Genomic DNA, 225,471 nt, shown 5'->3' on the forward strand with positions numbered 1-225,471 from the left:
CAGTTTTCATTAAAGAATTTTTGGTTATTTCCTGAAGATATCCCTGGAATGCCCTAAGGAGAAATAACTTTGCAGAATGTTGCTTACCCTGGGCACAGGGCATCAGCCAAGATCTATGCCTTGCTCTTTGCTTGGCAATTTCCCTTTTTCTGCTTCTGCTCACTTCTTTCCACCACCTCCACCCTCTAACTGTACAAGAACATTGACACGTCTCACCAGGCAAAGCGTGTTCCTGTCCCAGCCAAAGTCACGCTCACCCTGTAGAACTTGTCCAGCTTCCTCCAGGTGGAAGCCCTCCCTCCGCCTTCCCTGAAAATCTGTGATGTAGCAGAACCATGTTGGTGTCCAGCTCGGGTTTTTCACCTCTGGGTCATGTGGGTTTATTCATTAGCCCCTTGTCGCCATGATCTTCTCACAGTCTTGTTATTGTCCAAGGACTCTGGTGGCTCTCACACTGTAGGGCTCTCCCTGTGCCCCCACACTCCTATGAAGTGGATATAGGAGAATTTTCCTGCAAATGTCTTCTCTTTGCAGTAACTAGTCTGTGAATGTGCATGTGTGAGCTACGGCTCTCATCCCGGGGCCTGGCAAAGACCTTTATTTTCTTTCGAGGAGCAGCATGGAGGGTAAATTGAGGCTGAGGAGGAGCTGGTGGGGGTCTGGCTAACTCACCTGCAGCAGCAGGGCTGTTGGATTTCTTTTTCTAAAGATGAACTTTTCCTGTCCACTGACTTGTCTTTGGCAATCCAACATAAAGCTGGACATCTCTGAAACACAGGAAGCCCCAGGCTTACCAGACCTCTAGGCTAGCAGGCTGATTCAGGGAGGCACCAGGAAGACACTTCCCCCACACCCTGGTGTGGGAAGGGCCTTGGATGAGAGAAAATGAGACAGAGAAAAAATAAGAGGCATAGAGAGAGGACCCCTATCCAATAATTCACTCCTTAAATGTGCACAACACCTGGGGCTGGGTCAGGCCAAAACCTGGCTCAACCCAGTCTCCCCATGGGTAGGAGAGTCCCACGTGCTTGTGCCCATCTCCCCTTCAGCAGATGGCAGCTGAGGTCTCTCTGGGTCCCTTTAGCTGTACCAGGACTGCCTGGAGCCACCCAAACTCGCACAAGCTCCACACATGCCTGGAACTGCCTTCCTGGCTTTTTCCTCTCTGAGATTTCCTCCAGCCCCCTTGTCTTCCCAGCTGCTGTGGTGGCCTCGACCTTGTCCAGCAACTTGAAATGAGCAGACAACCGAGCTTTGCTCTCAGCCACATCTGTGAAGCTGGAACAGCGGCTCCATTCTTCCAGGAGTCTGACTGTTTTGTTCAGTCCCCAGCAACTTCAGATCCTTTAAGAAAGATAATTCCACTAAGTTTTCAGCTCTCTCCTGTGGGTGAGTTAAATCTGAGAGGCAAAAAAAAGGGGGGGGGGAGGACAGAATGGGCATCCAGCAAGTCAAGAGAGAGCCTGTGCTGATGTGCATACCACAGAGCTGTGTGACCTAGCCAAGCCAGGGTCCAGACTACTTCTGCCCTTCAGGAGAGTTTCAGGCATAGAAGACAACCAACTGCCCCAACACGGAACCTGTGCTAACCACACCCTGAGCTTCTGACGCAAGGGTCAGATTGAAACCGCGGCCCATGGCTTTGGCGCCTTTGTCGGGTGGAAGACCTGCAGAAGTCGGGGCGAAAGGCCCGCGAGGGACAGCGCGCAGGTGAAGCCCCGCCGGGTCGGGGAGGGCGGGAAGAGGGGGCCCCCGCAGCCACCGCTGGACCCCAGCGCTGCCATCTGCGTAGAGCCAGGAGCACCGACGGCCCGGCCGGAGCCAAGAAGAAGACCACGAAGGCCGTGAGGGACGCGCCCATGGCTCGGCGGCACCTGACTCGCGGCTCCTTCATTCAGCTTCTGGGACTGGACAGTCAGCGAAGAACGCCCCGGCGGGCGGTTCTGCCCCCGGAAACGCGGCGGGAGACGCCCGATTCCACCGCCAGCTCAGGCTCCAGGCGCCTAAGGTGGAGTCGCGGGTCTCTTTGGACGTCGCTGGCTCCTTATCTTGGGGGTTGTTGGTATTTTCTTGGAGCTCATTTTATTCTAATCTAGAAATGTAGTTCAGTTTCCTATACTGAAATATGACACAGAAATGATTTTCTAGGGTACATTTTGTTGTATAACCCGACGGTGGTTTCCGTAGTGTTATAGTAATCACGTTCGCCTAACACGCGAAAGGTCTCTGGTTCGAAACCGGGCGGAAACAAACGTGTTCTTTTTCCGAAAAGAAAACTGTAAGACTCACACTTAAATGCTTGCCCCCAGAGAAATAATTGCTCCGATTCCATAATGATACCTGCATGGATACAACCATTTTACTATTGCTCACTCATTTTGCAAGCTTGGGGGGGGGGGGTTAGATGGCTACATTTATGGGCTAGCTAGATAAATTATAGTACAGACATGCTATGCATGTCTACACTGAATAGAAAACTGATCTAGATTGCTTTGAATACATGGTACTGGCAGAAAACTTAACTAAAAAGTGAGTTTTGAATTAATTCAGAGCAATATTTGGAGTTTAAGAAACAAATCCCTAGGAAGATATTTATTTCAGCCATGGAAGACCAGCATTCCATATGGGGTTCAGTGACTTTCCTACTTGTTCTTCCATCAAAAGCTCAGGAAACTTTGGGACCAAAATTTAGAAATGATACACAAAACTTGGATATATCTCATAAACATAATGGGCATCATTACCTGAGAGTGGGGAGAAGCCACATACAAACAAGTACACAAGGGTGCTTCAAAAATTTCATAGAAAATGGAATTAAAACATTCATTTTGGTGAAACATTTTTGAAATCCAAGCATTTTTTTCATGATATGATATTTTTGGGTGTACTTGGTGAAGACTGCTCATCTGAATGGATTTCAAAAAAAATTACAGCCAAGGAAACTTACCTTTGACAGCCATTTTCCACAATCTTCTTGAAGTGCCCTTGTACAGTCGTTGACATGAATTCAAAAATAGGCAATTGTGAGTTCTGGTGATAATAATCAGATTAGTGATTACCTAAGAGAGAGAGAGGGAAGGAATGGCTTGGAAAGGGGCTCCACACACCTTTCTTGAATCATAGTAATCTTCTGTAACTTGAACTAGATGCTGACTGCATTTATCAAAATTAAACATACCGCACTAATTACTTCTTTTTAAAAAGTGCTGTACCGTAGTGCAATAATTTGCCATGTGTACTGTAGTGCAATAATTTATTGTTCCCATAAAAACTAGGATACAGAGAGTAGAGACAAGCCAGTCTGGACCATGGCTTTTTATTATGCTTTTTATTGTGAACTCATTCAATGCTCAATCTGGTTTGGTGTTAATAAAAAAAAAAAAGAAAGAAAGAAAGAAAGAGAGAGAGAGAGAGAGAGAGAGAGAGAGAGAAAGAGAAAGAAAGAAAAGTCCCACTGGTATTTGAAATAGCTCTCCTGGGAGAACGGCTAAACCACATTATTTCATTGGTGGAAGATCCTTTCCCGGGTCCCTGTGAGGCAGCAGTTCACCGTTAGGGGTATTTCCCGTCCAGTTGTGACAAAGAGCACGTCCAAATTTCCTTCTTTGACGTGGCCGGCTCCGGGTTTGTGCACGGTGAGGTTTACTCCTCTTCGGATCGCTTCGAGCCAGGGACCTCCCTCCGCTCCGGTGGCTGCAGGAGTCCAAGCCGAGCTACACCGGTCCCTTCGCCAGCTGCGGGCTGGAAAGTGTCGTGGTGCACTGGTTCGAATTGCAGACCTCCAGGCTGGAGAAGCTTGCTGGCAACCATTGTGCCGCCTATCATTTGGCGACTTCAAAAATAAAGCGAAATACTCTCTTCGCTGCCTCCTTCTTGGACGTGTAGCGATCCTCGAGCGTTTCTCTCCCATGCGCGTCTCCGCTTCTTCCTCCCGCTTTTTCCACACAGTCACGATTCCCACGCCTGGGATCTGGCCGGTGCTTCCCCGCAGGCCTCCTGGGAGGTCTCCTTGTCCCAGCGACGCCTCTGCTTTCTTTGGCTCCTTTTCCAGCGTCTGCTTTTGGCGCGGTCACTCACCCGCACCAGTCGCACCGACCTCACGGACTCCGCCGAGCGCAGCCGGGCGGAGCGCGGAGTGGGAAGCGCCGGCACGGAGCCCACGGGCGCGCTCGGCTCCCCGTGATCACAGCACGGCTCCCGCCCGGGGTCGCTGACTCGGGCGTCCCTGGGGCGCTGTTTCCGAAGCAGGCTGCAACCTTTCTGATGTCAGGGTTCTAAGGGGAAGGACAAAACCGGGTCTCAAACATTCCTGAAGCTTGGAGTTTGCGAAAAGGGCGGGGGGGGGGGGGCGGCCCGCGGAGGTGGTCCAGCGGCTCCTCCAGGGACCTGTGGGGGCGCAGCGAGGCGCAGGCGTGCAGCGAGGCACAGGCGTGCGGGGCCGCAGGGAGTGCGAGTTCCCCAGAGGCTGGCGCCCGTGCTGCTCCCGCAGGAGAACGGACACTGCCCCCTCTGTCCCGCAGGACCCTAACGTGTTCGTGGAAACGCGGGGTTTGTTGCCCTGTATGGACGGGGGAAGTGACCGATGGCGGCGGGAAGAGAACGAGAAAGGCACCACATTGTCTAATCTGAAGCCACCAAAGTGCCTGCTTCATCTACATGGCTTTCAGGGACACATTTTGTTGGCTACTTTTGTTATTGGTTTCCGTAGTGTAGTGGTTTTCACGTTTGCTTTACAGGCGAAAAGTCCCCCGTTCGAAACCGGGCGGAAACAGACTTTTCCTGAAGCCAGGAGAACAAGGATGGGGTTAGGGTGGACACACCACGCAGCTCACGTCACCCAGACCCCATTTCTCTTCTCTGCTCCTAGTGGCCATTGTCACCCCTTTCCTGCCATCCCAGCTCTTTAGATTTACAATGGTGAAATGCTTTCAGATTTTTTTTAAATTTTTTAATTTGAAACAGAGAGTTGGAGAGAGGTAGAGACACTTAGAGAAGTCTTCCATCTGCTGGTTCACTCCCCAAATGGCCACAGTGGCCGGAGCAGAGCCAATCCACAGCCAGGAGCCAGGAGCTTTTTCCAGGTCTGCCACATGGGTGCAGGGGCCCAAGGACTTGGCCATCCTCTGCTGCTTTTCCAGGCAGCAGTAATAGCAGGGAGCTGGGTAGAAAGTGGAGCAGTTTGGACTCAAACTGGAGCCTATATGGAATGTCAGTGCCTCAAGTCACAGTGTAGGCCCCTCAGGTTTTTTACAGTGAATCTTCTCCACAGGCCTCAGTCCTCTGCCTAGGCTGACCTGAACCAGTGCTTTCTGGTTTGTGAGATCCAGAGGGGAGCTGAGGAGGGGCCTGCTTGGCTTCCCATCCTATGGGAACACAGCGGCAGAACCCACTGATTGGTGGAGAGAACCTGAATTTAAATCCGCATCTGGATCTCAAACCAAGCTGATACTGTCAATATTCCTCAGGCACCCCGGTTGAAAGTGTATATTTACATTAACCCACCCCTACCCCAGAGGATCCTCAGGACACTATGAGGGTATCACACCCCCTCTGAAGGTTCAGGCAGCCAACAGTTTTAATAGTTGGAGCTCCAGCATGTGCTGAGTGGTCTGTGGCTCCCAACCCCTTGCCCACACTCTCTTCTACTTTGTCCCTGGAGTTCTTGGCGCTGTCTTCACTGGTGAGCTGCCTTCACCGCAGCCAGAGCTTTGCCTTCTCTCCCAGGAGAGCTTTCGAGCCCTGGTCTTAGATGGTGCTGCTTGGAAGGGCTTGGGTGGCCAGTGGAGGATGGCCCAAGTGATTGGGCCCCTGCACCCATGTGGAAGACCTGGAAGAAGCCTCTGGCTTCCAGCCTGGCGCAGCCCCAGCTCTTGGGGTCATTTGGGGGGTAAACCAGCAGATGGAAGATTTTTCTCTCTCTTCCTCTCTCAGTCTCTGTAACTTTGCCTTTCAAATAAATAAATAAATCTTAAGAAAAAAAAAAGCTGTTACATGAAAGCTATAGGCCCATAATAATTTCACCACACACTGGAAAGAGGAGAGGTGAACAGCTTCTCACTTCTGCAGGCTCAAATGCTGGAAATACCAGCCTCTCCAGGATAATGGACAATCGATACACACTCGCAGACTAGTTTTCCTGACATGCGCCATCAAACAGAGAATGCATCTCTGTCAATCAACACCTAACAGAGATCACCCCAGAAGTTCACTTGAAACATCACACTCAGAAACCCCCTGTGATGCCCCTGGTGGGAGAAATCACGATGCAAAAATGAAAGAAAGAACAAAAGCCTTGGTCCAGGACCCAGGTTCAGCATGCAGGAGTCAAGAGCTCTGTTTCTGCTCATGGGAGAAACAGAAGAACCAAGGGATCATGAGCCCACAGCACTAGGGCCCAGGTCTGCCTGTCGGGTGCAGGTTCCTTTGGCTCCAGTGATGCATCTCACATGGACAGATGGTCTGGGCAGAGCCCCAGCAAACATCTGGCAAGGAATACTATGGAGAGAGTTATCTGCATGCTCACTGACCATGGTATAGCAGGAAAAGAAGCATTGGCTTCTCATCACTTCCTGTGGAAGCCAAAGCAAGATCTCTGAAGATATAAAGGAAAGCAGGAGAACAGGTGTCTGACACCATGAGGATTCCCCTCTGGGATAGTGGCTTGGCTGAGAGCCATAAAAGAGGTCATCTGGCAGGGTTCTCTGGATGTGTGTAACCAGGTCATTACAGACAACAGTTGCAGTTATTGGAAGTCTGCAAGCTAGCTTAGAAGTTTAGCTGTCAACACCCACAGCTGAGCAGCTGTGGGGAGTGCCCACCAAATCCTCCTGTTGCACCAAGCTCTTAGTCAAGCAGGGGGGCCCACTCCCCTTGTTGGAGGTTCAAGATCCCTGAATAGTAAGCTTGTGCCTACAAGTAAGTGAAGAGAGGAACACTAATGGAGTTCATAAACCACCTGGAATATGACTTAGTGCCATTCTAGAAAAAGAGCAGTTTCCAAGTTGGCTGATATTCGAAGCCATGTATAACAGCCATAAAGAAGCCGTTGCACAGGCAACACTACACTGTGGACACAGCTGCACAGGGGCTAAAGACGTGCACGATACATCTTCCTAGTGCACAATACAACGACCTCTGTGGTGCTCTCATGAAGCCAACCAGGCTTCAGAAGATTTTGAAAGTACTTGCACAGAGTACAGAAACTTCTTTTTACAAATTATTATTTATAATGGTGAGAACGCTGTTGATAAAGCAAGCACAACTGAGGCACACGCTTGGGGACCAAACACTGCTGTGGGTGTTGTATCACAGATGTCAAATGCAAGTCCCCCAACGGACCTCACCGGCGGCAGCCCATTTGGCCCGAGGACTGCTTTCCTCCTCAGTGTGTGTTTCAGGCCTCCTGGGCTCCCAGCAGGTGGTCTGGGAGAGTGGAATGACGTGGGGAGGTGGCTTTTGTGGGGACAGCAGACAAGTAAAGACGAGAGACAAGAATGTGCTCCGCGGGCAGCACCTGGTAAAAATGCAACAGCAGCCGTCCCTGGGTGGGCTCGAACCACCAACCTTTCAGTTAACAGCCGAACGCGCTAACCGATTGCGCCAGAGACTCAGCTCTGAGAACACAGGGACCAATCCTTCCGGTCAACTTCCGGCTTTGAAGGGAGACGTTTCGGGCTTTAGAGCCCGGCCACCGCCGAGAGGCGAGCGGGAGCCGCGGTATGCGCCACGCTGGCAACCGGTACTTAGGGTGGTCGGGCAGCTGCGGGCCAGCTGCGTGGTCTTCCCGCCTCAGGAGCCCGCGCCTGGCAGTCAACGCGGTCCGCCTGCAGCCGTTTCCCGTATATTTTAAGCGTGGTTCCATGATGTAATGGTGAGCACTCTGAACTCTGAATCCAGCGATCCGAGTTCAAATCTTGGTGGGACCTTTGCCTTTAACTTACTAAACTGCCATTTTGATCATTTAAATGGGATTTATTACCGCTCCCGAGGTCCTTCCGCCTTGTAAGGGACAGAAGGCAGCTCTGCAGGGAACAGACTGCTCTGCCCTCGATGCCCTCAGTCCCCGGCCGCCTCTGGAACCTCATACGTTCATCCAGCTCTAGGGCACTCTCTGGAGTCCGCGTTCCAGAAATGGGTTCTTTACAACGGCCAGGTCCCCAGGACAATGACCGAGCCTGGGGGATCCCAGTCCTGGGCGAGGCTGGGGCTCCTGCCCTCGCCATGCACGAAGGGGCGGAGGCACACAGGGCGCCCTTGGCCCTGCTGGGGCTGAAACCTGAGCCCGTGGGGAAATCACCCACCGTTATCAGGGACAGGTGGGAAACGCCGGTGTCTGGACCGCGGATTTGGATCCCGGCAAAGTCTGGGTGGGACCTACTCGAGTGGGTAAAAAAGACTCTTATCCAGGACACCCAGGATTTCTGGGCGGGAGGAGCAGGGGAGAGGCCGTTCTACAGGTCCCAGGAGAGAGCTCCCGGCCTGGCACTAGGCTCCGCCCAGCGGGCTTTGCAAAAACCACCGTACATCAGTCAATGAAGGACTCTTTGCAAGAAAAGGCATATTTCATTAAAAGAAGAAAAACATCCTTGTGCTATAATGTTTGTTAAAATTCCTTTCAGAGAAAGAGCAAGTGAGTCCCAGAACGGAGAGATGTTTGTGTAGAGGAGAGTAGCCCACAATATTTACCCTGCGTAGGATTTGAAAAGTACATAACCTGCTTTGCACGGAGGATTTGCACACTGCAACTTAGTAGCCACCTGCTCTTCCACTTATCAAAGCCGGGGGAGAGTGCCAACGCAGTGCCCCACTTCCAAAAATTCTGCAGCCGACAAATCGCACAGCCTCATACGCCCCGAACTCTTCACACGCGCTCACTTTGCGCCCCTCACGCCCCTGGGTGCCCTTCGCCTTGAAGCACGCACAGCGCACGTATGTGCCGCCAGCGGTGCCGCGCTTTCTCCCACAGCACTGGAAAGCGGTCGTGAATCTGCAGCAGGTCCCGGCCCAGCAGCCCCTGCTTGCTCTATCTACGTAGCTCCGACCCTTACGCGACGTCACGGGAGGCGCCCCACCCTCCCCGCGCCCAGCAGCTGCTCCACCAGCAGACCCTAGGCGAGCTCAGAGTGACAGCTGTGCCCGCCCCGTCCCTCCAAACCCCACCCCTGCGGGCGCCCCGGCCCTGGCCTCGGCCCTGGTCTGTCCGGACTGCGCCCATTCTTACACTGCGTCAGGCTTAGGAGTTTTGTCCGAGTGCCGAGCACCCTTTTCGAATTCATCGCTCTCGATACACGCAACATTTAGGGTCATCCAAGAGTATCTTTATACGGGAACTAAGCAAGACCACCTTCAGCACAGTGCACTCACGTGTGCGTAGCTCATTATTTACGTGGCTTTCTTCTGCCCAGGCTCTGGCTCTGCTCTGATACAGCTTCATCATGGAAGTACCTCCCAGCACAATTTCTGGCGCAACGGCTAAAAGCAGTGCCCTGGACCCCTACTACGACCTGCGGGCCAAGCTGGAGAGGAGCCAGCAGAACGTCTAAGACCTGAGAGAGAAATTCCTCACTGCCAGAGCTACTGTTTACTTCCTGGCCATCTACTCTTTGAACTGGAGAAAAATCAGGGGAGAGCGAGCACACAGTCCCCACTACCACACATTCTGCAGTCGAGTTTCCCCCATATGGGGAAGTCGCAGGGGTTAGCACTGCCGCAGTGAAATGGACGAGCCTCGCCCTGGGAGCACTGTTACCAGAGATTGGCAGGGTTCTTGTCTGGGCCCAAGCAAGAAATCAGGCGTGAGACAGAGAGTAAGCGGAAAGCAAAACAGCAAGGTTTATTAGGGCAGGGCCAAAGTAAGAATGGATGGGCACCTCTCCAGACAGACCCTGAGAGAGAGAGCCCAGTCAGTCCCTCAGACTGGGGGAGAGTGAGGTTACATGGTTGAGTGGAGAGAGTACACCTGGGCAGGCCAGGTGGGTGGCTCAGCTGCCAGGCAGAGGGTTGAGGCCAGGGGCTCTGAAGGAGATGGGCCTTGCCTTGCTGCCTCTGCTCTTCCTGGAACAAAGGACTTTTTGGATGTAAATGCGAAAAGTTCCTATCTGAGTTTTGCTTCTGAAGTTCTCAGAAACAGCAGGAAGCCTGGCTGCCATTGCCCTGCTTAGAGGAAGGATGGGCAGGACCCTCTGGAAGATCCCTGGGATGTTTGAAGTGCACATACTGGGCTGCACCTGGAAGGTGATCAGGCAGAAGGGGCGGGGACCCCCACCTGGCAGGTTACTGGGTAGAGGGAGCAGGGCAGGATGCAAATACTGGGCTGCCCCTGGCAGGTTATTGGGATGACTTTGAGATGCATATGCTGGACCTACATGTCAACTCTTTAGGCCTTTGTCACACACACATAGCTCATATGTGATTTCCTACCTACAGAACCACTTGCGTGATCATGGTGTCACCCCTGCCAGGTAAGTATGAGTTCCGCCCCTTCTGTCCCAGCACAGCCTCACACAACTCGCTGTACACACACAGAGTGAGTTCCTCCCGCTTCCTGGGCTCTCCTTGGGCTGATCCTCAGATCCCAGCGAGTTTCCTGAAAGAGGCTGTGATGTGATCTTTTGTCCCCCCGCACCCGGAGCCTGAGCAGCTGACCCCGTTGGCCCCACTGCATGGTCGCTGTCCCCTCTGGGGCCACCTTTTAAAGATCTAATAGAAATGGATAAATCCTTGCCACAGAAGGTCCAATTATGACAGAGAGTGACACATGTGAGACTGTGCAGAGGAAGACTAAAGATGTTCTGCTTGCATGGGCAAGACACCCATCATGGGAGAGACAAGGAATCAGAGAAGGGTGGGAATTAGACCAGGTGTATGCAGTAGCTTCTAATCGTGCTATCATGTTGTAATCACGTGGAGAGCCTAAGAAGACTGGTTGACAGGAAACACCTAAGGAATGAGAAATGAGCATTTTTTCACTTTTCATTAAAGAATTTTCGGTTATTTCCTGAAGATATCCCTGGAATGCCCTAAGGAGAAATAACTGCAGAATGTTGCTTTCCCCTGGGCACAGGGCATCAGCCAAGATCTATGCCTTGCTCTTTAGTTGGCAGTTTCCACTTTCTGCTTCTGCTCACTTCTTTCCCCCACCTGGCCTTCTATGTGTACAAGAACATTGACAAGACTCACCGGGCAAAGCGTGTTCCTGTCCCAGCCAAAGTCATGCTCACCCTGTAGAACTTGTCCAGCTTCCTCCAGGTGGAAGCCCTCCCTCCGCCTTCCCTGACAATCTGTGACGTAGCAGAAAACATGTTGGTGTCCAGCACAGGCTTTTGACCTCTAGGTCATGTGGGTTTAGTCCTTAGCCCCTTGTCACCATGATCTTCTCACAGTCTTGTTATTGACCAAGGACTCTGGTGGCTCTCATACTGTAGGGCTCTCCCTGTGGCCCCACCCTCCTATGAGATGGATTTAGGAGAAATTTTCCTGCAAATGTCTTCTCTTTGCAGTAACAAGTCTGTGAAAGTGCATGTTTGAGATATGACTCTCATCCCGGGACCTGGCAAAGACCATTATTTTCCCCAGGGGAAGCACGGAGGGTAAACTGAGGCTGAGGAGGAGCTGGTGGGGGTCTGGCTAACTCACCTGCAGCAGAAGCTGGGAGCAGGGCTGTTGGATTTTTTTTCTAAAGATGAACTTTTCCTGTCCACTGACTTGTCTTTGGCAATCCAACATAAAGCTGGACATCTCTGAAACACAGGAAGCCCCAGGCTTACCAGACCTCTAGGCTAGCAGGCTGATTCAGGGAGGCACCAGGAAGACACTTCCCCCACACCCTGGTGTGGGAAGGGCCTTGGATGAGAGAAAATGAGGCAGAGAGAAAATGAGAGGCATAGAGAGAGGACCCCTATCCAATAATTCACTCCTTAAATGTGCACAACACCTGGGGCTGGGTCAGGCCAAAACCTGGCTCAACCCAGTCTCCCCATGGGTAGGAGAGGCCCACGTGCTTGCGTTCACCTCCCCTTCAGCAGATGGCAGCTGAGGTCTCTCTGGGTCCCTTTAGCTGTACCAGGACTGCCTGGAGCCACCCAAACTCGCACAAGCTCCACACATGCCTGGAACTGCCTTCCTGGCTTTTTCCTCTCTGAGATTTCCTCCAACCCCCTTGTTTTCCCAGCTGCTGTGGTGGCCTCGACCTTGTCCAGCAACTCAAAATTAGCTCTCAGCCACATCTGTGAAGCTGGAACAGTGGCTCCATTCTTCCAGGAGGCTGCCTGCAGTGCCCAGAAACTTGAGATCATTTTTTAAGAAAGATTTCCCAGGCCTGCGCCGTGGCTCTATAGGCTAATCCTCCGCCTACCGGGGCTGGCACATCAGGTTCTTTCTAGTCCTGGCTGGGGCTCTGGATTCTGTCCCAGTTGCCCTTTTTCCAGGCCAGCTCTCATCTCAGCATTCTAATTCATTTCATCCATGCCCTTCCTTTGATCAAGTGATTGGTCCATGCTGAATTTGTTTCCTCTTTACTAAAATGGATCAGTTGGAATTCCTTGCTTGTGAGTTGTTTCCTTTCAGTGTTCAGGTTATGCACCAGATAAAGCAGATGCTGGTGTTGGGAAAGTGGATTTCTCTGGTGTCTCTCTGTAGAGAGAGACTCCCTCTGGGAACATGTGAGCGCACCAGAGGCCCAGGCCTGATGGTGCCTGGGCTGCGCTCTGGGTGGGATGGAGGTGGACAGGGTTGCCTGTCCTCTCCCACCACACTGCAGTGGGGTCTGCAGGAGGAGCATTAGTGGGAATCAAACCACGCTCTGGTGGGCAGCTTTGGGGTGGAAATGAAGGTTCCAGCTGGAGAAATCCTGAAGGCAACTATGCAAGGGGCCTGTGAGCTGGAGAAGAAGACACTATAGACATCCTGCATCTACATCGGGAACACCCTGTGCAGGGGATAGGAAATCCTTCCAAGGCTCTGCTATCCAGGTGAACCCAGAGGCCTCCTGGAGCAATTCTCCCAGAGCTTTCTGAGTATACACGCAGCAGGTTCAGTCTCTGCTCATAGAGTCCCATCCATGTCTGCGATGTCTGAATGGGGCCTGCTTAGTTTCTGACTGGCTTTCTAGTCTTGCTTTGCAGAGAATCACAATGAAAAGAGACAGACAAGAGACTCTGGCCCACAGGTAACTCTGAATGCTGAGGGGCTGGTGATGGAGCGAGGAAAACCAGAGAGGATTCCAAAAGCAAGGGATCCAAACAGAGGTCAACATTAACACCTTGAGCAACAACACCAAAGCCAACCCAGAGACTGCAGATGGGACCTCTTTGTTCATGGATTTACAAGGATGTGTCCTAACTCTATTGGTAACCTGCTCTACTGGGAGCTCATACATTGTTTCCATTTATTAGTAATGTCTCAAGTTCACTTTTAGTCAGTCTGACCTAAAGGGAAACAAAGCAGTGGCCCTTGATTTCTGTGTGAGTTTTCATCCTTCATGACTGAATCCCAAATTCTGATGCATGATTCATTTCTGCAGTTTTCCTGAGATTTGTTGGAAGATGTTTCATTTCCAGAAAGTTACCTTGAAAAAGAAACTCAAATGGCATCAAATATCTGGAGAAATCTCAAAGGTAGAAGAGCCCAGGGAGGTTTTGTGGTCTCAGGAACCAGTATTCAGAGTCACTTCATGTAATATAAAATACAATGCTTTATTTACACATCTTCTGTTCACTGTTTTGGATCTCTAACTGGATTTAGGGCAGTTCCTGAGTCTGCTTCTTCACACTGAGCTATGTGTCAGTGCACTGAGCACCTGCCGCAGTCTCTACCCCAGCTCTAAGCACACCCTGCCCTTTTAACCAAGTATTAGAAAGACAGAATGGGAGCTTCTTTTCTCTGCTGCAGGCTCAAATATCAAGAACTTCCAGAAGGCACAGGATGATAGGCAATTGAAGATACTCACCCACAAACAGGGAATGGATCCCTGTAGGTACCAGTGAAGTGAAGTTCATAATATCAAAACTAGAAACTCACAGTGAGACCGCCAGTGGGAAAATACCATGCAGGGGTTAACAGAGAGTTGGAGGTGTGGGAGGGAGGGTGGTGGAGGGAGAGAGAGAGAGAGAGAGAGAGAGAGAGAGCGCGAGAGAGCCTATAAAGTCAGACTCAACCTCTGCTCCTGAGATTCAGCAGAAACCTGAGCCCACATGAGCCACCAGCTCAACAGGGGAAGATTCTCTCATCTCCGCAGACAGGTGCAGATGGCCTAATTGCTAGGGGCACCGCTCCTGCACTATCTGTCACAGAGTAATAGGGGCGGTGATCTGCACCCCTCAACTACAGGGTTTACATCCCAGCAGCCGTTCTCTGAGAACCCCGTTGGGGACGCGAGGAGCCCGTGAGGGTAACAGAGTGAGGGCATTTCACTGACTTATTATCAAACGGGGTAAAAGTGCTGACGGCGGTCCCTGGGTGGGCTCGAAACACCAAGCTTTCAGTTAACAGCCGAACGTGCTAACCCACTGCGCCACAGAGACACAGCTTCTGCCCGCACAGCGCGACGCTGCGAGCTCCAGAGCCCCGGGCACCGCGGACCGGCGAGCAGGAGGCACACTGTTCGCCGCGAGGGTTACCTGTGCGTTGGGAGTCGGGTGGCCGCGGGAAGCCGCGTGGCATTCGCCCGCCCGCCGCAGGAGCCCGCTCCCCGCAGACGCCCGGGTCCGAGTCCCACCGGAGAGAGTGGGCCGGAGGCCGCGGAGCGCCCTCGTCGGCGCCGCCTCCACTCAGGGAAAACCCTGCCCCCGCCGCCCCTGCCGCCCGCGGGCACTCGGAAGCATCGCATCGCCTATCCAGCTCCGGGCTCCCCAGGGACAGGGTCGCGGTGACGGCCGCTCTCGGGTCCCTTCGCCGAGAACAGGGTTTGGCCGTCACGGGCTCTCCGTGGGGACCCGAGGACTCCAGGCCGAGTCTGCCTGTCCCTCAACCCCTCAGCTGCTAGGCCACCAGACCCCTTTGCACAGACCTGTGTGTTGCGGAGGGGATGGTGCCTATTGGGGATGAGCAGAAGAACGCACGGGTTCCTGAGAGTCCACGACCCCCCCACCTTCTAGTTCTGCTATTGTGACTTCAGACCGTTCCCTGGCAGCCTGGGGCCTCTGGCCACACTCCTGCGGCAGCGTCTGTGTATGGGCAGTGCCTTCAGCTCAGACCTCTGGCATCTTGGCCCTCACGTTTGTCTCTAAGGAGTCTGCGAGTTGTGACTGCTGACAAAGTTCCTCCCAAAAGTAAGTTAGAGTGAGATCTGCATTCCTGACTCTCTTTACACCCCCTCTTTGATGTGAAGAAGAGTTACAGAGATACTAATTGTATCTGGTATCACTCACACCTTAGAGCTGAGCAGCTTGGTGAGTGTAGGAGCTTACCAGGCAAGACCACCGTCAGCAGATTGCACTCCCGTGTGTGTACTAAGCAAGACGACTGTCAGCACAGTGCACTCACGTGTGTGTAACTAAGCAAGACCACTGTCAGCACAGTGCACTCACGTGTGTGTAGCTCATTATTTGTGTGGCTTTCTCCTGTCCAGGCTCTGGCTCTGCTCTGACACAGCTTCATCATGGCAGTACCTCCCAGCACTGTTCCTGGCACAATGGCTAACAGCAGTGCCCTGGACACCTACTACGACCTGCGGGCCAAGCTGGAGAGGAGCCAGCAGAACGTCCAAGACATGAGAGAGAAAGTCCTCACTGCCAGAGCTACTGTTTACTTCCTGGCCAACCGCCTGCAGAGGCATGGTAGGTCTGCAGAGCCACGGGCCCAGACTGAGAAGTGGGGGTTCCCTTCCTCAGAGAAATGGACACTCTCTACTTTATCTTCCCTGTTCTTCATCAAAGTAAACTCCTGACTGTACTCTGGGTCGGTAGGTGCCTGTATTTCATCCTCAGCTTGCCGCAGTGGAGAAAACAGAGGCACAAAGATGAAAGTTTGCAGGGACAAGGTAGGGAGGAGGAGACTAAAACCCCAGGTGAGGCAGTAACTGCTTCTTCTGGCTCAGGGACCTGTGTCAGCTCCTAGGAACCAGGGCAGCACTGTGCGCTCCACTGTCTCAGCATTCAGTTCAAACACTTACTAAGCACCCATCTACAGGTAGCTTCACTTGGCCTGAAAGGGGTAATGATACCCGCCTGCCTTCAAGGAGCTCGGGACTGTCTGTTCCCAGGCATCTGGCACTGAGAGCAGCCCTGGCAGGCACAGAGGGAAGCCCTAATGCCTGCAAAAGTTTCTTTTCCCCAGAAGTGCAGAGAAGCCATTGCTCACTCTCTGCTTACGAGAAGGCCATGTCCAGGAGACTCTGAGACCTATGCCACCCTTTCTGTCTCACCCTGCACAGGAACTTTGCAGATAGCCAGCAAGGGCAGGTTGTCCTCCAGGATGTGGCCCCCAGACATGAGCATGAGGAGAACAAGGCCAAGTGCAGAAGACTGCAGGTCTCAATCGCAAGCCAGGCCAGTGTAGGTGCTGGCTCCCCGTCTCCATAGCCAGCTTTGCCATTCGGAAATCTACTGGAAAATCTTAAAGCTGCTAATAATAGAGGGAAGAGGGGGAGGCTGTAATTCCTGTCGTGTACACGGGAACAAGAGCTTGCGAGGGCAGGGATGCTACAGGAGGGCACCTGCTACACTGCAGTTGTTTGCTTTCAAATTTCAACCATGATTTTTCAGTTGATCAGTGTGAGTATGGGAGGGCTTCAAACCTGTGATGCTGTTTATTGTCATACACAGTGAACAGTGAAAATTATAGCTTCCCTGACAATGAAATGCAAAATGATCTTTAAGACATCACATTATCAAAAGTGTACTACAATTAAAGGTGGATATCTCAGGGTTTAGGCTGTCACTTGGGACACCCACATCCCCTGTTGGAATGTCTGATTTCAGTACTGGCTCCTCAGGGCAGGTGTCATGCCCAGTGGGCTGTAGTGCAGCTTGGGATGGCTGCATCCCATGTGGGAGCGCATGGAATATAGTCTTGCCTTTGCTTTCTGATCCAGCTTTTTGCTAATGAGCCTGGGAGACAAAAGATGATGGCTCAAGTAAGTGAGTAGCTGACACCCTCATGGAAGACCCAGATGGAGCTTCAGTGTTCAACCTGTGCCCAGACCTGGCTGTTGTTGGTGTTTGGGATCTGACTCAAAGTATAGCAGATCTCTCTTTAAAAATAAAACAGGGGCCAACACTGTGGCATAGCAGGTAAAGCCACTGACTGGGGGGTTGGCGCTATGGCTCACTTGCTTAATCCTCTGCCTGCGGCACCAGCATCCCATGTGGACACCAGGTTCTAGACCCAGTTGCACCTCTTCCAGTCCAGCTCTCAGCTGTGGCCCAGGAAGGCAGTGGAGGATGGCCCTAGTGCTTGGGCCCCCGCACCTGCGTGGGACACTAGGAGGAAGCACCTGGCTCCTGGCTTTGGATCGGTGCAGATTTGGGGGGTGAACCAACGGAAGGAAGACCTTTCTCTCTGTCACTCTCACTGTCTCACTCTATCTGTCAAATAAATTAAAAGAAAAAAAAAGCCACTGCCTGCGGTGCTGGCATCTCATATGGGTGCTGGTATGAGTCCTGGCTGCTCTACTTCTGATCCAGCTCTCTGCCTGGCCTAGGAAAGCAATAGAAGAAGGCTCAAGTTCTTGGGCCCCTGCACCCATGTTGGAGACCCAGAAGAAGCTCTAAACTTCACACGAAGAGAGAGAATTTTCATCCCTTGATTCCCTGCCCAAGTGGCTAAAACTGACAGGGCTGGACAGGCCAAAGTGAGGAACCCTGCATCCATGTCTCCGCTTTGGTGGCTGGGTTCCAAGTACCTGAGATATCTTCCACTGCCTTCCCAGGAGCTCACTAGTAAGAGTTGGATCAGAAGTGGGGCAGTCACGACTTGAATCAGCACTCCCATATGGGCTGCAGCTCCCAAGAAAATTTTTTAAATCTTCAAACTATTCAGGGATTACTGAAACTCCACACAGGAGAACCATCAGTCCTACAGTCCTTGGTGTCCTCCCAAACAAGGAAATCACTGCTGCAATTCCCATGTCAATGTTTCGTTCAAGAAGCCCCAGGGCTTGCTGCTTGCAGTGGCTCATGACTTAGATGAGGCCTAGGAGATGTGAACCCTGGCATTGCCTCATTCAAATCCAGTCCTCTCGTCACGTTGCTCTACCTTCCATGAACTTCTCGTTCCTCATCTCTAAACTGGGGAACACACATGAGTCCAAAGAGTACACGAGTGACAATCCCTGCACATAGCCTGGTCCCTGGGTTTCCTGTGTGGTGGAGGGGACTGTGCGTCCTCCCCATAGACAGTGACCTCGGCTGCATGGCCACCTGTCCGCTGAGGAGGGCAAAACTCTGTTTCCGCAGGGTGTGAGGAGTACAAAGACCTCATTGCATCGGTGCTGGAGGAGAAGCCTGACTTTGAGGAGATGCGATCAGCTGCGAGGCTGGGGTAAGGAGCAAGTCTGTGCAAGGAGAAGTGGAAATATCCATGGCTGAACCGGACCAAGACTATCAGTGGGGTTGTGGGGTTGGGGTGAGGTAGGGTGTGGGGTTCTCCATGAAGTAACATATGGGTAAAATGGATCTAATGCCATGGGAGGATACAACAGTGCATGTCCAACTGTGTGTCCCTGACCCATTTCTTAACTTTCCTGGGCTGGCTCCCCTGTAAGAGGAAAGTGCTGACAGCATCTCTTGCAAACGTTCACGAGGTCATACTCACCAGTACAAGTGGTTGCCACCATCTCTGACACACATGGAATCTCAGTGATTTGCTGTAGTTGCTAGACTTGCTCTTTCTTATAGACATGGTGACTGAAACTAATGGCATTTTCTAGAAAGATTTATTTGTCTATTTGAAAGTCAGAACTACACAAAGAGAGGGAGAGACAGATGTTGGGGTGGGAGAGATCTTCCATCTGCTGGTTCACTCCCCAGATGACCTCAACTGCTGGGGCAGGGAATGGCCAGAGCTAGGGGCCAGGATCCTCTTCCTGTTCTCCCACATTGGTTGCAGGGGCCCAATCACTTGGGCCAGATTTTGCTGCTTTTCCCAGGCTGTCATCTGGGAACTGGATTGGAAGAGGAGTAACGGGGGTCGAACTTGTACCCATACTGGATACTGGTGTCCTGTCAGTTTAACATTTACACCATGGCACGGGCCCCATTAATGAGCTTTCCTACAAGAGATATTTTCCAGCTTTTACAGATATTCTTTCATTTTCATTTCATTCTTCATTTCCTCTCTACCAATTTTTTAAGCACTATAGGGCTATTTAGTAAGTGCATAATTGTGCAGCTATTGCCTGGAAAATGAATTATTACTTTTCTCAAGGCCAGCATTTCCCTTCCTAGAGAGTGTCTAACATAGGGTAGATTGTGGCATTCAAACTGTCTTTGAGCACTTTGCTGAAGTGATCCTATACAGTCATATGTGTAAAACCCATGCAAACAGAGATAGGACTTGGAAGGGGGTACAGGCCTGAAGCCCCTGTTTGATTCTCCTGTAGGCCTTGACTTGCCCCACACTTTGTAGCGTTTCTAGGGATTAGAGATTGACAATGTGAGAACAACCACTTGGCTGACAGAAAGAGAACATTCAGGCATCTGATAGGGTGGGTGACTCTAGAGGCTTGGTCCAGCTTCAGGATTCTGTGGTTCTCAGCATTAACTGGATGCCCCATGTGTACCTCTACTGAGTGCTGTGAGCTGAATAACACATGGCCATGTCTGTCCAACAGAGCTCACATCCTGTGTTGGGGCAATGAGAAATGCTTCAGGCTTTAGAAAACAAGGAAATCTCACAGAGATGACACAATCGTCATCTGAAGCTCGTGTACTATCCTTGCATTCCTACTGGTTATCCTCATCTTCGTGACATTCTTTTTTGTTGTTGTTGTTTTTGTTTGTTTCTTTGTTTCTTTCTTTCTTTCTTTTCAGGCAGAGTTAGTGAGAGAGAGAGAGAGAGAGACAGAAAGGTCTTCTTTCTGTTGGTTCACTCCCCAAATGGCTGCTACAGCCGGCGCTACACTGATCTGAAGCCAGGAGCCAGGTGTTTCCTCCTGGTCACCCATGTGGGTGCACGGCCCAAGCACTTGGGGACAACCTCCATAGCCTTCCTGGGTTACAGCAGAGACCTGGACTGGAAGAGGAGCAAGCAGGACAGAAACGGCACCCTAACCAGGACTAGAATCCGGGGTGCTGGCACCGCAGGCAGAGGATTACCCTAGTGAGCCTCAGCGCCAGTCTATCTCCATGTCATTCTAATGAATGTTGCCTTCATGGCCTTTATGGGACTTCCCACATCTCAATGCCAGCAGGCGAGCTTGCTCAACACAAATGTTCCTGGCCCTATTTTCATACTGCTTGCTGTTCACTACATGGATGTGGGCTGAGGTGGGGGACTGAAAGGGCATCTTAATCATAGCAAAAACAAACAAGCACAGGGCCTCTGTGCACATTCCCCCTGCCAAGGCAAGCCTCACAACATACACCAGCATGCACCGTGGGCACTGCCCTTCGGCAATTCTAGTGGATGGCTCTGCCGAGGCTCCTGTGAGCTGTCATTCAATCTTACATTTCTGTCTTCTTCCCTACCTTAGGGGACAAGACTCCCTAGTTCAGGCTCGGGCCAGAGAACTCACCCACTTACGGCGCAAGATACAGGAAGGGAGAGAGGTCTGCTCCCTCTTTGCCCAGCACCTGAAGGACACGGGCCAGGCTTTTGAGGGCCTCCTCAGGAGCACGGACGTTGCCCGCCACCTTGGACAGAGATTCTGTGAACAGTTGGCCCAAGGAAGCCAGCTGGCAGAGAGCCTTGCCAGAAAGCTCACGGCGGGTAAGAAGCTGCAGCTCCAAAGGCCCTTCCTCCTCCAGAGCGCCTCACAGGAGGGAGAACCATGCCCTTACCGCCCCAGCTCATTCTTTTGCTCTTGTCTGTGGCACTTAATCCACATGCAGTTCGGACTTTTCAGAGCACTCAGGTAATTCCTTCGAGTTATTCTTTGCAAGGTTCCATCTACAGTCAGTAAGAAAGAGTACAGAAGACTGACTTCATCTTGATGAGCATGGCAGGAAATAGACCTCTTTTTTTTTTTTTTTTTTTTTTTTTTAGTTTTCAAAGGCAGAGTTTCAGAGAGAGAGGGAGAAGGTGGGGAGAGATCTTCCACCTGCTGGCTCACTTCCCAGGAGGCTGCAGTGCCAGCACTGGGCCAGGCTGAAGCATGAGCCAGGAGTTTCATCCAGGTCTCCCATGTGGGTGGCAAGAGCCCAGGCCATGAGCAGGAGCTTGATCAGAAGTGGAGCAGCCAGGAATGCAACCAGTGGCTCTATGGGATGCCAGCACTGCAGGCACTGGCTTAGCCCTCTACACCCCAAGGCTGGCTGCCAGATATCATTTGTGAAATGGCTTTTCACTGGATGTAGGATTCTAGATTAAAAGTTTTGTTTTGCTTTTTTTCTCCAAGGATTTACTTATTTATTTGAATGCAGTGTTACAGAGAGGTAGAGAGCGTGAGGTCTTCCATCTGCTGGTTCACTCCCCAAATGTCTACAACGGCCAGCGCTGTGCCGACCCGAAGCCAAGACCCAAGAGCTTCTTCTGGGGCTCCCATATGGGTGCAGGATCCCAAGGACATGAGTGGGCTTCCATTGCTTTCTCAGGCCATAGCAGAGAGCTGGATTGGAAGTCGAACAGCCGGGTCCTGTACTGACCCCATAAGGGATGCCGGTACCACAGGCAGCGGTGGCTTTACCCACTATGCCACAGCGCTGGCCCTGAGACTCAGTATACTTTCAAATCTAATTTTATACATATCTTACTTCCTGTGAGCTGGAAAAGAAGACACTGTAGACATCATGGACACACATCGGGAACACCCTGTGCAGGGGATAGGAAATCCTTCCAAGGCTCTGCTATCCAGGTGAACCCAGAGGCCTCCTGGAGCAATTCTCCCAGAGCTTTCTGAGTATACACACAGAAGGTTCAGTCTCTGCTCATAGAGTCCCATGTCTGCGATGTCTGAATGGGCCTGCTTAGTTTCTGACTCACTTTCTATTCTCGCTTTGCAGAGAATCACAATGATCAGAAATCTGGAGACAGAGAGGAGACCCTGGCCCAAAGGTAACTCTGAATGGTAAAGGGGCTAGTGATGGAGCGAGGAAAACTAGACAGGATTCCAAAAGCAAGGAATCCAAACAGAGGTCAAAGTTAACACCCTGAGCAACAAACAAAGCCAACCCGGAGACTGCGGATGGGACCTCTTTGTCCATGGATTTACAAGGATGTGTCCTGTCTCCAATGGTCACCTGCTCTACTGGGAGCTCATACATTGTTTCCACTTATTAGTAACGTGTCAAGTTCACTTTTAGTCAGTCTGACCTAAAGGGAAACAAAATAGTGGCCCTTGGTTTCTGTGTGATTTTAAACCTTCATGACTGAACCCCAAATTCACATGCCTGTCTCTTTCTGCACAGTTTTCCTGAGATTTGTTGGAAGATGTTTCATTCCCAGAAAGTTATCTTGAAAAAAACACAGAAATGACATCAAATATCTGGAGAAATCTAACTAAAACTTGGAAGAAATCAGGGAGGTTTTGCTGTCTCGGGAGCCAATGTTCAATGGGCCATTTCATGTAATATGAAATACAATGCTTTATTTACACATCTCTGTTCACTGTTTTGGGTCTCTAACTGGATTTAGGGCAGTTGCTGAGTCTGCTTCTTCACACTGAGCTATGGGTCAGTGCACTGAGCACCTGCCGCTGTCTCTACCCCAGCTCTAAGCACACCCCGCCCCATCAGAAGTGGATGCTACCTTTCCTCTTGATGCAATGGCCTCTCTGGTGTTCGTGCCACTTCCATGAGCTTCAGATCAGGACCTGTAATGAGCTTTGCTTCCAGGTTGCCTCAGTTACCTCTCTTATCTTGCCTCTCCCACCAGGCCCCACAGAGAGCACCAGGGGGAGGGAGGGAGTGTGGAACCTGAGGACGCAGTGGATGAACGGTATCTGACTCCTTCTGGCCAGTGCAACTGTGATCAGCCTTCCAGTAGAGACACCGTCCTGTCTGAGGCACAAGAAGCCACCTCTGCTGAGGACACAGGCCGTGAGTCCTTCTCTTGTAAATAAAGTACAGCTCAAAACCTTCCAGTAGCTTCTTCCTTCTGCATGCTCACCACTTCTGTCTGAACTGAGCTGTAGCATCTGTGTAGACAGGCCTAGAAGCTTCTCCTTGAAAAGGCATATAGGCTGAAAACAGCGCTGGGCTCAGGTGTCAAGTGCAGTCCTGGGTGGGTCAGATGATTTTCAGTGTTCCTGGTTGACATCTCGCCTGAGTCACCCTGCCACCACTGGCATAGAGCATCTGATGCACGCACAGCGGCCCATAGAGGAGAGTGAAGGGAGCACGGGAAAGTTTCAGCCAACTCCACAGTCCATGTACACAACCTGCCTCTATTGGGACAGCTCTTTTCCTGAGATGGTCTTTTTTTTCCCAAAGTTATCTATTAGTTTGAAAGGCAGAGTTACATTCTGGCAGAGAGGGGCAGAGCGAGAGAGAGAGAGAGAGAAAAAGTGAGAGAAAGAGAGAGGTCTTCCATCGTCAAATGTCCACAACAGCCAGAGCTGATGTGATCTGAAGCCAGGAGCCAGGAGCTTCTTTTGGGTCACATGCATGTGCAGGGTCCATGGACTTGGGCCATCTTCTACTGCTTTTCTAGGCCACAGCAGAGAGCTGCATCAGAAGCGGAGCAGCTGGGACTAGAAACCCTCCCCCCATATGGGATGCCACTACTGCAGACAGTGGCCTTACCTACTATGGCACAGCACCAGCCCCCCGTGCTTGAAATGGTCTTGATAATTATAGTCCGTGGATGGAATACCTGCATTTTCCAACCATGTAGGAATGCTGCCAGCCTTGCTCAGTTATCAGGCATCCTGTCCCCTTTCCTCCTCCCAAGGTCTGATCAGAGTGACAGTTGAAAGGTGATTTTCCTGAAGGCAGGTCTCTGATGCTGCCAACCCCTGGTAAATGGCCACAATGTCACACTTTGTGCAGCAACACAAAGTTTCTTTTTTTTCCCCCCTGAAACATGGGTGGTTTATTCTCATTGCTGCATTGCCATCCAAACCAAGAGCCGACATGTCTGGTGAAAGAAAGGCCATGAGTAACCATGGTGCCAGCAGCATGCTCCCCTCCCAAAACCCCCCAGGGGCCAGAGCAGCTCCTGCATGGACAGAGGAGCCCCCTGGGCAGCAGCATCGCTGGTGTGTGTTCAGAACACAGCTTCAGTCTTTGTCTTCTCTCTCTTGATGTCCAGCTTCCCTTTTTTGAATTTTTGTGTATATCCTTTTCTTGGCAGGAGAATGAGACTGTGCTAATTCACTCAGGACCCACTGGGCTATTTGCTTAGCAATATAAACCCCGTCAGGCTTGTCTTTCTCCCTCTCCTTCACGTGGCAGGTATAAGTAGGTGCCCTTTATTACTCAGATCATCCTCCTAGGAAGGAATCCCCATTGCCCTTTCACATTTCACCGTGAGCTGCAGAGGAACTGTTCACCATGTGTTGAACTGGTCTGGGCGAGGTATGTAGTAGAGGAAAGTATTTCTAGTTCCTGCAGGTCACACCGAGGAGGTGGCCACAGCTTCCGTGGGAACCGTCTGGCCTTACCTGGAGGCCGTAGGGTCTTTGTTCCTCCTCTTTGCCTCTCCTCCACCTCCCATGCCCTTGGGTGGAGGCTGCCCTGAGAGAGTGCTCAGCGCTTGCCCATTCTTCACTTGAAACCCACCCAGGGACTGGTGTTCCCTGATGAGAGCATGACGTAGGCAGAGGGGTAGGGAGAGGCAGGGATCTTGTAAGACGGCCTCTGGCTGTCCCATAGTGACAAAGATTCTTCCTCCCTTCCCTCATTTCACGTCCTGGTGGACTGCTGCAGAAGATGAGATGCAGAAACTACAGCAGCATCTGAAGGAGACCATGGTGGTCAACGTCAGCCTGCGACAGATGCTGCAGCGTCACCTCAGCACCATGGACAGAGACAGTGGTAGGGGGACCAGAGGGGCCTGAGTCTGGCAGTGGGTGTGTTTCCACGGGCAGGCCACTGGGCCAGAGCTTCACAGAATCTAAGCACATGTTAGACCTGCTTCACCCACTTCATACAAATGGCCTGGCTAGAGAGTGAGCAGTGGTGCTGTAACTCCTATTCTGGAAGCCACCAAATAGGCTTAGGTAGAGACTTGACCACGCTAAACTCTTCCTCCCACTTTTAGCCATCTGACCTCAAACCGTGTTCGTGCCTCTGACTCTGTGCACGGTCTGCGTCTGTTGGCTTATGTGAGTGTGGTTCAGTAAAACCCAGGTTTCTGAGTCCCGCCTTTATCACTCTCCTCCGCTTCCACTCTCATCTGCCTCCTGTGTCTCGTTTGGTCCTTGCTCCTACCTAGAGCTCCTCGTGGATCCTAGGGTACTTCTGCCTCAGCCCTCGCCTTCCACTGCTCTCATGCCAAGGCCACCATGCTGCATCATTGGGCTGGGCCCCAAAAGTGTGATCGAATCTCACACACAGCCCAGTCTTCCTCATATTGCAGCACCGGGTATGAGAATGATGTGAATGTGCTGGAGCTGGGAAGCAGGTGACCATGAAGCTTGTTCCCCATCAGCCTGTCAGTGCAGCCCTCAGGCCCTGCAGTGGAGTTCAGGAAATTAGCAGGAAGCCTTCTCTTAAGTGAATGTGAATGCCTTGCCTGACTGTAATTCTCTCCTGGACAGGATGCACCTCCAACCTCTACTGGCAGGTCCTGGATTCCATTGTTCAGCTGTATGATGAAAACAGGGTCCTCAGGGAAAAATACCAAAGACTCCCAGTGTGCAGGAACCCTGTGGGCAGAGGTAAGTGGTGAGGGCACAGCGGGAGGTCTTTGAAAATGTTGCCTTCAATGAGTCTTCTCATGAAAGAAACTACACAGAGAGCTTTTAGGTTTTCTTCTCCCAAAGAGAACCCAACAACAAGGAAAGCGAACCTTTAGGGAATAGCTTCTGGGTTTGCATTTGCCTCCCCTACAATGGATGGAACAAATCAAAACCAAACCCCCAATCCTTCCCTAAGATGGGTTGATGGCAAACATCTAAGGTATGAGAAATGAGCGTTTTTCCAGTTTTCATTTTTTTTTTTTTTGATTTTTTTGACAGGCAGAGTTAGACAGTAAGAGAGACAAAGATAGAGAGAAAGGTCTTTCTTCCGTTGGTTCACCCCCAAAATGACTGCTACAGCCAGTGCACTGTGCTGATCCGAAGTCAGGAGCCATGTGCTCCCTCCTGGTCTCCCATGTGGGTGCAGGGCCCAAGCACTTGGACCATCCTCCACTGCCTTCCCTGGCCACAGCAAGAGAGCTGGACTGGAAGAGGAGAAACCGGGACAGAACTGGCGCCCCTACCTGAGCAAGAACCGGGATTGTTGGCACTGCGGCTCACTAGGCTAATCCTCCACCTCACTTTTTATTAAAGAACTTTTTGGTTAGTTCCTGAAGATATCCCTGGAATGCCCTAAGGAGAAATAACTTTGCAGAATGTTGCTTACCCTGGGCACAGGGCATCAGCCAAGATCTATGCCTTGCTCTTTGCTTGGCAATTTCCCTTTTTCTGCTTCTGCTCACTTCTTTCCACCACCTCCACCCTCTAACTGTACAAGAACATTGACACGTCTCACCGGGCAAAGCGTGTTCCTGTCCCAGCCAAAGTCACGCTCACCCTGTAGAACTTGTCCAGCTTCCTCCAGGTGGAAGCCCTCCCTCCGCCTTCCCTGACAATCTGTGATGTAGCAGAACCATGTTGGTGTCCAGCTCGGGTTTTTCACCTCTGGGTCATGTGGGTTTATTCATTAGCCCCTTGTCACCATGATCTTCTCACAGTCTTGTTATTGTCCAAGGACTCTGGTGGCTCTCACACTGTAGGGCTCTCCCTGTGCCCCCACACTCCTATGAAGTGGATATAGGAGAATTTTCCTGCAAATGTCTTCTCTTTGCTGTAACAAGGCTGTGAATGTGCATGTTTGAGATATGACTCTCATTCCGGGACCTGACAAAGACCTTTATTTTCTCTCGAGGGGCAGCACGGAGGGTAAACTGAGGCTGAGGAGGAGCTGGTGAGGGTCTAGCTAACTAACCTGCAGCAGCAGCTGGGAGCAGGGCTCTTGGCATCGGGAGGTGCTGGGGCCCTGTGTCCCACACCACGGGCAGCTAGCACACTTCAGGAGACTCTGCCTTGCATGTGCTAGCGCCACCATCTCCTTCCAGCCTGTGGTCCACTCCTGTCACTTCTCCCCTTCCCCTCAGTCGGGCTCCCCCTGGCCTCCATCTCCATCAGCTCCAGCCCCAGCCCCAGGCAGTTGTCAGCAACCACACAGAAGATTGTTCATGAGTTGTTTTTGTTTGTTTGTTTATCTATTTCAGGTAACAACTGAAGTATTAAATGACTTGTTTAATTTCAATACCAAAAGTTAAGTCACCAATAATTCTCCAACTGATGAGAAAATAAAACAACAAAGCAAGTCTAAATCAAAGAAGTCACCATCACTGAGAACCAAATTACATGGCAGGACCAATGGACCCTTTGCTTGGGGAAATCACAGCCCTTCCATCTGCAAATGTGATAGCCCCTAAGACACCAATGCCCAGATCAGGAGAGGATCCTCAAAGGCCCTCATCCTTTTCCCTCCCAACTCCAGCCTGGAAAGAGCAAGGATTTGAGTCCAAGAACAGGCAGAAAAAAGTCCCTGCAGATAGTTTACCAGCTCTCGGGCACATGTTCATTTTCCTTGAATGGTAGGAGGATTAGCCTAGTGAGCCGTGGCGCCGGCCGACTTCTATTAAATTTTCCAGCACACTTTCAAAAGCTCACTTTTACTGCACTGTAGTGATGGAGTTTAAGCCACATAGTTGTGTAGCCTGGGGTGTGTTGCTTGTGGGACTCATCAAAGTGACAGGGGCCTGAGTGGGAAATGGAGATGACAACAGCAGGCCCAGAGGGAGAGTTGGGAAGAGCATGGGAGCATAAAAGGACCCTTCCCTGACCGGGAATCAAACCTGGGCCACGGCAGTGTAAGCGCCAAATCCTAGCCACTAAACCACCAGGGACACACAGCAAGCAGTGTCTGGTCTGTTTCCCTAGCAGCAGAAGCTGGGTTGGACACACACATAGGAGAACTAATCCATGTTACCACACCTGGGCCTAGTCCTGCCTTCAGGGAAGCCCTGGGAGGCCACCCCCTGCAGATTCCCGCCAAAGTGTGTACCACACTGGATGCACCAGGAGCCCCGCCCCGCAGGCAGCCAGGTGCCAGGCACTCTGGCATTTGAGATTGATGGACATGGTTCCAGCTGCCACGCAGCCATGTAGCTGCACCTGCAGGACCTTGACCCTGGCCCTTTCCTTCCATCTGGCAGTCCCCTGCCCTGGCTCAGCAGATCCTTTTATGGGGATCTGGAGGGCTCATGAGTTTGGCTTTAACAATTCATATGCACAGAAAGAAGTAAATGAGAAACTTGGACAAATTTCAGAAGTAAAAAAAGCATTCAGATCCATGCCTAATTCCTCAATCTAACCCAGTACACATTTTTTATTCAATTACTATGAAAAGGAAGGAGAAAAAAAACCCCTTTCACATATAGCTTTGCTGTAGGCCATTGCTGAAAGTTCAGAGTTGCCCTCTATGCACTAAACGTCAACTGAGCACCTCAGATGCAACTTCCCCGAGGGATTTTGTCAGACTCGTGTGGTCTTGTGTCTGCCTTTCGGAATGCAACAGGCGCAGCAATGAACTAGGGCCCGGTGAGGTGAGGAGACGCCCATGAGGAGATGGCAGTGTCCCGCCCCATGAGACTTGCCCGGTCCTCTTTGCTGGGGCAGCATAGCTTCGTCTTGGTGGAATTGTTACTGGAGAAATTGCAGGGTTCTTGTCTTCGCACAAGAAAGAATTCAGGTGTGAGACAGAGAGTAGTGGGAGGTAAAATAGCAAGGTTTATTAGGGCAGGGACATCCGTAAGATGGATGGGCACCTCTCCAGACAGAGCCTGAAGACTGGGGCGGGGGCGGGGGCGGGGAGGAGCGAGGTTACATCTTGAGTAGAGAGATTACACCTGACCAGGCCAGGCGGGCACCTCAGCAGAGAGGCAGAGGGCTGAGCGCAGTCCGGTTGAGGCTGGGGGTTTTTAAGGAGATGGGTCTTGCTTCCCCACCTCTCCTCCTCTTGGAACAAAGGGTTTTTTCGATGTAAATAGAAAAACTTCTATCTGAGTTTTCTCTTGAAGGTCTGAAACAAAGGACTTTATGGATGCAAATGTGATCAGACAGGAGGAAGCGAGCAGGGTGTTTGAGATGCAGATACTGGGCTGCACCTGGGAGATCGTGGAAGGTTTGTCCCGCAAAAAGGGTGGGGACCCCCACTGGGCAGGTTATGAGGTGGAAGGGGGCAGGGCAGGGCTGGATGTGAATGCCGGGCTGCCCCTGAAACACCATGGGGATGACCTTGAGATGCAGTATATGCTACACATAGATGTCTTCTCTTTAGGCCTTTATGTCACACACACATAAGCTCATAACTGACTTCCTGCCTAACAGAATTAGACTGAAAACCGTCTTTCTAGCACCAAGTGGGGCTAACACAAACGACAAAACGCGGTAAGCGTGGCTGATGGACAGTCTCCGGGACGCTTCGCTGGGTGCACACCTAAGGCTGCTTTGTGCTACTTCACCAAGGGCCTGAGGTCCCCAGGCGCGACCTCGAGGCCGGAAGTGGGCTGGGGGGAGGGGGAACGGCGCGGCCCGCGGGGACCCTGAGGGGCTGTGCCCATGCAGATGAGGCCACGTGTGGTGGGGAGGCTGCTGCTCCAGCACCTGCCCCTGATCCACGCACGAGTCCCACGCTGTGGAAATCCTCCTGGCCTGTTGCGGGACACTCGCTGGGATCTGCGGATCTGCGCAAGGAGAGCCTGGGGAGGAGAGGAAGTCAGCGCATGTGAATAGAGCGAGTTGTGCGCAGCTGTGCTTGGGCAGAAGTTTCCGGAAGTCATACTTCAGCAGAAATCAGCTTGTGAAGAGCCCTGGCAGCTCTGCCAGACAAGAGTTGGATCTCCAGCTTCTGGAGAACCCGCACTCCCTGAGGCCCCGCACCCCTGCGCCTTACCGCGCCCTCGCACGTCCCCGAAGCAGCCTATGGAGCTCCTCCTCCGGACGCCCCTGGAGCTGCCGGGTGCCAGCCGCTCCCACAGGAGCCGCGCAGCCAGGGCCCCGCCACGGTCCCTGGGCCCGGGGCAGGCCTGGCAGAGGCTGAAGCGGAGGACTGAGCCGACGGAGGCGTGCGAGGACAGCCCAGTGCCACTCCCGGGGGGCGCGAGGGACATGGGTCTGCTCGCCTTGGTCCGCGCCGCTTACTTGAACTCCGTCACCAGGAGGAAGGACCGGGTGACAGCAAGGCCCGTCCTCGAGCCACAGGAACACACGCGCTCCTGGCGGGTTAGATGTGGAGTCGAGGAACGCCCCGGCGTCAGAGCCCTCGTGTTTGGGATTGTTCTGAGCGTGGGGAGGATGGGGACCGAGCTCCAGCCGAGATGGAAACACTCAGGGGCGGCAGGGTTTGAGGGACTGGCTCGTGGTGGTCTTTGGGGGAACTCAAGACCTTGCTTGAGAGAGATTCCCTCGGGCGTCTGTGTCCCTGCTTGCGTGTGCGTTGTCGTTGGAGCTCGTAGCGGCTCAACTCAGCTCCTTGTACCCTGGGAGCCTCTGGGTCTCCCTCCCGCCGGCCACCCCCGGGTGCCCAAGTGTCTGCGGACACCTCCCCTGAGGCCCACCATCTGTTCCCTAAGGCTGCGTGGTTTCTAAGTTCAGCTGAAAGCCAGGCTGCCTGCGGGGCGGGGCTCTTGGTGCACCCGGTGCGGTTCGCCCTTTGTTGAGAATCTGCAGGGGGCGGCCTCCCAGGATTTCCCTGAAGTAAGGACAAGGCGCAGCTTGAAACATGGATCTTCTTAGACGTACGTGTTTAAGGTAGCTGCTGCTGCTAGGGAAACACACCACAAAGGCCTTACTGTGTGTCCCTGGTGGTCTAGTGGCTATGATTCGGCGCTTTCACCGCCGCGGCCCGGGTTCGATTCCCGGTCAGGGAAGGGTCCTTTTATGCTCCCATGGTCTTCGCAACTCTCCCTCTGGGCCTGCTGTTGTCATCTCCATTTCCCACTCAGGCCCCTGCCACTTGACAAGTCCCACAAGCAATATGCCCCAGGCTACACAACTAGGTGGCCTAAACTCTGTCACTACAGTGCAGTAAAAAGTGAGCTTTTGAAAGTGTGCATGAAAATTTAACAGAAGTCTGAGAAGAGCCGGCTGACGCCTAGCATGGAAACTGTGGGGCTCTGCCTTATGTTTGTCGCTGATGGACGTCAGCATTCACTGAACCAGCACACTCTCATCCAAGGCCCCTCCCACACCAGGGTGTGGGGGAAGTGTCTTCCTGGTGCTTACCTGAATCAGCCTGCTAGCCTAGAGGTCTGGTAAGCCTGGGGCTTCCTGTGTTTCAAAGATGTCCAGCTTTATGTTGGATTGCCAAAGACAAGTCAGTGGACAGGAAAAGTTTAGCTTCAAAACAAGAAATCCAAACAAGACTGAAGTTTGTGAAATGCCCAGTGCAATCTGGGCACATGTCTCAGTCTTCTTAGGGAAGGATTTTGGGTTTGCTTTTGATTTGCTCCATCTGTTGCAGGGGAGCCAAATGCAAACCCAGAAGCTATTCCCTAAAGGTTTGGTTTTCTTGCTGTTGGGTTCTCTTTGGGAAAAGAAGACCTACAAGCTCTCTGTGTAGTTTCTTCTTGAGAAAACTCATTGAAGACAAAGATTTTCAAGTTGTGATCCTGCTCCAGGCTTGAGTTGTGAAATCAAGACTGTAAGCCCTTACTACTGAGATTGTACTGAAATAATAGGGGTCGTTGCTTCTAGCAAAGGTTCTTGTTTCTTTGATTTTTTTAAAAAAGATTTGCTTATTTTATTTGTGAGGTAGAGCTACAGGGGTGGGGTGGAGGAGGGAGAGACCATGAGAGAGTTGTTCCATGCCCTGGCTCACTCCACAAATGGCCACAAAGGCCTGAGCTGGTCTAGTCTGAAGCCAGGAGCTAGGAGTTTCCTCTGGGTTGGCCATGTGGGTTCAGGAGCCACTGCCTTCCCAGGCATATCAACAGGTAGCTGGACTAGAAGCGCAGTTGCCTACCCTGAAAGCAGCCTTCATATGGGATGTGGGACCACACACCAGCCCCTGTGTTTTTTACTCAGTTTACTGTCCATGCTACAGGTCAGAGAATTGTGTGCTTCTCACTACATTTTGAGGACAGAAGTCTAGGAGAAAGTCTGCACAGAATAGAGAGGAGGCAGCCGGCCCTAATTTGTTCAGAGAAAAGTAATCCCAGAAGTCGGTTGGTCGACCAGCTGCCTGCAAATACAGGCTGGAACACATGGCAGAAGGGCCTGAACCCCAGTGGCCGCACCTTTTGAAGGAGGCCTCAGGCTGGGGGTGGGGGTAGGGAACAGCATGCAAAGGGGATTCAAGGAACTGGGCAAGGCTTTGGGAACCTGAAAAGAATGCAGGGTGGGGCCTGCGCTGTGGCTCACTAGGTTAATCCTCTGGGTTCTAGTCCTGGTTGGGAGCCAGATTCTGTCCCGGTTGCCCCTCTTCCAGGCCAGCTCTCTGCTGTGGCCAGGGACTGCAGTGGAGGATGGCCCAAGTGCTTGGGCCCTGCACCCCATGGGAGACCAGGATAAGTACCTGGCTCCTGCCATTGGATCAGCGCCATGCGCCAGCCTCAGCGGCTATTGGAGGGTGAACCAATGGCAGAGGAAGACCTTTCTCTCTGTCTCTCTCTCTCACTGTCCACTCTGCCTGTCAAAAAAAAAAAAAAAAAAAAAAGAATGCAGGGTGGAATATGAAGGCAATACGGTGTGAGAACCAATGGAGGTGCCAGGGCAAGAAACACATACCAAAGTTTCTCTCTTTTGGGCAGTGAGGGAGAATGGCTGAGCCTTTATGTACTTGTTCCATCAGTTGGGTAGATATAACAAGCTATTTTAAGGTGCATCAAAGGTTTTCAAAAAACCACCTGGAATACTTTTCTTGTTCTATGCTAGCACCAAAGTCCTACAATAATTTCTCACAGGTTCAGTCTAGCTTATTCATGCTGCTTGTTACCTTCCATTAGCCCCAAACAAAGCATGCATTGAGTTCTATGGAGTGCTTTCCTGTCTTCTCATGCTTCCTGAACGCCCTGTCATGTGACAGCCCAGTTTCTGCTCCCTGTCAGTGACTCCTGTCCTGAGGTCCCCCACCTGGCCACACCAGTAGTCTCAGTGTCTACTTCAACACACCCGTTATTGCATATGCTGGTGGAAGGCTTTTCTTAGTGGTGGCCAAGGGGAGGGCACTTGCAGGAGAGTCGCAGGGGTTCTTTTCCTCAGCTTAGTAGAGAAATAAAATGCCAAGAAACAGTTGGCAGAGAGCCAGAAACTTTTATTCGAAAAGAAACTTGTATTTGATTGGCAAGTGACAGAGAAGGCGTCTGGTCCAAGAGCAGAGCAAGTGGAGTGCGTGAGCTGGACACTGGCTTTGAGGACATGTCCCAAGTTTTAAGCCATTACTACCTGTTAATTAGGTTATCCTATTGGGGGCACCCATTGGACAGGGCTTTCACATACTGTATATTGACTGGATTGGGTCTCATGAAGATAGCGGGGGTCTCCTGGAGACAGACCTGATGCAGAGATTTAACAGAGACTCTAAGATGCATGCAACATTGAGCTGAGAATTGGAAGTTGAGAGTAGGAAATGCAGGTTTGTAAGAATAAATATGGATGTTGTTGGCATATAGAGGTAGTATTTGAAGGTGTATTGGCCAGACCTGGTGTGTGTCTTGGGTGATGGACAGAGGACAAATAAAACCAAGGCTATGCAAGCTCAAAGTGAAGGTTGATTCCCTTGCTGAGCCCTAAGTTCTGACCCAGCGTGGACCTTGCATGGCCTCTCAGTGAGAGAAGCACGATCCCCTGTCACGGCTTCTGTCCTCCAAGGACGGCAGGACTCCCAGACCTGACTTGGGGAACAACAACTCTCCAGGTTCTTCTCCTCATCTTCCTTTCCCCAGGGAGAACTGGGTACAGAACTCTCAACTATTTGAACTTCATCAAAAGACCAATATGTTAACATTTCAACCATCAACATTTCTTTAAAATAAAGATCTCTGCGAGTGAGATCCCAGTAGAAAGAATGGGCCATCAAAGAAGGAGGTACCTTTCTCTGAAGGGAGGAGAGAACTTCCACTTTGACTATGACCTTGTCTACATAAGATCAAAGTCAGCGACCTCAAGAGGCTTCCATAGCCTTGGAAACTCATGACTAGAGCCTAGGGAGATTTCTGACGCCATAAGCAAGAGTGTCAAGTTGTTAAGTCAACAACAGGAGTCACTGTGTACTTACTCCTCATGTGGGATCTCTGTCCTTAATGTGTTGTCCACTGTGAATTGATGCTATAACTAGTACTCAAACAGTATTTTACACTGTATGTTCTGTGTGGGTGCAAACTGATGAAAACTCTACTTAATAGTCGCCGCCATGGCTCAATAAGCTAATCCTCCACCTTGCGGCACCGGCACACAGGGTTCTAGTCCCGGTTGGGGCGCCGGATTCTGTCCCGGTTGCCCCTATTCCAGGCCAGCTCTCTGCTGTGGCCTGAGAGTGCAGTGGAGGATGGCCCAAGTCCTTGGGCCCTGCACCCCATGGGAGACCAGGAGAAGGACCTGGCTCCTGCCTTCGGATCAGCATGGTGTGCCAGCCACGGCGGCCATTGGAGGGTGAACCAATGTCAAAGGAAGACCTTTCTCTGTCTCTCTCTCTCTCTCACTGTCCACTCTGCCTGTCCAAAAAAAAAAAGAAAGAAAGAAAGAAAGAAAGAAAGAAAGAAAGAAATCTCTACTTAATATATACTAAATTGATCTTTTGTATATAAAGATAATTAAAAATGAATCTTGATGTGAATGGAATGGGAGAGGGAGCGGGAGATGGGAGGGGTTCAGGCGGGAGGGAAGTTATGGGGGGGGGGGAAGCCATTGTAATCCATAAACTGTACTTTGGAAAATTATATTTACTAAATAAAAGTTTAAAAAAAAATAGCAACATCCTTACATAACTGATAAATTAAAGCATACTAATTGAGGAAATTGGACATTCCCAAAGAAATCAACATTGACCTCAAGAGTTGTTGATCTTTTTATATCACACATCCCTGTACATGCTTTAAACATCATATAAAATAGATAAAAATATGTTTTTATCATAAGATTGGTTATTACTTTTACAGAAAACCCATAAGTCCAACAAACTACAATTCCATGAACCAAAATTGACTTCTTCATTTCTCTATGTTGATTCTGTCCTTTGGTTTCCTTTCTTTTGCGTCTGCTGCTGCTGCTTTCTCCTCTGATCAGAACTTTACTTACCTACCCCTACCAGTTAGGTCACCTTCTAAGAACCACTAAGGCAACACTTGGAAGCTGGCCGTTGGAGACAGCAGTAGAAACAAGCAACCTGAATGAATTTCTGATGTTTCACTATGGAGAGCTGTCATACAATTGCAAAGAACCTTTTTTGATTTGCTTCAGGTAAAGTTAGACATTTTGATATTGATAGTTTTGTGAAAGTCTTCTATTAAAATACTTCTGTATGGGTGTGTTTGTTAGCTTTTACTCAACACTTCAATAAACCTCTTTTGCAAAAATGGCTGTTTTGGGGGATACTCTCAGTAGTGACCACTTTGACTGCAGTAGTGGTAGGTACATTGGTGGTTCAGTGGTAGAATTCTCACCTCGCACGCGGGAGACCCGGGTTCGATTCCCGGCCAATGCAGGTTTGTTCTTTGCATTTTTTGGATCTTTACACTTCTCTGCAAAATTGCACTGCATAGGCCAGTGCTAAGACCCTTGTCTAGGTGATCCTGAACTGAGGACAAGAGCCCATGAAGCAGCAACACAATCTTAGTGGGATCTCAAAGTTACTATGCTCAATAAGAGCTTAGGAGAGTTTTTGCAGTTTGGAATGTTGGTTCTTGGAGCCACTGCCACTACCACCTAAGCTCCTGGACAGTCCCTGAAAACTTCAAGAACACCCAGGTCCTCGATCACGAAGTGGACCTTGGGCTGAGCGCTGAGCCGCCTTTCTGTGGAAGGAGAGGAGCCGCGGAGCTGGCGGGAGCACCCGGGGGCCTGGGGCACAGACACCGTGAACCAGATTTCTTGGCCTGGGCCACCATCTCTGCCTCCGTAAGTTCAATGCTGTTCTGAGAATGGGTCCACGTCCCCCGTAGTGTGTGCGTCAACAGGTGTTGGCCTGAAAATTACATCTTTAATAAAAGAAAACAAAGTGTTTATCTTTAAACAACAGTCAAATGTTGAGGAAGAACATGTAGACCTCCTGACCGAAGATAAGCGACCTAAAATTTTCTTTCCTCTTCCCTGAAAGAACCTCTATCCCCTGTAGCCTGAGAACTGAGACTGGGGGAAACCACACATCCTGAGAAGAGGGGCTGAGTAACAAAGCAAACTGAATTGCCAACTGGTGAGGCCAAGGCAACTTAGGCTGGCTGACAAGGTCACAGCAGAAGGTGTCTCAGCAAGGGGTGAGAATGACAGCTGTGGTCCTCTTGGTGGTTTTAGATTTGATGGGAACTACACTCTGCATAAGAAAGCTAGAGCTTCCTAGTGGTTCTGCTAAGGATTGCTGCATTTCTAATTTTAGGGAAGAGCACTTAGACTCATAATCCCCAAAATGTCCATTGATTTGTAGGATTGTAATCAAGTCAAATGTCAGTGTAGGAGAAGGGGTTGATGCTTTATGCAAGGTTGAGCTGTTTGTGGGAAAGAAGTAAAAGGCAACAGGCTCCCTGGTGTATACTTTCCACTAAAACAACGATAAATGTTATTAAAGCTTTAATTCAATATGTGCTACAAATACAACAATGGTTAGGATATCAAACCTGTGGAATAGACTTAAGTGAACCTTTAGATAAGTGCAATCAAGAAAATAAAGAGTTACAGAGAGAACTACAAAAGGGGATACATTTTAAAAAGGGCCTGCTTTGAACTTGGGGCTTCTGGTAAAGATTAGATTAGGAAGGTACTATTCTAGCTTGTGTAGCCAATTTCTGCATAGCTCCACAGCACTCCAGGCCTTGGCTTGTGTGGGCAGCCCATTGTCTCGCACCTGTCTGTGATTGTAACCCATGCTCTAAATATGCACCCTGAAAATCAAAGAAACTGTAACTAGATGTAGACATAGAATCTAGAGGCACCATAAAATACAAGGTCAATGGTTCTAAGAAAATGGACAACAGACTTGCTATTGTAAGAAGAAAGAATCACATGTGATTTATGCTATGAAGATAAGTCTGGTGCCTGAAAGCTAGAGCCATGCCTTCAGCCTTGCTGTGAGTGTGTCTCTCATTTCTTCCTGTGCCGATGCCTCTCACACCTTCAGGAAATGCTGGACCGGCTGGAGCTGGACTCTGGCACCCAACCTGTACGGTGTCCACTGTTAAGTGAGAGAGTTGATTAAGAAGGGCTGGAATCATGGGAAGTGAAAGCGACACATGTGAGAAAAGCCAGATGAAGACGCAGGCATCAAAGCTCTAAATTTTGCTGTGTTCTCCTTGCCAGTAAAGGAGCCTTTCAACACGCATTGGAGGAGATTCACTCAACTCTGCCTGGGGAGCCTTCAGTGCTCTGCTCTGAGGCAATGGCCTCAGAATAGAATATGGAGTCCTCATGGACTCACCCACACTTGTCTTCTAAACCCCTGAGGAGGTGCAGTATATTCCAAAAGAGCTACGTGACTCTTCCCATTTACAAAGACAGAAACACATGAGATATATGTGGAAATTGATATTAAGGGTATAGGATAATAGTGAAGGAGTCGTAACATTGGATGGATGGACTTCCAGAATGTCTTACTCACAGTTATGGTGACAATGGCGTGGCTTCTGGTCAAGGAACTCACTCTGTAGCAAATGAGTTGCAGCCGTGGGCCTAGGCTCATGGAATTCATTGATTTCACCACATTCTCTCACATCCTGAAGCCTCTGGTCTGATTAGAACAGTGGAATGACCTCTTGAAGCCTCAGTTACCATGCCATCTATGTGGGACAAGGTTCTCCAGGCAACCGTTCACCAGGCGGTGCTGTTTCTCCCATAGCCAGGATTCACAGGTCCAGGGACCAAGGAGTGGAAATGGAAGCAGCACCACTCATTATTACTGCTAGTAATACATCAGCAATAGTTGGCTTTCTCTACCTTTGCCTTCACATTCTTCTGGTCTGGAAGTCTTAGTTCAGAAGGGAGGAATGTACCCATCAACAGACAATGGTTCTATCGAACATTAAGACTGCCACTCAGCCACTTTGGGCGTCTCATGCCTCTGAATCCACAAGCAAAAAAGGAAGCTACCGTGCTGGCTAGGTTGGTGGACCCAGATTGCCAAGGGCAAGTTGAACTGCTTCTCCATCCATGGAGGCAGGCAAGGAAGAGTTATGTCTAAGCACAGGAGATCCCTTGGACATCTCTTAGACATCTCTTAGAGCCCTGAGATAAGTCAGTGGAAAACCAAACCAACTCAATTCAGACAGGATTGTTAATGATCCAGATACTTTAGGAATGCAGGTTCATGTACCCCCCCCCCTTCCCCCAGCCCCACACACAGCAGGTGAATAACAAAGACCAGCTGAGGTGCTTGCAGAGAGCAGAGGAACATGGAACTGAGTGAAAGAAGGCAGTTACAAATACCAGACTTGTATGAGACCAGTTGCAGAAACAAGCATGTAATAGTTACAAGTATTTCTTCCTTTCTCTCTCTCTCTCTCTCTCTCTCTCTCTCTCCCTGTTAGTCTCTCTTGCTCACTCCTTACTCCTACCACATAAGATGTATCAACTTAACAATAGCATTGAAGTTACAGGATGCTAATGGGAAGAATAGCCTCTTGGTTTGTGGATCGTGATAGTTTTCTTATGTTAGGCACAAGTGAAAAGGGGCCATGGTCTTTATGTGGAGCATCTGAATGGCAAGTTGACAAAGATTGCACTAAGATTGTACTATCTGGTGGACAAGACACCCAGGTTAGGAGGTTGTTGTCTTCTTTTCAGTAACATATTTGTAACAATGACCACAAACGCACTAACCCTCCTTTTTTTTTTTTTAATTTTTTTTTATTTTTTATTTTTGACCGGTAGAGTGGACAGTGAGAGAGAGAGACAGAGAGAGAAAGGTCTTCCTTTTGCCGTTGGTTCACCCTCCAATGGCCGCCGCTGCAGCCGGCGCACCGCGCTGATCCGATGGCAGGAGCCAGGATCCAGGTGCTTTTCCTGGTCTCCCATGGGGTGCAGGGCCCAAGCACCTGGGCCATCCTCCACTGCACTCCCTGGCCATAGCAGAGAGCTGGCCTGGAAGAGGGGCAACCGGGACAGAATCCGGCGCCCCAACCGGGACTAGAACCCGGTGTGCCGGCGCCGCAAGGTGGAGGATTAGCCTATTGAGCCACGGCGCCGGCTCACTAACCCTCCTTTTACAAGTAAAGCTTGACTAGTCCCTGGGTGGGCTCGAAGCACCAACCTTTCAGTTAACAGCTGGACACGCTAACCGATTGCGCCACAGAGACACGGGAAGTATCATGTTTCCGGTTTCAGAATACACTAGGCATTCACTGAAAGCCTAGGTTTGGCCTCCTCGCTGCAAGATAACTGCAAACTCCAAGCTTCGGGAGTGTTTGGGACCCTGTCGCGTCTGTCCCATTAGAAACCCTGACACCAGAAGGGCTTGCCAAGTGTCCTTGGCTCCGCCTTACTCCTCGCCTGCTTCGGAAACAGCGCCCCAGGGACGCCCGAGTCCGCCACCGAGTCCGCGGGAGCCGTGCTGGGGCCCACGGGGTCCGAGCGCGCCCGTGGGCTCCGTGCCGGCGCTTCCCACTCCGCGCTCCGCCCGGCTGCCCTCGGCGGAGTCCGTGAGGTCGGTGCGACTGGTGCGGGTGAGTGACCGCGCCAAAAGCAGACGCTGGAAAAGGAGCCAAAGAAAGCAGAGGCGTCGCTGAGACAAGGAGACCTCCCAGGAGGCCTGCGGGGAAGCACCGGCCAGATCCCAGGGGTGGGAATCGTGACCGTGTGGAAAAAGCGGGAGGAAGAACCGGAGACGCGCATGGGAGAGAAACGCTCAAGGATCTCTAGCCGTCCAAGAAGGAGGCAGCGAAGAGAGTATTTCGCTTTATTTTTGAAGTCGCCAAATGATAGGCGGCACAATGGTTGCCAGCAAGCTTCTCCAGCCTGGAGGTCTGCAATTCGAGCCCGGGACACCGCGACGCCTTCCAGCCGCAGCTAGCGAAGGGACCGGTGTCGCTTGGCTTCAACTCCTGCAGCCACTGGCGCGGAGGGAGATCCCTGGCCCGAAGCGATCCGAAGAGGAGTAAACCTCTCCGTTCACAAATCCGGAGCCGGCCACGTCAAAGAAGGAAACTTGGACGTACTCTTTGTCACAATTGGATGGGAAATATCCTCAATGGTGAACTGCTGCCTCGCAGGGATCCCGAGGTAGGAGCTTCCACCAATGAAATAATGTGGTCGTAGCCGTTCTCCCGAGAGAGCCATTTAAAATACCAGTCGGACTTTTCTTTTCTTTTCACAGGAAACCAGATTGAGCATTGAATGAATTTACAATAAAAAGCCAAATCAAAAGCCGTGGGCCAGGCTGGCTTGTCTCCACTCCCTGTATCCTAGTTTTTATGGGAACAATAAATTATTGCACTGCAGTACACATTGTAAATTGCTGCACTACGGTACAGCACTTTTTAAAAAGAGGTAATTACTGCGGTATGGTTAATTTTGATAAATGCAGTCAGCACCCAGTTCAAGTTATAGAAGATTGCTATGATTCAAGAAAGGTGTGTGGAGCCCCTTTCCAAGCCATTCCTTCCCTCTCTCTCTCTTAGTTAATCACTATTCTGAGTCTTATCACCAGAGCTCATAATTGCCTATTTTTAAAATCATGTCAACGATTGTACAAGGATACTCAAAAAGATTGTGGGAAATGACAGTCAAAGGTAAGTCTTTGCTGTAATTTTTTTTTTTTTTTTGGAAATCCATGCAGATGAGCAGTCTTGAGAAAGTTCACACAAAAATAATTATATCATGAAAAATGCATGGATTGCATAAATGTTTCACCAAAACAAATGTTTTAATTCCTTTTTCTATGAAGTTTTTGAAGTACATTGTGTACTTGTTTGTATCTGGCTTCCCCCCACCCCCAGGGAAATTATGCCCATTATGTTCATGAGATATATCCAAGTTATGTGTCTCATTTCTAAATTTTGGTCCCAAAGTTTCCTGAGCTTTTGATGGAAGAAAAAAATAGGAAAGTCACTGAACTCCATATGGAATATTGGTCCTCCATGGCTGAAATAAATATCTTCCTAGGGATTTGTCTCTTAAACTCCAAATATTGTTCTGAATTAATTCAAAAATCACTTTTTAATTAAGGTTTCTGCCAGTACCATATATCCAAAGCAATCTAGATCAGTTTTCTATTTAGTGTAGACATGCATAGCTTGCCTGTACTATAATTACTATCTAGCCCATAATTGTAGGTGAAGTAACACCATGATAGTAGGGACTCCATTTTGAAGCACTTGAGACTCCATTCTGGGAAGGTGCCCCCTCAACACTGTGAGACTCTGGTCTGAAACTATGATCTAAAACAGCTGAACAATAGCAGTGCACTACATCACACTTGGCAGAGCATAGAAACCCCCTAGCATGATCGCTCAAGCTTGGAGATGGATAGGCTACACCTGGGTTAATGATAAAAATGTAATTTGTCTATGTCCTACATGTGATTAAACCAATGCCTGCATTAATGTCAAGATTATAGTGGAATTGTTAAGATTGTAACTAGTATTGTCAAGATTATAATTGAAACTAGTTTCGCATAGGTTTTAGGTCAGCATGACCCCAGTTGCTATGTATTCCCCGATCCTAGCAACCATGAATTCCCCTCCCTGTTTTGTGGTTTTTGCCTTTATAAGCCCTGTTGCTTTGGTCTTCAGGGTTGAAAGTTCTTTAGGGATGAGCCCACTCTCCACCGCGACAATAAAGGACCATCAAATTTTATCAATGTGTGGAGCTCCTTTGTTTACACTCGCTGAAGTACAACATAGGCATCTAACCCCCCTCCAACCTTAAAAATTAATGAGCAATGGTGACATGGTTGTATCCATACAGGTATCTTTATGGGATCGGAGCAAATATTTCTCTGGGGGCAAGCATTTAAATTTGAGTCAAACTGTTTCCTTTTAGGAAAAGGAAAACACTGTTTCCGCCCGGTCTCGAACCGGGGACCTTTCGCGTGTTAGGCGAACGTGATAACCACTACACTACGGAAACCACCAGTGGGCAGTGCGTTAAAATGCACCCTGGAAAATCATTGCAGCGTCATATTTGCAATATAGGAAACTGAACTACATTTCGAGATTAGATAACATGAGCTCCAAGAAAATACCAACTACCCCCAAAAATAAGGAGCCTGCGACGTCCAAAGAATCAGGGACTCCACCTGAGAGGCCTCGCGCCGGAGCTGGCTGTGGGATCGGGCGTCTCCCGCAGCGTTACCGGGTGCAGAACCGCCCGCCGGGGGCGTTCTTCGCTGACTGTACAGCCCCAGAAGCTGAAGGAGCTGCGGGTCAGGTGCGGCCGAGCCACGGGAGCGTCCCGCACGGCCTTCGTGGTCTTCTTGGCTCCGGCCGGGCTGTCGGTGCTCCTGGCTCTACGCAGGTGGCTGGCGCTGGGGTCCAGCGGAAGCTGCGGGGGCCCTCTTCCCGCCCTCCAGACCCGGCGGGGCCTCACCTGCGCGCTGTCCCTCGCGGGCCTTTCGCCCCAACTTCTGCTTGTCCTCCTCCCGACGACGGCGCCAATGCCATGGGCCGCGGTTTCAATCTGACCCTTGCGTCACAAGCTCAGTTAGCACAGGTTGCGTGTTAGGGCATTCGGCTGTCGGAAAACTCGGAACACCCACACTTGTGCTTCCCGGCCTGGACTGAATTCGAGTGAGGACCAGGCCGCGAGATGAAGAGTGGATCGCTGGGGTCTCAGGGCCACCGTTCGAGCTAGGACGCAGGAGAGCACAGGCTTGTTCCGCGGTCAGGGCAGTTTCCCTTCACCCGGTCTACCAGAATCTCCGTTTTGGTCTTTGTGATGATCCAGCTCAGCAGCTCTGGAAACGCGGACTCGCCCGCGGGCAGCGTTTGGAGAACCTCAAAGTCCGAGGTTTCCCGTAGCCTCACCCCAAAGGCCTGCAGCGGGGTTCCCAACCTAGCCAAAGACGCGCGGTCCTTCCTCTCCTTCTCACTTGAACTTGAATGTAAAAATGAAGCTTGGATAGAACGAGCCGTTTTCTCCAGCACTTGCTTCTCGTAACCGCAGTGGTCACCGCGTGTGCTTCACACCCACCAAGTTCAAGTGCTCCCGCTGCGTGTAAGGTGAACGCCACAGCTCCCTAGACTGAAACTGGAGGGCCAAGATCCAGCGGATGCCCTGGTGGCTTCAGATTAGACAATGTCGTGAATTCTCCGTCCTCTTCCCATCTTGTCTGTCACTTCTCCCATCCACAAGAGATCACAACCCCCGCGCGTTTCCACGAACATGAAAGGGTCCTTGCTGGACGAGAGAGGGCAGTGTCCATTCTCCTGAGAGAGCAGCACGGGCGCAAGCCTCTGGGGAACCCGCACTCCCTGCGGTCCCGCACGCCTGTGCCTCGCCGCGCCCCCACACGTCCCCGAAGGAGCCGCTGGAGCTCCTCCGCGGGCCACCCCGGGAGCTGCCGGGTGCCAGCCGCTCCCACAGGAGCCGCGCAGCCAGGGCCCCGCCATGGTCCCTGGGCCCTGGGCAGGCCAGGCAGAGGCTGAAGCGGAGGACAGAGCCGACAGAGGCGCGCAAGGACAGCCCAGTGCCACTCCCGGGGGGCGCGAGGGACATGGGTCTGCTCGCCTTGGTCCGCGCCGCTTACTTGAACTCCGTCACCAGGAGGAAGGACCGGGTGACAGCAAGGCCCGTCCTCGAGCCACAGGAACACACGCGCTCCTGGCGGGTTAGATGTGGAGTCGAGGAACGCCCCGGCGTCAGAGCCCTCGTGTTTGGGATTGTTCTGAGCGTGGGGAGGATGGGGACCGAGCTCCAGCTGAGATGGAAACACTCAGGGGCGGCAGGGTTTGAGGGACGGGCTGGTGGTGGTCCCTGGGGACCTCAAGACCTTGCTTGGGAGAGATTCCCTTGGGCGTCTGTATCCCTGCTTGCGTGTGCGTTGTCGTTGGAGCTCGTAACAGCTCAACTCTCATTTTCTTGTCGACCGTGCGCCTCCGGGTCTTGCTCGCTCCCGCCACCCCCGGGTGCCCTGGCGGTTGCGCACATCTCTCCCGAGGCCCGCTGTCTGCTCCCCAAGGCTGCGTCATTTCTGACCGCAGCCGGGACGTAGCCCCTGGCTGCACACGCACCTGACAGCTTTGACTAGGGAGCTGCCTGCGAGGCGGGGCTCCTGGTGGGTCCGGTGCGATTCACCCTTTGGAGAGAATCTGGAGGGGGCGGCCTCCCGGGGCTTCCCTGAAGGGGGAGGAGGCGCAAGTGTGGCTAGGTGCTCTGGGAGCACTCAGATTCGCCTTACCTGGAAACCAATCAAGTAGTTGGTGATGTGTGTCCCTGGTTTTCACTGCTGCAGCCCGGGTTCGATGCCCGGTCAGGGAGACGTTGTTTTGCAATTTCCTGTGGGATGCAGGTGGTGTCCTTGAAACCTCAGCAGTAGGAGATCTGTCTTCGAAAGCCTGAAACTCTCTGGAAGGGCAGAAGTAGTCTGGACCCTGGCTTGGCTAGGTCACACAGCTCTGCGGGATGCACATCAGCACAGGCTCTCTCTCGACTTGCTGGATGCCCATTCTGCACCCCCGCCCCCCGCTTTGCCTCTCAGATTTAACTCGCCCACAGGAGAGAGCTGAAAACTTAGTGGAATTATCTTTCTTAAAGGATCTGAAGTTGCTGGGGACTGAACAAAACAGGCAGACTCCTGGAAGAATGGAGCCGCTGTTCCAGCTTCACAGATGTGGCTGAGAGCAAAGCTCGGTTGTCTGCTCATTTCAAGTTGCTGGACAAGGTCGAGGCCACCACAGCAGCTGGGAAGTCAAGGGGGCTGGAGGAAATCTCAGAGAGGAAAAAGCCAGGAAGGCAGTTCCAGGCATGTGTGGAGCTTGTGCGAGTTTGGGTGGCTCCAGGCAGTCCTGCTACAGCTAAAGGGACCCAGAGAGACCTCAGCTGCCATCTGCTGAAGGGGAGATGGGCACAAGCACATGGGCCTCTCCTACCCATGGGGAGACTGGGTTGAGCCAGGTTTTGGCCTGACCCAGCCCCAGGTGTTGTGCACATTTAAGGAGTGAAATATTGGATAGGGGTCCTCTCTCTATGCCTCTTATTTTTTCTCTGTCTCATTTTCTCTCATCCAAGGCCCCTCCCACACCAGGGTGTGGGGGAAGTGTCTTCCTGGTACTTACCTGAATCAGCCTGCTAGCCTAGAGGTCTGGTAAGCCTGGGGCTTCCTGTGTTTCAAAGATGTCCAGCTTTATGTTGGATTGCCAAAGACAAGTCAGTGGACAGGAAAAGTTCCGCGTCAGAAAAAGAAATCCAAACAAGACTGAAGTTTGTGAAAATGCCCAGTGCAATCTGGGCACATGTCTCTCTCTGTGGGCTGCACTGAAATCTTTAGGATGGAAATCTGGGCTCCTCAGGAGGACTTTCAGCATCAGGAGTGAAGAGCCGCCTCTCAACACTCATTGCAAAGATTCTATGACTGTTCCCTTGGGTTGTCTGGCAGTGACCTGTGTGACTTTGCTCTCCTACAGACTCTACAGACCTGCCTCCTACAACACAGAATTTCTTCCTGAGCCATCACAATTCCGGAGTCAGGGACACAGCACATTTTTGTGAGCAATCCCAGGGACTTAATGACATTTGATTCTGGAATGAGTGATGGCCCTGGACCGGTGCTACCACTCTGTAGTGTACAGGAGTGCACATATGAAGTTGGGAGTTCAGAGGCAGGCATTGTGGTGCCATGGGCTGGGCTGCCGCTTGGGACACCTGCATTCCGTATCAGAGTGCAGAGCATCAAGACCTGCCTCCACTTCCAGTCCAGCTGTCTGCCAATGTGTCTAGAAGGCAGCAGAAAATAGCCCAAGGACTTGGTTACCTGCCACTCATGTGTGAAATTTGGATGTATTTCATGGTGCCAGCTTCCCTCTGCCTGACTCTGACTGCTATAGGCATTGCAGGTGTGAACCAGCAAATGGAAGATCTCGCTCTCTCTCTTTCTATCTGTGTGTGCATTTTTCTGCACCTGCCACATACATACATTTCTCTAAAGGAATTACTTGCTGTTTTGAGCTGGAGAATGTTTTAATTTTGATTTGTATAAAAATACAAGCAACAATATGTATGTTAAATAAACCTTCTTCTGTGAGGTTTCTAAACTCTCACCCTTCAAGGAAAATGAACATGTGCCTAAGAGCTGGTAAATCGTCTGCATTTTTCTGCCTGTTCCCGGACTCAAGTCCTTGCTATTTTTGTCCAGCTGCCACAGCCTCTGTCATCCAAAGGTTGGGGGTGGGTAGGGAAAAGGATGAGGGCCTCTGAGGATCCTTTCCTGATCTAGGCTTTGGTGTCTTAGGGGCTATCACATTTGCAGAGGGAAGGGCTGGGATTTCTGCAAGCAAACTGACCAGTGGTCCTGCTTTGTAATTAGGTCCTCATGCATGAGGTCTTCTTGCTTTGATTTAGACTTGCTTTGTTGTTTTATTTTCTTGTCAGATGGGGATTTATTGGTGACTAAACTTTGTTGGTTTTGAAATTAAACAAGAACATTTAAATTAAACAAAAACAACTTCCAACATCAGTTGTTGTGGGGAAATTAGGCACAGGAGGCAATTCAAAGATGGCGCCCAAAGGAAGTAAGGTGGGCGGTACCCAAAGTCGTTTACCACCAATGCTGACTGAACCCGCAGCAGCAGGGGAGGTGACAACTGATGATGAGTGTACAGACATATGGCTGGTCCTGTAAAAAGTCACCGCGTAAAATGACCTTTTAAGTAATTGGTTAGTCCTTATGCCCTGCCCCAGTAATCCTGCTATCTTGTGCTTTAAAAGGCTTTGCTATGCGTGCAATAAACTTGACTCCCCACTGCTTCTGACTGTCTCCAGGATCAGGGAGCTGGGGAATGGGAAAGTGGTGCACTTTCTTCGAACCCAGTCCATCCTCCTTCAGGTGAACTATGACCCCACAAGTTGTTACCTGAAATAGAAAAACAAACAAACCAATAAACCTCATGAACAATCTTCTGTGTGGTCTTGCTGACAACAGCCTGGGGCTGGGGCTGGAGATGGGGCTGGGTGGAGATGGAGGCCAGAGGGAGCCCGACTGTGGGGAAGGGGAGAAGTGACAGGAGTGGACCACAGGCCGGAAGGAGATGGTGGCGCTAGCACATGCAAGGCAGAGAATCCTGAAGTGTGCTAGCTGCCCGTGGTGTGGGACACAGGGCCCCAGCACCTCCCGTTGCCAAGAGCCCTGCTCCCAGCTGCTGTTGCAGGTTAGTTAGCTAGACCCCCGCCAGCTCCACCTCAGCCTCAGTTTATCCTCCGTGCTGCTCCTCAGGAGAAAATGAAGGTCTTTGCCAGGTCCCGGGATGAGAGCTCAAACATGCCATTCACAGCCTTGTTACAGCAAAGAGAAGACATTTGCAGGAAAATTTGCCTAAATCCATTTCAAATCAGCAGGAGTTCAGCAAATGCCTATCTGGTGCACACAGGACAGGCTAAAGATATTTTGAGACTTTTAAATAACCTGAAGATATTTTTGTGTTTGGTTTTACTCCTCAGTAAGAATCTAGGATATTGTAATTTGAATTTGAATACAGTAAATTTGTATTTTATCAAAGACCAACATGAATCATCCTTGCTTCAATTTTTTAGCACATTATTTTCAGCAGTATTTTGCTCATTTTTTTTCTGAAAGACTACTGATTCCTGAGGCAGTGGGGTGAAAGCCGTGCGGCTGTCCCCACGGCTGCCCGACCTCCGAACACACTGCAGGGCTACCGCTCACCTCTCGGCGGAGTCCCAGGCTCTGGAGGGCACAGAGTCACTCTGCAAGGCTGGCGGCAGCGCGGGACAAGTGGCCTGGGGAAGTCACAGCCACGTCCCTGTGCCGCTAAGAGATGAGTTCCTGTGGCGCAATCAGTTAGTGCTGTTAACTGAAAGGTTGGTGGTTCAACCACACCCAGGGATTGCTTTGGTTGCTTTTAACCTCCTTGAAAGCCATCTTCGCCCCCTCCCCCCCTCATTTCTGACAGCAGTCAGGGTCCCCTACCCCCTTGTCCCCAACTGGGATCTTAGAGAATGGCTGCTGTGGTGTAAACTTTATACCCCTGTCATTGAAGGGTGCAGACCATTGCCTCTATTACTCCATGACAGATGGTGCCAGACGTTGGAGGAGCAGTGTCCATAGCAATGGCTCTCCACGGAGATGAGAATCTTCCCCTGTTGAGCTGGTGTCTCACGTGGGCTCAGTTCTTCTGTTGAATCTCAAGAGCAGAAGTTGAGTGCTTTGACTTTGTAGAATGTCTTCTCTCTCTCTCTCTCTCTCTCTCTCTCTCTCTCTCTCTCTTCCTGTCCCTCTCTACCTCTACCTCTATCTCTATCTCTATCTCTATCTCTATCTCTATCTCTATCTCTTTCTCTTTCTCTTTCCCTTTATCTATCATCTCTATCTCATTCCATCTTACTCCTGTGTCATATTTTCCCACCAGTAACATACTATGGGTTTCTAGTTTTGATGTTATGAACTTAACTTCTCTGGTACCTACAGGGCTCCATTCAATGTTTGTGGGTAAGTATCTTCTATTGCCTATCATCCTGTGCATTCTGGTAGACCTTGATATTTGAACCTGCAGTGATGAGAAGAGGCTCCCATTTTACCTTTCTAATATCTGTTAAAAAAAAGTTTAGATATTTATTTTATTTATTTGAAAGAATTATAGAGAGATGTAGAGACAAAGAGAGAGGTCTTCCATCTGCAGCTTCACTCCCCAGATGGCCGCAATGGCCGGAGCTGTGCTGATCCAAAGCCAGGAGCCAGGAGCTTCTTCCAGGTCTCCCATGTGGGTGCAGGGGCACAAGGACTTGGGCCATCTTCCACTGACTTCTCAGGCCATAGCAGAGAGCTGGATCAGAAGAGGAGCAGCCAGGAATAGAACTGGTGCCCATATGGGATGCCTGCGCTTGAGGCCAGGGCATTAACCCGCTGCACCACAGTGCCGGCCCATCATAATTTTTTTTATCCAGTCATCTTTTGATGGACACTTGGATTGATTCCATATCTTAGCTATTGTGAGTTGAGCTGCAATGAATATGAGGCTGCAGATAACACTTGTATATGCTGCTTTCATTTCTCTTGGGTGAATTCAAGGAGTGGGTTTGTTGGGTCATATGGTAGACCTATTGTCAGCTTTCTGAGGTATCTTCATACTGTCCACTGCCATGGCGGCACCAGTTTGCATTCTCAGCAACAGTGGATTAGGGGACCTTTTCTCCCACATCCTTGCTGGTATTTATTCTTTGTTGATTTCTGTATGAGAGCCTTTCTAACTGAGGTGAGGTGGAAACCCATTGGAGTTTTGATTTGCATTTCCCTCATGGATAGTGATCTGATCATTTCTTCATGTGTCTGTTGGCCATTTGAATTTCATTGGGGAAACCCTACAAGACATTGGCATAGGCTGAGACTTCTTGGGAAAGAACCCAGAAACACAGGCAATTAAGAGAAACTTGACAAATGGGATTCCATCAAACAGAGAAGCTTCTGCACTGCAAAAGAAACATGAGTGAAGTGAAGAGGCAACCGACATAATGGGAGAAACCATTTGCAAATTATGACACTGATAAAGGATTAATATCCAGAAGCTATACAGAGCTCAAGAAAGTCAACAACAATGAACCAAACACTCCACTTTAAGAAGTGAGCAAAGGACTTGAACAGGCATTTTCCAAAAGGGTGCATGATTCTTCCTCTCTCACAAACGCCCAGCTGCATTCATTTTTCTTGTGGTTGGACACAAATGATTCTGATTCTCCCTCACCAGAGAGTTGTGTAAAAGTGTCATTACCACACAGCAGACTCATAGAATGGCAGCACTCCTGCCTCAGAATCAACCCTTGGGACATTCAGATCTGGCTAAAAGGTCCACGAGAGTCTCACAGGCATGGAAAGCCATGACACGGTGGCAAAAAACAATCTAAATGAAAGATCCTGGTGAACAAGACCCCAGCAGAAGGAACAGGCCATCAAGGAGAGAGGCACCTTTCTCTGAAGGGAGGAAGGAACCTCCACTGTGATATGGCCTTGACTAAACAAGTTCAGAGTCGGTGAACTCAAGGGGCTTCCATAGCCTAGACAGCTCATAGCAAGAGTCTCGGGTGATTGCTGACATCATAAATAAGAGTGCCAATTGTTAAATCAACAACGGGAGTCACTGGGTACATGCTCCCCACATAGGATCTCTGTCCTTAATGTGTTCTACTATGAAACTTAAAACAACACTACTAGTCGAACAATACCCTATACCTTGTGCGATTGTGTGAGTAAAGCCTGTTGAAATCCTTGCTTAGTATATACTAAGTTGATCTTCAGTATATGAAGGTAATTGAAAATGAAACTTGATGAAGGGCGGGATGGGAGCGGGAGTGGGAGAGGGGAGGGCCATGGAAGGGAGGGAGGTTGGGGGGGGGAAGCCACAACAATACAAAAGTTGCACTTTGCAAATTCACATTTATTAAATAAAAAAAAAACTATATAACAAACAAACAAAAAAAAGTGTCATCACACAGAGTACCCACTAATCCCATGGCATTTCTTCTTATGTCACAAGCAAGGCTTGAGAAAGGAAGACAGCTTACATGGAGTCCTCTGCCCTGCTGTCTCTCTCCCAGCTGCGTGAGCCACCCCTGCTGCTTCCCAGGATGGGCACAGCAAGCATTAGAAGCAGAAGCCATCAGGTGCACAGCCCAGGTGCTCACTCCCATCCGGGATGTGGGGGTCTATACCCTCGCCCCAGAAGTGTTTCCCTGGTGCTGTATAGAGAAAAAGCTCGGCTTCCGTTTCTGTCAGGTGTCCAGCTCCAACTCTGTCAGGACCGTGCCCAGTGTGTCCACTCGGGCTGCTCAGATTCCCAGAAAAATCTCTCTGCACTCCTGCCTGGACAGGGACTCCCAGTCAGCACCCCGGGAGCGGGATTGAATGAGGCTTTCAGCAGTCGGGTTCTTCCAGGGAACTTCGGTGCCTCATCCCTCACTAGGGATGTGTTGTCCTGGCTGCCAGGACCCGACCAGCCCCCATGCCACTCGTCTGCAAGGAGAACCTCCCGGTAAAGGTTCCGGGACTTGGGCAGCACAGCAGAACAGAGGGCGCTGGTGCCCGCTGAGCCGACCTTTCTGTGGGCGCCCGACCTTGCTCCACCCTCCGCGTTCCCGCGTTCTCATGACCGAAGGCGGACGATCCAGTCGCGGGTTCAACACCTCTGCGGGAACGCCCCTTCGACGTTTCCTCAACGTGGGACGATTGAGCTCCTTGTTTGAGATTCTAAGGCGTTGGCGTGCATAAGCTCTCAGGTGCGGAGCGGGCCCTGAGAGACGCGGGAGCCCCGCAGGGACAGGCGTGAGCGTGGTTATCGGCTCTGCGGGGCAGCACCGCCTCGCGTCCCGGACCCCCGGCAGGATCCGCGCCGTCAGAGTGGACGCCGTCTTCCTGACACCAGCGGTGCTCCGTCACGATGACGGTCTGCGGCCCCCGGGCGCCTTCTCCAGCTTCATGAAGACGGGTTCTTTCTGCTGCTGGCTTCGACGTCCGGTCGGCATCCACTAAGTCCACTTTTCATTTCGAGTTCCCGCATGAAGATAATCTTGGATGACCTTAAATGTTCTGCGCGTATAGAGCGATTATTTCGAGAAGGGCGATCGGGCCTCAGACAAAAGGTCTCAGGCCTGATTCAGGATAAGAACGGGTGCAGTCATGCGGACCAGGGTCGGGGCACCCGCAGGGGTGGGGTTTGGAAGGACGGGCGGGCACAGCTGTCACTCTGAGCTCGCGGAGGGCGCGCTGGTGGAGCAGCTGCCGGGCGCGGGGAGGGCGGGTTGCCTCCGGTGGCGTCACGGAAGGGGCGTAGCTATGTAGATAGAGCAACGCAGGGGCTGCTGGGCCGGGACCTGCTGCAGATTCACGACCGCTTTCCCGTGCTTTGGAGAAAGCGCGGCACCGCTGGCGGCACACAGGTGCGCTGTGCGTGCTTCAGGTCGAAGGGCGCTCGGGGTAAGGGGCGCAAAGTGTGCGCGTGTGAAGAGTTCAGGCCGTGTAAAGCTGCGATTTCCGAAATTTTGGAAACTCGACTGCAGAATTTGTGGTCGTGGGGTACTTCCTTCGCGCTCTCCCCTGGCTTTGATCAGCTGAAGAGCAGGTGACTACTAGGTTGCAGTGTGCAAACCTCAGTGCAAAGCAGGTTATGTACCTTTCAAATCCTACGCAGGGTAAATATTGTCGGCTAGTCTCCGTTACACAATCAAGCATCCCTCAGTTCCTGAACTCTCTTGCACCTTCCTCTCAAGGTAATTTTAACAAACATTTAGCACAAGAAAGTTTTTCTTCTTTTATTAAATATGCCTTTTCTTGCAAAGAGTACTTCATTGACCGTTGTATGGTGATTTTTTCAAAACCCGCTTGGTGGAGCCTAGGGCCAGGCTGGGAGCTCTCTCCTGGGACCTGTAGAACGGTCTCTCCCCTGCTCCTCCCGCTTCCTGGGCGTCCTGGATAAAGTCTTTTTTACCCACTCGAGTAGGTCCCACCCAGACTTTGCAGGGATGAAATCCGCGGTCCAGACACCGGCGTTTCCCACCTGTTCCCAATAGCCGTGGGTGATTTCCCCACGGGCTCAGGTTTCAGCCCCAGCAGGGCCAAGGGCGCCCTGTGTGCCTCCGCCCCTTCGCGCATGGCGAGGGCAGGAGCCCCAGCCTCGCCCAGGACTGGGATCCCCCAGGCTCGGTCATTGTCCTGGGGACCGGGCCAGTGTAAAGAACCCGTTTCTGGAACGCGGAATCCAGAGTGCACTAGAGCTGGATGAAACTGCGAGGTTCCAGGTGCGGCCGGGAACAGGAGGCGCCGAGGCCCAGAGCAGTCCGTACCCTGCAGATAGGCCTTCTTGTCCCCTAGATGTCGGGAGGACCTCGGGAGCGGTAATAAATCCCGTTTAAACAGCCAAAACGGCAGTTCTAGTAAGTTAAAGGCAAAGGTCCCACCGAGATTTGAACTCGAATTGCTGGATTCAGAGTCCAGAGCGCTCACCATTACACCTTGGAACCGGCCTACAGACTGAGATGCTCTGGCGGCATGTGGACCGCGTTGACTGGCAGGCGCGGGCTCCTGAGGCGGGATGGCCACGACGCTGCCCCGCGGCTGCTCGACCTCCCTAAGCACCGGTTGCCTGCGTGGCGCACAGTGGGGCTCCCGCTCATCTCTCGGCGGTGGCCGGGCTCCGGAGCCCGAAACGTCTCCCTTCAAAGCCGGAAGTTGACCCGGGGAAGGATCCCTCTCTGTGCCCCGGGAGCCGAGTCTCTGTGGCGCAATCGGTTAGCGCGTTCGGCTGTAACCTAAGGCCTGGTGGTTCGAGCCCACCCAGGGACGGCTGCTATCGCATTTTTACCCGGCTATGAACGCGGATAAGCACATTCTTGTTCTTGTCTCTACTTGTCTGCTATCCCCACAAAGGCCACCTCCCCACGTCATTCCACTCTCCTAGACCACCTGCTGGGAGCCCAGGAGGCCTGAAACACACACTGAGGAGGAAAGCAGTCCTGGGGCCCAATGGGCTGGCACCGGTGAGGTCCATTTGTGGGACTTGCATTTGACATCTGTGATACAAGGCCGAAAGCAGTGTTTGGTCTCCAAGCGTGTGCCTCAGTTGTGCTTGCTTTATCAACAGTGTTCTCACCATTATAAATAATAATTTGTAAAAATAAGTTTCTGTACTCTGTGCAAGTACTTTCAAAATCTTCTGAAGCCTGATTGGCTTCATGAGAGCACCACAGAGGTCGTTGTATTGTGCACTAGGAAGATGTATCATGCACGTCTTTAGCCCCTGTGCAGCTGTGTCCACAGTGTAGCGTTCCCTGTGCAACTGCTTCCTTATGGCTGGTATACATGGCCTCGAATATCAGCCAACTTGGAAACTGCTCTTTTCCTAGAATGGCACTAAGTCATATTCCAGTTGGTTTATGAACTCCATTAGTGTCCCTCTCTTCACTTACTTGTCAGCACAAGCTTACTGTTCAGTGATTTCTGAACATCCAACAAGGGGAGTGGGCCCCCCTGCTTGACTAAGAGCTTGGTGCAACAGGAGGATTTGGTGGGCACTTTCCACAGCTGCTCAGCTGTGGGTGTTGACAGCTAAACTTCTAAGCTAGCTTGCAGACTTCCAATAACTGCAACTGTTTTCTGTGATGACCTGGTTACACTGATCCAGAGAAGGCTGCCAGAATGACCTCTTTTATGGCTTTCAGCCAAGCCACTATCCCAGAGGCGAATCCTCATGGTGTCAGACATCTGTTCTCCTGCTTTCCTTTATATCTTCAGAGATCTTGCTTTGGCTTCCACAGGAAGTGATGAGAAGCCAATGCTTCTTTTCCTGCTATACCATGGTCAGTGAGCATGCAGATAACTCTCTCCATAGTATTCCTTGCCAGATGTTTGCTGGGGCTCTGCCCAGACCATCTGTCCATGTGAGATGCATCACTGGAGCCAAAGGAACCTGCACCCAACAGGCCAACCTGGGCCCAAGTGCTATGGGCTCATGACCCCTTGGTTCTTCTGTTCTCCCATGCGCAGAAACAGAGCTCTTGACTCCTGCATGCTGAACGTGGGTCCTGGACCAAGGCTTTTGTTCTTTCTTTCATTTTTGCATCATAATTTCTCCCACCAGGGGCATCACTGGGGGTTTCTGAGTGTGGTGTTATCAAGTGAACATCTGGTGTGATCTCTGTTAGGTGATGATTGACAGAGATGCATTCTCTGTTTGATGGTGTGTGACAGGAAAACTAGTCTGAAAGTCTGTACTGATTGTCCATTATCCTGGAGAGGCTGGTATTTCCTGGTGTTTGAGCCTGCAGCAGTGAGAAGCTGTTCACCTCTCCTCTTTCCAGTGTGTGGTGAAATTATTATGACCCTATAGCTGTCAGCAAGAGCTTTTATTTTTTTTAAAGATTTACTTATTTATTTGAAAGGCAGAGTTACAGGGACAGAGAGAGGAAGAGAGAGAAAAATCTTCCATCTGCTGATTTATCCCCTAAATGACCTCAAGAGCTGGGGCTGTGCCAGGCTGAAGCCAGGAACTTCTTCCGGGTCTCCTACATGGGTGCAGGGGCCAATCACTTGGGCCATCCTCCACTGGCCACCCAAGCCCTTCCAAGCAGCACCATCTAAGACCAGGGCTCTAAAGCTCTCCTGGGAGAAAAGGCAAAGCTCTGGCTGTGGTGGCTCCACACCAGTGAAGACAGCACCAAGAACGCCAGGGACAAAGCAGAAGAGAGGGTGGGCAAGGGGTTGGGAGCCATCAGGACCCACTCAGAACATGCTGGATTTCCAGTTATTAAAACTGTCGGCTGCCTGAACCTTCAGAGGGGGCATGCAACCCTCACAGTGTCCTGAGAATTCTCTTGGGTGGGGGTGGGTTAATGTAAATATATACTTTCAACCGGGGTGCCTGAGGAATATTGACAGTATCAGCTTGGTTTGAGATCCAGATGCAGATTTAAATTAAGTTTCTCTCCACCAATCAGTGGGTTCTGCCGCTGTGTTCCCATAGGGTGGGAAGCCAAGCAGGCCTCTCCTCAGCTCCCCTCTGGAGCTCACAAACCAGAAAGCACTGGTTCCGTGTCAGCTTAGGCAGAGGACTGAGGCCTGTGGAGAAGATTCACTGTAAGAAACCTGAGGGGCCTACACTGTGGTCTGCGGCGCTGGCTTCCCCATAGGCTCCAGTTCGTGTCCCGGCTGCTTCCCTGGATAGCAGTGGAGGATGGCCAAGTCCTTGGGCCCCTTCCTTCACCTGGAGATTTGGAAAAGGGTCCTGGCACCTGGCTGTGGATTGTCTCAGCTTCAGCTGTTGAGGCCATTTGGGGAGTGAACCAGCAGAAGGAAGACGTCTCTCTGTGTCTCCATCTTTCTCTAACTCTGTATTTCAAATAAATAAATATTTAAAAGAAAAGAAGAGAAAGAGAGAGAGAGAGAGAAAGAAAGAGAGGAAAGAAAACCTGAAAGCATTTCCCTCTTGTAAATCTGGCAAGAGCGGGGTGACAATGGCCAGCACGGGAGAAGAGAAACGAGGTCTGGTTGATGTGAGCTGCGTGGACACGTGGACACGGCCACTTATCCTCACTCTGCTCTTATTCTCCTGGCTTCAGAAAAAGAATTTTGTTTCCGCCCGGTTTCGAACCAGGGATCTTTCGCGTGTGATGCGAACGTGATAACCACTACACTACAGAAACCAATCACAGAACTGTATGCCAAAATATTTCCCCAAAAGCCATGCAGAAGAAGCCTGTGCCCTGGTATCTTCATGAGACAATGTGGTGCCTTTCTGGTCCCCTTCCCGCCGCCATAGGTCACTTCCCCCACCAAAACCGGATAACAACCCCGCGCGTTTCCACGAACACATTAGGGTCCTGCTGGACGAGAGAGGGCAGTGTCCGCTCTCCTGCGGGAGCAGCACGGGCGCCAGCCTCTGGGGAACCCGCACTCCCTGCGGCCCCGCATGCCTGCGCCTCGCAACGCCCCCGCGCATCCCCGAAGGAGCCGCTGGAGCTCCTCCGCGGGCCGCCCCGGGAGCTGCCGGGTGCCAGCCCCTCCCACAAGAGCCGCGCAGCCAGGGCCCCGCCACGGTCCCTGGGCCCTGGGCAGGCCAGGCAGAGGCTGAAGCGGAGGACAGAGCCGACGGAGGCGCGCAAGGACAGCCCAGTGCCACTCCCGGGGGACGCGAGGGACATGGGTCTGCTCGCCTTGGTCCGCGCCGCTTACTTGAACTCCGTCACCAGGAGGAAGGAGCGGGTGACAGCAAGGCCGGTCCTGGAGCCACAGGAACACACGCGCTCCTGGCGGGTTAGATGTGGAGTCGAGGAACGCCCCGGCGTCAGAGCCCTCGTGTTTGGGATTGTTCTGAGAAAGCAATGGAAGCCCACCCACGTCCTTGGGACCCTGCACCCATATGGGAGCCCCAGAAAAAGCTCTTGGCTCTTGGCTTCGGATCAGCAAAGCGCTGGCCGTTGTAGCCATTTCTGACCATTGTAGCCATTTGGGGAGTGAACCAGCAGATGGAAGACCTCACTCTCTCTGCCTCTCTCTAACACTGCCTTTCAAATAAATAAGTAAATTTGAGGGAAAAAAAAGAAAAATGAAACACTTAATCTAGGATCCTACATCAGTGAAAATTTCAAAAATGAAATCTGGCAGCCAGCCTTGGGGTGTAGAGGGCTAAGCCAGTGCCCGCAGTGCAGGCATCCCATATAGTCAATGGTTGCATTCCTGGCTGCTCCACTTCTGATCAAGCTCCTGCTCATGGCCTGGGCTCCTGCCACCCACATGGGAGACCTGGATGAAACTCCTGGCTCATGCTTCAGCAGCCTCCTGGGAAGTGAGCCAGCAGATGGAAGATCTCTCCCCCTTTCCCTCTCTCTCTGTAACTCTGACTTTGAAAATTAAAAAAAAAAAAAAATTAGGTTTGTTTCCTGCCATGCTCATCAAGATGAAGTCAGTCTTCTGTACTCTTTCTTAGTGACTGTAGATGAAACCCCAGAAAAAATAACTCGAATGAATTACCTGAGTGCTCTGAAAAGTCCACAACACATGTGAATCAAGTGCCACAGACAAGAACAAACGAATGAGCTGGGGCGGTAAGGGCATGGTTCTCCCTCCTGTGAGGCACTCTGGAGGAGGAAGGGCCTTTGGAGCTGCAGCCACTTACCCGCCGTGAGCTTTCTGGCAAGGCTCTCTGCCAGCTACTGCTCAGGGAATCTCTGTCCCAGATGGCGGGCAACATCCGTGTTCCTGAGGAGGCCCTCAAAAGCCTGGCCCATGTCCTTCAGGTGCTGGGCAAAGAAGGAGCAGACCTCTCTCCCTTCCTGTATCTTGCGCCGTAAGTGGGTGAGTTCTCTGGCCCGAGCCTGAGCTAGGGAGTCTTGTCTCCTAAGGTAGGGAAGAAGACAGAAATGTAAGATTGAATGACAGCTCACAGGAGCCTTGTCGGAGCCATCCACTAGAATGGCCCAAGGGCAGTGTCCATGGTGTGTGCTGGTATGAGTTGTGAGGCTTGCCTTGGCAGGGGGAAAGTGCACGGAGCCCTGCACTCGTTTGTTTTTACTATGATTAAGATGCCCTTTCAGTCTCTCACCTCAGCCCGCATCCATGTAGTAAACAGCAAGCAGTATGCCAGTTGTGCCAGGAACATTTGTGTTGGGCTGGGAACAGTGCTGGGAGGTACTGCCATGATGAAGCTGTGTCAGAGCAGAGCCAGAGCCTGGGCAGGAGAAAGCAACACAAATAATGAGCTACACACGTGTGAGGGCACTGTGCCAATGGTGGTCTTGCTTAGTTACACACGTGAGTGCACTGTGCTGACAGTCGTCTTGCTTAGTTACACACATGGGAGTACACTCTGCTGATGGTGGTCTTGCCTGGTAAGTTCCTACGCTCTCCAAGCTGCTCAGCTCTAGGGTGTGAGTGATACCAGATACAATTAGTATCTCTGTAACTCTTCTTCACATCATGGTGGTGGTGGTGGTGGGGGGGTGTAAAGAGAGTCAGGAATGCAGATCTCACTCTAACTTACTTTTGGGAGGAACTTTGTCAGCAGCCACAACTCGCAGACCCCTTAGAGACAAACGTGAGGCCCAAGATGCCAGAGGTCTGAGCCGAAGGCACTGCCGCGCACAGACGCCACTGCAGAAGTAAGGCCAGAGGCCCGAGCCTGCCAGGGAACGGTCTGAAGTCACAATAGCAGAACTAGAAGGTGGGGCTGTCTGGACTCTCAGGAACCCCTACGTTCCAGTTGTCAAAGGCAGGCTGATGCCCACGGCCACTGTGTTCTTCTGCTCACCCCAAATGGGCAACACCCCCTCTGCGGCACACAGGCCTGTGCAATGGGGTCTGCTGGCCTAGCCACTGAGGGGATGAGGGACAGGCAGGCAAGGGGGAGAGCGAGCCCCTGACATCTATCCTCACTGTCTCTGCGCGAGGCTCCGTGGGCTTCGGACGCCAGGGTCAGGCTCCACGCGTCTCCTCCTCCTCCTCCTTCTCGCGGGTCCTCAAGCCCCGTCCCCTCTCGGCGTGCGCCCCCAGCGCCACCCGCAAACGGCACCCCGCGGGCCTCTCACGTCCGGCACCGGATGCCGAGAACTTGCGGGAACTCGGCGATGAAAAGCGGCTCCCTTTGCACAGACCTTCGTGACTTCAACACCCTGGGGGCTTCCAAGGACTGAGCGAGGAGACCACTCAGCCTGGAGTCCTTGGGTCCCCCGGGGCGCCCGTGACGGCCAAGCCCTGTTCCCGGCGAAGGACCCGAGAGCGGCCGTCACCGCGACCCTGAACCCGGGGAGCCCCGAGCTGGACACGCGAAGCTTCCGAGCGCCCGCGGGCGGCAGGGGCAGCGGGGGCAGCGGGGGCAGCGGGGGCAGGGTGTTCCCGGCGTGGAGGCGGCGCCGACGCGGGCGCTGTCGACCTCGGGTCCTATCGCTCCGGCGGGCCGCGGACCCGGGCGTCTGCGGGGCGCGGGCTCCTGCGGCGGGCGTGCGACGACCTCGCGGCTCCCCGTGGCTGCCCGACCTCCCAACGCACAGGTTACCGCGCGGCGCACAGCGCGCCTCCTGCTCGCCCGTCAGCGGTGCCCGGGGCTCTGGAGCTCGCAGCGTCGCCCCATCAGGCCAGCGGCAGCCCGCCGTCCCTTGTGCAGGCGGCAGCTGTGTCTCTGTGGCGCAATCGGTTAGCGCGTTCGGCTGTTAACCGAAAGGTTGGTGGTTCGAGCCCACCCAGGGACGACCCCTGGCACTTTTACTCCGTTTGATAATAAATCAGTGAAATGCCCTCATCTCAAGGACCCCTCCCGTCTATAACTAGGTTCTTGGAAACCAGTTGAGGGGTGCAGATCGAGTTTCCCGTGTAAATTGCAGGGGTCAAGTACCTCCACAGTACAACTGCTTCCCATAGATGGGGCAAAATTCGGGCATAGGAGGGTGGCATATCAGGAGAAGCACCTGCTTCTTGACTGGTGGGGTTGTAGGCAAAATGCAAGGGCGACTTGGAGGTTGTGTCAAAGTCTGAATGTACGTTCAGGATGCACAGCAGTTTCTGTCTTTGTTTTTTATCCATGACCTGTTAGCTGATTATCTTGTTGTATCTCTCCTCCCCTCCATTCCCCAGCTTTGTAATGAAATGTAGGCTGTCATACACTTCTGCTATGGGACTCTATCTCAACATAGTTATTACCTGTGGCAGATATTGCAGGAGCGGTGCCCGTAGCAATTAGGCCATCTGGACCTCTCTTCCCCTGTTGAGCTGGTGGTTCACGTGGGCTCAGGTTTCTGTTGACTCTCAGGAGCAGAAGTTGAGTCTGACTTGATAGGACATCTCTCTCTCTCGCTCTTGCTCTCTCTCCCCACTTCCCTCCCACACCTCCAACTCTCTCAGTCGTGTTTCCTGTTTTCCCACTGGCGGCATCTCTATGGGTTTCTAGTTTGATGTTCTGAACTAACTTCTCTGGTACCTGCAGGGCTCCATTCCTTATATGTGGGTGAGTATCTTCGATCGCCTATCATCCTGTGCATTTTGGTAGTTCTTGATATTTGAACCTGCAGCAATGAGAAGAGGCTCCCATTTTGTCTTTCTAATATTTGGTAAAAATCTTATGGTTCCATCAATAGATAGGTAAAAGATGCCCACATTTATTCAAAATAGCCTTAAACTGGAAACAACAATTCAAATGTCCAACAACAGTAGAATAAATACCAGCCCCCATGCCACTCGTCTGCAAGGAGAACCTCCCGGTAAAGGTTCCGGGACTTGGGCAGCACAGCAGAACAGAGGGCGCTGGTGCCCGCTGAGCCGGCCTTTCCGTGGGCGCCCGACCTTGCTCCACCCTCCGCGTTCCCGCGTTCTCATGACCGAAGGCGGACGATCCAGTCGCGGGTTCAACACCTCGGCGGGGATGCCCCCTAGACGTTTCCTCAACGTGGGACGTTTGAGTTCCTTGTTTGAGGATCGAAAGCGTTGGCGTCGGTAATCACTCAGGCGCAGAGCGGGCCCTGCGAGACGCCGGAGCCCCGCAGGGACAGGCGTGAGCGTGGTTATCGGCTCTGCGGGGCAGCACCGCCTCGCGTCCCGGACCCCCGGCAGGATCCGCGCCGTCAGAGTGGACGCCGTCTTCGTGACACCAGCGGTGCTCCGTCAGGATGACGGTCTGCGGCCCCCGGGCGCCTTCTTCAGCTTCATGAAGACGGGTTCTGTCTGCTGTTGGCTTCGACGTCCGGTCGGCATCCACTAAGTCCACTTTTCATTTCGAGTTTCCTCATGAAGATACGCGGGTTTGGAAGGAAGGACCCGGGCTCCTGGCTGACCCTAAATGTTCCGTGCATCGAGAGCGATGCTTTCGAGAAGCGTCGGGGCTCTGCGCGGCGCCTCCAGGGGTGGGGGTGTGAGGGACGGGCGGGCACAGGCTGTCCCTCTGAGCTCGCCGAGGGCTCCCAGGTGGTGCAGCTGCAAGCCGCGGGGTGGGCGGGGCGTCTCTGGCCGCGTCACCGACGGGACGGGGCCATGTAGATGAAGAACGCGGGGGCTGCTGGTCTGGGACCTGCTGCAGATTCACGACTGCTTTCCCGTGCTGTGGGAGAATGCGCGGGATCGCTGGCGGCAAATACGTGTGCTGTGCCTGCCTGAGAGCGAAGAGGGCCCGGCGGTGCGCGGCGCAAAGTGAGCGCGTGTGAAGAGTGCGGGGCGTGTGAGGCTGTGCTGGAGCGGAATGTCAACAGCTCATACTTACCTGGCAGGGGAGGCGCCATGATCAAGCAGGTGGTTTTCCCAGGGCGAGGCTCTTCCATTGCACTGCGGGAGTGCTGACCCCTGCGATTTCCCCACATGGGGGAAACTCGACTGCAGAATTTGTGGTAGTGGGGGACTGCGTGCGCGCTCTCCCCTGGCTTTCTTTTGGTTGCAAGAGCAGGTTGTCGCGTGCAGCTTACTCAGGCCACAGCTCCACCTAGCACCGTATACTCCACACTTGTGCACTACTAGTACACTGCTTTCTGCAATCAAGCAGCGAGACCTGTACCACCAAAGCCATGCTTTTCTTCCTTCAATGAAATATAAGGGAGATTGCAAAGAAGATGAAATCCTGTAGTGACTGTTCAATAATGCAGAAGCTGCTGGGCGGAGACAAGACGAGGCAGGGCTGGGTGCCCTCTCCTGGCCTCGAAAAAAAGAAATGCCGGTCTTCAGACGGTTCAGACCGGCACTGACCCACCTCCGCAGTCCTGATACTGGAATTTCCCAGCTGCCCTCGAGGCCAGGGTGATTTCCCTAAGGGGAATGTGCCCCGTACAACTGCCTGCCTGTCCCTTTAAACGAATGGTGGAAGAAACGCGGGATTGGATAGAAATCCCTTTTAAACTGTAAAAGGGAAACCAAAGGTCCCACCGAGATTTGAACTCGGATCGCTGGATTCAGAGTCCAGAGTGCTCACCATTACACCATGGAACCTGGTTGCCGTCTCTCCCATAGGTCGTTCATCCAGCCTGAAGTCCAGTGGTGCTCTAAGCAGAACCAGCTACTGGGGAAAACAGCTCCACAGTGGGAAGACCTGTGCGATTTCCAGGGAGGCAAAGGCAGGCAAGGTTGTGATACGGAAAGGAAGAGGGCTCGTTCCTTCCACTGCTTTCCAGCAACTGTCCTTGGCCAGGAGGAGCAGTAAGGAGGGCGGGGTCAGCCCGGGGTGGACGGGCCCTTGCCGGCAGGTGTCCTCCGGAAGCGTGCTCTGGGTGCAGCTGCCCTGCCCTTTCTGCAGGGCTGTGCTCTGGCAGAGCTTGGTGAGCGTCCTGGTTGTCAGCGTGGGTGCACGAGATGCCCGCTCCCAGCTGTATCCTTTTTCTAAGGGCTGGACCCCAATGCCTCTAGCTTCTCCCGATGGTCACACTCACCAGAGCGCTTGTGAGAGCCAGCACACAGGGTTCCCCCTGATTGGTCCCAAGGCATTTCTGATCCCACACGCAGGGCTTGAGGAAGGAGCCTGCCCAGGCGTGGTCACCTGTCCTGCTGTCTCTCTGCTCTCTCCCTTGCCTGACTGCCAGCATTGCCTTTGTGCCTCAAAGGAGGAGGCAGAGAAGAGCCCTTGCAGCCTCCATCGTAAGCCACCTCCCCTCTCCCTTAGCTAGAGTTTCCTGTCAGGGGGGCAGATTTCTGCAAACAATAGTGTTTGTCTCCCTGCCTTTGCCTTCACAGGTTTCCCACTGCCCAGGGAGCCAGATGGTCATCTGGGAAGGACTGGCGACTTTCAGGGCTGGACCTTGCAGCACCTGTTACACAGATGCCAGCACCACCTCCTATCTGTACCGACAAACGTGTCAGCACCAGGGGCACCGGGAGGCAGGGGAACTTTTCTTTTTTCCTTCATATACATGTGTGGTGTTTTGGATAAGTTTTTTTTTTTCTCACAACAAATGTGTATTTGTTTAGTTAAAAACGAAGCAACCAACCATGTGTACGATTTCTATAAAACACATAAAGCAGACCATACAAATCAGCCCAATGTCACCCACATCCCATGGGATCCCATGGGAAGTGGCCTGGGTTGCTAAAGCATTCCTGGTTTTCTCGCTGGGTCATTCTGCGGGGGCACCCATTGGGCAGCGGTTTTTCACATTCAGTATGTTCATCGGCTTGGGGCTCATGGAGTTAATGGGTTCTCCTGGAGACAGTCGTCTCACTAGGGGCTCAGCCCCCTCCTCTGCTAGCTCTGGGTGAAATGTTGGATGCACCCTGGAGGTGTGATTGAAAGCCCCAGGTCAGACACGCAGCACAAGAAGCGATGAGTGGGGGAGATGTCGGTCGGTCGGTCTGGAGACAGCTTTCCAGCCCCGGCTGGCAGCCTGCCTGTGAAGCACATTCTGCCAACGTCTGGGGCCCACGGACCCTCAGCCCCACTGGACGGCCTCATGTCTGAGTCCAGAACCAAGATCATTCATTCATCCGATTTTTAGTTTTTAGACCAGAGGCTATTCCAGGTTTCCGTTTGCAAGTCTCTACGACAGAACTGCGTTTCTTCAGTGCTCGTGCACCTGGCCCCAAGTTTGTCCTCTGAACTTTCCTTCAGTGGCACAGCTCCAGCTTGTCAGGCTTCAGGAACAGGCCCTCTATGACTAGCACAGCATTAAGAACCATGAACAGGACTAAAATCTGAGACTCGTAAGGCTACATAGTTTCTACTGAGTCTGACTTTTTTTCTCCACACTCACACCACTTTTAACAAAGATAATCCCAGTGAGACTAATTAGTTTGCAAACTAGGTCTGGTTTGATTGCATGACCTGATTATTGAAGGCGGCAGGAGGGGAGGTTGACCATAGAGGCCTTTTCTTAGACGGCGGCGTTGTTGGGACACTTAGTAAGGAGTCACAGCAGAGGCCATTAAAGACATAGGCAGGTCTGGCTGTGCAAGTCTGCCTTCAACGCCTCTCCCGTTTGTTGGTGAGTTCCTCTCTTCCTGTCGTCCTCAGAATGCTTGTATTGGTCCTGGGCCTTCCTGTCACCAGGCTGGGACCCCGTGAAGCCCGCGCCAAGGCCAGGGTCCTTCCAGGGGCTTTCTTGATCCCAGGAAGTCACTTCGGTGCTTTACAACGGTCTGGCCACACTTGGGCACACGAACATTTTTGAATACGACATTCTGGCCAAAGACCTGGTCACATAAACAACATTTCCAGCTCCCAGCTGCTGGCTTCTGCTTGGCTCAGCCCTGGACGTGGGGAGTGAATCAGCAGATGGAAGATCTTTCTCTCTCTTGGTTACGTTTCCTTTTTTTCCTTTTTTTCTTTTTTGACAGGCAGAGTGGACAGTGAGAGAGAGAGAAAGAGACAGAGAGAAAGGTCTTCCTTTTGCTGTTGGTTCACCCTCCAATGGCCGGCGCATCGCGCTGATCCGAAGCCAGGAGCCAGGTGCTTCTCCTGGTCTCCCATGCAGGTGCAGGGCCCAAGGACTCGGGCCATCCTCCACTGCACTCCCGGGCCACAGCAGAGAGCTGGCCTGGAAGAGGGGCAACCGGGACAGAATCCGGCGCCCCGACCGGGACTAGAACCCGGGTGCCGGCGCTGCAGGCGGAGGATTGGCCTATTGAGCCGCGGCACCGGCACGTTGATTTTCAAGTACGTACATTTTTTAGAAAAAGAAATACCTACTCTGCCATGAAAATAGGAAAACTCGTGAATAGTTTACGAACTCAGGAGATCATGCAGGGATAAACATGAACAGCTTCATCTTCGTTCACAAAGGTACACTTTACCAAGTTGTTACAGCTATGGATAGCTGAAGAACAAAAGTACACATTCTCCTTAAATCTGGAAAACAAATTTTAAGAACCAGATGTGTTTCACCAAGAGCCACAAGGAAATCATAATTCTTCTACAGCATTCATTCACCATATAATCAGGTCTTGTTTCCACCACGTTCCATCCCTCGACTCCCTGGCAAGTTCAGCCCTTCCCAAGGACAGAGGCCTGGGTGCCCACGGTGAGGTTTGCCTTCTCTTCTCCGAATGGCCAGAGCCACAGAGGCCAAGCGTTCAGTCGCCAGAGTCAGGTGAGAGGTAGGGCAAACGGGGAAGTCAAAAGGTCGATATAAAAGACAGAAGCCCCGTGACTCGGATTCGTGCACACTGCCGTGACTCGGATTCGAACCGAGGTTGCTGCGGCCACAACGCAGAGTACTAACCACTATACGATCACGGCGCGCCGCCGGAGCCACGGGCACACGGGTGGCTCTGCATGTCTATTTAACCCATAGGCGGTGCTGTGTTCCTGGGTGCACCTGCTTTCCTTCCTCCTCGTCGCTTTTCCTCTCTCCCCTCCCATTCTGCGCCCATCATCAACATCGCTCCCACAAGGATCCACCTGCCCTGCGGGCTGCCCAAGTCTCCTGCGAAGTGCCCTCGCCCACGTCCGGGTTCTCCTCCTGGAGCCCTCAACTCCGACCCCGGCCACCCCCGCCACCCGCCCGGGGAGCGTCCCGAACGCCACCCGCAGACCGCGCCAAGCGGGACGGAATATGGCGATGAAAAGAGGCTCCCCTCGCACGACCCTTCGGGACTTCCACCCACAAGGGGCTTCCAAGGCCTGAGCGCTGAAGACCCCGCCGCCTGGAGTCCTCGGGTCCCCCGGGGCGCCCGTGACGGCCAAGCCCTGTTCTCGGCGAAGGGACCCGAGAGCGGCCGTCACCGCGACCCTGTCCCCGGGGAGCCCCGTGCTGGACACGCGAGGCTTCAGAGCGCCCGCGGGCGGCTGGGGCGGCGGAGCCTAGGGTCTTCCCGGCGTGGAGGCGGCGCCGACGCGGGCGCTCCGCGGGCGCTCCGCGGCCTCGGGCCCACTCGCTTCGGCGGGACGCGGACCCGGGCGTCTGCGGGGAGCGGGCTCCTGCGGCGAGCGGGCGAAGGCCACGCGGCTGCTCTCGCATCCTGGCGGTGGCCCGGGCTCTGGAGCTCGAAAACCCTCTACAAAGCCGGCGGCAGCCCGGGGAAGGTGCGGTCCCTATGCACGCCAGAGCCGAGTCTCTGTGGCGCAATCGGTTAGCGCGTTCGGCTGTTAACCGAAAGGTTGGTGGTTCGAGCCCACCCAGGGACGGCCGCAGTTGCTTTTTGCCCGGTGGATGGACGCAATTTGCACCCACACAGGCAGACAAAGTATCATGTACTTTGGAAAACAACTTTTACAGTTAATTCTCATAGTGCAACTGTTAATTCTCATAGTACAACTCATTAGGCGCAGAGGTCCTACGTAGGGAATAAGTGCCCACTGACTCCTGTTGTTGATTGAAATAGTAACACTCGTTTTTTTTTTTTTTTAAGATTTATTTTATTTATTTGAAAGATAGACTTACAGAGAGAAGTAGAGACAGAGAGAGAGGTCTTCCATCCGCTGGTTCACTCCCCAGATGGTCGCAACGGACAGAGCTGAGCCGGTCTGAAGCCGGGAGCCAGGAATTTCCTCCAGGTCCCCAACGTGGGTGCCGGGGCCCAAGGACTTGGGCCATTTCTACTGCTGTCCCAGGCCATAGCAGAGAGCTGGAGCGCCTCAGGCAGAGGATTAACCCACTGTGCCACAGCACTGGCTCCAACGTTCTTATTTTTCACATAGTGACCACCCGAGGCTCTTGACATGAGTTGCCAAGGCTATGGAAGCCTTTGGAGTCCACGAATTCCATCAGTATTAAGACAGGGCCATATGCAAAGTAGAAGTTCTCTCCTCCCTTCAGAGGAAAGTACGTCCTTCTTTGAAGGCCCCTTCTTTCCACTGGGGTCTCACTCACAGAGATCCTTCATGGAGATCATTTTTTGCCACAGTGTCTTGGCTTTCCATGCCTGAAATGCTCTCGTGGGCTTTTCAACCAGACCAGAAGGCCTTGACGGCTGATTCTGAGGTCAGGGTGCTGTTCAGGGTGTTTGTCATTCCATGAGTCTGCTGTGTGGACTGCTCCCCATGTTGGAACATTTTCTCCTTTTAAATTCTATCTATTGTTTTTACCAGACACTTGGTCCTATTTATGTGATCCCTTTGAAACTTAATCCTATCTGTAGGAGCCACTTACACACTTAATATGATCACTTTACCATGTATGATGGTTAAATAATATATTCTTTTAAAATAAGTGTCTGTGCCCTAAGCAAGTACATTCAAAATCTTTTGAAATGTGGTTGGTTTCACAAGCACAACGCTACAGTCGCTGTTGTATTGTGCACATCTTTCACCCTGTGCAGCTGTGTCCACAGGGTAGCACTGAGTGTGCAATGGCTTCATTACGTCACCTGTGCAACACTTCCAGTCTCACACACGTCTTTCAGGACCCCTCACCACACGCAGGAGCTCCAGCTATTAAAACTGCTGGCTGGCCGGCGCCGCGGCTCACTAGGCTAATCCTCCGCCTAGCGGCGCCGGCACACCGGGTTCTAGTCCCGGTCGGGGTGCCGGATTCTGTCCCGGTTGCCCCTCTTCCAGGCCAGCCCTCTGCTGTGGCCAGGGAGTGCAGTGGAGGATGGCCCAGGTGCTTGGGCCCTGCACCCCATGGGAGACCAGGAAAAGCACCTGGCTCCTGGCTCCTGCCATCGGATCAGCGCGGTGCGCCGGCCGCAGCGCGCCAGCCGCGGCGGCCATTGGAGGGTGAACCAACGGCAAAAGGAAGACCTTTCTCTCTGTCTCTCTCTCTCACTGTCCACTCTGCCTGTCAAAAAAAAAAAAAAAAAAAAAAAAAAAAAAACTGCTGGCTGCCTGAGCTTCAGAGGGGTCATAGGGCTCTTACAGTGACCTGAGGGTCTTCCGGGTAGGGGTGGGTTAATGTAAACATATACTTTCAATCGGTGTGCATGAGGAATATTGACAGTATCAGCTTGGTTTGAGGTCCAGATGCGGATTTAAATTCAGTTTCTCTCCACCAGTCAGTGGGTACAGCTGCTTTGTTCCCAAAGGACGGGAAGCCACACAGGGCCCTCAAAAGCCACCCTCTGGAGCTCTCAAACCAGAAAGCACCGGTTCAGTGTCACCTAGGCAGAGGACTGAGGCCTATGGAAAAGATTCTTTTCCTATGGAAAAGATTCACTGTAGGAAACCCTGAGGGGCCTACCCTGTGGCCTGCAGCGCTGGCATCCCATATAGGCGCAGTCCGAGTCCAGCTGCTCCAGTGGGAAAGCAGCGGAGGATGACCAAGTCCTTGGACCCTTGGGCCCACATGGGAGACCTGGAATAAGCTCCTGGCTCATGGATTTGGATCCGCTAGGTTCCAGGCATTGCGGTCCTTTGGGGAGTGATGGAAGACCACTTTCTCCTTGTTTCTAGTTCTCTCTCTCTCTCTCTCTCTCTCTCTGGAACTCTGTCTTTCAAATAAATAAAATGTCTTTTAAAAAAGGAAAGAAAATCTGATGCCATTCTCTCCTACCCACCTAAGGAACTTGCATGCTTGGCCGGCCGGAATAGGGTGACAATGGCCAGCGAGTGGCCAGGAAAGAAATGAAGTCTGGTTGACATGAGCTGCGTGGACACCGCCACTTGTCCTCTTGCTCACTCTGCCCTTATTCTCTTCACTGCGGCAAAAGGAACCTGTTTCCGCCCGGTTTCGAACCGGGGACCTTTCGCGTGTGAGGCGAACGTGATAACCACTACACTACGGAAACCAGACACTACCATACTTGTCCCAAGGCGCCTCCTGAAGGTACCCAGATGAAGCAGACGCCCTGGTGGCTTCAGATTAGATATTGTCGTGACCTCTCGCCCCCTTCCCGCCACCTTTCTATCAGTTCCTCCCATCCTGAAGACAGCCCCAACCCGCGCGTTTCCACGAACATGATAGGGTCCTTGCTGGACAGAGACGGAGCGGTGTCCCTCCTCCTGCGGGAGCAGAACGGGCGCCAGCTCCTGGGGAACCCGCACTCCCTGAGGCACCGCACGCCTGCGCCTCGCCGCGTCCCGCACAGCCCAGAAGGAGCCGCTGGAGCTCCTCCGCGGGACGCCGCGGAAGCTGCCGGGTGCCAGCCGCTCCCACAGGAGCCGCGCAGCCAGGGCCCCGCCACGGCCCCTGGGCCCGGGGCAGGCCAGGCAGAGGCTGACGGGGTGGACAGAGCCGAAGAAGGCGCGCAAGGACAGCCCAGTGCCACTCCCGGGGGGCGCGAGGGACATGGGTCTGCTCGCCTTGGTCCGCGCCGCTTACTTGAACTCCGTCACCAGGAGGAAGGAGCGGGTGACAGCAAGGCCCGTCCTCGAGCCACAGGAACACTCGCGCTCCTGGCGGGCTAGATGCGGAGTCGAGGAACGCCCCGGCGCCAGAGCCCTCGTGTTTGGGATTGTTCTGAGCGTGGGGAGGATGGGGACCGAGCTCCAGCTGAGATGGAAACACTCAGGGGCGACAGGGTTTTGGGGACAGGCTCGTGGTGGTCTCTGGGGATCTCAAGGCCTTGCTTGGGAGAGATTATATCGGGCGTCTGTGCCCCCGCTTGCGTGTGCGTTGTCGTCGGAGCTCGTAGCGGCTCAACTCAGCTCCTTGTACCCGGGGCGCCTTCGGGTCTCCCTCCCGGCGGCCACCCCAGGGTGCACTGGCGCTTGGGCACACCTCTCCGGAGGCTGCTGTATTCTCCACACTTCTCCTGAATGGAGGGAGGACACAGTTGCACACTCCTGTGTGTCCCTGGTGGTCTAGTGGCCAGGATTTGGCATTTGTACCACCGTGGCCCTGGTTCGATTCCCGTTCTCTCGGGGAAAGCTAGTTTTATGCTCCTATGTAGAACCCGTTCCTGTGTCATCGCCATTTCCCACACAAACACACCCCCAGGTTATGCAGCTATGCGGCTTCAACTCTGTCTCGACAGTGAAGTAAGAAATGAACTTTTGAAAGTGTGCAGGAAAACTTAACGGGAGTCTGTGAAGAGCCGGCTGATGCCCTGGATGGAAACTGTGGGGCTCTGCCTTGCAGGTGGTGCTGGCGGCCTCAACATCCACTGCTCCCAGCACATGGAGATCACCATCTGCAGTGCACTCTCCTCCAAGGCCCCTCCCACACCAGGGTGTGGGGGAAGTGTCTTCCCGGTGCCTACCTGAATCAGCCTGCTAGCCTAGAGGTCTGGTAAGCCTGGGGCTTCCTGTGTTTCAGAGATGTCCAGCTTTATGGTGGATTGCCAAAGACAAGTCAGTGGACAGGAAAAGTTCAGCTTCAGAAAAAGAAATCCAAACAAGACTGAAGTTTGTGAAAATGCCCAGTGCAATCTGGGCACATGTCTCTCTCTGTGGGCTGCACTGAAACCTTTAGGATGGAAATCTGGGCTCCTCAGGAAGACTTTTGGCATCAGGAGTGAAGAGCTGCCTCTCAACACTCTTTGCAAAGATTCTGTGACTGTTCCCTTGGGTTGTCTGGCAGTGACCTGTGTGAACCTGCTCTCCTACAGGCTCTACGGACCTGCCTCCTACAACACAGAATTTCTTGCCTGACCTATGTCAGTTGTCAGAGTGGGGGACCCAATGCAGTTTTCCTGTGCAATCCCAGGGACTTAGTGACATTTGATTCTGGAATGAGTGATGGCCCTGGACCGGTGCTTCCACTCTGTAGTATACAGGAGTGCACATATGAAGATGGGGGATTAAGGCAGGCATTGTGGTTCCGTGGGCTGGACTGCTGCTTGGGACACCTGCATCCCACATCCAAGTGCCGAGTATCAAGACCTGCCTCCACTTCTGGTCCAACTTCCTGCTAATGTGTCTAGAAGGCAGCAGATGACAGTCTTAGGAGGATTACCCGCCACCATGTGTGAGCTTTGCATGCATTTCACTGTGCTGGATTTCCACCGGGCCCAGCCCTGGCATTTGGAGAATGAGCTGGCAGATGGCAGGTTTCTCTCTCTCTCTCTCTCTCTCTCTCACTCTCACTCTCTGACTTTGCCTTTCAAGTAAACATCTTTAAAAAGAAGGATTGACTTTGCTGTTTCAAACTGGAGAAAGATAGTGTTTTCATTTCAGTTTGTACAAAAATATAGGCAACTAAATGTATGTAAATTTAACTTTATTCTCTGAGGGTTCTAAACCCTCATCCTTCAAGGAAAATGAACACGTGCTTAAGAGCTAGTAAATCGTCTGAAGACATTTTTCTGCTTGTTCCAGGGTTCTAGTCCTTGCTGTTTTCGTCCAGCTGCAAGGGCTCCTGTCATCCAAAAGCTAGGGGTGGGGATGGAAAAGGATGAGGGCCTTTGAAGATCCTCTCCTGATCTAGGCATTGCTGTCCTAGGGGCTATCACATTTGCAGAGGGAGGGCTGGATTTCTGCAAGCAAACTGGCCGGTGGTCCTGTTGTGTAATTTGGTCCTTGTAGATGGTGACATCTTGCTTTGATTTAGACTTGTTTTGTTGTTTTATTTCCTTTCAACTGAGGAAGTATTTGTGGCTAAACTCTGTTAATGTTGAAATTAAGCAAGAGCATTTCGTACTTCCCACATTAGTTGTTGCTTGAATAGAAAAATAACCAACCAGTCTTTTGTGAAATCTTGATGATAACTGCCTGGGGCTGGGGCTGGAAATGAGTGGAGCTGGGGACAGGGGGAGCCCGACTGTGGGGAAGGGGAGAAGTGACAGGAGTGGACCACAGGCCGGAGGAGATGGTGGCGCTAGCACATGCAAGGCAGAGTCTCCTGAAGTGTGCTAGCTGCCCGTGGTGTGGGACACAGGGCCCCAGCACCTCCCGTTGCCAAGAGCCCTGCTGCCAGCTGCTGCTGCAGGTGAGTTAGCCAGACCCCACCAGCTCCTCCTCAGCTTCCGTTTATCCTCCGTGCTGCTCCTCAGAGAAAATAAAGGTCTTTGCCAGGTCCCGGGATGAGAGCTGTAGCTCAAACACACACATTCACAGACTGGTTACAGCAAAGAGAACACGTTTGCAGGAAAATTCTCCTAAATTGATTTCAAATCAGAGGGTGGGGCCACAGGGAGAGCCCTACAGTGTGAGAGCCACCAGGGTCCTTGGACAACACGAGACTGTGACAGACTGTGTGACAAGGGGCTAAAGACTAAACCCAGATGACCCGGAGGTGAAAAACCCGTGCTGGACACCAAGGCTCACTATGAAGGAAGACTGTGCTGTGTGTGAGACCCGGTCACTCTTGTTGGGGCCCAGCTCAGTGTGTGGCCTGGTGGCCTCGCCATGACAGCAGTGGAAGGCGAGGGCTGAGGCAGAAGAACCCTAGGATCAACGAGGAGCCCTAGGTAGGAGCAAGGACCAAACGAGACACAGGAGGCAGATGAGGATGGCAGCGGGGGAGACTGCTGCACGCGGGGCTCGGAAACCTGGGTTTTACTGAACCACACTCACATAAGCCGACAGACGCAGACCGTGCACAGAGTCAGAGGTGCGAACACGGCTTGGAGGTCAGATGGCTGTAAGGGGGAGGAAGAGCTTAGCATGGGCAAGTCTCTACCTAAGCCTATTTGGTCACTTCCAGAATAGGAGTAACAGTACCGGTGCTCGCTCTCCAGCCACCCCCTCCTGCGCCACTTCAGATCCAGTTCCCTGCTAAAGCACCTGGGAAAGCAGTGAGGGATGATCAGGTCTGGGCCCTGCACCCATGTCGGAGCCCGGGAGGAAGCTCCTGGCTCCTACCTGCGGTTTGGCACAGCCCTGGCTGTTGCTGAGATATGGGGAGTAAACCTGCAGAAGGAAGTTCTCTCTCTACCTCTTCTCCCACCGCCAAAATTCTGGGTTTCACATAAATAAAACAAATGGTTCTGAAAAATTGTACAGGCAAAAACCGCAAGCAACTGCTTTGTCCAAAGGGATGTGCAGGGTGACGGTGACGGTTCTGCACTTTCAAGGCCGTGAGATTTCTCTCAGCTCTGGTGCGGCCCCCCTCCGCGTTGTTTCGCTCTTTCCTGCGCTCTCCCTGGTCTTCCCTGCCTCCCATCCCATCCACCACAACTTTTAAAGAGAGAGTCTCTCCTCCCCATACGCAGCGGCGCCCGTGTGCCAGGCTCCGTGGGCTCCGGACGCCCGGGTCGGGCTCCACGCGTCTCCTCCTCCTCCTCCTCCTCCTCCTCCTCCTCCTCCTCCTCCTCGCGGGTCCTCGAGCCCCCTCCACACCCGCGGTGCGCCCCGCGGGCTTCTCGCGTCGAGCACCGGGTGCCGGGAACCCGCGGGACCTCGGCGATGAAAAGCGGCTCCCTTTGCACGGCCCTTCGTGACTTCAAGCCCCAGGGGGCTTCCAAGGCCGGATCGCTGAAGACCACGCCGCCTGGAGTCCTCGGGTCCCCACGGAGCGCCCGTGACGGCCAAACTCTGTTCCGGGCAAAGGTACCCGAGAAACCGACACCGCGACCCTGTTCCCCGGGAGCCCCGTGCTGGACACACGAAGCTTCCGAGGGCCCAGGGTCTTCCCGACGGACGCGGACCCGGGCGTCTGCGGCGTGCGGGCTCTCGAGGCGGCTGCCCCCGCGCCTGCCCGACTTTCCAGTACACAGGATGCCCCGTGGCGCCCAGTGCGGTTCCCCCTGGCCTCTCGACGGTGTCCCGGGCTCTGGAGATGGCAGCGTCGCCCCTCAGGGCTGGCGGCAGGGACCCAGGGAAGAGGCGGTCTCTGTGTACTAGGAAGCTGAGTCTCTGTGGTGCAATCGGTTAGCGCGTTCGGCTGTTTAACCGAAAAAAGGTTGGTGGTTCGAGCCCACCCAGGGATGGCCAGCGCCGGTTGTACCTGGTACCGCACGCGGATGATTGCACTTTGGTCACTTCGTGTCTGTTGTAGCCACCTCGCCACCTGACTGAATACCTTCATCTCAGAGAATGGCTGCTGGGAGGTAAACTTCATACTCCTGTGGTTGAGGGGTGCAGATCACCGCCTCTAGATATCGCAGGAGCAGTGTCCGTAGCAATTAGCGCACCTGAGGCTGTCCGCGGAGATGAGAGAATTTTCCCCGGTTAAGTTGGGATCAGTTCTGCTGTTGAATCTCAAGAGCAGAAGCTGAGTTCTTTGACTTCCTAGGATGTCTTCTCTTCTGCCCACCCCCTTACCCTGTCTTTCTCTCTCTCCTCCCCCCGCCCCGCCTCCATCTCTCTCTTACTCCTGTATGGTGTTTTCCCACCGGCGGCATCACTATGGGTTTCTAGTTTTGATGTTATGAACTTCACTTCTCTGGTATCTGCAGGGCTCCATTCCCTGTTTGTGGGTGAGTATCTTCGATTGCCTATCATCCTGTGCATTCCTGTAGTCCTAGATATTTGAGCCTGCAGTGATGAGAAGAGGCTCCCATTTTGCCTTTCTAATATTTAGTAAAAATCTTATGAGCCCACCAAAAGATAGGTAAAACAATGTCCACTTTTATTCAAAATATCCCTAAACTGGAAACAGTTCAAATGTCCAACAACAGTAGAACAGATACTATGTTGAGATAGATTCCAGTCGTAAGAAAAGTTGTGTGGCAGCTTACATTTAACTACAAGGCTGGAGAAAGCAGGGAGGAGAGATACAACAAGTTAATCAGCTAGCAGGTGATGGATAGACCAACAAAGAAAGAAACGGCTGTGTATCCTGAATGTACACTCAGACTTTGACTCAGCCTCCAAGTTGCCCTTGCATTGTGCCTACAACCCCACCAGTCAAGAAGCAGGTGCTTCTCCTCATACCCTATCCTCCTACCCCAGAATCTGCCCAGTCTGTGTTGTCCACCCCTCTTATCTAAACCAGTGTAGGTCAGTGTAAAGGATTTATGGGTTCCTCATCCATTTTCATTACAAGCACTCTGGTGTTTGAGATTGATGGACATGGTTCCAGCTGCCACCCAGCCAGGTAGCTGCAGCTGCTATCTTGACCACCACCTTGACCCTGGCCCTGTCCTTCCATCTGGCAGTCCCCTGCCCTGGCTCAGCAGATCCTTTTATGGGGACCTGGAGGTCTCATGAGTTTGGGTTTAACAATTCATATGCACAGAAAGAACTAAATGAGAAACTTGGATAAATATCAGAAGTAACAAAAGCATTCACATCCTTGCCTAATTGCTCAATCCAACCCAGTACACATTTTTGACTCAATTACTATGAAGAGGAAGGAAACAACAACAACAACAACAACAACAACAACAAACAACCCTTTACAGATAGGTTTACTGTAGGGCATGGCCGAAAGTTCAGAGTTGCTGTCTATGCATTAAACTGACATTTAACTGACTCTTTGAAAGTCACCCACTAAGCACCTCAGATGCAACTTCCCCGAGGGATTTTGGTCAGACTCGTGCGGTCTTGTGTCTGCCTTTGCGGAATGGAACAGGCGCAGCAATGAACTAAGGCCCGGTGAGGTGAGGAGACGCCCATGAGGAGATGGCAGTGTCCCGCCCCGTGTGTAAGACTGGCCCGGTCCTCTCTGCTGGGGCAGCATAGCTTCGTCTTGGTGGAATTAGACTGAAAACCGTCTTTCTAGCACCAAGTGGGGCTAACACAAACGACAAAACGCGGTAAGCGTGGCTGATGGACAGTCTCCGGGACGCTTCGCTGGGTGCACAACTAAGGCTGCTTTGTGCTACTTCACGAACCACCTAAGGTCCCTAGGCGCGACCGCGAGGCCGGAAGTGGGCTGGGGGGAGGGGGAAGGGCGCGGCCCGCAGGGACCCTGAGGGGCGGCGCCCATGCAGATGAGGCCGCGCGGGGGCTGCTGCTCCGGCACCGGCTGCTGATCCACGCACGAGTCCCACGCTGTGGAAATCCTCCTGGCCTGTTGCGGGACCCTCTCTGGGATCTGCGGATCTGCGCAAGGAGAGCCTGGGGAGGAGAGGAAGTCACCGTGTGTGTACAGAGCGAGTTGTGCGCAGCTGTGCTGGGGCGGAAGGGCCGGAGGTCATACTTACCTGGCAGGGGAGACACCATGATCAGGCAGGTGGTTCTCCCAGGGCGAGGCCCGGCCATTGCACTGCGGCTGTGCTGACCCCTGCGATTTCCCCACATGCGGGAAACTCGACTGCAGAATTTGTGGTAGTGGGGGACTGCGTGCGCGCTCTCCCCTGATTTTTCGCGTGTCATAACGGTAGACGCTTGGTCGTCCTGCCTGGTTGCTGGCAGGAAACTAACCGGTTAGGTCCAGCGCCGGCTTTCTCAGGCTTTTCCAGGGGGCCGTGCCCACGACTTCCAGGGGCCGGCCTCCGCTCCTTGGTCGTGGTCTCCACACCCGAACTCCTCTACTGCCCACGGCTGGCGTGGGTGGGTGTTTTCCCTGCGTGCTCAGCTGCCTCCCTCCACTCACTCCTGGATGCTACTGGCAGGAGCCTTACCCTCCCCTAGGACCATGACCCTCCCCCCCACCCAGATTCTGTCACCCCGATTCCCAAGTAGAGTGGATTGATTCCCTGAAGACTGGCCACTCAGCACTGTCTTCAGGAACTGCGACTCCTCAGGGGGCGGGAGAGTGAAGCTGGGATCAATCTGCCAAGTCCCGGGAGCGGCGGGAATAGCAGGCTCTGGGGCAGGAGCAGCCCGTGCCCTGCAGAGCTGCCTTCTGGCCCCTAAGCCAAAATGTCGAGGGGATGTCAGAGAGAAAATCAAAACTCAGCCAATAAATAGCGTTCTCAGTATGTAAAGCAGGGAGGTCCCGCTCATTTGAACTCGGATAGCTGGATATAGAGTCCAGAGCGCTCACCATTACACCATGGAACCCAGTGTCACAGTCAGCTGCTGGTCTCCTAAACACGGAGACAACCAATCGAGGTCTCCGAAGATGCTCGGTCGATGGGGCATCACCTTCACAGTAGGAAACCTGTGAGTTCTCCAAAGAGGCAAATGCAGGCAAGGTGGTCATGGTGAAACTAGAAGGCTCCCTCCTTCCACTGCTTTCCAACAGTGGCCTTTGGCCATGAGGAGCAGTAAGGAGGGTGGAGTCAGCCCCGGGTGGACGGGCCCTTGCCGGCAGGTGTCCTCCGGAAGCGTGCTCTGGGTGCAGCTGCCCTGGCCTTTCTGCAGGGCTGTGCCCTGGCAGAGCCTGGGTGAGCGTCCTTGTTGTCAGCCGTGGGGTGCACGAGATGCCCGCTCCCATAGCCGCCCAGCTGCATCCATTTTGCTTACGGTTGGGCGCAAATGCCTCTGTTGGATTCTCCCAATGCTCCCACTCACCAACGAGCTGTCAAAAAAAAAAAAAAAATTTCCTTCGGGGTTCCAACTGACTCATCACAAGCCCAATTTCTTCTGATCTCACAAGCAGGCCTTGAGAAAGGAGCCTGCCCACGGGTGGTCACTTGACCTGTTTCTCCGCTCTGTCTCTTTGCAGGTGGTGGTTCTTTTTGCCAAAACGCCTCCAGTCCTGTACTGAACCTGTGCCTTTTAGGCCGTCTTAATTCTACCTGTGCCAGTTCCGGTTGTCAAGAAAATTGGGGATTAGGAAGTGTCATCAAGTTTAGAGGTCCCTAGTTCTATTTGCTTTAAAATCCCAAACTGGAGTGTGAATCGTCTCAGGTCACTCAGCGCTCATTTACCCTAAGCAGCAAAAGGGATGGATGCGGCACCACCACTCCCATCACCCGACCCCCAGGCCAGTCCAGTCCTTCCCAAGGACAGAGACCTAGGTGCCCACGGTGAGGTTTTTCCTTCCGTTCTCCGGACCGCGGGAGCCGCAGGACTAGGCGTTAGGTCGCCAGGGGCAGGTGAGCGGGAGCGCAACGGGGAGGAAAAGACAGAAGCCCCGGGCTGCACACTGCCGTGACTCGGATTCGAACCGAGGTTGCTGCGGCCACAACGCAGAGTACTAACCACTATACGATCACGGCGCGCCAGCGGAGCCTCGGGCAGAACTGAGGGTTCTCACCGCGTGTTCAACCCATAGGCGGTGCTGGTTTCCTATTTGCGTTTTTGAGCGCCACGGGCGCAAGCGCTTTTCCTGCCGCTTTTCCTCTCCCACCCGTTCTGCGACCATCATCAACATTTCTTCCTCCAAGATCCACCTGCCCAAGTCTCCTGGGAAGTGCCCTCGCCCACGTCCGGGTTCTCTTCTCTCCTCCACCCGCAGGGGGCGCCCCGCGGGCCTCTCTTGCTGCCGCGCACCGCGTGCGGAGAACCCGCGGGACTATGGCGACGAAAAGCGGCTCTCCAGCGCCCAGCCCTTCCTGGACTTCCATCCCAGGGTGCTTCCAGGCGCAAGCGCTCAAGACCACGCCGCCTGGAGTCCGCACCGAGCGCCGTATTCAAGGAGAGAGGCAACAATATTTCAAGTCGTGCCTAAAAGGAAAGGCACTGGGGAACCAGAGTGGAAGTCAATCTTGTATTAGGAAAGCAGAAAGTTTATTGATTAACAAAATGAGAATAGGAAAACCTACATGTGACCATGAGGAGTAGAAGTTGGAGAGAGACATGCAAAGTAAGAATTAGCCTCGTGTTAGTGAAACCACTCCGTGTGGCCACTGCCATGGGGACAGAAGCGAGGGTTACCCTAGAATACATTTATTGTCATGGCCTTAGCAAGCTGACCTTGTGCAGAATTCATCAGTAACTGTGGTTGACAGGGTTTCAGATACTGACTTGAATGTGTGTGCCAAGCGGTGCCCAGATATGGAGTGAAACATCACGTCTGGGCCTCTCCCAGGACGTTGCTGCCTCGGCAGAGAGAGTAAAGCCGTTTGCCTTCCCGAACTGTGAGGGGCCTCGCCCAACGCCTTGGCATCTGCCGAGAATAAAAGCCTGAGGACATAGTCTTTCTTGACTGCCTGACGGGGATACTGCTCTTCTGCCGTGGAGTGTGAGCCCGGTCTGGGACCATAGGATTCACTCCCCTGGATGCCAGCTTGCCGACTTCAAGCTCCAGATGCCTAAGCAGATTAGTCATCGTCCTGCTATTTAAATCTGTCTCAAGCCATTTGAGACAGAATTTACACTAAAGCATTTACACTAAAAGCAGTAACAAGGGATTGTGGAGTCTTCAGAGCCAGCCGGGCCCCTGGCTACCGCGGCACCGAGATCAGAAGGGAAGGGACAGGACAGCATCACCCGCACGCAGACTGGGAGAAGTTGTCAAGAAGCGGCGAGAAGCCCTCCAACCGTCACACAGGGGCCTAAGGGAGAGTTGCAGCTAGCGGCCGACAATAAAGGGGACAGAAGGGTAAGACATTAAGTGAGACGCAGGTGAGCTCCACGATGAGAGCGACTGCTGTTCCAGGACGCCTGTGCTGGGGAAATACCGACGTGCGTGGCCGAGAGATGCGCCCCAGAGCGATGACGACAGCGCCGCAGGTCCTCATTCAACCACGGAGCCGATTTCACTTCCGAAGTGTGGGGACGGGGAATCCAGCCACATCCACACGAACACTGGAAGCCAGGTCTTCGTGAAAGCAATTCCGAGGTTACCGGCGCAGAGAGGTTCCTTTCTGCGGAGGGTCATGGGCTGCCCCCGGCCCTGCTGGGTGTTCAGGGAGGATCCCAGGGGACCGCGGCTCACTGGGCCTGCTCGAACCCAGAGGTAGTTCCGCTCTCCCTTAGCGCGAAAAGTCGTGCGGGATATGAACACGCGCCGACCAAAACATCACCTTGGTTCTCGAACAGCAGACCTTATTATTAACAGCCCCACGCACTAGCCAACTGCGCCACAGAAAAGACAAACGAGGGCGCCTCCTTAAACGCCACTAGGGCGCATTGACCGCTAGGCGGAGCCACAGCCTAAGGGGCAGCCGTGCCGGGCCCATGGCCTCTGAAGATGGCTGAGGCTGCATCCGCTCACCGCGCACCCCAGCCCAGAAACCAAGCGCTCGGGGAAATCAGGGGCTTCCGAGGGCAGCCGCACGGATCTCCTCCGCCTTGCCCCTCGCTACCGTCGGATGCCCGGCACCGGCGACGCCCCTCGTCCGTGCCCCTCCCTGCCGCTGCCGAGACCAGAGGGAGCCGAGCGCGCCCCTGGGCACAAGTGCCGGCGTCTCCCGCACCTCGGGCCTCCCTGAGCCGCGCGTCTGTACCATGGCTCCACCGGTGGACGGGGCTGGGGACCCCGAGGGCCCACAGAGGAAAGGCCAGGAGGCGAGGTCGGGGATTCCTCCTTAGAGGGCAGGAAAAGGGGGCCCGGCCGGGTGGGGCCGGAATGAACGGCTTTCGTCTGCTTAGGACCGGCACAGAGTCCTCCAGGATGGGCGAGCGCCAGACAAAAAAAGGACGCCATCACCTACGGCTGTCCGTGACGCTGCGGTGAAGCCGTAGCACGCAGCGCCTGTCCTCAGCCTTGCGGGAAAAGGCTTTTCTGTGGCCGGCTCAGCGGCGCGCCGTGATCGTATAGTGGTTAGTACTCTGCGTTGTGGCCGCAGCAACCTCGGTTCGAATCCGAGTCACGGCAGTCTGGGCTGGAGCTCGCTTGCTCGCTCGCTTTCTTTCTTTCTTTTCTTTTCTTTTCTTTTTTTTTTTCTTTCTTTTTTTTCCCCCTCCGCGTCCTGAAAACCTCGCGGGCGCCATGGCCCTTGTTTATCTCCGGCCACGCAGCAGCTCTTCCCGGACACCCCGCACCCCGCACCAGGCGCTGGAGATTCAGCCCGCCCTGCACCGACGGCAGCGGCTCTCCCACAACGCCTGCACCGGCTCCAGCCCGGGGCCGAGCGCCACAAACCACCCCGACCTGCTCTCTTGCTGGCTTCACAGAGCCACCGCGATGCTCCAGACCTCTGGCTCCCAGAACGAGCGCAAACAGCTCTGCAGCCTTTCCTGCAACAGCAGCCGCCTCGGACCCCGCCAAACTCCCAGCAGCTCGTCCTGGTCCTCACTGGCCTGCCTGCCTGCCGGCCTCCAGCTCACTGCCCATGCAGAACGCCCGTGGGCTGCCGCGCTGGGGATCCGTTCAGATCGCTCAGTCGTTAGCTCAGCTGTGTCTCCTGATGGCCTGGCCAGGGCCTTGTCTCCAGCACCTGGCAGTAACCCTGGCGGTCAGGGAGCGCCGGCCTCCAGATTCGCGCCTGTGCACTCAGCACAACAAGTTTCCAAGAAGGAATAACTCGTGCGACCACCACACAGACCCAGATGGGCTGCCGCTCGTCCTGCCACTTCGGTGTGCCCCCGCCTCCCTCATCCGTGCTGGTTGCCCCTTGGAAGTCAATGATGCGCCACGGTTCACTCTGAGGAGACTGAGTCTCCTGATGTCCCCAGGGCAGTGAACATCAGAGCCTCAGCCACGCTTTGTGTCCTTACGTGCTGGGAAGAGGGTGGGAGAGGGCCCTGAGAGCTCTTCCATAAGGGCCCTAAGCCCATCCTGGAGGACTCCACTCTCACGACCTCCCAAGGGTCCAGCTTCGCAGACTCACCACACTGGGGGTTGGACGAGCAATGCACAGATGCTGGGAGCTGGGGGGTGGGGGCACAGACATCCCACCCATTGCCATCTTGAGAGGAGAATCCCTCTGTCCCAGGTAGGGAGGAGGGTGTCTGGGCTGCACCGAGCAACAGGAGGGCAGAGAGACTGCGTCCGCCGTGAAGAACACACCTTCCAGAGGTTTTCTCCGGGCCGAGGACCAGAGACAGGGTCCGGATGAATTTCTGCTGTGTGTCTCCAGAGGGCGATTTCCTAGGGCTAAAGGGCAGGCTTCAGAATTAGGCTCTTTGAAACCGACAGCACCGTGATTTGAATGCTTTCACTTGATAGCGTCCGTCTGGGCGAGCCTTGGCTTGGGGTGTTTTTTCTGTGGGCTGTGTCTCCCAGAGACTTGTGTGACCCTGTTTTCCCACTGCCTTTCCGAAGCGTGTCCTCAGCCTTTTCTGCCCCGGGCCGCACAGGGCCAGCTAGAGCAGGGCATTGGTGGTTCAGTGGTAGAATTCTCGCCTCCCACGCGGGAGACCCGGGTTCGATTCCCGGCCAATGCAGCATCTTTTACACTTTTCCATGTGCCCAGAGAAGAGCGCAGCCTGAAGGCTTAGTGCTCCAGCTGCTCTCCAGCTTTCCGGTTGTGTCCTTGCCCCCGGAGAGGCAGTGTTGAGGACTGAACCTTTACATCCCACGGGAATCGGTGCTAACTCCAGCTCAATGAGGTCAGCATTGTGCTGATTTTACAGTAGCTTTTACCCCAAAAATCATAGTGAATTGCAACAGTCATTCTGAGATGCAATCTCCAATGCCAGGCAATAGTTGGTGAAATTAAGTGAGTTCAAATCCTCGACGCCACTCCATCCTACTCTTGGTCACGTGCCCCTGAGAAACTGCACAGATCTCACTTGGAGACATGGGTGACATATTTCTAACTAGTTCTTGGAGTATCTGAGAGGTATGGAAAACTAGATGGTTGAAACTATGAAAATAAAAAATTTAATGCTGGCCCCTATGGAATACTATGCAGCAAATGGAAAAATGTTCTAGATTGTTTTAAAAGCAAAGCACGGACTGAAAAAAAAAAGTTAAAATAGGAAGAGAATTATGGACTAACTCAGTGGATCATTTAGAGTTCAGCTTAGAAAAAAAAAATCCCCAGGATAGGAATACCACAATTCAGGTGAAAATAAGCTGTCTCTGGAGTTCAGTGGTTCTCCTCCCTAATCTGCCATGCAGGAGGCAAGAGGCTTCACTTTGTCACCACCATCCCTCACACCCCTCAACAGGTAACCAGAATGTGTCTAAACAATGATCTCATAACCTTACACGCCATCAGCAACATTGGTGGGAAGATTGCCTCTCCTCACTCTGCCAGCTCTTGAGTACACCCATTTTGCAGAACCTAATTTCTAAGTGAACCCAGTCTAAATCTGAGAAGTATGACTTTTAGCTTTCCAAGCTTGACAAACAGGAGAGTAAACTGATTTTTTGCATGGACCAATCTACATTTAAAACTGCTTTGTAAAACGCTCACATATATGAGAAATATTTAGCATTTCTCAGACATACCCCCCCTTTTTTTTTACATTTGCAGAGAGAAAGAATAAAAGGAATTACACTAATTCCTGTGAAGTCTACTTCTTGGGATGGAATGGGAACTGGAGTGGAGTAAGCAGAGAAACCAGTGAAAGACAGAGCCCCTGAGAAGCACGGGTCCTGAACTAAGGAGCACACCCTTTGTGTGTGTGCATGTGTGTGTGTGTTCAGTATGTTTATCTTTTTTATTATTTTCCCCAAAAAATCTTTTATTTAATGAGTTCAAATTTCATATGTACAACTTTAGGAATATAGTTATTCTTCACACCATACCTGTCCTCCCATCCCCACTCCCACCCCTCCTTCTCTTCCCTCTTCCATTCCCAGTCCCATTCTCCATTAAGATCCATTTTCAATTAACTTTATACACAGAAGACCAACTCTACTCTAAGTAAAGAGTTCAACAATTTGCACACAAATGCAAACACACTAAAAAACTGTTTGAGAACTAGTTTTACAATTAATTCTCATAACACAACTCATTGAAGACAGACATCCTGCATGGGAAGTTAGTGCACAGTGATTCCTCTTGTTAATTTAACAATTAACATTCTTATTTTTTACATCAGTGACCAAGAGTAGGATGGAGTGGCGTCGAGGATTTGAACTCACTTAATTTCACCAACTATTGCCTGGCATTGGAGATTGCATCTCAGAATGACTGTTGCAATTCACTATGATTTTTGGGGTAAAAGCTACTGTAAAATCAGCACAATGCTGACCTCATTGAGCTGGAGTTAGCACCGATTCCCGTGGGATGTAAAGGTTCAGTCCTCAACACTGCCTCTCCGGGGGCAAGGACACAACCGGAAAGCTGGAGAGCAGCTGGAGCACTAAGCCTTCAGGCTGCGCTCTTCTCTGGGCACATGGAAAAGTGTAAAAGATGCTGCATTGGCCGGGAATCGAACCCGGGTCTCCCGCGTGGGAGGCGAGAATTCTACCACTGAACCACCAATGCCCTGCTCTAGCTGGCCCTGTGCGGCCCGGGGCAGAAAAGGCTGAGGACACGCTTCGGAAAGGCAGTGGGAAAACAGGGTCACACAAGTCTCTGGGAGACACAGCCCACAGAAAAAACACCCCAAGCCAAGGCTCGCCCAGACGGACGCTATCAAGTGAAAGCATTCAAATCACGGTGCTGTCGGTTTCAAAGAGCCTAATTCTGAAGCCTGCCCTTTAGCCCTAGGAAATCGCCCTCTGGAGACACACAGCAGAAATTCATCCGGACCCTGTCTCTGGTCCTCGGCCCGGAGAAAACCTCTGGAAGGTGTGTTCTTCACGGCGGACGCAGTCTCTCTGCCCTCCTGTTGCTCGGTGCAGCCCAGACACCCTCCTCCCTACCTGGGACAGAGGGATTCTCCTCTCAAGATGGCAATGGGTGGGATGTCTGTGCCCCCACCCCCCAGCTCCCAGCATCTGTGCATTGCTCGTCCAACCCCCAGTGTGGTGAGTCTGCGAAGCTGGACCCTTGGGAGGTCGTGAGAGTGGAGTCCTCCAGGATGGGCTTAGGGCCCTTATGGAAGAGCTCTCAGGGCCCTCTCCCACCCTCTTCCCAGCACGTAAGGACACAAAGCGTGGCTGAGGCTCTGATGTTCACTGCCCTGGGGACATCAGGAGACTCAGTCTCCTCAGAGTGAACCGTGGCGCATCATTGACTTCCAAGGGGCAACCAGCACGGATGAGGGAGGCGGGGGCACACCGAAGTGGCAGGACGAGCGGCAGCCCATCTGGGTCTGTGTGGTGGTCGCACGAGTTATTCCTTCTTGGAAACTTGTTGTGCTGAGTGCACAGGCGCGAATCTGGAGGCCGGCGCTCCCTGACCGCCAGGGTTACTGCCAGGTGCTGGAGACAAGGCCCTGGCCAGGCCATCAGGAGACACAGCTGAGCTAACGACTGAGCGATCTGAACGGATCCCCAGCGCGGCAGCCCACGGGCGTTCTGCATGGGCAGTGAGCTGGAGGCCGGCAGGCAGGCAGGCCAGTGAGGACCAGGACGAGCTGCTGGGAGTTTGGCGGGGTCCGAGGCGGCTGCTGTTGCAGGAAAGGCTGCAGAGCTGTTTGCGCTCGTTCTGGGAGCCAGAGGTCTGGAGCATCGCGGTGGCTCTGTGAAGCCAGCAAGAGAGCAGGTCGGGGTGGTTTGTGGCGCTCGGCCCCGGGCTGGAGCCGGTGCAGGCGTTGTGGGAGAGCCGCTGCCGTCGGTGCAGGGCGGGCTGAATCTCCAGCGCCTGGTGCGGGGTGCGGGGTGTCCGGGAAGAGCTGCTGCGTGGCCGGAGATAAACAAGGGCCATGGCGCCCGCGAGGTTTTCAGGACGCGGAGGGGGAAAAAAAAGAAAGAAAAAAAAAAAGAAAAGAAAAGAAAAGAAAGAAAGAAAGCGAGCGAGCAAGCGAGCTCCAGCCCAGACTGCCGTGACTCGGATTCGAACCGAGGTTGCTGCGGCCACAACGCAGAGTACTAACCACTATACGATCACGGCGCGCCGCTGAGCCGGCCACAGAAAAGCCTTTTCCCGCAAGGCTGAGGACAGGCGCTGCGTGCTACGGCTTCACCGCAGCGTCACGGACAGCCGTAGGTGATGGCGTCCTTTTTTTGTCTGGCGCTCGCCCATCCTGGAGGACTCTGTGCCGGTCCTAAGCAGACGAAAGCCGTTCATTCCGGCCCCACCCGGCCGGGCCCCCTTTTCCTGCCCTCTAAGGAGGAATCCCCGACCTCGCCTCCTGGCCTTTCCTCTGTGGGCCCTCGGGGTCCCCAGCCCCGTCCACCGGTGGAGCCATGGTACAGACGCGCGGCTCAGGGAGGCCCGAGGTGCGGGAGACGCCGGCACTTGTGCCCAGGGGCGCGCTCGGCTCCCTCTGGTCTCGGCAGCGGCAGGGAGGGGCACGGACGAGGGGCGTCGCCGGTGCCGGGCATCCGACGGTAGCGAGGGGCAAGGCGGAGGAGATCCGTGCGGCTGCCCTCGGAAGCCCCTGATTTCCCCGAGCGCTTGGTTTCTGGGCTGGGGTGCGCGGTGAGCGGATGCAGCCTCAGCCATCTTCAGAGGCCATGGGCCCGGCACGGCTGCCCCTTAGGCTGTGGCTCCGCCTAGCGGTCAATGCGCCCTAGTGGCGTTTAAGGAGGCGCCCTCGTTTGTCTTTTCTGTGGCGCAGTTGGCTAGTGCGTGGGGCTGTTAATAATAAGGTCTGCTGTTCGAGAACCAAGGTGATGTTTTGGTCGGCGCGTGTTCATATCCCGCACGACTTTTCGCGCTAAGGGAGAGCGGAACTACCTCTGGGTTCGAGCAGGCCCAGTGAGCCGCGGTCCCCTGGGATCCTCCCTGAACACCCAGCAGGGCCGGGGGCAGCCCATGACCCTCCGCAGAAAGGAACCTCTCTGCGCCGGTAACCTCGGAATTGCTTTCACGAAGACCTGGCTTCCAGTGTTCGTGTGGATGTGGCTGGATTCCCCGTCCCCACACTTCGGAAGTGAAATCGGCTCCGTGGTTGAATGAGGACCTGCGGCGCTGTCGTCATCGCTCTGGGGCGCATCTCTCGGCCACGCACGTCGGTATTTCCCCAGCACAGGCGTCCTGGAACAGCAGTCGCTCTCATCGTGGAGCTCACCTGCGTCTCACTTAATGTCTTACCCTTCTGTCCCCTTTATTGTCGGCCGCTAGCTGCAACTCTCCCTTAGGCCCCTGTGTGACGGTTGGAGGGCTTCTCGCCGCTTCTTGACAACTTCTCCCAGTCTGCGTGCGGGTGATGCTGTCCTGTCCCTTCCCTTCTGATCTCGGTGCCGCGGTAGCCAGGGGCCCGGCTGGCTCTGAAGACTCCACAATCCCTTGTTACTGCTTTTAGTGTAAATGCTTTAGTGTAAATTCTGTCTCAAATGGCTTGAGACAGATTTAAATAGCAGGACGATGACTAATCTGCTTAGGCATCTGGAGCTTGAAGTCGGCAAGCTGGCATCCAGGGGAGTGAATCCTATGGTCCCAGACCGGGCTCACACTCCACGGCAGAAGAGCAGTATCCCCGTCAGGCAGTCAAGAAAGACTATGTCCTCAGGCTTTTATTCTCGGCAGATGCCAAGGCGTTGGGCGAGGCCCCTCACAGTTCGGGAAGGCAAACGGCTTTACTCTCTCTGCCGAGGCAGCAACGTCCTGGGAGAGGCCCAGACGTGATGTTTCACTCCATATCTGGGCACCGCTTGGCACACACATTCAAGTCAGTATCTGAAACCCTGTCAACCACAGTTACTGATGAATTCTGCACAAGGTCAGCTTGCTAAGGCCATGACAATAAATGTATTCTAGGGTAACCCTCGCTTCTGTCCCCATGGCAGTGGCCACACGGAGTGGTTTCACTAACACGAGGCTAATTCTTACTTTGCATGTCTCTCTCCAACTTCTACTCCTCATGGTCACATGTAGGTTTTCCTATTCTCATTTTGTTAATCAATAAACTTTCTGCTTTCCTAATACAAGATTGACTTCCACTCTGGTTCCCCAGTGCCTTTCCTTTTAGGCACGACTTGAAATATTGTTGCCTCTCTCCTTGAATACGGCGCTCGGTGCGGACTCCAGGCGGCGTGGTCTTGAGCGCTTGCGCCTGGAAGCACCCTGGGATGGAAGTCCAGGAAGGGCTGGGCGCTGGAGAGCCGCTTTTCGTCGCCATAGTCCCGCGGGTTCTCCGCACGCGGTGCGCGGCAGCAAGAGAGGCCCGCGGGGCGCCCCCTGCGGGTGGAGGAGAGAAGAGAACCCGGACGTGGGCGAGGGCACTTCCCAGGAGACTTGGGCAGGTGGATCTTGGAGGAAGAAATGTTGATGATGGTCGCAGAACGGGTGGGAGAGGAAAAGCGGCAGGAAAAGCGCTTGCGCCCGTGGCGCTCAAAAACGCAAATAGGAAACCAGCACCGCCTATGGGTTGAACACGCGGTGAGAACCCTCAGTTCTGCCCGAGGCTCCGCTGGCGCGCCGTGATCGTATAGTGGTTAGTACTCTGCGTTGTGGCCGCAGCAACCTCGGTTCGAATCCGAGTCACGGCAGTGTGCAGCCCGGGGCTTCTGTCTTTTCCTCCCCGTTGCGCTCCCGCTCACCTGCCCCTGGCGACCTAACGCCTAGTCCTGCGGCTCCCGCGGTCCGGAGAACGGAAGGAAAAACCTCACCGTGGGCACCTAGGTCTCTGTCCTTGGGAAGGACTGGACTGGCCTGGGGGTCGGGTGATGGGAGTGGTGGTGCCGCATCCATCCCTTTTGCTGCTTAGGGTAAATGAGCGCTGAGTGACCTGAGACGATTCACACTCCAGTTTGGGATTTTAAAGCAAATAGAACTAGGGACCTCTAAACTTGATGACACTTCCTAATCCCCAATTTTCTTGACAACCGGAACTGGCACAGGTAGAATTAAGACGGCCTAAAAGGCACAGGTTCAGTACAGGACTGGAGGCGTTTTGGCAAAAAGAACCACCACCTGCAAAGAGACAGAGCGGAGAAACAGGTCAAGTGACCACCCGTGGGCAGGCTCCTTTCTCAAGGCCTGCTTGTGAGATCAGAAGAAATTGGGCTTGTGATGAGTCAGTTGGAACCCCGAAGGAAATTTTTTTTTTTTTTTTGACAGCTCGTTGGTGAGTGGGAGCATTGGGAGAATCCAACAGAGGCATTTGCGCCCAACCGTAAGCAAAATGGATGCAGCTGGGCGGCTATGGGAGCGGGCATCTCGTGCACCCCACGGCTGACAACAAGGACGCTCACCCAGGCTCTGCCAGGGCACAGCCCTGCAGAAAGGCCAGGGCAGCTGCACCCAGAGCACGCTTCCGGAGGACACCTGCCGGCAAGGGCCCGTCCACCCGGGGCTGACTCCACCCTCCTTACTGCTCCTCATGGCCAAAGGCCACTGTTGGAAAGCAGTGGAAGGAGGGAGCCTTCTAGTTTCACCATGACCACCTTGCCTGCATTTGCCTCTTTGGAGAACTCACAGGTTTCCTACTGTGAAGGTGATGCCCCATCGACCGAGCATCTTCGGAGACCTCGATTGGTTGTCTCCGTGTTTAGGAGACCAGCAGCTGACTGTGACACTGGGTTCCATGGTGTAATGGTGAGCGCTCTGGACTCTATATCCAGCTATCCGAGTTCAAATGAGCGGGACCTCCCTGCTTTACATACTGAGAACGCTATTTATTGGCTGAGTTTTGATTTTCTCTCTGACATCCCCTCGACATTTTGGCTTAGGGGCCAGAAGGCAGCTCTGCAGGGCACGGGCTGCTCCTGCCCCAGAGCCTGCTATTCCCGCCGCTCCCGGGACTTGGCAGATTGATCCCAGCTTCACTCTCCCGCCCCCTGAGGAGTCGCAGTTCCTGAAGACAGTGCTGAGTGGCCAGTCTTCAGGGAATCAATCCACTCTACTTGGGAATCGGGGTGACAGAATCTGGGTGGGGGGGAGGGTCATGGTCCTAGGGGAGGGTAAGGCTCCTGCCAGTAGCATCCAGGAGTGAGTGGAGGGAGGCAGCTGAGCACGCAGGGAAAACACCCACCCACGCCAGCCGTGGGCAGTAGAGGAGTTCGGGTGTGGAGACCACGACCAAGGAGCGGAGGCCGGCCCCTGGAAGTCGTGGGCACGGCCCCCTGGAAAAGCCTGAGAAAGCCGGCGCTGGACCTAACCGGTTAGTTTCCTGCCAGCAACCAGGCAGGACGACCAAGCGTCTACCGTTATGACACGCGAAAAATCAGGGGAGAGCGCGCACGCAGTCCCCCACTACCACAAATTCTGCAGTCGAGTTTCCCGCATGTGGGGAAATCGCAGGGGTCAGCACAGCCGCAGTGCAATGGCCGGGCCTCGCCCTGGGAGAACCACCTGCCTGATCATGGTGTCTCCCCTGCCAGGTAAGTATGACCTCCGGCCCTTCCGCCCCAGCACAGCTGCGCACAACTCGCTCTGTACACACACGGTGACTTCCTCTCCTCCCCAGGCTCTCCTTGCGCAGATCCGCAGATCCCAGAGAGGGTCCCGCAACAGGCCAGGAGGATTTCCACAGCGTGGGACTCGTGCGTGGATCAGCAGCCGGTGCCGGAGCAGCAGCCCCCGCGCGGCCTCATCTGCATGGGCGCCGCCCCTCAGGGTCCCTGCGGGCCGCGCCCTTCCCCCTCCCCCCAGCCCACTTCCGGCCTCGCGGTCGCGCCTAGGGACCTTAGGTGGTTCGTGAAGTAGCACAAAGCAGCCTTAGTTGTGCACCCAGCGAAGCGTCCCGGAGACTGTCCATCAGCCACGCTTACCGCGTTTTGTCGTTTGTGTTAGCCCCACTTGGTGCTAGAAAGACGGTTTTCAGTCTAATTCCACCAAGACGAAGCTATGCTGCCCCAGCAGAGAGGACCGGGCCAGTCTTACACACGGGGCGGGACACTGCCATCTCCTCATGGGCGTCTCCTCACCTCACCGGGCCTTAGTTCATTGCTGCGCCTGTTCCATTCCGCAAAGGCAGACACAAGACCGCACGAGTCTGACCAAAATCCCTCGGGGAAGTTGCATCTGAGGTGCTTAGTGGGTGACTTTCAAAGAGTCAGTTAAATGTCAGTTTAATGCATAGACAGCAACTCTGAACTTTCGGCCATGCCCTACAGTAAACCTATCTGTAAAGGGTTGTTTGTTGTTGTTGTTGTTGTTGTTGTTGTTGTTTCCTTCCTCTTCATAGTAATTGAGTCAAAAATGTGTACTGGGTTGGATTGAGCAATTAGGCAAGGATGTGAATGCTTTTGTTACTTCTGATATTTATCCAAGTTTCTCATTTAGTTCTTTCTGTGCATATGAATTGTTAAACCCAAACTCATGAGACCTCCAGGTCCCCATAAAAGGATCTGCTGAGCCAGGGCAGGGGACTGCCAGATGGAAGGACAGGGCCAGGGTCAAGGTGGTGGTCAAGATAGCAGCTGCAGCTACCTGGCTGGGTGGCAGCTGGAACCATGTCCATCAATCTCAAACACCAGAGTGCTTGTAATGAAAATGGATGAGGAACCCATAAATCCTTTACACTGACCTACACTGGTTTAGATAAGAGGGGTGGACAACACAGACTGGGCAGATTCTGGGGTAGGAGGATAGGGTATGAGGAGAAGCACCTGCTTCTTGACTGGTGGGGTTGTAGGCACAATGCAAGGGCAACTTGGAGGCTGAGTCAAAGTCTGAGTGTACATTCAGGATACACAGCCGTTTCTTTCTTTGTTGGTCTATCCATCACCTGCTAGCTGATTAACTTGTTGTATCTCTCCTCCCTGCTTTCTCCAGCCTTGTAGTTAAATGTAAGCTGCCACACAACTTTTCTTACGACTGGAATCTATCTCAACATAGTATCTGTTCTACTGTTGTTGGACATTTGAACTGTTTCCAGTTTAGGGATATTTTGAATAAAAGTGGACATTGTTTTACCTATCTTTTGGTGGGCTCATAAGATTTTTACTAAATATTAGAAAGGCAAAATGGGAGCCTCTTCTCATCACTGCAGGCTCAAATATCTAGGACTACAGGAATGCACAGGATGATAGGCAATCGAAGATACTCACCCACAAACAGGGAATGGAGCCCTGCAGATACCAGAGAAGTGAAGTTCATAACATCAAAACTAGAAACCCATAGTGATGCCGCCGGTGGGAAAACACCATACAGGAGTAAGAGAGAGATGGAGGCGGGGCGGGGGGAGGAGAGAGAGAAAGACAGGGTAAGGGGGTGGGCAGAAGAGAAGACATCCTAGGAAGTCAAAGAACTCAGCTTCTGCTCTTGAGATTCAACAGCAGAACTGATCCCAACTTAACCGGGGAAAATTCTCTCATCTCCGCGGACAGCCTCAGGTGCGCTAATTGCTACGGACACTGCTCCTGCGATATCTAGAGGCGGTGATCTGCACCCCTCAACCACAGGAGTATGAAGTTTACCTCCCAGCAGCCATTCTCTGAGATGAAGGTATTCAGTCAGGTGGCGAGGTGGCTACAACAGACACGAAGTGACCAAAGTGCAATCATCCGCGTGCGGTACCAGGTACAACCGGCGCTGGCCATCCCTGGGTGGGCTCGAACCACCAACCTTTTTTCGGTTAAACAGCCGAACGCGCTAACCGATTGCACCACAGAGACTCAGCTTCCTAGTACACAGAGACCGCCTCTTCCCTGGGTCCCTGCCGCCAGCCCTGAGGGGCGACGCTGCCATCTCCAGAGCCCGGGACACCGTCGAGAGGCCAGGGGGAACCGCACTGGGCGCCACGGGGCATCCTGTGTACTGGAAAGTCGGGCAGGCGCGGGGGCAGCCGCCTCGAGAGCCCGCACGCCGCAGACGCCCGGGTCCGCGTCCGTCGGGAAGACCCTGGGCCCTCGGAAGCTTCGTGTGTCCAGCACGGGGCTCCCGGGGAACAGGGTCGCGGTGTCGGTTTCTCGGGTACCTTTGCCCGGAACAGAGTTTGGCCGTCACGGGCGCTCCGTGGGGACCCGAGGACTCCAGGCGGCGTGGTCTTCAGCGATCCGGCCTTGGAAGCCCCCTGGGGCTTGAAGTCACGAAGGGCCGTGCAAAGGGAGCCGCTTTTCATCGCCGAGGTCCCGCGGGTTCCCGGCACCCGGTGCTCGACGCGAGAAGCCCGCGGGGCGCACCGCGGGTGTGGAGGGGGCTCGAGGACCCGCGAGGAGGAGGAGGAGGAGGAGGAGGAGGAGGAGGAGGAGGAGGAGACGCGTGGAGCCCGACCCGGGCGTCCGGAGCCCACGGAGCCTGGCACACGGGCGCCGCTGCGTATGGGGAGGAGAGACTCTCTCTTTAAAAGTTGTGGTGGATGGGATGGGAGGCAGGGAAGACCAGGGAGAGCGCAGGAAAGAGCGAAACAACGCGGAGGGGGGCCGCACCAGAGCTGAGAGAAATCTCACGGCCTTGAAAGTGCAGAACCGTCACCGTCACCCTGCACATCCCTTTGGACAAAGCAGTTGCTTGCGGTTTTTGCCTGTACAATTTTTCAGAACCATTTGTTTTATTTATGTGAAACCCAGAATTTTGGCGGTGGGAGAAGAGGTAGAGAGAGAACTTCCTTCTGCAGGTTTACTCCCCATATCTCAGCAACAGCCAGGGCTGTGCCAAACCGCAGGTAGGAGCCAGGAGCTTCCTCCCGGGCTCCGACATGGGTGCAGGGCCCAGACCTGATCATCCCTCACTGCTTTCCCAGGTGCTTTAGCAGGGAACTGGATCTGAAGTGGCGCAGGAGGGGGTGGCTGGAGAGCGAGCACCGGTACTGTTACTCCTATTCTGGAAGTGACCAAATAGGCTTAGGTAGAGACTTGCCCATGCTAAGCTCTTCCTCCCCCTTACAGCCATCTGACCTCCAAGCCGTGTTCGCACCTCTGACTCTGTGCACGGTCTGCGTCTGTCGGCTTATGTGAGTGTGGTTCAGTAAAACCCAGGTTTCCGAGCCCCGCGTGCAGCAGTCTCCCCCGCTGCCATCCTCATCTGCCTCCTGTGTCTCGTTTGGTCCTTGCTCCTACCTAGGGCTCCTCGTTGATCCTAGGGTTCTTCTGCCTCAGCCCTCGCCTTCCACTGCTGTCATGGCGAGGCCACCAGGCCACACACTGAGCTGGGCCCCAACAAGAGTGACCGGGTCTCACACACAGCACAGTCTTCCTTCATAGTGAGCCTTGGTGTCCAGCACGGGTTTTTCACCTCCGGGTCATCTGGGTTTAGTCTTTAGCCCCTTGTCACACAGTCTGTCACAGTCTCGTGTTGTCCAAGGACCCTGGTGGCTCTCACACTGTAGGGCTCTCCCTGTGGCCCCACCCTCTGATTTGAAATCAATTTAGGAGAATTTTCCTGCAAACGTGTTCTCTTTGCTGTAACCAGTCTGTGAATGTGTGTGTTTGAGCTACAGCTCTCATCCCGGGACCTGGCAAAGACCTTTATTTTCTCTGAGGAGCAGCACGGAGGATAAACGGAAGCTGAGGAGGAGCTGGTGGGGTCTGGCTAACTCACCTGCAGCAGCAGCTGGCAGCAGGGCTCTTGGCAACGGGAGGTGCTGGGGCCCTGTGTCCCACACCACGGGCAGCTAGCACACTTCAGGAGACTCTGCCTTGCATGTGCTAGCGCCACCATCTCCTCCGGCCTGTGGTCCACTCCTGTCACTTCTCCCCTTCCCCACAGTCGGGCTCCCCCTGTCCCCAGCTCCACTCATTTCCAGCCCCAGCCCCAGGCAGTTATCATCAAGATTTCACAAAAGACTGGTTGGTTATTTTTCTATTCAAGCAACAACTAATGTGGGAAGTACGAAATGCTCTTGCTTAATTTCAACATTAACAGAGTTTAGCCACAAATACTTCCTCAGTTGAAAGGAAATAAAACAACAAAACAAGTCTAAATCAAAGCAAGATGTCACCATCTACAAGGACCAAATTACACAACAGGACCACCGGCCAGTTTGCTTGCAGAAATCCAGCCCTCCCTCTGCAAATGTGATAGCCCCTAGGACAGCAATGCCTAGATCAGGAGAGGATCTTCAAAGGCCCTCATCCTTTTCCATCCCCACCCCTAGCTTTTGGATGACAGGAGCCCTTGCAGCTGGACGAAAACAGCAAGGACTAGAACCCTGGAACAAGCAGAAAAATGTCTTCAGACGATTTACTAGCTCTTAAGCACGTGTTCATTTTCCTTGAAGGATGAGGGTTTAGAACCCTCAGAGAATAAAGTTAAATTTACATACATTTAGTTGCCTATATTTTTGTACAAACTGAAATGAAAACACTATCTTTCTCCAGTTTGAAACAGCAAAGTCAATCCTTCTTTTTAAAGATGTTTACTTGAAAGGCAAAGTCAGAGAGTGAGAGTGAGAGAGAGAGAGAGAGAGAGAGAGAAACCTGCCATCTGCCAGCTCATTCTCCAAATGCCAGGGCTGGGCCCGGTGGAAATCCAGCACAGTGAAATGCATGCAAAGCTCACACATGGTGGCGGGTAATCCTCCTAAGACTGTCATCTGCTGCCTTCTAGACACATTAGCAGGAAGTTGGACCAGAAGTGGAGGCAGGTCTTGATACTCGGCACTTGGATGTGGGATGCAGGTGTCCCAAGCAGCAGTCCAGCCCACGGAACCACAATGCCTGCCTTAATCCCCCATCTTCATATGTGCACTCCTGTATACTACAGAGTGGAAGCACCGGTCCAGGGCCATCACTCATTCCAGAATCAAATGTCACTAAGTCCCTGGGATTGCACAGGAAAACTGCATTGGGTCCCCCACTCTGACAACTGACATAGGTCAGGCAAGAAATTCTGTGTTGTAGGAGGCAGGTCCGTAGAGCCTGTAGGAGAGCAGGTTCACACAGGTCACTGCCAGACAACCCAAGGGAACAGTCACAGAATCTTTGCAAAGAGTGTTGAGAGGCAGCTCTTCACTCCTGATGCCAAAAGTCTTCCTGAGGAGCCCAGATTTCCATCCTAAAGGTTTCAGTGCAGCCCACAGAGAGAGACATGTGCCCAGATTGCACTGGGCATTTTCACAAACTTCAGTCTTGTTTGGATTTCTTTTTCTGAAGCTGAACTTTTCCTGTCCACTGACTTGTCTTTGGCAATCCACCATAAAGCTGGACATCTCTGAAACACAGGAAGCCCCAGGCTTACCAGACCTCTAGGCTAGCAGGCTGATTCAGGTAGGCACCGGGAAGACACTTCCCCCACACCCTGGTGTGGGAGGGGCCTTGGAGGAGAGTGCACTGCAGATGGTGATCTCCATGTGCTGGGAGCAGTGGATGTTGAGGCCGCCAGCACCACCTGCAAGGCAGAGCCCCACAGTTTCCATCCAGGGCATCAGCCGGCTCTTCACAGACTCCCGTTAAGTTTTCCTGCACACTTTCAAAAGTTCATTTCTTACTTCACTGTCGAGACAGAGTTGAAGCCGCATAGCTGCATAACCTGGGGGTGTGTTTGTGTGGGAAATGGCGATGACACAGGAACGGGTTCTACATAGGAGCATAAAACTAGCTTTCCCCGAGAGAACGGGAATCGAACCAGGGCCACGGTGGTACAAATGCCAAATCCTGGCCACTAGACCACCAGGGACACACAGGAGTGTGCAACTGTGTCCTCCCTCCATTCAGGAGAAGTGTGGAGAATACAGCAGCCTCCGGAGAGGTGTGCCCAAGCGCCAGTGCACCCTGGGGTGGCCGCCGGGAGGGAGACCCGAAGGCGCCCCGGGTACAAGGAGCTGAGTTGAGCCGCTACGAGCTCCGACGACAACGCACACGCAAGCGGGGGCACAGACGCCCGATATAATCTCTCCCAAGCAAGGCCTTGAGATCCCCAGAGACCACCACGAGCCTGTCCCCAAAACCCTGTCGCCCCTGAGTGTTTCCATCTCAGCTGGAGCTCGGTCCCCATCCTCCCCACGCTCAGAACAATCCCAAACACGAGGGCTCTGGCGCCGGGGCGTTCCTCGACTCCGCATCTAGCCCGCCAGGAGCGCGAGTGTTCCTGTGGCTCGAGGACGGGCCTTGCTGTCACCCGCTCCTTCCTCCTGGTGACGGAGTTCAAGTAAGCGGCGCGGACCAAGGCGAGCAGACCCATGTCCCTCGCGCCCCCCGGGAGTGGCACTGGGCTGTCCTTGCGCGCCTTCTTCGGCTCTGTCCACCCCGTCAGCCTCTGCCTGGCCTGCCCCGGGCCCAGGGGCCGTGGCGGGGCCCTGGCTGCGCGGCTCCTGTGGGAGCGGCTGGCACCCGGCAGCTTCCGCGGCGTCCCGCGGAGGAGCTCCAGCGGCTCCTTCTGGGCTGTGCGGGACGCGGCGAGGCGCAGGCGTGCGGTGCCTCAGGGAGTGCGGGTTCCCCAGGAGCTGGCGCCCGTTCTGCTCCCGCAGGAGGAGGGACACCGCTCCGTCTCTGTCCAGCAAGGACCCTATCATGTTCGTGGAAACGCGCGGGTTGGGGCTGTCTTCAGGATGGGAGGAACTGATAGAAAGGTGGCGGGAAGGGGGCGAGAGGTCACGACAATATCTAATCTGAAGCCACCAGGGCGTCTGCTTCATCTGGGTACCTTCAGGAGGCGCCTTGGGACAAGTATGGTAGTGTCTGGTTTCCGTAGTGTAGTGGTTATCACGTTCGCCTCACACGCGAAAGGTCCCCGGTTCGAAACCGGGCGGAAACAGGTTCCTTTTGCCGCAGTGAAGAGAATAAGGGCAGAGTGAGCAAGAGGACAAGTGGCGGTGTCCACGCAGCTCATGTCAACCAGACTTCATTTCTTTCCTGGCCACTCGCTGGCCATTGTCACCCTATTCCGGCCGGCCAAGCATGCAAGTTCCTTAGGTGGGTAGGAGAGAATGGCATCAGATTTTCTTTCCTTTTTTAAAAGACATTTTATTTATTTGAAAGACAGAGTTCCAGAGAGAGAGAGAGAGAGAGAGAGAGAACTAGAAACAAGGAGAAAGTGGTCTTCCATCACTCCCCAAAGGACCGCAATGCCTGGAACCTAGCGGATCCAAATCCATGAGCCAGGAGCTTATTCCAGGTCTCCCATGTGGGCCCAAGGGTCCAAGGACTTGGTCATCCTCCGCTGCTTTCCCACTGGAGCAGCTGGACTCGGACTGCGCCTATATGGGATGCCAGCGCTGCAGGCCACAGGGTAGGCCCCTCAGGGTTTCCTACAGTGAATCTTTTCCATAGGAAAAGAATCTTTTCCATAGGCCTCAGTCCTCTGCCTAGGTGACACTGAACCGGTGCTTTCTGGTTTGAGAGCTCCAGAGGGTGGCTTTTGAGGGCCCTGTGTGGCTTCCCGTCCTTTGGGAACAAAGCAGCTGTACCCACTGACTGGTGGAGAGAAACTGAATTTAAATCCGCATCTGGACCTCAAACCAAGCTGATACTGTCAATATTCCTCATGCACACCGATTGAAAGTATATGTTTACATTAACCCACCCCTACCCGGAAGACCCTCAGGTCACTGTAAGAGCCCTATGACCCCTCTGAAGCTCAGGCAGCCAGCAGTTTTTTTTTTTTTTTTTTTTTTTTTTTTTTTGACAGGCAGAGTGGACAGTGAGAGAGAGAGACAGAGAGAAAGGTCTTCCTTTTGCCGTTGGTTCACCCTCCAATGGCCGCCGCGGCTGGCGCGCTGCGGCCGGCGCACCGCGCTGATCCGATGGCAGGAGCCAGGAGCCAGGTGCTTTTCCTGGTCTCCCATGGGGTGCAGGGCCCAAGCACCTGGGCCATCCTCCACTGCACTCCCTGGCCACAGCAGAGGGCTGGCCTGGAAGAGGGGCAACCGGGACAGAATCCGGCACCCCGACCGGGACTAGAACCCGGTGTGCCGGCGCCGCTAGGCGGAGGATTAGCCTAGTGAGCCGCGGCGCCGGCCAGCCAGCAGTTTTAATAGCTGGAGCTCCTGCGTGTGGTGAGGGGTCCTGAAAGACGTGTGTGAGACTGGAAGTGTTGCACAGGTGACGTAATGAAGCCATTGCACACTCAGTGCTACCCTGTGGACACAGCTGCACAGGGTGAAAGATGTGCACAATACAACAGCGACTGTAGCGTTGTGCTTGTGAAACCAACCACATTTCAAAAGATTTTGAATGTACTTGCTTAGGGCACAGACACTTATTTTAAAAGAATATATTATTTAACCATCATACATGGTAAAGTGATCATATTAAGTGTGTAAGTGGCTCCTACAGATAGGATTAAGTTTCAAAGGGATCACATAAATAGGACCAAGTGTCTGGTAAAAACAATAGATAGAATTTAAAAGGAGAAAATGTTCCAACATGGGGAGCAGTCCACACAGCAGACTCATGGAATGACAAACACCCTGAACAGCACCCTGACCTCAGAATCAGCCGTCAAGGCCTTCTGGTCTGGTTGAAAAGCCCACGAGAGCATTTCAGGCATGGAAAGCCAAGACACTGTGGCAAAAAATGATCTCCATGAAGGATCTCTGTGAGTGAGACCCCAGTGGAAAGAAGGGGCCTTCAAAGAAGGACGTACTTTCCTCTGAAGGGAGGAGAGAACTTCTACTTTGCATATGGCCCTGTCTTAATACTGATGGAATTCGTGGACTCCAAAGGCTTCCATAGCCTTGGCAACTCATGTCAAGAGCCTCGGGTGGTCACTATGTGAAAAATAAGAACGTTGGAGCCAGTGCTGTGGCACAGTGGGTTAATCCTCTGCCTGAGGCGCTCCAGCTCTCTGCTATGGCCTGGGACAGCAGTAGAAATGGCCCAAGTCCTTGGGCCCCGGCACCCACGTTGGGGACCTGGAGGAAATTCCTGGCTCCCGGCTTCAGACCGGCTCAGCTCTGTCCGTTGCGACCATCTGGGGAGTGAACCAGCGGATGGAAGACCTCTCTCTCTGTCTCTACTTCTCTCTGTAAGTCTATCTTTCAAATAAATAAAATAAATCTTAAAAAAAAAAAAAAACGAGTGTTACTATTTCAATCAACAACAGGAGTCAGTGGGCACTTATTCCCTACGTAGGACCTCTGCGCCTAATGAGTTGTACTATGAGAATTAACAGTTGCACTATGAGAATTAACTGTAAAAGTTGTTTTCCAAAGTACATGATACTTTGTCTGCCTGTGTGGGTGCAAATTGCGTCCATCCACCGGGCAAAAAGCAACTGCGGCCGTCCCTGGGTGGGCTCGAACCACCAACCTTTCGGTTAACAGCCGAACGCGCTAACCGATTGCGCCACAGAGACTCGGCTCTGGCGTGCATAGGGACCGCACCTTCCCCGGGCTGCCGCCGGCTTTGTAGAGGGTTTTCGAGCTCCAGAGCCCGGGCCACCGCCAGGATGCGAGAGCAGCCGCGTGGCCTTCGCCCGCTCGCCGCAGGAGCCCGCTCCCCGCAGACGCCCGGGTCCGCGTCCCGCCGAAGCGAGTGGGCCCGAGGCCGCGGAGCGCCCGCGGAGCGCCCGCGTCGGCGCCGCCTCCACGCCGGGAAGACCCTAGGCTCCGCCGCCCCAGCCGCCCGCGGGCGCTCTGAAGCCTCGCGTGTCCAGCACGGGGCTCCCCGGGGACAGGGTCGCGGTGACGGCCGCTCTCGGGTCCCTTCGCCGAGAACAGGGCTTGGCCGTCACGGGCGCCCCGGGGGACCCGAGGACTCCAGGCGGCGGGGTCTTCAGCGCTCAGGCCTTGGAAGCCCCTTGTGGGTGGAAGTCCCGAAGGGTCGTGCGAGGGGAGCCTCTTTTCATCGCCATATTCCGTCCCGCTTGGCGCGGTCTGCGGGTGGCGTTCGGGACGCTCCCCGGGCGGGTGGCGGGGGTGGCCGGGGTCGGAGTTGAGGGCTCCAGGAGGAGAACCCGGACGTGGGCGAGGGCACTTCGCAGGAGACTTGGGCAGCCCGCAGGGCAGGTGGATCCTTGTGGGAGCGATGTTGATGATGGGCGCAGAATGGGAGGGGAGAGAGGAAAAGCGACGAGGAGGAAGGAAAGCAGGTGCACCCAGGAACACAGCACCGCCTATGGGTTAAATAGACATGCAGAGCCACCCGTGTGCCCGTGGCTCCGGCGGCGCGCCGTGATCGTATAGTGGTTAGTACTCTGCGTTGTGGCCGCAGCAACCTCGGTTCGAATCCGAGTCACGGCAGTGTGCACGAATCCGAGTCACGGGGCTTCTGTCTTTTATATCGACCTTTTGACTTCCCCGTTTGCCCTACCTCTCACCTGACTCTGGCGACTGAACGCTTGGCCTCTGTGGCTCTGGCCATTCGGAGAAGAGAAGGCAAACCTCACCGTGGGCACCCAGGCCTCTGTCCTTGGGAAGGGCTGAACTTGCCAGGGAGTCGAGGGATGGAACGTGGTGGAAACAAGACCTGATTATATGGTGAATGAATGCTGTAGAAGAATTATGATTTCCTTGTGGCTCTTGGTGAAACACATCTGGTTCTTAAAATTTGTTTTCCAGATTTAAGGAGAATGTGTACTTTTGTTCTTCAGCTATCCATAGCTGTAACAACTTGGTAAAGTGTACCTTTGTGAACGAAGATGAAGCTGTTCATGTTTATCCCTGCATGATCTCCTGAGTTCGTAAACTATTCACGAGTTTTCCTATTTTCATGGCAGAGTAGGTATTTCTTTTTCTAAAAAATGTACGTACTTGAAAATCAACGTGCCGGTGCCGCGGCTCAATAGGCCAATCCTCCGCCTGCAGCGCCGGCACCCGGGTTCTAGTCCCGGTCGGGGCGCCGGATTCTGTCCCGGTTGCCCCTCTTCCAGGCCAGCTCTCTGCTGTGGCCCGGGAGTGCAGTGGAGGATGGCCCGAGTCCTTGGGCCCTGCACCTGCATGGGAGACCAGGAGAAGCACCTGGCTCCTGGCTTCGGATCAGCGCGATGCGCCGGCCATTGGAGGGTGAACCAACAGCAAAAGGAAGACCTTTCTCTCTGTCTCTTTCTCTCTCTCTCACTGTCCACTCTGCCTGTCAAAAAAGAAAAAAAGGAAAAAAAGGAAACGTAACCAAGAGAGAGAAAGATCTTCCATCTGCTGATTCACTCCCCACGTCCAGGGCTGAGCCAAGCAGAAGCCAGCAGCTGGGAGCTGGAAATGTTGTTTATGTGACCAGGTCTTTGGCCAGAATGTCGTATTCAAAAATGTTCGTGTGCCCAAGTGTGGCCAGACCGTTGTAAAGCACCGAAGTGACTTCCTGGGATCAAGAAAGCCCCTGGAAGGACCCTGGCCTTGGCGCGGGCTTCACGGGGTCCCAGCCTGGTGACAGGAAGGCCCAGGACCAATACAAGCATTCTGAGGACGACAGGAAGAGAGGAACTCACCAACAAACGGGAGAGGCGTTGAAGGCAGACTTGCACAGCCAGACCTGCCTATGTCTTTAATGGCCTCTGCTGTGACTCCTTACTAAGTGTCCCAACAACGCCGCCGTCTAAGAAAAGGCCTCTATGGTCAACCTCCCCTCCTGCCGCCTTCAATAATCAGGTCATGCAATCAAACCAGACCTAGTTTGCAAACTAATTAGTCTCACTGGGATTATCTTTGTTAAAAGTGGTGTGAGTGTGGAGAAAAAAAGTCAGACTCAGTAGAAACTATGTAGCCTTACGAGTCTCAGATTTTAGTCCTGTTCATGGTTCTTAATGCTGTGCTAGTCATAGAGGGCCTGTTCCTGAAGCCTGACAAGCTGGAGCTGTGCCACTGAAGGAAAGTTCAGAGGACAAACTTGGGGCCAGGTGCACGAGCACTGAAGAAACGCAGTTCTGTCGTAGAGACTTGCAAACGGAAACCTGGAATAGCCTCTGGTCTAAAAACTAAAAATCGGATGAATGAATGATCTTGGTTCTGGACTCAGACATGAGGCCGTCCAGTGGGGCTGAGGGTCCGTGGGCCCCAGACGTTGGCAGAATGTGCTTCACAGGCAGGCTGCCAGCCGGGGCTGGAAAGCTGTCTCCAGACCGACCGACCGACATCTCCCCCACTCATCGCTTCTTGTGCTGCGTGTCTGACCTGGGGCTTTCAATCACACCTCCAGGGTGCATCCAACATTTCACCCAGAGCTAGCAGAGGAGGGGGCTGAGCCCCTAGTGAGACGACTGTCTCCAGGAGAACCCATTAACTCCATGAGCCCCAAGCCGATGAACATACTGAATGTGAAAAACCGCTGCCCAATGGGTGCCCCCGCAGAATGACCCAGCGAGAAAACCAGGAATGCTTTAGCAACCCAGGCCACTTCCCATGGGATCCCATGGGATGTGGGTGACATTGGGCTGATTTGTATGGTCTGCTTTATGTGTTTTATAGAAATCGTACACATGGTTGGTTGCTTCGTTTTTAACTAAACAAATACACATTTGTTGTGAGAAAAAAAAAAACTTATCCAAAACACCACACATGTATATGAAGGAAAAAAGAAAAGTTCCCCTGCCTCCCGGTGCCCCTGGTGCTGACACGTTTGTCGGTACAGATAGGAGGTGGTGCTGGCATCTGTGTAACAGGTGCTGCAAGGTCCAGCCCTGAAAGTCGCCAGTCCTTCCCAGATGACCATCTGGCTCCCTGGGCAGTGGGAAACCTGTGAAGGCAAAGGCAGGGAGACAAACACTATTGTTTGCAGAAATCTGCCCCCCTGACAGGAAACTCTAGCTAAGGGAGAGGGGAGGTGGCTTACGATGGAGGCTGCAAGGGCTCTTCTCTGCCTCCTCCTTTGAGGCACAAAGGCAATGCTGGCAGTCAGGCAAGGGAGAGAGCAGAGAGACAGCAGGACAGGTGACCACGCCTGGGCAGGCTCCTTCCTCAAGCCCTGCGTGTGGGATCAGAAATGCCTTGGGACCAATCAGGGGGAACCCTGTGTGCTGGCTCTCACAAGCGCTCTGGTGAGTGTGACCATCGGGAGAAGCTAGAGGCATTGGGGTCCAGCCCTTAGAAAAAGGATACAGCTGGGAGCGGGCATCTCGTGCACCCACGCTGACAACCAGGACGCTCACCAAGCTCTGCCAGAGCACAGCCCTGCAGAAAGGGCAGGGCAGCTGCACCCAGAGCACGCTTCCGGAGGACACCTGCCGGCAAGGGCCCGTCCACCCCGGGCTGACCCCGCCCTCCTTACTGCTCCTCCTGGCCAAGGACAGTTGCTGGAAAGCAGTGGAAGGAACGAGCCCTCTTCCTTTCCGTATCACAACCTTGCCTGCCTTTGCCTCCCTGGAAATCGCACAGGTCTTCCCACTGTGGAGCTGTTTTCCCCAGTAGCTGGTTCTGCTTAGAGCACCACTGGACTTCAGGCTGGATGAACGACCTATGGGAGAGACGGCAACCAGGTTCCATGGTGTAATGGTGAGCACTCTGGACTCTGAATCCAGCGATCCGAGTTCAAATCTCGGTGGGACCTTTGGTTTCCCTTTTACAGTTTAAAAGGGATTTCTATCCAATCCCGCGTTTCTTCCACCATTCGTTTAAAGGGACAGGCAGGCAGTTGTACGGGGCACATTCCCCTTAGGGAAATCACCCTGGCCTCGAGGGCAGCTGGGAAATTCCAGTATCAGGACTGCGGAGGTGGGTCAGTGCCGGTCTGAACCGTCTGAAGACCGGCATTTCTTTTTTTCGAGGCCAGGAGAGGGCACCCAGCCCTGCCTCGTCTGGTCTCCGCCCAGCAGCTTCTGCATTATTGAACAGTCACTACAGGATTTCATCTTCTTTGCAATCTCCCTTATATTTCATTGAAGGAAGAAAAGCATGGCTTTGGTGGTACAGGTCTCGCTGCTTGATTGCAGAAAGCAGTGTACTAGTAGTGCACAAGTGTGGAGTATACGGTGCTAGGTGGAGCTGTGGCCTGAGTAAGCTGCACGCGACAACCTGCTCTTGCAACCAAAAGAAAGCCAGGGGAGAGCGCGCACGCAGTCCCCCACTACCACAAATTCTGCAGTCGAGTTTCCCCCATGTGGGGAAATCGCAGGGGTCAGCACTCCCGCAGTGCAATGGAAGAGCCTCGCCCTGGGAAAACCACCTGCTTGATCATGGCGCCTCCCCTGCCAGGTAAGTATGAGCTGTTGACATTCCGCTCCAGCACAGCCTCACACGCCCCGCACTCTTCACACGCGCTCACTTTGCGCCGCGCACCGCCGGGCCCTCTTCGCTCTCAGGCAGGCACAGCACACGTATTTGCCGCCAGCGATCCCGCGCATTCTCCCACAGCACGGGAAAGCAGTCGTGAATCTGCAGCAGGTCCCAGACCAGCAGCCCCCGCGTTCTTCATCTACATGGCCCCGTCCCGTCGGTGACGCGGCCAGAGACGCCCCGCCCACCCCGCGGCTTGCAGCTGCACCACCTGGGAGCCCTCGGCGAGCTCAGAGGGACAGCCTGTGCCCGCCCGTCCCTCACACCCCCACCCCTGGAGGCGCCGCGCAGAGCCCCGACGCTTCTCGAAAGCATCGCTCTCGATGCACGGAACATTTAGGGTCAGCCAGGAGCCCGGGTCCTTCCTTCCAAACCCGCGTATCTTCATGAGGAAACTCGAAATGAAAAGTGGACTTAGTGGATGCCGACCGGACGTCGAAGCCAACAGCAGACAGAACCCGTCTTCATGAAGCTGAAGAAGGCGCCCGGGGGCCGCAGACCGTCATCCTGACGGAGCACCGCTGGTGTCACGAAGACGGCGTCCACTCTGACGGCGCGGATCCTGCCGGGGGTCCGGGACGCGAGGCGGTGCTGCCCCGCAGAGCCGATAACCACGCTCACGCCTGTCCCTGCGGGGCTCCGGCGTCTCGCAGGGCCCGCTCTGCGCCTGAGTGATTACCGACGCCAACGCTTTCGATCCTCAAACAAGGAACTCAAACGTCCCACGTTGAGGAAACGTCTAGGGGGCATCCCCGCCGAGGTGTTGAACCCGCGACTGGATCGTCCGCCTTCGGTCATGAGAACGCGGGAACGCGGAGGGTGGAGCAAGGTCGGGCGCCCACGGAAAGGCCGGCTCAGCGGGCACCAGCGCCCTCTGTTCTGCTGTGCTGCCCAAGTCCCGGAACCTTTACCGGGAGGTTCTCCTTGCAGACGAGTGGCATGGGGGCTGGTATTTATTCTACTGTTGTTGGACATTTGAATTGTTGTTTCCAGTTTAAGGCTATTTTGAATAAATGTGGGCATCTTTTACCTATCTATTGATGGAACCATAAGATTTTTACCAAATATTAGAAAGACAAAATGGGAGCCTCTTCTCATTGCTGCAGGTTCAAATATCAAGAACTACCAAAATGCACAGGATGATAGGCGATCGAAGATACTCACCCACATATAAGGAATGGAGCCCTGCAGGTACCAGAGAAGTTAGTTCAGAACATCAAACTAGAAACCCATAGAGATGCCGCCAGTGGGAAAACAGGAAACACGACTGAGAGAGTTGGAGGTGTGGGAGGGAAGTGGGGAGAGAGAGCAAGAGCGAGAGAGAGAGATGTCCTATCAAGTCAGACTCAACTTCTGCTCCTGAGAGTCAACAGAAACCTGAGCCCACGTGAACCACCAGCTCAACAGGGGAAGAGAGGTCCAGATGGCCTAATTGCTACGGGCACCGCTCCTGCAATATCTGCCACAGGTAATAACTATGTTGAGATAGAGTCCCATAGCAGAAGTGTATGACAGCCTACATTTCATTACAAAGCTGGGGAATGGAGGGGAGGAGAGATACAACAAGATAATCAGCTAACAGGTCATGGATAAAAAACAAAGACAGAAACTGCTGTGCATCCTGAACGTACATTCAGACTTTGACACAACCTCCAAGTCGCCCTTGCATTTTGCCTACAACCCCACCAGTCAAGAAGCAGGTGCTTCTCCTGATATGCCACCCTCCTATGCCCGAATTTTGCCCCATCTATGGGAAGCAGTTGTACTGTGGAGGTACTTGACCCCTGCAATTTACACGGGAAACTCGATCTGCACCCCTCAACTGGTTTCCAAGAACCTAGTTATAGACGGGAGGGGTCCTTGAGATGAGGGCATTTCACTGATTTATTATCAAACGGAGTAAAAGTGCCAGGGGTCGTCCCTGGGTGGGCTCGAACCACCAACCTTTCGGTTAACAGCCGAACGCGCTAACCGATTGCGCCACAGAGACACAGCTGCCGCCTGCACAAGGGACGGCGGGCTGCCGCTGGCCTGATGGGGCGACGCTGCGAGCTCCAGAGCCCCGGGCACCGCTGACGGGCGAGCAGGAGGCGCGCTGTGCGCCGCGCGGTAACCTGTGCGTTGGGAGGTCGGGCAGCCACGGGGAGCCGCGAGGTCGTCGCACGCCCGCCGCAGGAGCCCGCGCCCCGCAGACGCCCGGGTCCGCGGCCCGCCGGAGCGATAGGACCCGAGGTCGACAGCGCCCGCGTCGGCGCCGCCTCCACGCCGGGAACACCCTGCCCCCGCTGCCCCCGCTGCCCCCGCTGCCCCTGCCGCCCGCGGGCGCTCGGAAGCTTCGCGTGTCCAGCTCGGGGCTCCCCGGGTTCAGGGTCGCGGTGACGGCCGCTCTCGGGTCCTTCGCCGGGAACAGGGCTTGGCCGTCACGGGCGCCCCGGGGGACCCAAGGACTCCAGGCTGAGTGGTCTCCTCGCTCAGTCCTTGGAAGCCCCCAGGGTGTTGAAGTCACGAAGGTCTGTGCAAAGGGAGCCGCTTTTCATCGCCGAGTTCCCGCAAGTTCTCGGCATCCGGTGCTGGACGTGAGAGGCCCGCGGGGTGCCGTTTGCGGGTGGCGCTGGGGGCGCACGCCGAGAGGCGACGGGGCTTGAGGACCCGCGAGAAGGAGGAGGAGGAGGAGACGCGTGGAGCCCGACCCTGGTGTCCGAAGCCCACGGAGCCTCGCGCAGAGACAGTGAGGGTAGATGTCAGGGGCTCGCTCTCCCCCTTGCCTGCCTGTCCCTCATCCCCTCAGTGGCTAGGCCAGCAGACCCCATTGCACAGGCCTGTGTGCCGCAGAGGGGGTGTTGCCCATTTGGGGTGAGCAGAAGAACACAGTGGCCGTGGGCATCAGCATGCCTTTGACAACTGGAACGTAGGGGTTCCTGAGAGTCCACGACAGCCCCACCTTCTAGTTCTGCTATTGTGACTTCAGACCGTTCCCTGGCAGCCTGGGGCCTCTGGCCTTACTTCTGCAGTGGCGTCTGTGCGCGGCAGTGCCTTCGGCTCAGACCTCTGGCATCTTGGGCCTCATGTTTGTCTCTAAGGGGTCTGCGAGTTGTGGCTGCTGACAAAGTTCCTCCCAAAAGTAAGTTAGAGTGAGATCTGCATTCCTGACTCTCTTTACACACCCCCCACCACCACCATGATGTGAAGAAGAGTTACAGAGATACTAATTGTATCTGGTATCACTCACACCTTAGAGCTGAGCAGCTTGGAGAGTGTAGGAGCTTACCAGGCAAGACCACCGTCAGCAGAGTGTACTCCCGTGTGTGTAACTAAGCAAGACGACTGTCAGCACAGTGCACTCACGTGTGTAACTAAGCAAGACCACCATCGGCACAGTGCCCTCACATGTGTGTAGCTCATTATTTGTGTTGCTTTCTCCTGCCCAGGCTCTGGCTCTGCTCTGACACAGCTTCATCATGGCAGTACCTCCCAGCACTGTTCCCAGCCCAACACAAATGTTCCTGGCACAACTGGCATACTGCTTGCTGTTTACTACATGGATGCGGGTGAGGTGAGAGACTGAAAGGGCATCTTAATCATAGTAAAAACAAACAAGTGCAGGGCTCCGTGCACTTTCCCCCTGCCAAGGCAAGCCTCACAACTCATACCAGCACACACCATGGACACTGCCCTTGGGCCATTCTAGTGGAAGGGCTCTGCCGAGGCTCCTGTGAGCTGTCATTCAATCTTACATTTCTGTCTTCTTCCCTACCTTAGGAGACAAGACTCCCTAGTTCAGGCTCGGGCCAGAGAACTCACCCACTTACGGCACAAGATACAGGAAGGGAGAGAGGTCTGCTCCCTCTCTGCCCAGCACCTGAAGGACACAGGCCAGGCTTTTGAGGGCCTCCTCAGGAGCACGGACATTGCCCACCACCACAGACAGAGATTCCCTGAGCAGTTGGCCCAAGGAAGCCAGCTGGCAGAGAGCCTTGCCAGAAAGCTCACGGCGGGTAAGTGGCTGCAGCTCCAAAGGCCCTTCCTCCTCCAGAGCGCCTCACAGGAGGGAGAACCACGCCCTTTGTCACTCCCCGTCTTCGCGGAGGAACGACACTAGACCCTGCGCTGTTCTTTTGTCTGCTCAGCCCTTCCTGGGTTTGAGCTGGTCCTTCCCGGGTTGGCTGCCAATCTTCCACCTCCGTGGAAGGGCGGCTCCCCCTGCCACCTTCCCCACTTCCGCAGGGGAGCGGCACACCTCTGGCCGGCTCTCTCCCGGGCTGCTCAGATGTTATCCGGATGTTCCCTTTAGATGTTCCTGGTGCATGTTGTCTCTCTCCTCCTTTATAGTCCTCTTCCACCAATCCCAACTCTGCTACCCACATGCCAAGTACGCTGCTCTCCTCCAATCAGGGCAGGATCAGCTCCTGCAGGTTATTGGTCGAACTGGAGGCAGCTGTGTAGAAGTTGTTTACTCCTCTCCCAGTGCCATATTGTGGGAGAGCAGACGCATAGAATAAGTCTTATTTCCAGTAACTTAGTCTAGTCCGAGTTGCTCCCCACACCCTTACTGCCCCAGCTCATTCTTTTGCTCTTGTCTGTGGCACTTCATTCACATGTGTTGTGGACTTTTCAGAGCACTCAGGTAATTCATTCGAGTTATTTTTTCTGGGGTTTCATCTACAGTCACTAAGAAAGAGTACAGAAGACTGACCTCATCTTGATGAGCATGGCAGGAAACAAACCGAATTTTTTTTTTTTTTAATTTTCAAAGTCAGAGTTACAGAGAGAGAGGGAAAGGGGGAGAGATCTTCCATCTGCTGGCTCACTTCCCAGGAGGCTGCTGAAGCATGAGCCAGGAGTTTCATCCAGATCTCCGATGTGGGTGGCAGGAGCCCAGGCCATGAGCAGGAGCTTGATCAGAAGTGGAGCAGCCAGGAATGCAAGCATTGACTATATGGGATGCCTGCACTGCAGGCACTGGCTTAGCCCTCTACACCCCAAGGCTGGCTGCCAGATTTCATTTTTGAAATTTTCACTGGATGTAGGATCCTAGATTAAGTGTTTCATTTTTCTTTTTTTTCCTCAAATTTACTTATTTATTTGAAAGGCAGTGTTAGAGAGAGGCAGGGAGAGTGAGGTCTTCCATCTGCTGGTTCACTCCCCAAATGGCTACAATGGCCAGAAATGGCTACAACGGCCAGCGCTGTGCTGATCCGAAGCCAAGAGCCAAGAGCTTTTTCTGGGGCTCCCATATGGATGCAGGGTCCCAAGGACGTGGGTGGGCTTCCATTGCTTTCTCAGAACAATCCCAAACATGAGGGCTCTGACGCCGGGGCGTTCCTCGCCAGGAGCCCGTGTGTTCCTGTGGCTCCAGGACGGGCCTTGCTGTCACCTGGTCCTTCCTCGTGGTGACGGAGTTCAAGTAAGCGGCGCGGACCAAGGCGAGCAGACCCATGTCCCTCGCGCCCCCCGGGAGTGGCACTGGGCTGTCCTTGCGCGCCTCCGTCGGCTCTGTCCTCCACTTCAGCCTCTGCCTGGCCTGCCCCGGGACTCCGCTGAGAGGTGAGTGGTAGCACCGCAGTGTGTTGGGAGGTGGGGCAGCCGCGGGGACAGCGGCACGGCTGTCACCCCACTGCCTCAGGAATCAGTAGTCTTTCAGAAAGAAATGAGCAAAATACTGCTGAAAATAATGTGCTAGAAGATTGAAGCAAGGATGATTCTTTGATAAAATACAAATTTACTGTATTCAAATTCAAATTACAATATCCTAGATTCTTACTGAGGAGTAAAACCAAACACAAAAATATCTTCAGGTTATTTAAAAGTCTCAAAATATCTTTAGCCTGTCCTGTGTGCACCAGATAGGCATTTGCTGAACTCCTGCTGATTTGAAATGGATTTAGGCAATTTTCCTGCAAATGTCTTCTCTTTGCTGTAACAAGGCTGTGAATGGCGTGTTTGAGCTCTCATCCCGGGACCTGGTAAAGACCTTTATTTTCTCCTGAGGAGCAGCACGGAGGGTAAACTGAGGCTGAGGTGGAGCTGGCGGGGGTCTAGCTAACTAACCTGCAACAGCAGCTGGGAGCAGGGTTGTTGGCATCAGGAGGTGCTGGGGCCCTGTGTCCCACACCACGGGCAGCTAGCACACTTCAGGATTCTCTGCCTTGCATGTGCTAGTGCCACCATCTCCTTCCGGCCTGTGGTCCACTCCTGTCACTTCTCCCCTTCCCCACAGTCGGGCTCCCCTGGCCTCCATCTCCACCCAGCCCCAGCTCCAGCCCCAGCCCCAGGCTGTTGTCAGCAAGACCACACAGAAGATTGTTCATGAGGTTTATTGGTTTGTTTGTTTTTCTATTTCAGGTAACAACTTGCAGGGTCATAGTTCACCTGAAGGAGGATGGACTGGGTTCGAAGAAAGTACGCCACTTGCCCATTCCCCAGCTCCCTGATCCTGGAGACAGTCAGAAGCAGTGGGGAGTCAAGTTTATTGCACGCATAGCAAAGCCTTTTAAAGCACAAGACAGCAGGATTACTGGGGCAGGGCATAAGGACCAACCAATTACTTAAAAGGTCATTTTACGCGGTGACTTTTTACAGGACCAGCCATATGTCTGTACACTCATCATCAGTTGTCACCTCCCCTGCTGCTGTGGGGACAATCAGCTTTGGTGGTAAACGACTTTGGGTACTGCCCACCTTACTTCCTTTGGGCGCCATCTTTGAATTGCCTCCTGTGCCTAATTTCCCCACAACAACTGATGTTGGAAGTTGTTTTTATTTAATTTAAATGTTCTTGTTTAATTTCAAAACCAACAAAGTTTAGTCACCAATAAATCCCCATCTGACAAGAAAATAAAACAACAAAGCAAGTCTAAATCAAAGCAAGAAGACCTCATGCATGAGGACCTAATTACAAAGCAGGACCACTGGTCAGTTTGCTTGCAGAAATCCCAGCCCTTCCCTCTGCAAATGTGATAGCCCCTAAGACACCAAAGCCTAGATCAGGAAAGGATCCTCAGAGGCCCTCATCCTTTTCCCTACCCACCCCCAACCTTTGGATGACAGAGGCTGTGGCAGCTGGACAAAAATAGCAAGGACTTGAGTCCGGGAACAGGCAGAAAAATGCAGACGATTTACCAGCTCTTAGGCACATGTTCATTTTCCTTGAAGGGTGAGAGTTTAGAAACCTCACAGAAGAAGGTTTATTTAACATACATATTGTTGCTTGTATTTTTATACAAATCAAAATTAAAACATTCTCCAGCTCAAAACAGCAAGTAATTCCTTTAGAGAAATGTATGTATGTGGCAGGTGCAGAAAAATGCACACACAGATAGGAAGAGAGAGAGAGAGATCTTCCATTTGCTGGTTCACACCTGCAATGCCTATAGCAGTCAGAGTCAGGCAGAGGGAAGCTGGCACCATGAAATACATCCAAATTTCACACATGAGTGGCAGGTAACCAAGTCCTTGGGCTATTTTCTGCTGCCTTCTAGACACATTGGCAGACAGCTGGACTGGAAGTGGAGGCAGGTCTTGATGCTCTGCACTCTGATATGGAATGCAGGTGTCCCAAGCAGCAGCCCAGCCCATGGCACCACAATGCCTGCCTCTGAACTCCCAACTTCGTATGTGCACTCCTGTATACTACAGAGTGGTAGCACTGGTCCAGGGCCATCACTCATTCCAGAATCAAATGTCATTAAGTCCCTAGGATTGCTCACAAAAATTGTGCTGTGTCCCTGACTCCGGAATTGTGATGGCTCAGGAAGAAATTCTGTGTTGTAGGAGGCAGGTCCGTAGAATCTGTAGGAGAGCAGGTTCACACAGGTCACTGCCAGACAACCCAAGGGAACAGTCACAGAATCTTTGCAAAGAGTGTTGAGAGGCGGCTCTTCACTCCTGATGTCGAAAGTCCTCCTGAGGAGCCCAGATTTCCATCCTAAAGATTTCAGTGCAGCCCACAGACTGAGACATGTGCCCAGATTGCACTGGGCATTTTCACAAACTTCAGTCTTGTTTGGATTTCTTTTTCTGAAGCTGAACTTTTCCTGTCCACTGACTTGTCTTTGGCAATCCACCATAAAGCTGAACATCTCTGAAACACAGGAAGCCCCAGGGTTACCAGACCTCTAGGCTAGCAGGCTGATTCAGGTAGGCACCAGGAAGACACTTCCCCCATACCCTGGTGTGGGAGGGGCCTTGGATGAGAGAAAATGAGAGGCATAGAGAGAGGACTCCTATCCAATAATTCACTCCTTAAATGCACACTACACCTTGGGACTGGGTCAGGCCGAAACCTGGCTCAACCCAGTCTCCCCATGGGTAGGAGAGGCCCACGTGCTTGTGCCCATCTCCCCTTCAGCAGATGGCAGCTGAGGTCTCTCTGGGTCCCTTTAGCTGTACCAGGACTGCCTGGAGCCACCCAAACTCGCACAAGCTCCACACATGCCTGGAACTGCCTTCCTGGCTTTTTCCTCTCTGAGATTTCCTCCAACCCCCTTGACTTTCCAGCTGCTGTGGTGGCCTCGACCTTGTCCAGCAACTTGAAATGAGCAGACAACGGAGCTTTGCTCTCAGCCACATCTGTGAAACTGGAACAGCAGCTCCATTCTTCCAGGAGTCTGCCTGTTTTGTTCAGTCCCCAGCAACTTCAGATCCTTTAAGAAAGATATTTCTGCTACATTTCCAGCTCTCTCCTGTGGGCGAGTTAAATCTGAGAGGCAAAAGGGGCGGGGGGGCAGAATGGGCATCCAGTAGGCTGAGAGAGAGCCTGTGCTGATGTGCATCCCGCAGAGCTGTGTGACCTAGCCAAGTCAGAGTCCAGACTACTCCTCCCTTCCAGAGAGTTTCAGGCCTTCCAAGACAGATCTACTGCTGAGTTTTCAAGGACACCACGTGCATCCGACAGGAAATTGCAAAACAAAGTTTCCCTGACTGAACCCGGGCTGCAGCAGTGAAAACTGCTGAATCCTAGCCACTAGCCCACCAGGGACACCCTTCACAAACTGCTTGGTTGGTTTCCAGGTAAGGCGAATCTGAGTGCTCCCAGAGCACCTAGCCACACCTGCGCCTCCTCCCCCTTCAGGGAAGCCCCGGAAGGCCGCCCCCTCCAGATTCTCTCCAAAGGGTGAATCGCACCGGACCCACCTGGAGCCCCTCCCCGCAGGCAACTCCCTGGTCAAAGCTGTAAGGTGCGTGTGCAGCCAGGGGCTACGTCCCGGCTGCGGTCAGAAATGACGCAGCCTTGGGGAGCAGACAGCGGGCCTCGGGAGAGATGTGCGCAGCCACCAGTGCACCCGGGGGTGGCCGGAGCGAGCGAGACCCGGAGGCGCACGGGCGACGAGAAAATGAGAGTTGAGCTGTTACGAGCTCCGACGACAACGCACACGCAAGCAGGGACACAGATGCCCGAGGGAATCTCTTTCAAGCAAGGCCTTGAGGTCCCCAGAGACCACCACGAGCCCATCCCCCATACCCTCTCGCACCTGAGTGTTTCCATCTCAGCTGGAGCTCGGTCCCCATCCTCCCCACGCTCAGAACAATCCCAAACACGAGGGCTCTGGCGCCGGGGCGTTCCTCGACTCCACATCTAACCCGCCAGGAGCGCGAGTGTTCCTGTGGCTCGAGGACGGGCCTTGCTGTCACCCTCTCCTTCCTCCTGGTGACGGAGTTCAAGCAAGCGGCGCAGACCAAGGCGAGCAGACCCATGTCCCTGGCGCCCCCCGGGAGTGGCACTGGGCTGTCCGTGCGCGCCTCCGTCGGCTCTGTACTCCGCTTCAGCCTCTGCCTGGCCTGCCCCGGGCCCAGGGACCATGGCGGGGCCCTGGCTGCGCGACTCCTGTGGGCGTGGCGGGTACCCGGTAGCTCCCGGGGCGTCCCGCGGAGGAGCTCCAGCGGCTCCTTCGGCGATGCGCGGGGGCGTTGCGAGGCGCAGGCGTGGGGGGCCGCAGGGAGTGCGGGTTCCCCAGAGGATGGCGCCCGTGCTGCTCCTGCAGGAGAACGGACACTGCCCTCTCTCGTCCAGCAAGGACTATGACGTGTTCGTGGAAACGCGCGGGGGTTGTGATCTCTTGTGGATGGGAGAAGTGACAGACAGGTGGAGGGAAGAGGACGGAGAATTCACGACATTGTCTAATCTGAAGCCACCAGGGCATCCGCTGGATATTGGCCCTCCAGTTTCAGTCTAGGGAGCTGTGGCGTTCACCTTACACGCAGCGGGAGCACTTGAACTTGGTGGGTTTGAAGCACACACGGTGACCACTGCGGTTACGAGAAGCAAGTGCTGGAGAAAACGGCTCGTTCTATCCAAGCTTCATTTTTACATTCAAGTTCAAGTGAGAAGGAGAGGAAGGACCGCGCGTCTTTGGCTAGGTTGGGAACCCCGCTGCAGGCCTTTGGGGTGAGGCTACGGGAAACCTCGGACTTTGAGGTTCTCCAAACGCTGCCCGCGGGCGAGTCCGCGTTTCCCGAGCTGCTGAGCGGGATCATCACAAAGACCAAACCGGAGATTCTGGTAGACCGGGTGAAGGGAAACTGCCCTGACCGCGGAACAAGCCTGTGCTCTCCTGCGTCCTAGCTCGAACGGTGGCCTTGAGACCCCAGCGATCCACTCTCCATCTAGCGGCCTGGTCCTCACTCGAATTCAGTCCAGGCCGGGAAGCACAAGTGTGGGTGTTCCGAGTTTTCCGACAGCCGAATGCCCTAACACGCAACCTGTGCTAACTGAGCTTGTGACGCAAGGGTCAGATTGAAACCGCGGCCCATGGCATTGGCGCCTTCGTCGGGAGGAGGACAAGCAGAAGTTGGGGCGAAAGGCCCGCGAGGGACAGCGCGCAGGTGAGGCCCCGCCGGGTCTGGAGGGCGGGAAGAGGGCCCCCGCAGCTTCCGCTGGACCCCAGCGCCAGCCACCTGCGAAGAGCCAGGAGCACCGACGGCCCGGCCGGAGCCAAGAAGACCACGAAGGCCGTGCGGGACGCTCCCGTGGCTCGGCCGCACCTGACCCGCAGCTCCTTCAGCTTCTGGGGCTGTACAGTCAGCGAAGAACGCCCCCGGCGGGCGGTTCTGCACCCGGTAACGCTGCGGGAGACGCCCGATCCCACAGCCAGCTCCGGCGCGAGGCCTCTCAGGTGGAGTCCCTGATTCTTTGGACGTCGCAGGCTCCTTATTTTTGGGGGTAGTTGGTATTTTCTTGGAGCTCATGTTATCTAATCCAGAAATGTAGTTCAGTTTCCTATAGTGCAAATATGACGCTGCAATGATTTTCCAGGGTGCATTTTAACACACCGTTCGCCAGCGGTTTCCGTAGTGTAGTGGTTATCACATTCGCCTAACACGCGAAAGGTCCCCGGTTCGAGACCGGGCGGAAACAGCGTTGTCCTTTTTCCTAAAAGGAAACAGTGGGACTCAAATTTAAATGCTTGCCCCCAGAGAAATATTTGCTCCGATCCCATAAAGATACCTGTATGGATACAACCATGTCACTATTGCTCATTAATTTTTAAGGTTGGAGGGGGGTTAGATGCCTATGTTGTACTTCAGCGAGTGTAAACAAAGGAGCTCCACACATTGATAAAAAAAAATTTTTTTTTTTGACAGGCAGAGTGGACAGTGAGAGAGAGAGAGACAGAGAGAAAGGTCTTCCTTTGCGGTTGGTTCACCCTCCGCTGAACCGATGGCAGGAGCCAGGTACTTATGGGGTGCAGGGCCCAAGAACTTGGGCCATCCTCCAATGCACTCCCTGGCCACAGCAGAGAGCTGGCCTGGAAGAGAGGCAACCGGGACAGAATCCGGTGCGCCGACCAGGAATAGAGCCCGGTGTGCCGGCGCCGAAAGGCAGAGGATTAGCCTAGTGAGCTGAGGCGCCGGCACATTGATAAATTTGATGGTCCTTTATTGTCACGGTGGAGAGTGGGCTCATGCCCTAAAGAACTCTCAACCCTGAAGACCAAAGCAACAGGGCTTATAAAGGTAAAAAACACAAAACCGGGAGGGGAATTCATGGTTGCTAGGATCTGGGGCATACACAGCCACTGGGGTCATGCTGACCTAAAACCTATGCGAAACTAGTTTCAATTATAATCTTGACAATACCAGTTACAATCTTAACAATTCCACTATAATCTTGACATTAATGTAGGTATTGGTTTAATCACATGTAGGACATAGACAAATTACATTTTTATCATTAACCCAGGTGCAGCCTATCCATCTCCAAGCTTGAGCGATCATGCTAGGGGGTTTCTGTGCTCTGCCAAGTGTGATGTAGTGCACTGCTCTTGTTCAACTGTTTTAGATCATAGTTTCAGACCAGAGTCTCACAGTGTTGAGGGGGCACCTTCCCAGAATGGAGTCTCAAGTGCTCCAAAATGGAGTCCCTACTATCATGGTGTTACTTCACCAACAATTATGGGCTAGATAGTTAAATTATAGTACAGGCAAGCTATGCAAATAGCTATGCAAATAGAAAACTGATCTAGATTGCTTTGGACATATGGTACTGGCAGAAACCTTAATTAAAAAGTGATTTTTGAATTAATTCAGAACAACATTTTGGAGTTTAAGAAACAAATCCCTAGGAAGATATTTATTTCAGCCATGGAGGACCAATATTCCATATGGAGTTCAGTGACTTTCCTATTTTTTTCTTCCATCAAAAGCTCAGGAAACTTTGGGACCAAAATTTAGAAATGAGACACATAACTTGGCTATATCTCATGAACATAATGGGCATAATTTCCCCGGGGGTGGGGGGAAGCCAGATACAAACAAGTACACAAGGGTACTTCAAAAAAATTCATAAAAAAAGGAATTAAAACATTTGTTTTGGTGAAACATTTTTGCAATCCATGCATTTTTCATGATATAATTATTTTTGTGTGAACTTTCTCAAGACTGCTCATCTGCATGGATTTCCAAAAAAAAAAAAAATTACAGCAAAGACTTACCTTTGACTGTCATTTCCCACAATCTTTTTAAGTACCCTTGTACAATCGTTGACATGAATTTAAAAATAGGCAATTGTGAGCTCTGGTGATAATACTCAGGTTAGTGATTAAGGGAGAGAGAGGGAAGGAATGACTTGGAAAGGGGCTCCACACACCTTTCTTGAATCATAGTAATCTTCTGTAACTTGAACTGGGTGCTGACTGCATTTATCAAAATTAAACATACCGCAGTAATTACCTCTTTCTAAAAAGTGCTGTACCGTAGTGCAGCAATTTACAATGTGTACTGCAGTGCAATAATTTATTGTTCCCATAAAAACTAGGATACAGGGAGTGGAGACAAGCCAGCCTGGACCACGGCTTTTGATTTGGCTTTTTATTGTAAATTCATTCAATGCTCAATCTGGTTTCCTGTGAAAAGACAAGAAAAAAGAAAAAGAAAAAAGAAAGAAAGGAAAAGTCCGACTGGCACTTGAAATAGCTGTCCCGGGAGAATGGCTAGGACCACATTATTTCATTGGTGGAAGCTCCTGCCGCGGGGTCCCTGCGAGGCAGCAGCTCACCGTTGGGGGTATTTCCCGTCCAGTTGTGACAAAGAGCACGTCCAAGTTTCCTTCTTTGACGTGGCCGGCTCCGGGTTTGTGCACAATGAGGTTTACTCCTCTTCGGATCAGTTCGGGCCTCCGCTCCGGTGGCTGCCGGAGTCCAAGCCGAGCGACAGCATTCATGTTGCCAGCTGCGGGCTGGAAGACGTCGCGGTGTCCCGGGCTCGAATTGCAGACCTCCAGGCTGCAGAAGCTTGCTGGCAACCATTGTGCCGCCTATCATTTTGTGACTTCAAAAACAAAGCAAACTACTCTCTTCGCTGCCTCCTTCTTGGACGGGTAGAGATCCTTGAGCGTTTCTCTCCCATGCGCGTCTCCGCTTCTTCCTCCCGCTTTTTCCACACAGTCATGATTCCCACGCCTGGGATCTGGCCGGTGCTTCCCCACAGGCCTCCTGGGAGGTCTCCTTGTCTCAGCGACGCCTCTGCTTTCTTTGGCTCCTTTTCCAGCGTCTGCTTTTGGCGCGGTCACTCACCCGCACCAGTCGCACCGACCTCACGGACTCCGCCGAGGGCAGCCGGGTGGAGCGCGGAGCGGGAAGCGCCGGCACGGAGCCCACGGGCGCGCTCTGACCCCGTGGGCCCCAGCACGGCTCCCGCGGACTCGGTGGCGGACTCGGGCGTCCCCGGCGCGCTGTTTCCGAAGCAGGCGAGGGGTAAGGCGGTGCCAAGGCCACTCGGCAGCCCTTCTGGTGTCAGGGTTTCTAACGGGACAGACGCGACAGGGTCCCAAACACTCCCGAAGCTTGGAGTTTGCAGTTATCTTGCAGCGAGGAGGCCAAACCTAGGCTTTCAGTGAATGCCTAGTGTATTCTGAAACCGGAAACATGATACTTCCCGTGTCTCTGTGGCGCAATCGGTTAGCGTGTTCGCCTGTGAACTGAAAGGTTGGTGGTTTGAGCCCACCCAGGGGCAAGCTAAGCTTTGTTTTAAAAAGGATTAGGGCGTTTGTGGTCATTGTTATAAATATGTTACTTAAAAGAAGACAACAACCTCCTAACCTGGGTGTCTCGCCCACCAAATAGTACAATCTTAGTCAACTTGCCATTCAGAAACATCTCTCTAAGCATGCTCCACATAAAGACCATGGCCCCTTTTCACTTGTGCCTAACATTAGAAAACTATTACTACCCACAAACGATGAAGCTGTTCTGAATTGATCTGTCCATTCTTCCCTTTAGTATCCTGTAACTTCAATGCTGTGTTAAATTAATACATCTTATGTGGTAAGAATAAGATGAGTAAGAGAGACTAAGAGGGAGAGAGAAAAAGAGAAAGAGAGAGAGAGAGAGAGAAAGAGAGGAAGAAATACTTGTAACTATTACATGCTTGTCTCTGCAACTGGTCTCATACAAGTCTGGTATTTGTAACTGCCTTCTTTCACTCAGTTCCATGTTCCTTTGCTCTCTGCAAGCACCTCAGCTGGTCTTTGTTATTCACCTGGTGTGTGTGTGGGTGGGGGCGGGGGGGGGGTACATGAACCTTCATTCCTAAAGTATCTGGATCATTAACAATCCTGAATTGAGTTGGTTTGATTTTCCACTGACTTATCTCAGGACACGGTTGCTCTAAGAGATGTCCAAGGGATCTCCTGTGCTTAGACATAACTCTTCCTTGCCTGCCTCCATGGATGGAGAAGCAGTTCAACTTGCCCTTGGCAATCAGGGTCCACCACCCTAGCCAGCACAGTAGCTTCCTTTTTTGCTTGTGGATTCAGAGGCATGAGACGCCCAAAGTGGCTGAGTGGCAGTCTTAATGTTCGATAGAACCATTGTCTGTTGATGGGTACATTCCTCCCTTTTGAACTAAGACTTCCAGACCAGAAGAACGTGAAGGCAAAGGTAGAGAAAGCCAAATTTTGCTAATGTGTTACTAGCGGTAATAATGAGTGGTGCCACTTCCATTTCCACTCCTTGGTCCCTGGACCTGTGAATCCTGGCTATGGGAGAAATAGCACTGCCTATTGAACAGCCGCCTGACACAGTAGCTGAGGTTTCTAAAGGTCATTCCACTGTTCTAATCAGACCAGAGGCTTCAGGATGTGAGAGAATGTGGTGAAATCAATGAGTTCCATGAGTGTAGGCCCACAGCTGCAACTCATTTGCTACAGAGTGAGTTCCTTGACCAGAAGCCACGCCATCGTCACCACACTGTGAGTAAGGCATTCTGGAAGTCCATCCATCCAATGTTATGTTTCCTTCACTATTATTCTATACCCTTAATGTTAATTTCCACATATATCTCATGTGTTTCTGTCTTTGTAAATTGGAAGAGTCACGTAGCTCTTTTGGAATATACTGCACCTCCTTAGGGGTTTAGAAGACAAGTGTGGGTGAGTCCATGAGGACTCCATATTCTATTCTGAGGCCATTGCCTCAGAGCAGAGCACTGAAGGCTCCCCAGGCAGAGTTGAGTGAATCTCCTCCAATGTGTGTTGAAAGGCTCCTTTACTGGCAAGGAGAACACAGCAAAATTTAGAGCTTTGATGCCTGTGTCTTCATCTGGCTTTTCTCACATGTGCTGCTTTCACTTCCCATGATTCCAGCCCTTCTCAATCGACTCCCTCACTTAACAGTGGACACTGTGCAAGTTGGGTGCCAGAGTCCAGCTCCAGCCGGTCCAGCATTTCCTGAAGGTGTGAGAGGCGTCGGCACAGGAAGAAATGAGAGACACATTCACAGCAAGGCTGAAGGCATGGCTCTAGCACTCACGTACTAGACTTTATTTTCATAGTATAAATCACATATAGGCCGGCGCCGCGGCTCACTAGGCTAATCCTCCGCCTAGCGGCACCGGCACACCGGGTTCTAGTCCCAGTCGGGGCGCCGGATTCTGTCCCGGTTGCCCCTCTTCCAGGCCAGCCCTCTGCTGTGGCCCGGAGTGCAGCAGAGGATGGCCCAGGTGCTTGGGCCCTGCACCCCATGGGAGACCAGGAAAAGCACCTGGTTCCTGGCTCCTGCCATCGGATCAGCGCTGTGCGCCGGCCACAGCGCGCCGGCCGCGGCGGCCAGTGGAGGGTGAACCAACGGCAAAGGAAGACCTTTCTCTCTGTCTCTCTCTCTCACTGTCCACTCTGCCTGTCAAAAAAAAAAAAGTATAAATCACATATGATTCTTTCTTCTTACAATAATAAATCCGTTTTCCATTTTCTTAGAACCACTGACGTATTTTATGGTGCCTCTAGATTCTATGTCTACATCTAGTTGCAATTCCTTTATTTTTCAAGGGCATATTTAGTGCATGGGTTACAATCACAGACAGGTGTGAGACAATGGGCTGCCCACACAAGCCCAGGCCTGGAGTGCTGTCGAGCTATACAGAAATTGGCTACACAAGCTAGAATAGTACCTTCCTAATCTAATCTTTACTAAAAGCCCCAAGTTCAAAGCAGGCCCTTTTTAAATGTATCCCCTCTTTTGTAGTTCTCTCTGTAACTCTTTATTTTCTTTATTGCACTTATCTAAAGGTTCACTTAGATCTATTCCACAGTTTAGACATCCTAACCATTGTTGTATTTGTAGCACATATTGAATTAAAGCTTTAATAACATTTATCTTTGTTTTAGTGGGAAGTATACACCAGGGAGCCTGTTGCCTTTTAATTCTTTTCAACAAACAGCTCAACCTTGCATAAAGCATCAACCCCTTCTCCTACACTAACATTTAACTCGATTAAAATCCTACAAAACAATGTACATTTTGGGGATTATGAGACCAAGTTCTCTTCCCTTAAGTTAGAAATACAGCAATCCTTAGCAGGACCACCAGGAAGCTCTGGCTTTCTTATGCAGAGTGTAGTTCCCATCAAATCTAAAACCACCAAGAGGACCACAGCTGTCATTCTCACGCCTTGCTGAGACACCTTCTGCTGTGACCTTGTCAGCCAGCCTAAGTTGCCTTGGCCTCACCAGTTGGCAATTCAGTTTGCTTTGTTACTCAGCCCCTCTTCTCAGGATGTGTGGTTTCCCCCAGTCTCAGCTCTCAGGCTACAGGGGATAGAGGTTCTTTCAGGGAAGAGAAAGGAAATTTTAGGACGCTTACCTTCGGTCAGTGCAGTGACTCTTCCACGCCTCTGCTGGAGAATTAGGCAGGCTGCCTGCAGCTTGCCTTGGTTGAGGAGGAGAAGTGCGCCACCCACCACTCAGCCTTCCTCAAACCGGGGTGGGGGGGGCAATCAGGTGCAGTGGGGAGCCCAGTCGAAGCAGGGTCTCACTTTATTGTAAAAGGTAGTGTATATATAGCTGAGGCACAGAGCGGATGGTACAGAGCAGATGCAGGCAAGGGGTGGGGTGATGTGATGCATTTTCTTTCTCAACATTTGACTGTTGTTTAAAGATAAACACTTCGTTTTCTTTTATTAAAGATGTAATTTTCAGGCCAACACCTGTTGACGCACACACTGCGGGGGATGCAGACCCATTCTCAGAACAGCGCTCAAACCCGCAGAAGCGGAGGTGGTGGCAGAGGCCAACAAATCTGGTTCACGGTGTCTGTGCCCCAGGCCCAGGCGGGTGTGCCCACCGGCTCCACGGCTCCTCTCCTTCCACAGGGAGGTGGCTCAGCGCTCAGCCCAAGGTCCACTTCGTGATCGAGGACCTGGGTGTTCTTGAAGTTTTCAGGGACCATCCAGGAGCCTAGGTGGTAGTGGCAGTGGCTCCAAGAACCAACATTCTAAACTGCAAAAACTCTCCTACACTCTTACTGAGCACAGTAACTTTGAGATTCTTCTCAGATTGTGTTTCTGCTTCAGGTGGTACGTGTCATCAGTTCTGGGTCGCCTAGGCAAGGGTCCTAGCACTGACCTATGCAGTGTAATTTTGCAGAGAAGTTTAAAAATCTAAAAATGCAAAAAGCTGGACCACATTGGACAGGAATTGAACCCGGGTCTCCCACATAAGAGTTGAGAATGCTACCACTGAGCCACCAACACACCTATAATTACTAGTGCAAAGTAGGAAATACTGAGAGTATCCCCAAAGACAGCCATTGTTGCAAAAGTGGTTTATTATAGTGTTAAGTAAAAGCTAATAAAAGCACCCATACAGAAGTTTTTTAATAGAAGACTTTCACAAAACTATAAATATCAAAATGTCTAACTTTACCTGAAGCAACTCAAAAAAGGTTCTTTCCAATTGTATGACAGATCTCCATAGTGAAACATCAGAAATTCATTCAGGTTGCTTGTTTCTACTGCTGTCTCCAATGGCCAACTTCCAAGTGTTGCCTTAGTGGTTCTTAGAAGGTGACCTAACTTGGAGGGTTAGGTAAGTAAAGTTCAGAGCAGGGGAGAAATAAGCAGCAGTAGATGCAAAAGAAAGGAAACCAAAGGACAGAATCAACATAGAGAAATGAAGAAGTAAACTTTGGTTCCTGGAACTGTACTTTGTAGGTTTTTTTTTTTTTTTTGTAAAAGTAATAACCAATCTGATGATAATAGCATGGTGTCTACTTTATAAGATGTTTAAAGCATTTAAAGGGATGTGTGGTATAAAAAGATCAACAACTCTTGAGGTCAATGTTGATTTATTTCGGAATATCCAATTTCCTCAATTAGTATGCTTTAATTTATCAGCTATGTAAGGACGTGGCTATTTTAAAGAAATGTTGATGGTTGAAATGTTAACATATTGGTCTTTTGATGAAGTTCAAATAGTTGAGAGTTCTGTACCCAGTTCTCCCTGGGGAAAGGAAGATGAGGAGAAGAACCTGGAGAGTTGTTGTTCCCCAAGTCAGGTCTGGGAGTCCTGACGGCTTTGGAGGACAGGAGCCGTGACAGGGGATCGTGCTTCTCTCACTGAGAGGCCATGCAAGGTCCACGCTGGGTCAGAACTTAGGGCTCAGCAAGGGAATCAACCTTCACTTTGAGCTTGCATAGCCTTGGTTTTATTTGTCCTCTGTCCATCACCCAAGACACACACCAGGTCTGGCCAATACACCTTCAAATACCACCTCTATATGCCAACAACATCTATATTTATTCTCACAAACCTGCACTTCCTACTCTCAACTTCCAATTCTCAGGTCAATGTTGCATGCATCTTAGAGTCTCTGCTAAATCTCTGCATCAGGTCAAATGCTAATGCTCAACACAGCAGACAGTTCCCTGTCAGCATCTCGACATCACTCCGCACGGCAAAACTCTATGATCAGACCCAAGAACAGCACCTCCTGAAGAGCAGGGTATCACCTGAGGGCTTGAATTGGTCACTACAATCTATGTGTACCCTTGATGAGTACATTTACTTACTCCCAAGCCAAATCTTGCTGTACTCTTTGGATACACTTTCTCATTCTCACAATGTAAATTGCTTCCAGTTTAATGTAAAAAGGGCATAAGTTTATTGAATACAAGCTTACTGCCACTTTTTGAACTACTTTCCACCTATCATCTCTTACTTCCACTAATAAAAGCAGATGAAAAATTGGCTTCCCTTCAGCCAGTCTATTCCATGCCATCCACTTCCACACTGGACCCTGTGTGAACCGTCCACATCTGAAATCTGGACACAACTGCAGCCTGAATCCGTGTAGTATCCCTGTTTTCATCAGTTAAGTCATTAGCACCTTATCTGCCTCTTGCTTCCCACTTGCTCATCATTCTAGTATCTCTTGCCAGCACTCACATTTAAGGACAACGAACTACTTGACCTAAGAAACTAAGGAGATGATGAACTTTGCAGAGTCCTGTCATTGAATCCCTTAGTGAGCTATTTTAATGCAGGCTGCCACTAGCAAAGTGCCAGCTGATTCGGTTCCTTGGCAGGGCACTCTTCCTGGCTTGCAAACCACCGTCTTATTCCTCTTCTAAGTCTAATTAATTACCTCTCTCAGGCCCCACATCAAAATGCCCTCATCCTGGTGACTTAGGGGTCCAACAAACCAAAAATCGCCACTCCCCTGTTTCCGCCCGGTTTCGAACCGGGGACCTTTCGCGTGTGAGGCGAACGTGATAACCACTACACTACGGAAACCAGGCGGCAAGGAGGCTCTGGGATATGCCTCAGAAAACCTGACATCTCCTATCTTCAATGATCAACACTTTCTAATCTACAAAGGTCAACTGCATTTCCAAACTCAAAATAAATAAATAAATAAATAACAAAGTCCCGGGAAGCACCCCTGATTCCTCAGGCAAGGAGCTTGCAGCTCTGGATGGGTCCTCTCTTAGGGTCCCTTGGAGGCCCCACTCTTGGCTTTGGCATCCCGCATCTCACACGGGGTTTCCGGGTCCAGAGGGAGAGCTGGGGGCCATTCTTCTTCCCCGCTGACTTTGCAGCCCCAGAAGCTGCAGGATCCCGCGGGCGGGTCCGGGGCGGCGGGGCCAGGCTCGTGGACGCGCCCCCTCGGAGCTGCGCGCGGCGCCTCGGTGGAACTTTGCCTCGGCGCCGGCCGTCAGCGCGCTGGGCTCCCGGCAGATGACGGCCGCCTCGGGCCCACCGGGAACCGCACAACCCTTCCTCCCCGCGCCCTCCCCAGCGTCTGCGCTTTGTCCTCCCGGCACAGAGACCCCTCGGCTTCCTTCCGCAGTCGCTTACTCCCTTCAACGCGACTCAAATCCGGTGGTGGAATGACGACCCCAGGTTTTAGTCGGTACGGTGGCAGCGTCCCAGGGCGTCGGCTGTCTTAACGCACGGGACATCAACCCAGGTCAAGCCACGCTTGGGCGCCACGAGGCCGCGACTGACGCAGGTTAGACTCGGGTGCAGCGGCCCGCGCCGATTTCACCGCTGCTCCTGTGTCGCTCTTCAGTCTGGGGACTGCTTTTGAGGGACGGCTTCGTTTTACCCTTCACAACACTAGAAACGCCTGTTTTGGGCTTTGGGAACTTTCCCGTCCCAGGGGTCACGCAGTGCTCATTTTAACTTGGGACCGACGGAGACGACGGCCGTTTCCACGGAAGGCCTGGGACCTCGCGTTCGCCCCACAGCAAAGGCCAGGCAGCTGGGAAGAGGTTCTTCTGCGTAAGGACGGCCGTGCCTTCGCTCCCCTCGGCGCGCTGCCGCCGCTCTCCGCCTGCCCCGCTGGTCTCCTTCAGAAGGAAAACTGGAAAAGTCTGGGGAGGACCGAGCCGTCCTCTCCAGCAGCCGCTTCTCTTCCGGCAAGCGGCCAGCGCGTCTCCTTTGCCCGCGAGGTTCCAGGGCGCCCACGCCGGGGAAGGCGCCGGCCGGAGGCTCCTCGGGCCCCCAGGCCGTGCCGCACCGCCCGTTCTGTTGGCTCAAACCAGAGACCTGGACGTGACTGGAGTATGAGGTCATCCTCAGCGGCTACTGAAGGCCGAGCACCCCAAGAGACGGACTTCGGGGCAGCTTTAGATCAGGAACTTCCGTGAGATGTCCCGCCCGCCATGTCCACTCGGGGGAGAGGACTCGCCGCCTCCCTGTCGCGTCTATGTCCTCTGGGGTTCCACGTGCACAGGACAAAGGGAGCGGGAGCAGGAGGGGCACTGTCGGGGCGGGGGACCTGCACTGCTGGGGCAAACCTCATAAAGCGCTCCCTGGTTCATCTCGACGCACGGAAAGGGAAGGGTGCCAGGCTCCTGACCTCGCTCGGGGAACCGGTCCTTCCTGGCCGCAGAGAGCAGACCCAGAAGAGGGACAGATTCAGAGAAAAACCTGGCCGGCGGCCCAGCCCCACGACCCCGAGAGGACGTGTCCGAGCCAGCCGAGGGTCGTGCGGTGAATTGTTCTGCCCCGCCTCCATCAGAGCCCTTGGCTGGAATTCCGAGATCGCGACAAGGAGGGAATTGTGTAGTCAGAGGTCCACCCTCGACGGAGAGGAAAGCACGAATGCCTGAGAGGCTGGACTTGGGAAACACCAGCGTCAGGGAGGGGTTCGGCCCGAGGATATGCGAGAACGGAGCGTCCAAGACCCAAGACCTCAGGGGCAGGAGGCTGCAGGGAAAAGATCGGAGGGCAGAAACTCCTAGGGGTTTTCGGTCCATCCCGTCCAGTCCCTGCAACTCGGGGACCCTGACGAGGTCGGAATGTGGAGGTGCCGGCGCCCGGCTTCTGCCGCTGGGCGCCTCTCCCCTGGCGCCCCCTCCCGGCAGCCTCGTTCACTGTCGGGCTCCGGCTCCGAGCGCCGCCGCTTTGCGGTCACATCGCTCCAGGTGAGTGGTGAGGCCGCCTCGGGCGAGGCCGGGGCTCCGCCGCCGCCACGAGCGCCACTGGCAGGACTCTGCGGGTGGCGTGGGTGCTCGCTCGCAATTTGGAGAAAACGGAGAGGCGTCGGCCTTTGAGCATTTCCTTGTAGGCAAGGGCAACATCGGCCAGAGTGGCTGCGACATTTTGGGTTTTTGATAGTTGATCATTTTTTCTACATTTTTGCCTTACAAAGATGTATGTGGGGAGGCAGGCTTAAGTTAATCACCGTTTTGATGGAAGGTGGTTTCCTTCCTAACTGTATTTTACTTTCTGATTATTCATAAACAAAAACGTTTGCCATCTCAACTGAGTGAAACAAAATATTAGATTGTTTCCGTTTTGTTCTTCACTCAACATATCCTCGTATTCTTTTCTCCTATATCCCAAGGACAAAGAATTATATACATTTTAGGTAGGTTGCAAGGAAACATTGACTGGTGTGACTGGAAATGCTTGCCTTTTCAGTGAAAAGCTTTCACCGAGTCACCTGGACAGTTAGTAACGCAGCTTATATAGAAAGTAAGCTGGAATAAGGCTTGAAGTCATTAAATAGAAAGAAAAGGGGCAGCCTCTACTGAGGAAGGGGAGCAGTGAAATGTTGGTTTCAATGCAACACAAACTGGAAGCGTCTACATCCCTGAGAAGGGAGGTAGCCAGAAGTCCGCTTGTTGTACCTGAGCGAGTGCAAAGGAGCTCCACACATTGATAAAATGTGATGGTCCTTTCTTGCCAGCAGTGGAGAGTGGGCTCATGCCCTAAAGAACTCTCAACCCTGAAGCCCAAAGCAACAGGGTTTATAAAGGCAAAAAACACAAAACCGGGAGGGGAATTCATGGTTGCTAGGAACAGGGGGGAATACATGGTTACCGGGGTCAAGCTGACCTAAAACCTATGCAAAACTAGTATCAATTATAATCTCGACAATACCAGTTACAATCAACAATTCCACTTATAATCTTGACGTTAATGCAGGTATTGGTTTTAATCATATGTAGGACATAGACAAATTACATTTTTATCATTAACCCAGGTGTAGCCTATCCACCTCCAAGCTTGAGTGATCATGCTAGGGGGTTTCTGTGCTCTGCCAAGTGTGATGTAGTGGACTGCTATTGTTCAACTGTTTTAGATCATAGTTTCAGACCAGAGTCTCACAGTGCTGGGGGGGGGGGGGCACCTTCTAAGGATGGAGTCTCAAGTGCTCCAAAATGGAGTCCCTACTGTCAAGGTGTTACTTCATTTCCCCCCTTTGTGTTTTGAGACTAATCAAATCCTTGATTTAGTCACATCATATGGATCAGGAAGGATATTCACAGTAGAGTAATAGGTAACAGATCAATAGAAGGCTGGAGCTGGCTGAGGCTGGCGTCTGGGAAGCACTTAGCTCACCCAGAACCCAGGCCGCTGTGCTGAGGGCAGCAGTGCCCGCCACACTGAACCCAACTAGGACCAGAACCACCATGGGGCCTTCTGGTGAGAACTGGAATGGGAGGTGCTAAGAGCTGGTGTTTGCTTTGGTGGACCAGCCCTCCTGTTGCTAGTTTTGGGTACAGAATATCACAGTGGGAAGAGTTGGGACCAGGTCTCAGAGTAAATCTTTTGTTCACAGCTTACAGTCTGTATGTACAAGACATTCTGTTAGAGCCTGAGGGGCCCACAGACACTGAGCCCAACCAGACGGCCTCAACCTCCCCCTCTTTTAATCCACACCCCACTATTGTAGACACCCGGGCTGTCCATCTCATCCTGGCTGCTTCCTGCTGACAGAGGGTCGGTGTCCTGGGGGCCCCTTTGGGTGTAGAGTGGGAATGGCAGTCAAAGCAGGGTTCCAACAGGAGGTGGCCTCTTGAGGGGGCTGCAGTGTCAGCTTGCAGAAACTGTTTTAATCCAAGATTTTATGTGCATGGCCATCTAGAGTTGTACTGCTTTAAATCTGGAGAAAACAAATCTAACAAGCAGATTAAATACTCAGGGTCTAAAACAAAGGACAGGGTCATTATTAATTACATGGGGTACAGGAAGACACATGATAAAGGAGGTGTGAACCTCCTTAGGACAGGCACCCTGTTGACTCCCAGTTGCTAGCTGGCCTAGGAGCAGAGCTGAACTGAATAGGAGGTCAGTATGGAAAGGCAGAATCTCTAAAAGCAAGCCTACAGCTCTGTCTGCAATGTTACTGACCCTAGGCTGTCCCCCTGATGGTGGTGGTTACTTTGGAAGCTGGGCAGAGTGAAAGGCTTTTCAGCTTAGAGCCAACAAGGTCTGTGGTTCTGACCTAGGAGTCCTTCAACTCCAGGGCAGTTCCATTTCTAGTGACCCAGCTCTGGGCTGGCAGAGCTGCTGGAGCTCTTTAGAGGCTGGCTTCTGTCGTGACTGCTGTCTGTCCAAAGCCCTGGCTTTCACATTGAAAACCAATGCCATTTAGGGTGCACTGGCCTGGTGGGTCTCCTTGACGGCAGATCGCTGTGTGCAGCTGTTATTAATTGGCCTATCCTTACATTGCTCCTGTTGTCCAGCTCACTCCTCTTTTTCTGGTCCTTGTTAAAGTAGACCACAGAGGCCTTTAGGATGTTAGCCAAGGGGGTGCTCAATCCCATCCCTAATCTTTGGTGGCCTGGGCTACAAATGTGCTGTCACAGGCATGTATAAGATCAAACATGAAGACCACTTTATCCGAACCATTTTTAACCAATTAGTATTTCTCCATTAGTTTGGTTTGAAAAGGGAGGTTTTGCGTGTTTATTGTATCCATGGCAAAATAAAGCTAGCTGTTATATGTGGCCAGGCACGATGACAGAAAAATGTGAGCCAATACTTTTATAAGTTTTGAAGATTAAACTGTATGTCCTGATGGAGAATTTAGAATAGAATCAGTTTCTCATCTTGAAGAGAATACAGGCTTTTTAGATTACTTACTGTTAATAATTTAATATTAGTAAGTAATTTTAATTGCTAAATAACAACTTATGAAAATATTTACCAAAAAGTCTAAAGTCTTTTTTAAATTATAAGAGTACCTGTAGTTGAAAAAATTTTTTGAATATCTAACACAAGTGTAACTTATTTGACCAGCCAATGCAAGCATAAACATTTCAATGACTTTAAAAATTTTTTGGTTTTTCTGAAACACCAAGTTTAAAACACGTGAGACAGGCCGGCGCCACGGCTCACTAGGCTAATCCTCCGCCTAGCGGCGCCGGCATACCAGGTTCTAGTCCCGGTCGGGGAGCCGGATTCTGTCCCGGTTGCCCCTCTTCCAGGCCAGCCCTCTGCTGTGGCCAGGGAGTGCAGTGGAGGATGGCCCAGGTGCTTGGGCCCTGCACCCCATGGGAGACCAGGAGAAGCACCTGGCTCCTGGCGCCTGCCATCGGATCAGCCGTCCACAGCGGCCATTGGAGGGTGAACCAACGGCAAAAGGAAGACCTTTCTCTCTGTCTCTCTCTCTCACTGTCCACTCTGCCTGTCAAAAAAAAAAAAAAAAAACACAACACCTGAGACAGAGATTTATTTAGGTAATGTGAACCAAACATGTATTTTGGGTTAACCTAGTAGTTTAAATTTATGACCAATCTTATATTTATAAGTCAATTAAAAGAGAGCTATTAATAAATTGTTTATGTAGACATACAATATGTACACACATATAACATGTAGCATACATTACAGGATAGAACAATAAAGCAGTCTTAGTAACAGCTTTTTAAGATCTTTGTTTTTTTATTACCAATTAATTAGAATTGCTTTTTGTTTTTAGTAACCTGAATTAACCATACTTTTTTAGTTGGAACCTGTTAAACTTTGGCTTTATCTATTTGTAGAGCCATACTAAAGTACTGAATATAAAAAGGTAGGAAAAAGAAGTCCTTTGAAACCTAAAAGAGGACACATTTAAACACACAATATTTTAATTTTTATGAGCAGTAAATGTGAATGACAAAAGGCTTTAAGTGGTCATGGTTAAAATTATAAAACTTACTAGACAACAAGAAGAGGCACTTGTTTACTCCACACACTATTTTAGAAAGTACCTGTAAGATTTTATTAACCATTTATCCCTTTTTAGTCTTTTGGGCCTCCTTTTATTAAGATAGCCATCATGACTGATAACACAGCAAAATTATTAGACTTTTGTAACTTTTGCCATTTGTATGAGTAGAACAGATTTTATTGTTACAAAGTGAACATTTAAATGTTTTAGAATGAGTATGTATTTGACCAAACCATAATTCTTTTAATAAAAAACACAGTTGTTTTTTTAAACTGTCAGAATTAAAAGAGAGACAGAGAACACCAATAGGATACAAAATTGATGTTTCTTTGTCACTAAAATGAGAAATAAAATCCTTAAATACAAGTTAGCACATGGAATTATCCCATAACTTGGAACAATTTTAACAGAGTCAGAACTAGGAAAGAGAAGAAAGCTTGCTGGATCCGGCTAGAAAATGGCAGAGTCACCAATTAAATAAAAACGATTGAAAGAATATGTTGTAGTATAACAAATTTTAAAGACTATTTAAAAATACTAACATATATGTATTACAAAAACTTTATTGTTTTAAAAGAGGATCAGATTTTTTTTTTTTTTTTTTTTTTTTTTTTTTTTTTGTGACAGGCAGAGTGGACAGTGAGAGAGAGAGAGACAGAGAGAAAGGTCTTCCTTTTGCCGTTGGTTCACCCTCCAATGGCCGCCGCGGCTGGCGCGCTGCGGCCGGCGCGCTGCGGCCGGCGCACCGCACTGATCCGATGGCAGGAGCCAGGAGCCAGGTGCTTTTCCTGGTCTCCCATGGGGTGCAGGGCCCAAGCACCTGGGCCATCCTCCACTGCACTCCCTGGCCACAGCAGAGGGCTGGCCTGGAAGAGGGGCAACCGGGACAGAATCCGGCTCCCCGACCGGGACTAGAACCTGGTATGCCGGCGCCGCAAGGCGGAGGATTAGCCTAGTGAGCCGCGGCGCCGGCCCCAGATTTTAATTAATAGCTTTTGTATCCAGAAAATTTTTCATTACCTTTTGTGACTTTTTTACATCTTTTACAACTTAAACTTATTTTTTAAAAACCTCTTTTTACAACTGAAACCTGTTTTTTTCCTTACCAAGAATAGTTGTATACTTGTGACCTTTTTATCTGCTGATTTCTTGATTTATATTGAAATAATCCTTTAAAAATCTGTAAATTAAGACAACATTTTAAAAATAAGGTAACACATCAAATTTTAACCTTAGTTACTTTTAAGCAGTCTTGAATTATTCTTTATATATGGGCTCTAATGAAAACATTTTTGTTAGACACATTTATCTCATTTACCTTTACCCAATTTATATTTAGCAGTTACACTTCAGTGACTTAAGATGTTGATATTGTATTATACCTTTATCTGAATTAAGGTCAAAATTACATTTGCATGGACTTTTACTCTTTTTATAAAACTCCAGCTAGAAATCAATGACATGAACCAGAGACTGAAAAAATCCACGTCAGGGTTGATCACCCATTGCTATTTCATCCAGATCTGTAAAACCAAGCCACAAAACTTTGGCAGGTTACAAGGCAATTTTTAAAGCAGTAATCTTTCTAGATTTAAAAGAGAGAAATTTTTGAACATACACTGAAAGGTGTCCCCTTAGACTGAGCAGAGCCCATGCTTAGGGAAGGGACAGAGAGACCCCACAGACAAGGGAATAAAGGAAACAAACGGGCAGTACAGGGAAAAGAGTTTACCTCCCAGGATTATGGATGCAGACAGTACATCAGAAAGTGGCCACAAATCAGGAACAGACATCCAGGAAAAGCCTTTCTTTAACCAGACCAGAGTCTCCCGTCCTAACGCCATCGCACTCAAACAGAACAGAGACTGTATTGGCATCTCATCAGACCTCCAATACCCAGGAGGTGCCACCAGAAAACAGGAGTCGCCTTACCAGAGGACCTAAGGCCAATTGGTCAGTGAAGAGGTCGAGCCGAGCCTCCCAGGTGGATGAATCGGAACCCGGGGCCCTGGAACATCATCAGGGGCACCTCCCCTATGGCCAGAGCACCAACCTGGAAGGATCGGAGCGAGGTCTTCCTGGAGGTGGTCTCCACATTTCACTGGGGCCTCCAAAATGTTGTACTGAGCAAGTGCAAACAAAGAAGCACCACACATGGATGAAATCTGATGGTCCTTTATTGTCGCGGTGGAGAGTGGGCTCCTGCCCTAAAGAACGCTCGACCCTGAAGCCCAAAGCAACAGGGCTTATAAAGGCAAAAAACACAAAACCGGGAGGGGAATTCATGGTTGCTAGGAACAGGGAGGAATACATGGTTACCGGGGTCAAGCTGACCTAAAACCTATGCAAAACTAGTATCAATTATAATCTCGACAATACCAGTTACAATCAACAATTCCACTTATAATCTTGACGTTAATGCAGGTATTGGTTTTAATCATATATAGGACATAGACAAATTACATTTTTATTATTAACCCAGGTGCAGCCTATCCACCTCCAAGCTTGAGCAATCATGCTAGGGGGTTTCTGTGCTCTGCCAAGTGTGATGTAGTGGACTGCTATTGTTCAACTGTTTTAGACCATAGTTTCAGACCAGAGTCTCATGGTGTGTGTGAGGGGGCACCTTCCCAGAATGGAGTCTCAAGTGCTCCCAAATGGAGTCCCTACTGTCAAGGTGTTACTTCACCCTCACGAGAAGTAGTCAGAAGGCCTTCATGGGGTCCCCTTGGTGACATTCTCTTGGCTCCTCGGCAGCTGGGCCTCAATACGAGGGCGTCAAGGATATTCCTAAGCACCTCTGGGTCACCTAAGCAGAAACCGCAGCCATCCAAGCAGTCTGTCCCCATGTGTCAAGGAGACTCGCTCGCCTAAAATTAAACTGCAGCATTTCGTCCTGCATGCCTGAGGGCCGTCCACCATGCAAGAGCAAAAGTGTTTTCTTGCAAGAGAAGCCAATACTGGCGGCGTGTCCAGTAGGAAGCATGGTCTCACATGCACAGCGCGTCCCCAGGGCCCTCCAGATGGACTCCAGAACCCAGCTGCTGCTGGACTGGGGAGAGATGGACAGTGCCGAGTCCCGAGGAGGGCCCCCGCCTCTCCTATCATGGACGGAGTTCTGCTCCTGGAAGTATTTCTCCTCGTCGTCTAGGAAGCCGTTCTCCCCAGCACAGGGGCAGTTGGGGCTGCAAGCTACGCAGCCTGCTCCCTGCTATTCCTGAATTGACTCCTAGGGAGTATAGAAGCGGGCAGAGCAAGGACAGGCCCAGCAGGTGGAGACCAACCTTCTCCTTACTGAGCAGTGACAGCGCAGCGTCGGATAGGGATGGCTGGGTGAGCAGCGGCATCTTGCGCGCACATGTGGCTCAGAGCGTCCCGGTTTCGTGACTTTGGAACGGCTAGGTGCTTCCAGCTTTAGTCTGGTCCAGCCCCAGCTGTTGCCACCATCTGGAGAGTGACCCAGAGAATGGAAGATTTCTTTATTTCTCTCTGTTTCTCCCTTCCTCTCTATCACTCTGGCTTTCAAATGAATAAATAAATCATTTAAGCCCCCTCACCTAAAACATAAATACCTACCTGAATAAACTATTAGACTTAAAATCTGATCACGTAGTAAAAGGAAAGTGAAGAATCAAAGGAATCACCTGTTTCTGAGAGGAAGGTAGCAAAAAGAGCTGAAGCTTGAGAGGAAATGCCTTGACAAGGCAGTGTAACAAGGGAAAGGAAATGTGGGGGACTGAAGGGCCTCACTGCTCTTGGCTTGCAGGAACACTGTCTCTTGCCTCAGACCTGTGCAAGCTCTCCAGCTCCTGCACCTTGCAGGTGCTCCAGACACTGAAGGCTACAAGCTTTTCATTGATGCTTTGTTCTAGAATTGAGAGAGCTGAGGGAGCTGTGGGGTTCTTTATACAGGATGTGAAAATCCTGGGCCTTATATTTCAAGGGAAGGCAATAGCCTCTAAGCCAGGGCCTGCAGACTGCTAAGCGCTCATTTTGCTGATACACTGTCTTAACCCTTTGTTAAGATGCTGCTTCTGATGTACAAGGCAGTTGAATTTTGCATAATGCCCTAGATTTGGACATATGGGCAGCACTGCATTCAGGAAGAGCTGGGGACACTGGAGTGGAGAGGCTGCCTCAGAGGTGAAAAATGTCCTCTTGGAAATTGAGTAGAATCTATTTTTTCTCACAGACTTCTATGTACTCTTCAGAAGGGTTGTGCTTGATAATGCAAGAATTATGAGAAATAGAAGTTGCATCCTTGGACAAAAAAAAAAAAAAAAAAAAAAAACCTCATGGAATAGATCTAAGTTTACTGAACCAAGCAAGAGTTTGAAATGGACTTTGAGCACACCAAAACTCCCTAAGAATCCAATTCTGACCATATAAGAAAATGACTTTGAGGACAAATTTCACTTTTCATTTCCAGTGCAAATAAAAATATTTTTTTAATGTCTGCCAACACTCTAGCCACTAGGGCTTTTTGTTATCTGCTTTAGATGATACTGGCAAAGAGGATGTGATTATTGGTGGGATGGCAGCAAAATCCAACAATGCAGGGAATCTACCTGAAAAGATTCAAAAGAAGGCTTTGATTCCAATAGGGCTATGCCACCAATTTCTGAGTTAACATGTTTGGGGAGTGTGGGGGGAGCAGTGCTGTGGCATAGCTGGTAAAGCCGCTGCCTGCAGTGCTTGGGCCTCTGCACCCATATGGGAGACATAAAGGAGGCTCCTGGCTCCTGATTCGGCTTGGTGCAGCTTCGGCCACTGCGGCCATCTGGGGAGTGAACCCTCTCTCTGCTTCTTCCTCTCTGTAACTCTGCCTTTCAAAACAAATAAAAATAAATCTTTTGAAAGGCAGAGTTACAGAGAGAGGGAGGGGAGAGAGAGAGAGAGAGAGAGAGAGAGAGAGAGAAAGTCTTCCATCCGCTGGTTCACTCCCCAGATGGCCGCCACAGCTGGAACTGAACTCATCCAAAGTCAGGAGCCAGGAGCTTCTTCCAGGTCTCCCACATGTGTGCATGGACCCACGGATATGAGCCAACTTCTACCATTTTCCCAGGCCATAACAGAGAGCTGGATTGGAAAAAGAGCAGCCAGGACTAGAACTGGTGCCCATATGAGATGCCGGCACTGCAGGTGGCAGCTTTATCCACTATGCCACAGCACTGGCCTCAATAAATAAATCTTTAAAAAAAAAGGGGGGGGGGTCAAAGTTTTGGCAACCAAGAAGTCTTCTTGTCATGCTCTGAAACTTGCTAGAACCTTGGCTTATACCTTTTTTATCCTCTGCTCTTCCAAACTCCTTTAGATCTGTAAACCTGGGGAGACTTCAGACACTGGGGACATGACAAGGGAAATCCTGTCACAGTACACATTTTTGGGATCATGGAAACATCTTGTAGTTAAATGATTTCAAGGCTAGACTGGCAGGCCAACTGCCCTCCTGTAACTGTTCCTTATCTCTCTCAAGAATGAGTTGTGGCTTAACTGATAAAGCCGCTGTCTGCAATGTTGGCATCCCATAAGGGTGCCCGACCCATCCTGGCTGCTCCACTCTCTGCTAATGGCCTGGGAAAAACAGCACAAGATGACCCAGTGCTTTGGCCCCTGTGAACCCATGGGAGACCTGGAAGAAGCTCCTGGCTTCTGGCTCCTGGCTTTGGCTTGGCCCAGCCCTGGCTGTTGTCGCCATTAGGGAGTGAACCAGTGGATGGAAGATCCCTCTCCTTTTGTAATGCTGACTTTCAAATAAATAAATAAATCTCTAAAAAGGAAAGAAAGGAAGCAAGCCAGCTTTTGTAAACTCCATCTGCAAACTCAACAGAGACATCACTTCCCTTTGGTTGTTTTACACACTTAGAAGCTGGCTCCCAGCAACTTTTACTGCTATTTCACCTCATCCCTGGTGAATGCCAGAGCTTCAGTTTTGAGCTTACTCTACATCCTCTGGAAGTTGTCACTTCAGATTTCTCTTTGGAGGAAAGCTAAATGTTCAAGATGAACTTTTCTAAGGAGTTTACCACAACACACCCTGAGAGAGACGATCAGTTCAATTATTTGAGTTGATTTCAATCAGCAGTCATACTGTCCATATTAGCACAATTCTCAGTTTTTCCCTTTGCCCTGATAGACAAGGCCACGGACTTGAAAGAGGACACCCTCCAGGAGGACAAGAATAAGTAAGAATCTGAGGAGGAGAAGTAGAAAGCTAGGGAGGCAAATGGGACAGAAATTGAGGGCTACAAGATGGCTCAAGTCATGTCTTTTTTTTTTTTTTTTTTTTTTTGGTTGAATAATCAGGTCAGTGCAAATGCCTGAACTGATATGTGAGTAGGAAGGAGCAGTGTGTGTGTGTGTACACAAGAAAGCACTAAGGTAGCAAAGATCCAGTTTGCTAAAGTACACTGATTTAAGTCTTTATGAGATGGTGCTATTGTTCTACTTTTAGCATATTTGTAGTGATACTGTTAGACCAAAACACTTGAGACCAAGGATTCTTTGAGCCTTAGCAAGAAAAGGACTGGGTCCTTGGACAAATTCCCCAGCCCCCAGGATTAAGGCTGATCGTTGGAAATAAGTCCACTGGACTAAGAGCCATTTTTGTAAAAAAAAAAAAAAAAAGAAAGAAAGAAAGAAAGAAAGAAAAAGAAAAAATTAGAAAAGGAAAACCTATAAATTGTTTATATTGAACTTACAGTGGTTATAGATAAGAGATGAGAGAGATTATATTAAGCAGGGTAAGTTTTGGGGTAGGAGGCCAATCCATAAAAAGTAGTTGTGGTTTCTGGATCGGTTGAGGTTCACTGTCTTGAAAGTGTATACAAAAGCAGGAGGCAGTGGCTCCTATGGGATGTTCCTATGGGATCATAGGAAGAGAATGTGGTGAGGCTGTAGATTTTGAAACCCTAACCACCACTGAGCTTCCTGTTACATGAGAAGCAGCCCTTCTTTCCTTGTTTGAGGCGGTTTATTTGCATTTTCCTGTAAAACCTGTAAGGATGTCCCCTGAATAATTGTCTTAGAGGGGCCTACTGCTCCCCTTCAGGACCTGGCACCACCACGGATCATGGCTCTGGGCTGCAAATGAGATGTAAATTGCAGCAAGGCCTAGAGGGAAAAGTACAAAGAATAGTGAGCTATGAGTAAGTGAAAATACAATGAGTAGCACTGCAAGCTTTTGCGAATTTCCGTGGAAAGAAAGTGTGAGGGCTGCCTGTATGAGTCCAAAGGGAGTAGATACAAAGAGGAAAAAGATTTACCAGTTAATGAGGCTAGATTAAAATTATCAGTGTAGATGCAATAAGCAGGGTTGTGGAACCGAGCAGAGTTTCAAGTACTTGTTCATTAATGGCAGTCAGTACTCCCCTAAGCTAATAGCCACCTGCTCTTCAACGAGGAACAGCCAGGGCTGAGCGCGAATGCAGTACTCTACTACTACAAATTCTGCAGTTGAGTTTCCCGTATGTGGGGAAATTGCAGGAATCAGCACTTCCGCAGTACAATTGGAGAGCGTCGCCCTGGGAAAACCACCTGGCGGATCATGGTGTCCCCCCTGCCAGTTAAGTATGAGTTGTTGACATTCCGCCCCAGCACAGCATCACACGCCCCGCACTCTCCACACGCGCTCACTTTGCGCCCCTCAACCTCCCCCGCCCCGGGCCATCTTCGCCCTCATGCACGCACAGCGCACGTATGTGCCGCCAGCGGTCCCGTGCTTTCTCCCACAGCACGGGAAAGCGGTCGTGAATCTACAGCAGGTCCCCGACCAGCAGCCCCTGCGTTGCGTTGCTCTATCTACATAGCCCCGCCCCGTCCGGGACGCCACCGCAGGCGCCCCGCCCACCCCGCGCCTTGCAGCAGAACCACCAACGCGCCCTCGTCCAGCTGAGTGACAGCTGTGCCCGTCCCGTCCCTCCCTCCCCCACCCATGCGGGCGCCGCGCGGAGACCCGATCCTTCTCCATGCATTACACCTGCTTTGATAAGCCTGAGGAGCATCTACTCTTTGAACTGGAGAAAAATCAGGGGAGAGCGAGCACACAGTCCCCACTACCACACATTCTGCAGTCGAGTTTCCCCCATATGGGGAAGTCGCAGGGGTTAGCACTGCCGCAGTGAAATGGACGAGCCTCGCCCTGGGAGCACTGTTACCAGAGATTGGCAGGCTTCTTGTCTGGGCCCAAGCAAGAAATCAGGCGTGAGACAGAGAGTAAGCGGAAAGCAAAACAGCAAGGTTTATTAGGGCAGGGCCAAAGTAAGAATGGATGGGCACCTCTCCAGACAGACCCTGAGAGAGAGAGCCCAGTCAGTCCCTCAGACTGGGGGAGAGTGAGGTTACATGGTTGAGTGGAGAGAGTACACCTGGGCAGGCCAGGCGGGTGGCTCAGCTGCCAGGCAGAGGGTTGAGGCCAGGGGCTCTGAAGGGGATGGGCCTTGCCTTGCTGCCTCTGCTCTTCCTGGAACAAAGGACTTTTTGGATGTAAATGCGAAAAGTTCCTATCTGAGTTTTCCTTCTGAAGTTCTCAGAAACAGCAGGAAGCCTGGCTGCCATTGCCCTGCTTAGAGGAAGGATGGGCGGGACCCTCTGGAAGATCCCTAGGATGTTTGAAGTGCACATACTGGGCTGCACCTGGAAGGTGATCAGGCAGAAGGGGCGGGGACCCCCACCTGGCAGGTTACTGGGTAGAGGGAGCAGGGCAGGATGCAAATACTGGGCTGCCCCTGGCAGGTTATTGGGGTGACTTTGAGATGCATATGCTGGACCTACATGTCAACTCTTTAGGCCTTTGTCACACACACATAAGCTCATATGTGACTTCCTACCTACAGAACCACCTGCGTGATCATGGTGTCTCCCCTGCCAGGTAAGTATGAATTCTGCCCCTTCTGTCCCAGCACAGCCTCACACAACTCTCTGTGCACACACACAGTGAGTTCCTCCTGCTTCCTGGGCTCTCCTTGCACTGATCCTCAGATCCCAGCGAGTTTCCTGAAACAGGCTGTGATGTGACCTTTTTGTCGCCCGGGACTTGGGCGTACTTCCTTACCCGGAGCCTGAGCAGCTGACCCCGCTGGCCCCAGCTGCATGGTCGCTGTCCCCTCTGCGTTTTTCAGGCAGCGCCCTTCGCCCATCCCACTTCCTGCCCGCGTCAGCGCCTTCCTCTCCCGAGTGGAACGATGCGGCATAGCTGCTTCAAATGGGTTGTGACCTAGGCGGCTGGGCCCACGTTCTTGGGCAATCTTCCCCTGCTATTCGCAGGCCACAAGTAGAGACCTGGATCATAAATGGAGCAGAGGGCACCTAGACCAGCACCCATATGGACGCCGGCAATGCAAGCGGCCCCAAAATCGTTGTTTCTGTGTCAGCAGACATGTGTTCTCTTTGTGAGAAGACTCACTGGAAATACTGTTTCTCGACCTGGTCTTTGGCTAGAATGTCGTATTCAGGAAAGCTCACGGGCCCAGGCTTGGCCAGTTTTGAAGAACGGAAGTTGACTTGATTGAACCAAGAAAGCCCCTGGAAGAACCCTGCCCTTGGCGCGGGTCTCACAGGTTCCCAGCCTGGTGACAGGAAGGCCCAGGACCAATACAACCATTGTGAGGACGACAGGAAGAGAGGAACTCAGCCAACAGGAGAGACGTTGAAGGCAGACTTGCACAGCCAGACCTGCCTGTGTCTTCCCACCATAGAGAGGCATTTAAAGAAGACTCCTCATTAAAAGTCCCAGCAAGGCCAGCTTAGAAGGAGCTTATATAGCCAACTGCTATCCTAGCTGCGCTCAATAACCAGACCATGCATTAAACTAGACCTAGTTGAAGTGCCAGTGAGCCATGGCCTGACCAGAGTCACTCCTTTTTGTCCTTGTCTTGGTATCCTCTGTTTTCCCTAACCAGGCACACGACTGCCATCTATTGAAAAACTGATCTTGTAAGAATGTTATCTGTAAGGCTTGGTTACATAAGGTCAGGAAATGTGTGAGATGCCCCCGAGATAAGCGGATCCTGCTTCTCTAGCTTCTGTAACATCTGCTTGGCTAAAACACAAGTTCTGTAATTCATTTCCAACTAGATGTGGTTTTTGCCTTTACAAGCTTACCCCTGAGCTCAGTCAGGGCTGCATGGTTTGGAGAACACATGCCCCATGCAGCCGCCGGCCTTCAGAAACAAAGACGCCATAATATTGCCCCTGGGACTTCGGCATCTTTTGTAACTCACTGTCCCAAACCTAAGTTTGTCACTGGGATTATCTTTATTAAAAATGGGGCCACAGTAGGGGGAAAATTTACAATTCAGGGAAAAAAACTATATAGCATTTTAAATATCAGATTGTGGTTGTTAGGTCTGGAATAGCTTGGGGTGTTGGCCTTTTTGACTCCCAGAAAGGAGAGACGGAAAAACGAGATGGAAACCAACCTCAACAGACAGGTTCCTTTATTGGAAGCAGAAAGGTTGGCGACTGTTCTTGCCAAGAGACTGTGCACAGGGCGTGTTTGGGACTCAGGTTTTATCTGCTTCGTAGAGAATTTGCCACTCGGGGCAGGAGTGGAGAAGGCAGCTTGGGCAAAGCGGGTGATACTTTGAAGCCTCAGGGGACTTCCCCTGAGCATACACTGAGTGGCAACCAATACTGGTGCCACTCACCCTGGTTGGAGAATGCAGTGGTGCATATGGGAGTGTCTCCTGTGACTGCCACCCCAACTATTCACTAGTGAGCAATGGCTTCTACCCCATGACTTTGGCTTCCACTGATGTAGAAGTCTTAGGTTGTAAGGCTGAAACCTGAGGCTGTCCAGTGGGGCTGGGGTCTGTGGGCCCCTCAGGTGTAGCTAGAACCTCCTTCACAGGCAGGCTGCCAGCTGTGGCTGGAAAGGTTGTCTCCAGACCAACCGGCATCTCCCCTACTGATAGCTGCTTGTGCTGCATGTGTGATCCTGGGGCTTTAAATCACACCTCCAGGGTGAGTGCACTCTTTCACCCAGAACAGGCAGGGGAAGGCACTGAGCCCCTCGGGAGAGTTAGACTGGCTCTAAGGAGATCCTGGCTATCTTGTGTGACCCTTGGCTTTTTAAATCACACCTTCAAGATAGTTATAGTCTTCCACCCAGAGCTAGCAGAGGAGGGGACTGGGCCCCTAAAGAGACTGGCTGTCTCCAGGAGACCCCCGCTATCTTCATGAGCCCCACGCCAGTCAACATACAGTATGTGAAAGCCCTGTCCCATGGGCGCCCCCAATAGGATAACCTAATGAACAGGCAGTAATGGCTTAAAACTTGGGACATGTCCTCAAAGCCAGTGTCCAGCTCAGGCACTCCGCTGCTCTCCTCTCGGACCAGAGGCCTTCTCTGTCACTTGCCAATGAAATACAAGTTTCTTTTCGAATAAAAGTTTCTGGCTCTCTGCCAACTGTTTCTTGGCTTTTTATTTCTCTACTAAGCTGAGGAAAAGAACCCCTGCAACTCTCCTGCAAGTGCCCTCCCCTTGGCCACCAGTAAGAAATGCCTTCAATAACGGGTGTGTTGAAGTAGACACTGAGACTACTGGTGTGGCCAGGTGGGGGACCTCAGGGCACCTCAGGGCAGGAATCACTGACAGGGAGAAGAAACTGGGCTGCCACAAGACAGGGTTCAGAAAGCATGAGAAGACAGGAAAGCACTCCACAGGACTCAATGCATGCTTTGTTTGGGGCTAATGGAAGCTAACAAGCAGCCTGAATCAGCTGGATTCAATTTTAAAGAACTTATTGTTGAACTTTCATGTTGGCATAGAACAAGATTTTGAAGAGTTCTGCTGTACTTATAGAAATGTTGTACACCTATTCTTCCTTAGGAAAAGAAACATGCAAAACCCACTACCACGAACTCTGCAGTCCCACAGGTGGGGAAATCGCAGGGGTCAACACAGCCGCAGTCCAGTGCCGGGGGTGCTCTGGGAGGACATCTACCTGATCATGGGCTCCACCCCAGCACAGCTGCGCACAACTAGCGGTGTACACACGCGGTGACTTCCTCTCCTCCCCAGGCTCTCCTTGCGCAGATCCGCAGATCCCAGAGAGGGTCCCGCAACAGGCCAGGAGGATTTCCACAGCGTGGGACTCGTGCGTGGATCAGCAGCCGGTGCCGGAGCAGCAGCCCCCGCGCGGCCTCATCTGCATGGGCGCCGCCCCTCAGGGTCCCCGAGGGTCGCGCCCTTCCCATAGCCTGCTTCCGGCCTCTCGGTCCCGCCTAGGGACCTTAGGTGGTTCGTGAAGTAGCACAAAGCAGCCTTAGTTGTGCACCCAGCGAGAGCCTCCTGGAGACTGTCCATCAGCCACGCTTACCGCATTTTGTCGTTTGTGTTAGCCCCACTTGGTGCTAGAAAGACAATTTTCAAATTCCACCAAGACGAAACTATGCTGCCCAAGCAGAGAGGACCGGGCCAGTCTCACACGCGGGGCGGGACACTGCCATCTCCTCATGGGCGTCTCCTCACCTCACCGGGGCTTAGTTCATTGCTGCGCCTGTTCCATTCCGCAAAGGCAGACACAAGACCACACGAGTCTGACCAAAATCCCTCGGGGAAGTTGCATCTGAGGAGCTTAGTGGGTGACTTTCAAAGTGTTGACGTTTAGTGCATAGAGGGCAACTCTGAACTTTCCGCAATGCCCTACAGTCTGTTAGTAAAATGGCGCAGTCTTATCTATGGTGTGATCTATACCCGGACAGCATCCTAGGCGGTAGCCCCAGCCCCACCCTTTCCCCCCCCCCCCCGCAGCCGCCGCCATGGCTGGAAACCAGGTGACCACATGGCCCAACTGATGGAACAAGGACATAAAGGCTCAGCCATTCTCCCTCACTGCCCAAAAGAGAGAAACTTTGGTATGTATTTCTTGCCCTGGCACCTCCATTGGTTCTCACACCGTATTGCCTTCATATTCCACCCTGCATTCTTTTCCAGGTTCCCAAAGCCTCGCCCAGTTCCTTGAATCCCCTTTGCTTGCTGTTCCCTACCCCCACACCCAGCCCCAGTCCTCCTTCAAAAGGTCCAGCCCCTGGGGGTCGGGGCCTTCTGCCACGTGGTCCATCCTGTATTTGCAGGCAGTTGGTCGACCAACCGACCTCTGGGATTTCTTTTCTCTGAAACAAATTCGGTCTGGCTGCCTCCTCTCTATTCTGTGCCTCTTTGCCTAATATTTGGTGCCCTGTTGGGGATGCAGGGGAAGGGCGCCTCTGAAGGTGTCAGAAATGAGGGTATTTTGACTGATCTAACAAGTGGGTTAAAAGTGAGGGCAGCCGTCCCTGGGTGGGCTCGAACCACCAACCTTTCGGTTAACAGCCGAACGCGCTAACCGATTGCGCCACAGAGACTCCACGCCCAGAAGCACATGGACCGCCCCTTCCCCGGCCCGCCTGTCCTGGGCTGCTGCCGGCCTTGCAGAGCGATGCTCCGCGTTCCAGCGCCCGGGACTCCACGGAGAGGCGAGCCGGAGCCGCGCGGTGCGTTGGGAGGTCGGGCAGCCACGGGGACAGCCGCACGGCCTTCACACCACCGCCTCAGGAGTCAGTAGTCTTTTAGAAAGAAATGAGCAAAATACTTTTTTTTTCCAAACTGGTGAATAAAATGTGCTAAAAGATGAAGCAAGGATGATTCATGTTGGTCTTTGATAAAATACAAATTTACTGTATTCAAATTATAATATCCTATCTCCTCATTGTGCTAGACTCTGACTGAGGAGAAAAATGAAACACAAAAATATCTTCAGCTTAGTGGAAATATTTAAAAGTCTCAAACTATCTTCAGCCTGTCCCTTGTGCACCAGATACAGCATTTCCTGAACTCCTGCTGTTGCAAGCCCACCTCAGTATCCAGCTCTGCATGAGATCCATTAGGTAGAGGCCTCCATCACCTAGGCTTTCTTTTGCTCTCTCAGGCCCATGGTTTGTTTTTGTTCCCAAAGTCCCTAATGAGGGGGAGAATTGTCAGCTTACTGGAGTCATTTTGCCTGATGGCTCAGAGAGCTGGAAGTCCCTGGGAGTTTCTGCCAATCCTACAGCACCCAGGAACCCTGTGCAGAGCATTTACCTATGATTGACAGGTGCAGGTATCTGAAAGCCCAGCTAGTTGATTTTGTAGTAAATAAGGCTTGGGGAAAAGGGAACGCAGGGGCCACCTTTTAAAGATCTACATAGAAATGGATAAATCCTTGCCACAGAAGGTCCGATTATGACAGAGAGTGACACATGTGAGACTGTGCAGAGGAAGACTAAAGATGTTCTGCTTGCATGGGCAAGACACCCATCATGGGAGAGACAAGGAACAGAGAAGGGTGGGAATTAGACCAGGTGTATGCAGTAGCTTCTAATCGTGCTATCATGTTGTAATCACGTGGTGATCCTATAACCACCACGAATGGCTGGTTTCTGTTCCTAGCAATCTCAGTTTGAAGTGGCTTCAGGTGTGTTTGGAGCATTAGTAGTTTTCAAAGTACCCAGGGGCTTCTAGCCTTTGGCTAGAGATGACAAGGAATGTGAATGTGCTCAGGTCACCAGCCTAGAAGTATCCCAAGCATGAACCTTCTTCATAGAAGAGTCCTAACAAGAGACATTGATAGAATTCTTCCTCTTTCAGTGATGATATTTGTAAGCAGGGGGAAAAAAGAGAAGAGAAAAAGATAGAGCAGACTTTCTCCTAGACCTCTGTCCTCAAAATGTAGTGAGAAGCACACAATTCTCTGTGACCTGTAGCATGGACAGTAAACTGAGTAAAAACGCAGGGGCTGGTGTTGTGGGCCCACATCCCATATGAAGGCAGCTTTGACCATGGGCAACTGCACTTCTAGTCCAGCTACCTGCTGATATGCCTGGGAAGGCAGTGGAAGATGGCCAATTACTTGGGCCCCTGCACCCACTTGGCCAACCCAGAGGAAACTCCTGGCTCCTGGCTTCAGACTGGACCAGCTCAGGTCTTTGTGGCCATTTGGGGAGTGAGCCAGGGCATGGAACAACTCTCTCACGGTCTCTCCCTCCTCCACCCCACCCCTGTAGCTCTACCTCACAAATAAAATAAGCAAGTCTTTTTTAAAAAATCGAAGAAACAAGAACCTTTGCTAGAAGCAACCAGCCCTATTATTTCAGTATAATCTCAGTAGTAAGTGCTTACAGTCTTGATTTCACAACTCGAGCCTGGAGCAGGATCACAACTTGAAAATCTTTGCCTTCAATGAGTCTTCTCAAGAAGAAACTACACAGAGAGCTTGTAGGTCTTCTTCTCCCAACGAGAACCCAACAGCAAGAAAACCAAACCTTTAGGGAATAGCTTCTGGGTTTGCATTTGCCTCCCCTGCAACAGATGGAACACATCAAAAGCAAACCCAAAATCCTTCCCTAAGAAGACTGGTTGACAGGAAACACCTAAGGAATGAGAAATGAGCATTTTTTCACTTTTCATTAAAGAATTTTTGGTTAGTTCCTGAAGATATCCCTGGAATGCCCTAAGGAGAAATAACTGCAGAATGTTGCTTTCCCCTGGGCACAGGGCATCAGCCCAGATCTATGCCTTACTCTTTAGTTGGCAGGTTCCACTTTCTGCTTCTGCTCACTTCTTTCCCCCACCTGGCCTTCTATGTGTACAAGAACATTGACAAGACTCACCGGGCAAAGCGTGTTCCTGTCCCAGCCAAAGTCATGCTCACCCTGTAGAACTTGTCCAGCTTCCTCCAGGTGGAAGCCCTCCCTCCGTCTTCCCTGACAATCTGTGATGTAGCAGAACCATGTTGGTGTCTAGCTCAGGCTTTTGACCTCTAGGTCATGTGGGTTTAGTCCTTAGCCCCTTTTCACCATGATCTTCTCACAGTCTTGTTATTGTCCAAGGACCCTGGTGGCTCTCACACTGTAGGGCTCTCCCTGTGGCCCCACCCTCCTATGAGATGGATTTAGGAGAATTTTCCTGCAAATGTCTTCTCTTTGCTGTAACAAGGCTGTGAATGTGCATGTTTGAGCTACGGCTCTCATCCCGGGACCTGACAAAGACCTTTATTTTCTCTCGAGGAGCAGCATGGAGGGTAAACTGAGGCTGAGGAGGAGCTGGTGGGGGTCTGGCTAACTCACCTGCAGCGGCAGCTAGGTGCAGGGCTGTTGGATTTCTTTTTCTAAAGATGAACTTTTCCTGTCCACTGACTTGTCTTTGGCAATCCAACATAAAGCTGGACATCTCTGAAACACAGGAAGCCCCAGGCTTACCAGACCTCTAGGCTAGCAGGCTGATTCAGGGAGGTATCACGAAGACACTTCCCCCACACCCTGGTGTGGGAGGTGCCTTGGTGAGAGAAAATGAGACAGAGAGAAAATGAGAGGCATAGAGAGAGGACTCCTATCCAATAATTCACTCCTTAAATGGGCACAACAGCTGGGGCTGGGCCATGCCAAAACCTGGCTCAACCCAGTCTCCCCATGGGTAGGAGAGGCTCACGTGCTTGTGCCCATCTCCCCTTCCGCAGATGGCAGCTGAGGTCTCTCTGGGTCCCTTTAGCTGTAGCAGGACTGCCTGGAGCCACCCAAACTCGCACAAGCTCCACACATGCCTGGAACTGCCTTCCTGTCTTTTTCCTCTCTGAGATTTCCTCCAGCCCCCTTGACTTTCCAGCTGCTGTGGTGGCCTCGACCTTGTCCAGCAACTCGAAATGAGCAGACAACCTAGCTCTGCTCTCAGCCACATCTGTGAAACTGGAACAGCGGCTCCATTCTTCCAGGAGTCTGCCTGTTTTGTTCAGTCCCCAGCAACTTCAGATCCTTTAAGAAAGATTTTCCATTAACTTTCCTGCTGTCTCCTGCGGGAGAGTTAAATGTAGAGGCGAAAAGGCGGGGGGGGGGGTGCAGAATGGGTGTCCAGCAAGTCGAGAGAGAGCCTGTGCTGATGTGCATCCCGCAGAGCGGTGTGACCTAGCCAAGCCAGGGTCCAGACTACAGACTACTCCCCTTCAAGAGAGTTTCAGGCGTCCGAAGACTGATCTCCTACCGCTGAGCCGACAGGAAATTACGAAACAACGTTTCCATATCCGGGAATCGAACCCAGGCTGCAGCTGTGAAAGCGCCAAATGCTAGCCACAAGACCAGCAGGGATAAGCTGTGTCTTTCGTTTGATTGGTTTCCTGGCATTTGCAAAGCTCATCTAAGTGCTGCTACAGCACCTAACCACTCCTGCGCCTACTCTCCCTTCTGGGAAGCCCTGGGAGGCCGTCTCCTCCAGATTCTCGCCAAAGGGCGAACCGCACCTGACGCACCAGCGCCCCTCCCCGCAGGCAGTACGCTGGCCAAAGCTCTCAAGTGCGTGTGCAGCCAGGGGCTGCCTCCCGGCTATGCTCAGAAACTTCGCAGCTTTGGGGAGAAGACAGTGGGCCTCGGGGGATATGTGCGCAGCCGCTAGTACACCCGGGGGTGGCCGGAGCGAGCGAGACCCGGAGGCGCACGGGCGACAAGAAAATGAGAGTTGAGCTGTTACGAGCTCCGACGATAACGCACACGCAATCATGGATACAGACGCCCGAGTGAATCTCTCTCAAGAAAGGCCTTGAGGTCCCCAGAGACCACCACGAGCCCATCCCCCAAACCCTCTCGCCCCTGAGTGTTTCCATCTCGGCTGGAGCTCGGTCCCCATCCTCCCCACGCTCAGAACAATCCCAAACACGAGGACTCTGACGCCGAGGCGTTCCTCGACTCCACATCTAACCCGCCAGGAGCGCGTGTGTTCCTGTGGCTCCAGGACCGGCCTTGCTGTCACCCGCTCCTTCCTCCTGGTGACGGAGTTCAAGTAAGCGGCGCGGACCAAGGCGAGCAGACCCATGTCCCTCGCGCCCCCCGGGAGTGGCACTGGGCTGTCCTTGCGCGCCTCCGTCGGCTCTGTCCTCCGCTTCAGCCTCTGCCTGGCCTGCCCCGGGCCCAGGGACCGTGGCGGGGCCCTGGCTGCGCGGCTCCTGTGGGCGTGGCTGGCACCTGGCAGCTTCCGGGGCGTCCCGCGGAGGAGCTCCAGCGGCTCCTTTGGCGATGCGCGGGGGCGTTGCGAGGCGCAGGCGTGCGGGGCCGCAGGGAGTGCGGGTTCCCCAGAAGCCGCGCCCGTTCTGCTCCTGCAGGAGAACGGACACTCCCCTCTCTCGTCCAGCAAGGACCCTGACGTGTTCGTGGAAACGCGCGGGGGTTGTGATCTCTTGTGAATGGGAGAAGTGACAGGTGGAGGGAAGGGGTCGGAAAAGTCACGACATTGTCTAATCTGAAGCCATCAGGGCTCCCGCTTCTTCTACATCGCTTTCAGGGACATATTTTGCCATCTAGCATTGCAATTGGTTTCCGTAGTGTAGTGGTTATCACGTTCGCCTCACACGCGAAAGGTCCCCGGTTCGAAACCGGGCGGAAACAGACTTTTCCTGAAGCCAGGAGAACAAGGGCGGCCTTAGGGTGTCTGTTTCCGGGCAGCTCACGGGCAGCTCACGCCAACCAGACACCATTTCTCTTCTCTGCTGGTGGTAGCCATTGTCACCCCTTTCCTGCCATCCCAACTCCTTAGATTTACAACAGTGAAATGCTTTCAGAGTTTTTTGTTTTTTGTTTTTTTTTTTTTTTAATTTTTATTTGAAATACAGAGTTGGAGAGAGGTAGAGACACTTAGAGAAGTCTTCCATCTGCTGGTTCATTCCCCAAATGGCCACAATGGCTGGAGCTGAGCCAATCCACAGCCAGGAGCCAGGAGCTTTTTCCAGGTCTCCCATGTGGGTGCAGGGGCCCAAGGACTTGGCCATACTCCGCTGCTTTCTCAGGCGTACTAGCAGGGAGCTGGATAGAAAGTGGAGCAGTTTGGACTCAAACTAGAGCCTATATGGATTGTCAGTGCCGCAGGCCACAGTGTAGGCCCCTCAGGGTTTCTTACAGTGAATCTTCTCCACAGGCCTCAATCCTCTGCCTAGGCTGACACTGAACCAGTGCTTTCTGGTTTGTGAGCTCCAGAAGGGAGCTGAGGAGGGGCCTGCTTGGCTTCCCATCCTATGGGAACACAGCGGCAGAACCCACTGATTCGTAGAGAAAAACTGAATTTAAATCAGCATCTGGATCTCAAACCAAGCTGATACTGTCAATATTCCTCAGGCACCCTGGTTGAAAGTATATATTTACATTAACCCACCCCTACCCCAGAGAATCCTCAGGACACTGTGAGGGTCTCACACCCCCTCTGAAGGTTCAGGCAGCCAACAGTTTTAATAACTAGAGCTCCAGCATGTGCTGAGTGGGTCCTGATGGCTCCCAACCCCTTGCCCACCCTCTCTTCTACTTTGTCCCTGGAGTTCTCGGTGCTGTCTTCACTGGTGTGGAGCCACCATAGCCAGAGCTTTGCCTTCTCTCCCAGGAGAGCTTTAGTGCCCTGGTCTTAGATGGTGCTGCTTGGAAGGGCTTGGGTGGCCAGCCTTGGAGGCCAAATCCCCAGGCCTCTGCCTTTTATCCAAGCCAAAGGCCCAGGGGCCCTCCTCTCCTCACAGCTTCCTTCCTGGTTAGTATAGATTTGGTCCCTAAGCCTCGCCTTTCCTGACCCTTACAGTGGTGGCCTCTTAAGGTGCAGCACCCTTGGGTGTCTGTCCTGGGCAGCTCTACACGTTTTCCTGGAGTTTAAGCTTTTGCCCAAGGCCCAGCATGGAAATCACAGATCAACAGGGACTTCGTGGATTCACTAAGAGCACAGGTGTTCTGACAACGTTTTAGTTCTGGATGTTCTATAATGCAGAAACACACAAGGGCTTAGCTCCCCCACCCCAGGGGTATCTGGAGGGTGGGAGTTTTACTTTAGGCCAAGCTCTACTCCCTCCAGTATCCTAACTGGACCCCAACGTAAACCCAGGCATTGGTAGACACATTTGCCAGCACCTTCTATTCCAAAATGCAAAGTGGAACTTTTCTTTCCCCCATTTCCTTAGCTGACCATAGGTATATTCCTAGCTCATGAATTGCTACATAGGGAGCAGGATTATCTGAGTAATGGACTCCAGCAGCAGTCATAAATACTGCTTGCAGTGTGGAAAGAAAGCAAATTACATGCTTTGACCAGAAAATGAACCTTTGGAAGAGGGGAAAATTCTACCAGAATCAATAATACTTCTAGGTGCAAAAAATCCCACATAGCCTTTAAATACACTCATTACTTCTGGGTCTGATGTGCAACATTTATATTAGGCCTGGTGTTCGTTTTCCTTAATCCTTTGTAGAAATGGAAACTGATGGGGCTGGCGTTGTGGTGCCGTGGGTTAAGCCACTGCCTGGGATGCCAGCATCCCAAATGGGCACAGGTTTATGTCTTGGCTGTTGCACTTCCAATTCAGTATCCCTACTATGTGACTCAGAGGGCAGCAGATGATGGCCCAAGTACTTTTGCCCCTGCCACCCATGTGGGACACTGGGACAGAGTTCCAGGCAGGCTGTTGTGCCATTTGGGGGGTGAACCAGCAGATTGAAGATCTCTCTGGCTCGCCCGCTCACTCTGCAACTCTGCCTTTCAAATAAATAAGTAAATCTTAGGAAGGCAGGGAGGGAGGGAGGGAGGGAGGGAGCGAGGGAAACTGATGGGATCAACCTGAAAGCAGTGATTCGAGCGTTCCAGTTCCAGAGAGGTCATAGTTTTTCTGGTGTTCTGACTCAGAGGGAAGCAGATGCCAGCTGGAGCCAACTCCCCAAGGTGTGCATTTCCAGCGGAGCTCCATAACCCCAGTCTGCCCCTGGCCCGTGCCCCTGTAAACCTAGAAGCCTTCGTGCTCCTAGGGGGTCCTGGAGACATGACTGCTGAAAATCCCCCTGAAGAACACGTTCTGCTTCCTCGGGGCTGCTTCCCGCAGGAGCCTTGAAAGCCAAGTTGCATTGACTGAAAACCCAGAACAGCAGCCGATCCAACACAGTCACATGTTTTCGGGGTTTGCTTACTAATTTCTGAGGCAGTCAGTGGCTCACACACTAGTAAGTGCCTGAGCGTCAAAGTCAACACAAGTCCAGCATCTACTGAATCAAATTTTCCTGTATTTTGGGGCCTCTGAGCCTCCTTCCAACACAGCTCTGGGACCTCATCGACCAAGAGAGAAAGGAGGGCTTTAGGTTACTATGCTGATTGATATCTGCATGGATACAACCATTTTACTATTGTTCATTCATTCTTCAAGGTTGGAGAGGTCTAGATTCCTATAACTATGGACTAGATAGATAAGTGATTGTATAATCATGCTATGCTTTTCTGCACTGAATAGAAAAAGATCTGAATTGCTTTGAAGACATAATACTGATAAAAAACTTAGAGGGGCAAGTGTGGTGGTGTAGCAGGTAAAGCCGCCACTTGCAGTGCTGGCATCCCATCTGGGTGCCAGTTCGAGTCCCGGCTGCTCCACTTTTAACCCAGCTTTCTGTTCTGGATAGAAAGGGATTTATGGATTAATGCAATACATCACTGGAAAAATACTTATTTCAGCCTTGGAAGACAAGCACCCTATGTGGAATTTGGTAACCTTGTTCCTTTTCCTGCCATCAAAAGCTCAGGAAATTGGGACCAAGGCCGGAGCCTCTTACCCTCAGTAAAGTAACTGGAAGCCAATCACAAGAGCCAATGACCATCCATGGTTCATCAAAGTTTTGCCAGCAGCAACAGCAGTAAGAAAGCTGCCTCTCCTCCCTGCTGCCAGTTTTCTTGAGTGAATGTAGCTTGTAGATCCTAATTTCTATCTAGCAATCAATCTAGAGGGAGTCTGAGAAGTTTAATTTATAGCTCTTCAGAAGAATGAACATTATCAGGAAACTGGCACACCAGGGGAGGTGGGACTCCACCCCAGGAGATGGGACTCAAATCTAGGCACTCAATGAGGGATGCGGGCATCCCAAGTGGTTTCTCAGCTTCTGCACCAAACACTGCCCCTACTTCTCCTTTTCTGTCCTTGTCTTAGTTCAGAAAACATCAAGGCAACAGTTTTTCCCCAACATCTCTGATTTTACTGGAGACAGTTTCAATAAAAACAGTTCTTACATCTTATCTTAAAACCGTGCATTTTTAAATTGTCCTATGTCTAAGAGGACTTTGATTTTTTTAAAAAAAGATTTATTTTTTTGAAAGGCAGAGCTAGAGAGAGACTGTGTGTGTATGAGAGAGAGAGAGAGAGAGAGAGAGAGAGAGAGAGAGAAGGGAGAGAGATTCCATCCACTGATTTCACCCTCTAAATGGCTGCAGGTCTGGTTCAGGCTGAAGCAAGGAGCAGACGGAAACTCCTTCCTGGTCTCCAACAGCGTGGCTTTTGCAGGCAGATTAGCAGGGAGCCAGGTCAGAAGTGGCACAGCCAGGACTGGAACCTGTGCTCTGTAGCTTACCCCGCTGTGCCACAGGAATAATGTCACCCAATGTCAGCTCACTGGAGCTGCCTGATCGTCAGTCCTGAAGCTCCAAAACTGGGAGCTGGAATAAACCTTCTTTCTTGACCGATCCAAACTTGAACAGATCCTGTACTGTTCTTTGAGACGTCTCCAGCTTCCTTTTTCCTCTTCGTTTTTGAAAAGACTCAAAACCAAAACTGCTGTACTGTGTGTTGTTCTGGGTTCCCCAGAGAACAAATCCAGAGGGGTGCATTTCTCACACACACAGGAGGAGAGTTGCTCTAGGCACGGGCTCAGGTGAATCTGCAGACCGAGGCCTGACGTGACCAGCTGCAGACCAGGAAACCTACTGCTGTAGTTCCAGGCCAAGGCAGCTCAGCCGCACAAGAGCAGTGTCCCGGTTCACAGAGTCAAGAGAGAGAACTCAGCCTTTTATTCTAGGCAAACGCTCAAGGAACTGGGTGAGGCTCCCTCACAACTGGGGAGGGGGAATCTGCTTTACTGTCTACTGAGTCAGAAACGTCCTCCAAGGAACACCCACGCATAATGTTTCACTCAATATCGAGGTTCCCTCTGGCCCAGCCATGCTGACACATACACAGAACTTTCAGTAACACTCTCAATCGCTATCACTAATAAATTTCCCACAACAGTAAACGTGTCCCAGGGACACATGGAGTGGCTTCATTTAACACAAGGGTACTTTGTGTCTTTTGACTTCTCACCCCAGTATCTACTCGTCATGGTCACTTATAGACTTTTGCATTCACACTTTTTTTTTTTTAAAGATTTATTTATTTATTTGAAAGTCAGAGCTACAAAGAGAAAGGGAGAGACAGAGAGAGATCCTCTATCTGCTGGTTCACTCCCCAGATAGCTGCATGGTCAGGGTTGGCCCAGGCCAAAGCCAGCAACCAAGAGCTTCTTCCAGGTCTCCCACATAGGTACAGGAACCCAAGGACTTGGGCCATCCTCCACTGCTTTTTCCAGGCACATTAGCAGGGAGCTGGCTTGGAAGTGGAGAAGCCAAGACACAAATAGGTGCCCATATAGGATGCCAGTGCCACAGAAGGTGGCTTTACTGTTATGCCACAGCACCAGCCCTGGGGAATTTTTTTAAATCCATAAACATCATACTTTCTGAATACATGTTTGACTTTTACTCTACTTCCCCAAGTCACTTTCCTTTTTGACAAACTCTTAAAACATTTTTGTCTAAAACATTTGGAATAGGCAATGGATACCTAATGTGGTACCCACTCCTAATCTTATGGTGGCCTTTGCACTTTTGTTCAGGCCTAGAGAGAGCTGCCTGGGCAGCTTAAGGCCACTGAACATGACCCGTAGTCTGGACATCTAACGGAGTGCTGGAAATCCTGGCCCAAACAAGGGAGGGATGGCAAGTGAGAACTGCTGAGCTCTGAGACAATGGCTCTGAACAAACCTCCGCCTGAGAGATGACAAATCTCCAACATGGCTTCTGGCTGCCAACGCCATGTCCCTAGACTGACCCAAAGTCCCTTTAAAATCCCTGCACAAGAAAACAACACTGCTGTCTGTTTAGGCCAACTCTGTTGTTTTTTCCAAAGCACAGTTGTATTCTCTGAGGGGCCAGAAGACCAGGGACTCGGCAGCACCTTCCTCAAGGACCTGAAAGCACTCCTTCACTATGCAGTCGGCTCAGGGCTGAGCCTGCGTCTCCCAGCCCCTCTGGGAGGACAGAAGCCTAAATTCCAGGCTTTCTGGGGAGCAGACACCACTGGCCTGGTTAGTCAGATGCTGGCGCTGAACAGCCCCCCCCCCCCAACCCCACTCTCCCCTTAGCCCTGCCAGTCCCCTCTGCACTAATCTGGACGGAATTCAGCTCTCTACTCTCAGTAGCAGAACATGAGCCAATAGCAATAGGCTGCAGGTCTACCAGTTGGATGCAGTAGAGAATCTGTTTTCCTCACTTTAACCTTGACAAAACAAATGTGAGTGATTCTTGTTAGTGGCACAGCAAATGGAAAGAGAGGTTAGCAGGACAGGATAACGAGGGGTCCCCTGGACGCTGTCATTTCATGGGCACTGAGACTGGGAAGCATGAGTACCTGGCTTTTATGGGCCTGAGACTAGGCTAGGCTTCCACACAGTCTCTTTCCATGGCTCCATTGCAAGATTTGATTAGGCTCATATGGACACTTGGTGTGAGCAAGTACATTCACAGATACCAATAATTGTTTAGAATAAGGGGTGGGCATTGTGGTATAGCAGGCTGAGCCACTGCCTGCAATGCTCCCGTTCCCTATGGGTGCCAATTTGAATCCCAGTCACTCCAGTTCCAATCCAGCTCTCTGCTAATGCACCTGGGAAAGCAGTGGAGGATGGCCTAGGTCCTTGGGCCCCTGCACCCATGTGAGAGACCCAAAAGAAGCTCCTGGCTTCAGCCTGGCCCAGTCCCAGCTCTTGAGGTCATTTGAGGGGGAGAATCAGCAGATGGAAGATTTTTCTCTCTCTCCCTCTCTCTGTCTCTGTAACTCTGCTTTTCAAATAAATAAGTAAATCTTAAAAAAAAAAAAAAAAAAGCTCTGGCTTGACAGCTATAGGCCCATAATAATTTCACCACACACTGGAAAGAGGAGATGTGAACATCTTCTCACTGCTGCAGGCTCAAATGCCAGGAAATACCAGCCTCTCCAGAATAATAGACAATAAATACAGACTCACAGACTAGTTTTCCTGTCATGCGCCATCAAACAGAGAATGCATCTCTGTCAATCATCACCTAACAGAGATCATCCCAGAAGTTCACTTGAAAACATAACACCTAGAAACCCCTAGCGATGCCCCTGGTGGGAGAAATCACGATGCAAAAATTAAAGAAAGAACAAAAGCCTTGGTCCAGGACCCAGGTTCAGCATGCAGGAGTCAAGAGCTCTGTTTCTGCGCATGGGAGAAACAGAAGAACAAAGGGATCATGAGCCCATAGCACTAGGGCCCAGGTCTGCCTGTCGGGTGCAGGTTCCTTTGGCTCCAGTGTCACATGGACAGATGGGCTGGGCAGAGCCCCAGCAAACATCTGGCAAGGAATACTATGGAGAGAGTTATCTGCATGCTCACTGACCATGGTATAGCAGAGAAGACGCATTGGCTTCTCATCACTTCCTGTGGAAGCCAAAGCAAGATCTCTGAAGATTAAAAGGAAAGAGGAGGAGAACAGGTATCTGAGAGTATAAGATTTTCTCCTCCTTGGATGAGTAGCACAGCTAAGCCCTCAATGAGGTCGCTCTGCCTGGCTAGGTCACCTGTACACACAGCAGCTACAGTTAGTTATTGGAGGGCTTTAGGATATCTTACGGGTTTAGCAGGTCAACACACGCAACAGAACACCTGTGTATAGTGCCTGCCATGTCCTTCTATTGGGTCATCTTGTTAGTTAAGCTATGGAGCAGGGAGGAGGCCGAACTCCCCTTGTTGGAGTATCAGAGATCCCTGTATAGCTTGTCCTGCTGGCAGATAAGTTACAAGAGGGACATTGATAGAGTTGGGATACCAATTGGAATATGATTTAGTGCCACTCCTGTAAGAGATCAGTTTGGTGAGTTTGTGATATTCGAAGCACTGCATATATGGCATAAGGGAGCAATTGCACAGGCAATGCTACACTGTGGACACACAAGGGTGAAAGATGTGCACAATACAATGACAACTGCAGCACTGTTCTCATGAAACCAGATTTCAAAAGATTTTTGAGAGGAGTTAAATAAATAGTGCACAGTCTCTTATTTAAAAAAAAATAGAACAGGGAGAATGCTTATGATAATGATCCCACCAGGGACATCATTGATAAAACAATCACATTGTAGACACACTCTTGGAAGCGGAATACTACTGATGCTGCAGTATTACAGACAGACTTGAGGATTTCTCGTCCAGGCTCGTAAAAGGAAGATTTGGGATTATTATGGCACCAGCACTGGGTTCCTCCTCGGTGTGTTTCAGGACTCCTGAGCTCCCAGCAGGTGGTCTAGGAGTGGAGTGACAAGGGCAGGTGGCCTTTGTGGGAACAATAGACAAGAAGAGACAGGAGTGTCCTCATCCGAGTGATCCTGGTAAAAAGCAACGGCGGCCGTCCCTGGGTGGGCTCGAACCACCAACCTTTCGGTTAACAGCCGAACGCGCTAACCGATTGCGCCACAGAGACTCGGCTCTTGAGCGCACAGGGACCGTGTCTTCCCGGCGGCTGCCGGCCTTGGCGGGACAACGCTGCGAGCTCCAGAGCCCGGCCACCCCGAGAGGCGAGCGGGAGCCGCACTGGGCACCACGCAGGCAACCTGTGCTTAGAGAGGTCGTGCAGTCGCGGGCAGCCGCGTGGCCTTCGCCCGCCCGCCGCAGGAGCCCGCTCCCCGCAGACGCCCGGGTCCGCGTCCCGCCGGAGCGAGTGGGCCCGAGGCCGCGGAGCGCCCGCGTCGGCGCCGCCTCCACGCCGGGAAGACCCTAGGCCCCGCCGCCCCAGCCGCCCGCGGGCGCTCGGAAGCCTCGCGTGTCCAGCACGGGGCAACCCGGGGACAGGGTCGCGGTGACGGCCGCTCTCGGGTCCTTCGCCGGGAACAGGGTTTGGCCGTCAAGGGCGCCCCGGGGGACCCGAGAACTCCAGGCGGCGTGGTCTTAAGCGCTCAGGTCTTGGGAGCCCCCCGGGGATGGAAGTCACGAAGGGCCGTGCGAAGGGAGGAGCTTTTCATCGCGGAATTCCGGCGGATTTTCCGCATGCTCCTCTGGGGCGGTAGGGGCGGCGGGTGGGGCCGCGAGTGGGGCCCAGGACACCACGAAGGGGAGAGAACGAGACCCCGGACGTGAGCGCGGGCACTTCCCAGGAGACTTGTGCAGCCCACAGGGCAGGTAGATCTTGGAGGAAGAAATGTTGATGATGGTCGCAGAATGGGTGAGGAAAGAGGAAAAACGGCGAGGAGGTGAAGAAAAACCCAACCAGCTGTGACGCTCAAGGACGTAAATAGAACAGCACCACGTAGGGGTTAAAAGCCCAACAAGAACTATCCGTCTGCCCGCAGTTTCAGCGGCGTGCCGTGATCGTATAGTGGTTAGTACTCTGCGTTGTGGCCGCAGCAACCTCGGTTCGAATCCGAGTCACGGCAGTGTGCGGCTGGCGGTGATTGTCTTTTTGCTCATCCAAAGAGGTCGGGCATGGTGGGGCCACATCCATCCCTTTTGCAGCTTTTAGGGTAAAGGAGCTCTGAGATATCTGAGACAATTACACTCCAACTGTGGATTGTAAAAGAAAATAGAACCGGGAATGTCTAAACTTCACGACCCTTCCCAGTCCCCAATTTTGTTGGCAGTAGGACCTGACTCAGAAACCACACAGCCTAAAGCAAACAAATCTTCAGTACTCAGCTGGGGGGATTTTGGCAACAGAACCCACCACCTACTAAGTCGTAGACTTTCCATGCAGAACTCAATCGGCAAAGGAGTCTGAATGCAGATTCCATACAATGAGGTGGTGGAAGGGATCCCTAAGCTGACACCAATGGCTCCAGTTACAGAGGACTCCAGCCTCTCAGACTGGACATGACGGTGAATTCCAGCTACCGTGGTTTATTACAGAGGAGAGGGCTGCATGTCCAGAGCAGTACGATGCTGTTCCAGGCTAACTGTAAACCACAGAGCAAGAGGCAACAGGGCGGCCCCTGAGCAAAGGCCGAGGGCAGCACGCAGGCTTAGACACCAGAGCACCTAGAAGCCAGTGAACGGTTTGTCCTGGACCGGCCCCCTGGGCTGGCTGATGCCAGGGTGGTGAAGAGAAGCAACCTGAGAGGGAAAATTTCATTGATTCTCCCTTATGTGGGTCACTGTCAGGGTTAAGAATTGAAAAATGCAATTCCATCCTTGGCCTTTTTCAGACTCAAAAGTGATGGAAGTGGAGGGAAGCACATCTCACACAGCCCTGCTGGAGGAACCCAGGTCCACGGCTGGTGGCCCAGCTCCCCGGTGGTCCCTGGGATCTGAACGCCCATTTGGGAAAAGAACTGGTGTCTTTGCCCCAAGGTTGAGGGAAAGGATTTAAAAGGTTTCAAGAGATGGAGGCAAAGAGAGTAGTTCAGCAAGTGAGCAAGCAAACTTTCCCCTATGTTCACACCAAATGGACGTCCAAGAACTAGGATGAATTTCTGAGGCTTCCCTCTAGAGGTTTGCCACTCAATTGTATAGAGTGTACTTCCAGTGAGGCCTTCTTTCAAGGCAAGGAATTTTATTTGAGGCCAAAGCTTTGTCATCTTTCCTGAGCTAAATCCCCCGTGTGACCCTTTGCTCTGTGAATCCTTTGCTGTCTTCCGATGGAGGGGGGGGGGCTCTATGAGGATCTCAGACCTTCCTTTGCTTCCTTTACAAATCTTTCTTGTGACTTTTCCCAACATGAACATAGTGCAGGTCCAAACATGAGAAGCCTAGGCTCGGTTCACAGTCCAAGCAGATCTCTCCCTCCTTCCTTCCACCTGCCATGTGGTCTGCTGAGGCGGCTTCAGATTCTGGCCTCCAGGAAGAGCCACACTGACCCGAACCACCTTATCTGCTAGATTGTGTCCTCCATCATGGCTCCCTGTGGTTTGACAGAGCCCTGAGTGTTGATCCGACAGAATTCCAGACCAGCCTGGTGCCCTGTCCCCGCATCCACTTCCCTCTGGCCACATTTGCCCATCATTTCTACTGAGGCAGCCTACCATGAACCGCTTTTTGTAGCAGAGATCACCAGCACTTGCTCTGAGCCAGCCAACCAGCTGGTGAAATGTGACTCTCATCATGGTAAATCCACAGCTTGCTGCCTGCTGTACCTTGGCAATGTGGTTCCCAAAGATGTCAGTGCTGTCATCACCACCATCAAGACCACGTGCAACATCCCATTTGTGGATTGGTGCCCCATTGGTTGCAAGGTTGGCATGGATTACCAGCTTCTTACTTTGGTGCCCAGTGGAGACCTGGCCAGGGCCCAGCCAGCTGTGTGCATGCTGAGCAACACCACAGCCATAGCCGAGGCCTGGGCTCACCTAGACCACAAGTTTGACCTGATGTATGCCAAGTGTGGCTTTGTTCACTGGTACATGGGAGAGGGCATGGAGGAAGGAGAGTTCTGAGGTCCGTGAGGACATGGCTGCCCAGGAGAAGGATTATGAAGAAGCCGGAGCAGACAGTGCTGAGCGAGAGGATGAAGATGAGGAATATTAACTAGTCTGCTGCCACTGCTCACCCTGTTCTGAGATTGTCCATTGTGGCCCTAACCTGTCAATAAAACTGGTGTTTGCGTGTTAAATGAAAAAAAAAAAAAAACCCTAAGATAAATGAGCACAGCTGGGTGACTATGGGAACAGGCATCTCGTGCACCCCCCGGCTGAGAATGGACGCTCACCCAGGCTCTGCCAGAGCACAGCCCTGCAGAAAAGCCAGGGCAGCTGCGCCCAGAGCACGCTTCCGGAGGACACCTGCCGGCAAGGGCCCGTCCACCCGGGGCTGACTCGGATATGGGATAAGGTAGTTAGCTGAGCTGGAGGTCACAAACCCCACGTAATTCTAAGCTGTCAGAACGCCCCCTTTCCCAGGACCCCTTGTTTTCATCTGGGACCCAAGGAAGGGTCTCCATATGAAGATATACAGTAAGCTCCACGTGGAATTTTATGGAGCTTCATAACCCTCCCAGGTGACCACATCACGTTGTAAAAGGAGCTGAGGGTGCACCCTCTCTCCACTTCCCTTCCCACACTCCCTTCTCCCATTGGCCCTCTCCAACTGTGTCCATGTGTGCGTGTTTATTTACCATTTAAATAAACTTGATCGTTTTGCGCACCGTCTATGTGCCAGTACTTAAAATGCTTTCTAAGTAAAAGGCAAGGGCTTCAATTAAGATGAAATCCCACGTCACCCCACCCTTGTCACTGATTCTTGTGGCAAAGTGCAGTTGTCAGAAAGCAATGGAAGGAAGAAGCCCTCTTCGTTTGGCCATTTAAAATCTTGCCTGCCTTCGCTACCTTGGATACCTCACAGGTGTTTCCTCTGAGAAGCTAATTACTGAATAAACATGTCATTTTTGGATGACCTGCACTTGTTATTTACGTGGATAGGAGAGATCAAAAGCCTGTCATGAGCTGGTTCCATGGTGTAATGGTGAGCACTCTGGACTCTGAATCCAGCGATCCGAGTTCAAATCTCGGTGGGACCTTTCTCTTTAACTTAAAGAGATGGCGTTTTTACTGTGCGGCATCCCCTCCATGCTTCGTTTTAGGAGACAGGAAGGAGGCTCTGGAGGGAACAGACTGTTCTGGGCCTCAGTGCTTCCTGTCCTCGGTTTGCACCTGGGACCTCCCAGGATCGTCCCGCGAAGGCTCTCCCGCCCCCTCAGGAGTCTGGGCTCCAGAAACGGATTCTTTACAACGGCCCGGTCCCCAGGGAAATGACCGAGACTGGGGCAATCTCCGTCCTGGGCGAGGCTGGGGCTCCTGCCCTCGCCATGAACAAAGGGGCGGAGGCACACAGGTGCCCTTGGGCCCGCCTGGGATGAAACCTGAGCCCCTGGGGAAATCACCCACGGCTATCGGGGACAGATGGGAAACCCCGGTGTCTGGACCACGGAGCTGGATCCTGGATCCCAGCAAAGTCTGAGCGTGACCTCCTGGAGTGGGTGGAAAGACTTTTTTATTCAGGTCGCCCTTTCTTTCTGCGTTCTTCTTGGGCGGGAGGAGCAGGGAGAGGCTGCCCTACGGGGCCCAGGAGAGGGCGTCCAGCCCGGCCCTGCCTCCGCCCCGCAGCTTCTGTCCTCCACCCACGTCACTCGAGCGTGCAGACGGACGACGGTCAGAGGCCTGGACCGTGGCTCAGGGCCGACAGCCCCCGGCGCGAGGAAATCCATCAACCCCTGCAGACCTAGCTCCTCCTCGGCCCCGCGCAGGTCGCCTTGAGCCTCGCTTAGGAAGTTCACATTCGGGCGCCTGGCCTCGTGCTACTGGGGAGAAGTGGAGCTCGTGGCCCACAGCACCCTGCGGTCTCGGATTACAGCGCGCTCGTCGCTGGGTTGGTTTTCTCGGGATCCCCGTGGTGGCCACGAGGCGGCGCACGGTCCTTCCCCTGCTAGCGAGTCCCCCCCCTCCCCCCGCCACTCCAGGAGCCAGGATTTGTCTCGGTGTAGCAGGTGAGGAGTGACGACAGCCAGTAGTCCCGGTTTCCCCAGAGGAGCCGAGCACCGGATTTCTTATTTTGCATCACCAGGATTCGAGGTCGTCTTGGGTCCGGGCCCAGGGGCTGGGTCCTGTAACTTGAGCCGCTCAGCTCTGGTTCTGCCTCACTCTTTTCCTTTTCAGACCGCGGGAGGCTCACAAAGTTGGCTGGACCTGAAAGTCATGGATTTCCTTTGTGATTCTGAGGGTTCTGCCAGGGACTTGAACTCCATCATCCCCAGAAGGGTACTCAGGCTTCAGAAGATTGCCAAAGGAGTGGGAGAAAAGAACAGGCATGCATGTGGGACCAGACTGGGCTTTGCAGGCCACTTCCACAGAGCTGAAGAGAAGGGGAGATTTGGAGGGAAGAAAACTCTGCTTGTGGACTTTCAGCATCTTTTCTTCCAGTTACTGATAGCGTAGGGGAGCACAGTTGCCAAAGTGAATTTTGTGGGTTCTTCCCCTTAGTTTAGTATGGAAATAAAAAGCAAGAGGATAAATAAATAAATAAATAAAAAATAAAAAATAAATATAATAAATAAATAAATAAATAAATAAAATAAATAAAAAAAAATAAAAAAATAAATAAAAATAAATAAATAAATAAATAAAAAGCAGAGAAGAGGATACTTTTATTTGATTGGCAAGCAACAAAAATCTTCTGATTCAAGAGGAGACCAGGCAGAGTGCCCGAAGGAGACACTGGCTTACAGGAATTGCCCAGGGTTTTTAAAGCATTACTATCTGTTCCTTAGGTCATTCTATGGGGGGTGCCCATTGCATGGGAATTTGGCAGATGGTATGTTGATTGGCTTGGGGCTCATGGAGATAGCGGGGGTCTGTTGGAGACAGCCTAAAACTCATTAGGGGCTCAGCCCCTCCTCTACTAGCTCTGGGTGGAAGATTGCAAGTAACTTAAAAATGTGATTTAAAACTGCAAGGTCACACATGCAGCACAAGGGGATATAGTGGGAGAGATGCCAGCAGGTATGGAAACAAGCTTTTCAGCCACAGCAGGCAGCCTGCTTGTGTGGACTTCAGAAAGCTCACTTCCTCGTCGGGACGCCCTCCACAGCAGTGCTTCTGAGCAGAAACTCCTTTGACAGCTGTGTCGAGCCGAGTGTACTGGTCTTATCTCAAAGTCCCTAGATGGATGGGGCGGTGTGGGATGTCCCTTGGAGGACTGCTTCAGTGCTTTTTGGCTGACAGCATTCTGAAGAGCTAGGTAACGTCTCACACGCTTTGAATGAGCAGGCAGCACAGGTGCGGGTGTTCCTGGGTTGAGGAATCAAGTGGTGCAGGAGAGAACATTTGGCTTCCCTCCCCCAAAGCCCTTCCACCTGCAGCATATGCTATCAAAGGCTGTGCTAAAGTGGACACCGAGACTGCCGTGTGTCCTGTTTGGGCTCCTCGGGACAGGAACCGCTGACTAGGGATGGTTGAGCCTGACAACAAAGAAGAAAGAAAGGCAAAGAAAGCCACCAGCCCCCCGCCTTGGTACTCACAGCCCACTGTGATTAGCACGGTTATAGGGACTGTTGCAGAAAGAACAGCATTCAGCAGCTTTCTTCCTTCATTCGGGAGTGTGTACAGCTGCGCATCCTGTGTATGGATGGCCCATCTACCCCCAGCCAGTGCGGAATGTGATTCAGTTGAGAAAGAAAAACCCACAGTGCCCGGAACCGCAGGAGAGACCTTTACTGCGTCCCGTGGAGAAAGCCAACCTCCCTCCTACGGCTAGTTCCGTACTCGCCAAGCACATGCGGAATGCTCTGCTTACTACCTCACAAGTACACGGAAAACCTGCTTTTGAACATCAAAGATCAGGGGAGAGCGCGAACGCAGTCCCCCACTACCACAAATTATGCAGTCGAGTTTCCCACATTTGGGGAAATCGCAGGGGTCAGCACTCCCGCAGTGCAATGGGAGAGCCTCGCCCTGGGAAAACCACCTGCTTGATCATGGTGTCTCCCCTGCCAGGTAAGTATGAGTTGTTGACATTCCGCCCCAGCACAGCCTCACACGCCCCACACTCTTCACACGCGCTCACTTTGCGCCCCTCAACCTCCCCCGCCCCGGGCCCTCTTCGCCCTCACGCACGCACAGCGCACGTACGTGCCACCAGCGGTCCCGTGCTTTCTCCCACAGCACGGGAAAGCGGTCGTGAATCTGCAGCTGGTCCCGGACCAGCAGCCCCTGCGTTGCTCTATCTGCATAGCCCCGCCCCGTCCGGGACGCCATCGGAGGCGCCCCGCCCTCCCCCGCGCCTTGTCGCCGGCCGACCAGCGCGCCCTCCGCCGGTGCGCAGAGTGACAGCTGTGCCCGCCCCGTCCCTCCCACTCCCACCTGTGCGGGCGCCGACTGCGCCCGTTCTTATCCTGCGTCAGGCCTGGGACCTTTTGTCCGAGGCCCGAGCACCCTCCTCGAAAGCATCGCTCTCGATGCCCGGACATTTAAGGGTCATCCAGGATTATCTTCATGCGGGAACTCCAAATGAAAAGTGGACTTAGTGGATGCCGATCGGACGTCGAAGCCAGCAGCAGACAGAACCCGTCTTTATGAAGCTGGAGAAGACGCCCGGGGGCCTCACACAGTCATCCTGACGAAGCCATATTTTCATGGCATTCCCTAATAAAGATCCCAAGTGAATCGGGTCCATCCTGAGAGCGTTTTGATGGACAGGTAGGGGATACCATTACACTGGGGCTTGCAGGGACTTCCGGATCACAAAGACCTAAACTAGCTACCTACTTACATCATATTAACCCGTGAGCTGAGCCTATAGTTCAATTGGGGACTCCCACCTGGGTGTCGGGGACACAAGTACTTCAGCTTCGCTGCAGCCTCTCAGGGTGCACATTAGCAAATTAGCTGAAGTATAATCCTGGATGACCCTTAAATGTCCGGGCATCGAGAGCGATGCTTTCGAGGAGGGTGCTCGGGCCTCGGACAAAAGGTCCCAGGCCTGACGCAGGATAAGAACGGGCGCAGTCGGCGCCCGCACAGGTGGGAGTGGGAGGGACGGGGCGGGCACAGCTGTCACTCTGCGCACCGGCGGAGGGCGCGCTGGTCGGCCGGCGACAAGGCGCGGGGGAGGGCGGGGCGCCTCCGATGGCGTCCCGGACGGGGCGGGGCTATGCAGATAGAGCAACGCAGGGGCTGCTGGTCCGGGACCAGCTGCAGATTCACGACCGCTTTCCCGTGCTGTGGGAGAAAGCACGGGACCGCTGGTGGCACGTACGTGCGCTGTGCGTGCGTGAGGGCGAAGAGGGCCCGGGGCGGGGGAGGTTGAGGGGCGCAAAGTGAGCGCGTGTGAAGAGTGTGGGGCGTGTGAGGCTGTGCTGGGGCGGAATGTCAACAACTCATACTTACCTGGCAGGGGAGACACCATGATCAAGCAGGTGGTTTTCCCAGGGCGAGGCTCTCCCATTGCACTGCGGGAGTGCTGACCCCTGCGATTTCCCCAAATGTGGGAAACTCGACTGCATAATTTGTGGTAGTGGGGGACTGCGTTCGCGCTCTCCCCTGATCTTTGATGTTCAAAAGCAGGTTTTCCGTGTACTTGTGAGGTAGTAAGCAGAGCATTCCGCATGTGCTTGGCGAGTACGGAACTAGCCGTAGGAGGGAGGTTGGCTTTCTCCACGGGACGCAGTAAAGGTCTCTCCTGCGGTTCCGGGCACTGTGGGTTTTTCTTTCTCAACTGAATCACATTCCGCACTGGCTGGGGGTAGATGGGCCATCCATACACAGGATGCGCAGCTGTACACACTCCCGAATGAAGGAAGAAAGCTGCTGAATGCTGTTCTTTCTGCAACAGTCCCTATAACCGTGCTAATCACAGTGGGCTGTGAGTACCAAGGCGGGGGGCTGGTGGCTTTCTTTGCCTTTCTTTCTTCTTTGTTGTCAGGCTCAACCATCCCTAGTCAGCGGTTCCTGTCCCGAGGAGCCCAAACAGGACACACGGCAGTCTCGGTGTCCACTTTAGCACAGCCTTTGATAGCATATGCTGCAGGTGGAAGGGCTTTGGGGGAGGGAAGCCAAATGTTCTCTCCTGCACCACTTGATTCCTCAACCCAGGAACACCCGCACCTGTGCTGCCTGCTCATTCAAAGCGTGTGAGACGTTACCTAGCTCTTCAGAATGCTGTCAGCCAAAAAGCACTGAAGCAGTCCTCCAAGGGACATCCCACACCGCCCCATCCATCTAGGGACTTTGAGATAAGACCAGTACACTCGGCTCGACACAGCTGTCAAAGGAGTTTCTGCTCAGAAGCACTGCTGTGGAGGGCGTCCCGACGAGGAAGTGAGCTTTCTGAAGTCCACACAAGCAGGCTGCCTGCTGTGGCTGAAAAGCTTGTTTCCATACCTGCTGGCATCTCTCCCACTATATCCCCTTGTGCTGCATGTGTGACCTTGCAGTTTTAAATCACATTTTTAAGTTACTTGCAATCTTCCACCCAGAGCTAGTAGAGGAGGGGCTGAGCCCCTAATGAGTTTTAGGCTGTCTCCAACAGACCCCCGCTATCTCCATGAGCCCCAAGCCAATCAACATACCATCTGCCAAATTCCCATGCAATGGGCACCCCCCATAGAATGACCTAAGGAACAGATAGTAATGCTTTAAAAACCCTGGGCAATTCCTGTAAGCCAGTGTCTCCTTCGGGCACTCTGCCTGGTCTCCTCTTGAATCAGAAGATTTTTGTTGCTTGCCAATCAAATAAAAGTATCCTCTTCTCTGCTTTTTATTTATTTATTTATTTATTTTTATTTATTTTTTTATTTTTTTTTATTTATTTTATTTATTTATTTATTTATTTATTATATTTATTTTTTATTTTTTATTTATTTATTTATTTATCCTCTTGCTTTTTATTTCCATACTAAACTAAGGGGAAGAACCCACAAAATTCACTTTGGCAACTGTGCTCCCCTACGCTATCAGTAACTGGAAGAAAAGATGCTGAAAGTCCACAAGCAGAGTTTTCTTCCCTCCAAATCTCCCCTTCTCTTCAGCTCTGTGGAAGTGGCCTGCAAAGCCCAGTCTGGTCCCACATGCATGCCTGTTCTTTTCTCCCACTCCTTTGGCAATCTTCTGAAGCCTGAGTACCCTTCTGGGGATGATGGAGTTCAAGTCCCTGGCAGAACCCTCAGAATCACAAAGGAAATCCATGACTTTCAGGTCCAGCCAACTTTGTGAGCCTCCCGCGGTCTGAAAAGGAAAAGAGTGAGGCAGAACCAGAGCTGAGCGGCTCAAGTTACAGGACCCAGCCCCTGGGCCCGGACCCAAGAAGACCTCGAATCCTGGTGATGCAAAATAAGAAATCCGGTGCTCGGCTCCTCTGGGGAAACCGGGACTACTGGCTGTCGTCACTCCTCACCTGCTACACCGAGACAAATCCTGGCTCCTGGAGGGGGAGAGGGGGTACGGGACTCGCTAGCAGGGGAAGGATCGTGCGCCGTCTTGTGGCCACCACGGGGATCCAGAGAAAGCCAATCCATCGACGTCCAGGACGGCGGCCTTAGAAAGCGAGCGAGCAGTAATCCGTGCCCGCAAGGTGTAGCAGGGCCAGAAGCTCCACTTCTCCCCAGCAGCACGAGGCCAGGCGCCCAAATGTGAACTTCCTAAGCGAGGCTCAAGGCAACCTGCGCGGGGCCGAGGAGGAGCTAGGTCTGCAAGGGTTGATGGATTTCCTCGCGCCGGGGGCTGTCGGCCCTGAGCCACGGTCCAGGCCTCTGATCGCCTTCCGTCTGCACGCTAGAGTGACCCGGGCCGAGGACAGAGGCTACGGGGCGAAAGCAGGGCCGGGCTGGACGCCCTCTCCTGGGCCCCGTAGGGCAGCCTCTCCCCTGCTCCTCCTACCCAGAAAGAAAGGGCAGGGTGGATAAACGTCTTTTTCCACCGACTTCCAGAGGTCCCACCCAGACTTTGCCGGGATCCAGCTCCGTGGTCCTGACACCGGAATTTCCCAACTGCCCACGACAGGCGTGGGAGATTTCCCCAGGGGCTCAGGTGACAGCCCTGGCGGGGCCAACGGCTCCGTGTGTGTCTCCGCCCCTCCCTTCTTCACCTCGAGCCCAGGAGCCTCAGCCTAGTGCATTCTTTATTCTTCTCAGGGCTCTTGGAAAAATACGCAATCGAGGTCCAAAGGAACATGAATATTGACAAATACAGAAATAAAACAGCTGAGTTTCATTGACAAATCAGCAGAACAGCTCCAACGCCCTGGGAATCTCTTATTCTACACAGAATCAAAGCTACAAGTGTGGTGAGCATTTTCCTGTGTGGATCAATGAGCATGACTCAGTGTGCATCCAGTATGCTAGTATTATTACTGCAACGGTTTGTTCGGATTCTTTCTCGATACCTGCTGCCGCTGTCCGGACAGTGCAACTACAATGGTTAGTCACAGGGGGCAGGAGACGTGAGAAGGGTGGCCGGCGTCCAGCAGGAGTCCCTTGGGGGTGGCGGTTTGCCGTGATCCCGGCCCTCCCTCCCCTTGCGAGGAGCAGGCTCTGTGCGCCCCGCGCCGCGCGCCTGCTCCGAGGTCTGCGCTCCAGAAGTCTCCGACTGCGAAGGGTGACGTCTCCTAAGAGACGACCGTCTTCGGATTCCAGAGGAAGCACCTCGCGCACACACTGACGCGTCGTGACAAAGAGCAGGCATGGGAGAGGTGGCGAAATTATGCAAGGAATACCGACTGGAGGCATGCTCCGTTGTCCGCGGGCCTTCACAGCCCCCTCTTTTTCCGGTCCCACCCGGTGGTCCCCACTCCCACCTTCTGCTACTTCTCCCTCCCTGCCTGAGGACCGAAGCCCTGGGCTGGGGCTGCAGCACGGTGCCGGGTGGCATGTGAGCCCGGCTCCAGGATGCAGGGATACAAAGTTGGGACTTGTGCGGAAACCTGAACAGCTTCGCCAATGCAAGAACGGAGGCTTTGCGGATCAGCGCCGGTCTTTCCACGCGGGAGTTCCTCGCAGCCACCGAAGCCTGAAGTTCCATTCTGGAGCGCGCCTAAACCCAGCGGCGCCTCTCCTCGCCAAGCATTTATTGCGCGCCTCCTAAACGCCCGGCGTGCGAGGGGCGAGGGGTTGCAACGGCAAGCGAGCCCCAGATCCCTGCCTAGCGCCACCTGCTCCTGGAGGCCCCAGAGCTGCGCAGTCGGGGCACAGCGGTTGTGGGCCAGGGGCGCGGCTTCAGCCGGAGCGGCTGCGCGCGCCCTCTGTCCGCTGCGAGCCGCCGAGGAGCCGCGGACCAGGCGGGGTGGAGGGCCGTGGATCAGGGGGTTGCCCTGAGCACTCCCCGGCTGGTTGCAGCGGGATGTGAGGTCCACGGGAGCCCAGCCACACGACTCTGGGCCCCCGCGTGGCGCGCATTCCGAGTGTCCGGAGCGCTCCGAGTCTCCGGCCAGCAGACCAGAGGTTAGAAAGCAGCTGCTTTGGGACCAGGAAATGAGTCCGGCGCCGAAAGCTGTTGAGTCTCTGTGGCGCAATCGGTTAGCGCGTTCGGCTGTTAACCGAAAGGTTGGTGGTTCGAGCCCACCCAGGGACGGCTCCTTTTATTTGGAGTCCATTATCCATTGTAGTCACTTCAAGGTTATATGTTTAAGCACTTTAATCTTCAGAGCCCTCTGGCCCTCCGTCGGCTTTACATCGCATACCCAAACGAGTTCCTCGGAGAAGAAAGTCCTCAAGAGAGGAATTCTTCAGCCAATGCTGCTTTCAACAGAGTCCAGGTCTGGGGCCCCAGAGCTCACCTCTTACCAGGGAGCCACTTTGCATATCCTCTCGCTTCCCAAAACTGTGACTTCTACAAATGCCTATTCCTGTAAGCCTGAAAATCCTGAGAAGTCCGACCCCAAGAGCCCAGTCCTCGCTTGGACAAAGCCTCAAGCTCTGGGTTGAAACTCTCCCTTTGACTCAGCCGCTGAATTCTCTCTGTGCCTCGATTTCTTCATCTGTAAAAGGCAGCTAACAGGAAGACGTTCCAAATGAGTTAATCTCCTATCTAAGGAGAAACGCACATAAAACTCTTGAACACTTAACAAATGCTCATGAAACTTTAACCACCATTCTCGTTGTTGGCAACAGCATCACCATCTTCGTTATTTATTGCAGCCTTTTAAACAACTGTGTGTCTTTGCACGGTATGGATAAGCCATTATATAGTTAAACTTTCCTTAGCTGATGGGCATGGGATTGTTTCTGGTGTTTGTTATTATAAATAAAACCTGAGACCATCTTTAGAGAAAGACCCTTCATCAGCTGGGCAAAGATTTCCCTAAAAAAGATTCCTGGAAGTGGGCTGGCCTGATCAAAGTATTTGTGCATTCCTAATTTTGCGAATTTACGTCTAGATAACACCCAGAGAAACTGTATCTAGTTAATTCCCACATTCTAAGAGAGTTCTCTTTTCTTGGCAACATCATCTGACATTTGCTAGCAGTACATCTAGATCCCTTGTTTTTACTTAGGGAATGCTATTGCCCAATGTTATTGGTCTCAAACACTGCTCTCTAGGAACTGGTTCTGTGGCTTTTCTCCTGAGCCCTGAGAATTCTAGGAAGGTGATTCATGAGAGAGACAGGTTGGATTCACCCGTCCGTCCATAGAGGCGCTGACAGAGGCCACCCTGGTGCCTCTGTGACAACAGAGCCCAGGCTGTACCTGCTGAGGAACCCAAACTCCCTCTCCAGAGTGGGACCTCCAGAGCGGGTCCTGAGCCAAATAAACATTGGAGAAGGGAGACTGCAATTTTTTTTAATTGAGACTTTATAAATAGTGGATCTTTTCCTTATTTTCCTGTGACAAAAAGAGGAGAGATTGTATTCTCAGGATGTTACTTGGTGAACTTAATACTTATGGCTATTCTACTGCTCTTGTGGAATTATTTGGTCTAATCTGAGAGGTGGCATTTGCTATGACACCTTGTCTGGTGAGCAAGAAGCTAAAGAAAATTCATCACAGACAATAGAAATTGCGGGTCCAATCTCTCCCCTGCTGGAAGACCCTGTTTTTGTCTTGCCCACTCACCTTTAAATAGTCTTTAGAAAAAAGAAAGAAAAAGAAAATATAAATAGGAGATGGATTCTGAAGTAGATTGACGTGGACTCAAGTCTTCTTTGGATCCCCTTAGAGGCCTGCATAGTGTCTTAACCAGCTGAGGCCACAATAATCAGAGACCACAGACGAGCTGGCTGAACAGATTTATTCCTCACGGTCCTGGAGGCGGGGAAGCCAACAGCAAGGTGCTGGCAGAGTCAGTTCTTGGCGAGGGCTCCTCCGGACTCCAAGGGTCCTCTCACTCACCCTCACCTGGTGGAGAGGGGGGGCTCTGGAGTCTCTTCCTCTTCTCAGGACACTAATCCCATCAGAGGTTCCACTCCCGCCCCTCATCTAAACCTGCTTAGTCCTAACTCCTACTGCCGTCATCAGGGGTGTGTGGGCTTCAACGTGAACTGCGTGTGGGGGAGGGGACACATGGACCTTTCAGTCAAGCAAGTGGTAATAGCATGGATATTCCTCAGGAGTCTGAAACCTCCTTCCTAGTGACCAGATTGCCAAGACTTGAGGACAGTCACGCGGAAGTGGTTCTTTGATCTTTTCCTGCTGGAGGGATTGGAATGTGGGGGTGGGGAGAGAAGAAAATCTAGGGAGTATAAGAAGGTGAAAATTGTCATGCTTATTGCACGGCTTCATTACATGTATGATAACAAAGTAACCACCCACTTTATAAGTGGGAGATTTAAACTTGTGACAAATTGGGCTAAAATCTCCTGCTGTAATCCAAACAGCCATGGGCTGAGAAAGCCACAGGGTAGGCCATGACCACCCGTTCGCAGCCTGTCCCCGGAGAGCACCAGTTGTCTCAGTCCCTGCAGACTGAAGATCCCCGAGCCAGAAGTCCCACAGGCATTTCTTTCCTTTCCTTCTTCCCTTGGTTTTTGCTCCGGTTTGTCTGCCTGACTTAGAAGCTCACAGCTGCTAATCCCCCATCCCACCAAAACAGAAACTCTTTCAAGAATCCTGCACTGGAGATTTCAGGCCTGTGACCAGTATTTCTGTGGAAGAGAACCCAGCTATGATGTGAAAAGTATCTGCCAGTTACAAAACTTTGTTTTAATGAACTTGGAAGGCTCTCACAAGAAAATAAGAAAAAAAAAAGATCCTGGCAAACAATGATTGATGAAAAGTTTAACCTAGGATTTATGAAGATCCAAGGAAACAAATATTGAACCAAATATGTACATACGTACAAACATACAGATCTCCAGTTCAGACAGCACACAGGTCTAAAGATCACCATCATTCTCAAATGAAAGAAACCATGAAATGCAAAACCTTTCTGAACATCCTGTTTGGGGCAGGCTCTGTTGCTGTAGCTAAATCCTCAGTTGGAACGCTCACCTGCCACACTGGAAGGGCTCATTCGCATTCCTAGCTCCTCTTCCACTTCCGACAGCAGTGACGGCTCAAGTATCTGGGTCCCTAGCACCTACCTGAGACTTCGATTCAGTTCTGGCTCCTGGCTATGGCCCGGCCCAGCCAGGCTGTTAGCAGTATGTAGGGGGTGAACCAGCAGACAGAACATCTCTCTGGCTCCCTCCATCTCTCTCTGCTTTTCAAATTAAATTATAATTAAAATTTATTTTAAAAGATGGAGATGACAACTGTTGAAAAGAGAAAAACCTGACACCAAAATGCAACAAAGTTATGGTTTAGAAAACAATTTGAGTGTCTCCTAAGGGCCCATATGTTAAAGTCTTGGTCCTCAGAAGCATGTGTTAATTAATTAAGGACAAAATTTTAATGGAGTTCTTGTGGGTCTGAAGTGGTAGTCTTGGAAAGTGATGAGACTGGATTACGGTGTTAGGACGGAGACCCTGGGATGGAGTCCCTGTGGCTATATTGTGGGGAAATTAGGCACAGGAGGCAATTCAAAGATGGTGGCTGAAGGGAAATTAGGCATAGGTGGCAATTCAAAGATGGCGCCCAAAGGAAGTAAGGTGGGTGTCGCTCCCCCATTCGCGGAGGAACGACATCAGACTCTGCGCTGTTCTTTCTGCCCGGCTCTTCCCGGGTTAGCTGCCGGCCTCACTCGTGGAGGAACGACGCCATCCCGGGTTAGCTGCCGGCCCCTCCACCTCCGTGGAGGGGCAGCACCCCCCGGCACCCCCTATCCCTGCGGCTTTCCCCGCTTCCGCGGAGGAGCGGCACACCGCTGGCCTGCTCTCTTGGGGGCTGCTCAGATGTTCCTCAGGTGTTCCTGGTGCGTATTGTCTCTCTCCTCCTTTATAGTCCTCTTCCACCAATCCCAACTCTGCTGCCCACACGCCGAGCACGCTGCTCTCCTCCAATCAGGAGCAGGATCAGCTCCTGCAGCTTATCAAACTGATGAGGCAGCTGCGTAGAGGTTGTTTGGTCCCTTTCTCTCAGCGCCATATTGTGGGAGAGCAGATGCATAGAATAAGTCTTAATTCCAGTAACTTAGTCTAGTCTCAGTTGCTCCCCACAGGTGGGCGGTGCCCAAAGTCGTTTACCACCAAAGCTGATTGGCCGCACAGCATCAGGAGAGGTGACAACTGATGATAAGTGTACAGACATATGGCTGGTCCTGTAAAAAGTCACCCCGTAAAATGACCTTTTAAGTAATTGGTTGGTCCTTATGCCCTGCCCCAGTAATCCTGCGGTCTTGTGCTTTAAAAGGCTTTGCCATGTGCCAATAAACGGAGTTCTTGCTTGACTTGACTCCCCGCTGCGTCTGATTGTTTCCGGGATCGGGAGGCTGGGGCACACTTACCTTTCTTCGGACCCAGTCCATCCTCGTTCGGGTGGACTAAGACCCAGCATATATAAAGAGAGACACGGGGGTGTGAAGGAAACCACACACTGATAAAATCTGAGGGCCCTTTATTGCTGAGAGCTGGCTCCTGCCCCAAAGAACCCCGAAGCCCAAAGCAACAGGGCTTAGAGAGGCAAAACCCACAAAATCGGGAAGGGAATATATGGTTGCTAGGATTAGAGGGGAATACATGGTTACCAGGGTCAAGCTGACCTAAAACCTATGCAAAACTAATATCAAATATAATCTTAACAATACCAGTTACAATCTTAACAATTCCAATTATAATCTTGAGATTAATCCAGGTATTGGCCTAAATCCTCTGTGGAACATAGACTGTAGGAGTTGGAGTCCCTAGCTTGCTAAGGTTTCGCTTCTATACTCTTACTTGCTTGCCTGCTGTAATGCCATGATAGGCCTCGTCCTGGACCAGCCAAGGAGGCAGGCCGGGTCCTTGAGAACAAAGAAAGTATGCTCCACTGGGATTTATGACCTTCTGCCCCCCCCCCGCCCCCAGCTCCCCTGGAATTTATGGCCCAATGCTTCCCGCCAGTTCCTCCCTGTGCCATCTCCTTTGTGTGGAGTTCCTGCCACATAACGTATAGCCTTTACATTTAAATGAACCAATAAACATGTTAAGTCCTAATACCTTGCCATATAGAGAATAAGAAGGTAACCTATGTATAAGGTGACATGCATTCTTGTTTATGGAAGGCTATAAAAACTTCTCTTGTATGTGGAAGGGGGCCTTTTGCCTGTGCACTGCTAAATGACTGTGTGTGGGTAGGTGTGGGGAGCAATTCGGACTAGACTAAGTTACTGGAATTAAGACTTATTCTATGCATCTGCTTTCCCACAATATGGCGCTGGGAGAGAAGAAAACAGCTTCTACACAGCTGCCTCCAGTTCAGCCAATAAACTGTAGGACTTGCTCCTGATTGCAGGAGAGCAGCGTGCTCGGCGTGTGGGCAGCCGAGTTAGGATTGGCAGAGGAGGACTATAAAGGAGGAGAGAGACGGCATGCACCAGGAACATCTAAGGGGAACACCTGTGCAGCCCCCGAGAGAGCCGGCTGGCGGTGTGCCACTCCCCTGCGGAAGTGGGGAATGTGGCAGGGGGAACCGCCCTTCCACGGAGGTGGAAGGGACAGTAGCCAACCCGGGAAGAACCAGCAGCAATCCCGGGGAGGGCCGAGCAGACAAAAGAACAGTGCAGGGTCCTGTGTCGTTCCTCCATGAAGAGGGGGAGCGACATAATGGTGCCGTGACTCGGATATGAAGCCTAGGCAGGGTTTAGTGTCGTTCCTCCATGAAGAGGGGGAGTGACAGGTAGGGGTCCCAGCCTGCTGGTAACAAATAAACCTCTGCTTTTGCATCCACAACTGTGCCTTATGCATTCAATGGGGAAATTCGGACACAACAAGACAAATTACAATCTTATCATTAACCCAGGTGCAGCCAATCTGTTTTTAAGCTTGAGCGATCATACTAGGGGGTTTCTATGCTTTGCCAAGTGTGATGCAGGTTGCCAAGTATGATGTAGGGGACTGCTATTGTCTGTGTGCTTTACATCATAGTTTCAGACCAGAGTCTCACGGGGGGTGGGGGGGAGTACTTTCTCAAGATGGAGTCTTAAGAGTCAGCGGCTCCAAAATGGAGTCCCTACTGTCAAGATATTACTCCATGATCACTGCTCTGCACACACCGCGCTATTGCCAAGCTCCACCACACTCCAGACAAATGGGGCCACCCAAACTTAGACTATAAGTCCCCAAACTGGAAGTCAAAATTGTGGGGAGCAACTGGGAGCAACTCGGACTAGACTAAGTTACTGGAATTAAGACTTATTCTATGCATCTGCTCTCCCACAATATGGCGCTGAGAAGGGAAACAGCTTCTACACAGCTGCCTCCAGTTCAACCAATAAACTGTAGGACCTGCTCCTGATTGCAGGAGAGCAGCGTACTCGGCGTGTGGGTAGCAGAGTTGGGATTGGTGGAAAAGGACTATAAAGGAGGAGAGAGACAACATGCACCAGGAACATCTAAGGGGAACATCTATCTGAAGGAACACCTGTGCAGCCCCCGAGAGAGCCGGCCGGCGGTGTGCCGCTCCCCCGCGGAAGTGGGGAAAGTGGCCAGGGGGAACCGCCCTTCCACGGAGGTGCAAGGGTCGGTAGCCAACCCGGGAAGAACCAGCAGCAAACCCGGGAAGGGCCGAGCAGACGAAAGAACAGCGCAGGGTCCTGTGTCGTTCCTCCACGAAGACGGGGAGCGACACAAAATAAAATTTCTTCCTTCCTAAGAGGCTCCTTTCAGGCATTTTAGTTAAAATAATGAAATAGTTCTGTTGTGACTTTACCACGTCAGCCATGATATTCTGCCAAAACTAAAAAAAGTCACAGAACACCAATATAAGACAGCTACTCTCTGACCGCGATAAAATAAGCACACACACACACACACACACACACTGAACCCAACTTTGACTTATGGGGTTCTTCTTGACAGCTACAGACTGGAAGCTAGCAATACTGTAGAGAAGATATGCCATTCTGATTCTCAATAATCTGCATTAAACTGTCCCCTTATCTCACCCTCCAAAAGCTTGTAGGATCTTTCATTTGTTCCTAAAGTTCTGAAATATGTTCTACAGGAGTACTTCAAAAATTCATGAAAAAATGCGTATCATACGAATGTATGCATGGGGGCCCAGCGCTGTGGTATGGAGCTCTTCGGATCCAAGCTGACTCATTTGGGGGCTGGATGGCCTAGGCCAGCCTCACATACACATCCGGAGTCTAGGTGGGTTGGCAGGAGCAGGTTGGATGCATGGATCTTTTTTCCCTTGTGATCTTTCCTGCAAACTAGGTTAAGGGTATTCTCGAGATTCCAAGTGCGGCACAAAGCCAGCAAGCCCCAAAGCGCAAGCATTTTTCAAGCTTCTCTTGTGTCAGTTTTCCTAAGGCATCAACACTTGGCAAAGGCAAGTCACACGGCCAATCCCAGATTCAAACAGAGGAGAAGCATTCTTGATGGGAGCTGCAAGATCTTGTTTTCAATCTATCACATATAGTGTACCATATTGGAAAAGAGACAGAGAGAGAGAGACAGAGAGAGACAGAGAATCTTCCAGCTGCTGGCTTACTCCCCAAGATGGCTGCAACAGCCAGGTCTGGACCAGGCTGAAGCCAGGAGCCAAGAATTCCACCCAGGTCTACGCAAGACCCCAGCTGCTTGAGCCATCACCCATTGCCACCTCCCAGGTGCACTCACAAGGCGCTGGATGGGAAGCAGAGCCAAGACTTGAACCCAGGTACTCTGTGTGCAACCCAACCTGATGCAGCACAACCACCGTGCCTGTATTATTATTTTTAAAATTTCCCTATGTGAGAGAGAACATGTGCTGTTTGTCTTCCTGTGTCTGGGTTAAATTTCACCCAACATCGTGGTTTCCAGTTGCATCCATTCTGCTGCAAATGTCAGGATTTTATCTATCTATCTATCTATCTATTTATTTATTTTTGTGGATTGCTGAGGTTAAAAAGATGCTTATTTAAATTTTTGACACACAGTGTTCAAAAAGCAGCCCGCAGAACTTGTACCGATTTATTTTCTCATTACACAATGTATAGTAACCTCTCCAACACACTGAATTTAATTTTTTTAACCATTCTTTTAGGTGAAAAATGTTATTTCAGTAATTTAAATTCCATTATTTTGAGCTGGCCTCGCGTGAGTTGGTCATTTTGCAGCCGGCTGGTGGGATCTATAAGCGAGACTAATGTAAATTTACAAACTTTAAAAGAGCACGAGTAAGTGGTCCTTGGGGAGAGGAGGCGGCTGGGCTGTTTGCGGCGTTAAAGAAAAGCGCGCGCGGCTGCTGGGAACCCGCCGACGGGTTCCTGAAAATCCACTTTCCCGCGCCAGCATCCCCACAGCGGGAACGAGGGCTGGGCAAGCGACCTGAGGCTTCCTAAAGGGTAGACAAAGCGCTCGACTGGGCGGACAGCCCCGACTGAGCCCGCAGACCCGCCGCGCCCCGCGCGACCTTCCTCTGCCAGCTCAGCCCCTTCCCCAGGCCCTTCCTAAACAGCCCTTGCGGCCAGGGAACGTGGCTCCTCGGCACCTTGCGGAAGACACTTTTCCTGGCTACGAGAGCCTTCGAAGCCCGGCCCACCGACCAGAGGACGAGCCTTGCCACCCGGACGCGTCCTGGAGCCGAGTCCGGGCGGGAGGCGAGGCTGCGGTAGCTCTCGGGGCTGCGCGGCCTCTGTCACTCAGGTCAGGAGAGTCAGGCACCCTGAGCTTCACAAACGCCGAATTCCTCTCTTTGGATGAATTTGGGGAAAATGGAGTAAATTTCTCGAATCGCTTACCAAAAGTTGAAACCCAATGTGTGGATGGACGATTATGTTCGGGAAAAAAGGAAGCGCCCAACGTGGGGCTCGAACCCACGACCCTGAGATTAAGAGTCTCATGCTCTACCGACTGAGCTAGCCGGGCCTTGGGAATGGGGCCCTTCCTACATCTATATCATTATGTTCCAATGGGGAGCGACGCTTAATTGCATACGTTTCGCTGTGAAAACATCCAGGATTTTGTGGAGGAAAGAAAACTTTTGAACGGCAGCCTTCGGACACTGAGTAGCCCGGGTTCAGAGAGACGGGCTCTGCGCGGAGCCAGGCAGGCTTGCCAAGGAGCCGGCATCACGACTGCCGAAACCCCCAAGTTTCTGCAAATTCGTTCTGGACCGAGCAGCTCCGAGAGCCCGGCTTTTCCGACCCCGACTGCCGAGGAGAAGGCGGAAGAGTGCGAGGGGAGAGGACGAGGGAAAGAAGGCCTCTCCATTCATTCCCGGAATAACTTTGTTTTTAAATAAAAGTTTGTGTTGCCTGAATGAAGGGCCGTGTTCATTACTCGGGGGTCGTGGTGAGGTAGGGCCTTTCAAAGGTAGAGACCCTCCCAGAACAACGTCAGAAAAGAGCACCGTGGCATAACCCGTACCCAGGTACCCTGTGGCAGCCCTGGAGCCTTCAAAGCCCAATCGGAGAGCGCGGAACCGTATAAGGGACACAAAGACTCGACACGCCTGTAAGGCGATGCCCCGCTTTGTGACTGATTCGCCGGGCCGGGGTGGGCCCGGATGAACGCTGCTTCCAGCTGAGCCTCGGCGTCGCGTCTCTGCCCGAGAACCCCGCGACGTGGCGGGGGGCTCGCGTCGGGGACTCGGAGACGCCGCTTCCGCCTCCCCTGTCGCCGGCGCACGACACTCGGGGCGCCGAGAGAAGCGCCCTCGCCTGGCGCCCCGGGCCGATGGACCCGTCGGCGACGGCGGGCCGGGGTGAGCGGACCCCGGCAGCACAAAGCGACCCGAGCAGGCGCGCAGGAAGGGCGCCGCCGAGGGAGGGGCGCGCCCCTCGGAACGGTTATAAATAAATTAGTAAAAAAGGTGAAGAGGTTGGACCCGAGTTCGTGGGCTTGGGTTTTAGTGAGGCTGCCCCTGAGAGGCGGAAGGAGAGTACTGTCCGTCCCGGGGACGGGAGACGGAGCCGCACCCCCATCGCGCTGGGAGAAAAAAATAGCGCCCGGGGCGGAAGGAGAAAAAAGGGAGCTGGCAAAAGCGCCGGGCAGAGTTAATGGCGACCTGAAGAGAGCGGCCGAAGTCTAGTTCCGGTTTAAACCAGAGCCCCCGGCAGTTTAAACTCTTCCCCCCCGTCTCTCTTTGGTTTGTAGTAACGTTAACCGGGCTCCTTTTCTGGCAGGGGGCGGAGGAAGGCCAGCTGTCCCTCAGGGCGGCGACACTCAAGTCACCCGGATGTGAGCTGAGCCGTCGGTGGGCGTGTCGATGGGCGTTCCTGTGGGCGTGTCTCCCGGGCCCTGTCAACCCTGGGACCTGTCAACCCTGGGACCTGTCTTGCAGCTGCCTGAACAGGTGTTTGTTCCAGAGACGTCTCAAGTAGTTCACGGCTGACCAGGTGCCCTGTGCCTAAGATGTTTGATGGGTGAAAAACAAAACCATTGCTTGTAACACCCTTTCGCCCTAAAGTACAATGGCGAGATTACTCTGGACTGAAAACGGAAAGACAAAAAATACCTAAAGATTTAAGTAAGTTACAAAAGGTGTAAAAGTCACAAAAGATTTGGAAAAAAGTTAATATGTTGAGAAAACTTTTATGTGTGATAAAGTTAACTGTAATTCTTAAAATATTGTTTACAAAGTTTTCTAATTTTGAACATTAATGTCAAAGGTACAGTGACATAAAATTAAAGTCTAATCTGTTAAAGCGATGAGGCTTTTAACATGTATAAAAATATCAGTATGTTAACAAATCTAAAAATTGTCGATCTTAAATTTTAAAACGATTTTGCAAACAATGGCACTATCTCTTTTTAGTAATTTTCTTCTTAACTGGTTATTCTGTGTCATTTTCTAGTCAGATCCTAAAAGCTCTCTTCTGGTTCTGTTCGAAAAGAGCTGAGTTTTAAAAGTGTTAAGGTTATTTGTATATGTACTTATTTTAAAGTATCTGAGTAATTGCTTTATTTATAACTGAATAAATCTGATCTATAACTGGTTAAATCACCCTGACTAAATAGATGGATATTATTTCACAATGTTAAGAAATCTTATTTTAACCAGATATTTTAAGCCCTCCTGATATCTTTGACAAGCTTCCTAAAAATCAAAGTTCTGAATTCTTTGGACTTTGATATTTCCAGTTGGGCCCTTGGAAATGTCAAAGGCTACTGCTCTAATCTTGACAATACCAACTAATTAGGCTGTTTGGATTATTTTACAGGTACTGTCAAGATATGAAGTGGTGCTAAACTTTAAGTTATGATAATACAAAATGCTACTGATACAAATGTCCAGAAGTTGTGTTGTTATCAGTCATGATGGCTATCTTAATAAAAAGGCCCAGGGGCCTACAAAGGATAAATGTTTACAAAATCCTGTAGGTGTTTTCTAAAATTCTGTGTCAACAGGCGCCTCTTCTTGTTAGCCCATGAGTTTTATAATTTAACCATGTCTGTATAAAGTCTCCTGTCGCCCACAGCTTTGTATTCTCCTCTAAAACCACTTACAATCAGATTTATTTTAAAAGAGGGGGAGTTTCTAACAAATGTTCTTAATGCAGATTTTCTGACAACTTTAAAATCAATAGTTTGATTAAGAGATTCAAGAGCTCTGAAAAAGAAAAATACGAAAAATTAGGACATTGTTGGTCTGTGTTTGTTTAGATGTTTCCTCTTCTGCTTTCAAAGGACTTTTTCAGCAACTTCTATTGTATTCAGCCCTGTAAGCAGATAAAGCTACATTTAACAATGGACGACAGGTTCCAGCTGAGAAAAAATGTTAGTTTTTTTTATCTCCTCCCCCCAGTTTTCTTTTACCAAAAACAGAAAGTAATTCTAATCAATTGATGGTAGATTTTTAAAAGCAATTAAAGACTTTTTAAAAAGCTGCTTTATCATCCTGTCTTGTGATGCATGTTATGTACATGTTAAATGAGTGTGCATGTTATATGTTGTGCCTGTGTGAAAAAAAATCTGCTAAGGACTCTATTTTCATTGGCTTATAGATAAAAAGAACTCTCATAGAAACTGGAACTGTTAAGTTAGCCCAAAATGCCTTAACCCAAAATGCCTTTTTGGTTCACATGACTCAAACAAATCTCTGATAGGTGGGGTGTTTTAGATTTACTGATTAAAAAACCTAAAAAAAAATTTTAAGACATTGACATGTTTGTGCTTGGGTTTGCTGATCAAACTGATGTAGGCAGGCAGATAGGATAAATTGATTAGATCTGTGAGCTGGAAGACCTGCCCTCTACCATGCTCCCTGGGTGATCTCATGCCCCTACCTGACCCCACCTGTACGCCCACCTGCCAATCAGGCTATGTAACCACTCCCCTTTGGAAGCGGGTGAAAGGCCTGGGGCAGGGTGGGCCCCTCCCTAACTGCCTTTGTTGTTGCCTTTGCTGCCCAGGCCTTCGGGGCCTGTGGCCGCTGGCCTGCCTTCCTGCCTGCGTGCTTGCTGCACGTGTCTGGCTCCTGGCCTGCTCTCTGCTTAGTATGGACTCCAACTTAGCCTCTAGACTTCGCTTTCTCCCCCAAATAAAGCCCTCACTCTCTTGTGCATTTCTGGCACTGAATAAAATCCTTAAAACTTACCATGTTGTCTGGTCTATTTGAGCCAGTATTCAGAATTCTTCTCTAAATATGTGGCAAGAGCCCGCAAAGCTTATTAATTTTGGAAAATATTAATAAGCAAAATGGTATTCAAACAAGTTATACTTATGCTAGATATTTATAATCAACAATCATAAAGGTATAATATTATCCTAAAAACTAATTAGGTAAGGGCATAATGTCCAATTTAGCTTTTAGAGTGGTTCTTTGGCAAGATCATGACATAAGGTAATAATTGTGCTTATCTAATATTTTAATTTCTTAGATAATTTACAATTATAAATAAGTTAGTAAATGTCAAAGGTAAATGTTTCCAATACATGTACTCTTATCTTAAAATGTATAAAAGACTTGGGCCTTCTTTGCAAACGTTTCCATAAGTTGTTGCTATCAGATGCTCACTTGATCTTAAGGAGGCCTGACTTGTGGCCTCACTTTTCTGTCCTCTTCAGGATGATCTCATAGCTTAGATTTATTTTGCCATGGACGCAGTAGACAGGCAACCTCCCTTTTTCAAACCAAACTAAGGGAGAGATAAAAAGCTTTACTAATGACTTCAAATTTATAAACAGGTTGGGTAAGGTGGTCATCATGTTTTGATCTTAACTAAGAAGACACAACTCTCCTCATGGGCATTGTCTTATCTCACAGGAAAAAAACGTTGTCAAAACGTGTCTCTGACTATAGATTTCTTGCCAAAGCCACCAAAGATTAGGGATGGGCCTGAGCACCCCCTTGGCTAACATCCAAAGGCTGCCCCGTGACCTACTTTAACAAGGACCAGGAGGAAAAGGAACAAGCTGGACAATAGGAACAGTGTAAAGATGGGCGGCCAGTCAGCTAGTACACAGTGACCTGCCATCAAGAAGACCCAACAAGGCCAATCCACCCCAAATGGCACCGGTTTTTGATGTGGAAAGCCAGAACCTTGGCAAACAGCTGTCGTGACAGAAGCCAGCTTCCAAAGAGCCCTGTCAGCTCTACTAAGAACTGGGTCACTAAAAATGGAACAACCCTGGGGCTGAAGGGCTCCCAGGTTGGCTCCAAGCTAACAAAAGCCCTTCACTGCCCAGCTTCCAAAGTAAACACACACACACACACACACACCCCATTGAGGGGATGGCCTGGGGTAAGTAACATTGCAGGCAGGACTGTAACTCCCTTTTTAAAGATGCCATCTACTGGATACCAGCCTCCTATTCAAGCCAGCCCTCCTCCCAGGACAGCCAGGTAATGGGAATGAACAGGTGTCTTCCCCAAGGAGGTTCATACCCCCTGATGATGTCTCTTCTGATACCCCATGTGCAGAGACAGATAGTTCCGGTCCTCACATACACCAGCCAGGCCTTAACACCCACCTAATTATCATCAGACTCTTTTATAAAGCCACCAAGAGGGGAAAAGGGAGCCCCTGTCTTGGGGATGGATGTAACAGGGCTTTCAAGCAAATTAAACAGGCCCTCATAAATGCCTCAGCTCTAGGGCTCCGAGACACAGCTAAGCTTTCTCCTGACCACGCTGGCTCCATGATGAGAGTACTCGCACATCTAGAAAGCGGGGTCCTGACACCACCAGTGTCATACATTAAACTTCAAGGGACATTAACATAAGGATCAATCCTTCCTACATCTCTTGGCTGCTACCAGGCGGCTTAAAGGGGTTCTTATATGTGATTGGCTGACAGTAACTGTAACAAAATGACTCTGCTAGAACCATACCCTCCAGAGAGGGCTCCCAAGTAAAAAAAGATGGGGGCTAAAGATGATATTTGGTACTCTCATAACGAATGCTAAAATCTATATACAAGCACCCACAGTGAGGTGCTAAGAAAGCACTTCAATCTCTTTTCACCTGAAAAGTAAGGATTACAACTAAAAATATTGATTCAGATTTTTAAAAAATTCAATGATGATATCAGATCCAGACATTGCCAACTAAAACCGGCTGCTTGTAGGGATGGAGTTGTTCATTTTCAGGCAGTCCACCACTGTGCATAGAGATCACGGTGTACGCCACTTCTGGAGTCAGCAGGCTACTGCCTCTAAGAGAAACTAAGCCATATTATTTAAGAACTAAGTTAAAGGTGGCCAGCGTGGCCCCCCGGGTCCAGCCCAGCAGGGTGAAGCCAACAGCTCACAACTGAGAGGGCCTCTTGGACCAGGCAGCACCATGGAAACTGACTGTCCAAAGCCACTGAGCCTGTCCCCAGAGACCACCAAAGACTACAGCCCTGCTTTGGTCACTCTGGAGGCTGACCAATCTACACACAGTGGAAGCTTGGGTAGCTGACAGCACCATAACCCACAAGATAAATAGCCTATTCAAAATGGTTGATAGTTTATGCTGCTTATGGATTGCTTATATTTCTTACTGTAATGCACTATCACCTTCTGTTATTGTCTATGGTCATAGTTAGGGCCCTGGTCCTTGCCATAGGCTTGACAAGTTTCTCCAAGTGCCTGGAACCCTGGTGACTTATTTGGTGGTGGGCACTGTAGTCTTGATTCTGTAAGCCTGCCTAGTTCTGCTGGGCCTGGCTCCCTTGGAACTAGGACCATGAAGGGAGCCCAGGACTAAAAGCAGGCCAGACTAATGCCAAACCACTGCTCCTTGCCAGCACATACAAACTGCAGTGCCTTCCCAACACCAAACTGAACAGGATGGATCCCTTGTAACTATTACTCATCAGCGATGGCAAGATCTAGGTTTAGATAGAAACAAGCTAGAAAGGGCTCCATTAAGACTCCCACCCGAACCGCACCATCACAGTAACTAACATGTAACCACTACCTTTGTTCCTTGGAGATAATGTGTTGAGGACATACAAACACCACTAGACTGCGAGGCCTCAGCAGCTTGGTCTCAGACTTTCCAGCAGCCCCTCTGATCCTACTGTTCGGAACTTCTCTTCTTACTTAGATAAAGCTTCTCTACTTCTACTCTCACCTTTGTGTCCAGACTCGCAAATCATCATCAACATCAGGACACGAACTCAGACTCCTCTCACGAGTTTTCCTGCAACATTATCACAACTATTATGAAGGACATAATTTAAAAAAAAAAGTCACATATGTCATGATGTTATAGATTATGAAGGGTCCGAGTATCAAAGAGGGGAATGAGGTAGGGGCCTTCAAAGGGAAAGTTAGGGGTCCTCCTGGATCGAAGGAAAAGTTGAGAATCCTTCCAGAACAAATAACAACAAACAAGTGAAGAAGGTGGCATAATCGGTAGCTATGTGCGCACCCTAGAGCAACCCGGTAACCTTGGAATTCCTATCAGAATGTATGTAGCCATACAAGGGAGACAAAGACACTAGGATGTTACATAAGGCAACGCCCGGATTTGTTCCGAGCCCAGCCTGTTGAAGGTGAATTAGCAGGGCCCTGTCGACCTGAAAAAACATTGCTTCCGGCTATGAGCCTCAGTGTCGCGAGGTGCAGCAAAGTGTCCCCGAGCCCGGCCCCACGCGCTGCAGGAACCTGCGCCCGGTTTCGGGAGGCGAGCAGCTCTCCCAGACCCACAGTCTCCAGCGAAGGATTCTTTCTCCCCCGTGCCAGGGTGAAGCCCTTGGTGCCCGCTCCCTGGGTCGAGGCCTCCGCCTGGGCTGGCTGGGTTAGCCTTGGCGGTCACGTAATTAACATGGATCCCTTTTGTTTGTTTTTTAAATCTGACTCCTGGGCAACTTCTCCCTTGTAACTACTTTACAGTTTCTAAAAACAGTTACTGTGCAGAGCTGGAAGAATTTAAGTCTCCCCAGATGATCATGTGAGTGAATTTGGAGATAAACAAAAAATAAAAAAATGAGATCTGATGGGGAGCAGCTGGATAAGAAAATATAACAATGGGACCGCAATTTAAAATGCATTCAGACTGCAGTCAGTTTATTCTGACTTTAAGGTAGCACACTTCCGAGCTATTCTGTTGTAGTCACTCCCGTCTGCTTTACCGATCGGTGCGACGGTAGGATCCCCATCCAGTCTCCCCGGGCTCAGCCGGAAGCCTGCGCCTGGCCCGAGGAGGCAGCTATTGTGGGAGCCGCTTCTCTCTCTTCTGAGGTCACTTATAAAGGTTGCAAAAACAGACGCCATAGGGGTGTCAGTTGCACACTGCCGTGACTCGGATTCGAACCGAGGTTGCTGCGGCCACAACGCAGAGTACTAACCACTATACGATCACGGCGCGCCACCCGCAAGGCAACGCGCAGCGGCTGGATTTCAATGCCTTTGTAACAGGATCGCCTGCCTTGCGGCCTTTGCGCCAATGGCGTGACTCCCGAAAGCCCGCGCTCAGCAGAGCCGAAGCTCCGACCAGGACTCGGCTTTCGGGGTCGTCGTCCTGCTCGGGGAGGCGGCACACCCAGGTTTTCTCGTTTGAGTGTAAGTAGACAGCCGGAGACCAAGGGCCCGGCCGTCCTCCGCCTGCCCTCCACGCGAGCGAGCTGCCAGGCGCAGGGGTGCGGGAGGCGGCCCCGAAAGGGCTTCCTCTGCGTCTGCACCCAGTGCTCGGGAACTGAGGCTCGGAGCCGCCGAGCCGCGGACGCGGGTGAGGGCGGTTTTTCTGATCCGTTTTTTCTTGCTCCCCTCTCGGCGCCTCAGTTTCGCCCGCGCTCTCCTGTGGCGCTGAGGCGCTTGCGCGGACTGCCTGAGCCCGTCCCCTCAGTAAATCAAAGCCGCCTCCGCAGATCCAGAAAAACAAATGGAATCCAGCAGGCGAACACAGCCGACCGGCGTAGCTGGAGGGTGCGACTACGAAAGATCTGAAAGGCTCGTTCAGAAAAAGAAAAAAAAAGGTTGGATCTGAGAGACCCCGCCGGCTTAGGGCCCCTCTCTGGGCTTCCAGCATTGTGGGCGTTAACCAAAGCAGGGAGGAAAAATAGAAGAAGTACTGCGTTGGCCGGGAATCGAACCCGGGTCAACTGCTTGGAAGGCAGCTATGCTCACCACTATACCACCAACGCGCACGGGGGTGTTGCTTTCTTACAAGGTTACAATGTTCTATAATTTATTTATTTATTCATTTATTATTTATTTTTGCTACATGTTAAATATCACCCAAAATGTAGCCCACAAAGTCGAAGTAGGAACAGAACGAGAAGCTAAGAGTTCAGCTATTGAAAAGTCTGGGACTCAGCAGAGGGTGGCCCAAGTGATTGGGCCCCTGCTAACCACGAGGGAGACCCAGACGAAGCGCTCGGCTCCAGGCTTCGACTTGGCCCAGTCCTGGCTGTTGTGACCATTTGGAGAGTAAACCGGCGAATGCAAGATCTGTCTCTCCCTTTCTGTAACTCTGCCTTTCAAATAAATAAATAAAACCTTCACTTATTAAAATTGATCAAAAAAGAAAAAAGAAGAAAAGAAAAGTCTGGGGTAGTTCCTTGTTTTACAGGTGTAAGGAAAGTCAATTCCAGTTTCTTCTGTTATTTGAAAGAAGCCATCGGATACTGAAAAAAAAAAAAAAAAAAAAGAAAAGAAAAAAAAAAGAAAGAAGCCTCTGAAATCCAGCGGACGAGTTAAACCTTTGCCATGGGAGTTTTCCCTGTACAACATCGTTCACCATTAGAGTGTTTCCTTAGGACGAATGCAGAGTTGGCACTGAAAGAGGTGCACATTTTTAAGTTTTGAATGCATAAAATAATTGCTATTTGGAGAGCGATCACCGATTTTCACTATTCAGTGAATATTATCTAATTACCCTGGTCAACGATATTGTCTGTCGCCTTTTTTCTTTATGAAAATGCAGGATAAAAATATGATGTCTCACTTGAATTTGCATTTATTTTATTACTATTGAGGTTGGTCATTTGTCATAAGCTTAAAATAATTTGTTTAAGTTTTGAGACTAACACACGTGCTTTGCCTATTTTCTACGGGGTGTATTATCCCTACTTGTTCATCATTTGTCTTTTAATATTACTTATGGGATTTGTATGAGCACAAGTTTTCTGTTTTTGTGTAGAATACCACTTTTATTTTTTATGATGCCTTTCTCTGCTTTTATGTTGAAATTGTTCTTAATCAAAAATTAAGACAATCGCTGTTTTCTTTTTAAAACCTTCAATTCTTGCATTTAATTCTTTATTTGATATGTGGTATGAGGTAAAAATTTATCCTAAGGAAATATCTAGTGATGTACAAAAAACACATAGCTATGCAAATGGTCATTAGCATATTTGTGAAATTAAAGATTTGGGAGTGGGGGACAGAAGTCCAGTGATAGGGTTAATTACATCCATTTTGATTTTTAAGTTATATTTACATTGTACATTGCTGGTGGGAGTATAAATTGGTAGGAATTCTATGAAGGGCAAACCGGTAATATTTATCCACAATTTCGCATAGCTTTTGAACACCACCTTTTCAATTCCTGAGCATTTATTTCACACACATGCACAATAACACAAGTACAAGATTATTTGCACATATGTGTTGTTTGTGTTAGCGAAAGATGAGAAACAATCTAAATGTCCATTAATAGGAAGCTAGCTAAACTAATCATGGAATAACCATGCAAATAGAATGCTGTGTATCCTAAGGATATATGTATACATGTATAACATGTAAATACTCTAAAACACGTTGCTAAATAATTTTGTGCAAGTGCACAAGTCAAATAGATTGCCATCATTTGCACAAAGAGAGTATATTTAAATCCATATGTATATATACATGCATGTACTTTCATTTGCATGAAGCTTTATAATTTATAATTAAAAAACTTAACACTAGTCACTTCGTTAGACAGAAAACCGATGTAGGGGTGAAAGACAATCATCAGTTATACCTCTTTGCAAATTTGCCTCCTAATGTAAATGTATTCACTTTTCAAAAATTAAAGCATTATATTGAATGACGATACATTGCTGAAGAACACTTCCACTGAAAAGCGCTAAAAAGGTGTTTATAAAAACGCACGTAGAGCTTAACTCCGTTTTCCTGTTTCATTAACTTCTGTCAGTAGATTCATTTTGTTGTTACAGTTGTGAAAGGATTTTCCCTTGCGATGAAGGGCAAAAACAACTTTTCCCTGACCGGGAATCGAACCCGGGCCGCGGCGGTGAGAGCGCCGAATCCTAACCACTAGACCACCAGGGAAGGTGACAGTGCTGCCCCGTCCTTGCTCTATGATTCTTGCTCACCCTGTTTCTGCTTACCCTGCCCGGAGACCACGTCACACCGATGGCGGAGCTTTCGAGACTCTCGAATGCTCGGTTTCCTCTACGCCAGAACCACTCGTGTCTCCGAGTAGAAAGAATTCTGCAGGCTGGCTCTCCGAACCGAGCGAGGGTTGTCTCACGGGTCACAGTCCCACGCCCTGAAACCCCTGCGTGGAGAGAGGCTCGGGGCGCAGGCGGCCCTCGCGCGACCCCAGCACAGCGCCCGGCTGCCCTGGCCGAAACCCCGGGAGGTTTTCCTGAGGGAAGACGAAGGGCGTCGTGCGAGAACCGCCGGCAGATCCGGGGCCTCTGGTAGCCGCCCCCCCCCCCCCCCCCCCCGGCATGTCGTTACAAACTGTAGGCCACAACATAGAAAATCCCTGGGCGTGCGGTGCCGGGTGCTCGGCCGGGCGACCAGGAGGGCGGGTCCTGCCGTGCGTGGCGTGCAGGCTGCACCAAAGAACCCTTTAGAAACATCCCCATCGACGTGTGGCAAAGTCGCTGCATAAGAGCGAGAAAGACAAATCTGGCAAATGCCGACAGTCGCTTGGACGTTTATTGCATTGTGCTTTCAACTTTTCTGGACTCTTGAAAAATGTTAAGATGAGACGTTGGCGGGGGCGGGGCGGGGGGATAAAACCACCCAGAGCCTCCCGGCCGGCAGTGTCATCAATTCGCGTTCAGGAATTCTGGTAGAATCCTTTAAAAGCAACCCTTTCCATTTACACTTATACCAGAAAATATTTGTGATAATGAAAATTGGGATTTTAAGATTGAGTTATTGATAATATGTGCTTGTCAGCAGGCCTGACCCCCACCCCCCCAAAAAAAGATGGTAAGATAAAGGATGGAAGGGTATTCGTTCATTTTGTTTTGCTTTGCTTTTGAAGAATCAATATTAAAATACTGTTTATAGAAGGAATTAGTTTTCCACTCCAACTGCCACCCTACCATGGATTTCAGTGCTAGAAATTAGAGAGTCACTAAATGCTTGACTTATTTTCATAAAAATTCCGGAACTTTGTCATGTCCACCAAGGACCCTACAGAGCCTACTCCCTTTTATTCAACCTGTTTCCACTACACAGATAGCTGTGCTCCAAGGTTTGGGGAAAAAGTACCTGACTTTCAAAGCTACGTCTCGGGATTATATTTGTGGATGAATAAAAGTTACAGAATTTCTTTCTCTGTGACAAAAAAAAGCCTGTTAAAAGGTCAATAGCACTTTTCCATTGGTTATTCTGCCACCTGCTGGTAAATTTTGGTAACACACGAGAAGCTAGGAGGGCGCATGTGAGCTCTGGGAGGAGCCGCTTTTTCCAGTATCAAAGCATCGGAGGAATCTCGCCAAAGCCCCAGGCCGGGATTAACCTGGCACCGCACAGCTGAGGGTGGACAGGGAAGGAGTGCGATCCACCTACTTCACTTTGTGTTCTGTTTTCCTTTTTCCTTTATTCAAACATTTACAGATCATGCACCAGAATTGATATTAAAGATACAAAAACATAGTTAAGGAGCTCACAATCTAGTGGAAAACCACCTGGGAAGGCAGCAGATGATAAATAAAATGAGAAGATGTACTTTTGCCTCTTCCTCCGCTAAAAACCCTGGTCATTCATTCCACACGTCACAGATGTGAGGCCCTGAAGTGTGGCGGGAAGGAGGCAGACAAGCAGGGGCCTCAGAACTCAACGGACAGCACCGCACAAGCTGTAACTCTCGATGTTTGGGAGTCCATCCCATCATGCTGCGTTAAACTTAAACAGGGAAAAGGATCAACATCTGAGATGAAAAATGCATAAAATAACATCAGAGACCACCTTCTGGGGCTCCTCCTTTGCCTGGGGGAGCTTCCGTCTCTTACGGAAAATAAACTTTCACTTTTGCACCATTGGACTTGTCCTTCATTTCTGTATTGAGCAACAAGTCTGCGGACCAGGGAAAGATGCTCCCTCCCTCTGCCCCAAGCCCTCAGGATGTGACAAAGGTATCCCACACTCCACACGCACACTCTTTCACTGCCAGAGCAGTACCAGGGAAAGCCAACCTAAACAGAAGATGCAAATAAGATGCAGTCTTAATACATAATGCCCCAAATCTCCAGGCTTCAATCAGAAAGTAGTCACTGTACCTACGAGGAAGATCCCAAACTGGATGAAAGCAGACAGCACCTGGCTGACAGGGATGCTAGAATTATCCCAGCACAGACACAAAGGAGAGAGACACATGGAGAGCTCCCATCCACTGGTTCACTCCCCAGATGCTGGCAACATCTGGGGCTGGACCAGGCTGCAGCTGGGAGCTGGAAACTCAATCCGGGTCTCCCACCTGGGTGTCAGGGACCCTAACACTTCAGCCACCATCTGCTGCCTCCCAGGGTGCACAGTAACCACGGTGCTGGAATTAGGAGCACAGCCAGGATTCAGATCCAGGCATTCTGATACGAGATGCAAGTGTCCGTCCGTCCTTCCTTCCTTCCTTCTCTCTCTCTCTCTCTCTCTCTCTCTTAATATTTATGCATTTATTTACTTACTTATTTAAAAGGCAGAGAGAGAAAGTGAGATCTTCCACTCTCTGGTTCACTCCCCAAAAGCCCACAACAGCAGGTGCTGCACCGGGCTGAAGCCAGCAGTCTGGAACTCAATCCAGGTTTCCCACATGGAAGAAAGAGACCCAAGCACTTGAGCCATTACCTCCTGCCTCCCAGCATGCAGGCATATGGACAGAAAGCCAAGCATAGACTGAAACCCAGGGACCCCGAACCGGGAAGCAGGAGCCAACTCTCCACTCCACTGCCGGCATCGTGACCATTGTGCCAATGCCTGCCCCCACATGGAAGTTTTAGAGCTGAAAACTGTAGTAGCCCACAACAGTACCTCAGTGGATGGACTCAACAGCAGGATGGAAGAGACATGGGATAGAATCAATGAAGTGGGAGACATAGCAATACAAATTACTCAGTGCAAAAACAGAAAATAAACTGGGGGAAAAATGAGCAGTTTCAGGGATTCATGGGATTACAATAAAAGATTTAACATTTGTGTCACATTCTCGAAATACCAAATTAGCTTTTCTTTTAACCATAACATTTCCAAAAAAGGATTTTAAGTGAGTTTCAGAAGAATGCATAAACATCTCACATGTAACCAAAAACAAATACAACAAATGACAACTAACATAGAAATAGAAAATTCAAAAACCACAGAAAAGATAAAATAAGTAGCAAAAACCAAGCTCATATAAATATTATAACTGATCACTACATGACACAGCACCTCAAAAAGTTCATGGAAAATGACCCCCCGCAATTTTTTTTAGGGTTTATTATATTTAAAAGACAGAGTCACAGAGAGGAGAGACAGATCTTCACTTCCCAAATGGCACCAAAGGCTGGGCCTAGGCCAGGCCAAAGCCGGGAGCCTGGCAGGGACCCAGGCACTTGAGCTGCCTTCCACTGCTTTCCCAGGCACATTGCAGGGAGCTGGATCTCGGGAATGGAGCAGCCAAGATGCAAACCAGCGCTCACAAGGGGTGCCTGGCACCTCAGGTGACAGTTTAACCCACTGTGCCACAATGCCGAGGGCTGGTACAAAAAAAATTTTAACCCATGTATGCAAGGGGCCTTCAACAAGTTTGTGTAAAATGCATGTTATGAAAAACATGGGTTTCAGTATATATATATATATGTACACACACATACATATATGTATATTTGCCAAGATAAACTTTTTTTTTACATTCTATTGTGCAAAAACTTCTTTCATCTTTTCCTCTGAATTTCAAGACAGTTAAAGCAAAAAGAGGGGGAGGGCCTTTGGCCCAGCATTTACAGAGATGATGACACAACTTGAGATGTCCACATCCCATATCCAAGCGCCTGGGTTCAAGGCCCACCGCTGCTTCCAATCCAGCTCTCTGCTGTGTGTACCCTAGGCGGTGGTAGCCAATGACTCACGCATTTGGGAGACCTGGATTCCCTTGCAGCCTCCTTCTTTGGCCTGGCCCAGCCCCAGCTGTTGCAGGCATTTGGGGAGTGAACTAGCAGACAGACAATCAAACTCTCCCTCTCTGTCTCTGCCTCTCAAATATATATAAGATGTATTTAGTTATTTGAAAGCCAGGGCTGCACAGAGAGAGGGTGAGACAGAGACATCTCCCATCCACTGGTTCACTCCCCAGATGGTTGCAACAGCCAGGACTGGGCCAGGCCAAAGCCAGGAGCCTGGGTCTCCCACGTGAGTGCAGACACCCGGGTAATTGGGTCATCTTCTGCTGCTTTCCCAGGCACATTAGTAGGAGGCTGGCCTGGAAGTGGAGCAGCCAGACTCAAACAGTCACCCATATAGGATGCCAGCATCCCAGTCTGTGGCTTAACCCACTATACCATAATGCCAGTCCCAATAAATATTTTTTTTAAATAAGAGAAAGAAAAATGAGTTATAGAATTCAAACTACTACTATTGTGATGACCTTTGGCCAGGTAAATCTGCTTTATTGTGACACTTGACAATTCTCCCAATCCATTTTTAAGACTTCTCCCTTAGGCGCCTTTCTCCGAAGGGAGGAAGGAACCTCCACTGTGATATGGCCTTGACTAAACAAGTCCAGAGTTGGTGAACTCAAGGGGCTTCCATAGCCTAGACAGCTCATGGCAAGAGCCTCGGGTGATTGCTGACGCCATAAATAAGAGTGCCAATTGTTAAATCTACAACAGGAGTCACTGGGTACAGGCTCCCCACGTAGGATCTCTGTCCTTAATGCGTTTTACTATGAAACTTAAAAACAATACTACTAGTCAAACAATACCCTATACCTTGTGCGGTTGTGTGAGTGCAGCCTGTTGAAATCCTTGCTTAGTGTATACTAAGTGGATCTTCTGTATATGAAGGTAATTGAAAATGAAACTCTATGAAGGGAGGGATGGGAGAGGGCATGGGAGAGGGGAGGGCCACGGGAGGGAGGGAGGTTGAGGGGGGGAAAGCCACAACAATACAAAAGTTGCACTTTGTAAATTCACATTTATTAAATAATAAAAAGAATAAAAAAAAAAGACTTCTCCCTTACTGAAAAACCAGCGTAGGCCCTTCTTGCTGTGTTCCTCTTACGGGTTAACCTTGTCTGAGCTCCTCAATACTTGCAAATGCAACTCTACTCTTGAGTCACAACTGGTATATTTTATATTACAAATGGCATACAAATGAGGAGCTGATATAGTAAACTGGAGAGTTTATTACACTAACTGTCCTGGTTGCAGCTTCTCTCCAGCTTCGGGATGCTGAGTGAGCACGCAGTAACTTAAAACTACAATATAAATAACTCCGGAGGGGTAAGGGAGAAGGTCTATAAATGGAACAGGAAAGATCTAGAGGGCTTGCTTCGGGCTCCAAATCAGCTTGGGTGATGCCAACGAAGTATTTCTGATCATCTTCTATGGGGTAGAGAAACTCCTATCAAAGGGCACAGCCTTATATAAAAAAGACTAGCGTAAGGTCTTGTAAAAGAAAGAATCACAAGAGACGTTATCTATTATTAAAAAATAGGTGCTGTCCAAATTTGTAAAAATTAGGCCAGAGAAAAAAATGCCTGGGGCAGATATTTGGCCCAGAGGTTAAACCAGCGGTTAAGCGCGGGGCTGGGATACCAACATCCCATACCAAGGGTTCGTGTCCCAGTTTCACTCCTGGTTCCAGTCTCCTACTAACACACACCCTGGGAGGTAGCAGAGCAGGTGATGGCTCAGGCACCTGGGTCGCTGCCACCCACATGAAAGACCCCGATTGAGTTTCCGGATTCTTGGCTTTGATGTGGCCCAGCCCTGGCTGTTGCCAGCATTTGCAGAGAGAACCAGAGAATGGGAGTATTTTCCCTTTCTTTCTCCCCCTCCTCAAATAAAGATTTAAGTTAATAAAAATAACAACCAAAAGACCCCAAACACTGATATGCATAGCAAAGGTTACTCTTTTTTTTTTTTTTTTTTTTTTTTTTTTTGGACAGGCAGAGTTAGACAGTGAGAGAGAGAGAGACAGAGAGACAGAGAGAAAGGTCTTCCTTCCGTTGGTTCACACCCCAAATGGCCAGGAGCCAGGTGCTTCCTCCTGGTCTCCCATGCGGGTGCAGGGCCCAAGCACTTGGGCCATCCTCCACTGCACTCCCGGGCCACAGCAGAGACCTAGACTGGAAAAGGAGCAACCAGGACAGAATCCAGCGTCCCAACCTGGACTAGAACCCGGGGTGCCAGTGCCACAGGCCTAGTGAGCCGTGGCGCGGGCCCAAGAGTTACTCTTTAAAAACAAAAACCGAAGGGGCCGGTGTTGTGGGGCAGCTGCTTAAGCCATCACTTGCGGCCGGGATCTGAGTGCCGAATTCCTGCTACTCTGCTACAATCCACCTTCCTGCTATTGTGGCTGGGAAGGCAAGAGATGGCCCAAGTACTTGGGCCCCTGCACCCATATCAGAGACCCAGATGGGGTTCCTGGCTCCTGGCTTTGGCCTGACCCAGACCTGACTGCTATGACCTCTTGGGGAGTGAACCAGTGGATAGAAGATCTCTCTCTCTCTCTCTCTCTCTCTGCTTTTCATCACTCTGCCTTTCAAATAAATAAATCTTCAAAAAACAAATAGGGATTGGCTTTGTGGTACAGAGGGTTAAGCCACCACTGGTGCCAGGGATGCCATATGAGTGTGGGTTTGAGTCCTGCATGCTCCACTTCTGATCCAGCTCACTGAACGCACCCAAGAAAAAGCAGCAGAAGATGGCCTCCAAGTACTTGGGTCCCTGCCACCCGTGTGGGAGACCGAGATGGAGTTCCCGGCTCCTGGCTTCAGTCTGGCCTAGCTCTGGTTGTTGCAGCCATTTGGGGAGTGATCTAGCAGATGAAGAATCTCTGTCTCTCCTTCTCTCTTTGTAACTCTGTCTTTCAAATTCATAAATCTTCAAGAGAAAAGTCTAAGCATCAGCAAATCCTATAGACTTTTCCTGCAAAATCTATCCCAAGAGTCACCACTTCTCATCATTGCTATACCACCTGGTCCTAAATGGCTAAATCTTCCTGTCTTCCCATCTCTAACATCATTCTACACAAGGCAGTAAGAATGACCTATTTTTTAAATTTAGATTATGATAAATATATTTGAGTTTCAACTGACATTTTTAATTTTTTTCCTCTCATTTCTTTCATCTTCTTTTGTTTTGTTCTTTTAATTCTGTTGTCTCCTCTTTAGATTCAGAAATAAGATGCTTTATTTTTTTTCTATTTCTTTCTCCCATATTAATCCATCATTATGAGCTCTAAATGATTCTTTCTGTAGTAATTGTTTAACAGTTCTTTTGATGAGGCTCTGTTGGTGGTAAATTCCTTGAAGCTTTGGTTTGTTTGAAAATTCTGTTCTGACATTCTCTCCGTTGCTACGGCACACTACATAAACCCAGTTTCTTTGACTACGGGTTTATTTCCAGTAGTGTTTCATCCACGGGCTTTGACAAAGATGATCAAATTTCTCTAATACTAACTGACTACATGAAGAAGATACATGTGTGTGCATATATATTTATGTAAGTATGTGCTATATAAATGAATATTAAATATAAATATACATATGAATATATTTGCATATATTATACATACACAGGGTCTTTAAAAAGTTCATGGCAAATGGCATTATGAAAAAGCTCTAGGAGTGGGCATTGGGATATCACATCCCACATCAGAGTGCCTGCTTTCAAGTCCCACCCCACTTCTGATCCAGCATGCTGCCTGGGCCCCAGCCACTCACACAGGAGACCAGGGTGAGTGCCAGTCTGCTGGGTTTGGCTTGGCCTGGCCCAGCCCTGGCTATTACAAGCATCTGGGGAGTGAACAAGCAGATGAAAATCACCTTCTCCTTTTCTGTCCCTCTGCCTTCCAAATAAATAAAATAAAGAAATAACATTAAAAAAACTTTGCAGGGATTTCAAATTTCTTCCGCCAAGCTAATTTTTAATTTTTCCCATGAATATTTTGAAGTACCTTCTATATCTCAAAGGAACCAAAAATAACTTCTGCATTTCAAATTTTAGTATGGAAAGTTTCAAACATTTATATAAAGAGATTAGTATAATGAATCCCTGTATATTCATCACACAGGTTCAGCAATAATCAATTTAATGTTTAAATATTATTTTAGCATTCCATCACCCACTTCCACAACCCAGATTATCCAGAAGCAAATCCCAGATAGCATATCTTTTCATCTTTTTAAGATGTGTCTCTAAAGAATAAGAACTTCCTTTTTAAAAAGGTACCATTTATCACATTAATAATTTTAACAACAATTTCTGGCAAATCATCAAATGTTCAGTAAGTATTCATCAGCATTCACATTTCCCCAGGGGCTGGCACTGTGGTATATAAAGCCACCACCTGCAGCGCCAGTATCCCATGGAGCGCCCGTTTGGCTGCCCCTCTTCCAATCCAGATCTCTGCTATGGCTGGGGAAGCAGTGGAAGATGGCCCAAGTGCTTGGGGTTCCTGCACACATGTGGGAGACCCAGAGGAAGCTCCTGGTTCCTGGCTTTGGATTGGCTCAGCTTTGGTCTTTGTGGCCATCTGGAGAATGAACCAGTGGATGGAAGACCTTTCTCATTCTGTCTTTCCCTCTCTGTGTCTGTAACTCTACCTTTCAAATAAATAAAATCTTTTAAAAATTTTATCCTATTGTTTCATAATTTTCTTTTGCTTTCTTAAATTAGGGTCTAACAAAGTGCATGTTCTGTGACTGTTTGATGTTTCTTAAAGTCCCTTTAAAAAAAAGATTGATTGATTGATTGATTTTTATTTTTTGACAGGCAGAGTGGACAGTGAGAGAGAGAGACAGAGAGAAAGGTTTTCCTTTGCCATTGGTTCACCCTCCAATGGCCGCTGCGGCCGGCACACCGCGCTGATCCGATGGCAGGAGCCAGGTGCTTCTCCTGGTCTCCCATGGGGTGCAGGGCCCAAGCACTTGGGCCATCCTCCACTGCACTCCCGGGCCACAGCAGAGAGCTGGCCTGGAAGGGGGGCAACCGGGACAGAATCCGGCTCCCTGACCAGGACTAGAACCCAGTGTGCCGGCGCCGCAAGGCGGAGGATTAGCCTGTTGAGCCATGGCACCAGCAAAAAAAAAAAAAGATTTTTTTATTTTTCTTGAAAGAGTTACACAGAGAGAGCAGGAGAAGCAGAGAGAGAGGTTTTCCATCCACTGGTTCACTCCCCAATTGGCCACAATGGCACAGATCCGAAGCCAGGAGCCAGGAGCTTCTTCCAGGTCTCCCATACAGGTGCAGGTGCCCAAGGACTTGGGCCATCTTCTGCTGCTTTCCCAGGCCACAGCAGAGAACTGGATTGGAAGTGGAGCAGCTGGGACATAAACTGGCACCCATATGGGATGCTGGCACTGCAGGCGGTGGCTTTACCTGCTACACCACAGCGCCAGTTCACCTAAGTCTCTTTTAGTCTTCAGATTTCTTCTCCATCTTCTTAAATTTACTTAAGAGCCCAGGTTGCTTCTTTTGTAGAGTACTCTCACAGTCTGAATTTGCACCTCTGCAATACCATTTGATGTCTCCCTTCTTTCCTGGAAGTTAGTAGTTAAATCTAGATTGGTGGTTAATCAGATTCAGACTGAAGCTTTTGTTTGTTTTTATTTTTTGCAAAATTGTCTCATGTAAGGTGGAGTTGTGTGCTCCACTTCCGATCAGAAGACCATAATATTTATCTCTCTTTTTGTGATGGATATAGATCATTGCCTGGACACTTTAATTCATCAAGAGTTACAAAATGCTAGCATTCTAATTATGCTATCCTTTCTTCATTTATTTCCTGTAATACATTTATAAAGAGAAGCTTTCCCTTTATATTGAATAAAATCACTTGAATACTTTCAATGTTTTACATTTTTTTTTTCAAGATTTTACTTATTTATTTGAGAGGTGAAGTTACAGTCAGGTCGAGGGAGAGACAGAGAGGTCTTCCATCTGCTGGTTCACTTCCCAAATGGCTGCAATGGCCAGAGCTGGGCCAGCCAAAGCCAGGAGTCAGGAGCTTCTTCCGGGTCTCCAACATTGGTGCAGGGCCCTAAGCACTTGGGCTGTCCTCTGCTGCTTTCCCAGGCCATAGCAGAGAGCTGGATGGGAAGAAGAGCAGCTGGAGCATGAACTGGCGCCCATAGGCAGAGTCTTAGCCTACTATGCCACAGCACCACCCCACCCCCCATTTAGATTTTTGTAATGAAACTTCTTGTGATATGGCCTCATATGATTCAGGGAAAAACTAAATTTGTTAGATATATGATAATAGTACTTGTAGTACTTGTATATACATATACATGAATATGTGTGTGTGTATATATATATATGTATATATATATATGAAGTATACTATGGTGGGCCTCTAGATTCTGAATGTAAAGAGCATGGGTATAAGGGCCGGTGCTGTGGCATAGCAGGTAAAGCCACCACCTGCAGTGCCAGCATCCCATATGGGGGGCCGGTTCGAGTCCTGGCTGCTCCACTCCTGATCCAGCTCTCTGCTGTGGCCTGGGAAAGCAGTAGAAGATGGCCTGGAGACCCAGAGGAAGCTCCTGGCTCCTGGCTGCAGATCAGTGCAGCTCGGGCTATTGTGACCCTCTGGGGAATGAACCAGCGGATGGAAGATCTTTCTCTCTCGCTCGCTCGCTCACTCTGCCTCTCTTTGTAACTCTGCTTTTCAAATAAATAAATCAATCTTTAAAAAAAAAAAAAAAGAACATGGGTATAGATGCCGTAGTGATACTATTTGGAATCAGTCCTTGTGCTAATTTCCTTTGGCAGATGTTAAGAGGATGAATGGTTGGGAGTCTGGTCTAGTGGTTAAAATGCCCGCATTCCATACCAGAGTGCCTGGGTTTGGCACTCAGCTCTGCTCCTGGAAGCAGCAGGCGATGGCTCAGGTGACTCAGTTACTGCCGCCCACATGGGAGACCTGGATTGGGTTCCCTGCCTCAAGCCTTGGCCCCAGTCAGCGTTGTTGAGACAGTAGGAGAGTGAACTAGTGGATGACAACTCTCCATATCTCTGCCTCACAGATAAATACAAAGGCATTTACACTTTTTTTTTAAGATGGTGATCCCAGATATTCCTATGGCTGTCAAAACATGACATGGTTAAATTCCATGCTCGCGAGTCTTAGAGGCTCACAAGATTATGTTGCTCCACGAAAGCACATTTCAGGATCTCCTTTTCTCTCAGTTTATCTAATTGCTCCTCTCCTATGACCTCCATTCCTTCTCTTCCTCTTTGCCTTTGTTAGCTTCTCTCCCAGCAACTCAGGAGCTTGCATTGCTGTGTGCCCATGAGGGAGAGGGAGGAGGAACTTCTGTGCAAACGAAGGTATGGAAAACAGAGGAGGTAGGGACAGACAGCTGCAAGGATCCAAGCTGAGGAGACTGAACAAACCCTCACCCAAAACAACTCAAAGCTCAGATTTCTTCTCTGGACAGCTGGCTTTGCCAGTCCTCCTGGAACACTCCGCAAAGGTGGGGGCGGGGCTGTGACCCACCTCCGCTATGGCTCTTCCTTAGTCAGAGACCTTCCAGATACTCTATGTGGAAACTACATGTAATGTTCAAAAGAGCACGGATGAGGGAAGTAAGTGAGAGGTATCCGATTGCACACCACAATACTTAAAGGTCAAGAGCTCATTGCTGAGAACGCCAAAGGGCTGCCTGGAGTAGACAGCGACCATAGAGTGACCTGAGAAGCACTGGATATGTGACTTTGCTGTCATATTTCTCCCACTCTCCCCACTTGGCACCCAATACTTCATATTCTCTCTAATCTTTCTACCCTCCCCACTCCCACACCCTACCCCCACCAATGTTCCTGGAATTTTGGACTTAGCTATTTTTAAAACAGTCAACTCAGTAGCCACCTCCCTCCCCCGCTCAGCTGTCCAATGCTCCCGCCAGCCACATACTCCCCTTTTCCCCACACCAAGCCTTCCCTGGCTTCCTGACCTCAGGGAGATTGCAGCCGACCTGGGGAGCTGGGGGAGACATGGAGAAAGAGACGGGGGACCCCCTGGCTGGAGCAGACTGACAGAGTAGGCAGCCATGGCTGGAGAATTGGATATCAGAGTAATGTTTGACCTCTGGAAACAGTAAGTTAAAACGCAATTGCAATTCCTTTCATAAGCTCTTGGATTGAAGTTAGACTTTTATGAAATTACAGACACTGCCTTGGATGTCTCTGGTCCAAAAGCTAGGATCTCTCTATACCAAGGTGCTCCAATCTCCATTTCTTTCAGTCTCACTTCTTTCTAGCATCTAACCTCTGGCCATTTGAAGTTTAATCCTCTGTCTGTGTCTGGCAGTCTTTGCCTTGTTACCCCAGGACTTGTAATGCAGTCTTTGGAGGAGTTGCCCACCCCCCTATTCTGTAGTTTTCTCATTGTGGCCAAATTTGACCTAGATGATTAGTCACTGACATGCCTGCACCCTGTCCCTACTTAGCAATGCCCTTCACATTGGACTTCCAAGGGTGGAAGCTATCCCTTGTCTTATATATGACGTCTGCCCACAACTCTGCTCCCTCCAACCTACTCTTTTCCCAAATCGTTTCATTAGTCCAAAAGAGAGAAGTTTGGTACGAGAGAGCTGGCCCTTCCCTAACCCCTGTCCTCAGCAAAAGACTGAGAACTTCAAATTTGCAAAGGGGAGATTAGTGAAAAGAGTGGTTCTTCAGTTAGGTTTGGGAAAATAGCAACTGTTGACTCAGAAAAAGCAAACATTGATTGGCATGCCTGGTTTTGCATCCTGTTATTCTAAGACAGGGGGATTAGGACTGCAGCTCCCCTGAGTGGATGAGAGATTGATTCTGTTCTCATTGGAATACAGAGGTTCTAGAAGGCAAGGGTATCCTCCCTGTGCTCCTTCTTGTCTTTCTGACACCAAAGGGGAAAAGAAATGGACGACTCCCGGAGGGCGGCCCCTTCTAGTGGGGAGAGACGCTTCAGGGGCGTGTTGCTACAGGATTTCTAGAACCGAAATCTGCAGGGGAACACCCCTCCACCCCCAGCCCCACCCCGGGGGAGCTGAGAACTGATCTGCCTCCACAAGTCCTCCATTTTTGACAGAGCTGCTGTTTGGTAGTGCTAGATGGGGCAATATGTGGACTCTGCCCCCTTGAGGTCACTCAACCTTCCCTCCACCCCCACCTGGGGGTATTGCACAAGGGACCTGGAAGTGACCATAGGAGCAGAGCTCATCTGCCACACTTATAGTTTGGGGAGCCCCATTCTCTCCAAAACCCGACTGCTCATCCTTTCCTTGATCTCCCCAGATTCTCTTCACAGCATCCTGACCAATCCTCAACTCTTCTCTTTCTCCATGCCCAGCCAAATTTCTCTTTTTTTCAGTCACTTACAGGACAGCCGGTCAAAATTCACTAGGTAGGAGGGCCATCAGCTGGGAAGAATCGGGGCTGGGGGCACCTGGCTGTATAGGTATGGGGGATCCAGGCCAGTTCCGTAGTCCCCGGCCCCACCACGGCAGTCCCCCAACTCTAAGCACTCTCACTCTTCTGCTGCTCCTCTGTGGACATGGTAAGGAACGGCCAGGGAAGGGCTTGGGAGACCCCAGGGGTGGGCCTGTGAGCCTGTGTGCCTGAGGCAGAACGGCTGCGGGCAGTACCAGGCACCCGCCCTACTCTCAGGGACATTTCATGTCCCACTGGACTTGGGGAAGGGCCCTGGGAAGAGCTTGGTGGACAGAGGAGACCATGTGGGCTCACACACTTTAATAAGACTGAGGGAGGACAGGACCAGGGGGCGGAGGGGGAGAGCAGGGGCTTGGCTAGGTTTTAGGAACGACTGGAATCTCCTGATGAGATTTGGAAGTTAGGAGGAGACTCTTCGAGCAGGGATGTGGGAACCGCCTCACAATCTGCTCCCTTCCGTCCTCAGCTCATTCGCAATGCAAGATCCTCCGCTGCAATGCTGAGTATGTATCGTCCACCCTGAGCCTTAGAAGTGGGGGTTCGCCAGGAGGGCTTCGAGGGGGCGGCGGCAGCGGCGGCCGAGCAGGAGGAGCCGGCTCCGGCGGCCTCTGTCGGGCGCTGCGCTCCTACGCGCTCTGCACTCGGCGCACGGCCCGCACCTGCCGCGGAGATCTTGCCTTCCACTCCGCCGTGCACGGCATCGAGGATCTCATGATTCAGCATAACTGCTCCCGCCAGGGCCCTACGGCTCCTCCCCCGCCCCGCGGCCCTGCCCTTCCAGGAGCAGGTCCTGGCCCCCCAACCCCAGACCCCTGCGACTACGAAGGCCAGTTTTCGCGGCTGCACGGTCGTCCCCCGGGCTTCTTGCACTGCGCCTCCTTCGGGGACCCCCACGTGCGCAGCTTCCACCACCACTTTCACACGTGCCGTGTCCAAGGAGCTTGGCCCCTGCTGGATAACGACTTCCTCTTTGTCCAGGCCACCAGCTCCCCCGTGGCAACGGGGGCCAACGCCACCACCACCCGGAAGGTCAGGGTCTCAATTTTCCTCCAGGGGTCTTCATGAGATTTTCTAAGGGTTCCCCCACCCATCCCACCGCCTCCCCAGCCCCATCATCCCACAGCAGTGCTCCCAATCCCCACTCTCACATCCCCGGTCCCTCCCTCCTACCAAGCGCTTTTTCCTGTGAATCGGTTTCCTTCCATGGGAATGTCCCTCAAATGCTGAAACCGCTAAGGAGAAAATTGGGGCAAGAGGAGCTGAGGCGCTTCAGAAGTCTCCTTGGGAGACTGGGACCAACAAGTAGAGAGAGGGGCTGAGGGGGAAGGAAGCAGTATTGGAGCACAGGTAGGAGAAGGGATCCAGGACTGAGGGCCGTGAGAAGCCTTGTCTCCCAGCTTGGATGGGAGCCCTGACTTTGTGCATGCAGGTGGCCTGATGGGAGGGTGCGTTGAGCCCCAAATGAACCATTCTCTGTCTTGCTCACACAGCTCACCATCATATTTAAGAACATGCAGGAGTGCATCGATCAGAAGGTCTACCAGGCCGAGGTGGACAATCTTCCCGCAGCCTTTGAAGATGGTTCTATCAATGGAGGCGACCGACCTGGGGGCTCAAGTCTGTCCATTCAGACTGCTAACCCTGGGAGCCACGTGGAGATCCGAGCCGCCTATATCGGCACAACTATAATCATTCGGCAGACAGCTGGGCAGCTCTCCTTTTCGATCAAGGTAGCAGAGGATGTGGCCAGGGCCTTCTCGGCTGAGCAGGACCTGCAGCTCTGCGTTGGGGGGTGCCCGCCAAGTCAGCGGCTCTCCCGCTCAGAGCGCAGTCGCCGGGGAGCTATCACCATAGACACTGCCAGACAGCTGTGCAAGGAGGGGCTTCCGGTTGAAGATGCTTACTTCCATTCCTGTGTCTTTGATGTGTTAATCTCTGGTGACCCCAACTTCACTGCAGCAGCTCAGGCAGCTCTGGAAGATGCGCGCGCCTTCCTCCCGGACTTAGAAAAGCTGCACCTCTTCCCCTCAGATGTTGGGGTCCCTCTCTCCACAGCCACCTTCCTTGCCTCACTCCTTTCCGGACTCTCTGTTCTGTGGCTTTGCATCCAATAAGTACGCAGCAGCTCCGTGACTGGTTTGGAAATTATTGGGGGATAGAGGTTGGCATGAAAGAAAATAAAGAATTGCTAGAGGAAACAGTGGGGACTGCAGACATATTCAGCGATGTCTCTATCCAGGGTCAGATGTGGCTGCCGTCCTGGGTTGAAATGAGCACAGAATGAAGATCTAGACCAGGTCTCTGCATTGCAGACCTGTGCAGGGGCTCTTCATCACATTTCCCAACCCCATTGTATAGCAGGCAGATTGTTCCGATCCAGCTGCTCCTGACATTGCCCCTGCAAATGAGGAGGCATCAGGGTCCTGATGATCAGGGCAGAACTTAGGGATTGAGATTTTTCTAGAGGCAAGAACTGAAAAAGGAAGACATGGCCATGACCCATAAGAAACCCCCAGGAAATAGGGAAAGAAGTCTACTTGATGAGCAAAGTATTTTCTGCTTTCTTAGTTTGGAAATCAAGTGGGCATCGTGTGGATCTTAGGTGAAAGGGTCTCTGCTTTTGCAGAATGGTACAGATAGACCAGCAGCCATCATCCACACCCCTGATGAACCTGTTCCGAAAGCCATGAGTCCTCCGTTGCCTGGGTTGTGTGTCTTTACAGAGGCTTGAAAGGGAACAAAGGCAACGTGCTCACTCCACTCGAGGACTGAGAAGGCCCGGGTACTGCTTACGCCCTCAGGGGTTTATAGACCACTGGTGAGACAAAACTGACCCACATGAAGGACTCATGAGTGGGTAATTGCTCACCGCATTCTATGGCGCTTGAATTCAGATAGGAAGACGGTTGACGAGAAGTAAAGTAATAAGAAGCAGTCAAAGAGCAGAGGAGGAGACGGAATTTGAACAGAGGTTTGAGGAGTCTGTTAAGGACTTTCCAGACAATGGAAACCATCCAGGGTTATGCATAGATTCAGGATTTAGGGAGGACAGCAGCAAAACTCAAATAAAGGAGCTGGGACTATTAGGATAGAAAGTTATGGAGCACCTTGAAAGTGCGGTCAAGAAGACTTTTTTTTTTTAAAAAGATTTATTTATTTGAAAGGCAGAGTGAGAAAGAGACAGAGATAGATCTTGCATTCGATGGTTCACTCCCCAAATGGCTGCAACAGCCAGGCCTGGGCCAGGTCATAAGCCAGAAGCCAGGAGTTCTATCTTGGTCACCCAAGTAGGTGGTAGTGGCCCAAATACATTGGCCATCATCCACTGCCTTCCCAGGCACATTAGCAGGACACTGGATTGGAAGCAGAGCAGCTGGGACTCCAACTTGCTTAATCTACCGAGCCACAACACCATCCCATATTTAATATTTATTGAAAGCTTAAACTTTGCTAGGCAGTGTTCTTTTTTTTTTTTTTTAAGATTTGCTTATTTTTTTTTAATAAATCTTTTTTTTATTTTTTTTATTATTATTATTTTTTTGACAGGCAGAGTGGACAGTGAGAGAGAGACAGAGAGAAAGGTCTTCCTTTGCCGTTGGTTCACCCTCCAATGGCCGCCGCGGCCAGCGCACCGCGCCGATCCGATGGCAGGAGCCAGGATCCAGGTGCTTTTCCTGGTCTCCCATGGGGTGCAGGGCCCAAGCACCTGGGCCATCCTCCACTGCACTCCCGGGCCACAGCAGAGGGCTGGCCTGGAAGAGGGGCAACCGGGACTAGAACCCGGTGTGCCGGCGCCGCTAGGCGGAGGATTAGCCTGTTGAGCCGCGGCGCCGGCCAGATTTGCTTATTTGAAAGAGTTACAGAGAGAGAGAGAGAGACAGAGAGATCTTCCAAGCTGCTGGTTCATTCCCCAACTGGCTGCAATGGCCAGGGCTGGGCCAAGCCAAAGCCAGGAACCAGGAGCTGCATCTGGGTCTCCCACTTGGGTGCAAGTGCCCAAGCACTGAGCCATCTTCTTGCATTCTATGGTTCACTCCCCAAATGGCTGCAACAGCCAGGCCTGGGTGCATTAGCAGGAGCTGGCTTGGAAGTGGAGCAGCCAGGACTCAAACCAGTACCCATGTGGGATGCCAGCATCGCAGGTAGTGGCTAAACCAGCTATGCCACGACACTGGCCCCTAGACCATGTTCTAAACACTTTATTCTTTTAAAATCAACAACTTGTATTCTCATTCACATATTTCACACAAGAAGGAATGCAGCATAGAAGTCAGGTTGTATGGGGGTATAAATCCAGGTTTGCACACGTTGCTCTATTTGCATGTGGGAGCCAGGCTCTCAGGGGCGCAGCAGCTGCATTTGTTTGATGCCCCTTTGCAGATGCAGCCCTGGGCACACTGGACACAGCCCACTGGGCAGCAGCTCTTCCTGCAGGACATGCATGTGCAAGAGCTGGCACAGGTGCAGGAGTCACTGGTGATGCAGGAGCAGCTGGGCTCCATTTTGAGCCCAGGTGAAGCTGGAAATACAAAGCGAAAGGTGAAGAGTCAGTCCGGCAGTTGGAAGGTGTGTTAAACACTTCAAATATTTTTAAAAGATTTATTCATTTATTTGAGAGGTAAAGTTACAGAGAGGAGAGACAGAGAGAAAGGTCTTCCATCCACTGGTTCACTCCCCAAATGGCCGCAACAGCTGGAGCTGGGCCAATACGAAGCCAGGAGCAAGGAAATTCTTCCAGGTCTCACATGCAGGTGCAGGGGCCCAAGCACTTGGGCCATCTTCTACTGCCTTCCCAGGCCATAGCAGAGAGCTGGATGAGAAGAGGAGCAGCCACGACATGAACTGGCGCCCATATGAGATGCCAGCCCCACAGGCAGAGGCTTGGCCTACTGTGCCACGGCGCCGGTCCCATTTTAGTTTTTTTTTTTTTTTTTTTTCAACACTTTAAATATTAATGCACTTAGGCCGGCACCGCGGCTCACTAGGCTAATCCTCCGCCTAGCGGTGCCAGCACACCGGGTTCTAGTCCCGGTCGGGGCGCCGGATTCTGTCCCGGTTGCCCCTCTTCCAGGCCAGCTCTCTGCTGTGGCCAGGGAGTGCAGTGGAGGATGGCTCAGGTGCTTGGGCCCTGCACCCCATGGGAGGCCAGGAAAAGCACCTGGCTCCTGGCTCCTGCCACCGGATCAGCGCGGTGCGCCGGCCGCGGCGGCCATTGGAGGGTGAACCAACGGCAAAGGAAGACCTTTCTTTCTGTCTCTCTCTCTCTCACTGTCCACTCTGCCTGTCAAATAAATAAATAAATAAATAAATAAAAATATTAATGCACTTAATTCTCATAACTCTCGGATAAAGTCCTTATCTCTATTTGTATATAAGGAAACAACTGAAGTACAGAAAGATTGCCTTTCCCAGTCACACAGCTAATGAGTAGCAGAGCCAGAAACTGAACCAGGCAGTCTGGATCCAGAAACTCAGCTCTCAGTCACCACACTAAGTTGATATTGGTTGTAGAGCTGGACAGAGAAGGGTACGTAGGGAGGGTGGTGCCACCACAAAAGCTATTCTCTTGTCATATGAAGGCAAAGTTCAAGAGTTGGGAAAGGAATGCAAAGCTCGGAATTGAAGGAGAAGCAAGACTGAGCCGAGAAGCGGTTCCAGTGCCAGGTGCTGGGAAGTGCAGTGCTGTTCCGAACAGCCTGAGGAAGGAAGTTAACCTTTTTCTTTGGTGTCTTGCCCTGGCTTCCGGTCTCAGCCTTTCCTTCAGGTACCCTGTCCTCGAGGGCCTGCCCTCCTGGTTGAATGCCACACTCACTGCTCTCTTTGCCCTCTCCTCTCAACCTCTCTCCTGGACGCACACACACACTGGCCCGTGCTTACCAGACCAAGGGTCCTATCTGATCTCCTGTTTCTTATTTCTTCTGCAAATTTTCAACCCCATGCCCTCCTCTCTAGAGTCACAGAAATAACCTGTAGCTAATCTGAAAAGAGTCTGTTATAACAGAAGAAAAAGGGGAGGAGTATCCGAGTGCCAGGGCCATCCTTTCACTTACAGAGAATTGGCATTTTAATACAAAACATCCTTTTAAAAGAACTGCTCCTTTTATTGGTTCTCTTAAAAGAGTAACTTTATCTCCCAGGGGTGGGAATTTTATATCAATTAAGAAAAATTTCAGGGTTGGTGCTATGGCATAGAGGGTAAAGCCACAGTGCCGGCATCCCATATGGGCACTGGTTCATGTCCCAGCTGCTCCACTTAATGGCCTGAGAAAAGCAGTGGAAGATGGCCTGATTGCTTGGGCCCCTGCTACCCACGTTGGAAACCTGGAGGAAGCTCCTGGCTTTGGCCTGACCCAGTCCTGGCTATTGCAGCCATCTGGAGAGTAAACCAGTGCATGGAAGATCTCTCTTTGTATCTCCTTCTCTCTGTAACTCTTTTAAATAAATAAATAAAAATCTTTTTTTTTTAAAAAAGATGCTTAACATCATTAGTCAGGTAGATGCAACTCAAACCAAATTGAGAAAATACTACACACCCAATATAATCACTAAAAATAAGACTAATACTACTAAGTGTTGCCATGATGTGACACTTTCATAGTATGCTGCGGGTAGCAGTGTAAAAATGGTACAACCATTTTGCAAAAAGGCTTGGCAACTTTTTCAGAGGTAAGCATACACTAACCCATCTAGATATTCCACTCCTATATATTGCTGGGAGAAACAACACATATCAGCACACAAACTTGTACACACATGTTCATAACAGTTGTAGCTGTAATAACCAAAAACTGGAAACAACTCAGTGTCCAACAACTAGTGAAGGATGCACTAATTGTGGCAAATGTATAAAACAGACTGCTTGGCCGGCGCCACAGCTCACTAGGTTAATCCTCCACCTGCGGCACCGGCACACCGGGTTCTAGTCCCAGTCAGGGCACCGGATTCTGTCCCAGTTGCTCTCTTCCACTCCAGCTCTCTGCTGTGGCCCGGGAGTGCAGTGGAGGATGGCCCAAGTGCTTGGGCCCTGCACCCACATGGGAGACCAGGAGATGCACCTGGCTCCTAGCTTCAGATCGGTGCAGCACGCTGGCCGTAGTGGCCATTTGGGGGGTGAACCAACAGAAGGAAGACCTTTCTCTCTCTCTCTCACTGTCTAACTCTGCCTGTCCAAAAAAAAAAAAAAAAAAAAAAAAAAAAGAGAGAGAGAGAGAGAGAGACTGCTTTAAGCAATAAAATGAATCAAACTTCTGATACATACAAAACATGGATGAATTGAAAGAAACCAGTATTCCCCCCCTCCACAAAGAGTTCCCCTTTCCCATTTATATAACACTATAGAAAATGCACACTGGTATGTAATGAGAGAAAGGAAATTAATGGCTGCTTGGGGCTGGGGTTGGGGAAGGCATACAGAAACCGCTGGCAGTGACAGACCAGGCCACTGTCTCGAGTATGACAGTTGTTTCAAGGGCACGCCCGTCAGATCCCACACAGCCAGACACTTTTAAGTATGTGCAATTTATTCAAGGATACAGTGGTAAAAACGTAATTTTTAAAACTGGCCTTCCACATCTCTGTGTTCCTCTGGTGTATCAGACACAGGCTTAGAATGACCAGCATGAACAGAAAGTGAAAAACAGAGAGCTTTCTTCATGAGAGGATGACAGGGCAAAGGAAAGAGAATTCTGAATTATTTTATGTTCTATCCTTTTCTCCTATCACAAAGATCTTATTCCTTCCTCAAGAAATCATTCTCAAGGACAGAGACCACGGAAAGGACGATTTACAGTTTGAAAACAACCCTGTGGCTTGGAATTCGCTTTCCACTTCACCAGTGGTCAGTAGATGGCGCTGGTGACTAAAAAGTTATTTAGTGGGCCAAGAACAATTTCTGACTTTATCCGATATGTTGACAAACTGAAAGGACATATTGACAGGTATTAGACAGAACTGAATAACATGTATTTAGCTGCATAATAAACTAAATAAGTTATTTAAATACATTATAATAACTTCACAACAAATAGCGGTTCAAAATATACTACTGGGTTCCACAATGGATTTTTTTTTTTTTAAGATTTATTTATTTATTTGAAAGTCAGAGTTGCACACACAAAGAGAGAAGAGAGGCACAGAGAGAGAGGTCTTCCATCTGCTGGTTCACTTCCCAACTGGCCGCAAAGGCTAGAGCTACGCCGATCCGAAGCCAGGAGCCAGGAGTTTCTACTGGGCCTCCCATGCAGGTGCAGGGGCCCAAGGACTTGGGCCATCTTCTACTGCTTTCCCAGGCCATAGCAGAGAGCAGGATCAGAAGTAGAGCAGCCAGGACGCGAACCGGAATCCATATGGGATGCTGGTGCCGCAGGCAGCGGCTTTAGCTGCTATGCCACAGTACCCGCAGCAATGAATTTTATTTGTAAACGCTGTAAACGCTGACTGCCGATTTAGCCAAAACTGTATTATAAGTCGACTGTGAGGAAAAAGAGGGTGGGATGCAGTGTGATACAAGAATTAAGATTTCAATTTCCGTAACCAGAAGATTGATAATATGTTTAATATTTCTAAATTAAGAAATAAAAGAAGGGCTAGTGTTGTGGCATAGTAGGTAATGCTGCTGCCTGCGACACTGGCCTCCCATATGGGCACTGATTTCTGTACCAGCTGCTCCAGTTTTGATCAAGCTCCCTGCTAATGGCCTCAGAAAAGCAGTGGAAGATGGCTCAAGTGCTTGGGTCCCTGCCACCCACGTATAAGATCCAGATGAAGCGGGCGGCGTGTGGCTCAGTGGGCTAATCCTCCGCCTGCAGCGCCAGTACACTGGGATCTAGTCCCGGTCAGGGTGCCGGATTCTGTCCTGGTTGCTCCTCTTCCAGGCCAGCCCTCTGCTGTGGCCCAGGAGTGCAGTGGAGGACAGCCCAGGTGCTTGGGCCCTGCACCCGAGTGAGAGACCGGGGGAAGCACCTGGCTCCCAGCTTCGGATCAGCTCGATGCGCCGGCCTCAGTGCACCGACAGCTGCGGCCATTGGAGGGTGAACCAATGGCAAAAGGAAGACCTTTCTCTCTGTCTCTCTCTCACTGTCTCTCTCTCTGCCTGTCAAAAAAGAAAAAATAAAAATAAAAGATCCAGATGAAGCTCCTGGCTCCTAGTTTTCATCCTGACCTGGCAGATGGAATCTCTCTCTCACTGTTTCTCTGTCTTTCCCTCTTTCTGTAACTCTTTCAAAATAAATAAATAAAATCTAAAAAAAAAGAAAAAGAAATAAAAGAAGCAGTATGTCACTTAGATGTATGAAGTAAATACCAGATGAAAAATCTAAAAGAACTAGAAGATTCTCAGTTTAGAAGGGTTTGTATAAGCACTTAATACTATGTGACTTTTAACTATATTGTTACATTATTTTATTTAAAAGGGATGGGACATGTTTACCTTGGCCTGAGCTTTTTCCCATGTTAACAACTTGGGCCATCGTCTGCTGCTTTCCCAGGTGCATTAGAAGGGAGCTGGATCAGAAGTATAGCAGCCAGGACTTGAACCAGCACTCCTTTGAGATGCCTGAGTTGCAGGCTGCAGCTTAACCTGCTGTACCATATTGCTGATCCCCCTCTCCCCAGTTTTTTAAATTCTCAATGGAAAAACAGAACAAAACCACAAGTTGAAGCTATGGGAGTAAAACACAGATGAAATAGAAAATAGTCTCTTGCCAGGATCTTCTACTTAATAAAAATTATTTTACAGGGGCAAATAGAATATCAAATTGGAGTCTCTTAGATAATATGGGTGCTGGTTGGAGTCCTGGCTGCTCCAGTAACAATCCAGCTCCCTGCTAATGTGCTTGGGAAGGCAGAATTTAGCCTGAGTGCTGGCCACCTGCCCCCAACCTGAAAGACCCGGATGAAGCACCTGGCTTCTGGCTTTGGCCTGGCCCAGCCTTGGCTATTGCAGCCTTTTGAGGGGTGAGCCAGCAGATAGAAGATCTCTCTCTGTCTCTCTGTAACTCAGACTTTCAAATCGATAAATAAATCTTTTTTTTAAAAAATGCCGATCAACCATCAAAAAATTAGCAAAATCCTTGATAAAGCTCTATAGATATAATTATACATTTTACCAATAAAAGATAGGCAGGAAAAGAAGAAAAGAAATTGTTAGAAACTGGTGCCAACAGCGTGCCAGCCGTAGTGGCCATTTAGGGAGTGAACCAACACCAAGAAGACCTTTCTCTCTGTCTCTCTCTCTCTCACTGTCTAACTCCGCCTGTCAAAAAAAATAGAGAGGCCAGTGCCACGGTTCAATAGGCTAATCCTCCGCCTGCAGCGCCGGCACCTCAGGTTCTAGTCCCGGTCAGGGCGCTGGATTCTGTCCCTGTTGCCCCTCTTCCAGGCCAGCTCTCTGCTGTGGCCAGGGAGTGCAGTGGAGGATGGCTCAAGTGCTTGGGCCCTGCACCCCATGGGAGACCAGGAGAAGCACCTGGCTCCTACCTTCAGATCAGCACGGTGCGCCAGCCATTGGAGGGTGAACCAACAGCAAAAAGAAGACCTTTCTCTCTCTCTCACTGTCCACTCCGTCTGTCAAAGAAAGAAAGAAAGAAAGAAAGAAAGAAAAAGAAAAAAGAAACTGGTGCCAAGTCAAAATGAAAGCTTTGGAGCTTTTCCTGACTGCTGCCCTATAGTACTATTTTTCAGTATTTTCTGAATGAAAGATTGCTCTGAATTCCCTAAGGTCTTACCCCCATGCATCCCTCCCTTCCCGCCCCCAAGAAATTAAAGGGGAGCATAGCTTCGCCCAGCTCCACTTGGGAAGAAAAGGGACGGGAAGAGCTGTTTGCTACATTGGCTTGGGAGAGGGGAGAAGACAACAGGGTTCTTTCCAGTTGTAACAGATATAAACAGGGAACAAGATCATTTGGCAGTTCAATTTTAGCTAGTAGGTATAAACCTTTACTTCAGAAATTAAGCCCCTCACAATAAACAATAAAATTAAATCAGAATTTTTTAAAAAATCAGTTTAAAGAAAAATGGAAAGATAAAGACTTCAAAACTAGAGTGCTATCCTGTTAAGAATTTCTAATGTGCATTCAAAGTATTGGAAAGCAGGCACCTTTACCAAAAAGCAATGCCATAACAACATATGAACGGCAATTACTAACAGAAAGTTTTAAAATGGAAGGGACTTGTGGCAACCAGAGAATCGAGAAAACACCAGCAAGGATACAGCAGTCAGAAGGTGCCCTGGGTGTGAGGCTCTGAGAGACAGAGCACTGGCTAGAGGTGGGTGTCTGGCCAACTGCCCCCAGGAAGGACGAGTGTAACGTAGGGTTGGAGGAGACGGCACTGCTCCAGCCCCACAGCAAGCCTCCAGTTCTCACTCCTGAGAGGATATGCTTCCCAGATTTCAGCAGGGCCCTCTACAACGATTTGCTTTCTGACATGGAGTGATGGCACAGGAAACCTAGGAGAACTGCGCCTAGGACAGGGAAAATCCAATATGCCCAGCTACGTTTGCAAGCTTCCTTCTTCCAAGGGTCCTCGCCCCCACTTCAAGGTTTAAGGTCACTCAGGTGGACGTCACCAATACAGTACTGTTTTAGCATCTCCCCGGCATCAGAGGAGTGGCCAGCATCTTCAAAGCTTTCTCTTGCATCTGCACCAGCTTGTTCCAGCAGACCCTCTCCATCACTCTGCTTGCTGAGGTGGCCAGTGCTATCAGAGACGTGTCTGTGGATCACCAGTCATAGCTCCTTCAAGGACTGCACTTTGCCACTTCCTCTAGTTGGTAATAGGTGACAGCAGTCTGGACGGTGTGCTGTTTCCTGTGGCTGTCGCTAGCTTCCGCAGTCGACATTGGGCCGGAAATCCCTCCTTTTCCTCGCTATCCGGGTTTCTGCTCCCTTAACTTCCTACTTGGGGCCACCTCAACCACTTAGCAGATCAACACTTCCTGCCCTGCTATAACCCCCTCTATGCACCTCTTGGTTCCTTCCCGCATTTCTTCTCAAGGAAACAGAGATAACACTCATGGCCCAGTAATTACAGTTCCCAAAACGAACGCCAGGACACTATACCAGCACTAAGGAAAGCAAAGAAGGAAAACCATTCGAAAATAAAAGGCCTTCCTCAGTATTTCTGCCTACTCCCCAACGACAGTATTCATCATCTTCCTAACAATTAACAGGAAGAAGTAAGTTCCTTGTGTTTCCTGAGATAAAACTTATGTGAGAATCGAGGGTAGGCTTTCAGAGAGTGAAGCAGACATGAAGGATTACCAGAGGCTGCCTCCATTACAGGGCTATCTGGGGACTGTTTTGTGTTCATTCTGTGTTATTGGTTCAAAGAACCAACTTTAAGATTTATTTACTTGTTTATTTATTTATCTGAAAGGCAGAGTGACAGAGCTGGAAAGAGATCTTCCTTCCCGTGGTTCACTCTCCAAATGGCCCCAGGCTGGGCCAAGCCAAAGCCAGGAGCCAGAAACTCCATTTGGGTCTCCCATGTAGGTGGCAAGGGCCCAAGTACTTGGGCCAACTTCCACTGCCTTCCCAGGTACATCAGCAGCGAGCTGGATCGGAAGTGGAGCAGCCTAGACTCAAACTCCAATATGGGATGACATGGGATGTAGGCATCCCACAGCAGGGCTTAACCTGCTGCAGCACAACACCTTGAACCACTATCTTAATATAAGGGTTTCATGTAGTCTGTCTTTGATATAGCACCTCTATGCCAAGAACTGAAAGACTCTTTGCTAAAACTATAACATCTGAAATAGAAAATGTTCTGCATAGTGTTATATTCTCTCTCTGGAGAAATGGACTGTCCTGCTTATACCATACCAAGCCTACAGCCTAGGGCAAACACCATCAAGACTGGAGAAGAAACAGCAATCAGAAGGATGAGCAATGGGGTGGGCCATATATGCACATTACCAGACCAGGCTAAAATAACTGTATAGATTTTGACCTTTCTTTAGAACTTTTTTAAAAAAGATTTCTTGATTTATTGAAAGTCAGGGTTACATAGCCGGCGCCGCAGCTCACTAGGCTAATCCTCCGCCTTGCGGCGCCGGCACACCAGGTTCTAGTCCCGGTCGGGGCGCCAGATTCTGTCCCAGTTGCCCCTCTTCCAGGCCAGCTCTCTGCTGTGGCCAGGGAGTGCAGTGGAGGATGGCCCAAGTGCTTGGGCCCTGCACCCCATGGGAGACCAGGAGAAGCACTGGCTCCTGGCTTTGTATCAGCACGGTGCGCCAACTGTGGCGGCCATTGGAGGGTGAACCAACGGCAAAGGAAGACCTTTCTCTCTGTCTCTCTCTCTCACTGTCCACTCTGCCTGTCAAAAAACAAAACAAAACAAAAAGTCAGGGTCAGGGTTACAGAGAGAGAGAGAAGGAGAGACACAGAGAGAAAAATCTTCCATCTGCTGGTTCACTCCCCAAATGGCTGCAATGACTGTGGCTGGGCCAGGCCAAGGCCAGGAGCCAGCAGCTTCTTCCTGGTCTCCCTCATGGATGTGAGAGCCCAAGCACTTGGGCTGTCTTCCACTGCTTCCCCAGGTGCATTAGCAGGGAGCTGGGTTGGAAGTGGAGCAGCCAGGACACAAACTGGTGTCGTAGGCAGTGGCTTTACCTGCTTGCCCTTCTGTAGAACTTGTGAAGCACCCAAACTATGCCAGACCATAAGACAACGTAGTTCCTACATTCAGGGATTTCAAACCAGAAACAGAAAACAGATTGTTACAAAATAACTGATCAATATTCGTAATATATTGAAGTACAAGGGAAATTGAAAAAGCTCATGAAAAATGGAATTAAAGGATAAATTTATTTTGTTGTAAAATTTTTGAGGGCCAGCATTGTCACATGGTAAGTAAAGCAGTTGCTTGCAATGTTAGCACCAGTTGGAGTCCTGGCTGCCCCACTTCCAATCCAGCTCCCTGCTGATGTGTCTGGGAAAGCAGTGGAAGATCGTCTAAGTCCTTAGGCACCTTCACCCACATGGGAGACCTAGAAGAAGCTCCTGGCTCCTGGCTTCAGCTTGGCCCAACCCTGGCTGTTGCAGCCATTTGAGGAGTAAACTATCAGACTGAAAAATATCTCTCTGCAATTCTACCTTTTAAATAAATAAAATAGAAGCCTGCACTGTGATATAGAAGGTTAAGCCTCCACCTGCAGTGTCAGCCTGCTCCACTTCCAATCCAGCTCCCTGTTAACGCACCTGGGAAAGCAGTGGAAGACAGTCCAAGTGCTTGGGTCCCTGCACCCCCATGGGAGACCCAGAAGAAGCTTCTGACTCCTTGCTTTGGCCTGGCCCAACTGCGGTCATTGCAGCCATTTGGGGAGTGAACCAGCAGATAGAAGATCTCTCTCTCTCTCTCTCTGCCTTTCAAATAAATAAACAAATAAATAAATCTTAAAAAATAAATTTTTAAATTGGGGGCTGGCATTGAAGTGCAGCAGGTAAAGCTGCTAAGATGCCAACATCGCATATGAACACCAGTTCTTGGGCTCCTGCCACCCACATGGGAGACTCAGATGGACTTCTAGGCTTCTGGCTTCTACCTGGTCCAATCCTGGCTGTTGTGGCCATTTGGGGAATAAACAGCAGGTCAAAGATCTCTCTTCCTCTGTCTCTGTAACTCTGCCTTTCAAATAAGTAAATAACTCTTTAAAAATTTTTGAAATCCATGCATATTTTCATAATATGCATTTTTCATAAATTTTTTAAAGATCCTTCATATATATGGACTTCAAAATTTTTGCACCAAAATAAATTTATCATTTAATTTCTTTTTTTTAAGATTTATTTTATTTACTTGAAAGAGTTACACAGAGAGAAAAGGAGAGGCATAGAGAGAAAGAGAGATCTTCCATCCACTGATTCATTCCCCAGTTGGCTGCAATGACCGGAGCTGTGCCAATCTGAAGCCAGGAGCCAGGAGCTTCTTCCCGGTCTCCCACGCTGATGCAGGGGCCCAAGGACTGGGGCCATCTTCTACTGCTTTCTCAGACCAGAGCAGAGAGCTGGATCAGAAGTGGAGCAGCTGGGCCTCAAACCGACGCCCATATGGGATGCCGGCACTGCAGGTGGCAGCTTTACCTGCTATGCCACAGTGCCGGCTTCTTAATTTCATTTTCTACAAACTTTTTGAAGTACTGCCATAAGTCCAATATTCTGTAGGCACACAAAAAAGTGGGAATTGCATCTGCCTGAAGAAATCATAGAAAGCTATTTCATAAAGCAGGTAACTTTTTAAAAGGATCAGATATACACTTGTGGAAAGATTTTTGAACAATAAGTCAGACTATTTTTGTCCTAGCTCTGTGATGTTAGCCAAGTCACTTGTGCTCTATGAATCACAATATTATATTTTGCAAAAAGATAAGCTACCTGCCTACCTGGTAAGAATCAAATGTGCAATTGATTTTTTTTTTAATTTATTTATTTATTTATTTATTTATTTTACAGGCAGAGTGGACAGTGAGAGAGAGAGACAGAGAGAAAGGTCTTCCTTTTTTCCGTTGGTTCACTCCCCAATGGCCGCTGCGGCCAGTGCACCGTGCTGATCCGAAGCCAAGAGCCAGGTGTTTCTCCTGGTCTCCCATGCAGGTGCAGGGCCCAAGGACTTGGGCCATCCTCCACTGCACCCCCCGGGCCACAGCAGAGAGCTGGACAGGAAGAGGAACAACTGGGACAGAATCCGGTGCCCTGACCGGGACTAGAACCCGGTGTGCCTGTGCCACAGGCGGAGGATTAGCCTATTGCACCGACTGCAATTGCTTTTTTAAATTTTTATTATTATTATTATTTGAGAGGTAGAGTTACAGACAGTAACAGAGAGAGACAGAGAGAGAGGTCTTCCATCTGCTGGTTCACTCCCCAAATGGCCCCAATGGCTGGAGCTGAGTCAATCTGAAGCCAGGAGCCAGAAGCTTCTTCCAGGTCTCCCACGTGGGTGCAGGGGCCCAAAGACTTGGGCCATCTTCCACTGCCTTCCCAGGCCATAGCTGAGAGCTGGATCGGAAGAAGGGCAGCTGGGAGTAGAACTGGAGCCCACAATTGCTTTTAATTCTGTAAAATGCTATTAACAAAAGCATTGTTAACTGTCAATCTGGATTTAAAAACAGGAAAGTGTTTTAATGTTTGCCTCTTTCTCTCAGTCACGAACATTATAGTTCCTTCATCCGTTCCTTCTTCTCGTGATCAAGAAGGGGAGTGGTTTGGCACAAGTTTTAGGTTTCAGAAAAATTTATGTGTTTTTCTGACAACTATGGAACTAAGCAGCAACATATTAAAATACCCACTCGGGGGCAGGGCTGAGCAACTGGATTCCAAATTGTTGAAGAAAGAATTTCTCAGAAAAGGGGAAGTTAGGTTAAGCACGCAGTGTCCCATCTGTCTTATGCTTATAAACATCAACACAGTCCAATTTTCCCCTCTTGGAAAAACAAACCATCCCATCTCGCCGCCTTAACCTCCTTGCTCTCTGATACATAAAAATTGAGTCATAGGCTTTGAGGAAGGAATGGTTATAAATGTTACAGGACAGCAAGAGAAACTGAATTTAAAATTTATTTAAAATTTAGTTTCATTTTATTTGAAAGGCAGAGAGATAGAGACAAAGATCTCCCATCCACTGGTTCACTCCCCAAATGCCCAAAACAGCCAGGGCTATGCCAAGCTGAAGCTAGGAGCCAGGTATTCAGTGTGCATATCCCATGTGTTCAGCAGGGTCCCAAGTGCTGCAGCCACCTGCTGCCTCCCAGGGTGTGCATTTGCAGGAAGTTAGAATAGGAAATGAAGTGATGACTCTAGCCAGGCACTCCAACATGGAATGCAGGTATCCCAAGTAGCATCTTCTTCTAATGATAGATTTATTTACGTGAAAGGCAGCGCAACAGAGAGAGGGAGAGACGAAGAGAGAGATCTTCCATCACTGATTCACTCCCCAAATAGCTGCAACACCAAGGAGTGGGAGAAAACCTGGAGTCCAGAACTCCATCCAGGTCTCCCACATGGGTGGCAGGGGCCCAAGTACTTAGGCCATCTTCCACTGCTTTCCTAGGCTCATTATCAAGCAGCTGAAAGCAGAACAGCTATGACTTCAACAGGCACTCTGATATGGGATGCTGGCATTGCAAGAAGTGGCTTAATCCATTGAGCACAATGCCAGCCCTCCAAGTGGCATCTTTTTGTTTGTTTGTTTTTTTGTAGACTTTGTCACAGCATCTCTCTCTTTAAAAAAAAAAATTTATTTTACTTATTTGAAAGAGTCACAGAGAGAGTTAGCTACAGAGAGAGGGCCATCCGTTGCTTCATTCCTCAAATGGCTGCAATGGCTAGAGCTGAGCAGATCCGAAGCCAGGAGCCAGGAGCTGCTTTCAGGTCTCCCATGTGAGTACAGAAGCCCAAGGACTTGGGCCATCCTCTGCTGCTTTCCCAGGCCCATTGGCAGGGAGCTGGATTGGAAGTGGAGCAAGTGGGACTCAAACCAGAACCCATATAGGATGCCAGTGCTGCAGGGCACAGCTTTAACCTGCTGCGCCACAACATTGGCCCCAAAGTGGCATCCTAATCACACATCTGCCCCAAGATTGAGATTTTGAAGTCTAACACAGATGAGACAACACTAGGTTCTGCATTAGTGGCATATTCTATTTCAGAGACATACCCCAATCTATCAATTCAATTTGTATTTAATGAGAGATTTATTATGGAAAATTTACCAAGTGTCAGGAAGAATACAAAAACAAAAAACAATACAATTCTTGCTGTCTAGGAACTCATTATCTAGAACAGAAAAGTCAATTTATAAGTAAGTACTGTATTTGAAATATTAACAACATGCTGTGGAATATTCAAGAGAATGAAACTGTATTTGATTATAAGGTGACAGATAAAAAGACTAGGAGTCAGGGCTGGCACTGTAGCATGGCAGGTAAAGCCACTGCCTATGGTGCTGGCACCCCTTGTGGCTCTTGGCTTAGGTTTGGCCCAACTCCACTCGTTGCAGCCATGTGGGGAGTGAACCAGTGGATGGAAAATCTCTCTCTGCCTCTCCCTCTCTGTGTAACTCTGCCTTTCAAATAAATAAATAAATCTCAAGAAAAAAAAAAAAAGACTGGGAGTCAGGAAATGTTTCATAGAGGGAAGCTCATTTGGCTGTCCACTGACGGGTATGTAGGATTTCAAGAGGCAGAGGCTGTGGCACACTGGGTTAAGCCATGGATTTCAATGACAACATCCCATATTGGAAGGCTGGTTTGAGTCCCTTTGCTCCTCTTCCAATCCAGCTTCCTGCTAATGCATCCTAGGAAGGCAGTGGTCCATATGCTTGGGATGCTACCACCCACGTGGGAGACCAGGATGGAGTTCCTGGCTTCTGGCATTGGTCTGGACCAGCCCTGGCTGTTTTAGGCATTTGGGGAGTGGACCAGTGGATAGAAACGCTCTCTCGTGCGCTCTCTCTCTCTCTCTCTCATACTGCCTTTCAAATAGATAAATAAATAAATAAATCTTTAAAATAAAAAAAAGCATTGCTGGGAAAGTAAGGACAGGCATTCCTGGTAAAACCTAAGCAAAGACGCAAAGGCAGAGAAGGATATATTAGAATACTGAGTACTCAGGTTTGGCCGAGGTATAGGGTACATATACAAGGAAGTCACGAGAAATGAGACTGGAAAGTTTGGTTGAGGACAGTTTGTGAAGGCTTTAAATGCCAGGTTGAAGCCTTTGATTGTGACACAATAAGCAATGGAAACAAATAGGAACCACAGAAACAAATAGGAACGCAATTTTGTTAAATTATTCTAGTCATGGTCTATATATTATGGCAAGAAGTTTACTTTAAACTATTAAAATAATTGAGGCCAAAGTAACAAGGGCATGAACTTCAAGGGTGGCAGTGGACTAAGAAACAGCAGATAGGTTCTACAAACACTGGCACAGTGACCTCTACAGAATTTGGCAATTGATTAGGTGTGGGGAAGGTCAGAGAGGAAGGAATCAAAGGCAATTCCTGGATTGATGACTTGGGGAATGTAAAATGGTTCCATTAAAAGAAACAAGGAGAACAAATGGGTTTTAGTACAGGCAGAAGACTAAGAATTCATTACCGGGCAAGTTGAATTTGAGCTGCCAGCTGGAACTTTTGGAGATAGGCTAACTGTATAGGATAGCTGTTGATGTCATTTACACAGAGTGATGTTCAAACGAGCAAACTAAAGAGGAAAACTTAAAGAAAAGGAGAAGCTAGGGGCTGGTGCTGTGGTTTAGCAGGTAAAGCTGCCACCTGCAGTGCCGCCAGCCCATATGGGCGCCAGTTCGGGTCCCGACTGCTGTACTTCTGATCCCGCTCTCTGCTATGGCCTGGGAAAGCAGTAGAGGATGGCCCAGGTCCTTGGGCCCCTACACCCACGTAGGAGACCTGGAAGAGGCTCCTCGCTCCTGGCTTCAGATGGGTGCAGTTCCAGCTGTTGTGGCCATCTGGGGAGTGAATCAGCGGATGGAAGACACCCCCCCCCCTTTCTCTGCCTCTCTCTGTAACTCTGCCTTTCATATAATAAATAAATCTTTAAAAAAAAACGGGGGCGGGGGCAGAGAAAAAGAGAGGCCAAGAGGGGGGAAAGGCATTGTTAGGAAAGGAAGAAGTTAAAAAAAATCAAGATAAGTGTTTACAATTTTAAGATATGGCATTTTTCTTTTTTAAATATTTTTTAAAAATTTTTGTTATTTATTTGAAAGGCAGAGTTACAGAGTGAGAGAGATCTTCCATCTGCTGGTTCATTCTCCAAGTGGGCTGAGCCAGGCCAGAGGCAGTAGCCAGGAGATTTGGCCAGGTCTAGCCCAGTCTCCACATGGGTGGCAGGAGCCCAAGCTCTTGCCATCACAGGTGGTGCTTTACTCTCTACACCACAATGCCATAGCATTTTTTCAAATCCTACATGGAGTCAAAGGAAATAAGGCCTAAAAACTATATAGAAACCTTGAAGAAATAATTTCAGAAGGATCAGAGGCCAGAATATAAAAGGACAAGATTAGTCAGTAAAAAAAATTGGTATGCTATTCTCTTAAGACATTCAATAGGTGCCGGTGCTGTGATGTAGAAGGTAAGCCTCTACCTGTAGTGTGGGCAGTCCACGTGGGCACCAGTTCAAGTTCCAGCTGCTCTACTTCTGATCCAGCTCCTCGCTAATGCCCTGGGAAAACAGCAGAGGATGGCCCAAGTGCTTAGGGCCCCTGCACCCATGTGGGAGATCTGGAAGAAGCTCTTGACTCCTGACTTTGGCTTGGCCCACCCCTGGCCATTGCAGCCATTTGGGGAGTGAACAAGCAGATGGAAGATCTCTATCTCTCCTTCTCTCTATCTCTGCCTTTCAAATAAATAAAATAAAATATTTTTAAAAAATTCAATACTAAAGGGAAGAGAAGAGATAAGGTGATAACATGAGACGGGAAATAAGATTTTTTTTTTTTTTTGCTACATATAAAGTCAACTTTAAGAAGTATCTTAAGGCAGGTGTTATGGCATAACAGATTAAGCTGGCATTCCACATGGGCATCAATTTGAGTCATAGCTGCTCCACTTCCAATCCAGCTCCTTGTGAATGCACCTGAGAAAGCAGCAGACTATGGCCCAAGAACCTGGGCCACTGCCCCCATGTGGGAGACGTGGATTAAGCTCCTGGCTCCCGGTTTTGGCCTGGCTCAGCCAGGGCCATTATGTCAATTTGGGGAATGAACCAGCAGATGGAAGTTCTGTCCCTCTGTCTTTCAAGTAAAAGAAAATCCTTTTTAAAAAATCTTAAATGATCCTGCAACAGCTCTGAACAAGTTAGTTCTATCCCTTTTCCCATCTTGCTGTCAAGTTGGGCTGCCCTAAGATCTCCTATCTTTAATTAGCATGGTAGGAAAACAGATCTTAATTAATATAAAATGTGGACTTCCAGATGAAGTATTTTTGATACAGTAGTCCTTTTTTATTTCAGTTACCTGCAGCCAACATTGTTCAACGGAAGGTCAACTACCATCAGAAGATCAACAATTTTTTTTAAGATATTGTTCCTTTAAAAAATAATTTCTTTACCACAGAGGGAGAGGGAGAGAGAGAGGGAGAGATCTTCTGTCCTCTGGTTTATTCCCCAAAGGACTTCAACAGCTGGGGAGTCCAGAAATCCATCCAAGTCTTTCACATGTGTGGCAGGGGCCCAAGTACGGGGGCCAGCCTCTGTTGCTCTCCCAAGGGCATTAGCAGGACACTGGATGAGAAG

The 225,471-nt window shown here is 51.2% G+C and overlaps 3 protein-coding genes, 4 long non-coding RNA genes, 39 other non-coding genes and 2 pseudogenes across 50 annotated transcripts; 24 read left to right on the plus strand and 24 right to left on the minus strand.

The window, feature by feature from the left end:
* Window positions 1–11,051: 11,051 nt before the first annotated feature.
* Window positions 11,052–15,041, minus strand: LOC138850403 (uncharacterized). The gene is made up of 3 exons (XR_011390121.1): window positions 14,616–15,041; window positions 11,635–11,738; window positions 11,052–11,279 (listed from the first exon to the last, which is right to left on the minus strand). It is a non-coding gene; the product is annotated as an uncharacterized lncRNA (long non-coding RNA).
* A 48-nt stretch (window positions 15,042–15,089) lies between these two features.
* On the plus strand, window positions 15,090–26,780 carry LOC138843266 (neuroblastoma breakpoint family member 6-like protein). The gene is made up of 9 exons (XM_070076778.1): window positions 15,090–15,386; window positions 15,566–15,773; window positions 18,393–18,477; window positions 20,630–20,865; window positions 22,098–22,149; window positions 22,969–23,132; window positions 24,963–25,070; window positions 25,796–25,915; window positions 26,758–26,780. Exons 2-9 carry the CDS (start codon window positions 15,596–15,598, stop codon window positions 26,778–26,780), a joined length of 966 nt encoding a protein of 321 aa, XP_069932879.1. The 5' UTR covers window positions 15,090–15,386; window positions 15,566–15,595.
* Window positions 26,781–31,110: 4,330 nt separating this feature from the next.
* Window positions 31,111–31,182, plus strand: TRNAE-UUC (transfer RNA glutamic acid (anticodon UUC)). The gene has a single exon. It is a non-coding gene; the product is annotated as a tRNA-Glu (tRNA).
* A 4,701-nt stretch (window positions 31,183–35,883) lies between these two features.
* On the plus strand, window positions 35,884–35,954 carry TRNAG-CCC (transfer RNA glycine (anticodon CCC)). The gene has a single exon. It is a non-coding gene; the product is annotated as a tRNA-Ala (tRNA).
* Window positions 35,955–39,660: 3,706 nt separating this feature from the next.
* On the minus strand, window positions 39,661–59,818 carry LOC138850404 (uncharacterized). The gene is made up of 4 exons (XR_011390122.1): window positions 59,083–59,818; window positions 58,645–58,770; window positions 58,219–58,439; window positions 39,661–47,459 (listed from the first exon to the last, which is right to left on the minus strand). It is a non-coding gene; the product is annotated as an uncharacterized lncRNA (long non-coding RNA).
* Window positions 42,448–42,520, minus strand: TRNAV-AAC (transfer RNA valine (anticodon AAC)). Its single transcript has one exon. It is a non-coding gene; the product is annotated as a tRNA-Val (tRNA).
* Window positions 56,674–56,746, minus strand: TRNAV-CAC (transfer RNA valine (anticodon CAC)). The gene has a single exon. It is a non-coding gene; the product is annotated as a tRNA-Val (tRNA).
* Window positions 59,819–60,212: 394 nt separating the features above from the next.
* Window positions 60,213–60,286, plus strand: TRNAN-GUU (transfer RNA asparagine (anticodon GUU)). The gene has a single exon. It is a non-coding gene; the product is annotated as a tRNA-Asn (tRNA).
* A 1,989-nt stretch (window positions 60,287–62,275) lies between these two features.
* LOC138850768 (U1 spliceosomal RNA) lies at window positions 62,276–62,439 on the plus strand. The gene has a single exon (XR_011390947.1). It is a non-coding gene; the product is annotated as a U1 spliceosomal RNA (small nuclear RNA).
* A 488-nt stretch (window positions 62,440–62,927) lies between these two features.
* On the minus strand, window positions 62,928–62,999 carry TRNAQ-CUG (transfer RNA glutamine (anticodon CUG)). Its single transcript has one exon. It is a non-coding gene; the product is annotated as a tRNA-Gln (tRNA).
* Window positions 63,000–66,162: 3,163 nt separating this feature from the next.
* Window positions 66,163–66,234, minus strand: TRNAH-GUG (transfer RNA histidin (anticodon GUG)). Its single transcript has one exon. It is a non-coding gene; the product is annotated as a tRNA-His (tRNA).
* Window positions 66,235–67,048: 814 nt separating this feature from the next.
* TRNAN-GUU (transfer RNA asparagine (anticodon GUU)) lies at window positions 67,049–67,122 on the plus strand. Its single transcript has one exon. It is a non-coding gene; the product is annotated as a tRNA-Asn (tRNA).
* Window positions 67,123–69,589: 2,467 nt separating this feature from the next.
* Window positions 69,590–69,662, minus strand: TRNAV-CAC (transfer RNA valine (anticodon CAC)). The gene has a single exon. It is a non-coding gene; the product is annotated as a tRNA-Val (tRNA).
* Window positions 69,663–76,836: 7,174 nt separating this feature from the next.
* On the plus strand, window positions 76,837–77,000 carry LOC127493882 (U1 spliceosomal RNA). The gene has a single exon (XR_007924419.1). It is a non-coding gene; the product is annotated as a U1 spliceosomal RNA (small nuclear RNA).
* A 1,677-nt stretch (window positions 77,001–78,677) lies between these two features.
* TRNAH-GUG (transfer RNA histidin (anticodon GUG)) lies at window positions 78,678–78,749 on the minus strand. The gene has a single exon. It is a non-coding gene; the product is annotated as a tRNA-His (tRNA).
* A 2,471-nt stretch (window positions 78,750–81,220) lies between these two features.
* TRNAH-GUG (transfer RNA histidin (anticodon GUG)) lies at window positions 81,221–81,292 on the plus strand. The gene has a single exon. It is a non-coding gene; the product is annotated as a tRNA-His (tRNA).
* Window positions 81,293–82,732: 1,440 nt separating this feature from the next.
* On the plus strand, window positions 82,733–82,803 carry TRNAG-CCC (transfer RNA glycine (anticodon CCC)). The gene has a single exon. It is a non-coding gene; the product is annotated as a tRNA-Gly (tRNA).
* A 1,926-nt stretch (window positions 82,804–84,729) lies between these two features.
* TRNAG-CCC (transfer RNA glycine (anticodon CCC)) lies at window positions 84,730–84,800 on the minus strand. The gene has a single exon. It is a non-coding gene; the product is annotated as a tRNA-Gly (tRNA).
* A 1,440-nt stretch (window positions 84,801–86,240) lies between these two features.
* TRNAH-GUG (transfer RNA histidin (anticodon GUG)) lies at window positions 86,241–86,312 on the minus strand. Its single transcript has one exon. It is a non-coding gene; the product is annotated as a tRNA-His (tRNA).
* A 2,471-nt stretch (window positions 86,313–88,783) lies between these two features.
* TRNAH-GUG (transfer RNA histidin (anticodon GUG)) lies at window positions 88,784–88,855 on the plus strand. Its single transcript has one exon. It is a non-coding gene; the product is annotated as a tRNA-His (tRNA).
* A 1,677-nt stretch (window positions 88,856–90,532) lies between these two features.
* LOC138850767 (U1 spliceosomal RNA) lies at window positions 90,533–90,696 on the minus strand. The gene has a single exon (XR_011390946.1). It is a non-coding gene; the product is annotated as a U1 spliceosomal RNA (small nuclear RNA).
* A 7,174-nt stretch (window positions 90,697–97,870) lies between these two features.
* TRNAV-CAC (transfer RNA valine (anticodon CAC)) lies at window positions 97,871–97,943 on the plus strand. The gene has a single exon. It is a non-coding gene; the product is annotated as a tRNA-Val (tRNA).
* Window positions 97,944–100,410: 2,467 nt separating this feature from the next.
* Window positions 100,411–100,484, minus strand: TRNAN-GUU (transfer RNA asparagine (anticodon GUU)). Its single transcript has one exon. It is a non-coding gene; the product is annotated as a tRNA-Asn (tRNA).
* An 814-nt stretch (window positions 100,485–101,298) lies between these two features.
* Window positions 101,299–101,370, plus strand: TRNAH-GUG (transfer RNA histidin (anticodon GUG)). The gene has a single exon. It is a non-coding gene; the product is annotated as a tRNA-His (tRNA).
* A 3,163-nt stretch (window positions 101,371–104,533) lies between these two features.
* On the plus strand, window positions 104,534–104,605 carry TRNAQ-CUG (transfer RNA glutamine (anticodon CUG)). The gene has a single exon. It is a non-coding gene; the product is annotated as a tRNA-Gln (tRNA).
* Window positions 104,606–105,093: 488 nt separating this feature from the next.
* On the minus strand, window positions 105,094–105,257 carry LOC138850769 (U1 spliceosomal RNA). The gene has a single exon (XR_011390948.1). It is a non-coding gene; the product is annotated as a U1 spliceosomal RNA (small nuclear RNA).
* A 1,989-nt stretch (window positions 105,258–107,246) lies between these two features.
* On the minus strand, window positions 107,247–107,320 carry TRNAN-GUU (transfer RNA asparagine (anticodon GUU)). The gene has a single exon. It is a non-coding gene; the product is annotated as a tRNA-Asn (tRNA).
* A 762-nt stretch (window positions 107,321–108,082) lies between these two features.
* Window positions 108,083–112,835, plus strand: LOC138850405 (uncharacterized). Of its 2 annotated transcripts, XR_011390123.1 has the most exons (5): window positions 108,083–108,451; window positions 108,759–108,883; window positions 109,090–109,325; window positions 110,661–110,874; window positions 111,673–112,835. It is a non-coding gene; the product is annotated as an uncharacterized lncRNA (long non-coding RNA). The 2 variants fall into 2 exon arrangements; XR_011390124.1 differs by lacking the exon at window positions 110,661–110,874 and having other exon boundaries at window positions 108,120–108,451.
* Window positions 112,836–116,610: 3,775 nt separating this feature from the next.
* TRNAV-AAC (transfer RNA valine (anticodon AAC)) lies at window positions 116,611–116,683 on the plus strand. The gene has a single exon. It is a non-coding gene; the product is annotated as a tRNA-Val (tRNA).
* A 3,021-nt stretch (window positions 116,684–119,704) lies between these two features.
* On the plus strand, window positions 119,705–119,778 carry TRNAN-GUU (transfer RNA asparagine (anticodon GUU)). Its single transcript has one exon. It is a non-coding gene; the product is annotated as a tRNA-His (tRNA).
* Window positions 119,779–125,760: 5,982 nt separating this feature from the next.
* Window positions 125,761–125,833, minus strand: TRNAV-CAC (transfer RNA valine (anticodon CAC)). Its single transcript has one exon. It is a non-coding gene; the product is annotated as a tRNA-Val (tRNA).
* Window positions 125,834–139,402: 13,569 nt separating this feature from the next.
* Window positions 139,403–139,566, minus strand: LOC127493892 (U1 spliceosomal RNA). The gene has a single exon (XR_007924429.2). It is a non-coding gene; the product is annotated as a U1 spliceosomal RNA (small nuclear RNA).
* Window positions 139,567–145,267: 5,701 nt separating this feature from the next.
* On the minus strand, window positions 145,268–145,341 carry TRNAN-GUU (transfer RNA asparagine (anticodon GUU)). Its single transcript has one exon. It is a non-coding gene; the product is annotated as a tRNA-Asn (tRNA).
* Window positions 145,342–148,849: 3,508 nt separating this feature from the next.
* Window positions 148,850–161,634, plus strand: LOC100339494 (tubulin alpha chain-like; annotated as a pseudogene).
* On the plus strand, window positions 150,309–150,381 carry TRNAV-CAC (transfer RNA valine (anticodon CAC)). The gene has a single exon. It is a non-coding gene; the product is annotated as a tRNA-Val (tRNA).
* TRNAN-GUU (transfer RNA asparagine (anticodon GUU)) lies at window positions 158,457–158,530 on the minus strand. The gene has a single exon. It is a non-coding gene; the product is annotated as a tRNA-Asn (tRNA).
* On the plus strand, window positions 159,408–159,479 carry TRNAH-GUG (transfer RNA histidin (anticodon GUG)). Its single transcript has one exon. It is a non-coding gene; the product is annotated as a tRNA-His (tRNA).
* An 844-nt stretch (window positions 161,635–162,478) lies between the features above and the next one.
* TRNAQ-CUG (transfer RNA glutamine (anticodon CUG)) lies at window positions 162,479–162,550 on the plus strand. Its single transcript has one exon. It is a non-coding gene; the product is annotated as a tRNA-Gln (tRNA).
* A 2,815-nt stretch (window positions 162,551–165,365) lies between these two features.
* Window positions 165,366–165,529, minus strand: LOC127493880 (U1 spliceosomal RNA). The gene has a single exon (XR_007924417.1). It is a non-coding gene; the product is annotated as a U1 spliceosomal RNA (small nuclear RNA).
* Window positions 165,530–166,905: 1,376 nt separating this feature from the next.
* On the plus strand, window positions 166,906–167,069 carry LOC127493879 (U1 spliceosomal RNA). Its single transcript, XR_007924416.1, has one exon. It is a non-coding gene; the product is annotated as a U1 spliceosomal RNA (small nuclear RNA).
* Window positions 167,070–171,015: 3,946 nt separating this feature from the next.
* On the plus strand, window positions 171,016–171,089 carry TRNAN-GUU (transfer RNA asparagine (anticodon GUU)). Its single transcript has one exon. It is a non-coding gene; the product is annotated as a tRNA-Asn (tRNA).
* An 8,289-nt stretch (window positions 171,090–179,378) lies between these two features.
* Window positions 179,379–182,843, plus strand: LOC138850406 (uncharacterized). 2 transcript variants are annotated; one of them, XR_011390126.1, is made up of 2 exons: window positions 179,379–180,829; window positions 181,143–182,843. It is a non-coding gene; the product is annotated as an uncharacterized lncRNA (long non-coding RNA). The 2 variants fall into 2 exon arrangements; XR_011390125.1 differs by having other exon boundaries at window positions 179,379–180,721.
* On the minus strand, window positions 179,811–179,883 carry TRNAK-CUU (transfer RNA lysine (anticodon CUU)). The gene has a single exon. It is a non-coding gene; the product is annotated as a tRNA-Lys (tRNA).
* Window positions 182,844–187,684: 4,841 nt separating the features above from the next.
* On the minus strand, window positions 187,685–187,756 carry TRNAH-GUG (transfer RNA histidin (anticodon GUG)). Its single transcript has one exon. It is a non-coding gene; the product is annotated as a tRNA-His (tRNA).
* Window positions 187,757–190,596: 2,840 nt separating this feature from the next.
* TRNAE-CUC (transfer RNA glutamic acid (anticodon CUC)) lies at window positions 190,597–190,668 on the minus strand. The gene has a single exon. It is a non-coding gene; the product is annotated as a tRNA-Glu (tRNA).
* An 11,967-nt stretch (window positions 190,669–202,635) lies between these two features.
* On the plus strand, window positions 202,636–206,416 carry HJV (hemojuvelin BMP co-receptor). Of its 3 annotated transcripts, XM_002715642.5 has the most exons (4): window positions 202,636–202,881; window positions 204,139–204,324; window positions 204,685–205,247; window positions 205,709–206,416. In XM_002715642.5, the coding sequence occupies exons 2-4, from the start codon at window positions 204,228–204,230 to the stop codon at window positions 206,330–206,332; spliced, it is 1,284 nt and encodes a 427-aa protein (XP_002715688.1). In that variant the 5' UTR covers window positions 202,636–202,881; window positions 204,139–204,227; the 3' UTR covers window positions 206,333–206,416. The 3 variants fall into 3 exon arrangements, with proteins under 3 accessions (XP_002715688.1, XP_008262747.1, XP_008262749.1); XM_008264525.4 differs by lacking the exon at window positions 204,139–204,324 and having other exon boundaries at window positions 202,665–202,881; XM_008264527.4 differs by lacking the exons at window positions 204,139–204,324; window positions 204,685–205,247 and having other exon boundaries at window positions 202,743–202,881.
* Window positions 206,417–208,407: 1,991 nt separating this feature from the next.
* Window positions 208,408–208,757, minus strand: LOC103350073 (metallothionein-II, hippocampal-like). The gene has a single exon (XM_017345605.3). The coding sequence runs from the start codon at window positions 208,718–208,720 to the stop codon at window positions 208,532–208,534; it is 189 nt and encodes a 62-aa protein (XP_017201094.1). The 5' UTR covers window positions 208,721–208,757; the 3' UTR covers window positions 208,408–208,531.
* A 6,724-nt stretch (window positions 208,758–215,481) lies between these two features.
* On the minus strand, window positions 215,482–216,063 carry LOC100339744 (cytochrome b5 type B-like; annotated as a pseudogene).
* Between the last annotated feature and the right edge of the window lie 9,408 nt (window positions 216,064–225,471).

The sequence above is a fragment of the Oryctolagus cuniculus genome, chromosome 7, assembly GCF_964237555.1.
Source record: "Oryctolagus cuniculus chromosome 7, mOryCun1.1, whole genome shotgun sequence".
NCBI classification, from domain to species: Eukaryota; Metazoa; Chordata; class Mammalia; order Lagomorpha; family Leporidae; genus Oryctolagus; species Oryctolagus cuniculus.

Excerpts from the sequence above, each read along its gene's own strand:
- LOC138843266 (XM_070076778.1), top strand. The coding sequence starts at position 15,596 with ATGGCAGTACCTCCCAGCACTGTTCCTGGCACAATGGCTAACAGCAGT. Across the intron at positions 18,478-20,629 it reads CGATCAGCTGCGAGGCTGGG|GGGACAAGACTCCCTAGTTC; the intron begins GTAAGGAGCAAG and ends TCCCTACCTTAG. Across the intron at positions 25,916-26,757 it reads CAGGAACCCTGTGGGCAGAG|CCAAAGTCACGCTCACCCTG; the intron begins GTAAGTGGTGAG and ends TTCCTGTCCCAG.
- HJV (XM_002715642.5), top strand. The coding sequence starts at position 204,228 with ATGGGGGATCCAGGCCAGTTCCGTAGTCCCCGGCCCCACCACGGCAGT. Across the intron at positions 204,325-204,684 it reads GCTGCTCCTCTGTGGACATG|CTCATTCGCAATGCAAGATC; the intron begins GTAAGGAACGGC and ends TTCCGTCCTCAG. Across the intron at positions 205,248-205,708 it reads ACGCCACCACCACCCGGAAG|CTCACCATCATATTTAAGAA; the intron begins GTCAGGGTCTCA and ends TTGCTCACACAG.
- LOC103350073 (XM_017345605.3), bottom strand. The coding sequence starts at position 208,720 with ATGGAGCCCAGCTGCTCCTGCATCACCAGTGACTCCTGCACCTGTGCC.